Genomic DNA, 288358 nt, shown 5'->3' with positions numbered 1-288358 from the left:
CCCTGTTTCTCAAAAATCCTACTTGTTGTTGAATTGTTTAATGTTTGAAATTTCTTTTTTTAATACATATTGTGTAATATACAAGTTAAGAATCGACCTTGTTTCTCAAAAATCCTTCTTGTTGTTTAATGTTTGAAATTTTAACATTAAAATTTGTTTATTTAATGTATATTGTTTAATATACAAGTTAAAAATCGACCCCAGTTCTCAAAAATCCTTCTTGTTGTTTAACGTTTAAAATATTAGAATAAAAATTTGTTTGTTTAGTGCATTTTGCTTAATATACAAGTTAAAAATCGACCCTGGTTCTAAATTCATATTTAATCAATTCTAAAAATCGAAGTCGTATGACATTTTTTTTTTCAATAGCATGTTCTGAACAATTCATGCTATGAGCGTAGTTGAAGTGATTGGACCAGTGGAGGCCAAGTGTATATCAAGACATACAGATAAGCAAAAACTTTGCTGTTTTTATATATATATGTATATTTTTACCCATAAACCCATAAAAGTTGATTTTCAAAATTTAGAGGGAGAGGTGCAAGAAATATAAGGGAAAATTCCCCCTGCCCATTAAATTTGCACCCATACATAAGATTAGCTGACTTTAAATAGTTTAGAAAAATTCTAACTATTCTAATTCTGTTTTAATTTAATTTGATTAAGATTCTAATTCCATTTATACGTTCTATTTTAATTTTATTAGAAAAATTTGTTCAAGGTCTATCAAGAGGTACTTTACCTTTTCCTCTTAAATATTATTCTTTTTTGTTTCATGATACGTAAAAGAATGGTACTGCCCAAAAAGTACACTTATGGCAATATCGCAATAAGCAAAACCAAATAGTATCGGGACGCACACAGGGGGAAAAGGGCTCAGTACCCATCACCCAAAATTCAAAATTTGTTTTCAAATCCCAGATTTTGTTTTCAAATCACAGGTTCTTCTTGAGTTCTTCTTATTCATTATAGCCGTTTAATTTGTCTTATAAATTTATTATTAATTTTGCTACGGAAATTGAAAGCACGCCTGTTTTTCATTTACGGAAATACCTGTATCGATAATCGATGTCTATCTGTCACAGGTATAATTCATTGCTTAGTTGTTGTTCAATGTGCGGCAACTTTTAACAATCTCGTTAGAACTTTCTGTTTGAAAGAGCAATAATGAACTATTTGGTGTCCTAGGGGAAAGAAAGTAAGGGCCTAGGGCGAGGGTCAAAAGCTTTAATTTCTCTTAGAAAAGGTAAATCAGTGTGGATAAAAGAGTAATTGCCATATATTCTGTGTTTTAATTATTGTGTTTAATTTGTATGTTTGTGTCAAATAAATTGTTGTTAAAGACGTTTTAATTTGAATTATTTATTTAATTTCGGATTCAGAATGGGTTAATATGTCTATTGCAGATTCTTGAGACAGGGTTTAATTTTGTTATTCATTTACTTTTATTTTTCCTTATGACGGATTATGTTAAGGGGTGTTTCAGATGTCTAATATAATAAATTATTCTAAAGTTCTCTGTTAGTTAAATTTTATAAATTATTTGTCATTATCTTGTTTTCCTATTTGTCCAAAAAATGACTCATTATGAGAAATTCAATGATCAGTTGCTCATTATGAAAAAGTGGCAAAATTTTTGTTAGTTCTTCAGTAATAAAATAGTAAATAGACAATTAATAGTTCTACACTTATACAACGTTAAATGTTTAAAACAGTAAACAATTACATATGGTGAGGACAACTATTGTCATATTATATATATATATATATATATATATATATATATATATATATATATATATATATATATATATATATATATATATATATATATATATACATATATATATATATATATATACATATATATATATATATATATATATATATATATATATATATATATATATATATATATATATATATATATATATATATATGACGATAACATTATTTTACAATTTAACGTAATAATTATAATAGAATAAAACTAATAATTTCTTATCATAGTTTTATTTTTTGTTTTACTCACCTTTTATAAGGCCTTTTATAAGTAGTACAAAAATGGAATTTGGTCCTATTTCCTAGGGATGTAATTAAAAAATGGTTAAAATCTAGGGTAGGTCACAACTAAAATACAAAGCTAAAAATACAACTAAAAGTATACAGACAAATTACAATTTTCCAACCAAGATAATGAAGATACCACAAAACAGGGTATCAATAAAGGATTTAGGGTTGAAATGTACCAACCTATCTTTAGTTGACTCTGAAAGAAAATACAACAATATTAACTAAAAATACTTAATTTCGTGTTGAAATTAAGCAAAAATCTGTATTTGTACGTATTCATAGGAAACAGGTGACTTTTGGCATAGGCTTAATAAGACCACAAAGAATCTAGTATTTGTTTCCAAAACTCTTTATAGTGTTTTATATAATTTTTCACTCCCTTCTTGTAATAAAATAAATATTACCAGGCTAGATAGAAAAAACAGTTTTGAAGTTTTTCTCAAGGAAAAAAGGCTTAACGCTGTTTTAAAATGATAAGCTAGTACAAGCACGAGTATAGTTTTGATGCTTTCAATAGGTTTTTCAAGCTGCTCACTTTACTACTCACACAACTCTTCAATAATCTCTATATTAGTACGCAATATAAAGTTTACTCTAAGAAAGCTTAAAGGTAAAATAGGAAACTAGTACAAGCATGAGTATAGTTCTGATGCTTTCAATGGGTTTTTCAAGCTGCTCACTTTACTGCTCACCCAACTCTTCGATAATCTCTATATTAGTACGGGATATATAGTTTATTCTAAGAAAGCTTAAAGGTAAAATAGGAAACTAGTACAAGCATGAGTATAGTTCTGATGCTTTCAATGGGTTTTTCTAGCTGCTTACTTTACTGCTCACCCAACTCTTCAATAATCTCTATATTAGTACGCAATATAAAGTTTACTTTAAGAAAGCTTAAAAGTAAAATAGTAAGCTAGTACAAGCACGGGTATAGTTCTGATACTTTCTATATGTTTTTCAAGCTGCTCACTTTACTACTCACCCAACTCTTCAATAATCTCTATATTAGTATGCAATATAAAGTTTACTCTAAGAAAGCTTAAAGGTAACTGAATAAACAGAAATAAGTCAACAAATTTTATAATATCCAAATATCTAATGTTTCCATATTTTATTGTCTAGTTGGTCCTTACCCGTTTTCACTATAAAGAAAATCGTAGTTTCTGGTTGCAATCATTGGTCGATTTGATTTTTAAAAAAATATCTCGGAGAATTACCAAAAATCATATGTTTTACCGTTACATGCCTTGTATTGTTGAAACCCGTAATCTCTTTCATTAAAAAAAGGAAAATTTTTCAACATAAAGTAAGGAGCAACATGAAAAGTGATAACGAACAGAAATACAGTAGGGTTCTCTGATACACTGAATCTGATTGTATGATTTTTGTTAAGTTTTAAGGGGAGTTTCCTCCTATTTTCTAAAATAAGACCAATTTTCTCCGGCTTGTACCTTTTTATGGGCAAAACTAGACTTGATGAAACTTATATACATAAAATCACCTTAAAAATACGATTCTTTTGATGTAACTATTGGTATTGAATTTTCGGTTTTTAGAGTTTGGGTTACTATTGAGACGGGTTGCTCCTTACTATAGTTTGTTAACACGAACTATTTGATTGTCATTAAGGATGCTTGACTTTTTCGGGGTGTTTCTCCCTTCTTCTGAAAATCAGAAAAAATTTCCGAGCTTCGTAGTCTTTTATGGGTAATTTTAAAGTAAATGAACTTCGTATAATTTGAATCAGCATTAACATTTAAAATCTCTTATTGAAAATTTTATTGAAATTCTGGTTTGGAAAGTTTCGGTTACAACTATCCTAGTTGTTCCTTACTTAGAGTTCTTCACAGCGAACTGTTTGACAGCGAACATTTAGATGTATTTCCATAACAACTATAATCGATGAGGGAACTCCCCTGTGTGTATAGTTTTTCTTTCGTATGTTATATTCTCTTTTTAGTAGCTCCGGGTTTTTACATGTCAATATATTAATTAAGTGAAAGCCAGTGTTTTCTCCACAAGAAATTCCCCCCACAAAAAATTTTCCCTGGAAAATTCCCCTTCCCCCGTTAAATCCTCCCAGCGGAAAATTCTCCCTTCTAAGGAAAATCCCCCTGGAAAATTTCTCCCATCAGAAATTCTTCTCCTCTCCCCCATGAAAAATCCTCCTGTACAAAAACTGAGCAGCAACAGAGGATGGTACCCCAAAGTGTTGATCAGATATTCTAAGGGCAACAAAAGCACCAGATATCAAAAACAGTTTTAGGACATTGAAAAAACCACTTTTGACTTACAAAAAAAGGAATAGAGCTCTAAATTTCCAATCGAATGTGCATCCTCCGAAGTTTGTAGGACCATGAGGGTGTGGCTGGGGATAAACTTCGGGCAGTGGTATAAATTCTATTCATTTTTGAGGTAATTTGTTTTTAGGTTATTCTTTACTTTCAAAATAACAGGGGAGACCAGAATAATTCCTGAAAATCTAGGGGGGTTATACATCAACTTCTACCACCTCCCCTCCCTTATAGCTAATACTGTATTTATCTAAGGGCCCTATGAGATTTAGGATGTTTTGGGATTAAAATGTACCCTTTGAGTCATATGCATCCATCCTTAACTATAAAACAATCAGAGAACCCTACTGTAGAGGTTTAAAGTTCTTATTTACAGATGTTTGGAATTGTTTATATTTCACCAAAGAAATATCATGGATGTGTGATCGCTTTTTAAATACAAAAAAGGACTAGATATCAAAAACAGTTCCCAGACAGGACTGTTTCGTCTCCAATCAAATTCGACAAAAAAAAAGGACTAGAACCCTTAATTTCCATGCAAATGCATGAGGGGAGGTTGAAATGAGGAAGGAGCAGCCGTCCTCCTATACAGATTAAATAGTACTGATCTTGGGGTGTAAAGAAACATTCTTTGAAATCCAGAGGGACTATACATCAATTCCCACAAAGTTGCTGCAAGGTGGCACCTTCCTTCTTATTGCAAAAAAAAAGTTTCTGGAATTTATTTTTAATAGTTTATTTAACTGAAGTGATTTGCTTCATAATACGGTGGTGCATTATCAAGAAGGGTGGTATGTCTTTGTCTGGAGGGGGGGGGGGAAGATGCTTAAAGGAGTATGTTTCAATGGCCAAATTTTCTAAGCCTCACTGAGCCATCAGATAATAATTAAAGGATTTTTTAGGACTTGTTACCTAATAATTCTTGGTTCCTGCGTATATTAGTCTGACGCCTTTATTATTGATCCTGAGAAGGGGGGAAAGAGTAGTAGTATCTTGGTAGTGACCAAGTTGATTCACGCTATGTTTGATGAAATTGTGTACTGTGAGGTATTATTTCACATCAGCTATTATGAAGAAGTATTGGTGGGTCGTTGATGAGTAGGGATGGGGAATGGGTACCTGAAACTACCTTTTAGGGATGTGTCCTTTTCTTATTTCTTTAAAATTAATTTTCTACTCGTTTTTGATTGTCGTTTTTGTTTCGTTTAAATACAGAGGTGCCATTTGGGCCAAATCTTCGGGTGAACATGAACTCCATATCGCCCCCCCCCCCGATTCACTTCGTGTCATGTAAGAAAAATACAGGTTTTGGCAGCAAATCGATCGAATATTCTAAGTAAAAACGCATTTTCAGCACCAGTGTGTCGCTTGGAAATGTACTGTAACCGAATGTGGAACTCAGCCCCACTGACCTCTAAGATTAATTATAACAACCAACATTACAATCAACGAGGTTAAGTGATTAAACTGAAAGTGTAAAATTCAACCAGACTTTAGGCTGGCCTTCCTCAGCGAGAAACTTTCTTATTTAAGTAAATAATACGTCGGGTAAAGTAATCTTCATTGTTATGCTAAGGGTTGTAACCAAAATCTCGTTTTTCCTTCAGCGGAAATCTCTCAGAACAAATATATTTAGAAAAGGAAAAACATAACAAGGAAAAAAAGCATTACAACACTCAAGGTAACAAGGGGGACCACCATGGTTTCATCTTTGCAAAATCGCCAACAAACTGGTTCAAAGTTTTTACTAAATCCTTCTCTGCAAACATCAAAAGGAGGTGACTGAGACGACCATGTCCTGTTATAGACCACAGGTAGTTTTTCACTATTTCTAGGCTAGAAAACAAATGCTCATTGCTCGCTGTTGTCACAGGAAGTGTAGCAACAATACGAAGTACTTTAATTACTTCTGAGTTAGCCAATGGGAATGCCTGATGATGGTCGGCAATGTCTCGGAAGTTTTCCGGCCTTTTCTCATCATCGAGCAAGAAACGCTTGGCAATACCAGCTTGAGATTCGAGAAGAATATTGTCGACATCCAGCTCGCGGTATAGAGCAGAGAAACGCTTGAGCAGCTCTGTGTCCATAAACTTGGTCGAGCTTGGATCCAAGGCTTCAAGTGTGCTCAGCACTGGCAAGATATCTGTGAAACTTCTGTCAAATTCGGCTAGTTGACGGTCAAAAGTCTCGAAGTATTCTCGTTTCATTCCATCCGCCAAGGTAGTAGTCTGATTTCCAGATTCGATAAAATTCTTTCCTAGCGTCGAAGTTGTCACAAATTGTTTCAGATCCTTGGCGATCTTTTGGGTTCTTTGAGGTCGTCCTTTCTGACCGACAGAGGAGAGTCTAGTCGAGGGTTCATTCACAGCAGGTACTTCGATTTCGAGTTCTGTCGCAAACTCTTTAGCCTTCTCGAACAGCGATACGAATGAAGTGTCTGAACGCAGGTCTGTGAGTTCACTTCTTTTGGCCTGAATCAGGGTGCATGATCAGAAAATAACCAAGTCAAAGCCCTGGAGCTGCTGAGACAGCTAATTTTTCGCTCGCATAATTGCTTCTATGTAGTGCAATTGGAAGATAACAAGGAACGATTCCATCTCCTTTTGGAGCCCAGCTGCCTCTGCCCGTGCTTCGCCGTCGGCTCCATCGCTTACAGCAGACAGTACAGCTAAAATGCATTCATATCGGAGCCTAACCTTTAATATAGATCGATACCAGTAAGACCATCATGCGGCAGCACTTCTTTCCAGCTCCAGAACTGGCAGTTTGGCAGCTTTCTGGGTCTCAACAAACAACTGGTGCCGAGTGTTGCTCTTGGAAATGAATGTTTACAGAGTCCGGACCAGTGAGAAAAAAGAACCAACAGTGCCGACAGATTCAATACAGCTCGTAATGACCAAATTTAGCTTATGTGCATGCCAATGAATGTAGAATGCCTGTGGCGATTTCGCTCTCAAACGAGCTTGAAGACTGGATAATGGTCCGCTCATTACTCTTGTTCCGTCGTAGCACTACGCGACACAGTAGTTCCAGTCGAATCCAATTCTTGTCACTGTGTCATGAAGGAAATTTGCTAGAATTTCAGCATCCAGGCTCGTCCTGTGATAGCATCCATTCGGTTTTTCTTTTACTTTTCCTTCGTCGAAATACCTAAGAAGAATGGTGAGCTGCTCTTTCTTCCAGTTGTTCTTCGTTTCGTCGACCAGAAGGACAAAGTATTTGACGCTTTTTAACTATTGCACTCTCCTGCAATGAAGCCCAAAACCAGTCACTGAATGCTTCACCTTGCTGAAGAGCGTAGGAGAGTACTCTGCGAGAAGATTGTACGTCTCGACGAAATTCCCCTTGTTTGTTGAGGATTCTGTTTCGTCGTGCCCCCTAAAGGCAGTGCTGAGTCGCCCCAATAGAGCTGTTACTTTTAATAAGGCTGACTATAATGACTAATGACTCTGTCTTTCATTAAAACAGGCACGATTGGTTGCATCTCCATGATTTGTATGGCTTTGAACTTTGTCCATGAAACTGCACTGTCTTTGTGGCGGTCACTTCTAGTATGCTGTTCGAGGACAACAGAGATGTCTTTCCATATTCTCACGCCGACGTCTAAGAAAGTTCTAGACCCGTACCTCTGCCCAGAAGAGTAGATGTGCCGCCAAAGTGTCTGCAGCAGAAGCAGTAAACATAATCATCCTGGATGGGACGGAGTACTCCAGCCACGGGTGCTTTCCATAATATGAAGCATTGAGTGATCGTTTCGGCTTGCCGTTTGCCGTCACTTGCGCAGGGTATTGTACTAGTTTTGGTTGGGATGATGGATCAAGAGAGGACAAAGAAATGTCCGTAGGGTTACTGGACTGGCAATGCTCTTCATCTTGGGGTGCATGTCGCCGAAACTGAGGCTCCGACAACCCTGCGACAGGTGTAGCGGTTCTTTGGGGTGTCTCTTTTCCTGCTTGTTCGGTCTTAGGGACCGTCACTTCATTCAAAGAAGACGAAACATCAGCGATGGTTTATTCAGATGCTGAATTACACACCTGAAAGAAAGTATACACATTAGTTTGGCTTTTAACCACTGTAACATCCCTACTAGTTTAGCCTAACCTTTTTTAAATTCATTTTCGTGGATTTGTTGTAGCTTCAGTCACGTCCTAGTCACGTTAAAGGCTTATTTGCGTTCTTGCAGTGGCGTTCTAGTATGGCTCGAAGATTGCTTCTCGACGCTGATTGTTTGATATTCATAATTCAGAAACTGAAGATATTGCTGAAGCAACTCTTTTCGGATATGTCTAAGTGGTAGATTAATAATCTGACCGCTAAACAGATTCAGAATGTTGGCCCAAGTTTCGAAACGTGTCTCGTGACTACAGCAACTCGAGTCCAGCTCTAGTTCTAGTTTCACGGCAATTAGTTACAGAAATCGATGAATTGGGAAGCAAATTTGCCTAATTTGGCTGGCTTGTGGTCTAAACTAGTAACGACGGATTTTCTCCGACTGGAACAAGGAATTATCTGACTAATGAACGGTGACCAAGATATAAAAAATATATGTATTTTACGTAGTTCTATAACTCTTCATACGGTGTACTACCCAATGTGGTTTTCTGTGCCTCTTATTAGTGCAGGATTCTCGAACTCGACTCTTTGAAGCTAAATGGAAGAAGACAGGAGTTTGCGAACCGTGTTGCTCATAAATGACAAAAAACACGGAAAATCCTTTTCCGCCCAAATTCAGTTCTTTTAGTCCGCGAAACTGTGAGTGGCACAGAAAACCGAAACCGAAAAGAACAGAAACACAAACTTGTACTTACTTGCTGAACCGGTCCACACGGGGACGGTTTCTGTTTCTTAATGCATCTGCTCAGAGAAGACTGTTTTTCTGCCTTATTCTCCTTCTTCAAGGCTGCTAATTTCCGCTTTTGAGCTCCTGACAAACTCATGATAACAAACAAATAAGATATTGAATCAACAATATCAAAAACAATTGGCAAAGGGCCCTTTGTGGTGGAAGCTTGGGCCCCCTAGAAAATCTAGAGTGAGCATTTGCCCCCCCCCCCTGCCCCCTTCCCGAATGGAGCCTCTGATTCGAGGCCCAAAATAAGAGCTTCTCAAAGATTCGCAAAGCTAATTGAATCTAAACAGAGGAAAAGGAATTTCAAACATTTACCTGTGAATTTCGACATTAACAAGACTTCGGACACTAACAGCAAAATATATATGTTAATGAAAGTTGACATTCACTGGTGAATTTTCGGAATACCTTTTTTCTCCTTGGATTTAGTCAGCTTTATGCAAGGGTTGATGGTGATATTTTAGACTAAGTTCTTAACCCATTTCTGAGATTTATTACCTAATTTTACCTAACATAACAAAACTTAATTTAACCTACCTTTAACTTTTACCATCAAAGTTTGCATAAGACAGAAAAAGCTGATTCGCAAAGCTACTTGAATATAAGTAGAGAAAAAGGAAATTCGAACATTCACCGGTGAATGTCGGCATTAACTAGATTTCGGACACTCATAGAGAGAAAAAGAATTTAATAAAAAACCCAAACATAGTAACACACACATGCTCTCATTCACTCAATTCTACTTTATAAAACAGTAAACAACTTTAGCGTAAAGAGCGGGGTGTTGAGGAGGGAACAGCCCCTTTCATACACGGGGTAATTTCTGTTCGTTATAAGTTTTAATGTCGCTCCTTACTTTCAGTTATAAAAACTTGTTTTTTATGTAAGTTCTGAACGTTTTTGAATATATACATGTTTGATTTTGGCTCTCCGACAAATAAATAATTAAAATGAAATTTGCGCATTATTTTTTTTTCTCGCTAAATGGATTTCTGTTAGTTTTGATCGGACGATTTTGAGAGAAAGGGGTGGGGGAGGGGGCATGGTTGCCCTCCAATTTTTCGGCTGCTTAAAAAGGCAACTAGAACTTATAATTTTTAACGACCGTTTTTATTAGTAAAAAAATACATAACTTACGAATTAACTTACGTAACGAACTTCTATATTCGTATATTTTTATTATGTATATGAGGGGGTCTACCCCTTTTATATCTCGTTCTTTACACTAAAGCTTTAATTTTGTCCTAATTCTTTAAGAATGGCCCCTGAATGACAAAGGTCGTAGAATAAATAGTTGAAATTACTAAAAATACTTTAGCGTGAAGAGCGAGGTATTTAGGAGGAGATGAACTACCCATATGCATAATAATCTCTGTTCATTTTAAGTTTAAATGCTAGTCCTTACTTTCAGTTGAAAGAACTTATTGATATTTATTTTTTCATGGTTGTTTTAAAATAACGCTAGAAAATCCTACACCCCCTTCATGGAATTTTTCGTCCCCCATGACAAATTCCTCCAACAGAAGATCCTCCCACATAGTCCCCTCCCTTCACCCCCCTCCCAAACCAAAAATTCCCTCTGAAAACGTCTGCACACCTCCCCATAACCATTATTGTATGTAAACACTGGTCAAAGTTTGTAACTTGCAGCCCCTTCCCTCGGGGACTGTTGGAGAGTAAGTAAGCCCCAAAGACATAGTTACTATGTTTTTCGACTATGCTGAACAAAATGGCTATCTAAAATTTTGATGCGTTGACTTTAGGAAAATATGACCGTGGGAGGGGGCCTAGGTGCCCTCCAATTTTTTTGGTCACTTAAAAAGGGCACTAGAACTTTTAATTTCCGTCACAATGAGCCCTCTTGCGACAATCTAGGACCACTGGGTCGAAACTATCACCCCTGAAAAAAAAGAAAAACAAACAAACAAATAGAACGCACCTGTGATTAGTCTTCTCGCAAAAAATACCAATCTCCACATTTTTATAGATAGGAGCTTGAAACTTCTACAGTAGAATTTTCTGATAAGCTGAATACGATGGTGTGATTTTTGTTAAGATTCTATGACTTTTAGGGGGTGTTTCGCCCTATTTTCTAAAATAAGGCAAATTTTCTCAGGTTCGTAATTTTGATAGCTGAAACTAAACTTGACGAAACTCATATATTTAAAATCAGCATAAAAATCTGATTCTTTTGATGCACCTATTAATATTAAATTCCGTTTTTTAAAGTTTCGTTTACTATTTAGCCGGGTCGTTCCTTACTAAAAATCGTTGCCACGAACTGTTTATGTCTAAGAGCGCGTCTCTGCTGTTTTATTACCCAGTCCTCGACCTGAAATGAGTAAGCTTTCATTCAAAACTAAGCTTCAGCTGGTCAGTATTTCCTTATTGTTCTTGTGAAGAATTTGTAATCAAAATATGAGTAAAAAGCGACAACAAACTTTGGATTTTTTTTTGCGGTAAAAATGCGGAAGAAAAAATTTAGATGCCGGCAATAGTGTCAGCGCTCAAAGTGTTGGGTTAGTGGAGATAAATTCCCTCAACTGTGACAGTCTTTCGGAAACAACAAATGGCCCAGGTCAACATGAAAGTTCCGTCTGCATCCCTAAGCCCCTTGCCGGTTCCAGTAGTAGTAACAGTCAACAACCTCTCGCAGATATATCTACGACGCGTTACGAAAAACCAGCTGAACCTATTCTTGGGAGATATCCGGCATCCACTTGTAACAGAATGAAATTCAGTGCACATTACTATAAGATTTATGAATGGATTGAATACTCAAACACCTTGAATTCCTTGTTTTGTTTTGCTTACCACCATTTTTCTATAGAACTCCTAGGTCTGGAAAAACTTCTGTAAAGGGAGCTTTCATCGAGTCAGGATTTTGCAAGAGGAAAGACAGTTCTGATCTATGAAAGCAACATAATGGTTCTGAAAGACATAGGCATTGCATGTCAGAATGGACGGATTTTAAGACAAATAGTACTTATACTTAGAGATCTATAACAGTGAATGCTTTAATTCAATCCAGATCTCAAGAGGTTCAGGAAAATAGAGATCATATGAAATACATTTTTCGCAGTGTTTGCTTTCTTGGCCGCCTGGGTCTTGCTTTGAGGGGTCTTGAAGAATCAGAAACATTTGCAAAACGGGGTAATTTGATTAAACCGATGGAGGAAATGTCTAAAAGGTAAAGAAAAGATGAAAGCCAAGTTACTGCGCTGATACGGTCACTATTAGAGTCATCAGTGCCAAAATGCCGCGGTTAAACTAATAGGAAATGCCTTGAGCCAAAACATTATTTCAGAAGTTAAATCAGCTAAAGAGTTTGCTATTCTTATCGACGAGACAAAGACATTTCTAGAGAAGAACAATTAGCCATCTTACTCAGGTACATAAAAAATGAAAAAGCAGTCGATCTCCAATCGGCTGCTATCACATGCACAAATTAGACGCCGAAAGCTTATCCACCTCGATTTGTGAAACTATAGAAAAGCTTGGTGAAGATTTGATATGGTATATTGCCCAATGTTATGACGGCACATCCGTTATGAGTGAAGAATTTAACGAAGTTCAAGCAAAGTTTAGGGAGAAGGTGCCTCATGCAGTTTATGTACATTGTCAAGCCCAAAGATTAAACTTGGTTTTCACTGACTGCCTTAAAAATAATAGTGTACTTTCGAAATTTTTCTCTGTGGTGCAAACTACCGTCCCTGTTCTTTATTTTCTGTGTAAAGAAAATGACATCAATCAAAAATACGAATTACTAAAAATGTCGATTTAATTATAAGTAAAAAAATATATTTATAACAACAATATTTTTGCGAGGCAGCTAGTGCTAAAATTCTTATCGGTAATGACTGCTTATCTACCGTATCCAACAACAGGGGGTAATTGGGGTGCACCATATGACGTTGAAATTGGAGCACCATATGTTGGCTGGGGTGCACCGTATCCTTTCTTTGGGGCACCGTATCCTTTCTTTGGAGCGCCATATCCTTTCTTTGGAACGCCATATGAAGATTTAAGTTTCTTTGGGGCGCCATAGCTGTAAAAAAATGAGAATAATAAGCCAAGGGTGACAATCATAATCTTAGAATTCTTGGCAAAATTCTCCAACATAGAACGAACGATATGTTTTTTCTCTTGATTTTGTAAATCAACTACTACTATATACAACTCCTTTTTCAGATATCTATATTGAATCAAAAATCATTAATTCAGAAATAAGATGAAAAGGTTGTGGTTTCCCGGGAATCAACTTTATACAATCATGCGAAGACTGAACAAAATCATCAAAAGATCCACTAAAAACTTTTAAAGCTGAAGATGAGCCAATTTTGAAGTAAAACCTCGATAACCTCTTAGCCTCTAAATAAAACATAACCTCTTTTCAAAAATAGAATCACTACTATCAGTAATCGCACATAACTCTGTCCAAGAATGATAGTTGTGAAGTAGGATATTAAACTGATTCTCAATTTTCTGTATAGTTTAAATTTACCATAGTTTTGGGTTGACCATTTTTAATCTAGCTCAGTTTGAGCTCGAATTCGAAGCGCAAGGTAACTGAAACATTATTTGCAACAGCTTGCGACCCGGGAAAGGAATTATAGGAAACTTAGATTTTCTACAATTAGAATTATTTTTTACACTTTCGAATGGTCTATGGGGGGACCCTATACAGGCCTTTGCTGCGGAGCAACAGAAAAATCAATCTTATCCTTGCGGATACGTTACCACTTTTCCTGAGATGGAAGGTTTCCTACACACGATATTATTTTAAACCGTTTTTTTTTTGCTATAATTAACTACCATAGAAAAAAACAACATTAGCTTTTTTTCCAGTTTTATCTCAGTTTGCGAACTGTTGGAAGCAAATAAAGTTTACCGTTATAATAAATCTTGAGGTTTGGTAGTAAAAATATTTTTATGATGATGATGTTTTAAATCTTTGATAAAGAAAAAAAATGAAATACTTAACTAATCACCACCATATAAGTGCATTGACAGAAGGAGCGGATTTTGACCCCAAAAACACCCCCCTCTCCCGCCCAGATAAAACCTCTAGTTTCCATTATATTTGTCAAAATTGCCATTAATCTGTATTTTGTAACATCGATTCTAAGGTTTGTTACGCACCCCCTCCCCCATTTCTAAAGTTTTTTTTATTAAGGAGTTAGTTGACGTTTCTTGTATATTGTAAATTTTGGTTTGTACGCAATATAAATGCTAAATTACCTTATTGTTACGGTATTCTAACGGACATAAATACAATTGGAAGAAATAAAACACTCACCCTGAAGAGGGAACTCCATATGAAGACGAAATAGGAGCTGAAAATGAAGGAAGAGCAGGAGCAGAATATGAAGATGGAGCCGGGTGTACTGGGGCAGGAGCATGATAAACTGGGGCAGGGGCTGGAGCATGATAAACTGGGGCTGGAGCATGATAAGCTGGGGCTGGAGCTTTGTATGCTGGAGCTGGAGCATGATAAGATGGGGCTGGAGCTTTGTGTACTGGAGCTGGAGCATGATAAGCTGGGACTGGAGCCTGGTGCACTGGAGCTGGAGCATGTGAAGAATATGATGGAGTAGGTGCAGAATATGCTGGAGCAGGTGCAGAGTATGCTGGAGCTGGGGCAGAGTAAGTTGGTGCAGGTGCAGAGTAGGCCGGTGCAGCAACAGGAGCTGGTGCAGAATAAGAGGGTGCAGGTGCCGAATATGATGGAGCGGCAACCGGAGCTGGTGCAGAGTATACTGGAGCTGCTGCTGGGGCTGAATAGGTTGGAGCTGCTGCGGGTGCTGAGTAAGATTGTTGAGCAGCAGGCGCAGAATAAGATTGTTGTGGAGCAGCTGCAGCATAAGACTGCTGTGGAGCTGGTGCGGAATACGACTGTTGAGCAGCAGGAGCAGGATACGTTGGAGCTGGTGCAGAATATGTTGGTGCAGGGGCCGAATAAGATGGAGCAGCGACTGGAGTTGGTGCGGAGTATGCTGGAGCAGCTGCTGGCGCTGAATAGGATGGAGCTGCTGGAGCTGAGTAAGATTGTTGAGCAGCAGGTGCAGAATAAGATTGCTGTGGAGCAGGTTCAGAATAAGACTGCTGTGGAGCTGGTGCTGAATAAGACTGCTGTGGAGCAGGTGCAGAATAAGCTGGAGCAGCAACAGGGGCTGGTGCTGAGTATGCTTGAGCTGCTGCTGGCACTGAATAGGATGGAGTTGCTGGAGCTGAGTAAGATTGTTGAGCAGCAGGTTCTGAATAAGATTGTTGTGGAGCGGGCTCAGAATAAGACTGCTGTGGAGCTGGTGCGGAATAAGACTGCTGTGGAGCAGGTGCCGAATAAGCTGGAGCAGCAACAGGAGCTGGTGCGGAGTATGCTGGAGCAGCTGCTGGTGCTGAATATGATGGAGCTGCTGCAGGTGCTGAGTAAGATTGTTGTGGGGCAGGTGCAGAATAAGACTGCTGTGGAGCTGGTGCAGAATAAGACTGCTGTTGAACAGGGGCAGAGTAAGATTGCTGCTGAACAGGAGCTGGTGCTGAATATGATGGAGCTGCTGCAGGTGCTGAGTAAGATTGTTGTGGGGCAGGTGCAGAATAAGACTGCTGTGGAGCTGGTGCAGAATAAGACTGCTGTTGAACAGGGGCAGAGTAAGATTGCTGCTGAACAGGAGCAGAATAAGACTGTTCTGCTGCAGGTGCAGAATAAGATTGCTGAGGAGCAGGTTCAGCGTAAGACTGCTGTGGAGCAGGTGCAGAATAAGACTGCTGTGGAGCAGGCTCAGAATAGGACTGCTGTGGAGCAGGTGCAGAATAAGATTGCTGAGGAGCAGGTTCAGCATAAGACTGCTGAGGAGCAGGCGCAGAGTAGGACTGCTGTGGAGCTGGTGCAGAGTAAGACTGGACTGCAGGAGCAGAATAAGAAGCAGCGGCTGGTTCAGCATAGGAAGTAGTAGCTGGAGCTGCTTGTGCGGAATATGATGCTGCTGCTGGAGCTGCTGGGGCGTCATATGATTGTGCAGCAGGAGCAGCATAAGAAGAAGTTGCTGGAGCAGCATACGATGCAGCAGCTGGGGCAGGAGCAGGTGCACTATAAGATGCAGGTGCTGCTGGGGCGTCATAAGATGTGGCTGCAGGTAGAGCAGCAGATGCCCCGTAATCACTAAAAGATACAAAAAAAGGTTAAAAACTTAAAATTTCATTATATTGAGATACTTGCTACCCCGCTTTGTTTAATTGTGAGCTGTTTGCTATGAAAGTTCAAAGCTTAAATGTTAACCCTATACACATATTTATTTGTATAGAATAATGTTTCTATTTAGGGCTTACACCTTCTTGGAGTTTTTCAAAGATTTGAATAATAAGAGATTTAAAAAAAGGCCTAATTATAAAAAAGGGCCGTTTAAAAGAAATTTTTGCATCAAAAGAATATACCGTTTATTCTGTAAAATAACCTGTTTCAGTCCTGTAAAATATTCGAAAGATAGACAATTATTAGCAAAACAAAAGCTAAAAAAAGATTCGAAATGGAAAACATTTAAAAACCACTTTTCTGCATTGGTTATACTTTTTGAAGAGAAGAACAATCATCGAGATTTAAGTTTACCGTTAAATCATTCTATATCAGTGATGTAAAATTAAAAAAAAAATAGTTCGTTTATAGTTGTGATTTTGCATTACGTTTAGCTAGTATATTTTGTGATACTGAATCCTAATATGACATCGTTTTTCCTGGATATGTTATTTTTTTTAACACTGTTCTATTATCCTGAAATATGGCTAAAATAAATTGTTTTAATATTGTCACAATTCTTAGAAATCCTAGCTCATAGCCCAAAACTAATATATATATATATATATATATATATATATATATATATATATATATATATATATATATATATATATATATATATATATATATATATATATATATATATATATATATATATATATATATATATATATATATATTATATATATTCTTTTTCTGTTTAGAATTTGATTTTGGTGTCGGTATTTCTTTTTAATTGTTTCTATAGGCTGGAATATTACACTGTATGACAACAAAATACTAATATAATATTTAAAAAAATATTCATCTAGACAAGAGTCACATCCTGTTTGTGATTTGTGTTATAACTCTAAAGTAAATAGATGCATAAATAAACAATGAGGAAAAGCCTTAATTTCGTCAAACATTTTAAGACTTTTGTTTAGACATTTATTTTTTTAGACACTATCTCTAAGAGTTTTCCCCTTAACAATTAATACAAACTAAACTTACAACAAAGCAAAATCATCAATAGAAGCTGGAAGATGATAATTTAGGATTCCATAATTTTTTTTTGTGCCCGCTTTTATTAATAACTCCTTAATTGCACATGAATATTTTCATAAGAAATAAATAAAATTAATTAAAAAATTTTATTTAATTTTATTTAAAAAGTAAAAAATTAAGCACCCAGTTGTTCCTAAATATACTTTAAAAAATACTTGGTTGTATACACTTCTTTTTAACTAATTCAATCCCTATGATTTTACTTTCATTGTCCTTTCAGAAATAAAAACTACAAACTCACCCTCCTCCCGATTGCTGCTGAGGAATGTAAACTGGAGCAGCTTCAGCAACTGGGGCGGGAGCAGAATATTGTCTAAAAAATAATGTTGAATATCAATTACTTTTTCAATAAAATTTTAATACTGTGCATCATTAATAGTAGTTTTATTATTACCAAATATGTATATTTCATTGTTACCAAATCTTTGTTTTAAAACAAAAGATTAACTAAAATTATTGGAAATGGAAACTGCTGACTGGAGCTAAAGAAATTAAATTCTCGGCAAAAGCTGCCCCAACTAATATAACAACTATTGATCATAAGAGTGTATAGTATAAAGCATTAGGAATTCTTAATAAAGATTATCAGGAGGACTGACACTTGACCTTCGGAAGGAGGTCCAAATTCAGAATAACATAAAATTACAACCATTTTCAAAAAAAAAATCTTTGTGTAAATATTGTTCTTGTCCCTCATAGTAGGGAATATTGTCCTCCCACGGGTAGGGAATTAAATTTAATATGTGTAGAATTTTAATTCCCAGTCAGCGCAGTAAATTTGATGAAAATTTCTTGAACATCCAATAATTTTTCACCAAACTAAGGTTTTTTTTTTCGAAAAACGCCGGAGTGATTTAGTGTGGAGCACGCTATCGTATTGATAAATTTAAAAACATCAGAAAATTATGTTATTTCTAATTGTAACTTAAGAAAAAAAAACAACTGAGCGTCCTTGGAATGATGAGAATTAACAATAACTAAGTTTCCCTTTCTCTCGTGGCCACACCTTTTTGTGTCATCAAATAATAGTGACCTTAGTAAAACCAGTCTAGAATGATTTCTCTTATGTAATAACTGGACCATCTTGGAATCCATCATTGTGTAATTTGAAGCGCTAATTCGATTACTCTCTCCTTTCTGTCAAAACCAGTTCTGATATTTTAATGGTTTCATTCAAAATAATTTTCAGAAACTACAATGCATGGTTTTGAAAGTTCTGATCATGGGTGGGGTGAAGGTGTAAAAATGGATTATTTTATTAGACTAATAATATTAATTGTGTACAGAATGATTTTTACTTTTAGACAGCAGACTTTTTTTCTAATCTGTTAAATTAAAGAAAAATTTGTGATGGGAATCATGCTCCCAAAAGAGTGGGCTTATTATTTATTATGAACGCATTTTAGATAGAAAAAAAAACCAAAAAATAAACCCAAGGCCCAAGTGAGAGAGTAAGTTTTGACAAGATACCTGAATTTTTTCAAATACTCCGGCACGGCCAGAGTCGACGGCCAGAGCTTAGCCAGAGCCGAACCAGCTCTAAATGGGTACCTGGAGAAATCTGGGGAAGGTAAACAGGAAGGGTGTGCCAAAGCACAGGATAGTTGGTCCCCAACCCCCATTGCACTTCGTGGCTGAAGGGCCAAGAAGCGGAGATCAGCACGTCGGGTAGGGACTGTGAAGTCTAATGCCGTATCCTTTACCTTTTTTTTTACTTTTTTTTTTTACTCCAGCACGGCACATGGCTACGAATATTTGAACAATTTAATATACTCGGTTTTAAAATTCAAGTTTGCAAGATTTAAATTATTTGAGATTAAAAATATATGCTCCTTAGCCTCGCATAGACTTGAAAATTCATCTACTGCTGCAGTTATTTTTGAAATCGGTATTTGGTGGGTTATTACTCAAGTCTGCAGTATAGTTCTGCAGTATAGTCTGCAGTATAGTCTGCAATGGAAGTGTCAGCAGAATTACTTTTAAAAGTTTTTTTTTATGATCAAATTAAAAATTAGACTTGTATCTGCAGTGCAAGCTGTACAGCAGTAGCTACAGTCATTTTTTTTTTTTTTTAGAGCTGGCTGATTAGCAGTGCTACTGCTTCTACTACTACTGCTAACAACTAAATGCCTTTCGGACCACCAGAGGCCAACAGAGAGACTGCATGCTCTTCCTGCACCACAATCTATTCAAAACTTTACTCTTTTTCCCTTTCCATGAGGTTTCAATTTCTTTTAAACCCTTTCTTGTGTCCTATTCCCCCATTTTTGAGGATGGCCACCTCTTTGTTTGACCTCAGACGGATGGCCAAAATGCTGGCAGAATAATTTTGCTAAAACATACTTAATCTGGATTTTTTTTTAAACAAACAGAATTTTTTTTTCTTTCTAGGGAATCTAGGTTGCAAGAAGAACGAAACATTACACAATAATATTTTTTTTTTAAGTATGTCAAAGTTGATGATCGGCAACGAATTTAATTTAAATTAATTAATGAAGAATGTAGAAACCTTTCGTTTTATAGTTCGAGTCAACCCTGATGTCAGGAAGCAGACAAAGCAAGAGGAACAAACGAAAATTTGCATATAAATTGAATAGACTTAAACCAGGTCGAAAAATTTTACTTATATTATTGTTAATTTTGGGTGCTTTGGTATTTTCAAGAAATTAAAAACCATAACGGAAAAAAAGATAGTTACCCTTGGGAGGCACCACTGTAGCTAGTAGCTAAAGGTAAGCTTCCTACAGAAGAATATGCACTTGAACTTGATGCTCCATGATCATGATGATGATGGTGTCCGTGACCATGGCCGTCAGCTGAAAGGATAATTGTGATAAGATTGAAAGTCTGTAAACTAAATTATCAACACTTACGCTTTAAATTCCATCTATAAATTGTTGATTCTTCAATTTTTTAAAAGAACTTTTTGCCTCTTTAGAAAGAACAATTTTAGGGGCGGAGTGAGCCCACTTATCCACTGTGTAGGCATCTAGGGAGGATATTCTCTATTTCTTCATTGTGTAGGACACCATTTACTCCCCTTTAAAGACGGTATTTTAGAGACAGGAACCCCCCAAAAATAGCAATATGATTATTTAATTTCCTACGAATAGTTATCTATAATTATGTTAATTACATATATATATATATATATATATATATATATATATATATATATATATATATATATATATATATACTAGAAAAGGATAAAAAAGAAACTAAAAAGAGAATAGAATTTAAAATGTTAACAATTATTAATGGACCAAATAACCCGTATTTAGATTACTTCCTTTTCTGTATTATGAAGTTCATCGATGCGCACTGAAACCCTAAGAGGGGGGGGGGTTACAAAAAGTCACCTAAAAATGTATTTATGCGGTTGTTGACACACCCCTCCTCCGCAAACCTCCAGGAAATTTCCTTTTGTTAAAAAAAACCTATTAATTAATGCCCTTGCACAAGAAAGGACCCATTTAGGGAAAACTTCGTGACTAAGGGAATTTATAATGAAACATGGGTGGAAAACACGAATTGTGTTTATTTGTTTTCGTTCCTATAGGCAACTATATGACGCTTATCTTTAATTCAGCGTGTAGTATTTATTGATTTTTATTATTGAGCCGCTTTTGGATTCAACACTGGTTTATAAATAGCATGATATAGTGACAAATATTAACATTACTTCTTGAATAAAAAACAATCCATAATAAATGACGCACTGTAACCACTGTTAAATTAATAAAGGGGTGCACCGGTCTATTTCTATTTAGAAGAAGCCAAACTGGTCCCCCTTCCTAGTAGAGTATCCCCAAAACAAAATTACTGCACTTGTGCTTAGTAAAAAATTCCTACTTTCATTTTAAGTGATACAAGTGAAGAATTTTATCATCAGGGGTTTAAGGTCATGAATATAGTAAGACTACAGCAAAAAAAGAAAAAAAGGAGCAAAACTATAATTAAAACTGAACTGCAAGCTAAAATTGAAAGTCCATAACTATACTTAAAATTCTATAGAGTTCATAATCCATGGAATTCCTGGTGGGACTATAACTAAAAATCTAAAAAGTTTATAATTCAGGGAATTTCCGGCAGGACCTAATCATAAAATCAAATAGCTTCAACGGTAAAAAGTGTCTAATTATAAAATTAACATCATACGACATAACAGGACACAGTTTGTATCCCAATGAACAGATTTTTAAATACAGTGGAAATTATATTTGATTTTTTGAACAGTTCAATCTGCTCAAATCTGCTCAATCTGCTAAAATCTGCTCAACCATGTAAAAGAGTAAATATCCTCCCGAGTCATTACTGGCGCAAGGGGCGTTGAATCGACGTTTCAGTTGCTGGGCCTTTTTACCCGGACAGATAAAATAACTGTCATCCAACCTTTCTGCAGCGGGGATCGAACCCTTGGCACATATTTGCAAGCAGAGCACCAGTCCAATACGATACAACAGGGCATCCAACTATATACTTAAATCTGTTCTAATAGCAATTACAAATAAAATAAATTGTTTTTTATATATAAAACTGAAAAGTGAAACTTATAATCGTTATAAATTAAAGGTAAACTAAAATGTTAAATTGCAAAAGATAAAAATAGGTAATTATTGATGGTAAGTAAGGATAAAGAAATATATTTAATGCAAATCTAATTGAATACAAAAAACTACAAAAAAGGAAAAAATAGTGACTTACGTTTGGGTGCAGCAAGAGCTGACGCGACAAAAAGGCTTAAAACCAAAGTCTGAAATAAAAGAAAAGTTAGGATAAAGGTTGAAAAATTTTTATGTTTAAAACATAAATAAATATTTAGATAAAGACAGACAAGAAAATTAATAACTGAGTGGAAATGATTTAGTGAAATTTTTCATTGAAGCAGAACGACATCATCTGAAATAGTGAACTAGTAAACATATGAATTAACCCTGTCTCAAATTAATGAAGGTATAAGATTTAAAACGGACAAACAGGTGATTAACCAAAATGGAATAGGTACAAAATTTAAAGGACGATAATCTCTAGACAAAACGGTAAGTAGGCGAAATCGAAACGGGGAGTGATTAATGAAGAAACATAATTTAAAATTTGCCTTGCCGTTAATTTAAAGTCTTCAAATATAACAAGTCTATAATAAACTGGCCTAATCTTTAAGAAAATTTTTATCAGGTTCATGGCGTAAGTGCAGCCATAATGGTAAAACTGCACCTAAACTGTAATATAAAAAATGCTTTGAAAAGTGCACTGATTTGAAGAGTTCACTTCGCAGACTAAAAAGGACCCAAATTGTACAAATAAACCCCATCAGAGAACATTTTTTTTTACAGGGAACTGAAAATTGAATATTCTCCATTGAACTATCTCCAATTTGCTCATCATGATTTTTTTTTTAAACTTAATAATAAGTTCTAGTCATGCCAGAGAAAATTAGTCTAATTGTGCCCTAGTATCGTAGTTTTTGCATGAAAGCGATGCGACCTAGATTAAAAAAAATATATACAAAAAGACTTGAGCAGAAGTTAGATTACTAGTTAAGTTTTGTATGGTGTTTTTCGGATAATGTACATTTTTACGGTTCCTTGGGAAACTTCTAAAATAAAATTTTTCGTCTTTGACTCCCATTCAATAAGAAATTATTACAATGGCCGCATATTAAAAACAAAGCTCAGACTAGGTTGTATTCAAATACACTCACGGGGAATAGTCTTAGGGGGAGAGCAACCTTTTGGATAAAGCCTGCATTCAAAATAATGCAAAAAATAAACATTTTTTGTTGTTGAAAATTTCGGAGATCTAAGGAAAAATTAAACAACCTTGTGATTTCAGGGGGAAGGATCCCATCCTCTACGGTGGCCAAGATAAAATAATGCTCCAGTAATACAGGCTGTGAGACATAAATACAGACTGAGTGTATCTGTGATTGCATAAAAAGATAAACTTTTCATTCGAAAACAGGATAGTTTGGTTAAATTATGGAAATTTAAATGCTTGAACCAATTCGTTGCCAACCAAATCTCACTGTTCTATAAAAAGAAACAGTATCCTTAGTAGTGGAGGAGCATTTTCCTGCTTTCGTACCTGTGTGGAAGGTCCATATTCATTTCATTTCACTGTATGGAGTGGCCATGTTCATTTCACCATTCCTGTATGGAATGGTGAAAAAGACCATAAGACATAACAGGTCAATATAGACAAGTTGACAGTCTTGTTGATTGGATAAGAAGTTGAACTTCAAACCTCTCAAAAACACCAAAAAAAAAATAATAATTTGAAAAAATGAGATTTTACAGAAAGTCCCAATTTTAAACCCATCTATTATCAACCTTTTAAAGCTGCTTGAAATCCAGAAACAATATCTTTAACAATAGAAAAGACCCCTCCCCCCCTTTGTGAGTGCCTGTCTTAAAAAATGATACTGCTTCATATTCAGGGCAGTAGTTTTGATAATGGAAAAGACCCCCCTCCTCCTCCCCTTCTCCTATATAAGTGCCTGTCTTGAATACTGCTCTAGTAATATAGGTCATAAGACATAGAAACTGCACGAGGATCAACATAGACAAGAGCGCAGATCCTCAATTTTGAGCACTTCACTGCTTTAAAAAGCAAACAGAAACACACATGGGATTGAGTGTTTCTCTGAAGGCACACAAAACACTGGCACATTCAGGGAGAGTATCCTTAGTAAAGAATTAAGAAATAGCACAATACTCGTACCGCTCTCATTCTCATGTTCACCGTTGTACACTTCTGTGGAAACTGTGATGAAGTTGATTTTTGACGTTGTATTATATAGCTCAAAAAGTTGGATTCATATGTGAATTAAAAGTGGTCATGACGCTATATCCGCTGCAAGGTATACAGAATTTTCGCCGACCCTGAAAACGGGAATCCACTCTACCAGATTGTATAGTAAAGTTGTGCATTGAAATTTCTCTTCTCCTGTCCTACAAACTATGTTTGAGCAAATTTACTAGAAGTCAGCATTCTATGCCTTTAATCACCTATGCTAATAACTGTCTCGATACTGGTGCAGATAATGTTATTCGTAAGCAAAAAGCATTCTATAAAACATTATCATTTTTTTTTTTCATTTGGAGATATGAATTTGCTTAGCTAAGATTTAAGCGGAAAAACATTCAGCCTAATTACCCTTTATTAATTTAATTACGAATGAACAAATCTGTCTAATATAGGGTAGCTAAAGCGCCTTCAGAGATGTCAAGATCTTCCTGAACTTTTCCAGGGTTCAGCATTTTTTTTTAAGGTACTAAAAGCTGTTTTTTGTCCAAGCTTTTTCATTTTTCTGATTGTAGCATTATTTTGTACTGTTTTCAAATTTGGATATCGTTCAGGGGGAAGGGCAGTCCCCTCTCTTCCCGTACCCCATTTGACCCTTTATTAGAAAGATAATCCCATTACCTTACTTGTTAAAATGTTGCTTGTAGTGCATCAGACGAATTAGGATGGGACTGATCGTCTGATCAGTCCCATCCTAATGATCGTCTGATCAGACGATCAGACGAATAAGCATAAAAAGCTTGTTTATGGTTTAATGTGATTTATTTTTTTGTGATTAGTAAATTATTATTCATTAGGAAATTTATTATTACCTGTGTCATTATCCAAAAAAAAAAATATCCCGATTTTAAGCCACCCATGTACTATTTTAGCAGAGCATCGTGAGCTGCATGTATTTTCTGGGCCAGATTTTTAAACTGAAATTTAATTTAAGTATTTAATTCAATCAACTAATTTAAAAGGAGGTAAAGCAAGAACCTCTTGACCTTTTGGATATTCTCAAGGAAATTACTATACGGCATATTTTCAAAAACTTGGCAGTTCCCCCAATAATTTGGAGAGAAAATCTTTACATAGCCCTTGCCCCTTGTCTATCTAGATATGAACCTCTCTTGCCCTACAATAGAGATGCTGGAGATTCACCTCAGGAAAAGGCCCTTGCAATCAAGGCCATATGAATGGGGGGGGGGGTTAGTTTAGGGATTTTGACCCCCCTCCTTCCCAAAAAAATTCTGACTCGTAATGATGTAACAAAAATGGACATAAACAATTTTCTTATGCATTTTTGAGTTTTTTGGATGGAACTTTCCCTCCCTCCCCTCCTAGATTTTGAAACAAACCTTTTTAGTTGTTTTTAGAGAAACGAAATCGACAAAAAAATACCCCCTAGATTTTGGAAAATAATTTCCCTCCACTTTCTGTTAATTGGCTCCCCGTAATATAGGCCAAATAAAATATGCCAACGAGAAATTACTGAGCCTTGTTTAAACCGGAAAAGCCATTGACCTTTTGGATTTTACTTACATTACATAAAAAAAAACAAGTTTGTCGAAATGAAAGTAAGGAGCCACGTAAAAACTTAGAACGAATAGAAATTATTACGAATATGAGTTGAAAAAACTTATGTTTTATTTCATTTCTGATTGTTTCTTAAATAATGCTGGGAAATCCAGGGCCCCCTTCAGGGACAATTTTCTTCCCCCCATGAAAAATTCCTCCATGGAAAGATCCTTCAACTTAACTCCCTCCCTCCCTCACCAGAAAAAATCCCCCTGAAAACGTCTGTGTATATCCTAATAACCAATACTATACGTAAACGATGGGGAAAGTCCATAACTTGCAACAGTTCCTCCAGGAACCGTGGGGTGTAAAGTCGTCCTCAAAGAAATAGTTATTAAATTTTTCGACTATGCTGAACAAAAGGGCTATATCTAAATTTTGATCCGGTGACTTTGGAAAAAAATTTGCGAGGGAGGGGACCTAGCTTCCCTCTAGTTTTTCGTCACTTAAAAAGGGCACTAGATCTTTTAACTTCTGTTCGGATCAGCCTTCTCCCGAGATTTTAGGACCACTGGGCCGATACGACCATCCCTGGGGAAAAAACACACACATCCGTGATCTTTCTTCTGGCAAAAAATGTAAAATTCCAAATTTTTTCAGATAGGAGCTTGAAACCTCTAAAGTAGGGTCCTTTGATACGCTAAATCTGATGTTGTGATTTTCGTTAAGATTCTATGACTTTTAGGAGATGTATCTCCTATTTTAGAAAATTAGGTAAATTTTCTCAGACTCGTAACTTTAGATGGGCTAAACTAAATTTGATGGAACTTACATATTTAAAATAGGCATAAAAATCCAATTGTTTTGATGTATCTATAGGTATCAAAATTCCGTTTTTTAGGGTTTCGATTAGCCTACTATTAGGCGTGGTCGCTCCTTACTTACAGTTCGTTACCACAAGCTGTTTGATATCGGGGGGTTAGATTATTGTTAAATTTGTTTTGGACGGAAACAGATCCACTTATGTCAATTGTCTTATCTGTCTCTTAGCAAAATAATTTTTCGGCTGCAAACTCGATTGATGAGGGGCATACTGAAGAAATAAACGAAAAATAATTGACAGCATCATCATTTCCAATTGCCGTTATTCATATTTTGTACATTGGGAGCAAATTTTGCAGATTTTGCTACCTGTTCTTCTTTTCCTTTTTAGCTGTTTTAAAAGAGAAGTAACCTAACCTACGTGTTCTGAATATTGTATCGTTTTTATGTCTGATGTAAAACAAAAAGGTAAGCTGAGAAGCAATTGGAGCTTACATCATGAACACCTAAAAAAAATCATATTCTCCATTTTTTTATATTTAGTTCATCCGAAGTCCCACCTAAGATTGAACTGTAACCTGTTCCGTAAAATAACCGTAACAAAAAATAGTTGATGATTTCCATTTGATTGGCTAAGGTTAACGTGGATAGTATCCACCCTGAAACAGTATAGTTAACAGCATCTGATACTTCTATCTTTGTATGCTTCTTTCCCGGACCTATTTATAACTAAATTAAACAAAAACAAACAAACAAGTGTTTTCAACAGAAAGTAAGCAGCAGCATTAAAACTTAAAACGAACAAAAATTATTACGTATACGAGGGGGACAAATTGGCAATAGTTTTACTAATAAACACACTTGGGGATAATTTAGCCTTTTCCCAGTTCTGATTTAGTGGTGAACGCCTATTATTTCCTTTAGAGAAAATATTAAATCGTTCATAACGCTTTAACGTCACAATCCCTGCCTCACTCATGGCACCGAATGCGTATTGTCGCACTATCTGCTGAATTTTCTCCAGCCCATCTGAATATATTGATTTTTCTGAATTTTCCTGAATTTCTTTGATTTTTGAATTGAAAAGGGAATAGTTGTGGGGAAAAGTCAAGTCATGGCCAAGTCATGGCCCCCTTAGAAAAGGGAGACAATAAGAGAACTTAGTTGATGCGCTTAATCCTATCTATTTAGTATCGGATTTTAATCTATCTATTTTAATCGGATCTATTTAGAACTGATCCTTTTCAACAAATCACTTAGAAATTGAATGAAGATAGTATTAACATTTCTAAGTTGTTCAGTTTATTACCGTCATATGCATTTGTTGGAAATACTAACCCTATCCCCTATCCTCTAAATATCGCGCCCCTTCCTGCCCCGCCAAAATACAAACCTGAAATTGAAATTTTGAAAACTAGAAAAAAACTACAAACAACTTCAGAAATTAATATCATTTTATATTAAACATTCAGTTTTTTTTCAAGTTTTTGCCATTCATCTTTATTATTACAATAATTTTATCTTTATTTTATTTTTCATCGATTTTTCGAAAAACTAATGCAACTATTCGAAACATATATAGTTTTCAATAAAACGCAAATGAGGCAATAGACTTAAGAAGGTTTACGGTTATGAGAAGGGGGCAGTAGCAAAAGTCCCGTTTGTATTAATTTCTGTTCATTTTATGTTTGACTTGAGTATTCATTTTGTTTTTACTCGTTTTAGAATTTATCTATACTTCTATATCACTACCTGTTATCTTTATGATCTATATGATATTTTAGTTTCTGTTAATGTGGTTTTCATTTATTCTTTCATGGTAATTCCCAGCCTTTTTTTAGGTTTAAAATATTATAGAAACTCCTTTTCGCTTGTCTTACATTTCAATATTGCTCTTTGCTTTTCTTTTCAAAACCTCTATTTCGGAAAGATTTTTTTAAAATTAATATTGAGAAAGCAGCAAAAAATTACTGATTTTAAGATTTCGTTCAATATACACTACGTTAATTAAGAAATAAATAGTAATTCCTTTGGTTGATGAAGTCCTAACAATTTGTTTTCCGCATAACAATGATTCGGAAATTGTCTACACGAGAAAAATTTTGTGTTATTACAGTCATTTGGCCAAATTAATCAATTAATTGACAGTTAATTGTCAATTAAGACTTTTTATGTGATTTTTAATCAAATTTTAATGTGATTAACTGACATTAATCACAAAGAGACAGAGAATATTGAAAAAATAACAGCCTTGTAGGAGGCTGCTATTATTTCTAGAAATAGGTTTTGGTTTTCAACAATGGGCCAGATATGTGTGAAAAATTAAATACGATTTATTTCAGATTTGTCAATAAATAGAGGCATGGGGATATTAGAAGTAGAGATATGATATCTCTATGATATCCTATCTAATAGAGATAGGATATTTTTCATTTTGGAATCTTTTTTCTTTATTCCATTATGCATACATTTTGTTTGATATTTTGGGGGTTTCAAATCTTATTTTTTGTTAAGCCTTATTGTTTTGTTCTTTTCCCTGGTAGTTTTTTTTGCGCTAAGGTCGCTTTATTTACAGGCGAAAATTTGCGATTTATCTTTTGCGTTTCATGTTTTATTTTCTTGCTCTTCATTTTTATGATGAGCGTTAGGAAAAACGTACTACAATAGGCTACCACTAGACCAGTTCCAAAACTGAAGAGTTATACCACTAATCGTACGCAAATAAACCCAAAGTTCATTAAAATTCGCCGTCAGCTGTACAAAGACTATTGGCATCTACTATATGGAACACGCAATTAACTTTCTTAGGGCGTGGAACGGAGGGTTAGTTTTTGCACTGAAAATGTAAAATATTTTCTAAATTTTGTAGAAAGAGCTATAATGTGAACTGTTGTTTATTTTTATGTAATTTTTGACATTAATGAAGTTGAATAGTTAGGTCACTATGGTGTTGGTTGTTTCCCTCTACTTAAGCATCTGGGCTCTTTTTATGCATAATTTGCTTTTTTATATTTCACTTTTGATGTTGATGATGACTTCATCACTATTTTTTATAATAATAAACTTATTTATTTTAATAAATTTATTTGTGCTGACCAAAGTCTAATTTACTCCTGAACATTTGTTTGATGATTTTTCTGGATTTCAAATATCAACTTGTCCGATGTAAAATAAATAAAGAAAAACAGTTTCTTCAAACGAAAGTAAATAGTGGTTTTAAGACTTAAAACGAAAGAAAACTAGCCCGTTTATGAGGGGGGTTACCCCCTCCTAGGTAAACCACTCTTCGCTCTAAAGTTTATAGTGCTAACAAAAAAAGCTTTAGTTGAAAGAACGGTCACCCCCTCCACATATAATGTAGACTTTGTTTATTTTCAGCCTTTGTGTCGCTCTTTACTTTCATTCGAAAAATATTCCTTTCTTCACTTAATTTTTAATCAAATTTTCATACCACACACAGGGTTATCCTCAACATGAGAAAAACTCGATCTCCCTCATGCCCCACTTTTAATAAAGTTTTAACCTTTGTAGGACAATGCTTCAAGAAAGAGGGCTATATATATATATATATATATATATATATATATATATATATATATATATATATATATATATATATATATATGTATATATATATATATATATATATATATATATATATATATATATATATATATATTATATATATATATATATATATATATATTCGTAATTATCAGAATATTCATTCAATTCATCAGAAATACCTCCGTTCAAAACCCAGAGTTAAAACAGTTTTTGAGGTTTAAGCATGTCCCTCATTTATTAACCAACGCCCAAACATATAGTGTGGAGCTATACTGCGATATATGTATCGCATATATATATGCAATATATATATATATATATATATATATATATATATATATATATATATATATATATATATATATATATATATATATATATATATATATATATATATATATATATATATATATATATATATATATATATATATATATATATATATATATATATATATATAATATGCGATATACATGCGATACTCTGTTTCAGTTAGTTTCATTGCATGAACAGTTTGTTGTAAATGTTCTTTTTCTATGGACAGCAAGTACGTCTAAGGACAAATGGTATATCGCACGCCTTTACGAGTTCTGAGACTAGGAGGCTATTTAGATACCCTTCCAAAAGTTCTCAGAATGTTTGCTGTAATACATTTTTTGCCTTTTGGCCGAAAACATCTTTGGCCGAAAATGTTGCTTCACAGACTAAAATGTTAAAACACAGCGCTTTATTGTGGCCTGATTTCTTTTGTGAATAAAAAGGGCACTAAATCTGCGAATGTTCATTCGAACTAACGCTCTTTCATTAATCACGTAATCTTGATAATCCTTCTTTTAAACAATACAAATTTTTCGAATTTTATTGCTTGGGACTTGAAACCTCTGCAACAGAGTTCTCCAGCATGCTGAATTAGATAGATAAATTTCCATCAAGGTCACTATTGTTTTCGGATGTGTTTCCCGTTTTTTGTTTATTAGTCACATTTTCTGAGGCTCGTAACTTTTCATGGCTTACATTAAACTTAATAAATTTTAAGATTAGAACCATACAAAAAATTAAATTATTTCATAAGATTTTTTTTTCAAACATTGCATTTTATATTTTAATTGCTATTAGCACAAGTCGTTTTTCACTTACAGGTCGTCACAACAGACTGTTTGATACGCTCATACTACACTAGACTGCGATACATACTACAGACTAGAGCTTGTTTTCGCTAAAGTAGTTGTCAAAAGATCGCGTGACTCTTTTCATACTGTTTTCGATAGAGAATAGGCTGGACGCCTGAGATGAAAATTGATGAAAATACTCTTTTCTTGTGTTGAATGTCATCAGATAGTATTTTTTAAACGTTTGGTAGATCCATGATTTTGGATTTCTTCATTTTACCGGTAAATGCAAGCTTTCGTCTGCCTGTTTACTTATTTAAAACAAAAATATTTTAATTTCCATTAAAACCCTAAGAATTTAAAAGCTTAAGGATAAGTTTCAGCATATTAAACATATTCTTAGAGTCTCCAGAAAAGCCTGAACTCTGTTTACAAAATTCAGGGCACAACCTCGGGAAAAACTAGAAAACAGGCTTTCTAGAAAACTAGAAACGTGAATTATATGAAAAATATAATCAAATAAAGAGGAAGTCGTAAAAGATTTGTATATTTCTGAATGAACACGCGCATGAAGTACTCTCCCCCTCCGCGTAGAAGCTTGGGTCAAAAGATGTTTTCTCAATACCTTTTCGGAAGGCTTTTCAACTATTAATTGCTCTCTATAAGTGGTTTGGACCTAAGCACTATCTTGGCACTTCCTTGCAGAAAGTTTCATCTGTTCGATCAGCCAACAAGGATATTATGTTGCTGCTATATTAGATTGCGTCAAAGATTGCATAATGTCCTCCAAAAGTAGTTCTATAAACGTTTTCACAAATAAAGTTGAACTAATAAGAGAAAATATTTGTAACTAAACTTGTAATATCACAAGACAGAACGTTAACCATCAAATTTTTGTGATAAAGAGACAGATATAATGTAATCAAATTTACCAAATAAATTTTTAGTGTGGAGCTGATTCATGAACAATCATCATTCAATAGCTACTAGTACATTTTAAATGTCACAGTAAATTACTCTGTCAACTTTCTGAAGCAAGTTTGAATGGAGAATTACTTGTATATTATATATTACCTGCACATATTTATGTATATATATATATATATATATATATATATATATATATATATATATATATATATATATATATATATATATATATATATATAACAAACAAACACAAAGTAGAAACAATAGGGAAAATCTTTTCAAGACAGTGGAAATCAGTTCTGTGAATATTTCGGCCCTATGTCCAAGGGCCGTCTTCAGCACAATACGAGAACAAGAGAGAAAATATGTATATATAAATAAACTTGCATTAAATTGTGAGAATTAAAACTAAATAGCCTAATGTTTTCTAAAACTTTTTTAAAAACAGCCCTAGCATCCTTACTTCAACTAAGTTCAACCAGGACTGACAAAAAGAAAGAAGTGAGAATATCAATTCATTCAAACTAAAGATAACAAAGAGATTAAGTGCAATTTCTCAGAGCCAACCTTGCTTTTTTAGCAGCCTGTCTCAAAGGCCTTTTCGTAGCTGGCTCAATACTATTATAAATCGGTTTAGTAAAATATTGTGTTAGATCATTGTTAATTGAATTTGAGTATAAAGAATTTAGTGAGTATTCCCCTAAGTCCCTGTTCAAAGAAATATTATTATTTATTTTAAGATTAATTTCGATTGATTCTCCAACCACCTGTTTTTATCCCTAAATCATTACTGATGAGTGAAGATTTTTCAAAAAGTATCGTGTGGGACGGATTATTTAATATATGCCAACCTAAAGCAAAATCAAAGGAGTTGTTGGAACTATTTGAAATTAATGCCTTGTCTATGTCTTTTTTATGCTAGTGTAACCGTTTTTCTAGATTCTGATGGGTCCTGCCGACATAGTAATTTCCACAATCACAGGGTATTTGATAGAACCCTCTTTGGCGAGTAACTGGGGTCTTATCTTTACCAGAATTTAACCGTTTTTTTTTCTAACCGTTGTAACCAGTGGCCCAATGTTTCCATGTATACAAATATAGATGTGACTGTTTCTGGAAGTCACATCTATAGTCACATCTATAAGGAATTATTAAAAAACAAAATAGAAGAAATTAATCGAAGCTTCAGAGACGGGAATTGATTGTGAAGTTTTAATGACTCTGGTTAAAATTTGTAACAAGTTTTCTATGTATTTTCAATTTCGCGATTCCTTTTATCAGCAAAAAAAAAATGGGTTACCCATGGGGGCACCTTTATCCGGGCTACTGGCAAATATTTATGTCGAGAACCTTGAAAGTTGGGCACTAAATTCTTATTTTTCAAAGCATGTCTATTGGGGTCGTTGTATGGATGACGTAATTTCACTTTGGAATTATGGGGAAGCTGAACTTCGGGGCTTCTTAGATCATCTTAACACTTATGACCGAAATTTGCAGTTCACCCTAGAAGTTTAAATTGAAAATAAACTACCGTTTTTAGATGTTTTAATTATTCGGTTTTATTCGGTTTTATTTTTATTTCGTTTTTGCAACAATAAAAAACTTAGAGGATTGAATCATTGAGTTTTTCAAATATATTATGTTTTAAAACTGATTTTTGTTTCACTATTTATGAGCTGAAATTGCGGTTTAAACTATTTATTATCTGGCTGGTTTTCATACTAATAACACATCTGATTGAAATTTCAGTCAGTGTCTAGAAACTCGTTTTTAACATTTTGCAATTTCGCTTCCTTGATTTCATCTTTTCAAGATCAATGTCAAATTGCATTGGGTCTCTAACCTGTACAATTATTGCCTGAGTAAATGTCTTCATCTTATGTTTGACATAATTAATGTTTGCTTTAAATTAAAATGTGCCCATTTTATGTTTAGATTCATGGAATTTGGGCAGTAAATTTCAAACTCCTAACGTAAAATACAGCAGTAGCCTTACAGCTAATGGAATCAATCCTCACGACAAGGAAATAAAACAATATATCGCCTAATTATGGAAAGTTCTACATAACATATTTCAGTACTTGTGTATTACACCAAACACAATCGAGAAGTTTGCTATATGTAAGATCTCAGAAAACCAGTTTCATAGCCAGAAAGACAAATGACAGGCGACAGATTGCTTCGGACTTACACATATATACCCTCCCCCCCTGATGTGCAAATATATAGCCCAAATCCTGTTATTAGAGTTGCGAAACCCTATATAGGTCAGTGTATTCTCCTGATGAGCCCTTATGTTGGGTGTTGCCTCTGAATTATTTGTCTATATTATTTTTTCTATTGTTTGGTAAATGACGACTTATACTTATTGACGACATGACTGCCTGTCCATGGATTATTCTTTATGGTTGATTGTGTGTGGCTATGCTGTTTGACCTATGTGATTGTATGGATGAGTAGGGTTGAGGCCTCATTCAAGTGCTGGTCTCTATTAATTACTAATTTAGGAAAACAGTCTTCCTTTTCTCCTTCTGTCTCTCTTTTTTTTTGTGTTTGTGCTGTTGCATTGGTGATTTCTCTTTTCATGATATATATATATATATATATATATATATATATATATATATATATATATATATATATATATATATATATATATATATATATATATATATATATATATATATATATATATGTTTTTAACTACGTAAAACTTGCGAAAATACAACATTCTTCGCTGTCCCATTTTCTGTGCATATGAATAGATTGTCAGGTTTACCGACTCTTGAACATGCAACATAGAATTGTCCATGGGAAAAACAATCCGTATTCAGATCTATACCTCATTATTCTAATGATTGCCTTGACCTTGGTTGATGGTGATTGCTAATCGAACATTCCCTGTGTCCCCGTCGTCATTTATATATCCCCCCTCTGCCCCCCCAGCGTCCCCGTTGTAGTTGTGTCCCTGTGTCCCGGTCGTCATTTATATTCCTTCTGTCTATTTTTATGTGTCAAACTGATTGGAGGGTAGCCACCCATCTCCACTTTGTATTTTCTGCAAATGCATCGGATAGAAATTTTGAGATAGCCATTTGTTCAAAAATAGTCCAAAGATCATATAATAAGGCTTTGAGGTTGATAGGATCCCCCAGAGTTTGAAAGTAAGGGTTATAAGTTATACCCCCGGATCATCTAAGGCTCTTGTGATAGGGGGTGGTCGTTTGAACTTTAGAAGAGGGTCATTTCGTTGGAAATATATAGTTCTAGTTTCATTTTAGGAGTCAAACATTATGGAGAGCAACTAGTACCCCTCCCTCCCTGACAACCTCTTTTCCCGAAACACATTCAATTGAAATTGTTAGATGATCATTTTGTTACCAATAGTCCCAAAATAACGCAAAAATTACTTTAGGGTGGACTCAAACCCCCAGAGCCCATGGGCAAGGGTTGTAAGTTATGCCCTGGGACATATAAGGTTTTTATGGAACGGTTGGTCATAAAAGCTTTGGATCTGATGGAACTCGTTTGATTAGAAGTCGGTAGTCTTAGTGCCCTTTTCAAGAGTCAAAAATGAATGGAGGGAAATCAGTACCCCCTAAGCTTATCATTCCCAAAGCATATCCGATCGAAATTTTAAGAGATCTATTTGTTCAACTTTGTTGAAAAGTCCAGTAATTATGTCTTTGGGGATGTCAACCTCCCCAGTGTCCAGAGCACAAGGGCCGAATGCTAGGTAATTCGTTCATTGTTTACACATAGTATATATTATTGAGAAAGGTATGCATATTTTAACTTCACTTTCTAAGAAGACGAAGGGCATTCAGGTGATACTTTCAGAGAATGTTGAGGAGAGTGTTGAACTAAATCAGAAGACACTATATGCATACAAATGGTTGTCAGTAAAGCACAAATTATGTTCTGGTCTTATGAATGCATGGGGGTTGTCAGCCCAACTCATATTAAAATGAGATAGCCATTTTGTTCATCGTAGTTAAAATGTCCAGAAGTTGTGTCTTTGAATATGACATCCCCCCAGAGCCCTCAAGTTAAGGCCTGTAAGTTAGGCAATTCGTTCGTTGCTTACATATAGTATATGTTATTAAGAATGGTATGAATGTTTGCACTTTATCATAGGCAGCGCAATGGCTTTCAAGAAACAGTACATCAGAGTGTGAATTCAAAATGGTGTTTCTTTTTTAAAAAAGCTGTTGAATCAGTGTTGCCACATTGACTCTAGAAATTCAGTTTTAGGTAATTTTTAGGTAAAGTATTAACAGCAGTAATAAGCGTCACGCTGTAGCAACGAACTGGACTGATAAAGAGAAAACATTTAAAAAACGTTCTGCCCATCTCTCTTTAACTCTGTCTTTATCAATAATTATGATCCCATTCCTATAGCTACCATGCTACCATGAGAGATTTCTTTGTGACAGCCATTTATGTTAAATGAAGTTACTTGATTTGGTTTTCTCCGTATAGTTACAGCTCAATTTGAAATGTTCACTAAATTGGCGCTGTGTATAACTGATTAACAGGTAGTTTTTATAATTTGGGGGATCTTAAAGAAATTTCAACTTCGGCTATTTATATCTCTAATTCATAAGACTTCTGCAGCCAAGTAAGCCCATTCGTAATAAACACAAAATTGAGAGGGTTAGCTTTTCTCTTATTTTTATTTCACGAGGATAGCGGAAAAAATTCTTCAAAATGTTCGTTCAATCTATGTGAAATTATTATTCCGTTCTTTAATTTGGTGCCTAAGAACAGGACAATATTAATTGCTCATTCAATTATGGCCTTCAAGAATTTTCGTTCTCGAAAGCATCCCCCCCCCTTTCATAAACCAATAATGCCCCTACCCCGAAAATTTTGAAACTTCTTTTGTATATCTAATAAAAAATGCATGGCTAATTTAAATATTAGCTCTAATGAAAGTACTTTTGCATCAATTTATTTTACATAATTTATGTTTTCTCATTTTTATTTATGGTTGAAACCTGGGTCTTTATTACATGGCCATATATATGGTAAAGTATGATATGTTCTACGGGAGAATCTTCCAAGGGCAGAAAGCTTTATGGGGCTATCTGGTTGAAATCTGGGTCTTTATTATGTGGCAAATTATATGGCAAAGTATAATATGTTCTAAGAAAGACTCTTCCAAGGGCATAAAGCTTTATGGGGCTATCTGGTTGAAATCTGGGTCTTTATGATATGGCAAATTATATGGCAAAGTATAATATGTTCCATGGAAGACTCTTCGAAGAGCATAAAGCTTTATAGGGCTATCAGGTTAAAATATTGGTCTTGGAGTTTACAAATTCCCTTTGATGTTCCTACAACAATGGTGATGTTCGCCTTCTTGTCTGCAGAACATACATATTTTCTGTTTTGACGATTAATAATAAGTTTGTTGCATTAAGTCTTTATTGTCTTTTCTTCAAACTTTGGTCTTTCACCTCATCCAAAAGAAGCTAACCTGAACACGATTTAATAGTTAACGGCGTTGGAAATAATATAACTTATAATACGATTGATAACTTAAAACATGGGTTGAAAACGGCTGTTTTTATATAATATATATAAACCACAGGAATTCGTGATATTCCTGCGCTATTATAAGGCAATTCTTATTTGCACTGACAATTTTCATACCTGTTTGACAAAGCATATTTAAAGGGAAAGCTATAAGAAGCGTTTTGTTCATTTGTTGAGACTTGCGTGCCAAGGCAAGCATTCTTCTTTGGAAGATATTAAATAAATAAAAAAAACAAGTTTTTTTAACTGAAAGTAAGGAGCGACATTAAAACTTAAAACGCACAGAAATTACTTCGTATATGAAAGAGGCTGCTTCCTCATCAACTCCCCGCTCTTTACGCTAAAGTTTGACTCTTTCTCTCAATTCTTCTTTTTAAAACAGTAAAAACTTTAGCGTAAAGAGCGGGGCGTTGATGAGGAAGCAGCCTCTTTCATATACGAAGTAATTTCTGTGCGTTTTAAGTTTTAATGTCGCTCCTTACTTTCAGTTAAAAAAACTTGTTTTTTTATTTAATTTCTGAACGTTTTTGAATCAATGCATGTTTTGATTTTGGCTCTCCGCAGAGGAATAATCAAAACGAAATTTGCATATTTTATTTTTTGGCTCAATGACTTTCTCATAATTTTGATCGAATGATTTAGAGAAAAAAAAGAGCGGGGGACGAAGCCTAGTTGCCCCCCGATTTTTGGTTAATTAAAAAGGCAACTAGAACTTTTAATTTTTTACGAATCTTTTTATTGGTAAAAGATTTACGTAACTTATAAATTAGCTTACGTAAAGAACTTTTGTATTCTCATGTTTTTATTACATATATGAGGGGATTCGCCCCATCGTCAGTACCTCGCCCTTTACACTAAAGCTTAAATTTTATCCCAATTCATTAAGAATGACCCCCTGAATCTCAAAAGCCGTAGAATAAGTAGTTGAAATTACTGAAAATACTTTAGCGTAAAGAGCGAGGTATTAGAAGGAGGTGAGCCCCTCATATGGGTAATAATTTCCGTTTGTTTTAAGTTTTATTGCTGTTCCTTACTTCCAGCTGAAAAGGCTTTTTCACTTTTATTTTTTAATTGTTTTTTTTTTTAAATAATGCTAGTAAATCCTGCTCTCCCTTCATGGAAATTTTCTTCTCTCATTACAAATTCTCGAAGGAAAGTTCCCCCAGTATATCCCCCTCTTCTCATCCCCTCCTCCAAACCAAAAAAATCCTCCTGAAAACGCCTGTATACTTCCCAATAACCATTACTGTATGTAAGCACAGGTCAAAGTTTGTAACTTGTTGCCCCTCCCACGGGGACTGTGGGGGAGTAAGTCGTCCCCAAAGACATAGTTATATGATTTTTCGACTACGTTGAATAAAATGGCTATCTCAGAATTTTGATCCGTTGACTTTGGGAAAATAATTAGCGTGGGAGGGGGCCTAGGTGCCCTCCAATTTTTTTGGTCACTTAAAAAGGGCACTAGAACTTTTCATTTCCGTTAGAATGAGTCCTCTTGCAACATTCTAGGACAACTGGGTCGATACGATCACCCCTGGGGAAAAAAAACAAAAAAAAAAAAACAAAAAAACAAATAAACACGCATCCGTGATCTGCCTTCTGGTAAAAAATGCAAAATTCCACATTTTTGTAGATAGGTGCTCGAAACCTCTACAGTAAGGTTCTCTGATACGCTGAATCTGATGGTGTGATTTTCGTTAAGATTCTATGACTTTTAGGGGGCATTTCCCCCTATTTTCTAAAATAACGCAAATTTTCTCAGGCTCGTAACTTTTGATGGGTAAGACTAAACTTGATGAAACTTATATATTTAAAACCAGCATTAAAATGCGATTCTTTTGATGTAGCTATTGGTATCAAAATTCCATTTTTTAGAGTTTTGGTTACTATTGAGCCGGGTCGCTCCTTACTCCAGTTCGTTACCACGAACTGTTTGATATGTCCAGGCCCTTGTATAAGGAAACCTAAATAGTTAATTTGTTCCAGGCAACATTTCGCAAAAGAGCGAAAACTCTGAAGTACTTAGCCTTCTAGGTTCTTGCGTATTATTTAGAACGCACTCGAGAAAATTGCTTTGTTTGATCTGAGTAAACCAGTTTTTCTCTCGCATTCAGTTATAATTACCTTGTTCTTTCGTGAAAAAAAAAAAAAACACCACAATGCAAGTATATTTCAATTAAGTATTTATTATGTAGAGGTATTTAGGTTAAGTATTTCTTATAGTGCGTTCTTGCCGGCCTGCTTTCCATAATTCTTTGTTGTAGTTTCAAAAATTTTGTCACTAAACTATTATATTTTTATTATATTTTGGAATATTTCATTATGATTAATTTAAGTTTACTTCTTGAGTGTGTTCTGGATAAAACGTAAGTACCACCTTTTGTTCTTGAATCTTCTTGATGATTTTTTTTTTAAATCACCCCTGTCTCAAAGGATCATTTCTTCAATCCCTCTAACTTAAGCAGAAACGCTAGGGAGAGGGTGAAGCAACAGCTTTCAGCTCTCCACCGCTGGAAAAATAAACAAGTTCAATCGGCAACAAGTGAAATAAAATATAATCCCCAGCAGCTTTGGAGGAAAGTTTCAAAGCTGACATTAAGTTCCTCCTTGCAATCTAACCCTATGTATAGATGCTTCGTGGGAAGGATATTTTTTCACACTTTTCTCCGATTATCCTCCTCCTTTTAAAGCTACCTATAAAGATGCTCTCCTCCACCATGTGTCAAAACTTTGCCACCGGAGGAACTTTGTCATTGTTACACCTTCAGCTGTCCAGACACAAATTGGTCTAATGATACCTGGTAAAGCCCCAGGATACGATGGGGTGCAAACTGTGCACCTGCTATACTCTATCCCATTGCTTAAACAATATTTTTCGCTAGTAAGTAATTGTGGAAATCAGCGGTTTCTTCGGTCATGGTCTCCTTTTTTCTTTTTACTTAGAATCAGCATAGAACCTTCCTCCGTTCCCTTTGGATTGATATATTCATATCATTGCCCCAGGAACAAAAAAAATATTAGTAAATAAATAAAATAAAAAAATCCAGAGAAAACACATGCATCAATGCACCTTCTTTCTTAAGAAAAATAAGATAGTTTTGGTTTTGGAGATATGATTTAAAACTTCGCCCTAGGATTTCCAGACCTGTTAAATTTGAGAAATTAATTTTTACAAAGACTCCTATTTTGAAAGTATTTCTTATCTAAAATTATGTAAATGCACCCATGCTGGTAATTTTGTGGATATAAATCAATGAATTTCATATATTTGGTATCAGCTTGAAACGTCAATTCTTGGTATATGTATAGTGTTGAGATTTTCATATTCAGAGTTTTGGTTTCTACTGACTTACCTTTTATTGAAATGAAAAGTCTGATCATCGAACAGATCTACCAAAGTCAAAGACTCATAAAACAATGTTAATATCCTGAACAGTGTTTTTAGCAATTTTTAAACTAAAAAAAAAAAAGATTCAAAATAAGAACTTCTGGATATCCTGAAAATAAAATTTAATATTAGGTAAACAGACCCCTTTGATTAGCAGAATGTCCTGAACTTAAGAGTATAGAGTGATACCTATTTGCCAAAAAACTTGAAATAACAAATTTGAATTCATCAGTGAATTTTAAACATTTGGTAGCAGCTTGAGACGTAATTTCTTGGTATATGTATAGTGTTGAGATTTTTATAGTCAGAGTTTTGGTTTCTATTAACTTACCTTTTATTGAAATGAAAAGTCTAATCATCGAACAGTTCTACCGAAGTCAAAGATTCATAAAATAATGTTGGTATCCTGAACAATGTTTTTAACAATTTTTAAATTAAAAAAAAAAAATTCAAAATAAGAGCTTCTGGTTATTCTGAAAACAAAGTTTAATATTGGGTAAACGGACCCCTTTGATTAGCAGAATGTCCTGAACTTTAGAGCATAGGGACCTATTTGCCAAATATCTTCAAATATTAAATTTGAATTCATCGCTGCCGAATTGTTTACTTTAGTAAACAATTCACCTCCCTCCCCTTCGACTCACAAAAACGTTATAAAAATAAAAATGAATATAAACAATTGTTTATACGTCTTTTGAAGTCTTTATTAGCCCCCCCCACTTGAAAAAATATTTTAGTATAATTATAATATCTTTTAGTAAAAATATTACCAAAATATATGAAACCACAGAGGTTCCAAATCAAACTACATATATATTCAAATATATAAATCAAATCGAATCAAATCACCATAAGTCCCAATTTGATATTTTAATTGGTTCGAAAAAGGAACGTCACACTATGCCCATTATTAAGAAAAGAAATCAACCAAATGTGAATTTAGGTAGTTCTGTGTGATTGATTCGCAGAGTCTACTAACTATAGTTCATGGTTTTGCAAATCAAGTTTCTTCATAATCGCTAACCTTCATTAAAAGCTGTATGTCTGGCAATCAGCAAATTTTGAAGAAGAAGAACGAAAGAAGGTTAATTACATACACCGTTGTATCAGATCCAATTATACAAAAGATAGGCACAACCAGCGTAATTAGGCTACACATACGCATATATATATATATATATATATATATATATATATATATATATATATATATATATATATATATATATATATATATATATATATATATATATATATATATATATATCATGAAAAGAGAAATCACCCAATGCTACAGCACACACAAAAAAAAAAAAAAAAAAAAAAAAAAAAAAAAAAAAAAAAAAAAAAAAAAAGAGAGACAGAAGGAGAAAAGGAAGAATGTTTTCCTAAATTAGTGATTAATATAGACCAGCACTTGAATGAGGCCTTAACCCTACTCATCCATACAATCACACAGGTCAAACAGCATAGCCACACACAATCAACCATAAAGAATAATCCATGGACAGGCAGTCATGTCGTCAATAAGTATAAGTCGTCATTTACCGAACAATAGAAAAAATAATATAGACAAATAATTCAGAGGCAACACCCAACATAAGGGCTCATCAGGAGAATACACTGGCCTATATAGGGTTAAAAACAATTGCTTTTGTATGTGCTAATTGTAAAATTTTCTTGAAAGCTCCATTGTTAGGTACCACAGAGTAGAAAAAAGGTACTTTTTGGCTGGCACCATTATGCTCACAATGACCTAAAATTTTAATCGAAAATTTACAGCTTCTAATCTTGAATACTCCTCCTTCAGTCCTGCTTAGTAAATGTACCCTAAAAAAGATATTTAAAAAAACTGCCTAAAGAATATTTCAATTTATTTGTTTTCATTTTCGTGGAAATAAATAGATTTTTTTTTATCTACAACCTCTCAAAAGACACCAGTGATGATATTCCCCTTAGACTCTTAGTGTGACGTGAAAATTCATTAGCGAACAAAAGTCAATTTAAAAACAGAAATTTGTTTTACATAGGAAAAACGAAAAGAAAATATATTCGCAGTTAATACAATACATGTCGACAAAATAAGCTCGAATAAATCGATTCGTGATATTTCACTATGTTTGCTGAATTCTGGAAAAGTTGCGCTTTATTGAAGTTTGTTTAAGTTTTTAAGAGTATATAAATTGTATATTAAAAGCTGTTTGTATCATGGTCAGACACGCACTCCCAAAAACACAAATATACACAGACACACACATACACAAAACACGAACACACGCAAGTACGAGGATATATATATATATATATATATATATATATATATATATATATAGAATTATATATATAATATAGATAATATATATATATATATGTATATATATATATATATATATATATATATATATATATATATATATATATATATATATATATATATATATATATATATATATATATATATATATATATATATAATTTGGGCTATATACTTACACCTTAGGGGGGAGAGATTGGGTTTAAAGTATAGCCCGGCTAAATGCAAAATGTGTTAGCTACAGTTATTCTACATATTAGGAAGTATGAATTGTTTTCTTAACATGAATTGTTATGTTTCCTTCTCTGCAGGTCCTTTTCTTGGCTTATACCGCGTTTTTGACAATGACCATTCCTATGGCACATTTTTCTTTTCGATCCGTTAATTTTTTGAGGGTTTGCAAGCTCTTATTCAAAACCCCTGAGCATTTTTTACGCAATTATCAATTATCATTAATTTAAAACTTTGTAATAGTTATGTTATCATTTCTGAAAAATCATCAAAGAAAATTTTTTCCCACTTGGTATTTTTTAGAACGCGTTTTCAAACTTTTGGTTAATTTGTCTGTGGTGCACTGTTTGTTAGGCTATAGTGATTGCTGCACCTATGATCGTAAATGCAACATATACTACGTTTGTTGCTGCTGACAACATGAAACATTTTTCTGAGGATTTTCTTTTGGAAAAACAAAAACAAAAAACTGTTTTTCCAGTTTTTTTTTGAAAAACAAAAAAACAGTTATTCCATATTGTGTTCCACCACGTTTGAAATATATATTCAACAATTCATAGGCCCACTAGGCTTGGCCCTAGGGGCGCACAGTGTCAGGGGTGCAATAAATTATCGCTGAGTGATTCTTTTCTTAAGAAAAACTGGACTGGTGTGATTTATTGTCAAAGTGCCTGGTGCACTCCGCCACTGCCATGACTATTCACAGAAAAGTGATTTTCAAACAAAACAGGAATTCCATGGTCATTTATCACCTTTCTATTTCATTACTTTTGGCTCGTCGCTGAATTCTGTTAAGTGATTCTATTATTCCTGAGTTTTAAGGGATTTCCCTGAAGATATCGCATGAACAGAGCGGCCAAAACGCTTTGGACTAGAAGCGGTAAATCCGGTACCGAGTGCAGGACTATTGATCGAACAGTTCGTGGTAACGAACGGTATGGATCGACCTGTAAGAGTTTGACTGTTTCTCGCAGCTCTACTTTTTAAAACAATAAAAAACTTCAGCGTAAAGAGCGGGACACTCAGGAGGGGACAACCCCTTTCATATACGAAATAGTTTCTGTTCGAAGTTTCAATGTCACTCCTTGTCGGCCAATATTTAGAGCATAAACGTAACCTACGCTATATTTGTCACTGCAGCTTATTAAATGCAGCAATGAGAAAGCATTTTTCTTGGATTTTTTTTTTTTAAGGGAAGAAAAATTGTTTAGTGTCTATAGCACCTGACATTGACATTCCGCGCTTAACATATGGGTAAAACTAGTTATTTCCTTTCACTTTCTACACTGCTAGACGTTCTCACGAATTTAATGATAGACCAGGAAGAGCATCAAAGCGAAAATCTCAAACGTTGGTTTCCGAAAGACGTTGGAGAACTAAAACGAGAGATATTTATAGTTGTGCTATTGCGTTTTAGATTTGTTATGGCCAATTTAAAATAACATTTTTTAATTGCTGAAATTTTTCTAGTACTAATTTAGCCCCATCAGAATTCTTCATTCAAGTTTTCGGCCAATCAAAATTTTAAAGTAAATCTGATTGATTCAAATTGCCGGTAGCTAAATCTTGCTGTGAGTTAAATCTAATTCTTAATGAGACTTTAGAGGGCTAGGTGTAAACTTGAGAGGTGAAATCTGTACCTAGAGTTAGCCTTTCTTTTGGCTTTTTAACCTATGTAAAATGACTGATTTTAAGCAATGACTGGATATAATTTTAGTTATATGATTTTTATACTATAATTTATATCTACAGGTTTTGGGTTAAACGGAAACTATTACTACTGCTACTACCACCGCTACTACTAACAACACATCGTAGCACCAAGCCGCATTAGGCCACCACAGCTGCGCACGCTCCTTCTCCATCCTAATAAATTCAAAATCTCCCTTTTCACATCCTCCCAGCAAGTTCCCATTTCTCTTAAATTTTTCCTTACAAGATCTCGTCACTCCAACCGCAGACAACCTGCTTTTTAGGGACGAAAAATCTTAGGGGACTACAAACTAGTTTCCTTTATGTGCAGCAGAGGGGCAAAAAGACAGCTATATACCGCCTGTGAAATTAGGGTATTTGCGGCTCTGTCTGATACGAAATGAAAACGAAGCTTGTGCCTATTTAGATGTTTATGTAGCTGGCATGATTGATCAGCATGATTTATGAGGACCAGACAGGATCACAGAAAGAGTTTTCATGCCCCTACGCCTTTAGGAGACCTCTAGATTTTGGTCAAACTACTGGCCCCCTTCGGTACTCAAATTACACAAAAAAATGTCTCTGAGCATTAATAACACTCTAGCTCTCAGAGCACAGAAAGGGCAGTAGCTCTACTTTTTTTCTGCTCTTTCAAATTTGTCTTCATCATTGAAATTAATTACCGTTCTTTGAGGCAAATTTGTTGTTACATTTATTTGACAGGTTTCGACTTTATTTCTGTTCATTTCCTGGTTTTCGTTTTCCTTATTTCTGCTTCTTTCAGATTTCTGTTTCTTTTGTTTTCTTTACGTCTGTTTCTTTCAGGTTTCTTTTGGTAAAAAAACGACTTATTTTAAAAAGGTTTTTGTAATAAATTTTGCTTGTTTTCTAATTAGTTCAACTTTATTGCGTGTAAATTGCAGGAATATTGTCATGTTTTTTTGCCAGTATTTCTACTCAACAATTAAAATGTTAAATTGCTGTAAAAACATTTAGGCATTATTTGAGTATATTCAGTACAAATATTTGGTCTAGCGTAATTTTTGTAGAATAATGTTTTATTGGCGATTTTAGTTAAAAACTGGGGGGAAAAGGAGAGGGCAATTTTCTATAGATAACCTTGAATATCTACACCATTGTAAAACCTATTGTGTTCTGTTCCATTATAACTGTTAGTACAGTTCAATAAAATGGATGCCTAGGCTACATCAAACAGTCCAATGTAACGGACTGTAAGTAAGGAGCGACCCGAATCAACAGTAACCGAGACTCTAAAAACCAAAATTTTTATATCAATACATGTATCAAAAGAATTTGCTTATTTTTCTGATTTCAAATACATAAGTTTCATTAGGTTTAGTCTTACCCACTAACTGCTACGAGCCTATAAAACAAAATTTGCCTGATTTTCGAAAAAAGTGGAATTATCCCCCAAGAGTCATAGAATCTTAATAAAAATTGTACCATCAGATTTAGTGTATCAAAAAACTCTACCGTAGAGGTTTCAAGATCCTGTCTGCAAAAATGTGGAATTATGAATTTTTTTTGTCAGAAGAAAGATCACGGATACGTGTTTTTTGTTTTTTGTTGTTGTTGTTTTTTCCCAGGGGTTATCATATCGACCCAGTGGTCCTAGAATTTCTTGAAAAGGTTCATTCAAACGGAAATTAAAAGTTCTAGTTCTCTTTTCAAGTGACCAAAATATCTGAAGGGCAACTAGGCAACTTTTCTCCTGAGGGTATTTCCACGTAGAAATTTTCCATGAGGAGGGAATTGTGCAAGGGGTGAACTTGTCAGGGGATATTATACACTGGGGGAATTCGCCAGAATTCCTATACGAAATTCTTTTTATATGTCTTGCTTTCTCTTTTTCGTCTCAATTTTACGCTTGGAGTTGATAAAGGTAATTGTTCTGGGAAATTTTGCCCAGGAATGAATTTTCTATAGGATAATTCCGTGGCGAGATATTTCTCCGTGGAGGTGGGGTCAGATTTCCTCGGAGTATTTAAAAACGATCAGATATTAAATAAAAAAAAGTTTTTTAACTGAAAGTTTGGAGCAACATTAAAACTTAAAACGAACAGAAATTATTACGTACATCAAGGGAACACCTTGCTCTTTAAGTTAAAGTTTGAATTTGGTCCCATTTCCTTAAGAACAACTCCTGAAACACAAGGGTCGTTTGATTAGAACAATAAGAAGCTATTTTATAAGTACTAAGAAACTTTAGCGGAAAGAGCGAGGTGTTGAGAAAGAGGCAACCCTTTTCATATACGTAATAATTTCTATTCGTTTTGAGTTTTAATGTTGCTCCTTACTTTCAATTAAAAAAATGTTTTTTTTTATTTAATACAAAGAGAGTTCTGTTTCGTTGTCTTAAAACAAGACACTGATTCTTTTTCAAGTTTTTTTCCTTTATTCACTAACCTGAAGAGACTTCCTTGGGTTCTGCACATTTAAGTTGACCGAAGAAAAAAAAACCTCCCACCCTAGTTTCTGGAGTCACTAATTGACATACGACTTGCTACGACATGTATTTATTATATGTTGTGACGATGTATGTTGTGACATATATGACGATATACGTTTGTACATTTTTTCGAGATGTATGTCTTCATTGAGATTTAACGTAGCCCTATCTAAATGACATATAAATATTGCACCGATTAGACATGAAACCAGATCTGGCCTATTTCGTTGTGTCACAAATAGGTCAAATCCAAGTTCGGCAGTAGTATCCTCTCACTGGTTTCTGGAAGCCTCATAGGGAGTATACTATTGGAGCTACTAGTCCCTCAAGACGTTATTACGCCCGCCGGGATCTTATGCAATGCTATAGTGTACTTGTAACGGTATAGTATACCTGCTTGTTACATAATAGGGTTTGTTTGCTAAGATATACAGTTGTCTGTTATGTTAATTACTTAAAAACCCACGATCGAAAGAAAAAACCTTCAGAGCCCCCACCAAATCCTGTTTTCTTTGAAATCTACGTAATAGGAAGTTTTTTCTTCAGGATTAGGGTGCTTATTAAGGGAATATTTTCTAAGAAACACGGGTGCTTGTTACGTAATAGAGTTTGCTTACTTCTGGATTTCTTTGGTTGTTACCAAATAGGGTTTGTTTGCTTTGGGTTATTGCATAATAAGGTTTGTTTACTTCATGATTTTTTGGTTGTTGCGTAATAGGAAATGTTTTCTTCAAGACTATTCGAGATATTTTTAAGAAATTTTCATTTAAGACATTTTTCAAGACGTTTCATGACATCTCAAGATGTTTTTTATGACATTTTCTTCAAGACACTTCTCCGGATGTTTCAAAACATTTTCTTAAGACAGTTTTCTTCAAGACGTTTTTCAAGACATTTCAAGATGTTTCTTAGGACATTTTTCTCAAAATATTTTTCACGATTCTTTGGTTGTTATATAATAGGGGAATGCATACTTATGTCAAGGATGACGCATTCTCGCGTGCCACGCTAGACTTCAGGGGCCCATGGGAAATCCCCGATTGTAACTGAGCATGAAATACATGCGGGTGTTACCTAATAACGATGCACACGTGGGTGTTACGTAATGAAGATACACAGGTGAGTGTAACGTTATAATGTAAGGGATTTTTTTCTTAAGATATTGATTATCCTTTTAAGGTGTTTTGTTCAAGTTTTCATTTTCTTTCAAGACCTTATTTCTCAGGGAACCTTTATATTCCCAAAATTTTTGTCTGCATTAGGATTCAAAAGAGATTTTCCTCCAACAGGACGGAACACTAGACAGAAGCAATATGAAAGCCTTTCTAATATTTTATTCTGAGAATAATTTCTACGGTATAACCTATTCCACGCACGGAAATTTCCTGTGTCGCTCTCTAGAAGGATTAAATGGATCGCATGTTTCCAACTCTTTTCATATGAGAGCGCGCAAACATCCCAATGCTAGTGGTTTTTGATTTATTACACGCACCCACCTGTTATCTTGTGCTAAATTAAATCTTGATATATGAAAAATCATATTTTTAATGAACCGCAAGCATTACATTTTATGCAGCAGAAGTCTTATTACTTAAAATAGTAATAGTAGGAAAAAAAGTCAACTTCACAATACGTTAGAAGTAAATTTACGCCATATTAAGAGACACCTCTGAGAGGTCTTAATGAAAATGCATCGTTTCTATCGCTTTATTAGAAGCAAACGAAGGAAAATAAGACACATATTTGCATTCATTTATTTCTGAGAGTTTTTAATGAAAATTTCGGGTTTCTTTGAGCCAAGACTATGCATATTTATGACAATGTGAAAATCAATGGCGTGTTAAGCCTAGCAAGTAATTCTAGGAGGCAGAGTTGTAATTAGAGGTAAATTTAAGCCCTATTAAGATATATTTCTGGGAGATCTTAGTGAAAAAGCATCGTTTCTATTACTCTATTAGACGCACCTGCAAAAAAATTTATGCATTACTTTGTTATTTTCTCATTATTTTTAGACTAACAACTCCAACGTTTAGAATGTTTATTCAAAGTAAGATTCACAATAGAAGAAATTTTAGAGACATAGGTAATGCTACCGGGCGTGTAGGGGTACAATAGAGTCAGAGATTGGTTAGAAGAGGTTTTTACCAAAGTCAAGAGAGATCAACTGGATCTGAGGAATTTTTAGAGATGTTTTCTAAGAGAATGGTACAAACTTGTTCAAAACTTAGGAAAATAATCCTTTTTAGAGAACTTTGGAGATCTTCTCCAAGAGAATGATATAAACTTGTTCAAACATAGTAAAATAAACCTTCTTATAGAATCTTAGAGATAATATATAAGAGAATGATATAAACCTGTTCAAAACATATCAAAATAGTCCTTAAGAAATCTTGGAGATATTTTCTTAGAGAAGTATATAAATTTGTTCAAAAATTAGGAAAATAGTAATTCTTTTGGATTTCTAGAGATTTTTCTTAGACAATAATATAAACTTGTTCAGAACATAAAAAAAGTCCTTCTTAGTTTTTAGAGATATTTCTTCGAAAACGGTATAAACATATTAAAAAAAAACTCTTCATTAGAAAATTTCTATAGATATTTTCTTAGAGAATGATGTAAACTTATTCAAACCATTGGAAAATAGTCGTTCTTAGAGAGTGTTTAGAGTAATTTTCTTAGAGAATGATATAAACTTGTTTAAGACATTGAAAAATAGTCCTTCTTAAGGAATTCTTAGAGATGTTTTCTTAGAGAAAGATATAAACTTGTTCAAAAAATAGGAAAATAGTCCTTCAAAGAGAGTTTTTAGAGATGTTTTCTTCGAGAATGATATAAACTTGTTCAAAACATAGGAAAATAATCCTTCTTAGTGACTTTTAGGAGGTTTTTCTTAGAAAATAAGATAAACTTGTTCGGAGCATAGGAAAATAGTCCTTCTTAGAGATTTTTTAGACATATAATCTTGGAGAAAGATATTAACTTATTCATAACATAGGAAATAGTCGTTCTTAGAGTACTTTTAGAGATGTCTTGTGAGAGAATGATCCAAGCTTGCCCAAAACTGGGAAAATAGTCCTTTGCCCCTAAAAGTACTACCTCTCACAGCATGGGTACCTGCAAGCAACCTATACACACCCCAAGCACCTGCAACCAACATATCGCACCCTGGGTACTTGCAACAGACCAGTTTTAACATCTAGAAAATGATATAGTTCTTATGGGTATTTCATGCAAACTCGAACCATTTTTAAGGATTCAGCCTTTTTCTTAAATGCTAGTGGAATAGATTAGCTTCACCTAACCTAAACATGATAAGGTGGGTTAGGTTAACTTACTAGCATTTAAGAAAAACGCGAACTCATTATAAAATGGTGTTTGTTTGCATGAAATGCCCATAAGAATTTTTCTAGCTGTTAAAACTGGATGGCTGCGGTGCCCAGGGTAAGACACGTTGGTTGCAGGTACCTAGGTTAGTTGTAAGTGGCTTGCTGGTACCCGTGCTGTGGGAGGTGGTACTTTTAGTAGTAAAGGACTATTTTCCTATGTTTTCGGAAGACTTGGATTATTTTCTGAGAAAACTTCTTTAAAAATTCTCTAAGAAGAACAATTTTCCTATGTTGTGAACTATTTTATATCATTTCCTAAGAAAACATCTCTAAAAATTCCCTAAGAAAAGCTATTTTGCTAGGTTTTGAACTAGTTTATATCATTCTCTAAGAAGAACATCTCTAACAATTTCCAAAGAAGGACTATTTTCATATGTTTTGAAAAACATTTATAACATTCTCTATTCTACAAATATTCTCTAAGAAGGACTATTGTCTAATGTTTTGAAAAAGTTAATATCATTCTATAAGAAAACATCTCTGAAAATTATCTCGGAAGAACTATTTGCCTATATTTTTAACAAGTTTGTATCATTTTTTAAGAAAACGATCTCTATACATTGTCTAAGAAGAATTTTTTACATATGTTTTGAACAAGTTTATATAATTCTCTAGGAAAACATCACAAAAAATTCCCTATGAATGACTAATTTTGTGATTTGAACAAGTCTATATCATTCTCTAAGAAACCATCTCAAAAAAATTTCTAGGAAGTACTCTTTTCGTATGATTTGAATAAGTTTATATCATTTTTTAAGAAAATATCTCAAGAATTTATCTAAGAAGGAATATTTTCCTATATTTTCCACAAGTTTATATCATTCTCAAGAAAAAAGTCTAAAAAGTCTCTAAGACGAACTACTTTCATATGTTTAACAAAAGTTTATATCCTTCTCTAAGAAAACATTTCTAGGAATGCTCTAAGAAGGACTATTTTTCCAAGTTTTGAACAAGTTTATATCGTTCTTAAGAAAAACATCTCTATAAATTCTCTAAGACGGATTATTTTTCTATCTTTTGAACAGGTTTATATCATTCTCTAAAAATTTTCTAAGAAGGAGTATTTTTCTACGTTTTGAACAAGTTTATATCATTTTCTTAGAAAATAATTCCAAAAATTCTCTAAAGAGGACTAGTTTCCTAAGTTTTGAACAAGTTTATATCATTCTCTAAGAAAACATGTTTAAAATGTCTCCCAAAATCCTGCTCATCTATCTTGACTTAGGTCAAAAACCTCGCTAATCCATCTCAGACTCTAGCAGCCCCTTATGTGCCCATTAGTAGTGCCTATATCCCTGAAATTTCTTTCTCTTTGCACTCTGACTTTTGAATAAAAATTATAAACGTTGGACCAAATTTTTGCTAGCATAACAAAGTAATGCAATAAAAATATCTTTTTTAGAAATAATGGCATGCGGAATGTCGTCATAAAAAATGATTGCTTTTTTTTTTAGTAGTAGTATTAATTTATTAACCAAAGGAAATAAGACAGACAAAATCAATCGGTAGCACACCAAAAGCGTTGCTTGCGAGGGTGTGTTACTAACAAAAAGACCAAAAAATAGAAGAAAAAAAGAACAAAAACAGAAAAACAATGAGTTAATCTAAAATGAGCAGAAAGGTGAAACCGTGTACCGAGAAAAAAAAAATAAAAAATTTGAATCCGCCTCGTGAAATACTTCATTATGTTTTCTCGTGAGATGTCACATATTCCATTTTGGCCCCATACGCAACTTTTAGCAAACTCGCAATATATTTCATTACGGATATTACCGCGTCCATGGACTGTATCAGCTGGTCAATCCATGAACCTACTAGTAACGTTTGCCAGTGCTTTGTTTTTTATTAATTCATCTTTATATTCCTTGGTTTTATTGTCTGTTAATGACTGTTTTATTTTGCTTCCGGTTTCACCGTCTACAATGACATTATTTTCGCATAGGTTTGCAGTTTCAACGCCTGGATAAGATTTGTAAGTTGACGTTGGTGCTGCAGTAGGCTTGTCTTCTTCTTGTCTTCTTTTGAATGCTTATACCAGAAAGATGGTGATAGTATCTATCAATGGGTAATGTTTTACGAGCAACAGTAGCAAGAAATTGGCCTTTGTTATGAACTAGAAGTTTTAGATTTGCAATTTCTTTTAGCAATAGCATCCCTGGAACTGTTACTCTCGCATATACACCATCACATATTATGAGTATTTTCGGTATTCCTAAGGAATATTATGCCTCGCTATTATGACAACGCACCTACACATTTCCAACAAGAACCTCATTAATGCCTGTTTCATAGTTCAAATATTTCTCATTGTCTACATTCAACGCAACGATAACTCTATCATGTTCACAAACTTTCTTAGAATGTTTCATTTTCACCTTTTGAAATAGGATACAAACTTTTATCCTTCCAATATACAAATGCTCAGATTGAAAACATATAAAAAACTAGTCGATGACCAGAAACTTGAACGGAACTAACTGGACCTGGAACTGATGGAGCTTTAAGTGGAATTAGTGGCATCGGAACTATAGAATTGGGGACAGAAGTGGTGGAAGTCGAATTGGATTCACTGTATTAAAAAACATATATCTAAAAAACGTCACGTCTCAGCAATGATAAAATGCCAGAAGGCCAGACATAGTCTGGCACGGTGGTGGGAAATGACATGGTATGCTACAGAGTGTTTGCTTGCAAATACACGATCCAATTGATGTAAAGCACGAGTTTTAGCGAGAAAATATCTGAAATTTTTTTAGAAATGATGAGGTGTGCCAGATGGTCAAAAATAGTTTGGCACGGTGGCATGAGTTGACATGTAGTATAACGGAGGTTTGTCTTTCCAAAACACGTACTAATAGATCTAAAGCATGATTTTTAGCAAGAAAATATCTGGAAAATGTCTTAGGAGTTATGAGGGATGCCAGAGGGTGCCAGAAGAATAGTCAGAGTGTGAATCATTGGTGTAAAATGATATGGTATATCACGAAGGGTTGGCTTGCAAAACACGAACCTATGGATTTAAAACATGATTTTTAACACGAAAATATCTGAAAAATATCTTTGGAATGATGAGGGGTGCCAGAGGATGTCGTATGTTATCCTTAGTTTGTCATTGTGGCGTGAATTTCCATGATATATCATGGAGGGTTGGCTTGCAAAAATTCAAAGAAATGGATTTAAAGCCTGATTCTTAACAACACAATATCTAAAAATGCATTGATGAAGGGGTGCCAGAGAGTTTTGTAAGACATTCATAATTTATCATGGTGACATAAATTGCTTGGACTAGCATGTTCTACAGCTTAAAGTTAAGCTGGAGATTTTAAAAGAATTTTTTCGACGGAGGGGGACTGAAATCTAACAATCAGTCAAAGAAACGAGGGGTGTTTTGATTAAAAGCTCTCAAAACTATCTCTTAATCAAAATTAAATTTATGTTTAACAAGATTATGCGAAATATGAAGAAAAATTTTATTCAAATGTTTGTTTGTTAACCAGGAATGCATGGTCTTGGCTCAAAGAAACGATGCAGTTCCTTGAAAACCGCTCAGAAATAAACGACTGTAATAATCTGTGACTCTTTTTCTTGTAGGTGCGCCCAATAGAGCAATATAAACGACGCTTTTTCATGAAGACTTCCCAGAAATATTACTTTATATGGCTTAAATATACCTCTAATAACACAAATAGTAGAAAGGCTTTCATATTGCAGCTGTCTAGCTGTCGATTTCTTTGAGGGTAAATCTCTTTCGAATCCTAATGTAAACATATATCTTTGGGAATATAAAGGTTCCCTGAGAAAAACGTTTTGAAATAAAATGAAATCTTGAAGAAAATTGTCTTAAAAAACGTCTTGAAATGTCTTGAAAAACGTCTTGAAGAAAAATGTCTTAAAAAACGTCATGAAATATCTTGAATCGTCTTGAAAAACTATATGAAAAAAATGTCCTAAACAATGCCCTGAAATGACTAGAAATGTCTTGAAGAACATCTTGAAGAAAATATCCCAAAAACATCTTGAATGTCTTGTAGAAAATATTCCTTATTACGTAACAACCAAAGAAACCCTGAAGTAATCAAACCCTGTTATGTAACCACCAAAAGGAAACAAACCCTATTACGTAAAAAGAAGAAATCCTGAAGTAAACAAACCCTGTTACGTAACAAGCACCTGCGTCTCATAGAAAATATTCTCTCTTACGTAATAAACATGTGCATCTTGAAGAAAAACTCCCTATTAAGTAATATTCAGAGAAAAAAAATGATTGGTGGGGACCCTGAAGGTTTTTACTTAGTCCTTGCGGTTTTATTTTTAAGTAATTAATATAACAGACACCTGCATCACATAGCAAACAAACCTTATTATGTAATAATCACGTGTACTACACTGTTACAGTACACTATAATATTACACAATACCCAGGTATGCGTAATAGCGTCTTGAGGGACTAGTAGCTCAAATAATATAAACCCTATGAGGCTTCCAGAAACTAGAGAGGGGATACTACTTTCGTCTCAAATCGTTTTTTTTCTGAAATTGGGTTCCCTTTCACTTATGAGCTCATAAATATATTTTTAGACCGGTCCCTGGCAAGAAGTTTGTATGTCTGTTTACGACTACCACGAATCTTTTAGTCTTTTTGTCTGGGATGAAAAAAAAAATATCCCAGCAGCAATTCCTGGTCTAAGCTCATTGTAATTATTCCAGCCAATTGGAGAAACGATAATTGTGGTCAATTTTCTTTGCCCATCCGACCCCAAACTGGCCTAAACCAACATTTTTTTTCTGCATTAAAGTTCCAGGAATTTGCAAATACAAATTTTGAGCCCAAAATTTTAACAGTTATTCTGGGAGCCAGGTCCCCCCAACTTGTTTTTGGTATATTAAGGTCTCCTTGGTCTCAGATTTTAAGGATGGAATTACCAATCTATCAGAAAAAAAAACGTTATTTGACTATTTTGGGTCCAAATCCAGGAGAAACCAAATTTTTTTTTACGAAATCTTCTATGTATTAGGTTTTTTTGGCCCAAGTATTAAAGATATAAGCTTCAAGCTGATCAGAATAAAAGGTTTTTGAAGCTTTTCTTTTCGGTTTTGGTAGGCCCGTACCGAAAGATGTTTTTTTTTGCATTAGGGTCCTCCTCCCTCAGCAAGTTACAGATATAAGTCTAATGCCGGTAGGATTTCATTATAGATACGACAAGCGTAACCAGATACAAATTACTTTACACCAAGAATCTGGACTATGAAAGCATGACCTGTAGTGAAAAATCGGCAATCCATTAACAATATGATTTAGCTAATGGTTTTTTTTATGCACTTTTGATAATCTTTTTTTGCGAGCAAGATTGTGGTTTTGCCCGTCACTCAGCTCATAACTTTTGTGGTCTAGCAGTGATATTTGATTGTTTTTTCCAGTAGTCTTGGTGGTCGCTTGAAAAAAACCTCAAAATTTGGGAAGTGCGATTTCTCCAGCAAAGCTTTTGGATGCTCTAAGCAATGTCTGATTCCACGTCCTGTAATTTCTATGATTTCCTATCAAGTTAAAATGGTTTCTTTCTGAGGATGGTTCGTTTAAGACCCACAAAAGGTGTAAGTACCATTACCATTTTTGAAATAACAGTTCACTTGGTAACTGAGTGTCTTTCAGAAGGGGAGCAGCTTTATTGAAAAACGCAGAATTATTTGTTGCTTAGAGGTCTTATAGAGTACATGAAAATAAGTAAAATCCATTTTCTCTGGTGGTTATACCAAGTTAGGTTTCTTTGCACGAGTAGAATAAAACTCTTCATTAGCAAAAGCACTACAGCTAAATAGGCCGCTTTACTTTTAGTTTTTTGGACAAGAGACAAAACCTTTCTAACGGTATATAATTTAGTATTGAAGAATAGATGGCAAGCTTCAACCAGTACTAGCCACGAATGCACATTGATTATAGTCATCTGGAAGACCCCACCCCTAAACATTGTAACCATCCTTTGAAAATGTAAAAAAACGACCAAAATACACCTTGAGATTTTACAGCCCATAAATTTCTTAAAACCGTCATTCAGTTCAGCTAAAGAAATTGGACTCAGTGTTTGATGATACGCAAAACCACTATTTTCCCGTGTTTATTCCTTCGTCACTTATTTCCGCTCAGTCCTAATTATACAGCTCCAAAAGCTCATCCGACCTTTATTTTTAGAAATAACAGGTTCAGTCATTAAAAAAACAATAAAAATAGAAATCAAGGACTTCTCTGGCTGTTCTTTATGGTTTGAGCCGAGAAACAAATGGTCCACAGTTCGATCCTTGCAGCTGGCCAGTCTTATGCTAAGAGGTGGAGAAACCTACCAAAATAAATATTAAAAATAAAATATAAAATAAATATTTAAAATAAAATACCAACATAAAATATTTGTGAAGTAGTGAAACAATCTGTAAAGGTCATTCGATTTTGGGAATGTAAAGGCTTTTGTAAAGGCTTTCCAGAAAAGTCAAAACTTTTTGAGGTTTTGCACATTCAGGTTGCTAGAATAGGTTTACAAATTAATGTTAAGAAGACGAAGTCACTATGGCTAGGAATAAGTGAAGATCAACAGGTTACGTTGGGTAAAGAAGAGATTGATCAGTTGGGCAGCTTCACTTACCTTGTTAGTATTATTAGCAAAGACATTGGGAGCAGTCAAGATGTTAAAACTAGAATAGCCAAGGCTCAGTGTATTTTTTCACAATTAAAAAAAGTTTTAAAATATTGGAAGGTACAGCGATGACAATGATCAGATACGATTCTGACTGAAGCATGGGTGCTCCAAAAAGCGGATGAAGATTTACTAGATGTTTTCCAGAGAAATATCCTACGGATTGTTCTCGGTACTCGGCTGACTAATCGTATTTCAAACATTAGACTGTACGAAAAGATTGGTTCAATCCCGCTTCCTAAGGATATAATAAATGAAAGGTTGAGATGGTTAGGGCACGTTCATTGGATGAAGGATGAAAGATTGCCGAAGATTGTCCTTTTCGACCAACCGTCTAGGGTTAACGGAAAGCAAGTCGTCTCGTCTGGAGTGGGAGGATGTCATGGAGAAAAATTGAAAGGGAACGGGAAGTTCTTGGGGGTGTAAAGAGGGAAGATTTGAATAGATTGGGATGGAAGAAGAGCGTGCGTAGCTTTGTTGGCCTCAGGTGGCTTGGTGCTGGGGTGTGTTGTTAGTAGTAGCAGTATCAAAACTGGCAGTGAGAAGAGGGGGGCCTAGTTGTAGTGAGATTGGTTTCTGACCTGGGATTCTGGCGTCGACATAGCTCTTCAAAACAAATATATACTCGCAGTGATAAGATAAAGGGGTTTTATTAACCCCGATTTTGATGAAGTCACTAATTTTATCATATCACGAGTGTGGCATAAATAGCGGAGAATTGTGTTTTATGACCATTGTCCTATAATCACACGCTCATTAAGTTGCTGTTATCAAGCAATCATAGTTCAACACAATAATAAAATTATTAGGGACTTTAGCAGCGAGTGATAAGACCCAGAAGGCCAGTTCCAATGTCACTCGTGGTTTTTTTTTTCTCAGTGATCTCATTACACCATAGTCCACCAATTACCGTTGACTTAACAAAAATCGAAACGTTTCTTTTGTACTATTAAATAAAAAAAACAAGTTTTTTAAATGAAAGTAAGGAGCGACATTAAAACTTAAAACGAACAGAAATTACTTCGCTTATGAAAGGGGCTTTTCCTTCTCAACGCCCCGCTCTTTACGCTAAAGTTTTACTCTTTCTCTTAACTCTACATTTTAAAACAGTAAAAAACTTTAGCGTAAAGAGTGGGGCGTTGAGAAGGAAAAGCCCCTTTCATATACGGAGTAATTTCTGTTCGTTTTAAGTTTTAATGTCGCTCCTTACTTTCATTTAAAAAACTTGTTTTTTTATTTAATTTCTGAACGTTTTTGAATCAATGCAGGTTTTGATTTTGTCTCTCCGCAGAGGAATAATTAAAACGAAATTTGTATATTTATTTTTTTTGGCTAAATGGCTTTCTCATAATTTTGATCGAATAATTTTGAGAAAGAAAGAGCGGGGGAGGAAGCCTAGTTACCCTCCGATTTTCGGTTAATTAAAAAGGCAAGTAGAACTTTTAATTTTTTACGAATCTTTTTATAAAGTAAAAGATATATGTAACTTATAAATTAGCTTACGTAAAGAACTTTTGTATTCTCATGTTTTTATTACATATATGAGGGAGTTCGCCCTCTCGACAGTACCTCGCTCTTTACACTAAAGCTTAAATTTTGTCCCAATTCATTAAGAATGACCCCTGAATCACAAAAGCCGCAGAATAAATAGTTGAAATTACTAAGAATACTTTAGCGTAAAGAGCGAGGTATTAAGAGGAGGTGAGCCCCTCATATGGGTAATAATTTCTGTTCGTTTTAAGTTTTAAAGCTGCTGCTTACTTCCACTTTTTCATATTTATTTTTTCATTGTTTTTTTTTTAAGTAATGCTAGTAAATCCCGCGCTCCCTTCATGGAAATTTTCTTCCCCCATGACAAATTCCTCGATGGAAAGTTCCCCCAGCATATCCCCCTTTTCTCAACCCCTGCCTCCAACCAAAAAATCCTCCTGAAAACGCCTGTACACTTCCCAATAACCATTACTATATGTAAGCACTGGTCAAAGTTTTGAACTTGTAACCCCTCCCACAGGGACTGTGGGGGAGTAAGCCGTCCCCAAAGACATAGTTATAAGGTTTTTCGACTACGTTGAATAAAATGGCTATCTCAGAATTTTGATCAATTGACTTTGGGAAAATAATTAGCGTGGGAGGGGGCCTAGGTGCCCTCCAATTTTTTTGGTGACTTAAAAAGGGCACTAGAACTTTTCATTTTGGTTAGAATGAGCCCTCTCGCAACATTCTAGGACAACTGGGTCGATACGATCACCCCTGGGGAAAAAAAACAAAACAAACAAATAAACACGCATCCGTGATCTGCCTTCTGGCAAAAAAATACAAAATTCCACATTTTTGTAGATATGAGCTTGAAACTTCTACAGCAGGGTTCTCTGATACGCTGAATCTGATGGCGTGATTTTTGTTAAGAATCTATGACTTTTAGGGGGTGTTTCCTCCTATTTTCTAAAATAACGCAAATTTTCTCAGGCTCGTAACTTTTGATGGGTAAGACTAAACTTGATGAAACGTATATATTTAAAATCAGCATTAAAATGCGATTCTTTCGATGTAGCTATTGGTACCAAAATTCCATTTTTTAGAGTTTTGGTTACTTTTGAGCCGGGTCGCTCCTTACTACAGTTCGTTACCACGAACTGTTTGATTATAAGTATGATTTTTCCTGGTCGTTTTTTATGGGATGGGTGGTCGTAGAAACTTGTAAGTAGCCTCATTGATTGGAAATTAAAGGTTTCAGTTACGTATTTGAGGGTGAAAAGTGATTCTAGGTCAATTATCTCCTCCCCATGCCCGTTTTGCCTCTGGGAACCCCTGTTGTATGGTATTGCATCAAATCAAAATTTTAGATAAAGATTTTTTTTTCAAACTTTGTGAATGGCTCAAATGGAAAAACACCTAAGGCTAACATGACCCACTTTGACCCAGAAGCAAGGGCCTTAAATTTATGCTTAGATTTTATAGTGGGAAAATGCTGGGAAGGCGTTAAATCTCGGCCGTCCAATCAGCTTGAAAATTTTAAGGATTGTTCTCTGGACCAAAGGAATCAAACATCCTTATTGGAAGAAGATAGGTGTTAGGAGACCCAAAACAGAGCCATCCCTCCCCTCTTTCCGAAAAAAAAGATATACGCTTATGCCTCCTGTCTTATCTTAGTAACACCAACATACATTTCTCTGTTATTTTCTCTTTGTTTATTTTACTGGTAATTCCTGGAATACATCACTGAAGAGTGAAACGATGGTCAGCTCTAAGAATATTACGAATTTCCAGTGATTTATTTGACCCCCTTAACCAGTCAAGGGTTAAACAGTTCCTTCATAGGCGTTTGAATGGAGTCCCTACTTCATTTTTTTTATGCTTTCAAAGTCAACCGTCACCGCACCTTTATTAATGACTAACATAACATCATCTCCCTTGGCCCTATCGTTCCATATCCCATTAGTAAAAGCTCTTCCATTGTTTGTCTTACTAATAATTTGCGGTTGCAATAAGAGGGAGGAAAACCTTGTGGGAACAAAGACATCTGTGTTTTCCAACTTATGGAAACTTAAGATGAAATGTAGCTGGGAAACTGTTTTCTTTCAATTAACATAAAACAAAAACTGTGAAGGACTATTTTTTTTCTCTCAAATGTTAGAGATAAGTCCCATGTTTTGTTTCTTTCATATTTTTTTACTGTAGAAATATTGATGAATCAATTGCACTTCCTACAATCATATAGCCAAAACTTTTAGAAACTCAGCTAATTTTCCCTGAGAATTTTTTATTTAAAATCATCCATCTTGAATAAATTATTTGATTCTAAAAATGGAAGATTCTAAAAAAGAGTTTGATAATATTTTTCTTGGTACCAATCTGTAGTCATTAAAGGACCCCTCCCCCTGATAACCCATGAGTGTAGAAATAACCAAGTTTACCTTAGAGCTACAGCCTTTTACTAATATTTTGCTAGCGAAGCCCAAGTCAACTTACGATCCAAAATTGCAGACAAACTCAGACATATTTCTAATGTTTAAGGGTTGTAAAGGGGAACAGGTAGATAATTTGTGCCACTCACTTAACAAATAATGAAAATCAGAGAAGTCTAATATTAAAAGATATCATATTTTATAAATACCTTTAATAAATAACCTTATAGAATTATCTTTAATAAGTATAGAATTATCTTTTATAAATAACAATTATCTTTTATAAATAAATAACATTTATCTAGCATTTATAGAAACCTTTACATTTACAACCTTTACAAACCTTAAATTTATCTAACGTTTAGTGGAAACCTCACTTTTTCAACAAACTTTCGCCCTCTGTTCCCAGAAAAAAGCTTACAGGCACCCATTCTAATGTGTGTTCCTTGAACTTCAACTATATACCAAAAGCCACCAGGTTTTTTTGTTTCCGTTCCCTGGTCCAAATGTACCAAAATATAATCTATGCTTCAAGCTTATTAATTGCATTTCTTTCTAAAATTAATTAACATCTTAATTTGCTATACCTCATAATTTTCTAGAACTAAACATAATGTTCTAGTATTTTAAACTTCTCAACTTCTCAAACTTCTCCCTGCCGTTTGGACAAAATATGAAGCGATTTTTGTATTGAAATTTAATGAACCCTGCTTTGATGCTATTTACTATACCAATAAATTTCCAAAGGACCTAATTGCTAGGATATAGCATATCAAACAGTTCGTGGTAAGGAACTGTAGTAAGGAGCGACCCGGTACAATAGTAACTGAAACCCTAAAAAATAGAATTTTGATACCAATAGTTACATCAAAAGAATCGCATTTTAATGCTGATTTTAAATATATAAGTTTCATCAAGTTTAGTCTTACCCATCAAAAGTGACGAGCGTGAGAAAATTTCCCTCATTTTAGAAAATAGGAAGAAACACTCCCTAAAAGTCATTCAGAAAACCTTTTTGGAGAAGTTTCAAGCTCCTATTTGCAAAATGGGGAAATTCGCATTTTTTGCCAGCAGACAGATCACGGATGCGTGTTTATTTGTTTTTTGTTTTGTTTTTAAAGCGGTTATCGTATCGACTGAGTGGTCCTAGAATGTCGTGAGAGGCTCATTCCAACGGAAATTAAAAGTTCTAGTGCCCTTTTTAAGTGACCGAAAAAAATGGAGGGCACCTAGGCCCCCTCCCACGCTAATTATTTTCTTACTATTTACTATTTTTTACTTATTTTTACTATCTCTTACTATAAAGTTAAACTTTAGCGTAAAGAGCGGGGCGTTGAGGAGAAAAAGCCCCTTTCATATACGGAGTAATTTCTGTTAGTGTTAAGTTTTAATGTCACTCCTTACTTTCAGTTAAAAAAACTAGTTTTTTTATTTAATTTCTGAACGTTTTTGAATTAATGCATGTTTGATTTGGTTCTCTGCACATAAATTATTAAAATGAAAGTTGCCTATTATTTTTTTTTTTTTTTTGGCTAAATGGCTTTCTCTTAGTTTTGATCAGACCATTTTGAGAAACAAGGGGTGGGGAAGGAGGCCTAGTTGCCCTCCAATTTTTCGGTTACTTAAAAAGGCAACTAGAACTTTTAATTTTTAACGAACGTTTTTATTAGTAAAAAATATACGTAACTTAAGAATTAACTTACGTAACAAACTTTTATATTCTTATATTTTTATTATGTATATGAGGGGGTTTGTCCCGTCGTTAATCCCTCGTTTTTTACACCAAATCTTAAGTTTTGTCCCAATTCTCTAGGAATGACCCCTGAATCAGAAAGGCCGTAGAATAAATAGTTGAGATGCCTAAAAATACTTTAGCATAAAGAGCGAGGTATTTATCTCCTCCTAAATACCTCGGTCTTTATGCTAAAGTATTTTTAGAACCCCTCATATAAGTAATAATCTATGTTCGTTTTAGGTTTTAATGCTACTCTTTACTTTCAATTGAAAAAACTTTTTCATGTTTATTTTTTCATTGTTTCTTTTTTATAGTAATGCTAGAAAATCCTGCGCCCTTTTCATTGAATTTCTCTTCCCTCATGACACATTCCTCCAAGGAAAGATCCTCCCACATATCCCCCTCCCCTCAACCCCACCCCCAAACCAAAAAATCCCCCTGAAAAACGTCTGTACACTTCCCAATAACCATTTCTGAATGTAAACACTGGTCAAAGTTTGTAACTTGCAGCCCCTCCCCCAGGGACTTTGGGGGTGTAAGTCATCCCCAAAGACATAGTTATTATGGTTTTCGACTATGCGGAACAAAATGGCTATCTTAAAATTTTGATTCGTTAACTTTGGGAAAAATGAGCATGGGTGGGGGCCTAGGTGCCCTCCAATGTTTTTGGTCACTTAAAAAAGGCACTAGAACATTTCATTTCCGTTAGGATGAGCCCTCTTACGACATTCTAGGACCACTTGGTCGAAACGATGACCCCTGGGGACAAGAAGAAGAAAAAAAAAAACACGCACCCGTGATCTGTCTTCTGGCAAAAAATACGAAATTCCACATTTTTGTAGATAAGAGCTTGAAATTTTCGCTATTGGGTTCTCTGATATGCTGAATAGGATGGTGTGATTTTCATTAAGATTCTATGACTTTTAGGGGATGTTTCCCCCTATTTTCCCAAATAAGGCAAATTTTCTCAGGCTCGTAACTTTTGATGACAAAGACCAAATTTGATGAAACGTATATAGCATGAAAATCCGATTCTTTTGATGTATCTTTTAGCATCAAAATTCCGTTTTTAGAGTTTCCTTTACTATTTATCCGGGTCGCTCCTTATTACAGTTAACATGAAGAGCGAGGTGTTGAGGAGGGGGTGCCCCCCTGTATACGTGATAATTTATGTTTGCCTAAAGTTTTAATGTTACTCCTTACTTTCAGTTGAAAAGAACTCGTTTTTTATTTAAAATTGACAATAAACCCCATAAAAATATTTTTTCCGACTTAGGCAGGGTATAATGATGTTAACATGATTTATTGATGAAATAGGGCATTAAAAATCATGCGTTTATTACATGCTAGAAATTTAAGACAGTAACCTTAGGTATCCTAGACCTCAAAATTTTATCACCGCTCTATATTGCTTTTTAATGCTCTTTCTACTATAAATTTGCAAAAAGCACGCTGAAATAAGCAATAGCTTTAAATTGAGCCTTTAAACATATCTGTACAATGTTACCTGTATGTATGCTCCATTGATGGCAATTGAAGGGAGGGGTGTCTAAGTGCCAACCTTTGTCCGGGTCTAGATTTTGAAATAACTCTTTTTATGAGTTTTTTTTATTGAAAAAAGCCTATTTTTGGTGCTCTATGTGCACTTTTTGGTGCCATACTGCGCTTTCTGTTGGCGTTATCACGCCGACTTTATAAAAGGTGATTAATTATAAAAGTTAGCTTCTAAATGAACCCTTAAACAGCTCTATCATACTGCTGTAGTCTTCTAGCTCTGTTAGTCAGTAGATGATTTATGAATAATATTAAGGGGCTGGGAGCGAGAACATAGAAGAGGGGAATTGTAAACCTCAGGATTAGGTTTTACAACCATGGAAATAATAATAGTACCTTTTTAATTTTTCCCAGTAGTTTCATTCCGTAGATGGCACCCATTGTGCATTTTTAAATGCCATATGGCAGTTTATGATGGCACTATCAAGTCAAACCCACAAAAAGTGTAGAGATAAAAATTAGCTTTTAAATGAACCCTTAATGCTTATATAATGTTTTAGTCCCCAGCTTTTTCGATTCTGGAAATGGCACACGAATTTTATTTTTCGGATCCCATATGGTACGTTATAATTACGTTATCAAGTCAAATTTATAAAAATCTATTAGAGATAAAACTTAGCTTCTAAATAGGTTATTAAATAGGTCTCTTTTGTTTTCCGGTGCGCCGCTAGCGGAGATGAAAACAGAAAAGAAAAGACACGTAAGCAGAAAAAAAACGCATGCCAAAAAGAAAAAAAGAAAAATCTTTTTGTTCAAGGTAGGTGTATGTAAATACCCCGAACAGGGTTATCAACAATAACAATTAGAATTTTATAGTTTAGTTTCCATCTGAAACAATTTCAAGGGGTTTCAGGCTCTTTATCAAAATTACACAAAACAACATTTTCAAACAGTTCATGACAACCGAAACTCTAAAAGACTAAATGTGATACCAATAGCTGCATCAAAAGATATGGCTTGTTATCCTGATTCCAAATATACAAGATTCATTGAATTTAATGTTCCTCATCGACAGCTACAAGTTTGGCAAAACTTAGGTGGTTTTCGAAAAAGGTGAGAAATACCCCCAAAAGTAAAGACACCTTAATGAATACACGCCGTTAGATTCAGTGAATCAAAGAACCCTAATGAAGAGGTTTCAAGTCCTTGTCTACAATAATTTGGAATTTTGTATTTTTTCTTTTTTGCCAGAAGAAGGATCGCGGATGCGTATTGATTAGTCTTTTTGTTTGTCTATTTTGATTTTTTTTTTCTCAAAGGGTGATCTTATCGAACCTAGAAGATCGGGAGAGAGCTCAACCGAACAAAAACCAAAAGTTCTTGTGTCCTTTTTAAGTGACCGAGAAGAATGGAATGTGACTGGTACCTCTCCTAAGACCCTTTTTCCCCGAAGTAGTCCGACCAAAATTTAGAGATAGCCATTTTATTTAACATTGTTGAAAGGTCCAATAATTTTGTCTCTGGGATTACACAACCTCCTCCCAAAGCTTTTGGAGAAAGGGCTGTAAATTATTAAATTTGCCCATTATTTACATATAATATTTGATCGGGATGAAAATAGGTATTTTTCAGGGGAGGGGGGCTAATCTCTGCAGGGTGAGTGGATGTTTTCCAAGGGGATAGTTTCACTTGGGGAGGGATGCTCCCCAAAAAAAGCTCCCGAAAGGGGAGCTTTCGGGGAAAAAATTCCCTTGGAAGGGGTATTGAAAAACTATCAGAAATTAAATAAAAACAAGTCTTTTTTTAATGAAAGTGGGCGTAAGAGAATTTTCCAGGCAGAATTGTCCGCAAGATATTTTCCGGGGGGAATTTTCAGTGAAGACGGAGTTCTCGTGAGGAATTGCTCGGGGGTGGGTTTTACTCAGAAGGAACTTTCCATGGAGGAATTTGTGTGGGGGGTTACCCCCTCTTCAATACCTTGCTCTATATGCTAAAGTTTGACTCTTTGTCCCAATTACTTGGGAACGACTCCTGAATGACGAGGCCCGTTTAATTAGAATAAGGAGCTTTTCTTAAGTACTAAAAAACTTTAGCGTAAAAATGAGGCATTGAGAAGGGGGTAGCTCCCTTCATATAAGGAATGATTTCTATTCGTTTTCGGTTTTATTGTTGCTTCTTAATTTCAGCTGAAAAAACTTGTTTTTTTTAGTTTAACATTACTAACATTAATTGAAAGTTTTTCTCATTAGACAATTTTCTATTTTTAAACACATTCTGAAACATTTGGTTACTATGGGCCGTCGTTTGGTCTTTACTGAGTTGCAGCTATTGCTGCTTCAAGAAAGGAGAGAAAGTAATAGAAAAGCTATCTGCTTTAGTCCCAATTGTTAAGGTCACGATGTAATGTTTATCTAGTTAGCCTTGACTAGCTGAAAAGACTTTTCTGAATAGCGGCCAATTAAGGGGGAACATTGAGGGTGTTTCTAATCAGAAATGTTACAAAAGAAAGGTGTGTAGGAGACTATTACCATTTTCTTAATTTGGATATATGCCATACCGTATTTTGTTCTGTCATTTGATCTTATTAAGGAAAGAGGAAAATTGTAATTAAGAAATAGGGATTAATGAACGGGACTGATTAAAAGAACTAATCGACTATCGAAAAATATATAAGAATTATCCGTTTAAATATTATATTGTGAATTTATTGTGTTGTGATTGTTTAGCGTTTTTTTCAAAGACTTTTTTCATGTTGTTTTATTATTCATCTACTATCGAAATAATTTCTCTTTTCCCCAAATGTAAAAAGCAAAAATTAGAGGCTGATAGTATATATCAGTTTGGAAATAAGTTAGATCAGGGTCAACCCTAACAACAACAACACACTGGACACATATTCGGTATAGAGGTTACAATTCTTTTTTGATTAAACATTCATAAACACCTTAACTTCAAAAAATTTCAGTGAATACTGGCTTTTATTCAATGTTGTGGCAAGCACCAATCACAAATGTAATCCAGCAGAGGTAGCGTTTGAAATATGTTGGATGTTTCCTACGATTTCGGTTGTGTTGTCTGGTATTTTCAAGATTAAACTAATAGGTCTCTAAGCCCTTAAACATCATCTGTTTGCTAAGTATATAAAATATAGACAAAGTAGATACATCCTTTTTCAGAAGGCAAATGGCCTTGTTTTCTTTTACATCTTTCTTAGATTAATAAATGGATTTAATCAAGCGGTTTGATTTAGCGAACTGTAAATAAAGAGCGACTAGTTCCAATACTAACCAAGATTTTCAAAGAAAACGTTTGTAAACAATAAAAATGACAAAATATACCTATCGTTGTGATTTCTACTCTAAGTATGCAAATTTTATAGAGTTTAAGGTTAATCATCAAAAGTAGGAATATAAAGTTGCATAGTTTTGTAAAAAGGATGAATTCCTCCAAAAAGGTGAATTATAGTTGAAAAATTGCCCAAACAAAGTTTGAATACCTAAGAACCCCTTCACTAGATTTTTAAGACTCTACATATGGAAACATGAAATGCCTTTTTCGTGACGCTAGCGAGTTGGTGTTTTTTTAAGACATGACTAGGCCCCCTTCTTCGCAATGTTCCTCCTCCCAGTTCCCTCGAGGGCAAACATATTATGAAGCTAAAATTTCAAGGTAGCTAATTAAGTCACAAAAATCTAGAACGAAATGTTATAACCCGAGGACAACATGACCTTTATCCGCCCTCCTGAATAAGGCCCACATTTATGAAAAGCTGTTGATTTTATAGAAAACAATCCATCAATAGAACTTCGAAGAAAGATGGGCTTGTTACACAATCTTTGAACTTAGGACTGTACAAATGTATTGTTAAGAATAGTATAGTTTAAAAAAATTCATTTTAAGAACAAACACAGATTATGCTAATGACTAACTAGAATGAAAAAATTAATCAGGAATTACATAGACAAAAATATCTTGCTGAAGCTTATACCGCATAAAAATTCCGTATGCAACAATTTTAGAGCCCCAAGGGCCTTTGCAGATAAACACATCTAAATGCCATATTTCAGGCCCAGGGGCTGATCGATAGAATTAAAGCAAAAGGTGAGCATATTGTAACGTTTTGAATTGAACATACGGAGCAAATTCGGCCATGCCTGATTAAAAGGCCCTATGTATTCTTCCTGTCTATACCGCCCTAAAACTACGACCACGATGGTTGCTCAAATCGAATTGATATTTGAAAGAAGGCTGTTTTGGGCGTTAATTGCTCATTAATTGCTCACGACCACGATGGTTGCTCAAATCGAATTGATATTTGAAAGAAGGCTGTTTTGGGCGTTAATTGCTCATTAATTGCTCACGACCACGATGGTTGCTCAAATCGAATTGATATTTGAAAGAAGGCTGTTTTGGGCGTTAATTGCTCATTATAGTGTGTTGTATGAGCTAAAAGTAATAATGCCTTGAGTTCTATATTGGACAATCATAGTATGATACTGAAAATTAGAATATTTATTTAAATAAGAAAGATTGAAATATATACAAAAAGTACTTTTGTAGTTGGTTTGGTGTTTAGTCAGGAATTAAGCAGGGCTATGGCCTATTCCAGTTTACATTGACAAGTTCGATGGATTTGTCGTAAGTAGCCCAGCAAATGATATGGAAGAGTGTGGAATCAAATGGGGAGGTAAATATTTCCTAGATTTAAACTATATAGATAATTTAAGCGTCCTAGATGAGAATCTTAGCAAAATGAATAAATGCCTGGATCAGGATACAGTAAGTGGTTTGAAAATTAATTTTAGAAAGACTAAGTCACTTAAACTAGGAATAAATAAAAGTGAAGAGTAGATGTTGAGTGACAAGAAAACTGATCAAGTAAAGGCTTTGGCTATTCTAATTTTGTTACACCTTTGCAGCATCTGCTATCAAGTAATATCAGTAAAGACAGCAGATGCTGCAAAGGTGTAAAAATCAGAATAGCCAAAGCCCAGTATGATTTTTTCTCAGTTGAAAATTTTTTGAAAGAATAAGAAAATACGACTCTAAATCAAGATCAGAAATTTGGACGCTACCAGTAATCAAAGGAGTCAGGTGTGTTTTTGAAATACGAGCGCATCGAAAGGAAAGGGAGAATCTCTTAAATGTCTTTCAGAGGAACTCTCTGAGAATGGTTTTAGGTACCCGTTTACTGACTTTCAAACAAAAAGCTGTACATTATATGAAGACATTTTATGATGAAGGATTAAAAATTTCCTAAATTTCCCAAATTGATAGTGATTAAAGACTAGGTAAAAAAAAATGTACTAAATTTAAGGAAATAAGGCGCGTTTTCAATTGGATTGATACAACAAACTTCTTATTAGCATATCAAATATAAAAATTAACACAGTAATCAAAATTACTAATTGGCTGGGTTTATTGGATATTTGGTACCTAGTGAGGGACAAATTTAACTCTAGTGTTACGAAAAATATGTTAATGAAGGGTAAATCCCCTACCCTTGGATTAGCTTTTGTCTATTTCAAGTTTTAACCTTCCAGATATGATATTATCTACGGTGATATGATATTCTAGTGTTTTAACGTTCTTGTTCACTTTTGTTTTCAGTCCAATCATAATGAAAATTGATATTAATTTGATCCTTAAGCAACTGGATTGACTATAAGAAAAAATCTAAACAGTGGATCTTGGTAGCAGAATCAACATTTTAATAAAAATAATTGCCAAAAATTGCCAAGTAAGTAGTAATTTAGCAGCGGGATGCGATTGGTGGTTCCGATAATTTAGCAATAATTGTCAAATCGATCTAGTTGCAAAGGTTAATTGAATATAAATTAACTGCATGATTCGTAACACAAACCATTAACAATAACGCATCTTCAAATTCAAAATGTTAGGGTTAATTTTACAGTTTTCACAAATATTCAAGTATGAAGCTTGTTAAGACGAAGCTTGAAACTAAGAAAATTCTACTAAGCAAAACAGGAAAGATCAGAACGTCACGTAGAAACATCATAAACGTTAGTAAAACCCTTTTATTTTTCATGATAAATTCAGGACAAGAACTGAAAAATTTAGAAAAGTTTACTTTAAAAGGAAAACCTATTTCCATATTTACATGTTCTGATAAAATCTTCAACGGAATTCAAATTCTAAACCTTACTTTTCCTTGGGAATCAATAGAAGAGAGTTACGACGACGTCATATTTCAATTCAACCAATAGAAAACAAGATGCGCCGAATCCAAAAGAAGTTAGTACAAGTTCCTTTGAGGTTGTCGATGGTTGCTATCGGGACCTTGAATGAGCAAGGGTCTTACACTTCAGAAAACTGAGATTTTTTCAGTTTCTCATAAGGGGAATTATCAACAGAGCACAAATAAAGGAAGTTAGTAAGTGTCTTTAAACTATGCACACTATCAAATTAGCCTTGCACCAACTTAGTCTGAACACTAGCTGAAGAACCGGCAAATAGAGAAGAAGTTCGATAATGGAGCTTTGCTTGACTCAGTACCATTTAAGCGATACCAGTAAATATCGAGTAACAGTAATTTCAGCTTGAAATTGAATCAGATTTGTGTCGAGTTTGGAATGTAATCTGAAGCAACAACTTACCTTGCAAAATAGCTATAAACTATGAGGCTTATGGGCTGGTTATGTAAACATTCATTCATTTGAATAATTGTAATATATATATATATATATATATATATATATATATATATATATATATATATATATATATATATATATATATATATATATATATAGTGCATAATAATGCATATACGCAAAAGCCTAACAGCCAAGCTTGTACGGGTCCCCACGAGAAGGGCATGAGTAATACAATTATCATTCTCCACATTGATAAGGTTTTCCACAAATAAGCTTCGTTTCTAATCTTCAGTTTTTTACATTTTTTTTTTATTTGGACCAGGGTCGTATCCATGATTCTTTTTCGGGAGTGGACGGGGGTACAAATCTTATTTTAAGACGCATCATTACATATTTATGAGTCAGAAAAATATTTTCGGAGGGGAGGGTTCAAACCCCATAAACCTCCACCTTGATATAGCCTTGACCTGGACATCCAGATAATATATTATCTAAAAATGTTGAACGGAAATAAATGAATTTCTTCCCAATCCCCCTCTCCCCCGGGGAGATCTTGAAAAACAAATTCCCATCCCAACATCCCCCTATGATTTCGTGAATAAGCACCACTACAGCTTAAAGTTTATTCAGTTTAAGCCTTCACTCTTTGATTTTTTCATAACAGAACACTGGTGAAAAGCAACACTTGTTCTTACCGACAACAGCATGTTTAATGAACAGGAAATATTTAAGCAAGATTAAAGTTTCTAATCACACTGAAACAAAACTAGGCCATCTTTTTTTTTCTGCTTCTCATTCACAATCTCTATTGACAAGCATTATAATTTAATTCCGTTTATGGGCCCACAAGAAATCCATACTTCCGCTTTTGAAACAGTAATAATTACTATGCCGCTGGAAGGATGAATGGCTGTTGCTGAGGTATGAAACTGACCAACTAACTGAACAATTTTGTGTTGCGTAATTCTTGCTAAGATTTTTCTCTTCATGTTAATGTAAATGTGACATTTTTTAGGTGCCAAGAATATCAACACAAAAAACTTCACTTTTGGGTTTTGTAATTCAATTTTTTTTTAATGTGGAATACATGCTGGTGGATTGAACCAAAATAACAAGAAGAGGAAAATCTTAGATGTGCCATTGTGGCAAAAGTCTTACTTCTACGATTTGTATCAGGCATCGACTGTAGCTCAGCGAAAGCTTAGCCAGTCCTTTCGATTTGTTTTTTGAGGCCTGTTTAAATTTAGTCTTTTCGGACGTGATATTTGACTCAGCGAATATATATTCACTATGCTGACCGTAGCAGAAAATAGAGTATTTGGAATCCCTGTCACCTTCAGTTGTAACTTTTATTACTCTTGATGGTCAGAGAGGATATCCTGCGAAGTGGACTTAAACCAAGTCGAACTACTTAAACTTCGGCATTTTAAGGTGGCGATATATATATATATATATATATATATATATATCTATCTATCTATATATATAAAAATAAGTTGTCTGTCTGTGGATGTGTGGATGGATGTGTGGATGGATGTGTCAGGTGACGTCACCTGAAAAAACTGGATTAGGTGACGTCAAAACTGAAAAAACTAAAAAAAGGCAAAAACTACAAAAAAAACTAAAAACTAATAAAAAAAATAAAAAAGCTAAAAAACTAAAAAAACTATAAAGGTAAAAACCAATAAAAAACTAAAAAAAAAACTGAAAAAACTAAAAAAAGGCAAAAACTACAAAAAAAAACTAAAAACTAATAAAAAAAGTAAAAAAGCTAAAAAACTAAAAAAACTAAAAAAACTAAAAAAAGGTAAAAAACTAAAAAAAATAAAAAATAAAAAAAAACTAAAAAAAAGGAAAAAACTGAAAAATAAGCTAAAATAAAGGTAAAAACCAATAAAAAACTAAAAAAAAAAGGAAAAAACTAATAAATGACGACACTCAAAGAGAAAGCGACCAGGACAAAAAACTAAAAAAAAAGGCAAAAACTACAAAAAAACTAAAAACTAATAAAAAAAATAAAAAAGCTAAAAAACTAAAAAAACTAAAAAAAGGTAAAAAACTAAAAAAACTAAAAACTAAAAAAAAACTAAAAAAGGTAAAAACTAAAAGAACTAAAAAAGAAAAAAATAAATGACGACACTCAAAGAGAAAGCGACCAGGACAAAAGGAATGTTCGATTAGCAATCAACAAAGCACCGGGACACAGGGAGTATAAATGACGACCAGGACACAAGTAAAAAAAAAAATTAACAAAACTAAAAAGAAGGTAAAAACTACAAAAAAACTAAAAAGAAAAAAAAACTAAAAACTAATAAAAAAACTAAAAAATCTAAAAATCTAAATAAACTAAAAAAGAAAAAAAAAGGAAAAAAATAAAGGAGAAAAACAAAACTAAAAAACGAATGTATATACAGACCGGTACACCGGGATACAAATGACGACCGGGACACAGGGAATATAAATAACGACCGGGACACAGGGACACAACTACAACGGGGACACCGGGGGAAACAGGGGGATATAAATGACGACCGGGACAAAAAAACTAAAAAGAAATAAAAACTAAAAACTAATAAAAAAAACTAAAAAATCTAAAAATCTAAATAAGCTAAAAAAGAAAAAAAAAGGAAAAAAATAAAGGAGAAAAACAAAACTAAAAAACGAATGTATATACAGACCGGGACACCGGGATACAAATGATGACCGGGACCCGGGACACAGGGAATATAAATGACGACCGGGACACAGGGACACAACTACAACGGGGACACCGGGGGAAACAGGGGGATAACCTGACAATCTATTTATATGCAAAGACAATGGGACAGCAAAGAATGTTGTATATTCGCAAGTTTTACGTAGTTAAAACCATATATATATATATATCTATATTCACAGGTGGGACATAGGGACACAACTACAATGGCGCGTAACTATTATGGCGCGTAACGACTTACGCGCGCGGGGGGGCTTGGGGGGGGCGCGAAGCGCCCCCACCAACTAGGTGTTGGGGTGGCGCGAAGCGCCACCCCAACAGCTAGTATATATATATATATATATATATATATATATATATATATATATATATATATATATACATATATATATAGTGCATAGTAATGGATATACGTAAAAGCCCAACAGCGAAGCTTTTTTCTTTCCCCACGAGAAGGTCATGAGTAATACAATTATGATTCCCCACATCGATAAGATTATCCACAAATAAGCTTCGCTTTCAAACTTCTGTTTTTTTATACTTGGGTCGAACCAAGGATTTTTTTTTCAGCGTTCGCAGCGTACAGTCCTAATTGACATATTGAAATCCCTTGACGAATTAACTTGTTATTTTCTGAAACATCTGAAAGTATAAGAATCAGAAATATATATTTTTTTTTATTTGTACCTAGAAAAGGTGAGATGGAATAATTAGATAGATTGCTCTGAACATGAAGTGCTTATGGATCAGAGTAAAATCTACATTTATGAGTAGTGAGAGGTAGTCTTATAGTGAGAGGTAGGAAAAACCTTAGATACCAGATGTGGCATAGTAAATGTGCCAATTTTTAGGTGCTAAGAACATCAACATAAAAAACCATCCTTATAAACTCCTTATAACCTGCCTTATAAACATCCTTATAAACTGCCTTATAAACTTTTTTTTCTCTCTCTGCTGTTTTTTTTTTTTATTCCTTAATTTTTTGCCTAATGGCCACGTGTTGGGTCAATTCATCCGGGGAAATTGCGGTTTTCTAAGATTTTTATTTTAATTGTTTCAAAGTGAAAAATATTTAGGTAGTAGACCTACCACATTTTTGTTATTGTTTTCACGTTTTCCCTGAAAAACTAAGTGAGGAAAATTAGTTTGATGCGACATTGCTTCTTGTTCGCAGAAATTGAAGCATTATCAATCTATTTATCTGCAAATACAACTACATTCTTAGATACAACCAGCATTTTCTTAAGTTGTTTCGGAGCCATATATTTTTAGCTTAAAAGTTCCACTAGGGTCCTTTATTATAAATCGGCACCCGCTATTAGCAAAACCAGCATAACTGCATATTGAGTTCTTTTTCTTTAAAAATTGACTCCGCAATATTTACTTTTTTAAAGTTACATGTGGGGGTGTATGTTTTTATTCAAACAATCTATTTTCATTTTCACTTTTCTTGGTACTTCAACAGTAAAACTTGTGAGACATCTTCATTTACGCAATTTGTATCCAAGGCTTCCTAGCCGAGTGGTTAGCACGCTAGACTTGAAATGCTTCCGTGATGACAGGGTATCGAGTCCTGGTGGCGCTGGTTATTTGATTTGGAACTGTGGGTGTGTGGCGTGACTGTGCAGGCTCAGCCAGAGCTGACCCAGCTCTAAATGGGCACCTGGAAAAATCTGGGGGAGATAAACAAGAAGGGTGTGCGAAAGCACAGGATGATTGGCCCCCATCCCCCCATTGTACTTACTGGCTGAAGGGCCCAAAAAAGGGAGGCTTCCCTTAATTATTCAAAGTTGATTATAGGTTGCGTACAATTTAAGGGGGGCGACTGAACATTAAAGTAGATCAAGTATATTTTTAAAGTTAGAAAGTACTGGTGTTTAGTACCACTTACATAGCTCAGTTGTGTTAATTCAAAAAACAGGATATTACAAAATAAATTTTTAATGCAGAGCAAAAACTTTAAAAAATAGTCTGGAATCTTTGACTGAGCAGTTTTCGAGCTCAATTCATTTGATGACTAGATCCCTTCTAGTTTGTTGCCAGATTCAAATCTAAATCGACATGAAAAATGTCATCGCCTAAGCTAATCTGTCGGGCTGGTTTATCGCTGCATGTATCTAGAATAACAGCAATTCGGAAGTTTCTTGTGTCTATCCTCATAGTTGTTCAAACATGTCCTCGGCCTCTAGACCTATTACCATCATGCATGCACGATGTAAGGATGATAATTATCCTGTAATCTGTGAAGCGGTGGCAGACACCTGTTAGAAATTTCCCTGAAGCTAATATTTGAGATAGCGATATTGAAATCCTAGATCAATAACAAACGAGCAAAATTGTTTAGAAATTTTTGTTTTTTTCATATTTCTAAGGATTTTATTGTGTTAATCAGAAAATGAATGCCTGAGTGGGGGTAGAGTATTTTTAGGGATTCCTCAGTCTTTAATCAGTTCTAATGCAGCAGGGAACAAGGTTAATGTATAGAATCCTTGTGAGAAATCAAAAACAATACCTGTTCAAACGGCAGTAGATAGCTTAGTTAAAACTCAAAATGAACTGAGATGGTACGAGATAAGCTAATGTCTCGTCACCCCTACCTCTCCCTACCCACTGTGTAGGGGCCTGGGTAGTACATAGGGTCATATGTAGATTTTTCATTGCCTAGGAGAAACGTCAGTTTCTACCGTACTATATCAAATGGCCCGAAAATAAAAAAGAAGGGTTTATCTAAGTGGTATCCAATAGATGTTGCACCTGGGGACACTTTTACCACCTTTCTCCCTTAGTTATATCAAAAATTTCTCCCATTCTTTGTGCTAAAGTTTGACTACTGTTTACTGCAAAGTATTTTTGATTTTGCAACATAGCCAATTAGTAAATATAAGTGTTTCATTTACTAATTGCCATTTAAAAAAACTGGGACCGAAAGTTGTGTTATTTGAAGCCATTGTAGTGAAAAAGTCCCTTCATTCTCAAATCCTGGCATGTGCACATTGGAATAGGGGTTCATTTTGGCGATTCATGGCCATTCTCCTTGGGAAAAAACGCATTCTCTTCGAAAAAAAAAACACATTCTCCTCGGGATTGAAGCTTACTTTATACCTTAAATTCCAAATTCCTTTATACCTTACTTTATTCCAAAAGTGAGTGCCAACGCCACTTGGGGGGCACCAGAGTAAATCAATAGAGTGGGTGATTGCAACAGATGCATTACAAATAGTAAATCGCGTTGATTATAGATTACTGATGATGGAATTAAAGCCAAGGACCACTAAGAAAGAAGAGCCTCAGGTTCATTTTCCTCAATAAGATAATTTCGAATGTTACAACTTTTACGCTACCTTTCTTGTTCTGAGTTCAATAACTGGTTTGAGAATTTCCAGCATTGATGTCTCTAATTTACATCTTTCTTTCATATATTTTGCGGATAAGATGGGAAGATTAATAGACGTTTCTTCTCTTTAATTGCAATTAAAATTTAAAGATTACTCTTTTACAAGGATTGCTGAAAAATACATTTTCCGCCACTGCTTTATATGGTTCTCTGGCATTTTAAATTTGATTTTATAATTTTTGTCAGGTTTACACTCCTTTTTAGGCATTTTTTCTTATTTTTAAATTATACCTATTCTCTTAAACTGCAAAATTTCAATTATTAAATTAAGCTTACGTGTTTTGTGCATTTCGTACCAGTATAAAAAATTAATTCTTTTGAAGCATGTTTTTTCACCGCAAATCCATTTTTTTAAATTTTGGTTTCTATTTACAAGGGTCAATGTTTATATACTGTTCGTTGCCGTTTTTTACAGCCCTACAGCCTGAGCTTAATGGTTTTTAGATCTTACATTTTTTTGGCTGAAATTTTCATCAGGTTCACATAAATTTTCACGGGCACTTCTCCACCCTCTAATCTAATTGAATAGAAAAGATTGTTTTCACATGAAAATGAAGGTGGATACTAAAAATCAATACGAAAGAAAATTATTTCGTATAAGAAAGGGGCTGCCCATTTCTCATATCCTTGTTCTTTTCAATAAAGTTTTACAATGATTTACTTAAATTATTTATAAGTAAAATAAATGTAATTGATAATTCCAAGTGTCTAGATACTGATTTGTTTTTATAACACCTGAAATGAAATTTTTATTGTTTAAAGGAATTGTACTTCCATGTTCTTCGGTTCTCTAGACATAGGGAAAAACACTTTTTAATCCATTCCGTTTTCCCTTGTGTTTGAACAGGACTTGTTAAAGCATTGAAGGTAATAAGTCAAACTTTACTATAAAGAGCAGGAGCAAAGGAGGGGGTGATCCCCCACGTATAGAAATAGTATCTGTGCGTTTCAAGTTTTATTGTCACTTTTCATTTTGTTTGAAAAAGAAGAGTTTTTTTTAATTTAATTTTTATTTGTTTCAATTCTTTGCCCAACTAAACCCTAAATATAAAAAGCATCACATTCCCTTAAATCCTACTCTTTCAATCAAAACAGAACAATTTTTAAAACAGTTCGCGGTAACGAAATGTAAGTAAGGAGGGACTCAGCTCAATAGTAAGCGAAACGCTAATAAACGGAATTTTAGTATCAGTAGATACATTAAAAGAATTAACTAATTATGCTCAGTTCAAATATATAAGATTCATCAAGTTTAGTGCTAACCATTAAGCGTTACTAGCCTGAGAAAATTTGCCTGCTTTTTAAAATAGGGCGGAAACACCCCCTAAAATCCAAGAAAATAATCTAAAATGCAGAACCCACTGTAGAAGTTTCGAGCATCTATATACAAGAATGTGGAATTTTGCTATTTTTGCCAGGAGACAGGATCATGGATGCATGTTTATTTGCTTTTTTTCATTGTTTTTTTTTTCCATGGCTGATCATACAGAAACGATGGTCCTAGAAAATCAGAAAGAGTTCCTTTAAACTGAAGTTAAAAGTTCTAGTCCCCTTTTTAAGTGAACAAAAAAGTTGGTGGGCAATTAGGCCCCTTCCCACACCCATTTTCCCCCAGAGTTATCTGATCCAAATTCCAATAGCTATTTTGTTTAGTATAGTTGAAAGATCAAATAGCTACGTCTCTAGGTGTAAAATGACCCTCCCCCCAGTCTGTTGGGAGAGGCCTGTAATTCACGAACTATACCCATTGTTACGGTTAGTATTTGTTATTGGGAAGTATACAGACTTTTTTTTGGGGGGGGGGGTGTTGTGGTTTGGGCGGATTTCTGCAGGGATAATCTTTTTTGAAGATGACTAAAATAATTGCGGAACTATCTGGTGCGAATCTCCAGCATTTAATTGGGGAAGGGGGGCAAGATGAGTCCATATTCGGATAGTCAAGGGTCTTTTTTTTTAATTCTACTTTTTTAAAACAGTAAAAAACTGTAGCGTAAAGAGCGGGACGTGGAGGAGGAAAAGCCCCTTTCATATACGGAGTAATTTCTGGTCGTTTTAAGTTTTAATGTCGCCCCTTACTTTCAGTTAAAAAACTTATTTTTTTTATTTAATTTCTGAACGTTTTTGAATTAATGCATGTTTTGATTTTTGCTCTCCGCATACAAATAATTAAAACAAAATTTTCATATTGATTACTTTTGGCTAAATAGCTTTCTCATGTAGTTTTAATTGGAAGATTTTGAGAGAAAAAAGGAGCGAGGGAGGGGGCCTAGTTGCCCTCCAATTTTTTGATTACTTAAAAAGGCAACTAGAACTTTTTATTTTTTTACTAACGCTATCATTAGTAAAAAAATATACGTAACTTACGTAACAAACTTCTATATTCGTATGATTTTATTACATATATGAGGGGGTTCACCCCCTCGTGAATACCTGGCTCTTTGCACTAAAACTTGAATTTTGTCCCAATTCTTTAGGAATGACCCCTGAATCACAAAGGCCTTAGAATAAATAGTTGAAATTACTAAAAATACTTTAGCTGAAGAGCTAGGTATTACGAGCAGGATAACCCCTCATATTCGTAATAATTTCTGTTCGTTTTAAGTTTTAATGCTGCTCCTTACTTTCTGTTGAAAAAACTTTACATATTTATTTTTTCATTGTTTTTTTTTTAAATAATAAAAGAAAGTCCTGCGCCCCCTTCATTGAAATTCTCTTCCCCCATGACAGATTCCTCCATGGAGAAATCCTCCCACGTAACCCCCCCTCAGCTTCCCCCCTCTAAACCAAACATTCCCCCTGAAAACGTATGTACACTTCCCAATATCCATTAGTATATGAAAACAACGGTCAAAGTTTGTAACTTGCAGCCCCTTCCACGAGAACTGTAGGGGAGTAAGTCGTCCCCAAAGACATAGTTATTAGGTTTATCGACTATGGTGAATAAAATGGCAATCTCAGAATTTTGATCCAGTGACTTTGGGGAAAAATTTAGCGTGGGAAGGGGCCTAGGTGCCCTCCAATTTTTCTGGTCACTTAAAAAGGGCACTAGAACTTTAAATTTCCGTTAAAATGAGCCCTCACTTGACATTCTAGGACCACTTAATCGATATGATCACCCCTGGGAAAAAACAACAAAAAAACAAATAAACACGCATCCGTGATCCGTGGTTCGTGATCTTGCTATAGCAATTAAGTATTTCTGGCAAAAAAACCGAAATTCCATATTTTTATAGATAGGAGCTTGAAACTTGTACAATAGGGTTCTCTAATACGCTGAATCTGATGGTGTGATTTTCACACCATCACCATTAAGATTACAATGATTTTCACCATTAAGATTACATTACTTTCAGGGGGTATTTCCCCCTATTTTCAAAAATAGGGCAAATTTTCCCAGGCTCGTAACTTTTGATGGGTAAGACTAAACTTGATGAAGCTTAAATATTTAATATCACCATTAAAATGCAATTGTTTTGATGTAACTATTGATATCAAAATTCGGCTTTTTAGAGTTTCGGTTACTATTGAGCTAGGTCGCTCCTTACTACAGTTCGTTACCACGAACTGTTTGATTTCAGTTCACAACTGAGGTTAGTCCTGTAATGCGTCGAGTAATAATTGTGATTGGAACTTTCGCTTCCCCTCGCTTGTAATCTCACCGACTGAAGAAGAAAAAAACAGAGTTTTAGCTCAACACTACAAGAACAAAGTAAATATGAAAAACTTAATCCAATCTTGCTATAAAGCAGCTAAGTTAGAAAGCGGTTGTCACATGTAAGCCCCATTTTAGTAGCAGCAAGAGAAAACTGTTGAGTGAATATAGTTGTTTTATAATTACGCCTCTCCAAAGCAGGGTGATTTTCCAAGTGAGTTCTTGTTCCAAGTAATTAAGTATTTCATTTCAAAGAGGCCTTCATACCACAGACGTAGTTTTTTCCGCTAAGTGGTCAAGTTATGTTACTTTAAGAGTATCCTTTCACTCTTAACACACCCTATCATACTGAATTTAATTAAAAATACAGAAAACCATCGTATTCATCATCAAAAATTATCATAAGCAAACTATTCAAAATTAAAATATAGAATGGAGATAGATTTAAGCTCGAATTAAGTGTCAAAAGCTTTTAAGGAAAAGCTGATTTATTTATTTTCATTTTTCTTAATTTATTAGCAAATTATTTAGAAAAATTATTAAATTATTAACCACAGTCATGCTAGAGTGAAAGGTGCTACAGTGTAGTGCAAAAGCACCATATCAAGGCATTTCCAAGCCTATTCTTCTTATTAGAAGTTTGACGTAAATCAGTAGAAATGGAGAAATAATTCACCCTACTTCTTCCTAGGTCATATTTTACAGTAGAAAATAAGATGCTTCCAAAAACTAATTTTTCATAATCAAAATGCAAATAAATAGAACCCAGGATGTCCCCAACTGTGTGGGAATTCCCAACTCTAGCAAAAGTTCTTGTAGAATTAGAGCTCTTAAAACCTCAAAATTGACAGAACCATCAATTTCCATCATTTCTATTAAAATACTTGACATAAAAATTGTCGTTCTTAATTTGTATTAAATAAGAAAAAAAACAACAAGTTCTTTTCGACAGAAAGTAAGGAGCAACATTAAAATTTAAAACGAACAGAAATTATTTCGTATATGAGGGGCTTCCCCTTCCTAAACCCTCGTTCTCTACGCTAAAGTCTTAAAGCTGTTTAAAAATACTTTTCACTCCAATCCAACGGCCCTTGTGTTTGAGCAGTCTTTCTTAAAGAAGGGTCGCAAAGAGTCAAACTTCAGCGTAAAGGGCAAGGATGAGGAAGAGGCAGCCCTCCTCATGCATGGAATACGTTCTCTTCGTCTTAAGTTTTAATGTTGCTCCTTACTTTAAGTTAAAAGACTTAATTCTTATCTAATTTCTTACTGATTTTCAAATCATGCCAGGAAATTCCCTTCCCTTCCCCTGTACAAAATTTCCCCCAGAAACTCACCTCTCCGCGAACAATTCTAGCCATGGAATATCTCCCCTTGAATACCCCCTCCTGCAAAAAAATCCATATATTTTCCAATGATAAATACCGTATGTGAACAACGGGTTAATTGCACAGCTTATTGTCTTTTGCTGAGAGACTATAGGGGATCATGTCATCCATATAGGCATTTTACTTTTCAACTATACTGAACAAATTGGCTATCTCGAAATTTTGGTCTGATGTCTTTGGGTGAAAATAGCACGTGGGAGGGGGACTAGTTGCCCTACAAGCTTTTTGGTCATTTGAGAAGGGCAGTAGAACTTTTGATTTCCGTTCGAATGAGTCCTCTTGTATGCTCAATCTGATTGCATAATTTTAATTAAGATTCATTGATTTTTGGGGGTATTTCCCCCCTATTTTTTGAAAATCAGGCAAATGTTTTAAGGTTAGTAGCTTTTGATAAGTGAGACTAAACGAGTTTTATATATTAGGAATCAGTATGAATTTCAATTCTTTTGATATATCTATTGTTATCAAAATTCCATTTTTCAGAGTTTCGGTCAATATTGGGCCGAGTCCCTCCTTACTTATAATTCGTTACCACGATGTGTTTGATGCTTAGTAAATAGGTGAAAAAGTCAATCATCTAAAAAATCACCTTTAATCTAATGAGAGCTTTAATCATATTTTCTCTGTGGGATGTTTCATTGACAAAACCCTAATCAAAGGCCAGCTGTAATATTGGAATTAGTGAAAACTCTGTAATGATCCCGCAGGAAGAATTGAATTACACCGAAGAAAGAATTTTGCTTCTAAGGGGATTGAAGCCACTCTTTCTGTACTTAGGTGTAAATATAAGAAAATGCTCTCAATAATATGTTTTATTTTTCATGACTAAATATTTTTAGTGGGAGAAAAATCGAATTAGGGATTTCCTAAGTTATTTCTATCCTAGGAATAACTAAGGAGATATAATTCCTATCCCAAGAAAATGTCTGGTTTTTCCTGCATTTTAAACACGTCTATATATTACCCAATACAGTTTATCATACGAGACATAGGGAAAGACAGAAATATACAAATAAATATATATATATATATATATATATATATATATATATATATATATATATATATATATATATATATATAATGTCGGCACACTTAGTTATTGATTTTGTATGTTTTAACCTTTTCATTATTGACATTTTTTAATTTTTTTTCGGCGTTTTTCTCATCTATTCTTTTCATTTTTTTTAACTTAAGCTTCAGTATATCTGGAAGGGAGGATTTAGTTTTGAGAGATATTATTGTGTGCGAAACAATAGCAGGCAGCACGCACGGTAAATATTAGATATACTAAGTATCCTTTTCCTATCTGTAGTAAAGAGGCCAGTAGTTTATTAATTTAACCTTGATTTCAAAAAGTATTGTCAGTTCCTGGGAGGTATAAGTCCAGCATTACTGCCAGTTTTACTAAAAATAAATCCTACCGAATCTGAGGAAGTTTAAATCTAGTCTTTAGGTCTTCAAGTCAAGCGTTCATGTTAACGGTACTTAATCCTAGAGTTTCACATCGCATCTTTAGGCAAATACAGCTATTTGCGACAAAACAAAATTTCCTAGGGGTTACATAGTTGCCTGTGTCTCTGAGGTATGATTCTGATCACACACAATTGTTGTATTTATGATTGATCAGACACAACTATAGCCATGTAGCAGATGTAATGCAAAATACAGAAAATACGAAAAAGAAGCAAAAAAAAGAGAATAAATTTTGGAGTCTGGTCATTTTATATTTTATTAACCGTATGTTTTTTGTTGTTTAATATCGTCTTCCAACATAGTCACAAAGTGAGTTTTAACGGATTTGAAATACTCGTAAATCTTAAAATGGGTCACTGTAGAAGAACCCTTAGCACGCCAATGCAGCTCCAAAATTGAAATTAAATTAAAGGAAGAAAAGAAAAACAAATATGATAAAAATTTCTGACATGAATCACGTGTAGTAAACACACCCAGATTATATATATATATATATATATATATATATATATATATATATATATATATATATATATATCTATATATATAAAAATAAGTTGTCCGTCTGTGGATGTGTGGATGGATGTGTGGATGGATGTGTCAGGTGACGTCACCTGAAAAAACTGGATTAGGTGACGTCAAAACTGAAAAAACTAAAAAAAGGCAAAAACTACAAAAAAAACTAAAAACTAATAAAAAAAATAAAAAAGCTAAAAAACTAAAAAAACTATAAAGGTAAAAACCAATAAAAAACTAAAAAAAAAACTGAAAAAACTAAAAAAAGGCAAAAACTACAAAAAAAAACTAAAAACTAATAAAAAAAGTAAAAAAGCTAAAAAACTAAAAAAACTAAAAAAACTAAAAAAAAGGTAAAAAACTAAAAAAAATAAAAAATAAAAAAAAACTAAAAAAAAGGAAAAAACTGAAAAATAAGCTAAAATAAAGGTAAAAACCAATAAAAAACTAAAAAAAAAAGGAAAAAACTAATAAATGACGACACTCAAAGAGAAAGCGACCAGGACAAAAAACTAAAAAAAAAGGCAAAAACTACAAAAAAACTAAAAACTAATAAAAAAAATAAAAAAGCTAAAAAACTAAAAAAACTAAAAAAAGGTAAAAAACTAAAAAAACTAAAAACTAAAAAAAAACTAAAAAAGGTAAAAACTAAAAGAACTAAAAAAGAAAAAAATAAATGACGACACTCAAAGAGAAAGCGACCAGGACAAAAGGAATGTTCGATTAGCAATCAACAAAGCACCGGGACACAGGGAGTATAAATGACGACCAGGACACAAGTAAAAAAAAAAATTAACAAAACTAAAAAGAAGGTAAAAACTACAAAAAAACTAAAAAGAAAAAAAAACTAAAAACTAATAAAAAAACTAAAAAATCTAAAAATCTAAATAAACTAAAAAAGAAAAAAAAAGGAAAAAAATAAAGGAGAAAAACAAAACTAAAAAACGAATGTATATACAGACCGGTACACCGGGATACAAATGACGACCGGGACACAGGGAATATAAATAACGACCGGGACACAGGGACACAACTACAACGGGGACACCGGGGGAAACAGGGGGATATAAATGACGACCGGGACAAAAAAACTAAAAAGAAATAAAAACTAAAAACTAATAAAAAAAACTAAAAAATCTAAAAATCTAAATAAGCTAAAAAAGAAAAAAAAAGGAAAAAAATAAAGGAGAAAAACAAAACTAAAAAACGAATGTATATACAGACCGGGACACCGGGATACAAATGATGACCGGGACCCGGGACACAGGGAATATAAATGACGACCGGGACACAGGGACACAACTACAACGGGGACACCGGGGGAAACAGGGGGATAACCTGACAATCTATTTATATGCAAAGACAATGGGACAGCAAAGAATGTTGTATATTCGCAAGTTTTACGTAGTTAAAACCATATATATATATATATATCTATATTCACAGGTGGGACATAGGGACACAACTACAATGGCGCGTAACTATTATGGCGCGTAACGACTTACGCGCGCGGGGGGGCTTGGGGGGGCGCGAAGCGCCCCCACCAACTAGGTGTTGGGGTGGCGCGAAGCGCCACCCCAACAGCTAGTATATATATATATGTATATATATATATATATATATTTTTACACTTCGACTATGAATTACAACGACCCGTGATAAAAGGTCAAGAAAATAACAAATCCTTTTTTATCTTAATCCTTAGTGAGAGCGAGGGACTTGAAAAACCTTTTTAAAGCTTTGAATTCTAATTTTTTCAAACTTAATGGAGTTCCTTATTTCAGGTCCCTCGCTCTACAAGGAAGGGTTGAACAACGCCCTAGAGGCAAAATAAGAACGATCGATCTGTTCTACTTAGAAAATGTAATGAGAAACGTGCCGAGTACCAGAAACTCCAGGTTGAAGTGGAAACTAGAAATTTCTTTACTAAGGTCAATAGCCCTTGAGTCAAAAGAGAGAGATCTTAACCTCACAAAAGCTGATTGAGAGTGACTTGAGAGAGTTTACAAAAGAAACAAACTTCAAGGAGAGAGTTAAGTGGATTATATCATCATGGGCATACACATAGTTATTCCGATTATTAATATGGACTTGAACGAAATTAAGGAGATGTTAATGGAAAGAACCAAAGATCCAGTGACACAGAGAAAACTAGTGCTTGTAATTGTTTCGATAGCTCTGTTGTTAGATAATATGTTATACATGGTTATTGTACCGATAATCCCTGATTATCTGAGACAACAAGGTATGTGGATGACACATATTGAAGGGGGTGAGGTGGTCACTGAAGCCCCTTTAAGTTATAGCAACTCATCTGGCAGCTATGACGTTCCTAGCAATATAACAACAAAAATTATCAATGGCATTACTGTTTACGAAGGTGAAGATACAGCAATTGGGCTTCTTTTTGCCTCCAAAGCACTTGTTCAACTATGCATAAACCCTTTTTCAGGAGCAATAATAGATAGAATTGGGTATGAAACCCCAATGATGGTTGGACTCACTATAATGTTTTTCTCAACAGCAGTCTTTGCTTGTGGAAAAAGCTATGGTCTTCTTTTCTTCGCCAGAAGTTTACAAGGCGTAGGATCTGCCTTCGCAGATACTTCTGGACTTGCAATGATAGCTGATAGATTCAATGAAGAACACGAGCGAACAAGAGCTCTTGGTATTGCTCTAGCCTTTATATCATTTGGTTGTTTAGTGGCCCCTCCCTTTGGTTCATTTCTTTACCAATTCTGTGGAAAAGAATTTCCGTTCATTGTACTCTCTTTAGTTTGTTTGGTTGATGGATGTATGCTTAAGCTAGTAATGAGACCAAAAGGATTCAATAGAGTACAAGGAGACGATTTTGAGCCTCGTCCACATCAAAAGGGAACACCAATCTGGAAATTATTGATGGATCCTTATATTGCATGTTGTTCTGGAGCTTTGGTTATGGCAAATGTTTCCCTTGCATTTTTAGAACCAACGATATCTGTCTGGATGATGGACACCATGCCTCATATTGAACAATGGCAGTTGGGCATGATTTGGCTTCCAGCTTTCATACCACATGTCTTTGGTGTAGTGATCACTGTTAGATTTGCAGAGTCCTGTCCACAATATCAATGGCTATTTGCAGCTGTTGGTTTGGGTCTTGAGGGGCTTTGCTGCTTTATAGTTCCATTTTGCACGTCTTATTGGGGACTTATGATACCAATTAGTGGAATTTGTTTTGGTATTGCTTTAATTGACACAGCACTGTTACCTACTCTCGGTTACCTTGTTGATGTTCGTCATGTATCAGTATATGGTAGTATTTATGCAATAGCTGACATTTCCTATTCATTGGCCTACGCTTTTGGACCACTTATTGCTGGTGGGGTTGTTGAATCTATTGGGTTTACCGCTCTAAATATAGGAATTGCCATATCTAATTTAGTATACTGTCCAGCATTGCTGATGCTTCGACACGTGTATGACTATAAGCCAATGGCTGGAGCTACATCAATTATGATGTCTGATCCTCCTGATAAAAGTTACCAAGCATTTAAAATGCAAGATGAAGAGATAAACAATAGCAGAATAACTTACCAGGAAACAAATATTGATAATCCGCCAGCTTATAATACAGTATTAAACGGGCCAGAAAGAGATCCCCAGTTTCAAGAATATAACGGTGGTACAAACAATTCAGCAAGAACCGAAACGAATCCTTTTAGACAAAGTTACAATCAATATTAGACAATAATTGTGATAAAACTGAAGTTTAGTCTTTCCACAAGTATTGAAGCTAAGAAACCAGCGTGTAAATTGAGAAATTTTCACCTCGTTTCAAAACATGTGAAGAATTATACAAGAAAATAAAATGGAATATTGTTCAAGATCACAGTTCCAACGTAAAAGAACGTTTACTTTGCAAAGCTAAGAATTATATAAAATAAATTAATGTGCTTTGCTGGAGGATTCTTTAAACTTAAGAATCTTTACATTTACACACAGTTCATCACCCGTGGGTGGAATATTAACTTATCTACGCCCACCCAACCCCTAAAGTTTCAAATACTGAGCACCATCACCTGATAGTCAACAATTTTTAAATACAAAAAAAAGAAAATGTACTGTTAGACTTCTTCCTTCAAACTAAAACTGCGGAAACAACTGAAAGAATTGAAACTTTTCTCCCAACTGAACAACTGACTCTGCTTTAAAATATCCACCCCGTCCACCCCGTTCGTTGCTAAGGTTATATTTCCCAAAGTACCAAAAATACTCTCTTTTTTTAATCTAAAGATAGAAAAATTTAAGGATAGTTTCCTCTAACAAAAAAAAGTTTCATTAAAATAACGTAAATTCAAATGTAAGGTGACTAAATTGCTATCGGAAATTTTAGCAATAGTTTGAAATATATAAATGCTTTCGTTATCTGGGCACCTTAAATCAAAAGATCCCAGCTATCATTCTGATGATGAAAATCCCTACAAAAAAATAGGGGGACATATAGCCATAGCCCATTACAGAACTTTTTTCGTAAATTGTCATTCAAGGTACATATCCCTAACACTAGTATAAGTTATAGTGGATGGTTTGCTTTCAGTCGTTTTCTGTGTTTTAGCTACGCTATTTCAGTCTTTTTCAAAACAAATCGCACTATTTACCAGGCTTTCTTTGTATTTTTTTTTTTTTTTTTTTTTTTCTTTTTTATGAATGTAAGATTTTAAAATTTCATAGTCCTGTTTTCTCATGCTCCTTATTTGAAGACTTTTTAATAGGATATTTCAACAGCCTGTTGATCTTCGTATAATGTATTTTTTGGCACTTTCTAAAGCAACATTTAGTGATAGTAATGAGAGTATATATGTATATGTATATTTGGCATATATATATATATATATATATATATATATATATATATATATATATATATATATATATATATATATATATATTTATATATATATATATATATATATATATATATATATATATATATATATATATAGATATATATATATATATATATATATATATATATATATATATATATATATATATATATATATATATATATATATATACATATATATATAGGGCATTTGATATTGAACTAATGTTTGTTATTTAAAAAGGATGAAATAGCAGCCAGTCAAAAACGAGATTTAAAAAAAATTGACAATTTAAGACTCACTTTTTGAACTAAATAGATTTTCACTTTTTAAACTGATATATATTTATATATATATATATATATATATATATATATATATATATATATATATATATATATATATATATATATATATATATATATATATATATATATATATATATATATATATATATATATCAGTTTAAAAAGTGAAAATCTGTTCAGTTTAGAAAGTGAGTCTTAAATTGTCTAATTTTTTAAATCTCGTTTTTGACTGGCCGCTATTTCATCCTTTTTAAATAACAAACATTAGTTCAACATCAAATGCCCTCTATGTATTTTCTTTTCTTTTTTTTGCCTTATTATAGCCTCAGCTACCCTTGTTCTGAAACAAAATAAATTGGTTTTGCTTTTTAGTATTGAGCCTAGTTAACACAGATCTTCGTTTGCCATTTATTCTAGATTATTTTTTATAACAAAAAAATTATTACAAACTATAGCTAATTGACTACTAAACTGTCCTGTAAAGTCAATAAAGCGTATTACAAGATTACATTATTTTTTTTGGCATTGAGGAAGCCAGCAACCACAATGCATTTGTTGTACCAATGCACCAAATGTTAGGGCTCCAGTAATTTTCAGGCAGTATTTCATTTTCTGGAGCCAGCTACAGCACATTTTAAAGTGCATAATCATAAATCATTTTTAAGTGAACCATGTAGTATTTATTCGTGAATAATTTCAAGCTTATATCTAAAAATAAGCTCAACCAAATAAAATTTTGACATATTTTTACATGGTGGTGTAGGGCATTCTAAAAGCAGTTTTCTATTAGTGCTGATTTTGTTCATGTACCCAGGGAGGAGTTTTCCCCCTGTCTCTGCCTAAGATCAAGCGATTTTTACAAATTCAAATCTTTTGTATAGCTTATCCCTTTTCAAAAAATTATTTTTAATATGCTTCACCCTCTATGAAGATCCTCAGCACGTGCCTGATTTATATATATATATTTCCTTGAAAACACCTCTGTAAGAGTCATAAAAGTGAGGAACCGTTCTTCAGGGAATATTGTATATGTTTAGTATGAAATATTTTCAAGAAGGATACATAATGAAGCACAATAGCTGAAAATAAAATTTGAATTGTTTTAAGTTAGCAACAGGAACGTGTATTAAATGATGAAGTTATGCTGTTTTCATGTTATAAATGTTACGCAATAAAATAGGTTTTATAATAATGGCCTACTATTTTGGTTCTCGTAGAATGTTCGATAGCTATCACAGCCATGTAGTATCATCACTGCCGTGAACTGACAGTGGGATGATAGATCAAATAGACCCGAATAAAAACATTGAAAATGCCCTGGATCCAAATGGTAGGGGGTGGGGAAGAGTTGCGTCTCCTCTTTATTTATTATTAGTTGAGAGTTTTGTTCCAATTATTTGCCTTTGGATACACAAAAGGCAAATAAAACAGTAGGGTTCTCTGATACACTGAATCTGATGATGTGATTTTCGTTAAGATTCCATGACTTTTAGAGAGCGTTTCTTATTTTCTAAGATAAGGCAGATATTCTCAAGCTCGTGACTTTTGATGGATTAGACTAAACTTGATGAAACTTATATATTTAAAATCTGCATGAAAATGCAATCCTTTTGATGTAACTATTGGTTTTTAAGAGTTTACTATTGAGCCGGATTGCTCCATATTTACAGTTCATTACCACGAGGTGTTTGATATTATATGACAGGTTTTGCGTACAAGGGAATTGCGAGTATTAAAAGTCTTGTTGGATTTTTAAGAATGTCATACAGTTTGTCGGAACAAACTTTGACTCCAAGTTGTATTGGACCTTAAGGCTGCTGCAATACCTTAAGGTGGATCTTAAGGTATTCTGCTTGACCTTAAGGTGGCTGCTGAAAAAAACTAGAAGCGTTCATAATCCAATTTTGGATTATGTTGCAAAAACCAAATAATCTGGTATAATAATGATCATTGAAATCGAGAGGGTATGGTATAGTATTACCATTTTGATTGTATTGAAAAATTAAAAATTTTGAATTTTAACTTTCTACAAGATTTCAAATGCAATTCAAACCGGTTGAAAATATGTAAAAATAACTAATATGTATCAGTTTTCTTTCAAAACTACAAGACCCTCCATAACGGCTTGTTTCGGAAGACTTTCTACACACTTATCTCCGAAATTGGAAAAATAGAAGCGTTTTAATTTTGCTGTTTTTGAGTTTTGGTAGTATTTAAAAATGACTAACATGTCTTTGTTCACAATTATAAGACTCTGTAAAACAGTTTGTTTCGAAAGACTTTCTATTCGCTCTGCTCCAAAATTTGAAAAGTATATGTGTTTTATATTTTGATGTTTTTGAGTTTTGGTAACTATTAACAATGATCACTTTCAGCCAAGCGTTTATTACCATGAGCTGTCTGATCAACAGGGCGGGGAGGGGTCTTGGAAATGATTCCCGTCTTTCCCCTAGCAAAGTATACTATTTTGACTCAGGATTGCCCACAGTTAATTTTGGAAACACTGATCTTGATAAACAATTTTGGAAACACTCATAAACAATTTGTTTAACAGAGTTTAAATAATCCAAACTTGGCGTTAATTAATAAGGTCATTTTCAGATCAATGGTCAACTCAATCGAAAACTATTTAATAGTGATTGAATAGTAAGATGATATTTTCTCGGATTTATTGCATTACACTTAATTGACACTAAAATCATCAAATGTTTGCAAGTTTTTTAAGAGGGGTACTACCATTTCCGAATTACTGCATAAACAAGTTTTTTCCACTGAAAGTAAGGAGCAACATCAAAACCCAAAGAGAACAGAAGTTACTCCTTGTGTGATGGTGGCAGCCTTCTTACACTCTTGTTCGTTGCACTAAAGTTTTTTAGTGTTTAAATTTTTTTTATTAGAATTCAAAGGTGCTTGTGTTTCACCAGTCGTCTTTAAGGAATTGGGATAATATCAAACAGTTCGTGGTAATAAACTGTAAGTAAGGAACGGCCAGACTCAATAGCAACCGAAACTCTAAAAATAGAATTTTGATACCAAAATATATATAAAAAGAATGGACTTTTAATGCTGATTTCAAATATGTAAGTTTTATTAGGTTTAGTTTTACCTATCAAAAGTTACTTTGGGTATTTGTAATTGGGAAGTATGCATACAATTTAGGGTGGGAACACGAACTTTCTGCTGTAGATTTTTTCAAGGGGGAGCTCTCCATGCGGAGGGAAGTTTACATGAGGTGAACTTGTCAAATGAAATTATACACAGGAAGAATTTGCCAAGACTTCCTGTACAAAATTCTTTTATATTTCTTGCTTTCTCTTTTCCGTCTCAATTTTACGCGTAAAGTTGTTAAGGGTTAGTGTTGGGTAAATTTTCACCGGGATTGAATTTTCTAGAGGATATATCCGAGGGAAGGGTATTTCTCCGTGGAGGTGTGGCCAGATTTCCTGGGATTATTTACGAAACGATCAGAAATTAAACAAAAACTCAAGTTTTTTTTTAACTGAAAGCAAAGAGAAATAATAAAACTTAAACCAAACAGAAATCATTATGTATATGAAAGGGGCTTCCTCCTCCTCAAAACCACACTCTCCTCCTCAAAATCTCGCTAAAGTTTGATTTTTTTTTTCCAATTCTTTGGGAACGGCTTCTGAAACACTATGTTCGTCTAATTGGAACAATCAGAAGCTTTTTTCAAAAGTACTAAAAAACTTTAGTTTAAAGAGCGAGGTGTTGAGGAGGAAGCAAGCCCCTTCATGTATGTAATAATTTCCGTTCTTTATAAGTTTTAATGTTGCTCCTTACTTTCGGTTGAATTTTTTTTTATTTAATGTCTATACAAAAGTGAGGGCAAATAAATAGGACACGTATACAGTAATTACTAACGATTATATAGTAACGGATTTCTGAAAACCAGCTATTTTGTAAGAGTGGAAAATCATTAGGTATTTATAGGCTAGGGGGAGGGTACCAAAACACTATACAGCGGAGCTTTAAAGCTAAATTTTCCATCTGTATTTTTTACGAGTTGCTACTGGTCAATGTGGAGAGGGGATTCAGTCTCTAGTATCCCCTTATCTAAAATAATACATTTGGACTAAGCAAATATGGATGCGAAGGGAAGAGTAGGTCTCCTATTACTACAAAAATATAGTTAGCGTCAAGTATAGGTTACTTTACATGATAATATTAAGTGGCTTGTGAGATTCCTCAGGATGAGAAGAATAATGAGATTTCCTTAAAAAAAAATCTTGAAGGGTTGTCTTTTTCTGAGTTGATTTATACTATAGCAGTTATGTTAAGCAAAAGATAAACTTAACGGTAAAAGCCAGAGCAAAAGCTTCCATTACATTTATATTTCACTGAATGTTATATTCAAAATAAATAGAACTATATAAAGAGAAAATTTCTCGAATTGAAGCAAAGAGCGACATCAGAACTTTTAAAAACAAAATATTTTCTGTATATGAAGACGGCTGCCTCCCTCTAAACTGCAACTTTTTTGGTTGACATTTGACCGATACTAAACTGAATATAAACCATTCCCTATGTAAGGGGGCTACTTTCTGTTCCTTAACTCCCCGATCTTAAAGCGGAAATTTCTTAGAGCTATAGGTGCTATAAAGCTAGTGTTGTAAAATCAAAATTAAAGCTCGCTAAATAAAATTGGTAAAACTGGTAAATTAAGGCAAAATTAGTAAAATGAGGTAAATTGGTAAAAATAAGGTACTTCCTTGAAAACATAGGGCAAAAGTAATGTTTTAGAGTTTCCATGTAGCCACAATATCAGTCGAGCAGTTCTTTTTAAGCACTACTTTAAGCTTTTAGTAAAAATTTAATGTTTATGATTTTCTTGGGCTTAAAAAGGTAATACCCCTTCATCTAGAGTTTCATTAATTTAATGAACTGTCAAGTTTATCCCTTTGGTAGTATTGTGCCTACAGTAATACCTCAGCACTTGGAAAGTGCCTGATTTCGGACATTAATTTTATATAAAAAAATACCATTGTTAGGGAGTAAAATCACGTTAGCAAGTTTTCGTTTCTACATTTAAACCTAAGAAATGCTACCCTAACAGCCTTACATATTTAATTAAACGTATTCAGCCGCATTTGTCATGAGCCACATGAGATCCTGGCGAATCTTCCTGCTCCAGATTCCCCCAAACAATTTTTTGGATATGAACCTGAAGATTATGTATCAATTTCTGCCTCCACCTTCCCCTCGCCTCTCACTTAGAAATAATTCTTTATTTTCCTTAAGATTTTTTCAAAAACTACCGCTGAAACACAAGGGTAGTTAAACTAGAATGAGCATTTCTTAAAGACACTGCAGTCAGTAACAACTCATTCAGTAGCAATTGGTTTAAAACATTGCTAACTATTAAGAAAGGGCACTGGAACTTTCGTTTTCCGATTGACTGAGCACCCTCCAAGTGTGTTCAAACTTTGAAAAGGGCACTGGATCTTTAAATTTCCAATTAACTGAACCCGTCCGAAGTTTATTAAACCATGCCTTCCAGAAGAAGTGCCTCTAGTAAAAAAAAAAAAACCAAATTAATACATTGAAACCATATAAATCTTTATTATGGGCAATGCAGTACGACTACCTCTGACAGAAACAGGAGAGCAGAAGTTTCAATTTCCTTTCTAATGAAGAACTGGAATTATCCAGGAGGATAGAGGTATTTACAGCGGGGGAGGGGATATCTTCCGGGGGGGGGGGGGGTAAACACAGGCTCCCGGGGAACCAGCGGCATGAACACAAGCTTTTTTCTGAGATGTGAAATTTAAAATAAAAATTAGGATATTGGTTGTGCTTTGGCCCTCTATATCGTTGAAAACCCAGATCATTTAGTCATGTTTAATGAGGTAACTGAAGCAAATCTTAAACTCCCAACATCTGAAGTAATTAGCTTCCCTAATAATTTAGCAAGGCAATTGAAATTAAAAATCCATAAGTAAACACCTTGTTTTAAATAGAGATTAAATAAAAAAAAACTAGTTTTTTCAACTAAAAGTAAGGAGCGATATTAAAACGTAAAACAAACAGAAATTATTTTGTATATGAAAGAAGCTGTTCCCTCTTCAACGCCCCGCTCTTTATGCTAAGGTTTTTTCAAAAACTACCGCTGAAACACAAGGGCAGTTAAACTAGAATGAGCATTTCTTAAAGACACTGCAGTCAGTAACAACTCATTCAGTAGCAATTGGTTTAAAACATTGCTAACTATTAAGAAAGGGCACTGGAACTTTCGTTTTTCGATTGACTGAGCACCCTCCAAGTGTGTTCAAACTTTGAAAAGGGCACTGGATCTTTAAATTTCCAATAAACTGAACCCGTCCAAAGTTTATTAAACCATGCCTTCCAGACAAAGTACCTCTAGTAAAAAAATAAACCAAATTAATACATTGAAACCTTATAAATCTTTATTATGGGCAATGCAATACGACTACCTCTGACAGAAACAGGAGAGCAGAAGTTTCAATTTCCTTTCTAATGAAGAACTGGAATTATCCAGGAGGATAGAGGTATTTACAGCGGGGGAGGGGGTATCTTCTGGGGGGGGGGGTAAACTCAGGCTCCCGGGGAACCAGCGGCATGAACACAAGCTTTTTTCTGAGATGTGAAATTTAAAATAAAAATTAGGATATTGGTTGTGCTTTGGCCCTCTATATCGTTGAAAACCCAGATCATTTAGTCATGTTTAATGAGGTAACTGAAGCAAATCTGAAGCTCCCTACATCCGAAGTAAATGGCTTCCCTAATTCTTTTAGCAAGGCAATTGAAATTAAAAATCCATAAGTAAACACCTTGTTTTAAATAGAGATTAAATAAAAAAAACTAGTTTTTTCAACTAAAAGTAAGGAGCGATATTAAAACGTAAAACAAACAGAAATTATTATGCATATGAAAGGGCCTGTTCCCTCTTCAATGCCCCGCTCTTTATGCTAAAGTTTTTTATTATTTTAAAAAGCAAGTTGTGAGAAAGAGTCAAAATAGCGTAAAGAGCGGGGCGTTGAGGAGGGAGCAGCCCCTTTCACATAAAGAATAATTTCTGTCTAATTTAAGTTTTAATCCCATTCCTTACCTTCAGTTGAGAAACTTGTCTGTTTTATTTAATTTCTGAACGTATTTGAATTAGTGCATGTTTAACAAACTTCTATATTTGTATATTTTTATTACGTATATGAGGGGGTTCACCCCTCTTCAATACCTTGCTCTTTACACTAAAGCTTTAATTTTGACCCAATTCTTTAAGAATGACCCTTTAAACACACAGGCTGTAGAATAAATAGTTGAAATTACTAGAAATACTTTAGTGTAAAGAGCGAGGTACTGAGAAGGAGACGCAACCCCTTAGGCCTATACGTAATAATTTTTGTTGGTTTTAAGTTTAAATGCTGCTCCTTACTTTCAGTTGAAAAAACTTTAATTTAATTTACTTTCTCATTGTTTTTTTTTATAATGCTAGAAAAACCTGCCCCCTTCATGGAAATTCTATTCCTCCATGATAAATTCCTCCATAGAAAGATCCTCCCGCGTAATTCCATTTTTTGGAGATTCGGTTACTATTTAGCCGGGTCGCTCCTTACTACAGTTCGTTACCACGAATTGTTTGATACTGAAGACATTCTTATGAACCCAATTTACAATAAACTAAAGTTAAAGGATACAAATAACATATTTCTTCATATTTCTCCCGCGAAATTCCCTACCCCCCGACCCCCCCCCCACCACCACCACGAAAAAATTCACCTGAAAACGTCTGTACACTTCCCAATAACCATTACTATATCTAAACAATGGTCAAAGTTTGTAACTTGCAGCCCCATCTCGGGGACTGTGGAGGATTAAGTCCCCAAAAGCATAGTTATACATTTTGATGTGTAAGATCAAACTTGATGAAACTTATATATTTAAAATCCACCTAATAATGCAATTCTTTTGATTTTTTCTATTGGTATCAAAATTCCATTTTTTAGAGATTCGGTTACTATTTAGCCGGGTCGCTCCTTACTACAGTTCGTTACCACGAATTGTTTGATACTGAAGACATTCTTATGAACCCAATTTACAATAAACTAAAGTTAAAGGATACAAATAACATATTTCTTCAATTTAAATGAAGATCATCTGACCACAGTTCTAATGAAAATTAGGTCAGTAGACAAACTAAGTTAATCAATTAGTAGAGAATTCTTACCCAACCTAATTCATAAATAGTCGTTCATTTATCCTGGCTTCGTTTGTCTTATTCATTCTTTCTTCTGTTATGTTAAGGGTTACTTCAAAAGGTTAGTTTTCTTTTTTCTTAGTATTGAAGACGACTGGGTGGAAGTTCTTGACGAAATACCTGCTTCTGTCGTTTTTGTCTTCATTTTTGCTCGCATTACCTTCATTTTTAATTTTTTCTTGTTTGTCATATGTCAATCCCGTTTGTTGCCCTTTCTGTCTTTAATAGCTAACAAAACTAATATAATTTTGTTTAAGCTAGTGATTCACCATTTTAAAATTATAATTACCTGTACTATAATACACTTTATCGTTCTGATAATAAGCGTAGCAGTGTTTTAACACCACCGCGGTTTTCCACCACCTTTTAATTTCAGGTAGGTCAGAATAGACATAGATATATACATAGACATAGACATAGACATAAGAACAGACATATACATAGACATAGAAATAGACTTAGTGGATACGTCTCTGCCGTTAGACTGAGAGCGTTCAGGTTCGTTCCCTGCTGTCGCAAGGAAATTTAATTTTAGTTACTGTAGTACAGGGGCTTTGATGCTCTCTTTCAGACACAGATATAGACATAGACATAGATATAGACATAGACATAGATATAGACATAGACATAGATATAGACATTGACATAGAGAAAGACATAGACATAGACTAACCTAACCTGTCTATTCTGACCAAACTAATCCTCTTAATAATGCAAGATTTCCTGGGTGGCGGAAAACATACGGTGGCGGAAAACCGCGGTGGCAATAAAAGACCCAATTGAAAATAAGAGATTGAAGTCAGAGAGACGGCCTTTTAAACCAGGTCATGCAGCTAGACACAAAACAAAATCATATCCAAACCTTTTTGTGCAAGCCTCTTTGCGTTTTTCACCGTGATTAAACAAAAAAAACAAGTTTTTTTTAAAATGAAAGTAAGGAGCGACATTAAAACTTAAAACGAACAGAAATTACTCCGTATATGAAAGGGGCTTTTCGTCCTCAACGCCTCGCTCTTTACGCTAAAGTTTGACTCTTTTTCTTAACTCGACTTCTTAAAAATTAAAAAAACTACTACACTCCTTACTACAGGTCGCTCCTTACTACAGTTCGTTACCACGAACTGTTTGAAAACTGCAAGGCGTCATAAAATGTATCAGTAAAATATTTAAGATACCGGTAAAATAAGTAAAATACCGGTAAAATATGTAACTTATAATAATAGGTAAAATAAGTAAATTATGTAAAATAGGCAAAATACCAATTTACGGGGGTCTTTAAAATAACGGTAAAATACGTAAAATACCCAGTTTCACCGTGACCAATTTTACCAGTTATAACACTATATAAAGCATCTATGACTGCAACAAATATTATTAAAAGGTACTTGCAGGTGTTTTTTTTTTGTTGATGGCCTTTTAAACATTTGAAAAGACAATATCACTGTACATACTTTTCTCTAATTCCAATTGCTTTTGTTTAAGAAAATACTTAAAGAATTGGTGACGAAAATTCAAACCTTAGGATGAAGATTATCAACACTTTCTATTCAGTTAAGCATTAGTTAAACCTTAAAGTAAAGAGGAAAGCTGAGGGAGTGGAATCCCTCCTTTATATACAGATTATTTTCTGTTGGTTCTTAAATTTTGATGCTGATATTTACTTTCACATGAAAACTTTTTTTTTCATTTAATCTTTCCAAGCAATGTTCTTTTTCTCCTCGATTGTTTTCTCATGATAAATTGTCCATCCCAAATTTCGTGACCTGGGATTTCGTGATCCACATCAGCAAAACGTGAAAGAAAAAAAAAAAGTATATTTCAAACCCTCGTGGAAAATTGGCTCATGTCTGCAATCTTTTTGAGGAAAAGCGGTGTTCCGTTTGAATATAACTAAGAGATTTGTTTCAAGTCCAGACGAAGTAATACTTTGTGCTGAACTCAGAAGAAGTGGAAGCACTTAGTATTTATTAAAACTAGTTAGAGATACAAAATCTAAAAAAAAACTTTTCGCCTCTGACCAATGTACCCATATCCTGATTCTTTGCCTTCGGCCGGGAATGCTTGGCGTGTTTGATGGCAAATCATCCGACGCTTCCCGTGTTTTTCACCATGATTTCTCCATATACCCATTTAGAGCAGGGTCGACTCTGGCTGAGCTTATAAAGCCACGCCACTGATCTCCGTTGCAAACCAAATAACCAGTGACACGAGTACTCGAAATCCTTTCTTTGGGATTTCAAATCTAGCCTGCTAACCACTCGAATAGGACTGCTTGACTAAAAACTAAATACAAAACTTAATTTATATATTAAACACTTTATGTATTATACATAACACATTTTATATATTATTTATTATAATTTTATATATTGTTTGTTATATATAATATAATTTCATGTATTATACACTATAGAAAATATTATATAGTAATGGATTAACAAAGAGCATAACTGTCGACACTACAAAGAAGTTTTGTCACTGTTTAATTTTCTTTTGGCACGGCAAGCGTTCGCTTTATAAGATGTTGACGTCCCGTCGCCTTTTTGTCGTCATTAGACGACAAAAAAAAGGTCATTTGTCTTTCTTGTCGACGAAGAAATTAAAAATTCAAGTAGCAAACTCAAAAAGGAAGATGAATTGATGATATTTGTTAAACAACAAAGATTATGGTTTGTATATGTTCAAGAATTTGAATGAGCATTGGAATCAACAAATAAACTGGATAAAATATGACTCCTATTCAACTACATAAATGGTACTAAAGCATCAAATTTGAAAGAACTAAATTTCTATTGGAACAATTTGTTCTGTTCCTATTCATAGGCAACATAAAAGGCACAAATTAAACAAATATGGGCTCTGAGACTGGATCGGTGACTAGGTCATCAGGCATGTCAAACATTAGTGTAAAGAGCGGAAGTTGAGGAAAAGACAGCCCCCATGGAAAATGGAATTATTCCTGTTCGTTTTAAGGTTTAATGTTGTTCCTTACTTCTGACTGAAACTTTTTATAATTTAATTCCTGACTGTTTTTCATAACCTACCAGGAAATCACCTCCTCCCGCTTGTAAAATTTCCTCTGGGACATCCCCCATAAGCCTTGCTGTTTACTCCCTCCTTGGAGTCTCCTTCCTCTAAAAAATGCCCACCCCCAAAAAATTTTCCGTTTATTTCCCAATGAAAAATGCTATATGTAAACAATAAGCAAATAGCACAACTTATAGTCCTTTCCCCAATGGCTTTGGGGTGGGATTTTCCTCAAGATCACTTGAATTTTTGAAGTGGGTTTCCCCCTTTTTGAAAAATGGCTCAAATACTTTCAGATTGTAGCTTTTGATGGGTAAAATTATGCTTAATAAATTTTATATATGTGGATTCAGCATAAAATGCAATATTTCGTCTTCATATTTTACTACTGGCTGACAAATTCACTGTTTTTCTCACCTATTTGATTTTATTTGTCATTTATTTTATCCTTTCTTTTCTTTGTTTCATGTATAAAATACATTTCCTTAAATCTAACAATTGTTATCAAAATCCCGTTTTTGGTGTTTAGGTTACTTTTGGGCCAAGTTGCTCGTTACATACCGTTCGTTGCCGAGAACTGTTGAATTGTTGCTGCGAAAGGACGAGTCTAAAACTCTCTTATATTTGAGGGAGGTAATCCCTCCTTCAAACCAAATCCTTATATTCTAGTTTAATGTTCGCATAATAATAGATCAAGGATGATAATTATATCAGTCAGAGTTAATCTACCAAATACTTTTGAGGAGGGGGAGTGGATCTTGAAATATCTGACACAAAAATTTTTCTTCTACGATTTTAAAAAGTCCCCAAAGATTAAAAAAAAAATTGTGAAATTTCTTGTTCATGGCTGTATCCAGGATTTTTTTTTTTTTCAGGAGGTGTTTTACAAAAAAAATTGTTCCGTTTTCTTACAAGAAAAATACTTTTACAAACGCATCAAAAATTTGTTTATATTCATTTTTGTTACGTTTTTACGACTTTGAAAAACATTTTAGAGGGAGGGGTTGAAACAAGCTACCCCTTCCCTGGATACAGCCTTGTAGGGATCCCTCCCCCTACTCAATTCATACTACTTTTGTACAATTAAGCATATGAATATAATAACTAACATGACTTACAAATAGTTTCTTCAATAAGAGGAGCCATCACAATATAGCATTAAGTCCATACTGCTGGCCAAAAATATTTCTTTGAATTACTGGTATTAGGGCTTTTTCTGCACTACCCCCTTTTATGCTATGTTGAAGGTAGATTGGAAGTGAAACAATATAGGCATAAGAATTGAGGTTTCGGGCACACCTCCCTCTACTCAGAGAAAAATCCATTCACCCTCCTTCAAAGTATTTTTTGTTTAATTTTACAGATATATAAATAATGAACGGTTCGTAGTGAGGAACTCTAGTAAGGACCTGGCTCAACAGTAACTGAAACTCTAAAAAAGGGAATTTGGATGTCAATAGTTACATCAAAAGAATTGCATTTTTATGCTGATTTTAAACATATAAGTTTCATCGAGTTTAATCTTACCAATCAAAAGTTACGAGCCTGAGAAAATTTGCCTTAGTTTAGAAAATGGGGGTAAACACCCCCTAAAAGTCATAGTATCTTGATGAAAACTACACCATCATATTCAACATATCAGAGAACCCTGCTCTAGAATTTATCTCCAAGCTCATATCCGCAAAAATGTTGAATTTTGTATTTTTTGCCAGACGACCGATCACGGGTGCGTGTTTATTATATTTTATTTATTTATTTAATTTTTTTCTTTTTTCCAGGGGTGATCTTATCAACCCAGTGGTACTAGAATGTCGCGAAAGGGTACATTCTAACGAAAATCAAAAGTTCTAGTGCCCTCTTTAAGTGACCATAAAAATTGGAGGGCACCTAGGCCCCCTCCCAAGCTTATTTTTTTCAAAAGTCAATGGACCAAAATTTGAGATAGCCATTTTGTTCAGCATAGTCGAAAAACCAAATAACTATGTCTTTGGCGGTGACTTACTCCCCCACAGTCCCCGGGGGAGGGGCTGCAAGTTAGTAGTAGTAGTAGTAGTAGTAGTAGACAGGTTTAATAGAAAAAACCTGACAGCTATCGCTGATTTGTGTTTCTTTACAACATATACAAAATCAAACTACGCTTGTAAATATAAATCAAACTATAAATATTAACTCTTATCATACATATTGACGAAAACCGGGACAAAAGAATTACCATATCGGTTTGTTCTTGCTTTAACGGGAACTAACTTATCTTGCTTTCTCGTTCTTGATGGTAGAGGTTGATCAGGTAGAATGTCACCGTGCTGAGATTTAGAAAGCAAGTACTTTCCGAAACTCATTATCAGAGTTTCGTACCGGTTTTGGAGTGGCGGTAGTCCTAGCTCTTCCAGAGCCTTTTCGTAGGAGATGTCACGGCGGCCCAAGATGCTCGATACCGCTCGCTTCTGAACCGTTTCAAGCTCCTGACAAAAATACACTGTTCTAAGCGCTAAAGGCACCCAAACAGGGCACGCATATTCCAGAATGGGGCGGACGTACGCTATGTATGCATACTTAATACTCTCTGTGCTTGCACTGAACCTAACTTTGACCATTGTTATTAACTTTGACCATACTTATTGTTATGATCATTGTTATTTGACCAAATGTTATTAACCTTACATATAGTAATTGTTATTAGGAAGTAGCTTCTATATTGAGTCTAGCTCCTATCAATTGAATTTTTTATTTTTTTGCCAGAAGACAGATTACGGATACGTGTTTATTTGTTTTTTTTCCCAGGGGTGATTGTATCGATCCAGTGGTCCTAGAATGTCGCAAGAGGGCTCATTCTAACAGATATTGAAAGTCTTAGTGCTCTTTTTAAGTGAAAAAACTGGAATCATACGCTCAATTTTTTTCCCAAAGTCACCGGATCAAAGTTTGGGATAGCCATTTTGTTCAGCATAGTCGAAAAACCTAATAATTATGTCTTTTAGGACGACTTAATCCCCCACAGTCCAAAATCCCCTACAGCTACAAGTTACAAACTTTGACCATTGTTTACATATAGTAATGTTTATTGGCAAGTGTACAAACATTTTCAGGGTACTCGTTCACGTTGAACGGGGGGGGGTCACGTTTAAGGGTTGTTTTGCGTAGTAAAATAGCCACTGGCTTACAACTTTTGATGGGCACTTTGATATTAATCAATTTTTCACAACCGCCGCTTTTGGTGTATTTATTGTTAACAAAATCTTGTTTTAAGGTTTTGGTTGGTATAATCACGGGTCACTCCTTGTTTGCAGTTCATTTCCACCACCTGCTTAACAATTTAGTAACTAAAGCAATTAAGTAACTAAAGCCAATTGATTTATATTTGAAAAATATAAAATTTATATTTGTTTCACTGTCAATTAAAAGTTTTCGTCCCTACCTTGAACTGTTATATTTTCGTCATGGAAAGGCAGTATGGTCTTCGAAGTTATTTGCTTAAAATAGGACCAACCTTTTGAATTAAGATACTCAATTGTTTGTAATTTTTCCCTTTTGCTGCTTGATTATATTTTAGACGAGCTAGCCCAACTATAGAGAAAATAATCTTACTTCATATATATAGTAAATAAAATGTAAATGAATTTTTGACCCCTTCAGGGGTCTCCGCACGATGGTCCCAACCTCTTAGGAAAAATTACTGTTCCTAGTTAGCATAACTGTTGCAGAGAAGCCGTTCTGGTAAAGAAAGCAGGGATGCAGCTTCTCACTATGCTAAACATCTGAAAGAAAGCGTACAAAAGGTTAAAAATACAAAAATCAATAACGGGTTGAAAATTGAATTTTCTTTGGGATTAGGTTATCTCTCTCTTTTAGTTTTCTCCTTTCTATAACTTCTTAATCTGTCTTTATTGATTCTTTGATTTAAACTTGACAGCTTTCTTATTTTTTCTTAAGCCCTTTAGGGCCAAAATTTTAGATTATGATATCGAATGTAATATTCCCTTGTTACTTCACTCTTCTTAGATAAGCCCAGCTGTAGGGAAACTGATTTTTCCTTAGATATATAATAAACAAAATCTGTCAATATTTTTTTTGAAACCTTTAAGGTTATTTGTATGACTCAGAATTATTCAAACCTCATTGGAAAAATTATTATTCCTAGTCAACATAGATGTTACCAGAAAGTCAGGTTGGAAAAGAAAGCAGGAATGCAGCTTCCCACTAAGCTAAAGCACGTTGAAAGTACGCGGACGAAAAGTTAAACAAAAAAAGAAACTATAACGGGTTGAAAACAGAATTTTCTTTGGCATTAGCTCCTCTCTCTATTCACATTTTCTTCTCTGTTCAACTTTTTAATCTATCTTTATTGATTCTTTGATTTAAACTTGGCAGTTCTCTTATTCTTTACTTAATCCCTTTAGGGCCAAAATTTTAAATCATCATATCCAATTGATTGTAATTTTCCCTTGTTGCTTTACTAATTACTGTTTCTTTGCAATAACGGGTTGAAAATTGAATTTTCTTTGGGATTACCTTCTCTCTCTATCCTCGTTTTATTCTCTTTTCAACTATTTAATCTATCTTTATTGATTCTTTGACTTAAACTTGGTGTTTTTTTTTAATTAAGTATCTTAGAACAAAATTTTACGATTACCTTTATTTTTGCTTTCATTCAAGTATTTTAGAACCATCCAGGCGAAAAATTAACAATGACAGTTACAGCGAGAAGCTTTACAGATTTTGGATCTCCATTCAAGTTCAGATCAACGGAAACTCCCAAGATACATCTCTCACCTTTATCTATTTCCCAATTAGGTAGCTATGGGAAAAATTATCCCATGTTTAGGAACGGTTCCAGAGCTTAAAATTATTTCTCAAGTTTAACGAGATAAAAAGATTAAAAAGTAAAATAGGACCTAAGGAGGAATTAAACAAAGGCTTATTAAAATAATTTTTACACCAACAGAGAGGGAAAAACTATTGACCTAATTTGACATTTAATATTTGTGTGTGGTTGAATAAACAGAAAATTGATCAAGAATTAGCCACACTTAAATAAAAGTCAGCTATTAACAAAAGTGTTAAAGTTTGCAGTGATGTTAAAATAAAAAAATTCTACTTGTAATGCAAGATTAAATTTTCAGGAAATATCCTTGAAATACGGAAAAGAAATGTTTAACATCCCAACGGGAAAAATGCTCTCGCTATGTTTGGATATATTGATATCCAAGCATATTCTAATTAAAAAAAAAATCCTACAAAATAAGTTTTCAAAGAAAAGGAAAATACTACATTAAACCGAAACTGAGGATTGATAAAGTCAAATGGCGAAAAACTACCATAGATCAACATCAATAATTAAACTAAACCCAAAACGAACAAAGTTTACAATAAAATAGTCAAGCTCAAAAATGAGCAGAAACTAAGATAAGTAGGGCGGAAAACTCCTGCGTCTTCTAAAGATAAGAACATAATTTGCACTTTACTGAAAACAAAATACATTTTAATGTTTGAACTTTTACTACTACTAATACTAATAACTCACCGCAACACCAAGTCACCTGAGGCCAACGCAGCCATGCACGCTCTTCCTCCAACCCAATCTATTCAAACCCTACCTCTTTACACCCTCCCAGCAAGTTCCCTTTTCCTTTAAATCTTTATTTATGACATCCTCCCACCCCTGAAGAGGACAATCTGCTTTCTGTTTAGCTCTAGAAGGTTGACCAAAAAGGACAATCTTCGGCAATCTGTCATCTTTCATCCGTAGAACATGGCCTAGCCATCTCAACCTTTCTTTCATAACAGTTCAAGAAAGCAGGATTGAACTACAATTGTCAGCCAGCCTTCTGTTTTAAATACGGTCAGTCAGCCAGGTGCTCAGAACAATCCGTAGGCATTTTCTTTGGAAAACATCTAGTAAATTTTCATCCGCTTTTTGGAGCACCCATGCTTCAGAGCCATATTTTAGCCATAATAGCTTCTTTAGCCTTAATAAATAAAAGTTACTGAGACTTTCAGGAATGAATATAAGTATGTATATATATATATATATATATATATATATATATATATATATATATATATATATATATATATATATATATATATATATATAAACATATATATATATTAGCCATATCAAACTGTTCATATTTTAGCCATATCAAACTGTCAATCTGTGTTCAGTAATTACATAAAAAAAACTGTTTTTTTTTTTTTAACTGAACGTAAGGAGCGACATTAAAACTTAAAATGAACAGAAATTACTCCGTATATGAAATGCGTTGTCCCATCCGCAATCCCTTGCTCTTTACGCTAAAGCTTTTAATTGTTATAAAAAGCAGAATTGTGGCAAAGAGTCAAACTTTAGCGTAAAGAGCGAGGGATTGCGGAGGGGACAACCCATTTCATATACGGAGTAATTTCTGTTCATTTTAAGTTTTAATGTCGGTCCTTACTTTCAGTTAAAAAACTAATTTTTTTATGTAATTTCTGAACGTTTTTGAATTAATGCATGTTTGATTTTGGCTCTCCACACATAAATTATTAAAATCAAATTTGCATATTAATTCCTTTTTTGGCTAAATGGCTTTCTCTTAGTTTTGACTGGACGATTTTGAGAAATAAGGGATGGGGAAGGAGGCCTAGTTGCCAAGCAATTTTTTGGTTACATAAAAAGGCTACTATAAATTTTAATTTTTAACTAATTTTTTGATTAGTAAAAAATATACGTAACTTAAGAATTAACTTACGTAACAAACTTTTATATTCTTTAATTTTTTATTATGTATATGAGGGGGTTTGTACCCTCGTTAATACCTCGTTCTTTACACTAAATCGTAACTTTTGTCCCAATTCTTTAAGAATGACCCCTGAATCAGAAAGGCCATAGAATAGATAGTTGAAATTACTAAAAATACTATAGCATAAAGAGCGAGGTATTTATCTCCTCTTAAATACCTCGCTCTTTATGCTAAAGTATTTTTAGAACCCCTCATATGCGTAATAATCTCTGTTCGTATTAAGTTTCAATGCTACTCTTTACTTTCAATTGAAAAAAAATTTAATGTTTATTTTTTCATTGTTTTTTCATAGTAATTTTAGAAAGTCCTGCGCACTTTTCATTGAATTTCTGTTCCCCCATGACATGTTTCTCCAAGGAAAGATCCTCCCACATAGCCCCCTCCCCTCAACCCCACCCCCAAAACCAAAAAAATCCCCTGAAAACGACTGTACACTTCCCAATAACCATTATTATATGTAAACACTGGTCGAAGTTTGTAACTTGTAGCCCCTCCCCCAGAGACTGGGGGGAGTAAGTCATTCCCAAAGACATAGTTATTATAGTTTTTGACTATGCGGAACAAAATGGCTATCTCAAAATTTTGATCTGTTGACTTTGGAGAAACAATGAGCGTGGGAGGGGGAGTAGGTGCCCTCCAATTTTTTTGGTCACTTTAAAAGGGCACTAAAACTTTTCATTTCCGTTAGAATGAGCCCTCTTGCGACATTCTAAGACCACTTGGTCGATACGATGACCCCTGGGGAAAAGAAAAAAAAACAACAACAAACAAACATTTAAACACCCACCCGTGATTTGTCTTCTGGCAAAAAATACGAAATTCCACATTTTTGTAGATAGGAGCTTGGAAATTTTGCTATAGGTTTCTCTGATACACCGAATGAGATGGTGTGATTTTCGTTAAGATTCTGTGACTTTTAGTTGGTGTTTTCCCCTATTTTCTAAAATAAATCAAAGTTTTTCAGGCTCGTAACTTTTGATTACAAAGACTAAATTTGATGAACCTTATATATTTAAAATCAACATGAAAATCTGATTCTTTTGATGTATATTTTAGCATCAAAATTCCGTTTTTTAGGGTTTCGTTTACTATTGAGCCGGGTCGCTCATTACTACAGTTCGTTACCACAAACTGTTCGATTTTGGTTGTGACGTAGATTTTATTATCTCGATTTTATGACATGAGAGATAATAACAAGTAGCTCGAAATAGGGATTGTTTTTCAGTAAAGTGCAAATTATGTTTTGGTCTTTAGAGAACTTGACTCAATTATTGATTGTTATTTCTATTCGTTTTGGGTTTCATTTAATTGTTTATAGTGATTTATTGTAATTTTACAATTGAAAAATTATACGACATTATTCATGATCAACTTTTCTTTAATGTAGCTCTTTACTGTTATTTGCGAAACTTCTTTTATGGACAATATTTTTTTAAATTAATAATATTAAAAGAGGGAGCAGTTAAAGTTAGTTACAATTACTTATGCAAGGTTTTTTGACCTGTACCATTGAAGGACCGAAAATGAGGCTCTTTAGCCAGTGACATTCGAAAGTAAAAGGCAAACTCTCATTTTTGGTCACTTCTGTTCATCTAAAATATTCAAAAATAAGTGCAGAAAAGAGGATAAGGTAAACAATGGGTTGAAAAGTTTTTTTACCCTTATTTTGTTTTCTGTTTTGGCACCTCTTTATTCTCTTTTCTCCTCTTTTCGCTTCGTGAATGTTTATTGATTTCTAAAGTTAAAATTCGGTGATTTTGTGATCCTTTAATTAGGCTCCTTAGAAAAAAAAGAACAACCTACGATCCCCTGTATTCTCGCTGTTATTCAGGTATTTTAGAACCACTCAGGCAAAACATTACCAATGACAATAGCAGCAAGAAACTTTGCTAATTTTTAAGCTCATTAGAACACGGTTTTTTTCTAACAATCAATATATCGAATAGGATTTTTATGTGAGGCAGGATATCATGAATCTTGCAAAAAAAAATTCTTGGGGGAGGGGGCTGACATTTTCCACCTAGAGCTATATTCTAAGCGATTTCAAAAAGTAACATTTCTCTTTTCCGGTTTATATACAATTTTTCGACGTACTAAAATATATGTATGCACATATTGTATTTATACTTCAGTGGTGAAAATATTTTAGAGAACTTATTCAATAAAATCGCTGTTCATCGGAAATTTTGACTAAGCATTTGAATTCTGTACAAAATGAAATGAAAATAATTTCTTTAAATGTAAGTAAGGAGCAGCACAAAACTTAAAACAAAGGGAAATGATTTCGTATATGAGAGGGGTCACCCCCCCCCCCGTCAATACTTCGCTTTTTAAAAAGTGGTGGAATTTTGTTCTAGTTCTTTAAGAATAACTTTTGAATCACAAAGACTGTTTAATGGCGAGGGGGCGACTCCCCCCCCTAATACACGTAGGAATTTCTTTTCGTTTTAAGTTGTAATATTACTCCTTGCTTTCAGTTAAAAACAAAATTATTTTTATTTAATTTTTTATCTCTTTTCAAAAAAATGCTTGGAAACTAGATCGTCAACGGAAAATTTCCTTCCCCCATTGAAGGAAAATTTCCATTTGAAGGAAAATTCCTTCAAGGAAAGATCCTACCGCAAAACCCCTCACTCCCAACCAACAGAAAATTCATCTTGAAAACGTCTGTATGCTTCCCAATAACCAAAATATGTCAAAAAAAAAAATCCAATGTCGAAGAAATGGACAAAGTTCATAACTTGTAACACTTCCCCTGAGGACTGTGGGGGGTAATTCAGTTTTAAAGACATAGTTTTTAGGCTTTTCGACTTTCCTGAACGAAATGACTATCTCAAAATTTATATCGGGAGATTTTGGTGAAAAATGAGCGTTCCCTCCAATAATTGAGTCCTCCAATAACTTTGAAAATTTAAAAAAGGGCACTAGCATTTTTGATTTCCGATCAAATAAGCCCTCTCTCGATCTTCTGCAATGACTGGTTCGATACAATTACTCCTGGAAAAAAAACACAAATAAAAACAAAGCCGTGATTTCTCTTCTGACAAAAAATGCAAATTTCCACATTTTTGTGCATAAGAGCTTGAAATCTCTAAAGTTGGAATCTCTTGTATGCTGAATCTGCTGCAGTGATTTTTATTAAGATCACTTGATGCTCTGGGGATGTACCCCCCCCCCTTTTGTTTAGAAATTTGGCAATTTTTCTAAGGCTAGGAACTTTTGATTGGTACCATTAAGTCTGATGTATTTTGCACATATTGAGTAAGCATCAAATTCCAATTCTTTTAATGTATTTATTGTCATCAAGTCTCTGATTCTTAGAGTTTCGGTTACTATTCAGCTGCATCGCTCCTTACATACAGTTCTTTACCACGAACTGTTTGATTTTAATTATAATCCAACATTTTAATTCATAAGCACAAAAATTTTAAAAGCGGGATGCTACCAATTAAATTTACAATGATCAATATATACAATTAAGCAACAAGAAATCGGGTATTTATGGTGTTGGTAGATCACATCTTATTTTGGTTAGGCCTGGGTATGATTTGAAAAACGATCAGAAATTGAATAAAAAGAAACAAGTTTTTTCAACTAAAAGTAAAGAGCAATATTAAAACTTCGAATGAAATGAAATCATTCCGTATATAAAGAGGACTTCCCCTTCCTCATCCCCTCGTTATTTAGACTAAATTTAAACATTTAATCCCAATACTTAAAGAACAACAGCTGAAGCATAAGGGCTGTTAACTCAGAAGTACTAAAACAGTTTAGCGCAATGAGCGAGGGGTAAGAAAGGGACAACACCTCTCATATGGAATAATTTATGTTTGTTCCGAGTTTTAATGCTGCTCCTGACTTTCAGTTAAAAAAAAACTCCTTTTTTATTCAATATTTAAAAAGGACCTTAACAAAAATACGAAAGCCTACACCTACAGGGAGGAAACAAATCATCAGGGTTTTTTCTGACATTCACTCTTTTTAACACTGAAGAAGTAAAAAATAAATAAAAAACTACTTTGAAGAGAAATTTGTCAGCTATCACTAGAACTACCGTTTTTAACTGTGATGTTAAGCTGAGTAATAGTTAGCTATAATTCAAAACTAATTTCTATGAAATAAAGTTAACATACACAAAAAGTTTATCACCCATTATCGAAAATAACTAATACAAAGTTATAATCTGTCCGTATATTATCCAAGAATATCATTAAGATTTGATAATCCTGAAGCGCTTCCATTTCTTATTTTTGCAGAAAAAAGAACATTAGATTATTAATTTTGTACGATTTTTTTCTTTTTGATTTTGATTTTGTCTTTCCACACATGAAGAATTGAAACGAAACTTGTATATTTTTTTTTGTTAGTAAAGCGCTTTCCCTTAGTTTTGATCGGATAGTTTTGAGAAAAAAGGGGTGCAAAAGGAGGCCTCGTTGTCCTCAAATCTTTTGGTCAAACAGTTCGTGGTAACGAACTGTAGTAAAGAGCGACCCGGCTCAATAGTAACCAAAACTGTAAAAAATGGAATTTTAATATTAATAGCGACATCAGAAGAGTTGCATTTTAATGCTAATTTTAAATATATAAGTTTAATCAAGTTTAGTCTTACCCATCAAAAGTTAAGAGCCTGAGGAAATTTGACTTATTTTAGAAAATAGAAAGAAACAACCCGTGAAAGTCATAGAATCTTAACAAAAATCACACCATCAAATTCAGCGTATCAGTGAACCCTACTGTAGAAGTTTCAAGCTCCTATCTAAAAAATTGTGGAATTTTGTATTTTTTACCAGAAGGCAGTTCACGGATGTGTGTTTATTTGTTGGTTTGTTTTTTTGTTGTTTTTTTCTGTTTCTTTTCCCAGGGGTGATCATATCGACCCACTGGTCCTAGAATCTTTGGAGAGGGCTTATTCTAACGAAAATGAAAAGTTCTAGTGCCCTTTTTAAGTGCAAAAAAAATCGGAGGGCACCTAGGCCCCTTCCCACGCTAATTATTGTCCCCAAGTCACCAAATCAAAATTTTGAGATAGCCAATTTATTCAACGTAGTCAAAAAACCTTATAACTATGTCTTTGTGGAGGACTTACTCCCCCACAGTCTCCGTGGGAGGGACCACAAGTTAAAAAATTTGACCAGTGCTTAAATATAGTAATAGTTATTTTGAAGTGTACAGACGTTTTCGGGGGGATTTTTAGGTTGTGGGGGGTTGATAAGAAGGGGATGTGTTGGAGAAACTTTCCTTGGAGGAATTTGTCATCGGGGAAGAAAATTTTCATGAAGGGAGCGCAGGATTTTCCAGCATTATTTAAAAAAAAAAAAAACAATGGAAAAATGAATATGAAAAAGTTTTTTCAACTGAAAGTAAGGAGAAGCATTACAACTTAAAATGAACAGAAAATATGACGCATATGATGGGCTCATCTGCTCCTAATACCTCGCTCTTTACGCTAAAGTATTTTCAGTAATTTAAACTATTTATTCTATGGCTTTTGTGATTCAGGGGTCATTCTTAAGAAATTGCGACAAAATTTAGGCTTTAGTGTAAAGAGCGAGGTACTAACGAGGGGGTGAACCTCTTTATATACGTAATAAAACATGGGAATACAGAAGTTCGTTACGTAAGCTAATTTGTAAGTTACGTATATCTTTTACTAATAAAATCATTCGTAAAAAATTAAAAGTTCTAGTTGCCTTTCTAAGTAACCAAAAAATCGAAGGGCAGCTAGGCCTCCTCCCCCGCTCCTTTTTCTCTCAAATAATTCGATCAAAATTATGAAAAAGCCATTTAGCCAAAAAATAAATATGCAAATTTTGTTTTAATTATTCATCTGCGGAGAGCCAAAATCAAAACGTCCATTGTTTAAAAAATGTTCAGAAAATAAATAAGAAAAACAATTTTTTTTAACGGAAAGTAAGCAGCGACATTAAAACTTAAAACGAACAGAAATTAAATCGTATATGAAAGGGGCTGCTTCCTCATCAACGTCCCACTCTTTACGCTAAAGTTTTTTACTGTTTGAAAAAGTAGAGTTAAGAGATAGAGTCAAACTTTAGCATAAAGAGCGGGGCGTTGATGAGGAAGCAACCCCTTTCATATACGAAGTAATTTCTGTTCTTTTTAAGTTTTAATGTTGCTGCTTACTTCCCAGTAAAAAAAAACTTATTTTTTTATTTAATTACTTAAAAGGGCTACTAGAACTTTTAATTTCTTATGAACGTTTTTATCAGTAAAAAATATACGTAACTTACGATTTAACATACGTGACGAACTTCAATATTCGTATATTTTTATTACGTATATGAGGGGATTTGCCCCCTCGTTAATACTTCGCTCTTTACGCTAAAGCTTAAATTTTCTACTAATTCCTTAAATATGACCCCTGAAGCACAAAGATCACAGAATAAATTGTTAAATTACTACAAATACTTTATTGCAAAGAGTGAGCCATTTAGGAGGAGATGAACCCCTCATATGTGGAATAATTTCTGTTCGTTTGTAGTTTTGATGCTGCTCCTTACTTTCAGTTGAAAAAACTTTTTCATGTTCATTTTTTCATTGTTTTTTGCTTTAAATAATCCTAGAAAATTCTGCGCCCCCTTCATGGAAATTCTGTTTTCCCCTGGCAAATTCCTCCATGGAAAGATCTTTCCCTTTGACCCCTTCCCCTTGCCCCCCCCCGCCTTCCGACAAAAAATATCCTTATAAAAATGTCTGCACGCTTCCCCATAACCATTATTATATGTAAACACTGGTCAAAGTTTGTAACTTGCAGCCCTGCTCCAGGGACTGTGAGAGAGTAAGTGGTCCTCAAAGACATATTGATTGGTTTTTCGACTATGCTGGACAAAATGACTATCTGAAAGTTTTGATCTGTTGACTTTGGGAAATAAATGAGCGTGGAAAGGGGCCTAGGTGCCCTTCAATTTTTTGTTCGCTTAAAAACGGCACTAGAACTTTTCATTTTCTCTAGAATGAGCCCTCTCACATCATTCTAGGACCACTGGGTCGATAAAATCACCCCTGGGGAAAAGAAAAAAAGTAAAAATATATATATATATATATATATATATATAATAGACACACCTGTTATTCTGGCAAAAATTATGAAATTCCAAATTTTTGTAGATATAAGCTCAAAATTTCCAAATTATGTTTCTCTAATATGCTGAATGCGATTTTTGTTAATATTCTATGACTTTTAGGGGGTGTTTCCCCCTGTTTTCCAAAACAAGGAAAGTTTTTTCTCATGCTTGTAACTTTTGATGGTTAGGATGAAATTTGTTGAAAATTTATATATTAAAAATCACTATAAAAATTTGATTCTTGTGATGTAACTATTGGTGTCAAAATTCTGTTTTTTAGAGTTTTGTTTACTATTGAGCCGGGTCACTCCTTACTACAGTTCGTTACCACGAAGTGTTCGGTTTGCGAAGAATTTTTGTACATTTGCAAAAATATGCTAAGAATTTGTGAATATCTTCTATGAAAGCTAGTCAACCATAAGTACCAAGGCCATACTGTAGAGTTGCCTTGAGTAAAAGTCATAATGTTTCAATGTTTTTGGTTTTATTTAATTTTTTTCCTGTTTTCTAGTGAGAATCGTATTATCCTACCAGGGGGCTAATTCACTTGAAATCAGAAGCTCCAGTGAATTCTATAATAGACAAAAATTATCGGAGGGCAACTACCCCTCCCCCAAGGCCTGTTTTGCCCCAAATTCGTCTGATTACAGTAATTTTGTTCAAAATATTCCCAAGATCAGATAACAAAAACTACAGGTCAACAAAGCCCCCCGAGTCCATTGATGAGTAATGTAATTTATGTCCTGGGGGCATATTAGGTTTTTATAGAAGAGTCCTATTAACTTTACAGGAGGCTCATTAGATTGGAATTGCAAGCTCTGGTACCTTTTTAAGACCCAAAAGTGATGGAGGGCAATTAGCTCCCCCACGCCTCAGCTTTTTTAAATAGATTCGATCGAAATTTTGAGATAGCCATTTTTTCAAAATAGTTCAGGGATCATATCAATGACTCCAGCGTAAAACCCCTCCTCAGAGCCTGGGTTTAAAAATTGTATGTTATGGATGGGGCATACAAGATTCTTATGGAAGGATTTGTATTAAAAACTGTCAGACTGACAAGGAGGCTCACACGCACACATACTTACACTCAAATTACAAACACTTACAACTCTCAAGATCCCAGGTGTAAGTGTTTTAAGTTATGCCACGAGGGTAAAGAAGGTTTTATAGAAGGGGTGGCTGTATGAACCTTACAAGACGCGCATCTGATCGAAAATTGAAAGTTCGATTTGCTTTTTTAAGCGTAGAAAATTATTGAAAGGCGTCTAGCCCCCGCCCTCTTATCTCCAAATGTATTTGATTGAAATTTTGAGATAACCACATTTTTCAAAATAGTCCAAAGATCATATACCAATGGCTCCGGCGCTGAACCCTTCCCCATAGCCGAGGGTAAGGATTGTAAGTTATGACACGAGGGAATATAAGGTACTTATACAAATAGAGGTTTCAAAAACTGTCAGACTGAGAGAGAGGCTAACACTCACACATACTTCAACTCACTCATTCAGACTCACTCACTCACTCAGAATCACTTCCTTACTTGCACTCGCTCATTCTCATTCAGACAAGAATTTGCCTATTGCACCCTTCCTTAACTATAAAAGTTTAAAGCCTACTGAGTCATGGCACTTTACAGAAACTAAATTATATTACAAATATTTTCGTTTGTAGTTAGTACAACATATATAAAAGTTATATATAAATAAATATTACATGAATAAAAATAGAATTTATATTGGAATATTGTAATTTGTTATTATATTGGAATTTTATTACTTCTTTCCAAGACTGTTCAAAACCCAAAAGAGTTATTAGCAAAACGCTAATGACACAGTAGAGTTTAGACTTTACAGTCTAAAGGGGGACGGGGAGTGGGGACAATAGCCAAACTATTGTTTGTAGTGATTTTTGTTTTCTCCAAAGTTTTATTTGCATACTAAATTTGAGTTTTATTTTTTTAAAGATTTATTATTTTAATTTTTACTAGTACCTGGTGTATGTTTGTTTGCTACAATTGTTTAATCAATTTCTGTTTGTATTTAGTTTTTATTAGGTTTATTTATTCTCTAAAAATGATTACTGGTCGTTCTGATTTTGAATTATTATTGGTTTATATTTATGCTGATATTTAGTTTGATATATCCTTTACTTTTCAAGGAAAAACTTCGTTTTCGGATATTTGTTTAAATAATTAAAAGTATTAGCGACCTTAAACTGAATAATAATTCGGTTTTACATCGTCTTCTTGATTCTTCTGTATTACTAAATAAAATAATACGTCTTTTCTCAAATCAAACAGTTCGTGGTAACGAACTGCGGTAAGGAGCGGCCCGGCTCTATAGTAAACGAAACACTAAAAAACAAAATTTTGGTACTAAAAGATACATCAAAAGAATTGGATTTTAATGCTGATTTTAAATATATAATTTTCACTAAATTTAGTCTTTGTCATTAAAAGTTACGAGCCTGAAGAAATTTTCCTTATTTTGGAAAATAGGGGGAAACACCCCCTAAAAGTCATAGAATCTTAACGAAAATCACACCATCACATTCAGCGTATCAGAGAACCTGATTGCAAAAATTTCAAGCTCCTACCTACAAAAATGTGGAATTACGTATTTTTTGCCAGAAGACAGATTACGGGTGCGTGTTTATTTGTTGTTGTTTTTCCCCAGGGGTCATCATATCGATCAAGTGGTCCTAGAATGTCATTCCTTGGAATCATCATTCCTTGGAGGAATATAACACGGGGGAAGAGAAATTCAATGAAAAGGGTGCTGGATTTTCTAGCATTACTATAAAAAAAACAAAGAAAAAATAAACATGAAAAAGTTTTTTCAATTGAAAGTAAGGAGTAGCATTAAAAGTTAAAACTAAAAGAGGTTATTACGCATATGACGGGTTGTTCTCCTCCTAAATACCTCACTCTTTATGCTAAAGTATCTTTAGTAATTTCAACTATTTATTCTACGGCCTTTCTGATTCAGGGGTCATTCTTAAAGAATTGGGACAAAACTTAAGCTTTAGTGTAAAGAGCGAGGTATTCACGAGGGGAAAACCCCCTCATTTACATAATAAACATATAAGAATATAGAAGTTTGTTACGTAAGTTAATTCTTAAGTTGTGTAAATTTTTTACTAATAAAAACGTTCGTTAAAAATTAAAAGTTCGACTTGCCTCTTTAAGTAGTCGAAAAATTGGAGGGCAACTAGGCCTCCTTCCCCAACCCTTATTTCTCAAAATCGTCTGACGAAAACTAAGAGAAAGCCATTTAGCCAAAAAAAATTAATATACAGATTTAATTTTAATAATTTATGTGCGGAGAGCCAAAATCAAACATGCATTAATTCAAAAACGTTCAGAAATTAAATAAAAAAACTTGTTTTTTAAATGAAAGTAAGGAGCAACATTAAGACTTAAAACGAACAGAAATTACTCCGTATATGAAAGGGGCTTTTCCTCCTCAACACCCCGCTCCTTACGCTAAAATTACTTACTGTTTTAAAAATAGAGTTAAGAGAAAGTGTCGAACTTTAGTATAAAGAGCGAGGCGTTGAGGAGGAAAAGCCCCTTTCATATACGGAGTAATTTCTGTTCGTTTTAAGTCTTAATGTTGCTCCTTACTTTCATTTAAAAAACTAGTTTTTTTTATTTAATCAAATTAAAGAATGACACTAAAACTTAGAACAAACAGTAATTATCCCAAAATCACGGAGTTACCATTTTCACAGCCCTGCTCTTTGCGCTAAGGTTTTCTAGCGCTCTGAAAATATTTCTTATTACAATTTAGCGGCAGTTATGTTTTATGAGAGGGGATCCAGAGATATATTCAAATTATTTGTGTTTGTTTAAATTTTAACACAGGCGTAGTGCTGCTCTGTATGGTGATTAGCAAGAGGTGGCACGCCTAATTTTGTCTTCAGAAGTACGTACCTTACAATTATGGCTGATGCAATAGGTTGTGCTTTGATTGGCTCCAAGGGTCTTTAAACTACATATCGAAATGACATACAAAAATATATTCAATAATCACAATCTTGTCACACTTACCACTTTTGAAATACTACATACTTTTAGCTATATTCAAGGCTTGGTGCAGTCCCTGCATCTTTAGTTTTTAACCCCCTCTCAATTCTCATGGGATTACTTTTGTTTCCGAAAGTCATTACGAGGTCTTAGCTTAAAGTTTTGTTATAGCCTAGGATTTTCGGCGGTATGTTTAAAGATTATGTGCTTGATGGCAATAAATCCGTGAAGTCAGATTCTTCAGTTGTGTTATGAGGGGGATAAAAATTATCTTATTTATAATTTTGTAGAGAAGACTTGATTGTTGAGTGGCCACCAGTTTTTTAACTGAGTGGATAATAAAAGATTACCAAAGCATCTGGATTATTTTAGAAGCAAAAATTTGCTCGAAGAATTACCAAAGAATTGTTTTACGGAAGAATAAAAGCTTGCCGAATAAAAGATTATCGAATAATTATTTTAGAAGCAAAAATATGCTCGAGGATGGGGGGTGAAAGTAAATTAATATAACAAAAACAATTAAGAAAAATTGTTCATCCTAATCTCAAAACAACAAACACTATATGCGAAAAAATTTCCCCATTTTTGAAGAAGTAGAAGTGCTTTATTATGAAGCAAACTCATCACACCATTTAACTGTCAAACGTCTTGCCTTGAGTCAGCAAGCCTACATGACCATTGAGCGTGGAATGATCTTAAATAATAAGTAGGATATAAAGTTTCGTTAAAATAAATTAATAAATCTATATAAGAAAATTAAAATTTTTTTTTATTTACCACGTTCTTTATTCTTAGGAATGCAAACAATCCTAAATAAGTTCCGTATATCGATGCTCTGCCTGGTTTGTTGGAGCACTTTTTGTAACTTTATTTGTGTTTTACACTCTTTGGTATTTAAGGATGTAATAGGTAACATAAAATAAATAGACAAAGTTAGGATCTAGTGCAATAAGTACTGTATTCATATATTAAACTTAAAAAACAAGCTTTTTCAAATGAAAGTAAATGGTGGCACTAAGGCTCAAAGCATGTGGGAATTATCCTAGAGAGTGGCCGGACTTCCCTCAATCCCCTACTATTTACGCTAAAGGTTTATAGGGATTTGCTGAAATCTTTTTTTTTTTTTTTGAAATGAAGCAAATATATTTACCAAGTAATGGGAATTTTTCAATTTACCAACTGCTGGGGCACCACCCCACTGCCCTGTCTTATGTTATATATATCGTATTGTCCACCAATGGCTTTATTTTATTAAACACAATGGCCGTATACTTAATGATTTACAAATTCCTCATTTATCTATCATTGCAGTCTGACTTCAACCTTCAAATAGCTTGTAATATGATCTGGAAAACGAACCTAGTGAAGGCTAGAAGTTTTTTTTTTCAGATTTTTTTAATGACGGCTAGAAGATTAAATTCAGTTCATTCTATTTAAATGTTTGAAATCAAGCCCTATTCCCTTGCTTAACTTGTGGTTTTAGATATTTATTTGGTGGGAGATGGATTTTTTGTTCATTTTTGTGCGTTTTTCTGTTATGTTTTTTTATTGAATCCCTTGAAGGTGTAATACAGTGCGTTAAAAATGTTCTGCTGGTACATTTCTTTTGTTTTGTTTCTCTCCTGTTCTTTTCTTGGCCACGGAGCCTTGCGGGGAGACTATTTTGAAGAGTTTTTCGTTGTAAATTATTGACTCCCGTTGTTTTAGGACTATTGATTCTATATGACCATTTCTAAAAAATAAACAACGAATAAACACGCATCCCTGGTCTTTCTTCTGACAAAAATACAAAAGTCCACATTTTTTCAGATATGAGCTTTAAACCTTTATGTTTAGATTTTCTGACATTCTGAATCTAATGGTGTGATTTTCATTAAGATTCTTTGGCTTTTAGAGAGTATTTTCTGCATTTTTGAAAACCAGGCAAATTTTCTCAAGCTTACAGTCTTTGATGACTAACAATAAACTTAATGAATCTTGCAATCAACATAATAAGCTAATTCTTTTGATAAGTGTATTGATATCATAGTTCCGTTTTTTAGAGTTTCGGTTACTATTGAGCCACGTCGCTCCTTACTTACAGTCTGATATTACAAAATGTTTGATCGTTTCATAGGAGAATCCCCTCCTCCACCCACACTCTTAGGTTTCGTGTATGAATGTTATCAGATACTCCTGCTATTATAGGGAAACTGTCACCCAAGAGCATCAATATTGGGTCCTGTTATAAATTTAGTAAAAAAAAAAGTATTAACTCGAATATAGGGAAATTAAAAAATCACTGCCATTAATAGTAACCTGACAGCTGAACTAATGATTAAAAATCTGCACCTAAAATTCACCGTTTGAGGCTTAAGACCTTCAACTCTGTTAAATAAAGCTCAAAAATAATTACTAAAATGTTTGTCAGACACCAGCATAACAAACAAAACTTCTGAAACGAATAAACTGAATAAATATATTTTCAATAGTTTCAAGTCGATCGGCTACCTCATAATTTTCCCTCTGATAGCATTTGGAGCAGTTTGAGCCAAAATTGTTGTTTTGTGCTACAAAATAGCAGGAAAGGGCAGTTGTCTGTAAGGCAGTGTCCAACGTTCTGTGAATCGGATATGCAGGCCGAAAACTGAGACTGCTAAATTCAATTCTAATATGCTTATTTTGCCTAGAAAGTTTGAACTTAGCTTGAATGAACCCTATTCTGATATTCTAGGACCAATGGTTTGACACGATCACTTTCTGCCAAAAAGAAATATACACGCATCAGAGAACCTAATTAAATTAATCGAAATTAATTAAAAATTGAGATTAAACTAAATTAAAAAATTCAAAATTGAAAAAAATTATCTTAAAAATCTAATTTTTCTAAAATTAAGAAATAAAAAACATCAAAAATTTCTAAATTAAAAAAAAGATTTCATTTGCTTTGTTTCCCAAAAGTGAAGCGTGGGGTAGGATTTGAAAAGAAAATCGACGTAAGAAAAGCCGGTTATTTGTTTGATCATATTTGAAATTCCAGAAGCTATACAAACATGACTCCTAGGAGCATCATGATTCTAAGAAGTCGAAGGAGCTTCTTTAGAGGACCCATTGAGACAGCTATTAAATATCAAGGTTAACATTTAAAAGACATACATAGCTAATTGCGGTATTCGCAGTTTATTTTATGACATAGGCTAGCGCGACATAACTGATACAAAGCATTATGTTAGCATTCAGCTAGTTTTGGGTTGTACCACTTTAGAATGACAAAAAATAAACTAAAGATTTTCCCTTAGAGAAGTCATTCCTTAACAATTTACCAAGGTATTTTCTGTCCTCAAGGGGGGCTTAAGGCAGGCCCCATCCCCTCATGGACAATATTGGGAATTCTGTTATTTCGTGATTTGACCTATTTCTGAAGGTTAGTGTCTTAACAAGAAAAAAGGAGACAATGAACGGGAAGAAAATGAAAATGTACAGAGCTAGATAAATCGAACTGCACAATCAGGAAAGAAAAATCCGAAAGGATAAAAACTGCCTCTGAAGTTGACACCGTAAAGAAACTTTGAATTTGGCCTTACATCACTATTGGATACAATTAACATTAAAAAAAAAAAGAAAAAAAAAGACTCTACAAAATAGAGGAACTAGATATCTTGTGCTAGGAAAGACAGCTCACTAAAACATATTTGATAACCCATCTTTATTCTGAACAATATTTTCCATGTTCTCTTTTACTGCATACCTTTTATTATGCGTGAAAATCTAGCTGTAGCATCGCAAATGCGCCGTTTTAGTAATTTTTTTTTGTTTTTTAAATAAAATCATATTGCAAGATAAACTTGATTGGTTAACAAAATCAGTTTGCCCTCGTAAATGATATAAGAGATCAAAATACCCCTGCAAAGGTATTCAAATTCTTATATCTCTAAAGTGAACGTTTTAATATTATTTGGAGCTTTTCCGAATGAAAAGCTAGGAGCTGTATTCCAGTAGGAATTGTCCAAACCCCTCTCCCCTGAGAAATGGCTTAGGAATGGATCAATGATAACATTTTCTGCGACTAATATAACACCGTTACGGGAAAAAGTTAAGTCAAATATAAAAACATTTACCTTATATTAACGTTCAATCTCGCATTAACCTGAAACTATATGAGATTAACAACACCAATACTAAATCAAATACCTTAGGTTTTTGTCTACATCAAACTAATACTTAATTCAAAAGGAAACTAGAGTGAGCTGGCAAAAATACTGAAGATGTAACACAATCAGAGAAAAAATATTGCTTTAACTTTTTAATGATGCCTAAATTTCTGGCATACATAAACTAAAACACAATGTTTTGAGTAAGTTGTGTGCAGACCACCTTTTTCTTCAATTTTCTAAATCTAAGTCAATAACTCAAACAACTGACTACCAAGCATTTTTTATTTTCTATTTTATTTGCATTTTATTTTATGATTTATTTTCTGTTATCTCTTTGCAGACTGCATTACCAAAGGACTTTCGAAGATGGTAAGAACCTCCACAGTTTATTTTTTCATGGCGCAAAATATACTAGCTAATTTCATAAATATAACATTGAGTTTGGGGTTATTTACGTTTTGAGATACTCAAAAAGGTTATAACATTTAAGAAAAAAAAATCTTGGAGGAGATAATAATACCAGCCTTTTTCAAGGGGGGGGAGGGATTAAAACTTTGCGCGATAGATACCGAAAAATTTTAAAGGTAAGTAAACTATTTATAGAAAGGTAGGGAAGAGTAGAGAAATTTGGAGTACTGGCCAAATGCCCCCTCATTTCAAGCCCAACTGCTTAGAAGCGTAAAAGGTAATTGTCAGTCAAGTTATTTGATGATAAAGGGTAAAACATCATTGGCAGATAATTTCAACGATTGCTCGATAAGTTTTTATCACTTGTGTATATGTGCATCTATGCATGCTTGTCTTGATTTCTATATCTATCTGCGCGCAATACTTTTTTGTATGCTTGTGATAATAGTACATGTCTTATAAACCTCTGCCAAGACATGTAATGGATGAATTACTACCAGATTTAAAGAAGGACCCTTTGATTTTGCAATCTCATTTGGATTTCCCCTGGATGTAGGTTTCTAGAAGCTTGAAGTAATTAAGGTTAAGGCCGGTTCACACATTCATCTTGTCGTCTTTGACTTGGTCATGACATTTGGAATTAGCGCCAAACTTCAACTTTTATGGAGTGTATGATATAGATTTTAAATCAACAATTAATTTGTTGTGAAAAGGTCATACTAATTAATAAGGAACTAATTAGGAATCAGACCAGTGTTTTCATTTTTGCAGCTTCTTCTCATTTGCTTTCAATCAGCTGCATAAGTTTTATTTAAAAAATACAAAAAAAGAGGAAACAGTAGAAAAAAATTACAGAACCAATCCGTAGCAGAAGTGTCACGAACGCTTTACTGCAATGATAAAAATAAGCACATGGGTAATACAAAGTTACAATCACTTCTGAGTAAAAAGTTCTAGCATTGCTTAATTGTCTCTTTCCGTCAGTTTTGTGTTGCATTACCAGCAAACAATAAAAAAAATCTTTCTAGATGCAAAACGATGTCATACAGTGGATGATCCAGAGGGTCCGGGCAGGGGGGGGGCTGCCTTAAGTACCCCTTAAGGACGGAAAATACCGTGTTAAATTGTTATGGGATGACTTCTCTAAGGAAAAATCTTTTGAGGAGAAACTTTCCATTGAGGAGGGGGGGGGGGTTACAGGAAAAATTTTCCATATAAGGGAAGATTTTTGGCAAAATTAGAATAATGGTCGGAGATTAAATATAAAAAAAAATCAAATGAAAGTAGGCTAAGGATAATTTTCCATGGGGCATGTTCGGTGAGGGTATAATTGGCCAGGGAAATTTCCCAGGCGGGTGTTACCCGTGAGGGACTTTCTATGGAGACATTTTGCACGGAGGGAATTCTCCATAGATAAGGAGGCTGACTTCTCAGTATTTTTTGAAAAGCGATCATAAATTAAATTTTAAAAACATTTTTTTTTTACTGTAAGGAAGGGACAACCTTAAAACTTAAAAAGAAATTATTTCCTTTTTAGGGGGGATGCTCCCTTCTCAATACCTTGCTTATTATGCTAAAGTTTGACTTTTTACCCGACTCCAAAAACGACTCCTGAAACACAAGGGGAAGGGCCGTTTAATTAGAATAAGCAGCCTTTATTAGTTCTAAAAAGTTTTGCTTAAAGAGTGAGAGGTTAAAGAGGTTACAGCTCCCCTTAAATACGGAAAAATCTGTGTTCTTTAAAACTTGAATGTTTATTCTATTTTATGCTGAAAAAACATATTTTTTATTTACTATTTAAAAATAAAACGACCTTTTAAATTATGTTCGTAAGTTTAAATTTAGCGTGTGAGCTGTTTTTCAATGACACTTTTGAACCAACAAAAACATACGCTTCCTATGGGTAATACCAAACACGAACAGGGATGAGCACCAGTAGTAATGGCATAGGCACTTTAAGCGGCCAGTACCCTCCTGGTCGTCCTTACAAGCTGCCAGTGCCCTTGGGTGACTACACATGACAGGTGAATGTTACGTAATAGGTTTTATTTATTTTTGGTTGTTACGTAATAGGGAGTGTTTTCTAAGAGATGCAGGTGTTAATTACTTAAAAAACTAAGGGTGTGGGGAAAACCCTTCAGGGGCCCCCATCAAATCTTGTTTTCATTTATTGTTACTATTAAAAGCATAAGAGCCTGGGCAATTCATCTTTAATTCTTTAAAAAACCTTCAATGGCTACTTCACATCAGGATTTCTAAGATTGTTACAAAATGGAGTCTTAAAAAACCTTTATGACTTCGTTACTTCAGAATTTCTAAGATTGTTAAGTCATGGTTTTTCTGATTACTTAAGAAACCCACGAGGGCCACGAAAAAACCTTCAGGGCCTCTCCCAAGTCAGGGGATGGCCCTACATTATCCCAATATATGAATACTTTTCTGCCATTACGTTTTAACAAATTCTCCGCCATTTTCTTTGTGGAGAACTGTTGTAGAGAGCATTGAGTTTATGGAACAAAGGCTTGTTAATATCCTGCTATTTCAGAGAAAACAGAAACTTAATCCACGACTATTCTAACGGAAAACTTGGTAATTCTATTTGTGCCCAGGGGGTACACAAACAGAAATTCAAACCAAAATTTTATCAGTCTTACATAAGATCTTGAAGGTTACACACTTGAATTTTCACAAAAATTATAGGTTTCAAATATGTCAACAGGTAAGCCTCTCTTTCTATACCCCCTCTCCCAATCAAAAATACGATGCGCATATGCAGATTTATAACCTAATATAATTCTATACATTACATAAACATCTACAATCCCTCTCTTCTGCTATTGCATAATTCTCATAATGACAGGGTAATGTAATTTTTTCGCAAAATATACATTCCCTATTGAAACCGCATTCAAGCATATTCTAGCAGAGGGGTAAAAAAAGGCAAAAAATTATTACGCTGGATTAAACTGTTAATGATACCTTCCATCCTGTAAAGGCACATTTTCTATGGTCAGCTGCTCTTCTGATAATTACATGAAAGGGCTTCTTAATACATGGCAAATTTAAAGGCTAAGTTATTACAAGTGAATTGCAAATTCAGGAGTCATGATTTAACTTAATCAACGATTCTTGAGGAGGGCAATCAAAATATCTAACTACTTCCATTTTAAGCAGTCAACATAACCTATAATTTTTACTTAATCGTGAAAAAGTGGGGCGTATTTTTTTTTTTTTTTACTAAACTGTAGAGAGAATAGATTCAAAAATTTAATCACGGAATCAAAATACATACAATCAGAGGTACTCATTAATTCAAAGTTTTCTGTTAAATACCCCATTCTTTTCTATATTCGCTATATAACTCGCCTTCACTTAGCCGTAGTATTTAATTCTATTTTTGATTGATTGAATTATCTACTTTTCTTTGAAAGAGTTTCTTTTATCACAGGGCTTGAAAACTATGGTTTAAAATCAATATAGAAGGAGTGGGATGCAATGATATAAATTAAATTTTAAATGTTTAAGCTATTTGAACAAAAATGCTATTACAAGAATTTTGATGATATGCTTAAAGGCATGAGCACCTATGCATGAGCTACTAAAAGCTCAAGTGAAGAATAAAAGCTCAAGTGAAGATGCGTGAAGAATAGATTTACATTACTATATTATAGCAAGAACAAAACGCAAAAATGATTAGCTTTTTTTATTCACCCATTCAAAATTTTCCGCCGTACTAAGGTTAAGAAATTTTAATTTCCTCATAGAGAAGAGGGTTTTCACATCATTTGCCATCAATAGTCCCATATTGCTAAAAAAAAATTTTAGGGACACTCAGCCGTCAAGATATGTGTGTGCGGGGTTTCAATGAGGGCAAATTAAATTTGAGTGGGGGACGTCTTTGAAATAAGATATAGTTTTTTACCACATGAGAAAAAGTTTTATTTTTTAAGGACAATTTGAAACAATGTCCGCCTCCTCCAAAAATCCCAAAAGCCACTCTTCAAAGCAAAGATGCAGACCCTTTCACGGTCTACCAGCAAAACAAGGAGAATGCTGTGTGCTCAAGACCTTCAGTCATCACATTTGCCAATCCATCAAGACCAACGAACCCCGTACAAGACCATGATGTGACCCTTTGACCCTCAAGCGCCAGGTCAGTAAAGCTGCTGAGTCTTCAATACTTTCTCAGCCCAATAGCAAAGATGTTGAGTATTCAAATGCCAACATGCAAGGCGGAGCTGTAAATCTTAAAGTAAGTGTAAATTTATTGACATTTCTTGAAAAATGTACTGTTTTTTAACTAAGGTATGTTTTTGTTGAAACTAATACTTTAATTTAAGATTCTAACAAAGGCAAGAACCTGAGATAGTAGGACCACGAGAGAGCCCGTGTTCAATGCCTCTGAGAGAGGGGTTAAATGGTATCGCCCTATCCTAAAAGCAAACCATTCTTATCAAGCTTTGAAGGGCATTTTGAAAAAAAATATCAGGAACAAATTAAGAACGCTAATTCTACCACCCATTCTTAAAAGTAGCAAATTCCTTTTAGTTTACTATAGGAGCCATTTTGAAAGTTTTGAGGACCCCCTCAGTCCTATTAGTAATGTTTTGAAAACCAGGTGTTTTTCAGATCATGTATTCTACTGTTGAAAAGCGCTCTACTATTATATCTAAGAACAAGATTTGACTATTCTAATCCCAAGGTTAATAATGGGTTCCTTGTTTCAACTTAATAATTGGGGAAAATATCAGAGACCCTTACTATAGTTATGAAGGGATACCCCAGGGAAATCGCTAAGAACAAGACATTCCTTTCAGGTTAATAAAAGAGGAAATAGCTAAGATCATCTTGCTTCTAAAATAATTTATTCTAGTGCTGAAAAACATTTTAATGCTCCCTCTAAGAAGGGGATTTGGGGGTCTTATATTGATATTCCTTTTCAGCATATTAACAATCTCTTTTCACAGCCTAAAATCATAAATGTATCAAGAGAGTAGACTTTTTTTTTCAGTTTCCAGGCCACAACCAAAAAGGGTTTTAATCATATAATTGAGGATTGATTCGCAGACCTTCTTTTGGCCAGATTGGAGTAAACCCAGGAAATGGACACCAACTCCACCTCAGTAAGTTTTAAGACTCATTAGAACATTATAACACCTAAAATGTAAAGAGGGCAAACTCTACTCACACTTATCTGTTAATTTCTAGTTAAAATTTCTAGCTTATAGTGTGGGGACTATGGATCCGAAGGATCACTTTGGAAATCCATGTAAGATCATTAAATTCTTGACTGGAAGTGAGGCATCAATACATCCAAAGGGTTACTTTGCCCATCTAAAGTCATTAAAACTTATAGGTGATAGTGTGGTCTCCATACATCGGAAGGGTCGTTCTTAACTATTCTATTTTCTTTCAATCTAATATAAATTCTTTCATAGGTTGAAATCGAGGGTTTTTCAATGAGTTAATAAGCTCTCATTATTTTCTAGGTTTACATACTGGTATTACCATAAGAATTCCCCGAAGACCTATATACGGCCCAAATGGAAAGTGAATTTATGGGGATTATAGTTTCGGGTTGAGACATAGTATACTTTTCCCCAGCTTTGATTTAACTACTTTCGTGAGGAATGTCAGCCTCGGTGCTGAATTTTTAGACAATCTGTTAGTGCAAGTGCCACAAAGCGACGTCACGAGAGTGCTATATGAACAGTGCCCGCCCCTAGCAGTAATATACGGTAACCAGAACAAAGTGATGTCGGCTCACCTCCTGTATCGCCTAAATTGCATCTACTTGATACAATTGTGCGGAATATTTATTTTCTTAGAGTTGAGTTTGGAGACCCATTTAATACTCTTACAAGTGGTAGTATCTATAGAATGCGGTGGAAATAGCACACTCCCATGTCAGCAAGATTTGGACACTTCTTGAAAAACACAAGCTCTAGGTGGGCGGGTGGGATAGAAAGAAAGCATCTATCGCACCAACAATATTTTTTATATAAAGTCGGGTGATGCGTACTCGCATTACTTCAAAAACAGAAATGCGGACATTTCACACGGACTCGCATAATTTTAAGGGTTTTTTCTCAGATTGGATGGGTACCATTTTTAATAGAGAAGAAAATAATAATGAGAATGGGGTGGATTAGTATTTTTATTTATAGAAAATTTAGATTTAAATGTAATAAAATTTGAATAAAAATTGTCTTAAAAGGTGGGAGGGGGAAAGAGGGTTAAAATATAATGCAGATTTGATGGGGTGTAAAAGTGTACAACGCTTCTCTTTCAATACGGGCTTAGAGGGCCTTCAAGCAGTCCTTAGAGCATTCCTCGAGGTAGGGCATACACCCCCTTAAAAGGACGCTATTAAGATACATTTGAGTGATTTGGCAGTTAATAGGGTCGGGGAGGGGAAGAGTTTCCTAAAGAATATTTTAACAGTTTAAAGAGAAAATATCCTGTAACAAGGGGAAAAACATTTTTGAGAGGGCCAACGAGCATTTAAAGACTGAGGTTTCAGTTACATTATGATACAGAGTGTGAAAAGGGGGAACCTAAAGATAAAAAGGGGGATATGTTCAGTAAGTGCTCTGTCTATTGAATCGGTGAAACACTGGGTATGGCTTCTCTACGATCCTGCCAGTGAAAATTATTCAGATGGACATTTCTTTTCTATCCCCCAAGTTATTCGGATTTTAAGTGAGAATAAAAAGCGTGATGGTACCTTATATCATGCTTTAATGTGCCTATCTCGGTTTAGTAGTGAATTAAAATTAAAAAATCACGTGAGGCACTGTAAGCGTCATGGATACCAGTCTGCGGGGACAGTTTCGGATGACAATGCCATTTTGCGCTCAAAATTTTCAGAATTTGCTCCTACAGAGCGATAAAGTGGAACTAGATATCTTAGCTAAACTTATAAATGTGTGCGATCCATCCAACTCGAATCGTGTCAATAAACACAAGCCATTGTTGTCTCTCATGTCTAAAGGCAAAGAGACGAGTAATACCATGCAAATGCTAGAAGTATTTAAGAGATTGGGAGGGATTGTGTGTGCTCAGCTATGGTTGCAGTAATTAGAACAGCCAAGTCAATTTCACGGCTGCGCAATACAAATTACCTAATGACTTGGTCACCAGAAGGCAAGTTGACATTTAAAAATAAAGATATGTGTTAGGTTCACAATAAAAATTTGTTTAGGTTAGTAGGGATGTGGCAGTACAGGACATGATCATTTAAGTAATCCTATTTTATCGCGAGAGTGTAACTTTCGGGGTTGGTACATAAATCGTGTATTGTAAATGATAGACAGCAATAATTTCTGCTAATGTACATGCACAATTCAAACTTTGATTTGAAATTCTTATTACCAGTGCCGGAGACTTGGCAGAAAGATGAGTTGTAGATGGTGCTGGGATTGATGGGGGTTTTCCTTATAACGTTTTGCCCAAACCATCTCAGAAGCTACTGCTCTTGTATTTCAAAGGGAAAACACATGCAAGTAATAATTTATACTTGAATGAAATCCGTTTTTTAGATTCCTATAGTTTTTCCTGAAGTCCCTTAGTCAACTTATTCTTTACCAAAAACTGACGATTTTAGTAGCTTACCCCACCTCAAACAGTACTTTCCAGATGATGTAATTTATGATTTATTAACTTGTAAGTGCATATACTCGTATTAGAACTACAACTCTGCCTTGAGGCTACCTAAAGAAAAATCACCGCCCATCGAAGCATTTTATGGTTCACTTAAGGATTGTCATGAATCACTGCCAAATGTGAATTTGCCAAAATGTTTCGGGCAAGGTAGGGTTTAAAAATGAGAAGGTTTTTGTAAAATATACCTCGAAAGCTATGTATTGACGTTGTTGGATATTGTGTGTAAAAACACGGATAAAATTTACGAGGAATTTGGGTTGGACTTGGGATATTATTTTTCAACTCGTCATCTGGTGATGGATTATATTATTAAAATCAGTAATGACAAAAAATATCTGATCACTGACGTGGATCAGGACATATTTGTAGAGAGATTTATGCGGGGAGGGTATGTGTTTCACGGGGATCATATTCCGGAAACATATCTGACTGGACAACGCACCGGTGAGAAGTCGAATACAGTTTTCTTGGAAATGAATTCCCTTTATAAGTCGGCAATGTTTAGCTTCTCTTTGCTTTGTGGGAATTACAATTGGCTGGGATATCCTTCTACTCCAAATTTTCCCCACATTTACGTTATTAACGAGAATGAACAACAAGGATGGTTTTTTGAAATTGATGGTGAAATATCAGTGAAACTTTATGACTCGGTAAAGGACTTTGTTTTCTCGTGCATAAAATCCCGGTGCCTTGGAATTCATTGAGTATCCATATTTTTTTGGTAGAAGATGGGCGTATGCACTGTTGACATTCAAAACAAAAGCTTATTGCCGACCGTTATTTTGCGTTATTATATTATCACGTTATTTTGTGTTGGATGCTGGTCAACGTTTTCAATATCACATAAATACATAGAGCCCTCCAGTTTGATAAATAGCCATATACGAAGGTTGAAAAGAACATCTTTCAACTTATTTTAAATTCAGCCTTCGGTAAGATGTGCGAGACTTTGCGCAAAAGGAATCATTGTTACGTTGTGACCAACCCAAAAGAATCTGCCCAAATCATTGCAGATCCAAATCGCACATCGTTCATGCTCATAAACTCCAATATGATTCTTTTTACATAAAAAACGTAAAATTCGACAGAATAGTTGCGATTGCAATGGCATATTAGATTTTTCCAAATAAATCAAGTTGGAATTTTAATACAATGCGTGTAAGCTCCAATGGCTGGAGAGGGACAAGTTCAAGCGTATAATGAATGCACTGATTCACTCATGTTAAAAGTTAAGACAGATCATCTATTGGATTATTTGGGAAACAGTACGCTCATTAGCTCTTAAACGGGCTACATCATCTGGGATGAGTTCATTTACCCAGAGATGGTGAAGTGCCAAGCTGAAAAAAAGTTGCTATATTTAAAATCAGAGACTGGGGGTGACTTGTTATCTAAAGGTGTACTTTTAGGTCTGAACGCGCACTTTGTGCAAACAAACAATAAGGATATTAAACCAGTCTGCAAGGGTTTGGCCATCATACTGAGTAAAGTTCAATATGAGTGTTTGTAGGAACTGTGTAGAAGATAATTGTGTTCCAAGAGCAAAGGTCAAGGCGATTCGCTCTTTAAAATTTGGGAACTATACAGCTCGAGAAGAAAAAAGTCTATGTCAAGCAAAGTCTGTGTGTGCACGGACGGTGTGAGAGTACTAGCCCACGGCCAATACCTTACTTCAGATAGAGACATTTGTGTAGATTACAGAAAGCTTCTTGGTCTGGAGGAAGCTCAATAGTTGGTGGGCGGACAGCCCAATCAATCTCCAGCTTAGCCATATGTGTTCGCTAGTCGTTTTCTAGTATTAAATATTTATGTGTTTCTTTTGCGCAAAGTAAAATCAATGTTTTAAAAAGTGATTAATTGTTTCAAAAAGTGATAAATTTTAAAAGCACCACTTCCTCCGGTCGTGTCCAGTCCTCCGGGCGGGATCCTTTTCTAAGTGCTTTTTAATGGCAATGTAAATATGTTTTAGTGCTTATTTCATATTGTATTGCTTATGTAAATATTTTTATTAAAAAAATTGTAGACCATTTATTTATGTATTAAAGAAACCATGAATTCTATTTTTGGTTAGTTGTATTTTTTAATCAAAGGTTATATTTGGTTAGATGTATTTTGACATTGGAGGAGTATTTATAAACATAAAACTCAATTCAAATCCTTTCTTTGCTGACCATCAACGTCTGGCAAGACAACATTTTTAACAAAACTTATTCAAAGTCATGATAAAATATCCTTAAAAATACCTATTATTGCTATAATGTGTGGTAAGAGTCCCAAGAGAAAGCTAAGACTAGTACCAGACATAGAATTCATACTATGACTTGAAGTGTTTAATATTATTGAACCAAACTCGTCATTGATTATTGATGATTTAGCTGAATCCATTGAAGAATGGTCTCAAGAGAGGTTACAATTATTCAAGTTCAAACTCCATCATGAAAATTTTCCACAACCTTTGTTCTCCACAATCTCTTTCACCAGAGTATATATGACAAGACTTGCATTGAGTTGTACTTGATATATCATCTATTGGGTTGTTCGCTATTCAAGTTCTCTTATAACTTTAAACAAGTAAATATATCCAGGTGAAGCAAACTTTTTACTCTCGGCGTAAACTCAAGCTACCTATAAGCCCTATAGATATATTCTATTGGATCTTAATCAAAACACACCCGAAGAGTTACGAGTAGTCATGGATATTTTTGACCATGAAATTATTGTATATCTACCCGTGAATTGTAAAAAAAAGGTCATTAGTCGTCTTCCTGAATTTGAAAAAACTGCATGAAAACAGATATTTATTTTCCGTCCTAGTTAATTCAAAACCACGGCTTAGGAAGGCTATACTCCAACATGGCATTGATAGTAAATTTAATAATCTCCTATCTGAGCACTGTTTAAAGCTAACTGATGGCAACGTTAAACTTTTAGATGGCTATAAGCAGCAAATAAAGCAACATCGTTCCTTTGTGCGTACCGTAGCGGAATCCAAAAAGAAAGGAAAATATTTTAAAAGAATATGTCTGAGTATAGGCGGGTGGTAGTTGATTTTCATTGTTACGGCCGAAAATCGCGGGGCTTTTAAACACTATTCCTCAGAAATGGCTAAGCCTTAAAAAGCTAACTGATGGCAACGTTAAACTTTCAGATGGCTATAAGCAGCAAAAAAAGCAACATCGTTCCTTTGTGCGTACCGTAGTGGAATCCAAAAAGAAAGGACAATATTTTGAAAGAATATGTCTGAATATAGGCGGGTGGTAGTTGATTTTCATTGTTACGGCCGAAAATCGCGGGGCTTTTAAACACTATTCCTCAGAAATGGCTAAGCCTTAAAAAGCTAACTGATGGCAACGTTAAACTTTCAGATGGCTATAAGCAGCAAAAAAAGCAACATCGTTCCTTTGTGCGTACCGTAGTGGAATCCAAAAAGAAAGGACAGTATTTTGAAAGAATATGTCTGAATATAGGCGGGTGGTAGTTGATTTTCATTGTTACGGCCGAAAATCGTGGGGCTTTTAAACACTATTCCTTTACATTTGTTTGGAAATTTAAGTCATAAGATATTTAATATAACTCAATAGATGCCCCGAATGTAAAGATTGATAAAAGAACTTGCGCCCTCCAATTTTATTTCGCGAAAAGTTGTTGGAACTGCATCCGATGTGACAGTCTCTCTCACCTTGGCATTACTCCATGTACAAAACCAACAAACCAATGAAACTCCTGCAACTGAAGCGTAGACCAGGTTCTTCTTCTCAAAACAATTTAAAACCACCATGATACCAATCTTTTAAAAATAAATTGAACTCACGTTTAGGGTTTTTTGTAATCATGTCATAGTAAGTATTTTCCCGTTGATTAAATCTATCATGTTTACAATTGGAAAATAGGAAACCTTTACGATGAGAGTCACAAATCTCATCAAGCCAGGAATTACAGTCTTTAATTTGCACTGCGTATTCTCTATGCAATTTATATGGATTGCATAATCTACACTTTTCATTACAGTCATCAAAAAAAGTATAGCTCTTACAGAATGACCAGCTGCTCAATGCACACAAACATAATGGAAATGTGTAAAAAAAAATTGTTGATGTTGACTGTCCCACTTCCGAAAAAAACTGACTGGGGAAAATAAATGCTCTTTGGTATTACTAGTCACTTATGCTGCTCGCTTATTAGATCACTAGAGAAATGGGAGGAATAACTGAAACTGAGGGTAGTCTTAAAAAATAGGCAATATCATTTTATTCATTTCAATTAGTATGTCAATAAATTGAGTAAATGCATCTGGGCCACAACGCATAAGTCTCAAACAATAGTCCATAGACTAATTTTTTATTATATCGTCAATGATTGTTTCAGTGAATATTCTCTTTTGCACGGAAAATCTTTGAAAATTATCATCTAAAATTAACCATTTTTTCAGAGTAACAAGATTTTCTACAATTTTCTATCCGTTCACTTAGTTCAATTTATTTCTGACACTCTCACTACCAATTATAGACAAACAATAGATCTCAATAGTTACAAACTTACTCTTTTTTATAGACTGATTCATGGTTCAATGAGTATGTCCGTGGGTAAACTATCATTGGTGCTTGCATGGGGTTCCTTTTTCATCAATTCACTTTTAATTTTCTTGCAGATAATGTCTGCTAGTGTCCATTTTATCCTTTTACGATTTCCCTGTCTATTACCACATTGTTTTTGTATAGGTAATACTTTCAGGCTCCAGAAAAGGTATGTTGCATGACGTCGAAAGGGGTACATTTGTCTTCTTTCTACCCTTTGTTGAAGGGTAATTGTAGGAGAAGGGTAATCGGATCTATTAACTGGTAACGTCTATCATCTTACGGGTACCATCAGAAATAAGTTGGCCTTCGTCATCAACTAAAAGTTTTTGGTTTGATTTCCCTTTCAAGACTAGATTCTCTGGAGGTGTTGCTCTCGTATATCCACCTCTATAAGACTTGAGTTTTCTCCGTACTCCAAAGAAATTAAATTCCTTACTGTCATGAAAACGCCCGCACACATTTCTAATAAGATCGTCATAAATACTTGTTTTATAATTTAAATATTTCTCTTTGTCAGCATTCATTGCTACTACAGGTTTATTATGAACATATGTCTTCATGGAACATTTCAAATCCACTTTTATAAAATAAGATGTATATGTTTATCCTTACACTGCAGAAATAATACAGAAGCAAATCACATAAGATGGCGTCACCTGCAATTCCAATTACGTAACATGCACCTGCATCTGTTGAAAAACATTTCCTATGACATAACAACGAAAGAAATCTTGATTTGGCGGGGTCTCGTAGGTCTTTGAAAGAATCAAATTATCTGATAGATAACAAGCAAAACCTAGGACGTAGGTGTACTATACACGTACGCCATTGTATTACGTCCGACCCAGGTGTGCGTAATAATGTCTTAAGGGATTAGTAGCTCTAATAGTATACCCCCTATTTGGCCCCTTAAAACCTGCGAGGCAACACTACTGGTGCCCCCAGACTCTGTAGAATCGTCTTTTAATTTAATATTCAAAATCTCAAACCTAAATTATCGTTGATTATCCTGAGCTGTCATGTTTAATTACAATGGAAAGATGTAAAAAACTGGCAGAGTTTTTTAATAAGACAGTGAAAAAACATAGTACACAGATAATAATAAAAATTTGAATTTTTGGCTTCATATCCTGACGCTTTTATCGGGATAAAAAACTCACCTAAATGAAAAGATATCCGGAAAAACACAACAAACTACTCCCCTACTACTACTACTACTACTACTACTTCTAAAAACTCACAGCAGCGCCACGCCACCTGAGGCTAAAACAGCTTCACCGTTCTCCTCCATCCCAATCTATTTGACACCTCCTATCTTACACCTTCCACCGAAGTTCCTGTTACTTTTCAATCTCTCCTTGCAGCATCCTCCCACTCCAACCGGAGATTACCTGCTCTTTCTTTGGCCCTAGACGGTTGGTCAAAAGGGACAATGTTTGGCAATCTTTCATCCTTCATCCGCATAATTTGCCCTTTCCGTATCAAACTTTCTCTTATTATAGCTCAAGAAAGCGGGATTGAACGGCACTTTTATTACAGCCTACTGTTTGAGATGCGGTCAGTCAAAACATTATTGTAAGCGCAAAGCGTTTTATTACAAAATTTCACTTTACTTTTACATTTTATTTTATTTTACATTTTTTACTATTTTTTATTTTTTATTTTACATTTTTTGCTTTAATATATATTCATTACAATTGCAAATCAAAAGTCATTGCGCCCTAAGAAATGATTCACTGTTGGATTCAATTTGCCTGTCCTGAAAAAAGGTGACCCGAAAACTATTAAATGCACATAGCCTAATATGAGTAATAATAGGTAAACTGACCCTATAAGTCTTTGAAAAAAGAAACTTTATTTTCCCCCACAAGTCCGTGTAATTGCTTAACAACCAGAGTGTTTCTTTGTGTGTCTCCGATTACCATTTGGTACACAAAATCAAATTATGTATCTAGGCAACGGGAAAACTAACTTGTGATTCAATCATCGTTTTCTACTAAAAGTAGTAACGACGAAATCGGAAGTTGGGGGGAGATTCTTCTTTTATCAATAAACAAAATCCTTACTTTTGTTCCCCTCATTTTACCGAACTGTATTAAATAAAGCAAATGTTTTAAATTCAAGATTCAGGACTCAAATATTGCTGTACAAATTAGAAACAAAACTCGCTAGTCTGAGAGTAAGCCGAAGAGTAAGATTCAGTTCGAAGTTCTCGATGAAGGGGGCCGATTCGGAATAGTTAGAGAATAAGGCGTTGGAGCAGGAGTAGTAGCTAGTAGGGTGATATTAGATCACTTAACACAAGGATTAAATTCTGTCTCCGACCGATAATATAAAAATTCGTTGCATTTAAATCTAGACAGATACGATCGCAGTTTGAATTTGTATAGGGCTTCAAACTGGTGGAAAAAATAAATACCCTTGGTTTCATTGTTAAATAGGGGGAGGGGTTAAAGCTGATGATAGGTCTTCAAAACTTACATGACTTAGTTTGCTCTCTCAAGCAGAACCGTTCCTAGGGATAGTATTACCCGGTAAAAAAAAACTAAACATGCGCCCTCTCCCGACTCAAATATAATCGAAAATGCCAAATCAAAGTGAAAAATTTGATCAAAGTGGAAACCTCAGCTGTTGTGTCCCCTCCTCAAAGTCAAGGTGCCTGGGATAGCTTCCTGTATCCCCCCCAACAACTCTACTCCCAAGGTTCTAACATTGAACATGTAATTCAAAAACCTAAAATCTACGGGTTATAGTCAAAATTTTCATCATTTAAATATAAACTACACAATTCCGACTGGATTAAAGCATAGTCTTTTAGAAGAGACACATGCATTTCCAATGACCTCTTCTTTGCTAAATCCCCTGAATTCCAGGCTCTGCCTGATTTGGGATCTGAATGATGCAGATGACTGCACCACGGCCGTCAAGCCGAGAGGGTACCGTTTATAAAGTAAAAAAATCAAAACAAAAACATAACATTTAATGTTGTGGAGAAAAAAATTCAATCCTTAGATTGTAAAATTATAATTTTAAGGTTTTCTTATGAGATAAAATAATTCCAAAGTAGAATTACTTGCGTTACAGCTTTAAAGTCGAACTAGAAACTTTATCTTGCGAATGGAAAAAAACCATACTTTTTAAGGCACATGACACCTAGGTCTTATAATAAACCATGGAATGGATAATATTTTCAAAGTATCTATTATATATTTAAGAATATATATATATATATACATATATATATATATATATATATATATATATATATATATCATGAAAGAGAAATCACCAATGCAACAGCATAAACACAAAAAAAAAAGAAAAAAAAAAAAAAAAAAAAAAAAAAAAAAAAAAAAGAGACAGAAGGAGAAAAGGAAGACTGTTTTCCTAAATTAGTGATTAATATAGACCAGCACTTGAATGAGGCCTTAACCCTACACATCCATACAATCACATAGGTCAAACAGCATAGCCATACACAATCAACCATAAAGAATAATCCATGGACAGGCAGTCATGTCATCAATAAGTATAAGTCGTCATTTACCAAACAATAGAAAAAATAATATAGACAAATAATTCAGAGGTGTTGGTCATAAAATAATTCGACTGGTGTTGGTCAAAAATTAGCATAATTTCCGTTTCGAATACAATATGTAAGGTCACTGCAGGAGTTGGTAAAATCATTGCATTTACCAATCAAGATTCAAAATTAGGGACATATTATGTCGCTGTTTTAATGTTGTTATTTTATCAAATGAAAAGTTGTGGCACCATCTGTAAAAATACGGCGGGAGTCTAAAACGCTGCGTTTACCGACCAAGTTGGATTTTTTTTTTGTAGATGACATGTCAGTGTTTTCGTGGTCTTTATTGACCTGGACAAAGAGTTTTACCAATAAATTTTTTTTACCAAGTGACCAAAAACATTGGGAGATGGGCATCTCCCCCATATGTGACGGCCCTGTCCATGCTAGATCGTCAGGGTCTGATAGCGCGATCTGTAATGCCTCTTATCCAATTTAGGATAATGATTTTTTAGAATTTTAGCTGGGTGGCTGGTGAGGCTAATGGGTCGATAATTTCTGATGTTGTTTCTTGGACCTTCCTTATGGAGTGATACGATTGTCGCTTTGCTCCAGGCTTTTGGGAAATGACCTGTTGTCTAAACGGCCAAAGCCACTTTATGAAGTTTTGGTCTCATATACCTTGCCGGAGTTTTCAAATCAAGAAACGAAGTTGTAACTGGCCTATCCACCACTGCATCAATAATATTTTCAGGGAAAAGAAGACCCCGAGCAGTTTCTGGTTGCAAAGGTTTACCTGTGCGTGCTGGTCCTTTGGGGCCAGCTCTTTCAGTCCCCATGTTTATAGCTCTGGTTTGGCTCGGGTGTGGTGCACTTTTCGACCACTTTGTTGTTCTGACACGTCCTAGTAGCACATCCTTGCAGGTCCATCTTCTGGTTCTCCGAGAAAGAGGCACATCATCGAGATCTGGCTGACCTGGAGCTCGTAATGACTGTTCTCCGAGTTGACTTGAAAGAATGTTAGCTTCACTGGATTCTTCTGTGATTTCTTTTGACGATAAAATTTCTTTTGGAACACGGTTTTCCTGCTTGTCATTCGATGGTCCGTAGTCACGGTAGTTTTGGGTGTCAGATCCACTTGATAAATCGTCATCTTCTTCAAGTATCTGAATGATATCATCCTCTGTAAGGCACTTCTTAGCTCGGGTACGCATTCTTTCTGTATGGGATAAGAAAATATAAAAATTTTCCATATGAATATCACTTTTCGACACTGAAATCCGGAAAGAAAAGGTGAAAAAGACCAACAGCAAGAAATTAAAAAATGAAATCCAACTAGAATTTACGAAAAAGTAATTAAGTCATTCTTGACAGTGACAAGATCGTGTAATACCAGCAACAAATATCATATTTCTTCAAAAACCCGAATCTTCATTTTCCTTTTTTGGTAACGATAATGGTAGGGTGAGGTCAAAATTACACCAGACCACTCTTACCTCTTCTGACTTAGCTGCCAGCTACCCGACTTATTGTGAGCTTCAACACCACCAAGTTTCCGAAAATACACTAGAAAACAGCACCATGGGCATGGCTGATTGTAGAAAAAGCCAAGACAGATAGTCCGAGTAACTGAGAGGCAAATCTGGCATAAGCCCTTTTTGGGACTGTAGGAAAAATGATGTCAGTTCATTTGTTGATTGTTAAGTCTATCTATCATCCGTCCATGCGTCATTCCTAGGACAGAACTAAGGTAGATAGTCAGAGAACCAAGGGATGAAAGATTGGACCGATTTTGGGCATAGGAGGAATACACTCTCAAAAGGTCCTTTGGGTCAAAAAGATCCTACCTTACCATTTAAGGCTTAATTATTCCTTGAGAACGACCTGAAAAAAGATCCAACGTTAATGGCCTTTTAAGCTTCCTGAAGGTGAAGTTCAAGCAAATTTTTTTTATAAAAGATTTAAATATCACAAGGGGGCATAAAGAACTTAGAAAAGCTGAAGTAGGTCATCATCCAAAATCGTTTGGAAACCATTGGTTTAGAGTATGGAACTGGAGTTTCAACTGTGGCTTGTTATTGCGAAGCTCGTAATTTTACAAGGAAACAAAAAATGTCCGGGTATTGAGGCTATAAAATATACGTGTCTGGACACATAAGTTTAATTAAACAAACGGAGAGTGCTGCCATAAAGAACTGTAATGACACATAGCGTAGTCCCTTTAAGAGGTGGCTCTAATCTTGGTGAATAGTCAATTTTTGACCACAGCATGTATGAATAGGAAAAATAATTTTGGTTTAATCAATTCAAACGGCCGTATGTTCTAGACATGTATTTCGCTGAACAGTTAAAGAACCAAAATATTCGTTTCAACTTATCAGGTTTACATGGGTTATATATATATATATAAATATATATATATATATATATATATATATATATATATATATATATATATATATATATATATATATATATATATATATATATATATATGGCTAAATCATTAGTGTATATCCTACAGAAACTACATCATTAGTCTGTACACGGGGAGGGGTATGACTTAGACGTTCTCCTAACTTCATTAACTCTTACATTTAATTCAAACCCTAGAAACATTAGTGAATTGCTGTATATATATATATATATATATATATATATATATATATATATATATATGTTGTTGCAAAAATCCCTTTCCTGAATTGAATACCGATGGTTAATCACTTCTGATCTCCCTGCTTATTGCACCACAAGTGGTCATGTTTAAATACCCAACTGACCTTTTAAAATCTCACATTAAGTTGAAGTTTGGCATATGTGCTGTCTTTTAATGACACTTATGAACTAACAAAAACATCACGCTTCTTTGGGTGTTACCAGACATCACTTACAAAACTTTGCTGATGATCCATCATAGGTAAACAGTTTATAACTTTAACCTTAGTAAAGTAATTGTTGGCCAAGTTATCTAGCAACAAAAAGCCTTGGATTATTAGTTTTATGACAACCGTATAGTGAATTGAACCAGAAACGTGACAAAGATTTTTTACGATCGCATTTTACTCCAACAATTAGTTAGGTTGTACACACCTACTTGAAAAGGTTGCTGAACATGCATTAAATGAACAAGACAAGATCGTATATACTCTCATACGATTAAAAAATGCCGTTGCCCCCGCCCCCCCGGGAAGACAAAGAGTGTCCACAAATAGAAATATTTTGAGTTTTGTATCAAAACATGAGCAAAAAGACTTTCCCTTCAACCTTTAAACTCATCCGCTGAAATCCTCTTCAAAATCCCTGAGAGGGATCTTAAATTGGTTATAATTTCTGTATTTACTGCTGTACTACGGAGTAAAAAAAAAAAAAAAAAAAGTCGATTGCCATAATTATATATAAGTAAGCTAATAATTGACAGTGTTTACGACCAAACACTATTCTCGTTCAAATATTCATTATTAAAGAACTTTATTTTTTTTGATATCGTATATTTTTAATTTAGATAAAATAAAATATTAGTTTCAATACGGTTTCAAAGGAGAAATATATTGAAATAAGAAAAATAAATAAAAATAAGGGATGTTAGAACCCAAGGAAAAAAAAACATCCAAATATTGGATAATACTCGCTTGAAACTGCAACAGAAAAATTAGGAAATTAAGAATATTGACGAAGACAACTCAAAGCAATCCAACAGCTTGATAACGAACTGTAAATAAGGAGCGATCCACCTCAATAGTAACCGGAAATCTAAAAACGTAATTTTAATACAATTATATATATCAAAAGAATCAGATTTTTATGCTGGTTTTAAATACTTAAGTTTCATCAAATTTAGTCTTACCCATCAAAAGTTGCGAGCCAGAGAATATTTGCCTTATTCTCAAAAAAGGGCAAAACATCCCCTAAAAGGCATAGAATCTTAGGTAGGCGTGCTTTATTTACCTTTCATTCTAGGCAATCTTATGGTCCTATATCAATTTTGAATTCTTGGTCAACCTGCCTGAGACTCTAGGCAGGCTTGACTTGCTGATCACAAACAAGTATTGATCCAATAGGAGAGGCACATTTACTCCCGCCGTTTACCTGTGCCATTTAACCAGGAGATGTTAAGAGTGATTGTCTGGGGGTATATTTTTTGAGCAGGTCAGAATTTTCTAGACGATATGTCTCTGGGAAAGGAATTTCCACTGAAGAAACACTCCATGGGCAAATTTTACGCGGGTGAAATTTTCCATGTGAGAACATTCTGCCGAGCAATTTTCCATTGGGTGGTGATAGATTTTTGGTAAATTTTTCAGGAAGGGAGTTTTCAGATATGATATGAAAAGAATAAGAAATTAAGGGTTATTCCAAATGAAAATGTGCTGAAAAGAGTTTTTCAGGCGGAATCGTCCACATGGAATTTTCCAGCGGTAATTTTCAGCCAGAATGGTATTATCTGGGGTAAATTTTTCTTGCGGTGGAGGGTGTTATATTAAGTGGGAAGAACTTTCCATGGTGGCACTTTTCATGCGGAGAAATCTCTTATGGAGGGGGAGCTGAATTTCCTGACACTATTTAAAAAAGTGATCGGAAACTAATACAAAAATCATTTCAACGAAAAGCAAGGAGCGAAATTAGAACTTAAAACGAACGGAAATAATTCGGCTTAGGCAAAGGAAGGATGTTGCCCCCTCCTCAATACCGAGCACTTTATGCTAAAGTTTTACTTTTTGTTCCAATTCCCTAAAAACGATCCATGAAACACAAGTATAATTCAACTAGAACAATAAGAAGCTTTTTTAAAAGCACTAATAAACTTTACCGTGAAGAAGTAGGTGGTGAGGGAGGAGGAAAACCCTTTTTATGCGCAATTATTTCTGTTTGTTTTTAAGTTTTAGTGTCACTCCTTACTTTTAGTGAAAAAAATGTTTTTTATATTTTAATCAAATAAAAGTCCCGTTCATAGAAAGAAATGAGTTAAACTTCAGACATTGAGCTTGTTTTAGCTGAGATGAGATTTAACAATTTAAAAAAAATTACTTTGAGGTTTAACAATAAATAATTTGAAAATAGTTTATTGAAATGGAATATCGTTTTCTGTAAACTCCAGAAAGACCTAAATGTTCTGACCATCCAATAATATCAACGATTACACCTAAAAAAGGAAACAACCGCTTAAAAAGAAAAAAACTCACGTTGGTATAGGAGAAGGGATTTTACACATCCTGAAACGAAATTAATCGTTTTTCTAGGGTTTAATTGAAAAAACTACAACACCATCTCAGATTTTATATGGAAAAGAATCATTATAATGGATTTACTATTTTTTAGTAAAAGCCCTTTGTCTTGTTATTCAAATTATGAAATTAGCAAGTGAAACTTAATTCAGGAGTAAAATGTTAAACCATGGTAAGTCTCAAAATTGACTTTTCAATGACGGTTCTACTCCTTTACTAACGACTAAGCTGTATTTTATCAAGTCGTTCAATGATTCGGAAAGAGCTTTGATCAGTGTACAATCAATAATAGGCCTATCAATGTGCGTTTTTTTTCTAGCATCAAAAAATAAACTAAAAATCTCACGTTAGTATATAAGAAGCAATTTTACACTTGCTGAATAGACATTAACCATTTTTCTAGAACTTAATTAAAGAAAAACAGCAACATTTTCAATTTTATGTGGTAAGAACCACTATAATTGCTATATTATTTTTTGGTAAAACCCATTTGTCATGTTATTCAAATTTTTGCAATAGCAACTAAAACTTAAAACAGGAGTAAAATAGTAGGACCAAGGCTAATACTAAATTTTGACTTTTCAATGACGGTTATACTCATTGATTAACCGTTAAGGCCTATTATATAAAATCTCACGTGGGATTTTACACATGCTGAATTGACATTAACCATTTTTTTAGGGTTTACTTGAAGAAAAACTGCAACATCATCACATATTTAATGTGGGAAAGAACCATCATAATGGTTTTAGCATTTTTTGGTAAAAGTCATTTGTCTTCTTATTCAAAATGTCAAATTAGCGACTGAAACTTAATTCAGGAGTAAACTATTAGGACCAAGGCTAAGCCTCAGATTTGTACTTTATAATGACGGGTTTGCTCCTTGACTAATAACTAAGGTCTATTTTATCTAGTAATGCAATGATTCTGCAAGAGCCTTAATAAGTCTACTACATTAAGTATACGAGTGTTCTTTTCCGGGGACGTAGAATCTAAACTAAGTAAAATCCTTCACTCAAAAAAATTTTAAATCTATGGTAATTGAGATAGGCTGTAACAATTCAGATTATATAGACTAGAATATAAACGGTTAATATGATGCCATGATACCAATTGTCTAAAGCCTAGAGTGAGGAAGGTGAAGCCTGGTTATATTTGTAATGTCCAAAGACCTAAGCCTATTTATTGGAAGGGGGAGTTACATAACTAAGCAACGTTGGATGCATTGATCGTCGTAGATCAATTTCTCAAAAATATAGCAATAATCTCCTGATATCGTAGTAAAAGTTTTATTTTTACTTATTTCACTGTCAGCGGTGCAGTTGGGATTAGCCGCAACACCCTAGCACTCAAAATCTTGTGCCTCACCTTATATTGACCCACCTCCCAAAAGCCAGTTCAGCTCTGAGTTCGTATTAAATCATGGCTAACAATTCGTTGTAATTAAATAAAAATGTTTTTTTTAACTGAAAGTAAGGAGGGACATTAAAACTTAAAACGAACAGAAATCATTTCGTATTTGAAAGGGGATGTCCCCGCCTCAACGACCCGATCCTTACGCTAATTTTTTTATTATTTTAAAAAGTAGAGCTCTGAAAAAGAGTCAAACCCCTCCTCCTAAAAGCAAAGGAATCTTAAATAAAATTAAACTACCAGATTCAGCGTATCAGAAAACCATATTGTGGTTTCAAGTTTACACACAAAAATGTGGAATTTTGCATTTTTCTCAGAACAAAGACCAAGGATACATGTTTATTTGATTTTTGTTTCCTAGGGTGATCGTATCGAAATAATAGTCCTAGATGATTGGGAGAGATTGCACTCGAACGAAAATTAAAAGTTATATCGCTTTTTTTAAGTGGTTAAATAAAAAAAAGCCTTTTAAACTTGTTCAACCAACATCAAAAATTAAAACGAACACAAATTATTACTTATATAAGGAAGGTTTCCCTTCTCATCACTTCACTCTTCACACTAAAGTTTATTAGTACTTTAAAAAATAATTTTCTATTGTTGTAATTTAACAACCCTTGTGTTTCAAGAGTTAAACTTGGAGAATTTGGGCAAAATTAATACTTTAAGGCAAAGAACGAGGTGTTGAGGAGGGGAAAACTCCCCTCATATATGTAATAATGTCTATTCGTTTTAAGTTTTAATGTTGCTCCTTAATTTCAGTTGAATAAACTTATTTTTTATTTAGTTTCTGGTCATTTTCTCAATAATGCCAGAAATTCTGGTCCCAACTCTTGGAAAAGTGGCCCTCCCCACTGAAATATTTTTCTAGACAGTTTAATTCCAGTGAATATGTATGCCGAACAGTTACCTTTAGCACATCCACACTTAAAATTGAGCAGGCAAAGGAAAAGCTGTAACTGTATTTTGTAACATAAATACCTTTCCCGGCGGCCTTGGGGGGTTCATGTTATCTCCAAAGGCATAGTCGCTGGGCCTGTCGACTATGCTGAACAAAAATATTATCTCAGAATTACGATCGGGGTTGTTTTCATCCCCTTTCCAAAATCATACAAATTTTCTCAGACTCGTAGCCTTTGATGAGTAGCACTAAAGTAAATAAAATTTATATATTTTTAATTACCATAATAAGCCAATTCTTTTGATATATCTATCAGTATCAAAATTCCTTTTTTAAAGTTTTGGTTACTATTTAGCCGCCTCACTCCTTAATTACAATTCGTAACCACGAACTGTTTGACCAAAAATATTGGAGGGCATCTAGCCCCCTTCCACACCCCCTTTTTTCCCAAAGTCGTCTAATCAACATTTTAAGATAGCCATTTTGTTCAGCATAGTTGAAAGATCAAATAACTAAAGCTTCCCCATGTTCCGTGGGAAAAGGCCTGAAAGTTATAAAGTTTACCCATTGTTTGCTGATAGTATTGGTATAGCTATTGGAAATTGCACAGGCATTTTTGGTGGTAGATTTATTGCTTGAGGAGGGTTTCCATTGGTAGATCTTTCCGTGGGGAGATAAAATTTCCGGGATATTCTTTCAAGGGAAAATTTTATGCTGGTGGGGGGGGATTTGATAGAATTCTGATACAACATTCTTTTTGTTTTTCTTACTTTCACTTTGCCAATTCAATTTCGCATGTGTATATTTTCCGGGGGAATTGCCCGAGGGGGGGATTTTCATCGGGTTTAGATGAACCTTGAAAATAGATAAGCAAAACTGGATTATTAAATTTGACAATACTTTCCGTCCATAAGAATTCAAATTAGCATTCTGTCCCACACTTTTTTTTCATTTGGCCCCTGCTACTGCCAAAAAACTGCCTAGGTTCATATTAAGTCGTTTTTTTTTTATCAAACTAGGAATTTTATAGTATTTTATTTGTTGCTTGGAATTCTTTACTTTCTCAAAACGTTGAAAAATGACAAAAATTGTTATTCATTAATCATAAATAGTTTTAAAAGTTTACGCTGTGTCATTGCAATAATGAAAAAAACAATCCCAATATTCTTTTTTCACATTCTGTCCAACTTTGACAAACACTGAAGTTCCAAGGATATCAAGATAATACAAAAAAATTGGGTCCATGCACCCACCTTAGGTCTATTCCTGCCTAAAAACTGTATTTTTCTTTATTTTTTTTCGTTTGCTTGTTTCACAATTAGTAATTTTTTAGGGCAGTGTCTCATTCTTGTCCATGTTGCCACGTTGGACCTCAAAAATAGATAAGCAAAACTGGATTAGTAAATTTGATAATGCTTTCCGTCCATGAAAATTCAAATTAGTATTCTCTCTCCGTTCTTTTTTTCATTTGGCCCCCGCTATTGTCAAAAAACTATTTATGATTTATTAATCATAAATAGTAAACAAAGTTCAAACTGTGCAATAACGAAAAGAACAATCCCAAAATTCTATTATCAAATCCTCCCTATAACTATGATATACATTGAAGTTCCAAGGATATCAAAATATTACAAAACAAATTTCGTCCCTGCACCCACCCTAGGTTTTTTACTACCTAAAAAGTGTATTTTTTTTTTCTTTTTCTTTTGGCTGTTTCAAACCTAGGAATTTTTTAGGTCAGTGTCACATTCTTGTCCGTGTCTCCACGTTGTACCTCAAAAATAGATAAGAAAAAAACTAGATAATTAAATTTGACAATGCTTTCCATCAATTAAAATTCAAATATTAACATTCTGTTGATACCCAAAGGCAACTACACTTTCAAAGGAAAGCTATATTTTCTTAAGATGTAGTTATCTTGACTATATCGATATAATCGATGTAGTGGAGATATAGTTAAATATAGTTAAGATTTATTTAAGATATACTGTTTTGTGATACATGTTTTAGCTTATTCTTTGCTGATTTTTAACCCACATTTTTTTTCAATTTGGAATATAATATTGCCAAAAAGTTTTTAATTTTACACGGAGGTTTGTTCATTAAAAATTGAATTCCCTATTTTTCAAGATTTTATAAGATACATAATGACTAAACAAATTTCCATTTAACCAATTCAAACAAGCAGATTTCATTTTCACTTTCTTTGGTTCTTTAAGTAAAGTAAAAATATAACATGTATTTAATTAGCTCATAAGGATTTGGGCCCCTTTAGGATAATTGGCATTCAATTTTTTTTAAAGAGATCTTTAATTTGTATAAAATTGTATCAGCTTTTCAAATAAGTCTTTAACATTTGATCCCTTTTCTGCTACAAATACCATCAACTTTCTTTAGAAATTGATATCCATCAAAACATCTAATAGAAAGTGAAAATAATTTTCGTTCTATAGATCTTTTGTAGCTCTATGTCAAAGAACTCCCCTTTTGAGTAAATTTGCCTAGTTGATTTGTGAAAGCGAGGCACGTATCAAATAGCTAATCGGGCGTAAGGAGGCGAGTTCCCCGGTTATTCAAACTGATTCTTAGATTTTCTCTCTTTCAGTTTGTTCTGGTTTGTTAGGTTTGTAAACTTGTTTCTCTCACAGAACAGTGGGAATAGGTGTTTTAACATGGCCAAGGAGGGCTTCGAAAGCTTTTTTCTCCTGGACTGGGAAAGCAGGAGGAACAAAAGCTAATCAAAACAAACTTGAATCTGGGGCATTTGTCAAAATAATTTTCATGCTTTGTGTAAAAGTGAGTTTTGCTGCAATGAGGTTATCTTCAAGCAAGAACGTATCCAGGATCTTTTTTTCCAGATGGGGGGGGGACAATTTTTTTGTAAGCATATCAAAATCATGTTTGAATTTATTTTTGTTATGTTTTTATGTGTCGGACAAATAATTCGGGGGGACTCAAACTCCCTAACTCCCCTTGAATATGACCTTGTGAAAGTAGATACATTCACTTCAAAGCTCTGGGTATCTAAATTCACAACTTCGAGACTTGAGACCAAGTATTGTCATTCACCACTTAGCTACTAGAAATGCTGCAAAGCTCTTATGCTAAACTTAATCTTAAGCTAACTCAGAAAACTTAAGCCTGGCTTGCAAAATACTTTTCTTTATCTCCTAACTGGATAAAAAATGTTTTTGAGGTATACAAACCCTTGCTAATAGCTGCTTGAGCAGCCTTGGTTTTAACCCTTTGATGCCCAGCGGTTCCCTCAGGAACAACAAATTTCAGTACTTTTTTGTTATCAAAACTACACAGGCTAATCCTTCAGAGTTTTTATTGTTGTGTGACAGCCAACGAGCTCTATTTCTGGCATTTTCTCAGTTTATGATCGCCCGCCCTTGGATGATATAACCACGGTCAAAGTGAGTACATTTTGCCTCATTGCATTTTACCGATAGGTGGGCATGCATTTTTGTAATTGACAACATAATGGCTTGTTCTATAGTTTTTGCCTCCCTGGCCTGACAGATAGGAATGTCTGAAAGTTCTAATGAAGCGTCATTTGCATCAATAGAGTAAAATCAAGGGAACCATCCATCAGAAAAGGGACCTTTTCAGGCTACTAAGGGTATATAAAGCGTGATCTGTTAAGATATCCCCTAACCACTATTTTTACGCCACTATCTTATAATTTCTGATGGTTTGACTATGGTAAAAAGAGTATTGGCAGCTCTGAGGAACTATTCGGAACAGCCTGGGGTTGCAGTATCAATAATAAAATACTAAAATTTCTGTAGCTAAATTGCGAAATTCCCTCTAGATACAATTAGTAAGATTGACTAAGTTCCTAAATCAATATGTCTTCTAGGGTTGCAATAGACTGTCTTTGAAACAAAAACAGTGGAAGACGAGTACTCTAAAATTATGAAGAAATTACGTTCACGCCCAATTTTATTAGCACAAGCTGTGAATTTTGTTCTTTGTCCAGATGATACTTCTGACCTGGAAGACCTGCCAAGTGAAGATGAAGACCAATCTGATCCACAGTATGTTCCTCCTAATAAAGCTTTAGAAGAACTACTCGAAGCTGAAATAGAAACTGGCCGAATTCAAGCCAACGACTGTAACAGTAAGGATGAGTCTCAAGCTAATTGAAGAAATTCTACCTCAAGCTTCAAGTATTCCTACTTCCAAACCAATGAGACAACAAAACATTGCTTGGGGGAAAGTAGATTTTATCCCTCCAGACACTCTGTGGAAACATTAGCTTCGATTCGACCATGAAATGAGCGGCAAGACCCCATTGGATGCCAGGTTGTTTTTTGACAACGAAGTAATAAGCTACATACGCGACCAGACGAATATATATATATATATATATATATATATATATATATATATATATATATATATATATATATATATATATATATATATATATATATATAATGAAAAGAGAAATCACCAATGCAACAGCACAAACACATTAAAACAAAAAAAAAGAGAAGGAAGACTGTTTTCCTACATTAGTGATTAATATAGATCAGCACTTGAATGAGGCCTTAACCCTACTCATCCATAAAATCACATAGGTCAAACAGCATAGCCATACACAATCAACCATAAAGAATAATCCATAGACAGGCAGTCGTGTCGCCAGTAAGTCTAAGTCGTCATTTACCAAACACTAAAAAAAAGATCAGAGGCAACAACCCAAAACAAGGGCTCATCAGGAGAATACGCAATTGCCTATAGGGCTTCAGCACTTTAAATATATATATATTATATATATATATATATATATATATATATATATATATATATATATATATATATATATATATATATATATATATATATATGTATATATATATATATATATATATATATATATATATATATATATATATATTATATATATATATATATATATATATATATATATATATATATATATATATATATATATATATATATATATATATATATATATATATATTTACACTTCAAAAAGATGGCAAACAATTAGACGTTTCTTCAGCTGACATTAAGCGTGTCTTCAAACGAATTGCGAAAATGCCCTCCTATCGCACCTACTAATGAAACAAAACTTGTTACTCCGTGATAGCCGATGCTATGTCATATGACAGATTTGAACTGATATAGAAGTTTTGCATTTCAATGACAATGTATCGCAGAATCCTCCCATAGAACTTGGTTACGACAATATGTTTAGATTTCGTCCCTTGACAGAGAAGGTTCGGGCCAACTTCAAGAAGATACACTCGGAAGAACACCAGGCCATACAGTCACGAGCAAACAGTCACGACAAAGCAGCGAATATCGTTGAAGCAGTACAATCCGATAAAACCACATAAATGGGGACACAAGCTCATCTCCAGAGTCGAAATAAGTGGATATACGCATGATTTAGAACTGAACGATGGCATGGGATCAGTTGATACAAGCGATTTGGTGGTTGGGGTTGATTTTGTCCTCCGAACTGCGAAGGGAATCCCAAACCACATGAACTACCAGCATTTTTACGATATCTGATTTTCGTCACTAGACCTATCCCAGACCCTAAATGACCAGAATATACTTCCACTGGATACAGTTAGGTAACAGCTTAAAAGGCTGTGCTTTAGAACTAGATTGCAATATGAAAGCGCAAGGAAGAAGTTTGTATGACTGGCGGGTGGAAATGCAGTTGAATGTTGTAGTGGTGAAGTGGTATGGTAATAAGCCTGCTGACTTGATATTAACATATGGAGCTCTGGATCCTGAATATGCCTAAGAGAGGCGGGATAGCAAGTGAAAAGAGCATATAAAAGTGAGGAGACCACACTGCGTGAAGGAATACAATCGCTTTATGTGTGGCGTCGATCTTGCCGATATGCTGACAGAGCTGCACAAAATTGACTTCAAGTTTCAAAACAAGTGGTATATGTGAATTTCCTTTTTCTTGTTTGGCTTTTCCATTGTAAATTTTTGGATCCTTTATCACAAGTGTCTTCCTATTGGAGAAAAACCCATGGCCTTACTGCAGTTCAAAATTGACGGGGCACGTACCTGCAAATCTTACTCAAGATCATTCAGCTGCTCTTCAAATTGGGAACTAGGAGCTAGGCTCATCTTTATGCTTTTTCTTAGTTGTTAATTGATCCCAACTTTTTGGAAGGAGAATGGGACATCAAAATCTCCTTTAAAAGCCATTGTACTTAACAGGCTGGCAAAATTAATTCGGTGAAGGCTGGTTTGCATTGACTTGTACATACGTGTCCGCAAGAAGGGCCTAAGATAGGAGCGAATCTCCAACATTTTTATTGGGGGGGGGGGGCAAAAGTGGTCCATATCCGGATAGTCAAAGGGCATAGGATATACAGTATTTTTTCTTTACATTATTGGAGGGGTAACTACCGCCCTTGCCCCCCTCAAACGTCAACTTTCGCCTAAGGATAAGATACTTATTTCAAAAATTTCTGTCACAAGCCCCGAAGGGCTGGATCGGAATTTTGGAATGACAAAATCAATACAAACAAAATTATCATAAATAAAACAGGAAAACTAGAAAACTGGCAAACGATTTCAAAACCAATGTCAGAATGAAAAACCATTCGCTAGTCAAGGTAATTACGAAGTGACCTGTCAAAATAAGTTAAAAAGATAAAATCTGATAAAACTCGAAAAGAATTAGACAATAAATAAATTAAAAATAATTTTTGACGGGGCCCATTAAAAGGGGGGGACAAAACAAGCGAACGAATACAAGATTCAGACAGCACCAGTACCAAATAATAAAAGAGCGAAACTAGTGGGGTATTTTTTCTGCAACATTGTGGAAAAATGTTTTTTCAGTATCTGGAGGTGAAGCAACGAATGAGGGGGGGGGGAGGATATGAACAGGCTCAGAAACTGTCCGAGACGGGTGGAATCTGGATGGGGAGTGTCTTCTTGGGAAAATATTTTCTGTGTGTGGGTTTGCTTTACATTTTTCTGTAAAAAAGGAGGCACACTATATGTCTCATGTACTCAAGTGTTTTCAAACTTTTTTTTTGTTTTGTTTTTTTTTTGTTTTTTTTTTGTTTTTTTTTTTAGATAGCAGGGAACCTTAGCTTCATTGAGAATTATTCTCAGTAAGAGGGAACGCTAAAAATATTTAAGAGCTTAAGGAGGGAATCGGCATTGATTATCCGCAGGCAAAAATTATCACCTTTGCATCTTTTTCTTCGGCCTCCCAGGAACTTAATTATTTCAAGAAACTAAAAGTACATACATGCATAATAAAAATGCTGCGTACCATGCGGTCTTCTTGGGTTACGAAAATTTTCAACTCAACGCGACAAAAAATAAAATAAAAAAGAAATAGTCACAATGTAATGATAATAGTAAGTACATTGTAATAATTTAGTGCAGATAAACTGTAACGTAAATTAAGGTTTACATAAGTATTTTTGTATCGATTTTGGGTCTTTCATCTTGGTTCAGACTATCTATGAATTCGCTTATCTGCGGTTGACACACCACCCAATTCTGCGGATAAATTTTAAGTCACTTGCATGCTAGGGACACAGTAAAGAAACGACACGTGTATTTCCTATTTAGAATCTTAGGACGTTTTTCATTTAAGTAGAAACAAATCTATTTACTTCAAAACAAGGTTATCATCAGCCGATTTTCATACAAAATGTCCAAAAATTTCATATGAAATAATGTTCAGGGTTGGTAAGTGAGCTGTGAAAATACGAGAACAGTTGACCTTTTATTTAGATCAGATCGACTTTGACATTATAATACCATAATGTCCTTTGAAGTTGAATACTTTTTATGAATGATTGCTAAGAATTTAAAAAAAGACTTTGTTGAAGAAAATTTGGCACTTGTTTTATAGCCACCACATTCTAGAAGTGAAATTAGGTTAATCATAATGAAATATACCGAAATATAACGAAAATATCATAGTTTAGTAAAAAAAATTATGAAAACTACAACAAAAAATTCAGAAAGGGGAGGGGGCAACCAGACCGCGTGGCTTTAAGACACAAGTACCGAAAATTATATGTAAGAAGAAAAGCAAGCTTTAGTCCTGTTTATTCGGCCATTGGAAAAAGATGAGGAGCTACAACCTTAAATGTTTACCCTAAATTTCAGTATGAGCATTTGGACGTCTTTCAAAAGTTTAATTCCTTTCAGAAAAATATTTTTGTTCATTTTCAAAATAGTTCTTTTGAGATAAAGAAAAATGTATTTTTTATTAAAATTTTTTCTCAAAGTAAATGACATTGAAAAAAAAACCAAAGTAGGCAAATAAAAAAGATATCAAACAGTTAGTGGCAACGAACTGTAGTAAGGGGCGACCCGGCTCAATGGTAACCAAAACTCTAAAAAATGATATTTTGATAACAATAGTAAAATCAAATGAATTACATTTTTATGCTGATTTTAAATATGATTGATTTTAAAAAATCCCCCTGTAAACGTCCGTACACTTCCCAGTAACCATTACTATATGTAAACACAGGTCACAGTTTGTAACTTGCAGCCCCTCCCACGGGGACTGCGGGGGAGCAAGACGTCCCCAAAGACATAGGTATTAGGGTTTTCGACTATGATGAATAAAATGGCTATCTCATAATTTTGATCCGGGGACTTTAAGGAAAAAATTAGCGTGGGAGGGGGCCTAGATGCCCTCCAATTTTTTTGGTCACTTAAAAAGGGCACTAGAACTTTTAATTTCCGTTAGAATGAGCCCCCTCTCACGACATGCTAGGACCACTGGGTCGATACGATCACCCCTGGGAAAAAAAACAAAAAACAAATAAACACGCATCCGTGATTGTCTTCTGGCAAAAAAATACGAAATTCCATATTTTTGAAGATAGGAGCTTCAAACTTCTACAATAAGGTTCTCTGATACGCTGAATCTGATGGTGTGATTTTCTTTAAGATTGTATGACTTTTAGGGGGTGTTTTCCCCTATTTTCTAAAATAAGACAAATTCTCTCAGGATCGTATTTTTTGATAGGTAAGACTAATCTTGATGAAAGTTATATATTTAAAATCAGCATTAAAATGCGTTTTTTTATGTTTTTATTGGTATCAAAATTCCATTTTTTTGAGTTTCGGTTACTATTGAGCCGGGTCGCTCCTTACTTAGAGTTCATTACCACGAACAATTTGATTCGAACTGTGCCCCAGGGCCATATAAGGTTCTTAAGTGGGGGGGGGGGTGGTTTTATAAACTTTGGAAGAAGCGCATTTAATTGGAAATTGAATCTTCCACTTTCTTTTAATAGTCATAAGTGATTACAGGGCAACTAGCCCTGTTCTAAAGCTTGCTTTCCTCAAATGTATCCGATCAAAAATTTTGAGATAGCCATCTTGTTCAAAATAGTCCAAACATCATATAAAATACCCCCAGGGGTTGAAATAGCCCCCAAAGGGTGCTGTGTCAATGCTGTGTCTATGGCCGTTTAAGCTTAGCGATGGTCGTTTAAACTCTGAAGGAGAGCTAAAAGTGGTCGGAGGGCATCTAGCCCCACCCCTCCCTCACGCTCCCTTATCCAAAAATGCATCCGATTAAAATGTTTAGATAGCCAATTTGTTAAGAATAAACGTTATAAACTCTTTATTAACTACTAAATTACAAAAAAACATAAATACACACAACAGTCGGGGGAAGGCTCAAACAGCCTGATGAAAGACCATGCTAAAGAGCATATGAAAATGCCCTCAGAACCTGAAGACAAGGGTTGTAAGTTATGCTCCAAGCATATATTTTTTATGGAAGGGGTGGTCATATAAACTTTGGAGAGGGTTCATTGAAGTAGAAATTGAAAGTTCGAGTTCCTTTTTAAGAATAAAAAGTGATCAGAGGGCGACCTGCCCCTCTTACAATCTTTTTAATCAAATAAATCTGATCATAATTATGAGATAAAATAGTTTAATACCACAGACAAGCTAGGAATACAAATTTTGGTTGTTACAGAAATTTTCACAAATCTTAATTTATAGAAGAATAAAATTGGATGCGATATCTTTTCTTTGGTGAGGGGAGAGGGCTAAAACCAAATTATTGGTCGAACCCACATCCCTTGCAATATGTAGGTAGATCCTTTCAATACAAAATATTTTCCCCTTTAATTATTTTTCCAGAACAAAATTTTCCTTGGTATGGTATTACAGATTAATTTGATATGATTTTTCAGCAAAGAAATTGGGAACTGTGGATATAATAAAATTTAACTTACATTTTCCCTAAATTTTATTGTTAACAATCATAACAAAGTGACAGCTATGGAAGTCGAAAAGGAAACGAGTATTCAATTATTGTATGTGTTCTCAAATCTAGTGTTTATTATATTCATTGGTTAAGCTTTCAATGCTTTCTGAAAATAATGTCATAGTCGATGTTCTACATCCACCGATGACCTTATTTATCAAAGCATCATTTTTTTTTTACTTAAATTTTGTAACAGCCATCGTGTTCGAAATAGTCGTAAAGTCAAATAACTATGCCCCCGGGAATATAACTAACAAATTATATTCATATGTTTTATTTCTTAAGTCTAAGAAGTGAAGAACTGTACAAATATTCATGTTATAAACTAATAAAAATTTGTAATAAAAATGAACAGAAACTAATTAAAAACACTTGACGTAATAAAAGGTTTTTCAAAGAAAAGTAAAGAGCCATATTAAACCAAAACTAGCAGATATAAACTAGCAAAAGCTCTAGTGCCCTTTTAAGTGTCGAAAGAGATTGGAAGGCAACTGACACCCCTCCAATCCCCCTTTTTTTCTTAAAAGTCGACCAATAGAAATTCTGAGATAGCCCTTTTGTTCAGCATAGTTGAAAAGCCCAGTAACTATATCTTTGAGGATAACATACCCCCCCCCCCCCACAGCCCCTGGGGAAAGGTTTGTAAGTCAGAAAATTTGTCCATTGCTTATATATAGTATTTCTTATTGAAAAGTATGCATACATTTTCTGGGAAGGTGGGAGAGTTCTCTACTAGGGGGCTTTTCTACGTGGGGTGGGAAGTTCCCGGAGTGAACTTTCCGAGGGAAATTTACCCAAGATTCTTTCAAAAAATTCTTTTTATTTGTCTTCCTTTCTCTTTGCCGACTCAATTTTACATGTGGAAACATTAAGGGGCATCTTGCGGGCGAATATCTGTCGGATTGGAATTGTTTAGAGTGTCTTTCCATTCTCCAGAGGAAATTTTCTGCGGGGTTACCTTTCTACTAGAAGGCGGTAGGTGTCTGTGAGAAATAATTTTCACAGAGGGGGGAATTTTCACACAGAAGGGAATTTCCGGCTTGATTTTAAAAACAATAAGAAATTAATGCATTTCTCAAATGAAAGTAGGCTATGAAAATTTTTTCAGTTGGAATTGTCCGCAACAAATTTTCCAGGGGTGATTTTCAGATAGAATCGAATTGTCTGGGAGGATTTTCCTGGTTGGGGTGTTTTATGAGGGAACACGTTTGCATGAAGAGATATTCCGTCGAGGGGGAACCAGATTTCCTGGTATCATTTAAACATCATATGTTTCGCTTTTTCATTAGACTATTTGCATTGTTTCTTAGCAATGGGCTATTTAAGAGTAGTTAATATTAGTTTACACTTCCTCTTGGGACATTTCAATATTCCGCATTTGGTTGAAAATATTTTCAACACTAAAATTTTTTTGTAGTTTTAAGAAAGGTTCTTATTATTCCATTCAAACAGCTCTTATGTTTCAATAGTCGTTCTTAAAGAATTTGGACAAAAGTCAAACTTTTGACTGGGGTTTTGAGGAGGAGACACCCTCCCTTATACATATAATAAATAATTTGGTACTATACGGGGTGATTTTCACATTGGGAAGAGGGTTTCAGGAGGTGAACTTTCAAGAGGAAATTTTACACGGGAGAAAACTTCGCCAAAATTAATATATAAATTTCGTTTTAATTGTCCATGAACGGTGAACCAAATTCGAACCTGCATAGAAAAACCTTCAGAAGTTACGTAAAAAAAACAATTTTTTTAACTGAAAGTCAGGAGCAGTATTAAAACTTAAAATGAACAGAAATTATTCCGTATAAAAAAAGGGGCTGTCCCCTCCTCGATATCTCGCTCTTTACGCTAAAGATTGCCTCTTTGTCATAACTATACTTTTAAAGTAATAAAAACCTTTAGCGTAAAAAGCGAGGAGTTGAGGAGAGGGCAGCCCCTTTCATATACGGAATAATACCTGTTCAGTTTAAGTTTTAATATGGCTCCTTACTTTCAGTTTTACAAAATTTGTTTTTTCATATAATTAAATACAGAAACTTTAAAAATACCTCATCCATAGCTTGAACCTCCTCCCGAATCGTTAAGTGAACAAAATTATCATTTAAATATAAAAAAAATACGATTTGGTTGCTGAGTATCAAGTGTTTTCATGTAGTTCTTTGGGCAACCACTTGGATTGATATGTGTTTTATAGTGTTACTAAACTGAACACCAAAAGAACTCCACGAGTTTGAAGCTTAGTAGAATTCCTTTTTAGAACTTGGACTTGATTCAATAATAAAATACTGTTGAAAAGACCTTGAGTTTGAAAAGACATTAAATTTCGTAAAGAGCAAAAAACTGGTAATTGCAAAAATATTTGTGTGCATTTTAACAAGGGATTACAACAATTCAAAAACCTTAAAAAAGAAATCTAAAAGTTTGAAACTTAGTAGAAATTGTTGTTAGAAGAATATCCTTACAAAATTTGTTTTGTTATAAGTTTAAGCAATGTCTTTTTAAGACACGAAAAAAGAGTTCAAATTTTTTTTAGGTTTAGTTCAGAATAGCTAAAGTCATAATGTAAACTAAAAAAATGTCTACGGTGCCTGAGTAATAATTTTAATGTTTTAATTAAAACTAGAATCATACCTGAAAATCTTAAAATCAGTTTATTTCTTGTTATATAAAACCAACTCGCTACGTGATTAAGCTTAGAGGTTTGAATGCAAGTAGTTATATTGTGTCAGTAGGAAGGCCCAAAAAAACGAAAATTTGAAATTATTACAAATAACAATTCTCCATTTTGATAAGGGATTATAACAATTCAAAAATCCCTAAACCTAAAAGTGAAAACCAAATGGTTGAAGCTTAGTTCATATCATTGTTACAAATCAGATTAGTTTCAATAATCGAATATCTTAGAAAAGACTGTAGTATGAAAAGACATCAAATAGTGTAAAGAGCAAAAATCTGGTAATTGAAAAATTATTTGTATATATTTTTACAAGGAATTACAACAATCAAAAAACCTTAAAAATAAAACGAAAAGTTTGAAGCTTAGTTAGTATATATAGTTGTTAGAAATCAGACGTGCTTTAATAATCACATTTTTGGAAGGACAGCAATATTAAAAAAAGATCAAACTGTCTTAAATTGTCTGAGGTTAAAAGACAAAAGGCGAACCCGTCGGGCTCCCGGGCTCCCGGTATGTAGGGTGTTCTGTATATGGAAGACCTTGAATCCGTCAAAACTAGAGTTAGAACCCATCAAACAAGTCTGTGGACTTACTTTAATAATGAAAAATCTTCGAAAAGACTTTAATATGAAAAGACAGCAAATTGTCTGCGATTAGAAGACAAGCAACAATGAGAATCCACACATAGAACCCTGTCGCGTGCCAAGCGCCGAGGCCCGGTGGTGAAGCCGCCGTGGTCCCTGTACTATTGGCGCTATATATATATATAAAACATGCAACGTACAATTGTCCATGGAAAAAACAATCACTATTAAGATCTATACCACATTTATCTAATGATTGACCTTGAGCTTTGTTGATGGTGATTGCAAATGCTAATCGAATGGGGAATTGCAATTTTTTTTAATTGAAAAGGCAGCTCCGTTGGAATCATGGGAATACGAGGAATAAGAACAGCCTCACCCTCAAAAGGCCCTGTCAAGATTGTGGCCTCTATTATGTTTTCCATTGTTTACGGCAAGTCGCGTGCCATTGCAAAGCTTTGGTGGGTTGATATTTCTTAACAGTATTATTGGTACGCCTGTTTTTAGTTGTAGCACGTGTGGTGAAGCCCTGAAAGATCCACGGAATTTAAAAATTCAGATGGATAATTAACCGCCTCATTTGGTTCCAAAACCGTGTCGACTGACTTATATAGGACTGCCTGGTCTCGAATCTTGGTCAAAACAATTTTGTCGATTTTGTGGACGTCTATATTTTCGGGTGCAAGAATTGCTCTTTCACTTAGCCATTTATTATTTTTATAATTGTTTAGAATATTCGGAGATACCTTTTCAATCAATTCATTTTTGGACGTCACTAAATTACAGAATTCAGCAGGTAGTTGTATACGTCCTGAAATTGAGTCTACTGGGAGCTTTCCGTTTCCAATTGCCAGCAATTGATCTGAAAATGTTTGACCAGAGTCATCGTTTTGCGATCGGACACGCATATTTGTAGTTGATTTTAATGTTTTTATGTGTGCCCATAAATTAGAATTTTTCAGGCAAGCATTCGTCTGCAGGGGTTGATCCCTGTGCACCACCTATGAATATAGTTAGATTTATATATGTGTTTTGAACGACGTAAAACTTGCGAATAGACAACATTCTTGGCTTTCCCATTGTCTGTGCATATACAAAGCCTTATGTACTTATAATGACGTCATATGCAAACGCTCTTTTTACAAACAAACAAACATGCATACACACAACTAGTTTTTATATAGATAGATAGATAGATAGATAGATACTATACAAATTAACTGCGTAAAACTTGCGAATATACAACATTCTTCGCTGTCCAATTGTCGCTGCATGTAAATAGATTGTCAGGTTTACCGACCCTCGAACATGCAACGTACAATTGTACATTGGAAAAACAATCAGTATTAAGATCTATACCACATTTTTCTAATGATTGACCTTGAGCTTTGTTGATGGTGATCGCTAATTGAACATTCCCTGTGTCCCGGTGGTCATTTATATATCCCCCCTGTGCCCCCCTGTGTCCCCGTTGTAGTTGTGTCACTGTGTCCCGGTCGTTATTTATATTCCTTGTGTCCCGGTCGTTATTTGTGTCCCGGTGTCCCAGTTTGTAATTTCTCTTTGAGTGTCCCGTTCGTCATTTATATTCCCTGTTCCCCGGTATTCCTTTGTGTCCCGGTCTGTAATTTCGTCAGTCGACAAATATGACGTCAGTCGACAAAAAACTTCATGACGGAATAATGCTCAATCCTCATTATGACGTCAGTCGACAAACATGACATCAGTCGACACACAAACATGACGTCAGTCAACAGACATACAACTTATTCTTATATATATAGATATAGATATAGTTTCTGTTTCAGTTTTTCTTTTTTTTAGTTTTGCAGCTTTTTTAGTTTTTTTTAGCTTTTTTTCTTTTTAGTTTTTTACTATTTTATGGCACTTGGTATTAACCAAGTGACATATAGCAATCGCAAATTCTGTCGCTCTGTCGGTCAATGTTCATTCTAATATTGACAGTTGGAAAAATCTTCACGTGCCAAGTATGCTAAAGCTCAACAATTTATAATAAACCTCAAATTTTAAGTATCTGTTTTAAGGTTTTCGAATTACGTTAATCTATTGTCAAAATATTTGGAAATATTTATGCAATTCCCAGTTTTTACATTTTTAGTTTCAGTTTTCTTTTTCTTCTTTATTTTTCAGACGTAAATACATATCGCCGAACCTTTGTTTTTTTAAGTAATTAAATAAAAAAAACTAATTTTTTTAGCTGAAAGTAAGGAGCGACATTAAAACTTAAAACGAACAGAAATTACTCCGTATATGAAATGAGTTGTCCCCTCCGCAATCCCTCGCTCTTTACGCTAAAGCTTTAAATTGTTTTAAAAAGTAGAATTGTGGCAAAGAGTCAAACTTTAGCGTAAAGAGCGAGGGATTGCGGAGGGGACAACTCATTTCATATACGGAGTAATTTCTGTTCGTTTTAAGTTTTAATGTCGCTCCTTACTTTCAGCTAAAAAAATTAGTTTTTTTTATTTAATTTCTGAACGTTTTTGAATTAATGCATTAAAACTTTTGGCTCTCCGCACATAATTATTAAAATGAAATTTGTATATTAATTCTTTTTTTGGCTAAATGGCTTTCTATTAGTTTTGATCAGACGATTTTGAGAAATAAGGGGTGGAGAAGGAGGCTTAGTTGCCCTCCAATTTTTCGGTTACTTAAAAAGGCAACTAGAACTTTTAATTTTTAACGAACGTTTTTATTAGTAAAAAATATACGTAACTTAAGAATAAACTTACGTAACAAACTTTCATAACCTTATATTTTTATTATGTATACGAGGGGATTTGTACCCTCGTTAATACCTCGCTCCTTACACTAAATCGTAAGTTTTGTCCCAATTCTTTAAGAATCACCCCTGAATCAGAAAGGCCGTAGAATAAATAGTTGAAATTACAAAAAAATACTTTAGCATAAAGAGCAAGGTATTTATCTCCTCCTAAATACCTCGCTCTTTATGCTAAAGTATTTTAAGAACCCCTCATATGCGTAATAATCTCTGTTCGTTTTAAGTTTCAATGCTTCTTCTTCCTTTCATTTGAAAAAAACGTTTTCATGTTTATTTTTCATTGTTTTCTTATAGTAATGCTAGAGAATCCTGCGCCCTTGTCATTGAGTTTTTCTTCCCCCATGACAGATTCCTCCAAGGAAAGATCCTCCAACATAGCCCCCTCTCCTAAACCCCACCCCCAAACAAAATAAAATCCCCCTGAAAACGTTTGTACACTTCCCAATAACCATTACTATATGTAAACAATGGTCAAAGTTTGTAACTTGCAGCCCCTCCCCCAGGGATTGCGGGGGAGTAAATCATCCCCAAAGACATAGTTATTATGGTTTTCGACTATGCTGAACATAATGGCTATCTCAAAATTTTGATTCGTTGACTTTGGGAAAAAAATGAGCGTGGGAGGGGGCCTAGATGCCCTCCAATTTTTTTGGTCACTTAAAAAGGGCACTAGAACTTTTCATTTCCGTTAGAATGAGCCATCTTGCGACATTCTAGGACCACTTGGTCGATACGATGACCCCTGGGGAAAAGAGAAAAAAACAAAACAAAAACAAATAAACACGCACCCGTGATTTGTCTTCTGGCAAAAAATACAAAATTCCACATTTTTGTAGATAGGAGCTTGAAACTTCTACAGTATGGTTCTCTGATACGTTGAATCTGATGGTGTCATTTTTGTTAAGATCCTACGACTTTTAGGGGGTGTTTTCCCCTATTTTCCTAAATAAGGCAAATTTTCTCAGGCTCGTAACTTTTGATAGGTAAGACTAAACTTGATGAAACTTATATATTTAAAATCAGCATTAAAATGCGATTCTTTTGATGTAGCTATTGATATCAAAATTCAATTTTTTAGAGTTTTGGTTACTATTGAGCCGGGTCACTCCTTACTACAGTTCGTTACCACGAACTGTTTGAAATCTGGTAGGCAGTGATAACCTTATCCAAGTCAAAATCCCAAACCCAATCATCATCGCTATCATTTTCAGTTTTGATACGTTTTGACTCTCGCTGTCCAGGTTGATCTTCTTCTAATTGCGCGGTTTTGCGTTCTTTAGCCGCAAGCCTTTTGGCATTAACTCTCTGAGCAGCATCCTCGGCTGTTTCTTCTGTTGTAGGATTTGGTAACATTCTATCTTTTTCAGTGTTTTTCAATTTGTCAGTGTTCATTCTAACATTGACTGTTAGAAAAAATTTTACGTGCAAAGCATGCTAACACTCAACAATTTATAATAAACCTCAAATTTATAAATATCTGTTATAAGGTTTTCGAATTAATTTAATCTATTGTCAAAATATATAGAAATATTTATGCAATTCCCAGTTTCTACATTTTTAGTTTCAGTTTGCTTTTCAGTTTAGTTTCATTTTTATATATAGATAAGATATAATCTGGCGTAACGGACCGACAACTTATTTATATATCTATATATATATAAAAATAAGTTGTCTGTGTGTGGATCTGTGGATGGATCAGGTGACGTCACCTGAAAAAACTGGATCAGGTGAGGTCAAAACTGAAAAAACTAAAAAAAGGCAAAAACTACAAAAAAACTAAAAACTAATAAAAAAAATAAAAAAGCTAAAAAACTAAAAAAACTAAAAAAAGGCAAAAACTACAAAAAAAACTAAAAACTAATAAAAAAGCTAAAAAACTAAAAAAACTAAAAAAAGGCAAAAACTACAAAAAAACTAAAAACTAATAAAAAAAATAAAAAAGCTAAAAAACTAAAAAAACTAAAAAAAGGTAAAAAACTAAAAAAACTAAAAACTAAAAAAAACTAAAAAAAAGGAAAAAACTGAAAAATAAGCTAAAATAAAGGTAAAAACCAATAAAAAACTAAAAAAAAAAACTGAAAAAACTAAAAAAAAGGCAAAAACTACAAAAAAAACTAAAAACTAATAAAAAAAGTAAAAACGCTAAAAAACTAAAAAAACTAAAAAAAGGTAAAAAACTAAAAAAAAAAAAAAAAAAAAAAACTAAAAAAAGGAAAAAACTGAAAAATAAGCTAAAATAAAGGTAAAAACCAATAAAAAACTAAAAAGAAAAAAAGGAAAAAACTAAAAAAAATTTTCATCTAAAAAACTAAAAAAAACTAAAAAAGGTAAAAACTAAAAGAACTAAAAAAGAAAAAAATAAATGACGACACTCAAAGAGAAAGCGACCAGGACAAAAGGAATGTTCGATTAGCAATCAACAAAGCACCGGGATACAGGGAGTATAAATGACGACCAGGACATAATTAAAAAAAAAAACTAACAAAACTAAAAAGAAGGTAAAAACTACAAAAAAACTAAAAAGAAAAAAAAACTAAAAACTAATAAAAAAACTAAAAAATCTAAAAATCTAAATAAACTAAAAAAGAAAAAAAAAGGAAAAAAATAAAGGAGAAAAACAAAACTAAAAAACGAATGTATATACAGACCGGGACACCGGGATACAAATGACGACCGGGACACAGGGAATATAAATGACGACCGGGACACAGGGACACAACTACAACGGGGACACCGGGGGAAACAGGGGGATATAAATGACGACCGGGACACCGGGACAGGGAATGGTCGATTAGCAATCACCATCAACAAAGCTCAAGGGCAATCATTAGAATCATGAGGTATAGATCTGAATACAGATTGTTTTCCCATGGACCATTATATGTTGCATGTTCAAGAGTCGGTAAACCTGACAATCTATTTATATGCAAAGACAATGGGACAGCAAAGAATGTTGTATATTCGCAAGTTTTACGTAGTTAAAACCATATATATATATATATATATATATATATATATATATATATATATATATATATATATATATATCTATCTATATTCACAGGTGGGACATAGGGACACAACTACAATGGCGCGTAACTATTATGGCGCGTAACGACTTACGCGCGCGGGGGGGCTTGGGGGGGCACGAAGCGCCCCCACCAACTAGGAAAAAAAACTAAAAAGACAAAAGAAAAAAACTAAAAAACCTAAAAAAAGGTCAAAACCAATAAAAAAAAAACTAAAAGGAAAAAAAGGGAAAAAATTAAAAATTTATTTCATCATATACCAATTCAAAAACGAATGTATACCGGGATGACGACCGGGACACAGGGAATATAAATGACACAACTACAACGGGGACGCCGGGGGGCACAGGGGGATATAAATGACGACCGGGACACTCAAAGAGAAATCACAGACTGGGACACCGGGACACAAATGACGACCGGGACATAGGGACACAACTACAATGGCGCGTAACTAATATGGCGCGTAACGACTTACGCGCGCGGGGGGGCTTGGGGGGGGGCACGAAGCGCCCCCACCAACTAGGTGTTGGGGTGGCGCGAAGCGCCACCCCAACAGCTAGTATATATATATATATATATATATATATATATATATATATATATATATATATATATATATATATATATATATATATATATATATATATCTTCTATATATATAAAAATAAGTTGTCTGTGGATCTGTGGATCGTGGATCAGGTGACGTCATGTTTCTGTGTCGGCTGACGTCATGAAATTAGTTGTCGTCATTTTTGTTATGACGATGCTTAGTATATTGTAAAACACATTAATTTGGTTAATAATATACCATTTAAAAAACCAAAATGAACATGCTGGAGTAGTCACTCGGTGAGAGAGGGTGTCAGAACGGAGAATGAAGGTCCCAGGTTCAAATCCTGGTTAGGCTAAAAAAGGTAAAAAACTAAAAACTAAAAAAAAAACTGAAAAAACTAAAAAAAGGCAAAAACTACAAAAAACATAAAAACTAATAAAAAAATAAAACAGCCGAAAAACTAAAAAAACTAAAGAAACTAAAAAAAGGAAAAAACTTAAAAAACTAAAAACTAAAAAAAAACTAAAAAAAAGGAAAAAACTGAAAAATAGAAGAGAAAAAGAAAACTAATAAAATTAAAAATAAACATAAAAAAAAATAAAAAAGATAAAAACTAAAAATAAAGTAAAAAGAAAAAACGAAAAAAAAAAATAAAAAAGCTAAAAAAAAGGTAAAAACCAATAAAAAACTAAAAAGAAAAAAGGTGAAAAACTAAAAGAACTAAAAAAGAAAAAAAAACTAAAAAAAGGAAAAAAACTGAAAAATAAAGGAGAAAAAGAAAACTAAAAAAATATAAATAAAAGTAAAAAAACTAAAAAGATAAAAACTTCAAAAAAAAACTAAAAAGAAAAAGAAAGAAACTAAAAAACCTAAAAAAAGGTCAAAACCAATAAAAAAAAACTAAAAGGAAAAAAAGGGAAAAAATTAAAAATTTATTTCATCATATACCAATTCAAAAACGAATGTATACCGGGATGACGACCGGGACACATGGAATATAAATGACACAACTACAACGGGGACGCCGGGGGCACAGGGGGATATAAATGACGACCGGGACACCGGGACACAAGGAATATAAATGACGCCCGGGACGCTCAAAGAGAAATCACAGACTGGGACACCGGGACACAAATGACGACCGGGACACAGGTAATATAAATGACGACCGGGACACAGGGACATAACTACAAAGGGGACGCCGGGGTGCACAGGAGGATATATAAATGACGATGGCGACTCAGGGAATGGTCGATTAGCAATCACCATCAACAAAGCTCAAGGGCAATCATTAGAATCATGAGGTATAGATCTGAATAAGGATTGTTTTCCCATGGACCATTATATGTTGCATGTTCAAGAGTCGGTAAACCTGACAATCTATTTATATGCACAGACAATGGGACAGCAAAGAATGTTGTATATTCGCAAGTTTTACGTAGTTAAAAACATATATATATATATATATATATATATATATATATATATATATATATATATATATATATATATATATATATATATATATATATATATATATATATATATATATATATATATATATATATCTATATTCACAGGTGGGACATAGGGACACAACTACAATGGCGCGTAACTAATATGGCGCGTAACGACTTACGCGCGCGGGGGGGCTTGGGGGGGGGCGCGAAGCGCCCCCACCAACTAGGTGTTGGGGTGGCGCGAAGCGCCACCCCAACAGCTAGTATATATATATATATATATATATATATATATATATATATATATATATATATATCTATATATATAAAAATAAGTTGTCTGTCTGTGTGTCTGTCTGTCTGTCAGGTGACGTCATGTTTCTGTGTTGACTGACGTCATGAAATTAGTTGTCGTCATTTTTGCTTTGACGGTGACGTCATTCAAGATATTTAAGACATATGTTCACGTAGAAATCTATTAATGTTTAAGTTTAAAATGACTGATGAACTTACAATGGCAAAAGCCGATGAAGATGCTCAAAGAGTCTATGCCAAAAAACTTGCTGCTGATAGAGAAAGTCAGAAAAGAAAGCATGCCGAGGAATCAAAAGAACAGCAAGGAAACAGGCTTGAGGCTAAAGAGCGCAAAACCGCACAGTTAGATGAAGATCCACCTGGACAGCGAGAGTCAAAACATATCAAAACTGAAAATGATAGCGATGATGATTGGGTTTGGGATTTTGACTTGGATAAGGTCATCAATGCCTACCAGATTTTAGTTAAAAAAACAAAGGTTCGGCGATATGTATTTCATAGTGAAGCTGAAAAATAAAGAAGAAAAAGAAAACTGAAAAAAGAAAAAATGTAAAAAACTAAAAAATACTAAAAAGAAAAAACACTCAAAGAGAAATTACAGACCGGGACACAAATGACGACCGGGACAGAGGGAATATAAATAACGACCGGGACACTCAAAGAGAAATTACAGACTGGGAAACCGGGACACAAATGACGACCGGGACAAAGGGAATATAAATGACGACCAGGACAAAGGTATTTAAGAAAATCGTTCAAAGACAAATTTTTAATTGTAAGAAGACCGTTGAAAGAGAAATTTCTAATTGTAAAATGACTGAAGAACCTACAATGGCAACGGTACCACCATCGAAGTAGATAACCAGTGGGTTGTTCCATATTCCCCATTATTATCAAAAACATTTAATGCACAGATAAACGTTGAATACTGTAACTCCGTAAAGGCAATCAAATACATATGTAAATACGTCAACAAAGGCAGTGACATGGCAGTTTTTGGCTTGCAGCCCGAAATCAAAGATTTCGACGAAATCGTACAATATCAGGCTGGAAGATACATAAGCAGTAATGAAGCTGTTTGGGGAATTCTTTCATTTCCGATACATGAACGTAGTCCAACTGTTGTTCACTTAGCGGTACATTTACAGAATGGTCAACGTGTTTATTTCTCGGAAACCAACGTGCAACAAAGAGCCCTGAATCCACCGGATACAAAATTAACAGCTTTTTTTTGCTTTGCAAAAATGATTCTTTTGCAAAAAAAATGCTGAATACTGAAGTGCCTTCGTATTACTCGTGGAATACTAAATATAAAGTATTTGAACATCGAAAACAGGGTAAGTCAGTCGAAGGCCAACCTACCATCTTCAAAGATACCACGATAGGAAGACTCTACACCGTTCACCCCAATCAACGTGAATGCTTCTTTCTACGCCTGCTTTTGGTGAATGTACCCGGTCCGACATCCTTTGAGTATTTGAGAACTGTAAACGGTACTATACATGACACTTACCGTAGTGCATGCCAAGCTCTGAATTTATTGGAGAATGACCAACACTGGGATAACTGCATCAATGACGCGTGCGAAACGTCAACCCCAAGTCAAATTCGTGCATTGTTTGGCATCATTTTAACAACTTGCTCTCCATCAGCTCCTACAGAGTTATCGGAAAAATATAAGTCAAAAATGTCCGAAGATATACTCAATCGAAAACAGATAGAGACGTCAGATATGACTTTTGATTTTACATCAGAAATTTATAACTACACTTTAGTTATTATAGAAGATTTGTGCGTACGTATGGAAAACAAACCTCTTCAGGATTTGGGAATGCCATCACTTAACTGTATCGCTGCTGTTTCGATATGTGTAGAATTGGATCGTGAACAAAGTTACAGTACGAGTGATCTATTGTCGTAAATACAAAATAATATTTCCAAGTTAACGTCGGAACAAAAAAACATTTATGATACGATAGACTCAATTTCAGGACGTATACAACTACCCGCTGATTTCTGTAATTTAGTGACGTCCAAAAATGAATTGATTGAAAAAGTATTTCCGAATATTCTAAAAAATTACAAAATTAATAAATGGCTAAGTGAAAGACCGATTCTCGCACCCAAAAACATAGACGTCCACGAAATCAACAATATTGTTTTGACCAAGATTCGAGACCAGGTAGCCCTTTACAAGTCAGTCAACACAGTTTTGGAACCAAATGAAGCGGTTAATTACCCATCTGAATTTTTAAATTCCATAGATCTTTCAGGGTTTCCACCACACGTGCTACAACTAAAAATAGGCGTACCAATAATACTTTTAAGAAATATCAACCCACCAAAGCTTTGCAATGGCACGCGACTTGCCGTAAAAAAAACAATGGAAAACCTAATAGAGGCCACAATCTTGACAGGGCCTTTTGAGGGTGAGGCTGTTCTTATTCCTCGCATTCCCATGATTCCAACGGATCTGCCTTTTCAATTTAAAAGATTGCACTTCCCAATTCGATTAGCATTTGCAATCACCATTAACAAAGCTCAAGGTCAATCATTAGAAAAATGTGGTATAGATCTTAATACTGATTGTTTTTCCCATGGACAATTGTACGTTGCATGTTCGAGGGTCGGTAAACCTGACAATTTATTTATATGCAGCGACAATTGGACAGCGAAGAATGTTGTATATTCGCAAGTTTTACGCAAATTATATTGTATTGTATCTATCTATCTATCTATCTATATAATTGTAAAATGTAAATTCTACAATTAGAATTTAAGATATATGTTCACGTAGAAATCTATTAATGTTTAAGTTTACAATGACTGATGAACTTACCATGGCAAAAGCCGATGAAGATGCTCAAAGAGTCTATGCCAAAAAACTTGCTGCTGATAGAGAAAGTCAGAAAAGAAAGCGTGCCGAGGAATCAAAAGAACAGCAAGGAAACAGGCTTGAGGCTAAAGAACGCAAAACCGCGCAGTTAGATGAAGATCCACCTGGACAGCGAGAATCAAAACATATCAAAACTGAAAATGATAGCGATGATGATTGGGTTTGGGATTTTGACTTGGATAAGGTCATCAATGTCTATCAGATTTTAGTTAAAAAAACAAAGGTTCGGCGATATGTATTTCATAGTGAAGCTGAAAAATAAAGAAGAAAACGAAAACTGAAAAAAGAAAAAATGTAAAAAACTAAAAAATACTAAAAAGAAAAAACACTCAAAGAGAAATTACAGACCAGAACACAAATGACGACCAGGACAGTGGGAATATAAATAACGACCGGGACACTCAAAGAGAAATTACAGACTGGGATACCGGGGCACACAGGGAATATAAATGACGACCAGGACACAGGTATTTAAGAATATCGTTCAAAGACAAATTTTTAATTGTAAGAAGACCGTTGAAAGTTAGAGACGTCAGATATGACTTTTGATTTTACATCAGAAATTTATAACTACACTTTAGTTATTATAGAAGATTTGTGCGTACGTATGGAAAACAAACCTCTTCAGGATTTGGGAATGCCTTCACTTAACCGTATCGCTGCTGTTTCGACATGTGTAGAATTGGATCGTGAACAAAGTTACAGTACGAGTGATCTATTGTCGTAAATACAAAATAATATTTCCAAGTTAACGTCGGAACAAAAAAACATTTATGATACGATAGACTCAATTTCAGGACGTATACAACTACCTACTGATTTCTGTAATTTAGTGACGTCCAAAAATGAATTGATTGAAAAAGTATTTCCGAATATTCTAAAAAATTATAAAATTAATAAATGGCTAAGTGAAAGACCGATTCTCGCACCCAAAAACATAGACGTCCACGAAATCAACAATATTGTTTTGACCAAGATTCGAGACCAGGTAGCCCTTTACAAGTCAGTCAACACAGTTTTGGAACCAAATGAAGCGGTTAATTATCCATCTGAATTTTTAAATTCCATAGATCTTTCAGGGTTTCCACCACACGTGCTACAACTAAAAATAGGCGTACCAATAATACTTTTAAGAAATATCAACCCACCAAAGCTTTGCAATGGTACGCGACTTGCCGTAAAAAAAACAATGGAAAACCTAATAGAGGCCACAATCTTGACAGGGCCTTTTGAGGGTGAGGCTGTTCTTATTCCTCGCATTCCCATGATTCCAACGGATCTGCCTTTTCAATTTAAAAGATTGCAATTCCCAATTCGATTAGCATTTGCAATCACCATTAACAAAGCTCAAGGTCAATCATTAGAAAAATGTGGTATAGATCTCAATACTGATTGTTTTTCCCATGGACATTTGTACGTTGCATGTTCGAGGGTCGGTAAACCTGACAATTTATTTATATGCAGCGACAATTGGACAGCGAAGAATGTTGTATATTCGCAAGTTTTACGCAGTTAATTTGTATTGTATCTATCTATCTTTCTATCTATCTATATAAAAACGAGTTGTGTGTATGCAAGTTTGTTATATATATATATATATATATATATATATATATATATATATATATATATATATATTGTCTGTGCATATGCAAAGCCGTATGTACTAATAATGACGTCATATGCAAACGCTCTTTTTACAAACAAACAAACATGCATACACACAACTCGTTTTTATATACATAGATAGATAGATAGATACAATACAATATAATTTGCGTAAAACTTGCGAATATACAACATTCTTCGCTGTCCAATTGTCGCTGCATATAAATAGATTGTCAGGTTTACCGACCCTCGAACATGCAACGTACAATTGTCCATGGGAAAAACAATCAGTATTAAGATCTATACCACATTTTTCTAATGATTGACCTTGAGCTTTGTTAATGGTGATTGCAAATGCTAATCGAATTGGGAAGTGCAATCTTTTAAATTGAAAAGGCAGATCCGTTGGAATCATGGGAATGCGAGGAATAAGAACAGCCTCACCCTCAAAAGGCCCTGTCAAGATTGTGGCCTCTATTAGGTTTTCCATTGTTTTTTTTAAGGCAAGTCGCGTGCCATTGCAAAGCTTTGGTGGGTTGATATTTCTTAAAAGTATTATTGGTACGCCTATTTTTAGTTGTAGTACGTGTGGTGGAAACCCTGAAAGATCTATGGAATTTAAAAATTCAGATGGATAATTAACCGCTTCATTTGGTTCCAAAACTGTGTCGACTGACTTGTAAAGGACTGCCTGGTCATTCAGAGCTTGGCATGCACTACGGTAAGTGTCATGTATAGTACCGTTTACAGTTCTCAAATACTCAAAGGATGTCGGACCGGGTACATTCACCAAAAGCAGGCGTAGAAAGAAGCATTCATGTTGATTGGGGTGAACGGTGTAGAGTCTTCCTATCGTGGTATCTTTGAAGATTGTAGGTTCTTCAGTCATTTTACAATTAGAAATTTCAATTATATAGAGTTTTTTTTAGTTTTTTAGCTTTTTTATTTTGTATAGTTTGTTTATGTATAGTTTGTTTAATTATGTATAGTTTTTTTAGTTTTTTAGCTTTTTTATTTTTTTCATTAGTTTTTAGTTTTTTTTGTAGTTTTTGCCTTTTTTTAGTTTTTTCAGTTTTTTTTTAGTTTTTAGTTTTTTACATTTTTCAGTCTAACCAGGATTTGAACCTCGGACCTTCATTCTCCGTTCTGACACCCTCTCTCACCGAGTGACTTCTCCAGCATGTTCATTTTGGAGTTTTAAATGGTATATTATTAACCAAATTAATGTGTTTTACAATATACTAAGCATCGTCATAACAAAAATGACGACAACTAATTTCATGACGTCAGCCGACACAGAAACATGACGTCACCTGATCCACAGATCCACAGACAGACAACTTATTTTTATATATATAGATATATATATATATATATATATATATATATATATATATATATATATATATATATATATATATATATACATATATGTGTGTGTGTGTGTGTGTGTGTGTGTGTGTGTGTGTGTGTGTGTGTGTGTGTGTGTGTGTGTGTGTGTGTGTGTGTGTGTGTGTGTGTGTGTGTGTGTGTGTGTGTGTGTGTGTGTGTGTGTGTGTGTGTGTGTGTGTGTGTGTGTGTGTGTGTGTGTGTGTGTGTGTGTGTGTGTGTGTGTGTGTGTGTGTGTGTGTGTGTGTGTGTGTGTGTGTGTGTGTGTGTGTGTGTGTGTGTGTGTGTGTAAGGTCTTCATTTTATGGAAGACTTTGAGCCCGTCAAAACTACAGCTGGAAACAACGCTTTGATTGAAGTCTAAGATGAATATTCCTCAACCCAAACTCCTCTGAAGCGGTAACTTCCTTCTGTTGATTTTTATCACTTACAATTATAACGCTAAATTACTTTCTAAATAGTGAAACTGTGCACGGAATTTTTTAAAGCGAAGATCATATGCCTTTTATAGATGATGCTCTTATCCAAAAGGACATAGTTCCAGTGTTAAAAAACAAGTTAAGTATTTAGGTTGAATAGCAACTACTAGATGATTTAAGGCACTTGCTGAACTACATTAAAACTAATTACTTTCGGTAGTAGAAACCATATCAACACCAAATAATACAAAAAAAAATGTATTAAAGGGTGTTCCAGACGAAGCAACTTTTGAACTGCAGAAAGCCAGTTTTAAATATATAGACGACGAAGCTTGAGTATCCATTATAATACATATATAATACATATAATACACATATATTATAATACATATAATACATATATAATATCCATATAGTATGGCTACAATAATACTTGTAGTCATTAATCAACACTTTAGTATTAATGGGTACAAGTCTTTATTATTGATCGGCAGATTAGTCATAACAGGCACAAGAACAGATGAAAAGAGAAACCACTTGAAAGTTTTGTGACTCAAAAATGTTTCCTGTCCTTACTGGCACAAAATTTCATACAGCAGAATCTACCAGACGGAATATCTGGCTGTTTTAACTGAATAACATTTCCACATCTTGTTATAAAACATCATCTACTGTTAGTTATTATTCTTTCAGGCTTTACCAAAACTTCCTATTCCGTCTTTGGAGTTAACATTACAAAATTTCAAATTCGCTACGGTAGCTTTTCTTACGGATGAAGAATTTGAAACAGTTTCTGAAGCATGTAAGGAACTCGAAGGAGCTTCAGGTTCAGCAATTCAGCGGTGCCTACTTGATCGTCAGGAGAAGCAAGATAATTGGGTAAGTATTGATCCTAGACGAGAGCGGTGGCAATAGCCATTTTGTCTTCCTTGTCAACATCAATTTTTTGGTACACTATTTACATTTACAATAAGTTATGGTAATATGTTTCATTTCTTGTTAAAGCTAGCTTATTTTTCGCTAATTTTTTTTTTTTTTTTAACATAAAATGTTATCTGATCCTATTGAATAGTCAGAATTCAACGGTCTTTTTGTTTTGCACAATGTAAACACAATTCATCACCATGGTCAAGGTACATACAAACTTACATAAGCTCACCACAAGACAATACTATCTGTTATAGGGAACGAAAGACCATGCAAAGGTTGAATCCTTCAAAACCTTCTAACATAACAACATCAATCACTATCACTTTAATCGAAAGTAAAACAGTTCAAAATAGGGATGAAACCTTTTTATTGACAGTGAATAGATATAAAATTATTTAACTGGATATTTCGAACACATATACAGTGTTCATCATCAGCAGTAAAACTAAAAAGAGTTTTTAGTTTTACTGCTGATGATGAACACTGTGTATGTGTTCGAAATATCCAGTTAAATAATTTTATATCTTATCACCGTCAATAAAAAGGTTTCATCCCTATTTTGAACTGTTTTACTTTCGTCATAAAAAGGCAGTGTGGTCTTCGAAGTTATCACTTTAATCAGGAGAAAAACTTTAGACCGATTTCAATTTATATTAAATTAATAGTACTAAATAAATTACGTCACTAGTATTAATATAAAAATGAAATAACAAACATTAAAAATACTTTAACCATTAAAACATTACAAAAGACACTTTTTACAATTTTGACGAATCGCCAAGTAGTGACTCTGTTAGATTCCCATCGGAAGCTTCTTCTACTTAAACCACGTATAACTGAGATTGAAAATAAAAACTTGAATATAAATGTAAATTTTCTATACTAGATTACTAACAGTTCTTCAGCTGATTACCCAATTAATAATTTTTCTACTTTCCAACTAAAATAAGTTTTATTGCAAGAATAAATATTGCATTTTCTTCAACGCTAATTATTATTATTAAATCTAATGAAATGAGACTAATTATTTAATCTATTTAAATCAGTTTGAAAAACCTAAGACCATGATATAAACAATAAAAAGTCTAAAAACTTCCTTGAAATAATCATAAATACTTATTCATGTCAGTGCTTGTGTATATCTTCAATTCCCCCCTTCTAATGGTGAAATATGGTGCAATGGTGCAATGATAATGGTAAATGGTGCAACCCAGCTTATAAATGGTTGCACTTGATTGGATACATTTGTAACGTGGGTATTCTTTATTTCTTTGTTATCTTAATGACGAACGCCAACCAAGAGGCAAGAAGGAAAGAGTGGCGCTAATGTAAAATATAACCGAAAATATAAAAGGGATGTATATTGCTCCAAGAAGAGGGAGGAGGTGTGGTAACTTGAAGCAAAATGTCTTTAAGAGCGAGATAAATATGTTCTGGGACTGTTTAAAATTAGCTGTCAGGTTTTTTTTTTAGATTTTCCTTAATGGTCTTGGTTTTGTTTTAAGTGACACTAGGCATGGTCTCAAGTTTTACCGATCAATTTCCAACAAATCAATAAATTGGATTTTTCAACTATTCTACAAATGACATAAAAGTTATGTGATACCTTTTCTTTAAAGAATAAGGTTGGTTTGCTCTTCGAAGATCTAAGTTTCAATATCTCTACCAAAAGAAAGAAAATAAAAGAAGTGAACAAGTCAAAGCAAAAGAGAGTAGTGTACTTATCGCTGCTTATTAATTATTAACGTAGCTTTAATATTTGAAGGCTTATGACTGGTGGCTTGAAGACATGTATCTGAAAAATTCATTACCATTGCCAATCCATTCCAATCCAGGCATGATATTTCCGCGCGAGACTTTTAAGACTACTGAAGAATTCATAAGATATGTCTCCTGCTTCGTTGAAGAAGCATACAAGTTTAAAATCAAAATTGATAGGTAAGTGAAACTAGTTTCGAAGGGACTGAAGAAACAGAATTTAGAGCCTCATTAATCAAATCCTGAATAACAAAGACATTTAAAATTCTTAAAGGAATAATTATCCGTTTTTATCATCAGGCTTTTTCAGAAATCGGTTTTGAAATAGTAAAGTAAAACAACATGTACCACTTATGTCCGTTTGAGGCTAGACAAATATTGTTCGGTTTCACTTTAGTCTTAAGCCTATCATAAAATGTTCAGGTCCGAAGCAAAGAGGTCAAAGTGATGCCTCTGTAACGTAAATGAGAGGGAAGGGTATGGCCTGGATCTAGTTTTCCAGGAGTCAAAGATACTTTTGAGAAGATTTTCTGCTTACAATATAAACGCATTAGGGCAAGGCATTAGATTAGATCTGCACTTGACTTTTGTAAAACAATATAATTATGCTTCAAGTGAGCACGCATTTTGCCAACACTTCTTTCCAGGACGAATGCTATCTCTCTTCTTTTGATGCTATAAGTCTAAGTGTTGAAACTATTTACAGCTAACCAAGCTGCAGGGTAATCGCCTACCTCGATGCATACCTAGAAAAAATATCTGAAGTCTGTGATAGTCCTTTTCGCAGGATTTAACGTTCATAAATGCATCAAAGTATACAGCTGAATCATCGACTAAAAAGGTCAGACTTGGTCGATATGCCTTGCTCTTAATAGCTCGGACAGTAAATCGACCCGGATAAATCCATTAGCTATCTTACCATACACAGGGGTATGTCAACTAAACTTCTGCTGAGGTGACCTTTCCATATGTGAGAATGTTTTTCAAAGCCTTAAGGAAAAGACATAAGCAGGGCTAGTGCTTTGATCACCTAAGGGGTAAAATAACTAGGGAAAAACACTGAAGAAAAAGCTTTATATGTGCTGCTTATACATCTTGAATCACGCCTGTTTGAGGGTGGTTTCATCAAAGCCATCTCATGGTTTCTTCAACCAAAGGCTCAACAACAACCAAACAGCTTCTAAATATTTTTTCGTTGACCTTTCCTTCAATTATGTTCACCCTAAGATGGTCATTTTTGACTGCCTGGTCTACGAATTGAATAAAACCCCAGTGTTAAATTTTTTGCTATCAGTTCATCATTATTTTTTCTTTACTCGAAATGTTACAGCAAACTTTTAAGCCTCACATTTTCTGTCTAAGAAAAGAGGTGGACACATACCAAGCGTCTTTAATGGCCCATTAATGAGTAAAACGCATATGAAAAAAACGAAAGGGGCAAGTTCGTACCTAGGAAAAAGCTAGGGAGGTACTATATTTAAGCTACACCCAACTTGTGAGGGAAAGGGGTCGTTATATTTAGGTTTACCTTATATTTTATTTATATTTGATTTTATATATATATATATATATATATATATATATATATATATATATATATATATATATATATATATATATATATATATATTATATTTACATTTCCGCTTACGTTCATTTTACTCGATAATATCTTAAGTAACCTTGTAACCTTATCTAGTCACACTTATACATTTTGTTAGAGCAATTTTCAGTTTTCAAAATCATTTACAATGTTGATAATAGAACACCTAAGGGGTAGGCGACACCATCTTTTAGTTTCCCCCTCTCAATAGTTTGTTATTGAGTGTTCCTCTGTTAATTAAACTAAGTACAAAAACTTCTTTAATATATTAAATCTAGGTTCTAATATTAGTGAAATTTAGATTTTTTAGTTTTCTACCCTTTTTAAAAGTTTTTGCGCAAATCACACATCTTTTTCACTAGTGAATTTGTTTTCTGAAATTAAATAAAAAAAACAAGTTTTTTTAACTGAAAGTAAGGAGCGACATTAAAACTTAAAACGCACAGAAATTACTTCGTATATGAAAGAGGCTGCTTCCTCATCAACGCCCCGCTCTTTACGCTAAAGTTTGACTCTCTCTCAACTCTTCTTTTTAAAACAGTAAAAAACTTTACCGTAAAGAGCGAGGCGTTGATGAGGAAGCAGCCTCTTTCATATACGAAGTAATTTCTGTTCGTTTTAAGTTTTAATGTCGCTCCTTACTTTCAGTTAAAAAAACTTGTTTTTTTTATTTAATTTCTGAACGTTTTTGAATCAATGCATGTTTTGATTTTGGCTCTCTGAAGAGGAATAATCAAAACGAAATTTGCATATTTTTTTTTTGGCTCAATGACTTTCTCATAATTTTGATCGAATGATTTTGAGAAAAAAAGAGCGGGGGACGAAGCCTAGTTGCCCTCCGATTTTTTGGTTAATTAAAAAGGCAACTAGAACTTTTAATTTTTTACGAATCTTTTTATTGGTAAAAGATTTACGTAACTTATAAATTAGCTTACGTAAAGAACTTTTGTATTCTCATGTTTTTATTACATATATGAGGGGATTCGCCCCATCGTCAGTACCTCGCTCTTTACACTAAAGCTTAAATTTTATCCCAATTCATTAAGAATGACCCCCTGAATCACAAAAGCCGTAGAATAAGTAGTTGAAATTACTAAAAATACTTTAGCGTAAAGAGCGAGGTATTAGAAGGAGGTGAGCCCCTCATATGGGTATTAATTTCTGTTTGTTTTAAGTTTTATTGCTGTTCCTTACTTCCAGCTGAAAAAGCTTTTTCACATTTATTTTTTAATTGTTTTTTTTTTAATAATGCTAGTAAATCCTGCTCTCCCTTCATGGAAATTTTCTTCTCCCATTACAAATTCTCGAAGGAAAGTTCCCCCAGCATATCCCCCTCTTCTCCAGCCCTCCCCCAAACCAAAAAAAATCCTCCTGAAAACGCCTGTATACTTCCCAATAACCATTACTATATGTAAGCACAGGTCAAAGTTTGTAACTTGTTGCCCCTCCCACGGGAACTGTGGGGGAGTAAGTCGTCCCCAAAGACATAGTTATAAGGTTTTACGACTACGTTGAATGAAATGGCTATCTCAGAATTTTGATCCGTTGACTTTGAGAAAATAATTAGCGTGGGAGGGGGCCTAGGTGCCCTCCAATTTTTTTGGTCACTTAAAAAGGGCACTAGAATTTTTCATTTCCCTTAGAATGAGCCCTCTTGCAACATTCTAGGACAACTGGGTCGATACGATCACCCCTGGGAAAAAAAACAAAAAAAAACAACAAAAAAAACAAATAAACACGCATCCGTGATCTGCCTTCTGGCAAAAAATGCAAAATTCCACATTTTTGTAGATAGGAGCTCGAAACTTCTACAGTAGGGTTCTCTGATACGCTGAATCTGATGGTGTGATTTTCGTTAAGATTCTGTATTTTTTAGGGGGCGTTTCCCCCTATTTTCTAAAATAACGCAAATTTTCTCAGGCTCGTAACTTTTGATGGGTAAGACTAAACTTGATGAAACTTATATATTTAAAACCAGCATTAAAATGCAATTCTTTTGATGTAGCTATTGGTATCAAAATTCCATTTTTTAGAGTTTTGGTTACTATTGAGCCGGGTCGCTCCTTACTACAGTTCGTTACCACGAACTGTTTGAAAATGTTAAAAAGTGTGTTTAATTAATTAAAATTATAAATTTGCAACCGGGACCCCTGCCGATAATCCCCAGACCTTATATGAGGGGGTCACTATCGAAAAGAAAATTGAGTTTGTTGAATTAATATCAAATTGAAAGACTCCTAATAGAATAAAATGAATCAATTCATACATTAAAATCTAAAAGAAGACACCGAATTCATGTCTAATTACAAGTCTATGCATGAACCATATTATAAATGGAAGGGAGGGATTGTCTTCAAATTGTAGAAATACCAGATTATAGAAACTATAAAAAATTACCAGATTACTGAATTATCAGAAATTACCTGATTACCAATTTGCAGGAAAACTCTGCGAGAAAGATGCGACTGCTATAAATTCAAATTAACAGAGAACCCAACTGCAATGGTTTTTTCAACTCATCAGTGTCAGGCGCTCCAAAAAGCAGACGAAAATTTACTAGAAGTTTTCCAGAGAAATTGCGTATGGATTGTTCTGGGTACCCGGCTGACGGACCGTATTTCAAACAGTACGGTTGTACGAAAAATGTGGTTCAATCCTGCTTTCTAGGGCTATAATGAAAGAAAGGTTGAGATGGCTAGGCCACGCGGATGAAGGATGACAGATTGACAAGATTGTCCTTTTTGGCCAACCGTCTGGGGCTACATAGGAAGCAGGTCATCCTCGTCTGGGTTGGGAGGGTGTCATAAATAAAGATTTAAAGGAAATGGGAACTTCCTGGGAGGGTGTAAAGAGGGAGGCCTTGAATAGATTAGTTTCTTTCTGTTTTCTTTTTTATGAACAGTTGATGTTTAGCAATTTGATTTTAAAAACTTTTTCCACAAAACAAGTTTTCCAAAGAAAAGTAGAGAGCTCTATTAAACCAAAAATGACCGGAAACAAAGTCAAATACTTTTCCAAGCGTAAAACTACCCCAAATCACTATCAATAAGCAATTGAAACTCAAAACGAACAGAGATTACAATAAATAGCTGAGCCAAACTCAAAAAAAGCATAAATTAGCATGAGTAGGGATTGAGTAATATTAATTTTTGCTCATTTAATATTTGACTCAGCTTTTTATTATAATTTCTGTTCGTTTTAAGTTACATTTATTTAAAATATTTATTTGTGGTAGTTTTACGCTTGGAAGATTATTTGACTATATTTCCGCTAATTCGGCTTAATGGATCTTCCATTTTAATTTTATAACTCTTGGACTTGGCCTGAAAAATAAAACAATATCCTTCCCAAAGGACCCTATCTATGCTTGTTGAGATCCTGGATACACTTACACTCTTTTTATTTACTTAAAACATAGCATTAGCCCCAAAAGTTTTAACTTAATACTCCCAGTACTTCTCGATATAATGCTAAAGTGTCTTCTTGGCAACCATAAGCAAAAAGCCTTTGATTTAGTTTAAAGTAACATTCCGTTTTAAAGCGTAATGGGCTAATTGACGATTGTGGGGGGTTGATATAATTGCTACCCTACAGACGTAATTGCTAGATCGTTTTACTGTGCTGAACAAAATGGCTGTATAAAAATTTTGATCTGATGCATTTGGAAAATGAATCGGCTTGAAAGAAGGGCTGCTTGTCCTCCAATCTCTTTTTACTCTTAAAAAAGGCACCAGAATTTTTAATTTTTAATTGAATTAGCTCCTTTAAAATTTTCAATAATATATATAGGTATTATAAAGTGGTGCAGCTTATTATATTGCTTATATGCCCTTTTGAAAACCTACATGCACGCACTTTTTTCATTTAATTGAAACTCCTGTTAACTTTCCCTCTTACATAAATGTGCTCTGATCACTCTGAATGTTAAAAGAGGCACTAAAACTCCATAGAAAGATGCTCCCACGTAGCCCTCTCTCCTGATCCCCCCGCTAGAAAAAATTCCCAATGAAAATGTCTGTACACTTCCCAATAACCATTTCTATATGTAAACAATGGTCGAAGTTTGTAACTTGCAGCCCCTCCCCCGGGGATTGGGGCGGATTAAGTCGTACCAAAAGACATAGCTATTAAGTTTTTTTCTACTATGCTGAACAAAATGGCTAGAAGAAAAGAAGAAATGAGCGTGGGAGGAGGCCTAGGTGCTCTCCGCTTTTTTTTGTCACTTAAAAATGGCACTATAACTTTCTCTGATACACTGAATATGACGGTGTGATTTTTGTTAAAATTCTATAGCTTGTAGGGGGTGTTTCCCCCTATTTTCTGATACAAGCCAAATCTTCTCAGGCTCGTTACTTTTGATGGGTTAAAAGACTATGCTGAACAAAATGGCTAGAAGAAACGAAGAAATGAGCGTGGGAGGGAGTCTAGGTACCCTCCGATTTTTTTGTCACTTAAAAATGGCACTAGAACTTTTAATTTCCATTCGAATGAGGCCTCTTGCGACATTCTAGGACCACTGGGTCGATCTGATCACCCATGGGAAAAAATAACAACACATAAACACGCATCCGTGATCTGTCTTCTGGTAAAAAATACCAAATTCCACATTTTTGTAGATAGGAGCTTGAAACTTCTAGAGGAGGATTCTCTGATACACTGAATATGACGGTGTGACTTTTGTTAAAATTCTATAGCCTTCTAGGGGGTGTTTCCCCCTATTTTCTTATACAAGGCAAATTTTCCTGGCTCGTTACTTTTGATGGGTATGACTAAACTTGATGAAACTTATATATTTAAAATCAGCATTAAAATTTGATTCTTTTGATGTAACTATTGGTATCAAAGTTTCGTTTTTTAGAGTTTCGGTTACCACGAACTGTTTGATACCGGTAAAAAAAAGTTTCATGGCCAAGCATACCACACTGTTTTACTTAAGATAGTTAGGAAGGTAAACTTTTTTTTTATTGGTTGATCATGTTTAGCTGACCAGCAATAGACCGTTTCGCATTCTTACGCTAAATAGCTTCTTTTACAGAATAGCAATGTGAAACTCCTGTTATTGTCAAGAGCTTTAACCAATGGTGTATTGACTAGTTGGGTCTTAGTTTTTGTTTCTTTAATATTATCACAGTGTAATGTAGTTTATTGTTACCCCTAAAGGGTATTGCCCAACACAATGAAAAAGCTGAGAACCGGTGCTATTTAATATAATCTATCTAAAAATATTACAATGAGGGCTGCAGGGAATGCACAAGCTATGAAACTGTCCAAAAATAAAACAGTCATATCTGCTTCACTTTCGCCTTCCATCTAAATTAAAGAAGTATTGAAACAGAGAAACCTCTCTTCGATATTTTAGTACTTTTGTAATTCTAGTAACTATGTAAATTGCTAGATTTTTATCTATTGAATCATAATTTTTTTATCCTTAATTACCTGATGATTTTAGGGTCGTATAGTTTTTGCTTAGTTGCATATGCCAAGAGTTTCAATGCCTCCTGGGGCAATCTTAGGGACAGAAAACTGTTTTTTAACGTTTTACAACATTTTAAGAACAATATCTTATTTTTCCTGGGACGACTAAGCCCCTTTCAGGCTTATACAGAGAGGTTCATAATTTTGACCATCGTACTATGGCTTTGATGGCTTAACAGCAAGGAAAAATTCCTTTCCATACTGGGCTCTAGCTCTCTGTCCAGGGACCTGAAGATGTCACTGAGAAAGTATCAAGAGGTTTCAAAGGCTAGAAATTCTTTAGCTAAAAAGAAGCCTAACCAGCAAAGAGATGATCTTGCTTTTGAACTAAAGTTTTCTACTTAAATATTATAATGAAATCAAGCTTAAAATTAAAAAAAATAAGTCATTTCAACAAAAGGGTCATTTCTGTCTAACCTTAACCATCCAAGGACAAGCTTTGCACGGGGAAGCCCCACACAAATCTAGATCTAAAGCTTCTAGTATACATGTAATATTTGCCAAACCTTAATTGAGTTGTAATTTTGGATCAGTTACTTTGTTGAACAGAGGTTGTTTGGTTCGTTAATGTTGCTTGAAAATTTATTGTACAAATAATAAATAAAAATATATAGCATAGTTACAAATAAAAATATGAGTAAACCCAGTAAGGTACTGAAAAATAAAAAAGTTAATGAGCACTTTTCAAGACACAAAATAAAGTGCAACCTAAGTTAGTATTTCAACTGCTTGAATAATGACCTTCAGCGTATTATAGTGCAAATCAAACTTATTCAAAATCAGTCAGATAAAATAACGCTGAGCTAAAAATTACCCCATGAAGGTTCATTACCCCGTTAAACCATTCTGTCAGTCAAGACTGACACAAAAGGCTTTCACCATGTTTTTCATTTTCATTACAAATTTGAACAACTCTTTATGCGATATTTATTCTGTTGGCAGCTTGCAATAAACGTTATTTGGATTTGTTTTTGTTTAAATTGATTGGCTACTGATTTTATTTTATATTATATTATATTGCTCTTTATTTTTATTTATGATTACCATGGGTGATTTCTAATTAATATCTCGGTGGAACCTTTTTATAAGTTGTAGCTTACTTATATCACCATATTGGGTACTGCTGTAATTCTTCCTTTTCAAAATTGAATTAATTACTGTGGGCTAAAGTTTGATTTCGTTCTTTAACATAATTAAATAAAATGACAAGTTTTTTAATTGCAAATAAAGAGCGACATTAAAACTTAAAACGAACCGAAATGATTCCGTATATTAAAGGAGTTGTCTCCTCTTCAATGCCCCGCTCTTTACGCTAAAGTTTGACTCTTTCACACAAGTCTACTTTATGAAACAATAACAAACTTTAGCTTAAAGAGCGAGGCATTGAGGAGGGGACAACCCCTTTCATATAGGGAATAACTTCTGTTGGTTTTTAGTTTTAATGTTGCTCCTTATTTGCAGTTAAAAAAACTTGTTTTTTTTATTTAATTTTTGAACGTTTGTGAATTAATGCATGTTTTGATTTTGGCTCACCGCACATGAATAATTAAAAAGAAATTTGCCAATAATTTTTTTTTGGTTAAATGGCTTTATCATAGTTTTGATGGGACGATTTTGATAAAAAAAAGGGTTAGGAATGAGGCCTATTTGCCGTCCAATTTTTGGCTACTTAAAAAGGCAACTAGAATTTTCTGTTTGTTTTATGGACGTTTTTATTAGTATTTTTATTATTAGTATTTCTAGCCATTAGTATTTATTAGTATTTTATATACGTAACTTACGAATTAACTTACGTAACGAACTTTTATATTTATATGTTTTTATTACGTATGTGAGGGGGTTCGCCCCTCGCCAATGCCTCGCTCTTTACACTAAAGCTTTAATTTTGTCCCAATTCCTTATGAATGGCCCCTGAATCACAAAGGCCGAAGAATAAATGGTTGAAATTACTAAAAATACTTTAGTACAAAGAGCGAGATCGTGGAGGAGACGAACCCCCTTATATACGTAATAATTTCTGTTTGTTTTAGGTTTTAATGCTGCTCCTTGTTTCCCGCTGAAATTTTTTTCTCATTTTTTTTTAAATAATGCTAGAGAATCCTGCGCCCTCTTCACGGAAATTATTTTCCCTCATGATAAATTCAACCATGGAAAGATCTATCCATGTAACCAATCCCACCCTCCCACGCGAAAAAAGTCCCCCGAAAACGTCTGTACACTTCTAAATAACCATAACTATATGTAAAAAATAGAAAAACAAGTTTTTTTTTTAACTGAAAGTAAGGAGCGACATTAAAACTTAAACCGAACAGAAATTACTCCATATACGAAAGAGGCTGTTCCCTCTTCAACGTCCCGCTCTTTACGCTAAATTTTGACTCTTTCTCTCAACCCTACTTTTTAAAACAGTGAAAATCTATTGCGTAAAGAGCGGGGAGCTGAGGAGGGAACATCCCCTTTCATCTACGGAGTAATTTCTATTCGTTTTAATTTTTAATATTGATCCTTACTTTCAGTTAAAAGAACTTGTTTTTTATATTGAATTTCTGAACGTTTTTGAAATAATCCATGTTTTGATTTGGGCTCTCCGCACATGAACAATCAAAACGAAATGTGTATATTATTATCTTACTTTTTTTTTTTGGCTAAATGGCTTTCTCTTAGTTTTGATCGGAAGATTTTGAGAAAGGGTTTGGGGGGAGGCCTAGTTACCTTCCTATCTTTTCGTTAATTAAAAGGGCAACTAGAACTTTGATTTTTTTATCAACGTTTTTATTAGAAAAAATATAAGTAACTTACGAATTATCTTACGTAACGAACTTCTACATTCATATATTTTTATTACGTATATGAGGAGGTTTTTCCCCTCGTTAATACCTCATTCTTTACACTAAAGCTTAAATTTTCTTCCAGTCCTTTAAAAATGACCCCTGGATTACAAAGGCCGTAGAATAAATAGCTGAAATTACTAAAAATACTTTAGCGTAAAGAGCTATGTATAAGGAGGAGGTGAACCCCTCATATGCGTAATAATTTCTTTTCGTTTTAAGTTCTAATGCTTCTCATTGCTTTCAGTTGAAAAAAACGTTTTCATATATATTTTTTCATTGTTTTTTGTTTTAAATAATGCGAGAAAATCCTGCGCCCCCTTCATGGAAATTCTCATCCCCCATGAAAAATTCTTCCATGGAAAGATCTTCCCATGTTACTCCTTCCCCTTGACCCCCCTAACCAAAAAAAAAACCCTGAAAACGTCTGTAAGCTTCCCAATAACCATTACTATATGCAAACACTGGCCGAAGTTTGTAACTTGCAGCTCCTCCCTCCGGGACTGTGAGGGAGTAAGTCGTCTCCATAGACATAGTTATTAGGTTTTTCGACTATGCTGAACAAAATGGCTATCTCAAAATTTGATCCGTTGACTTTGGGAAAAATGAGCGTGGGAGGGGGCCTAGGTGCCTTCCGATTTTTTTGGTCACTGAAAAAGGGCACTAGAACTTATAATTTACTTTAGAATGAGACCTCTAGAGACATTCTAGGACCACTCTGTCGATACGATCACCCCTGGAAAAAAAACAACGAATTAACACGCAACCGTGATCTATCCTCTGGCAAAAAATTTGAATTTCCAAATTTTTGTAGATAAGAGCTCGATACTTTTACACTAGGGTTCTCTGATACGCTGAATGCGATGGTGTGATTTTCGTTAAGATTCTATGACTTTTGGGGGATGTTTTCCCCTATTTTCCAAAAAAGGCAAATTTTCTCAGGCTCGTAACTGTTGATGGGTAAGACTAAATTTGATGAAACTTGTATATTTAAAATCAGCATAAATGTCCAATTTTTTTGATGTAACTAGTGGTATCAAAATTCCATTTTTTAGAGTTTTGTTTACTATTGAGCCGGGTCGCTCTTTACTTTTGTTCCCAAAAACTGTTTGACAATGGTCAAAGTTTGTTACTTGCAACCCCTTCCGTGGGGACTGTGGGGATTAAGTCGTCGCGAAAGATATAGTTATTAGATTCTTCGACTATGCTGAACAAAATGGCTATCTCAAGATTTTGATCCGCTGACTTCGCAACATTCTAGGACCACTGGGTCGATACGATTACCCCTGGAAAAAAAAATTGAAAAAAAAACAACAACAAATTAACACGCATCCGTGATCTGTTATCTGGGGAAAAATACATAATTCCGCGTTTTTGTAGATAGGAGCTTTAAACTCCTATAGTAAGGTTCTCTGATATGCTGAACCTGATGGTGTGATTTTCGTTAAGATTCTAAGACTATTTGGGGTGTTTCCCCCAATCTTCTCAAATAAGGCACAATTTCTCAGGCTTGTAACTTTTGATGGGTAGACTATTTAAAATCAGCATAAAAATGTGATTCTTTTGATATAACTACTGATTACGAGTTCGTTACCATGAACTGTTTGATTTCAGGAATTACTCTAATTTCAATTCACCAATCAGATTTTTTGTTAAAACTGTAAAGGAATTACTACATTTTCTATAATTATATCCACATGCTTTTGATTATGTAAAAAAACACTATTTTTAACTTCATTTGCAAGATGATATTAATAACATTTGCTATTACAATATTGTAAATTTTATGGTAACATAAGCTACTATAGTGTTATATAAAAATGAAGTTTTTCGTAAAAAATGGATTATATTTAAAAAATTATTTTTATAATTAGAAAAGGCACTAGATATGTAAATTTCATTTAAATTGAGCCTTTAAACATCTCTCTGTGGTGTTCCAGTACCCTACTATCTGAGGAAAAGAAAAAAGAAAAGAAAAAGATAGCGTATATGCAGAACATAATGGTTTCAGCCACTTTTCAAGATTTTCAAGTCAATATATTTTCCTTGTTGTGCAAGCCAAGGGAGAGTAAACTTCTTATATAAGGGTTTCGGACAAGGAGGTTCTTATAGTGTAGTTACTGTTGTGATCTGAGACTATTTTTAGGAGCTATGGGGTATTGTATTTAGCTACTTTATTTCTTAACTTCTATACCAATTAGGGTATTCCCCTTATTATTAACATTAACATCTCAAAAATCACAATGGAACCTTATAATTCAATATTAATTAATTTTTTAAGAAATGAATTTTACAAAATTGATACAAAAATATCCTAAAAATATAAGCAAAACACTAGAAATAACAATAGATAAAGAATAAAAACATAAAAGAAGATAGATACTGAGGTATGTATAAGATCTCGGAAAACTAATTAATCCATATCTCATTAAATCTAAAAAATTCATTAATAATTAGAAAACATAGAAAATTCATTCCAATTAATACCAAGAAACTTTTTTCCCTGTGGGCTGACATACCATATTAAACATCAGCACTATATTTCCTTTGTAAGTCTCCTCTACATTGTATTTTATTAAGTTAATCGGAGTCAAGGATACCACCTTTAGTGAGTTTTGACTATATCTAGTGATTTTTTTTATATTGCCTAAAGAAAAAAAATTGCTAAATCGGCAAATAAATCAATACATTATGGAAGAAAATCGTTAAATCCACCAATTTTTGTTTATTGTATGGCAACCTGGTCGGTGTTTTCACCTCCACAGACGTTACGACAGAATGCATTCAAAGATTTCATTCACACCACTCTTGCAACAGGTTATGAGTCTGGCCTGTCCTGTATCGAGTTGATTTTTTGCCCTTTATCTATCTACCCTGTGATAGGTTACTCGAAGGATGTAAACAAACTATAAATTCAAATTGTAGTCATCAGTAGAGTAAAAAACAATCTATCTGATGTAATAAATATGTTAACATGCTCGGTAACGACCCATGGCAAGATAGCAGGTAAATACCAATCGAAGATAGCATCGGAAAAAAATAATTTCTAAGTGACGAAAAAATCCAAATATGACTAAGTAAACAGGTGAGGTAGGTAAATGTACTAAAAAAACATTAAAAAAAAACAAATTGTTTTTTTAGGATTACCATAAAATCGCTTGCGTAAGAGACGTTTCTTAAGAAAAGGATAGAGTTATATTAAAGTCACGATAAGTACCCGAATAGTTTGTTTTATATTAGTTACAAACTTAAGCAGTGGAATAGCCTATACTGTGGGTTGTTTTCATGGCCATATCCGCAGAGGGGGGACTACTAAGTTTGAATCACCCCCCTCCCAAAGTTTTGCCTGACGCCTGACCAGTAAAACGTACTAAAAATGTATGTAAACAAATTTTGACGTTTTTTGTATTTTTGTTTAGAACACAAGCTACCCTCCCCCCGAACGTAATCCTGGATATGCCCTTGGTTGTCTTATATAATCTTGAGAGTTCATGGACAACAAAAACTCAGATTCTCAGATTCCAGATTTCTAGAGTCTACACACAGGATTTAAGGGAGACATGTCAAGGCTGCTTTGTGTTAAGATTTTTTTTTAAACATAAGAATATAAAACACTAATTGTGTTATGTATTTTTTAAAGTGTATTTTGCATACTGCTGTAATTTATCTTCCTTAGGCGAAGGGGGGAGGGGCAAGAAAAATCATTTTTATATCAACTTTTTAGTGTGTTTATCTTATTCCCAGAAATATGAAACCCCTTTTGTATAGCATTTCGCCGGTTATGGTATATCCAAGCCCTTTCCATTTTATTTTGTGGATTCCTTATAATTCATTAGCAAATCATAAATGGATTTAATGCCATGTTAAAATTTTATCTGCCTGTCCGGTATCCTTTCACTTTTTTGTAATATTCTAGTGATTATTACGTGATGGTCAATTTGGACATGATTGTAGCATTTAAAAGCAATGCATGCTTTTTGCCGCCACAAATCCCTCAATTAATTACTTTAGAACCTACCTACTTTCTAGTTCGACCTTCAAGTTCATTTATTTATAAATCGCACATACATGTATATATAAATGACATAGGCCCATGCGTATTAATGTTAGTGACGAAGTCTAAAAGTGTCAAAAGTCTTATGATTGGAAGATTGTTATATTGTTAGAAGTCGAACACATCTTTTCTCAAATTAACTAATTTACTATTATGGGCAATTGACTATTTTTCATTATTTTTGTAACTTATCTATTGTGCCATTTCTTGTTGTTTACCAATAAGGCTTAGTCTGTCAGAACAGAAAGGTGTTATAAGTAAAATCGTTAGAGATCTTGAAATGTGAAAGCCGTTTTCTGTATAGTACTTTTGAATGGTTCTGGCTTGGAACTTTTTTACAGTCCTAATCAGTTTCCTGGGCTAAAAATGTTGCTGCATCAATTAAAACTAAATGAGTGCCACATTTTAACAAACAGAAAAAATGATTAAACAAAAAAAAAGGAAAAGAAATATTAAAAGTAGATGTTCTTTTCCAGTTTTTTTTTTGGGGGGGGGGGGGTGAGATTAAAGCATTAAAATATTTTGGATTGTTCACTCTGAGTCACACTTGGATGAAAGTTTTTATTTAGCCCAGGATTTAGGTTTTATTTAGCCCAGTTTCCTGGGCTAAAAAGGTCGCTGCATCAATTAAAACTAAATGAGTGCCACAGTTTAACAAACAGAAAAAATGATTAAACAAAAAAAAGGAAAAGAAATATTAAAAGTAGATGTTCTTTTCCAGTTTTTTTTTTTTGGGGGGGGGGTGAGATTAAAGCATTAAAATATTTTGGATTGGTCACCCTGAATCACACTTGGATGAAAGTTTTAAGCAACCAAATCTATGTCTTCATTAACGAGAAATTATAATCAGACTGAAACTGGTTCATAAGCAAAATCAGGGGTGATTATATTCTTTACAGCCAAAGCGAATTTTTTGACCGAAAAAGGATGACAAACCAAATAATTTAGTGGATTAAAACTTACTAGGAAAAAAGTAGCCACCCTTGAAAAAAAATTACAAGTCATTCGCTGGTAATTTTAGTTTGGCAGTTTTACAAGTCATTGTTTGAAGGTAAAATGGTACAGCGGATGTGAAAAAAAAAACGAATTCATCTATTTCACACTCGTCCAGGATCAAATAAACTGGCTAAGCAAAAATTACATTTTACATTGGCTTAAGGGTGTTGAGACGTCATATACTCTGAAGATTTTGTAAGGAGATTGAAGAAGTATATGGAGAGGTTGATAGTTAACCAACCGTGTTACACACTAAACCAACCATTAACGACTTGACGACTTGAGTTAACGAATGAACCAACTTTAGAGAACACTGAAGTACTGGTTGCAGGCGTGAGCAAATTGTTTGCCATTGTGTAGGGGACGCTGGTATTCTAATGATTAAGAAGGACCGGAAAGCAGGTGTGCTTGCCTTCCACTGGGGATAATGGGGATTACCTGAAACGTTTTATGAGTAATTGCCAAAGTTGGGAGAATTTAGGGGGAATACACCAAGGCACGCAGGTGTCTTGGAGACCTCTTCTAGGGAGCTAATTATTATGGTGGAAGGTTTTATAGAGAATGTTTTAGAGAAACGGAAGTTATGGAACGGAACGGAGTATATATATATATATATATATATATATATATATATATATATATATATATATATATATATATATATATATATATATATATATATAAATATATATATATATATATATATATATATATATATACATATGGGGATTATAGTGGACTTGGGTCAGCTGCAGAATGGTAGAGGTGCCAGCCAGCTAGCCTCCTGGGCATATACATTATAAACATAGGTTAAAAAAAGATCTACTTTCAAAGCAAATGAACCATCTTTGAAGAAATGATTTAGATCCTAAAATATCTTGTTATTGTGCAGGGAGGTATTGAAACCATAACATAAGTAACTTCACGTCTTTGAACTGGTACTATAGAAGAGGTATTGTGGTTGGAATAAATAAAAGAAGGCTTAGAAAATAATTTTCTTCTTAGGAATTATTTTAAATAATTTTATTTAGATTAGAAATTAAATTTGAAATTTTAATTGGATTAGATTATAAATTTATTTAGATTAGAAATTAGATTAGAAATTTTTTATTATATTAGACTAGAAATTATTTTATTTAGACTATTTTATTTAGATTAACTATTTACTTAGAAAACTATTTTCTAAGCCTTCTTTTATTCATACCAACCACAATAGCTCTTCTATAGTACAGTTCAAAGACCTGAAGTTACTTATGTTATGGTTTCAATACATCCCTGCACAAGAAGAAGATGTTTTATGTTCGTTTCATGTTTCCTCTCCTCCTTTATAGTAATCATTTATAATCCAAAAAAAGTTTTTCCAAGAAAAGTAAAGAAATCCATTCAACCAATGAAGAGTAAAAATAAAGTAAACAAATGGTTCAGTTCTAAAAAGAACAGAATTACAATTAATCAATAAATGAGACATAAAACGAACGAAATTGTAAGGAATAGTCAAGAAGACTGAATGTTTCCTTTCCACCCTACCAATACTCAATGAAGGAAGATAAACTTATCATACCTTTACAATACAATTTTAGTGAGTTTAACTGTTTGGTACGACGATATTTTCAAACTTTCCATTTGGTAAAATTTCCATTTATTAAGCCTTTTGTAAATAATGCTCTATTGACTTTGAGCCAGAAATGCGTTTGCTCTACTAAAGTAAATAATATAAATCTATATTTATAATGCGAAAGTTTGTGGGGAATCGCTAAAAGTTTTACATATTTGAGAAATAACAAGTTCCTTCAATCCATTGTAATTTACTTTACCTTCTAACCACTTTATCTTCAAACATAATTCACGTTATGCAACAAACAATACTAATATTTATTTAATCCTAGGAATCTCATACCTCAAGACAGAGCTTCCTCCCGTGAAAGAAATCAACCACTATGTATGCTTCAGTACAAGCGGATCTTTTCGTCATATCGAGAAAGTGGGTACAGCAAAGATAATCTACTAGAGTATGAACCCAACAACAACAGCCATTTCATTGTTGCTGCTAAAGGACAGGTACTACAGATACTTCTGAAATTGTTTATAAGACCGTTTATTATTTGTCAGTAATGTTTATAATCATTTATCAATAATTGTTAGTTAATAATAATTAACTGTTGAAAAAAATTATTTGTAGTAATTTTATTATTAATTATTTAATTATTAATTTTTTGTTATTTATAAATTATTCTGTTATTTAATAGCTATTTAACCCTTAATTATTAAACTTTTAATTATTTGCAAAGAGCGTCACTTGCCAACGGTAACCAAAGCTCTAAAACAGGAATCGATATATATATATATATATATATATATATATATATATATATATATATATATATATATATATATATATATATATATAAACGGTTTTCGTACTCTGTTTTGTACACCAATTATGTAAAATTCATTGACTTTGTTGTTTATCACCAAAGTATATAATTCTGCGTATTATTTCAGAAAAGGTGGGGCCCCATCCCCCAAGTAGTGCGATAAAACTTGTATCTTTATGTTCAGCAGGTATGAGGAAATTAAGCAGAAGGAAAAACTCTATACCTAAAACTATATTTTAGCAGCAGGATCAGATTCGTAATTTTAAAAGAGTAGCTCCTTATGAATATAAGAAAAGAGCTCTGAAATTGTTAGTAAAAATGTCTTGAAAGAACTGAATATCACTAGTAATTCTTAGGCATGCTCAGTTTAAAATAACAATTTTATACGAAAGGTTAATAGAACATTTAAAGTTTAAAAACAGCTAAAATTAGCGTTTAAGGTTTAAAAACAGCCAAAATTAGCGTTTAAAGTTTAAAAAGGGCTAAAATTAAAATGTCAAATTTAAAACAACCCAAAATCACTGCCAGTGCAATAATCAAACCTTAAAACGAACAAAATACAATACACACTGAAGTAACACTTAAACAAACCAATATTTGGCACAAAAATTGGTGATTGCTTCCTCCCAACAGTCGGAGTACAGTTTTTAGTTTACTGAAAATTAAAATGTTTTTTTTTTATTTGAAAGTGTTGATTAACCAATAGATTTATTTTAATTTTTGAATAGAAGAAAACTTTGATGAGAATTAGCAGCGAAATGAACGAGTAGAAATAAACTAAAACTATTAACTAACTTTGGTGATTATAGAATAATCAATCAAATTCGTATTGGATCTTACAGGGATTTATTTTACTTCATCTTGAATAGACTAAATTATGTGTAAATATATTTTAAGAGCAGGTCAGAAACATCCTAGTACATAATAATGAAATAATAGCTGACCTAGCTGCATTTTCCACGCATTGGATTGACTGTTAAGTTTGAAAAAAAATATTATGGATGGAATTAAGTTTAGATTTAGATAAGTGTTATGTTAAACCATCTTAATATTCCAATATTTGATTTACTGCAGCAGAGTCATCATTTTTAACTTTTTGTGAAGCTAGATGGCAATATAATTTATTAAATTTGGTTATACTCTAGTTCAATGAATTGTTAACCTAGTACGTAATGATAAAATAATAATTGATCTGACTGTATTTTCCACACAATGGAATGACCGTTAAGTTCGAAAAAAAGATTGTGGATGGATTTAAGCTTAGATTTAGATAAGTAATGTGTTAAACCATCTTAATATTTCAATATTTGATTTACTGCAGCAGAGTCATCATTTTTAATTTTTTGTGAAGCTAGATGGCAATGAAATTTATTAAATTTGATTATACTCTAGTTCAATGAATTGTTAACCTAGTACGTAATGATAAAATAATAATTGATCTGACTGTATTTTCCACACAATGGAATGACCGTTAAGTTCGAAAAAAAGATTGTGGATGGATTTAAGCTTAGATTTAGATAAGTAATGTGTTAAACCATCTTAATATTTCAATATTTGATTTACTGCAGCAGAGTCATCATTTTTAATTTTTTTGTGAAGCTAGATGGCAATGAAATTTATTAAATTTGATTATACTCTAGTTCAATGAATTGTTAACCTAGTACGTAATGATAAAATAATAATTGATCTGACTGTATTTTCCACACAATGGAATGACCGTTAAGTTCGAAAAAAAGATTGTGGATGGATTTAAGCTTAGATTTAGATAAGTAATGTGTTAAACCATCTTAATATTTCAATATTTGATTTACTGCAGCAGAGTCATCATTTTTAATTTTTTTGTGAAGCTAGATGGCAATGAAATTTATTAAATTTGATTATACTCTAGTTCAATGAATTGTTAACCTAGTACGTAATGATGAAATAATAGTTGATCTGGCTGTATTTTACACACGTGAATGACCGTTAAGTTCGAAAAAAAGATTGTGGATGGATTTAAGCTTAGAGTTAGATAAGTGTTGTGCTAAACCATCTTAATATTCCAATATTTGATTTATTGCAGCAGAGTCATCATTTTTAACTTTTTGTGAAGCTAGATGGCAATACAATTTATTAAATTTGGTTACACTCTAGTTCAATGAATTGTTAACCTAGTACGTAATGATAAAATAATAATTGATCTTGCTGTATTTTCCACACACTGGAATGACCGTTAAGTTCGAAAAAAAGATTGTGGATGGATTTAAGCTTAGATTTAGATAAGTGTTGTGTTAAACCATCTTAATATTTCAATATTTGATTTACTGCAGCAGAGTCATCATTTTTAATTTTTTTTCTGAAGCTAGATGGCAATGAAATTTATTAAATTTGATTATACTCTAGTTCAATGAATTGTTAACTGTCTTCAGAAAGGTACACAAAATAACAATTTACCTTCATTCTCTGACGACTTTTTTATAATGAATCCCTATTAGGTAATTCTTATGAAAAATCATCATTAAACTCAACTTTCAAACACAATATTACAAATTCAATATTTGTACCTATTGTTAAGGAATTTAGGTTTAACTCGAATTAATAAATGAAAGTATGGGTTGTTTTTCTTGAAAATCAATATAATCTGTTATTTGTTTTTATTTAATAATATAATCAATACTCAGGCTTGGTTGAGATTTAATCAGTATAAGAAAACTCATCGTTAATAAGCTATTCTGAAATGTCACTAGTCATTTAACAAAGCCAAACTTAATGCATGCAGTACTTAGGAATTATCGAGTAAATTTCTATGTTCTTAGTACTGTCATATATAATTATAGATATTTGTATACTTAGTTTGGTTAGATAAGCATGTATGTAGAGACAGATTTGAGTTATCATAACTTTTTAATGTGTTCGTAGCGTCTTTTTTATTGAATATTGGCGTATACCTGGGCAAGATTTACTTAGTTGCCAAGTCTGACCACTCTTAGAGGGACTGTTTTTCTTATATAATATCATGAATGTTTTAAATGACATCCGAGTATTGTGAGACAAATCCCTGAAAAAAAGATCAAAGGGATCGTATGATGATTGAAAGAAAAAAAAATTCATTAGGTACATGATCGTAATATTTTGGTCACCTATATTTATAGCCCTGATTCCATTATGCATCAAATGTGACGGGACGCAAATGAATCAGCCAATTGACGAACCAGTTTTCTTGCGCTTTATTGGAAAAAAACTTAACTTGGTGTTTTCGTTGGTTGATAAGCTTTTTTATCCTCGATTTGCACACAGTACCTTTTGCTGATAACCAATTTTTTGGCGCAATTTTTACGGTTTTGGACAATTTTCAATAACATTTGAAGAAAATTTTTTATCCTAATGGGTTGAATTTTCCAACGCATGGGAGAGACCGTGCTCAGATATCAAATTAATATCTAACTGTTAAAAATGGAAAACAATTAAAAGATGATATGATATCAGTGTGATATTCCATGGAGGAACTCCAGGGGGACTCCATAGTGATTCAAGGTCAGGGTGATACTATGATATTTAATCAAGGTTGAGATAGCAAAAACAGAAACTAGCAAAACAAAATTGAATAACTAAAGCTTTGGAAGTGGTTTCGATGGAAATTGGATTACCAGATAAGCATTTATTTGCTTCTTGCTTCGACACAATTCTTCATCATCCTGCCACTGATTTATATGTTTGTAATTTTTTTTTATAACCGCCATATACCTAAAGAACATATGGTCTTTTTCCACAGCAAACAGTGCTGCTACCTATGCATGAAAAATAGTAAAAACTGATCAAAATAGATACCTCTGAGAGTAGTAAAATAATCTATTGTCCCTTAGATTGTCAATATTTTATTAAAATCAGTTTTTTTTCGTTTTTTTTTATATTTCACATTACTTATTGTTGGTATTTTGTATTGAAGATAACTAAGTTATAAATATTGACAAGGAGCTGGTAAAAACTGTGTAATCAGGGCAAAATAAAGGTGGAACAGACACACAGTATGTTATATCTCCTTCAAAGGATAATTTCTTTATAAAATTTGATTCTTTTTTTATTATTTCACATTTTTAAAAAGCATAGTTACACAAATTTTAGAATAAATTATAACAGGGTAAACAGTATTTTTTTTCGCAAACTTTCGTGACTTGATATTTGAGGTGATTCCTTTAAAATGTATTAATCCAACATTTCTACTTTGTCCAAAATATTTTTAAAAGTTAGCCCGAGGAGGGATTACCCACCCTATTTGGGAACTTTCCACAGAGTCCTTTGAAATACTCCTTCAACATGACCCTGATAGTAGTTTAGGTAACATTGCTTTTCTTTCCTTTTAATATAGTATTATTATATAAGATGGTACATAAGTGAAGATATAAAAAATAGGATTACTAAGGCACAGGGGGGTTTTACTGTTTAATGAATTTCAGAAGAATAGAAAACAAGAATCTGACCAAGATTAGACTATTGAAGGCTATAGTCATGACATAGGTCAAGCATGACTCAGAAACATGAGTTGTTCACAATTTTGAGGAAGATTTGCTATATTTTAACGAAGGATTTTTTAAGCCTTGTCTTAAGAATTCATTTGACTGACGGTTAAGTTCTAAGGGAACGATGGATCGGTCCAACTTTCCAAAGCTATAATAAAAGCTTGGTTTAGATGGCTATACAACGTCTTACAGATGAAAAATGGAATATTGAGAAACGTTGAGTTTTTTGGCCATCCGTCCACCCGTTCGTATGGCCATCCGGGTCAAACGAAAAGCAGATTGTCTCCAAATGAAAAAGGAAGAGGTCACAAGAAAAGATTTAAAGTAATTCGGAACTACACTCGAGAGGGCAAAGGGTTAAGCTTTTTAATAGATTCGGGGGAAGGAGGAGTGTGCGCTGAGGATAAGGGAATATTCTCCCTAAGATTATTCAAAAAGACCACTCCCACCACTGCTTAACGTGCATAAAAACTTGTATAAGGAATTACCTAACAATGGACTCTTGTCCCAACAACATCTGGGAAAGCGATTTTTAAGATTATAGCGTACTTTAACGGAAAAACAATGGCTTTAAAAATTAAACTTAACTTTACTTTTAGTTTTTTGTCGTGCAATATATGACCGAAAAGTCTACCCTATCATTTGAGGACTTATATATCGAGCTAGCCCAAATTTACAAAAGCTCCCAACAACAACAAGAAAAGGTGGGTCTTCTTACAGCAGCCGAGAGACGACACTCAGCTACCCTTTTTGAAAATCTAATGAAAGGTAAGATTTTTTGAATATTTAACAAACAATTAGCAAAGCCTTTTGATGGCTGATCCGAACAGATACCAGTAATTAATAAACCTAAAAGCTGATAATATATCTTTATTAAAGTAAAATACTCATTTTTTAATAAATGAGTTACCGGTTCGTTGCAACGTGGTAATTAATTAATAGAAAGTCTCTGTGCAAATAGTGCCAAAAAACCATCTGCAAATTGCTGATAAAATCTGCAAATAATATCCACAAATTCTACTTGAAAATTGCCCTCAGATATGGCTTTTCAAAGTATTTTAAAGGAAGACCCAACTAGTATCCTAATTTTCATAGAACCATGCATTGAAAAAACAAAAACAAAATAGTGGATAAAATCAAATGAACTAAATATTGTTCATAATTGCTTTGAAAGTAATGGGTGAACTTTAATTGATAGCATATTTTGAGATAATATGGCTGTTTATACTAAAAATAATTCTTTAATTTTTAATATAATTCGGAAAAAATGTTTAGTGATAGATTATTCATAGTTGACTATTTACTAGAAAATATTCCTTTATTTGCTACTAGACAAAAATGTGCCAAATGACACAATATTTTATTTTTTGGGGGGGACTTCAAACACATTTATGTCTTCTCTATGTATTTTTCTTCTGTTTAGCTTAAAAAATAAACTGAATTTTAAGAATCAACTATTAAAAGGAACAATTAACATGTGAAGTTCAGAGTGGAGATCAAAAAGGTCAGTAAGGTCCAAAGAGCCTGTGCAATTAGTGCAGAGTGGGGTTCGGAAGTCTCCAAACAATTTTGACCATGATTAAATTTCTGTTTGATAGGTAATGTGGCTGTCACAAAATATCTGATGCACTATTCAAAGAAAGTTTTAAACACTGCCAATGACTATATAGTCATTGAAAAAGAGTTAATTGAAAAATTTCATGATTAATGAAAATCTTTGCCTTCTAAGACAGTAACCACCAAATTTTTATTTGGCCAGTATTTTGGGCATGTTTCCAACAGCGAAAAAAAATCAGCAATTTATTGAAAACAACAAATAATTAAAACTTAGGAATAAAAAAAGAGATATTAAAAAGTATTTATACTTTTTGTCTGTATTTCAAGCAATCAATCATTTCAATATTTTAATATTCAGACCATGGATTTCCATGCAATTAACACTAAACAATTATTAAACTTGTAAAAATTTGGCTTCTCTTGGCCTTTCCTGAGCTTGGAAGATTCGTAAAACTAAAAAAGGTTTTGAATCTAAATTCTAAAATCGTAAAAGCTATGATGCATCTTCAGATATTTTTCTTAGCTTCGAAATGACTTTTTCCCGCAGTTCGAAAAAGATTGAAACCTTAGAACTGTAGAAGCTTATAATTCATTTGGCATTTGCCTTCCCGAAAAAGTAGGTCATTGAACACAAAAGTCAATTCTAAGGAAACAGATGAAAACTTTTGAAATCTAGATCCTCCCGTATCCTGTTGAAGAAAATAAACACCATGTCGATTGTGCTAAACTTACTTTCATAGACCTTACCCTAGACTTTAGCTCCACTAGTGCCTCCAGACGCACAAACGGGGTATATGAGCAGATAGTCTCTAATTTTTCTTCAAGTGAGCCACCGCATAGATGTCCTCCCACTCAGGGTTGAAACTCGTCTGAAAAGCTCTTCTGTGACCCTCATACATCCTATGAAACGTGTTATTTGACCTTTCTCTGTACCCGTCGCTTTTTGGTCCCCAGTTGAGGAATATTTTTGAATGTATATACTGGCCTGCGGAAGATATGTCCTAGGTACTGCCATGTTCATCGTTCATACCTTAGGTGACGTCTGATAGTCCTGTGCGGGTATGAGTCTCGCCATTGGAGACATTTGCATGACAAGGTTATAAAGGCACTCTACATGTAAAATCAGTTGTCTAAAATTATGAGTAGATCGACGTTTATCTTTCTTCGAGTGAGCCGCTGCATAGATATCCTCCCACTCAGAGATGAATCTCGAATCTTGTCATTGCTGATATTTGCATGACAAGGTTATAAAGACACTCTACATGTAAAATCAGTTGTCTAAAATTATTCCTAATTAAAGATTGCTCCGTGCTATTTGGATATGTCTATATCTGTGAGAATATATTTTGTTCGACTTTCTTTTATAGCAATTGTTTTAACTTTTAAGTAAAACGTTCTGTCGATATAAAACTATAGCATAAAGCTGTAAGACTATTAAATATTCGCAAAAATACGACTGTCGAACAAATATCATGAAAAGAGAAATCACCAATGCAACAGCACAAACACATAAAAAAAAAGAAAAAAAAAGAGAGACAGAAGGAGAAAAGGAAGACTGTTTTCCTAAATTAGTGATTAATATAGACCAGCACTTGAATGAGGCCTTAACCAACCGTAGATAATAATTCAGGAATGTATCCTGTTTTAAAATCTTTCGCTTAAATTAAATTTTCATGATGTCTGGAAATGAAATTAATTTGATATGAAAATGAAATAAAAGTAAAAAATGAATAAATGAAATAAATTTGATTTTTGGAAATGAAAATAAATAAATTTATGATGTTTGAAATGAAATACATGAAAAATCCTCAACTGGTGCTCATTTCACGAGTTTCGTTTTCCTAAGAATTCTGGTTGCAAATATAATATGTTCAAATTTTGGTCAAAACTGTAGAAAAAATGCTGGTTGGGATGCAAATAATGTCTTTTGGTTTAGTTCAACAATCCCCGAAATTTCACCTCAGTACTTTAGTATTTTCGGACACACAGGATCAAAAATTTCCCCATTTCTCTCTGATGAAAGCAGCAAGTAAAAGATTGACAAATAGTATAATTAGCACTCCCACCCCAAGGGCTGTGGGGGGCATGACATCCCTGGAGACATGATGGTTAAGCCTTTTGATCATTTAGAGTGAAATAGCTTTTCAAAATTTTATTCAGTGTTAAGGGGCCATCTGAAAAGGCAAGATGGGAGCTGATTGCCCTCCGATCTCTTTCCAACATCCCCGTCAACATGCCTTGAAGGTATCAACTTAAACCGTTAGTTGTTTCTTATATATTTGTTTTCACCCTTTTGACAACCATCATGCGTATAGTGTGTTTTGACTTTGACACCCACTTTAACATTTTCTAAAAGTTTTACTTTAATACTATTAGCACTTTTGGAGACTCGAGGTCAAAACATGCCCCCCCCCCTTCCCAATGACCAACCTTATTGACGAACAATGGACAACTTTCTAAGCTTTCAATAGTTGCCTTGAAGTCTGTGGGGTGTTATATCATCCCCGCAGACTTTTGATCTTTGGACTATTTTGAACAGGGTGACTATTTCAAAATTACGGTCAGATGTCTTTAGAAGAAGGGCAGCTAATAAAGGCATGAGAAAGGAAGTGTTTGCCCTCCGACTGCTTTTCAACATTCCCTGAAAATTTAAACTTAATACCCTCAGCTGATTTTAAGATATTGCAGATGCAAATAGTGTCTTTTGATTTAATTTAACATATCCCTCAATAGTCCCCGAAATATAACATTAACACCTTAGCCTTTTAAAAATTATCCAGAGTCAAACATTTCCCATTTTCCTAATGATACATCTTGCTTTTCAAAAAAGACCTGATAAGTCTGAGCCCTACTACTACGATTTCTACTGCTACTACCGTGACTAATCCAGCCACAAGTACTTCTAACACGACTGCTCATATCTTTACTCCATCTGTTACACATATACTTCAAACATTGAATTTATTTCTTATTAAACATTTTGTTATTCTAGTGGTTTAAAATTTATGAATGATGCTGAGCCTTCACATAGCTCCTATAGGCTTTATGTTGCTTAGCCATTATGCATTATTTTGCTTAGCCATTATGTAAACAACAAAATACGAGAATCTAAATGAATAAGAGGTGTAAATGTATTTATATATAATGAACAAAAACAGCAATTAAATTTAATTAGTGTTTATTTATCATGTGCATAGCATTATGCTGCAGTCTTTTATAGCCCTTTCATGATGCTACCCCCTTTTCTTTTGTTTAATTCTCAGAATGAAATTTAAAGTGACAGAATTCAAATCGTATGTGCTATCTTATAGGTATGTAGGATATTTGATTTCTGATGATGAAATCATAAATCTAATACATAGCAGATAAAGCCCTGCAACTGGATTTGTCTCAAAGGCGTAAAAGAAGTTTTACGAACGAAAAGCTTTAAAAAACCAATAGAGCAGATAAACATTATAAACTAATATTTTGTATTTAAGCTTACCTTTTCAAGTTTGTGGTACCCTGGGAACCTCCTCACGCCCAGGAAAAATACTTGGTATGTTGTTTTAGGAGAGGACCGAACAATTTCAGAGGAAAGGGGTAAAATTTAGAAAACAGTATTAAAAGAAGGTAAAGTTATAAGAAAATAAAATAACTGTACGGAAATTCGTAATAATATAGAGATTTTGGAGAATACTGCATAGACTGAGTACTCCTCCATATCTCCTGCTTATATATCTATAACCACTTTGGACTTTCTTTTGTTACTCTTATCTTAAATTTGAGTTGTAGACAGCCTAAGATACCCTTAGCCTACCAATATTGAAGTATTAAAAATGAATCCGGGTAAAAATTACGCCAAAACCTTAAAAAAGCAAGGAGGCTGATTATATCATGTCCATAATGCAGATTCTTACAAAACGAATTAAGTCCCTTCGTAACTCAGATTACTACTCAGGGGCGCCAAACATGAAATTGTAAGGAATATTCATTTAAAAACAGAATATTATCTATTTACTTAAACAGAATTTACAAAAAAACGTTTGCTTTCAAAATCTAGACTTGTGGGAATTGCCTCTTCATCTTGATTGACACACCCTCTTCGAAAAACCAATTGATTTGGAGAATTAAGAAGTGATGTCACAAGAAAAGATAGATGGCGGTGGGGTACTCAAAGAAATACTTCCTAATTCTGAAAATCTTTTGAAATCCTCCGTGTTCGATTTTATAAAAAAATATATATTTGACTTCTGTTAAAGAATAAGAGGTTGAAAATAAAAAACAAATTTTTTTTAGTTTTTGTTTTATCTTAATCCTAATTCGTCAATTTATTTGTCAAATAGATTACCTTTTGTAGGCTGTATGCATATTATCGCTTTTACTCAATGCTAAATTTGATGATTCGAAATCACATGTTTCCTGAACTGAAATTTTCGAGACATTTATATTAACAAACAAAAAAGTAGTAAAATATACAAGTTTGATTATAGAAACACCTTGAATTAGGAAAAGTGTCGACACTCATGGCAATTTAAACCAATATAAAAAACTAAGTTTTTTTCTTTCCTATTAAAGATTGCGACCGACGATTTTTACCAAAAATATGTCTTTTCCTAAATCAAATAAGTTAATAATAGCTGTTGTTGGCAAACTTTCTTGAAGAAAAAGCATTTTAAGACCGTTGGCATATTATTTTGTTTAGTATATTAGTAATTTTGCAAAAAAAATTACTGCAGACTGCTTGTGTTTTAAAATTTAACATTTTCTGTGTAAAAAAAAAACTAAAAGACCTATTCATTATTAAATTAAATAAAAAAAACAAGTTTTTTCAACTGAAAGTAAGGAGTGACATCAAAACTTAAAACGCACAGAAATTACTTCGTATATGAAAGAGGCTGCTTCCTCATCAACGCCCCGCTCTTTACGCTAAAGTTTGACTCTTTCTCTCAATTCTTCTTTCTAAAACAGTAAAAAACTTTAGCGTAAAGAGCGGGGCGTTGATGAGGAAGCAGCCTCTTTCATATACGAAGTAATTTCTGTGCGTTTTAAGTTTTGATGTCACTCCTTATTTTCAGTTGAAAAAACTTGTTTTTTTTATTTAATTTCTGAACGTTTTTGAATCAATGCATGTTTTGATTTTGGCTCTCCGCAGAGGAATAATCAAAACGAAATTTGCATATTTTTTTTTTGGCTCAATGGCTTTCTCATAATTTTGATCGAATGATTTTGAGAAAAAAAGAGCGGGGGACGAAGCCTAGTTGCCCCCCGATTTTTTGGTTAATTAAAAAGGCAACTAGAACTTTTAATTTTTTACGAATCTTTTTATTGGTAAAAGATTTACGTAACTTATAAATTAGCTTACGTAAAGAACTTTTGTATTCTCATGTTTTTATTACATATATGAGGGGATTCGCCCCATCGTCAGTACCTCGCTCTTTACACTAAAGCTTAAATTTTATCCCAATTCATTAAGAATGACCCCCTGAATCACAAAAGCCGTAGAATAAGTAGTTGAAATTACCGAAAATACTTTAGCGTAAAGAGCGAGGTATTAGAAGGAGGTGAGCCCCTCATATGGGTAATAATTTCTGTTTGTTTTAAGTTTTATTGCTGTTCCTTACTTCCAGCTGAAAAAGCTTTTTCACTTTTATTTTTTAATTGTTTTTTTTTTAAATAATGCTAGTAAATCCTGCTCTCCCTTCATGGAAATTTTCTTCTCCCATTACAAATTCTCGAAGGAAAGTTCCCCCAGCATATCGCCCTCTTCTCAACCCCTCCCCCAAACCAAAAAAATACTCCTGAAAACGCCTGTATACTTCCCAATAACCATTACTATATGTAAGCACAGGTCAAAGTTTGTAACTTGTTGCCCCTCCCACGGGGACCCTGGGGGAGTAAGTCGTCCCCAAAGACATAGTTATAAGGTTTTTCGACTACGCTGAATAAAATGGCTATCTCAGAATTTTGATTTGTTGACATTGGGAAAATAATTAGCGTGGGAGGGGGCCTAGGTGCCCTCCAATTTTTTCGGTCACTTAATAAGGGCACTAGAACTTTTCATTTCCGTTAGAATGAGCCCTCTTGCAACATTCTAGGACAACTGGGTCGATACGATCACCCCTGGGGAAAAAACAAAAAAAAAACAAAAAAACAAAAAAACAAAAAAACAAATAAACACGCATCCGTGATCTGCCTTCTGGCAAAAAATGCAAAATTCCACATTTTTGTAGATAGGAGCTCGAAACTTCTACAGTAGGGTTCTCTGATACGCTGAATCTGATGGTGTGATTTTCGTTAAGATTCTATGACTTTTAGGGGGCGTTTCCCCCTATTTTCTAAAATAACGCAAATTTTCTCAGGCTCGTAACTTTTGATGGGTAAGACTAAACTTGATGAAACTTATATATTTAAAACCAGCATTAAAATGCGATTCTTTTGATGTAGCTATTGGTATCAAAATTCCATTTTTTAGAGTTTTGGTTACTATTGAGCCGGGTCGCTCCTTACTACAGTTCGTTACCACGAACTGTTTGACACAGATAAAGTATACTATTAAAGCAAATAGGCATATAAAATAAACTACGCTCGTATGAAATCGACTATTTTAGTGCTTTATAGTTCTGTTTTATAGATTAGCAGTTTGTAAGATGTCTTTGAGTTTTACAATTTCGTTTTACATTTTACCTATTCCTGAATTGAATTTTTAATACTTTTCCATATGTTTTCTTATGTCTAAGGTTCAATTTTTAAAACTTCTAAGCAAAACAAAAATTTCTACGAACTTTTGACAACAATTTTTGACAACACTTTTTTTTGTTCAAATTTATTTCTTATGCCGCTTTAAAAAAAAAGGCGCTAACAGTTATTAGCAATAACTGAGATACTGAAAATAAGCCTTCATTGTTTCTTTAGGTTTCTAAAGAAACCTATTTGCTTTGGTCAAGATTTATGCTTTGCTTTGGTCAAGATTTGCTTCGGTCAACGATTTGCTTTGGTCAAGGTTTGGTCACGATTTGCTTTGGTCAAGGTTTATTTCTCTATGCAGTCATAAGAAATAGTTGTTACCAGTTCTTTTTTAGCAGTAATTAAGACGCTTAAAATCTGCCTTTACTAGATTGTGGTTTAATTGCTAGTAAACTGTGACTGACTAGAGAAAGCCTGGAAAAACCTGAAAAGTTTGAGTCCTGGCTTGTCGGCTTTAGGATAATCATTTAGGCCTGGCTTCAGTTTAGACTAGATTCAGGTTTATAAGTTGAAAATATGATTATGGTTTTGTCTTGCATTGTCTGAAGCATAACGTTTGATTGCCTAAAGCTAGAATAATAAAAAAAAATGGTTTGCAGATGAAATTTGGAACAGAATAAGGCGAAAACTTAAAAAGTAATATTAATTATTTTTGGAAAGCTAAATTAAATATATCATCGTATCTATTTAATTATTAACAAGTTAGCTGGCTGGATAGCTGGATTAGTTTAGTGAGTGATTTCCAATCGATTTTCTTGGAGCAGTAAATCTCACATAGCCTGATTACATTGGCAAAAAGAGCCAAATAGGCTCTCTCAGTCATTAGTATGGCATTAATAACTTAGCAAAATAATTAAAGTAATTAGCTGTAATAAAATAATTGCGTAATCAGTAATGTACTTATTTTTAATGTACTTTATTCTGAATAACTTATTTAATACGGTACTAAGGTGTGAGCGTAATTAGTACCTTATTAATGTAAATAGTTATAGCCTTAATAACTCTAGTTAATATACTCGGTTTAAATTTGTGTTATTACTTATATTATTACCTATAACTGCTATTTGAGTATTCTCAATACATTTTTGGAAAGTTTATTTGTAAATGCAAGTGTCAAAACCTATTCAAAACCTTTTTAAAGGTAACATCAGTTTTGCAACCTTCCTTGGGTATTGCTTTCCTTATCTTTTGTCGTTTAATTAAATTTTTCGTTTCATATATAATTTTCATATATATAATTTTCATATATAATTCATATATAATTTTTCGTTTCGTTTCATATACAATAAATATTTGCATCATAATAAAAGTACAACGCTGACTAGCTTAAATCAGTTAAAAAGAATAGAGTTAGTAAATTATCCATATTATCCTTATTTTATTTTAGTTTATCAATATTTTTAATTAGTTCTTTGGTTTCTTGCTTTTTTCGTCCATCCCTCATAAACTAATACAAAAACTACTCACCATAACAAGGTGCGTAATTTCGTCAGAATAATGGAGAAAGGGAGGGGAAGTTGGAGCTGATTTTCCCAAGTCCAAGTGACTAAGTAAAATATGACTAAGTGACTAAGTGATAAAGTAAAAAGTGAAAAATGAGCTATATTGTACCATAAAGGCAAAGGCATACTTCCGTTGCACGTAATTTAGGTTTTATGGGTGTACATAGTGTATATAATTTAATTTTTTATTAATGAAGAATTGTTCTTCGTCTTCTTTCTTTACTCTGGCCTTTTGTTGTTTTGATGGTGGGCCAAAATGAACAATCAATCTGTTTACCTATTGCGTAAGCCTGTCTTAATTTTCACCGGATTTTTGATGACGCTAAAATTTGGCTAGGGTGTGGGGGTAGTTGTACCCCTGCCCTATATCAAATTACGCTCCAGATCATAACACAACCGTGACAACAAGTAAAAAAAAAATTGTAATTTGCTATAGGGCAGGGGTACAACTACCCCCACAACCTAGCCGAATTTTAGCGTCATCAAAAATCCTGAAAATTAAGATAGGCTTACGCAATAGGTAGACAGATTGGTTGTTCTGTAATTACTGTAATTACATGTTTTACCATGTTGTAGTCCAGATTTCAACAATTTTTTTTGTTTAAATGAGAAATTAATGAAACTGTGTATTTTTCTAGATAAGCAGAATAATGATAATGTATGCACCATAAGAAGTGCAGCATTTATTATCTGTTTGGATGATAATCCTGGAACAGATTCTGAAAGTGGAAGGATGGCGCAGATGATTCATGGTGGAGGAGTATCAAAGAACTCGACAAACAGATGGTTCAATAAGACAATGCAGGTACTCACCATTATACTTTTGTTCATTTTTGTTACTGTTTATGTTGCCGTTACTGTTTATGCTGAGCATAATTTATGTGTTGATATGGCGCCAGTTTTAGTAGTTATCAATGCCATTATTGTAATTGATCATAGCTTTCTCTCTTTACGAAAAATTGAGTAAAGAAAAAACGGGTTTAATTTCTATAAAGCAGTGAACAAAAACAAAATATATAAACTACACTTTAACTAAAAATACTCCGAATATTTCTGAGTTCCCATTTTTGTTATTGTTTATGTTGCCTTTACTGTTTATTTGTAGCAAGATTAATTTGTTGATACGGCACCAGTTCTTGCAGTTATCAATACCTTTATTGTAATTGATCATAGGTTGCTCTTCTTTTATTTGCTTTCTCATTTGTGTTATTGTTTATGTTGCCTTTACTGTTTATTTGTAGCAAGATTAATTTGTTGATACGGCACCAGTTCTTGCAGTTATCAATACCTTTATTGTAATTGATCATAGGTTGCTCTTCTTTTATTTGCTTTCTCATTTGTGTTATTGTTTATGTTGCCTTTACTGTTTATTTGTAGCAAGATTAATTTGTTGATACGGCACCAGTTCTTGCAGTTATCAATACCTTTATTGTAATTGATCATAGGTTGCTCTTCTTTTATTTGCTTTCTCATTTGTGTTATTGTTTATGTTGCCTTTACTGTTTATTTGTAGCAAGATTAATTTGTTGATACGGCACCAGTTCTTGCAGTTATCAATACCTTTATTGTAATTGATCATAGGTTGCTCTTCTTTTATTTGCTTTCTCATTTGTGTTATTGTTTATGTTGCCTTTACTGTTTATTTGTAGCAAGATTAATTTGTTGATACGGCACCAGTTCTTGCAGTTATCAATACCTTTATTGTAATTGATCATAGGTTGCTCTTCTTTTATTTGCTTTCTCATTTGTGTTATTGTTTATGTTGCCTTTACTGTTTATTTGTAGCAAGATTAATTTGTTGATACGGCACCAGTTCTTGCAGTTATCAATACCTTTATTGTAATTGATCATAGGTTGCTCTTCTTTTATTTGCTTTCTCATTTGTGTTATTGTTTATGTTGTCTTTACTGTTTATTTGTAGCAAGATTAATTTGTTGATACGGCACCAGTTCTTGCAGTTATCAATACCTTTATTGTAATTGATCATAGGTTGCTCTTCTTTTATTTGCTTTCTCATTTGTGTTATTGTTTATGTTGCCTTTACTGTTTATTTGTAGCAAGATTAATTTGTTGATACGGCACCAGTTCTTGCAGTTATCAATACCTTTATTGTAATTGATCATAGGTTGCTCTTCTTTTATTTGCTTTCTCATTTGTGCTATTGTTTATGTTGCCTTTACTGTTTATTTGTAGCAAGATTAATTTGTTGATACGGCACCAGTTCTTGCAGTTATCAATACCGTTATTGTAATTGATCATAGGTTGCTCTTCTTTTATTTGCTTTCTCATTTGTGTTATTGTTTTTGTTGCTGTTACTGTTTATTTTGAGCTTAACTAATGTGCTGATATGGTATCAGTTTTAGAAGTTATCAATGTCAGCTTTCTCTTTTTGTATGTACTTTCCCATTTTATTATTGTTTATTAAGCCGTTACTGTTTATTTATAGCTTGATTAATGTGTTGATAATGTGCACCAGTTCTTGCAGTTATCAATGTCGGTATAGTAATTGATTGTACGTTTTTCTTTTTTCATGTGTTTTTTTTATTTTTGTTGTTGTTTATGTAGCCGTTGCTGCGTTTTTAGAGCATAATTAATGTGTTGATATGGCACCAGTTTTAGCAGTTATCGATGTCAGTATTGTAATTGATCATAGCTTTCTCTTTTTCTTTATGTGCCTCGTAGCAGCTGAGACTTTTGAAATTCAAAATAAATAGTTAATGATTAAAAGTTCGAGGTTCTTTGTTACAAAATGTGAAATGCATTTGCTGAATACAAAAAAAAACATATATTTTGGGATTCAGAGCTATTTTACCAATGCTGTCACGTAAAGATACTTCACTAGTTAAAACAAATATGTTATTAAAATGTACAAAATAAAGTTTCAAAATTGAGATGGCAAGTCCTAATGAAAAATTGAAAAGAAAGCAATTGGGCCCGATATGCCGCAAGCACGATGTCCAGTTGAGATAAGATAAAAACTTGATCCGAGACTACACAAATTTCAGTGGACTACCGTACAAAAAAAGAAACAAGTCTTGGAAATTACCAATGCCATGAATATAACCATGGGCAGTTTCTCCCTCTATTCTGTGCATCACAGCATCCCTTATTTTTCAGAATTTCTTGAACCTTCACTTTAGCTGCATTTACATATTGGTCCAACAAGAAACAAATAAATCTGGCTATGTACTTATTACGACGTGGAATTCCAACTAGATCTACATGTAAACGACACGCTTAAGTGCAGAAATTAAATTTAATTACAAAAGAAAAATACTGATTGGTAGATTTCTAGACGCCATTCCGTATAATTTAAAACTAGATGTTTAGCTCTAATTAATAACCCATCCCGTCGACTGTTCTTAAAGCCTAGTAGAATTTCATCAAATCAACTAAAAAAAAAAAGAAAATCAAATTGTTTTTTCAAAGAAAAGCGAAGAGTGATAATAAAACCAAAATTGGCAAGTCAGTGATATGGATCTGTAATTGTCTAAATTACTTTTAGATCGTATATTGTGCAAAGAGACTATCACAGATGTCAATCAAGACTCGGGTATTATTTTGTTTCTCATAAGTCTGTTACTATTCGATGGTACAGATCAATGACAACTTTAGATTCTGCTTAGAGCAATTCTGCATGTATACCGTCTATTCCGGCTGCTCTGTTGGATTGGAGGGATTTCAGAGTGGCTTCTACCTCTGACCTTAAGGGTAGTGGGGGTATTTCAAACGCAGTTGGCTGCCAATGCATCCGTTGCCCCGGATGCAGTAACTTTTCCGTCAATTTCCCCAAGCGTGGTGGCTTTTTCAAAGGTTTCCCTGGATGTGGTAGCCTTAGCTAGTGATCTCATTTTTACCTCGTTCAGCCATTGATCTTGGAGTCACTTGCTCCCTTCCTGCCTCAACCATCCAGAAAAATTCTAACCCAATTTCCCAAGTCGTCGCAAGGACTTTGCAGAGGCTCTATTTGGGTACCGGGCTGCATATAATGTCGTTCAGGTTACCTTCTTAGGGATTTCGTGGAAACATTTTTGTGAATAATGGGGAATTTATATAATTTACTTAATTAGGGGCAGTAGGTCCTAGGGTGGTGAGGTTTTGTCCAACACAAAGGCCTAAATGTCAAACTTTTTGATTATTTTGAACAAAATGGATATTTCAATATTTTGTTTGGATACCAAGGAGGGTTATTGGGATGCCCAGGGACAAAAAAGGCATGGAAGGAGGGGATGTTATCCTACAATCGATTTGGCACTTAAAAAGGACACCTTTTAAAAATAACAGATTTGATTTCTGATTGAGTGAGCTCCCTTCAAATTTGTTTTCCTACGTCTTAGATGTGAAGTGGCCGGAGAAAATCAGTAAACAATACAAAGTAGACAAATGGTTCCTTACTTTGGATAGGCAGGTGAGCCACCTCCGTCAAAATTAGCTCATGAGCTTAGCCCCTGGAAGAGATAAAATGCTTTCCTAGCGCCGAGTAATTTTTTTATTACCTTTTAGCAATTGTTTTGCTAGTTCTCTTTTATTTGTAAAATTAAAAAGATCAGAATTTGTTTTATGCTGGGTCTGCAACGTGTTAACCGTATACAAGTTTTGCTGCTAGATGAAAAAAAATCGGCAGCTCGTTAAAAAAAAGTTGGGTTGGTTGATATATACTGTGCTACTGATTGGCGGTCATAAGCCAACGTTAAAAGTAAAATATAAGATTCTTTATTTCCTACCGCATTTAACTTCTTTTGGTCCTCTTTTTATTTCCAGAAAAAAAAACACTCAAATTTTACAAGTTTTACATAAACTTTTGGTATTTTGTTCGGATATTCAGATTTAAGATAGAAATCGAAAATAACTTCTAAAATTATTAAAGATGTGGTCAGTATGTAATTATTACTTTGTACTTTTTTACTATTTTCTAGTTTATATTCTCGGAAAGTGGCTCGTGTGGACTGTGCTACGAACATTCCCCAGCGGAAGGTATTGTGGTTGTTCAAATGGTAGAAGACATTTTGAAAAACTGCGCCGAAAGAGAATCAGGCAAAATACATTTAGTAGAAAACAGAACAGCAAAAATTCCAAAGAAACTCATATGGAAGCTTGAAAAATGTCTCCAGCAAGAAATTGATAATATAGGAACTGAACTAGATCGGTAAGCATAGAATAAACATACCTAGATTGTATTTAAGAAGTAACTGCTGAATAAATTCTGCATATCCTCATTCAGGTATAGTGACAGAAATTGGGAAAATTCCTGAAGTCCCCCTTATTATTTCTCACCCTAAAAGCTCTCCCTCCTTACCCCGTTTTAGACATTCTCCTATAACAAGATGTAATATATAGTAAATATGTTTTAAACGGAGTATAATGTATTACTCTATCCCATTTCTACCCTCCCCCGCTTAGTACTCTCCTTGAACTTCTCCTGACAGAGAGGTTCTCACACACAATACTTTCAAAACTTGGTTCACTTGTCTCACTTCCATTGAACTTTTTCTCCTTGCGAGGGTTGCAGGGGCCAACTTTTAGCCCAATTGATCTACTCTTTTAGCAATGCTTAACAAACAGATACACATACAGCGAAAAGACACGTTTCACAGGAGTAAGATAAATAGTAGAAAATGAATGCCTTGTCACCTCACACCTACCCCTCTAACAAACTTCCTTATCCCATAATTGACCTTCTTCTGCCAGAAAGGGTCAGATGTGCTATAAACACATTAAACCATCGTGCTACATTATAAACCCGGCAAGATCAACTTCATCCTTTTGTGTTTCTTCTGTTAAAGATGATTGCATATGACCCTGACATAAGTTTGCACAACAAGCAAACAGGAAGACAGACAAATGAGGCTCGTTATGGTAAAGACAAAAATTGGTGACTCTGTATGTATACATAAATGAATAATTTATTATAATTCCCTTACTTTTGTCAGTTCATATATTAAAACAAATACCTTGAGAAATTAATCATTGTTAGAAGGTTACCTGACCTGCACAATGTTCATTTAATTAATCAAACTAATTAAATTGCAGTAATCAAATAAGAAAATATGTGTAAAAAAGACACAATCAAGAGAAAAATTCAGAAAAAGAAGAAAATCCAAAAAACAGGAAAAAATTTGTTCTATGATAATCACTGACGACCTGCTTTTATCACTGCTAAGGAGTAGTTTTGATTTAAACAAGGAAGTCCTAATACTGTTCAGAAAGCTATTCTAGAGGGTGACACAGGTATGATGAAAAATATGACAAGTCTTAACTTATTGTTTTCCTCGCATACCAGCTTATCTGCAGTCCAAGTGTTATTGCAAAAAAACAAGTCTGATGGAAGTAGAGAGCAAAGCTGAAGGATCGAACAATAGAAAGTCATGGCTTCACATAAACTCTTGAACACTGTCATTTCCCAAATGTTTGGAGATTATCGAGTTGTGATGTGACCCTATCTCAAATTCTCCGTATAGTAAGATGTCACTCATGAGAATTTGATGTCTTCCAGATTTACAAATACTTTCTTTGTTTTTCCTCTGAAACTTGTCTTGTAGCAACATCAGACCAGTGGGATATTTCTTTCACCTACAGCTTTCAAATATTGTGCTGAGAGTTGCTAGATACAAAGATTGAGCAGAGGGTGGTAGTATTCAGAAGTATGATCGAGTGCCTCACTTGTAGAATACAACTTTTCTTCGGAAACACATTCCCCAAAGGTTTGGATAAAGTAGTGAAGTTGTTGCACTGTTATGTCTAGATTTACATGGTCAATACGTTATCTGACGGCTCTGTCTTTTTTCTTGGCCATTTCACTGATATTTACCAAATGTAAATATCAGTGACTCTGTAAGCTTAGCCAGAGTCGACCCAGCTCTAAATGGGTACCTGAAGAAATCTGGAGAAGGTAAACAGGAAGGGTGTGCGAAAGTACAGGATGGCTGGCCCTCAACCCCCCATTGCACTTCCTGGCTGAAGGGCCAAGAAACGGAGATCAGCACCGCCGGTACGGACTGTAAAGTCTAATGCCGTATCCTTTACCTTTACCTACCTTTTTATTTACCGAATATTCTAGTTCACTAGTTTTTTCAATGATGTCAAGGGACTCAGGCCTGTCTAGTTTGCCTTTCAGCTTGTTTTTCAATGCTAGCGCAATTTTTCTAGATGGGCTTACAGATGGTATTGCATTGTCCTTCAAATGCACCCTGCATTTTCTTTTAATCTTCCCTATGCCTTTAAATGCTTCAACATTTTTGGTTTTTGAAGAATGCTCGATTTTCAGAATAAGCTTGAATAAGTTCAAATCTTTGTTGCCTTCAACATAATTAACGGTGTGACATTCCATTTGAACATACAAAATGCTTGCGGTTGCGTATCTCCATCTTTAAAGCTGAATGACACGCTGCAATTGCAAAAAAAGGTATGGCTGAGCCATAGCAAATGGTGAGACATTGAGTGGCTTGCGTTATTCTTGGCTATTCTGAAAGCTTACTAAGATAGTAAGATAGTATATATTTTTTTTTAACTCAATGCCTGTATCACCAGTAAATTTGATGTTCAGCTCACAAGAGACATACAGCTAAGGAAGTTGCCAAAGTTCTGTTCCAGTCGCATATAGAACTACATCAGTTTATTCCCGGTTTCAACTTCACTACCAAAGATAATTTATCTCTTGAGTGCCATCGTAAACAACACCACTCACTGCCATGCTTCTGCAGATTTTGGTGAAGTGCTTAATATTATTGCACATTGAGCATGTTCTTCCTTTAAAGTAGCATATATGTTGGGGAGAATAGGTACCAGCAGAAAATTAGCCCTCTGCTTCCTTATGAGGCAAATAATGTGTTCGACACAGCATCTACTTCTTCCCTGATTTATTACTATTCAAATGCTTAAAGTTATATTGGGTTGTCTCATTTTAGCAACATATTATGGCAGCTTGGGTAATGTAAAACTGTCACCAGCTCAAAAAAGTTTTTCACGATTTAAGATTTATCGCTCAATATGCTTTATTGATTTCCACCACATGACTCAGTATTTTCAATGTCTCTTCCATCATGCTTTAAAAATATATAAGGCTAAACAACACTTGTTTTTCATAGTAGCCACACCCTCTCTGAATATTTTAAAGAACACAGATAATTTTCTTTATCTGATTCTAATAGTTCAAAAATGATGAACATTTCTTACCCTTGACCCATATCATAAGGTTAGTGCATAGCAGATTCTCTGACTTTTCAACAAGGGGACATTCTTTCCTCAGTTCAGCTTGACTCTTGAAGTTGGTCTTTTCCTAAGTAAGATTGTTAGCTCTCCAGGTAATTGTTGGTTAACTTGCATCGGTGGCTTCTGATACCAAATAAAATTTGTTTATTTAATGGTTTTATTTGGACCCAAGCAACCCTAACAAAAAGAATAAATAGATATAATCAAGCAGCCTAAACCCCAACGCAGCAGTCATGACAAGCACAGGGGAATCAGTTAAGCAGCGCTGCACATGATTTTTTCTTTGTGAAAAATTCCATTCATTAATAAATGTGTTGCTTGAAATATAATTAATTTAGTGGACATTTTGGAATTTATTTTCAAACTTCAATGTTTTAGAGCTTTGATTACTATTTCAAAGATATGTTATTCACTGACCGTTCATGACCGTTCACTGCCGTAAAGAGTTTGAATATATTTGCTTTGTACAGTGATGGTTTCTAATTTCTTCTATTTTTTTAAGTATTTTTACCTATTAACCAGAATTGCACAAGAGGTAGGGAGTCCATATCCTTCTCCTTTGAATGTCGAAACTGTAAATAGTTTTTGTTTAATAGAGTTGGTGAGCACATTTTAGGCGTAAAAATAGGTAACAGGCCCAGTTATCTCAGATGGTAGAGTACTAGAGGCCAAATCTCTGAATTACGCCCAACTTTATGTACTTTTTGTAAAAAAAAAAAAAAAAAAAAAAAAAAAACCAAAAAAAAAAAAAAAAAAAAAAAACCAGTAAGACTACATATCTATTTAAAAGTTGAAGTAGTTGCAAAAAAATTATTAGAATTTATTTCGCGTGTAAATGAATAAACAATTAAATTAAATGTAGCTGGGGGAATACCTACGTCTTCATCTACACCCTTTTGGGAAAAATTTTGCGATTAAGCCTCTTTAAGTTTGCAGGTGGACAAGAATCCGATTAAAAACGAGTGGGAGATACTTCCCTTTAGCAAATGAGCTTTTCCAAAGGGGGGTAAACAAATTTTCTTCCCACCTTCTAATAACAGTTTTTAAGCTAGTCATAGCTTTCCTCGTAGTTTCTTATATTTTCACTATAATTAGCAATATTTTGGTCATTTCATACTCGTTCCTCCTTAAAACTTTGTTCCTAACAAATTTCTGTGTATGTGTCTACTATTTTATTAGTAATAGACTATTTATACCAAGTTTTAACTTGTTTGCAATAAAAAGGATTCAATGGGAAATTATGTGCTTTCTCCAATTACCTGTTTAATCAAGTTTTTGCTCTTTATTATTCTAGGGAGATGGAAAACCTGGATGTGCTAATACACACATATGATGGATATGGAAAAGAACTGGTGAAAAAAAACTCCATCAGTCCAGATGTATTTATCCAAGTCGTTTTGCAACTTACCTATTATAGGTTAGTTTTTACATATAATCCTCAGTCTCCTAAAGATTTTGGCCTCACTAAAGTCTCAAGCATCTGGTTTTCAAATACTATTTTGCCTCTAAGCCCCTGTGATAATAGTGACCACGTTAATAATGATGGTCTTGCAGTAAAATATGTTTTAAATTGAGATGAAGGTGGTCTGTTTGGGTAGGAAGTTGGCATGTGGCACAAATACATTTACAACCGAAGCTACAGATACGTTGGCAATCTGCTTTACATTTGATCTGCATTAACGTTTGGTTAGTTACTAGTGATTGCTGATCTTATTGATCGTTTTGCGACAGTCTGATCAGTAAGAAGGCAATGGTAGTGACAGCGGGGAGCGTGAAAATTTGTTCCAAGTCGTGTAAGAGGTATTGGAGTTGATAGTTGTGTAGACGGGGAAAATGATGGAAATGGTAGTGGTGATGATAAAGGTCCTAGGAGAGAAGTTGTAATGGAGGTGATGATGACCCTAGTGGTTAAGAAGGTGTCGAACATTTGAGATTTAATATTGCTAATTGTGGGAGAAATAAGCCTAAAAACCCTAGATGTGAGCGTGAAGATGGTAATAAAGGTTAAAGAACTGAGGGAGATTAATGAAGGTCGTATTTCTTATGAAGACAGTGATCAGTGGCTATATAACATGATTAATTCACCTTAGGTGCCCACTGGTAACCGGCTCACTGCGAAAATATTACTCAATGATTGCTTATAAAACCTATTCTTGGTTCAGTTAAATTCATTTTCAACAAAATTTCAGTTATTTAATTTTTGTATCATTATTTTCGTCATTTTGTTTTCTACGTCAAATGTAATTCTGCAACGCTTATGGTTGTAAGCAAAATGATACCTAGGCTCAAATTTTCGAAGAGACATAGTATAGTTTAAATATAAGATAATTTTTACCATAATGGTATTTCTTTTCCTTTTCTTATCCTCATAATAATTACATATATTTTGGTTATTATTAAGTAAAAGGACATGAGTCTCTTGCAAGCTAAAGAACCTATTGTCAAAGCAGAGTTCATAATTAAGCAGTATATAAATAATATAAGCAGTATAAATCTGTTTTCATTTTCTGTGTCTGGTAATGACACTTCTCGAAAATAATTTATGGGAAGAATAGTAAAGGAAGTACTCGTTACGATATATGACAAAAAAAAAAAAAAAAAAAAAAAATTAAAAGTGCGTTTAGATCTAAAGGTTCGACGTTGAAATTAAAGTTATAAGATATGTTATATGGGGAGGAGTTGAAGTTTTGAAATAAGCGTACTCAGGATTAAAAAAAAAATACATTTTAATCAATCTTTTTTTTTTGAAAATAATACAGTCGAACATTATGAGCTTTGGAAAGATGTGATTTATAAGGAATGCGGACCGATAGAATGTTTGGCTTTTAATTCATTTAAAAACTGGATTGTAGTTAGTTTTGAAAAATAATTATATTGTCTATTATATTCATTATTAAGTATTATAAATTTAAAAGGTATTCTCCAAAACATTTTTTTGGAAGAAAATCAAAGGGCGAAATTTAAAACTTAAAACAGGAAATAAAGAAGTCAAGGAGCAGCATTGAACAGAAATTATTACGTGTATTCTCCTCTTCAACACCTCGCTCTTTACGCTAAAATTTTTTAGTGCTTGAAAAAAGCTTCATGTTGTTTAAATTAAATAAACTTTGTGTTACAAGAGCCGTTCTTAAAGCATTGGGACTTAATTCAAACTTTAGCGTCAAGAGCGAGGTGTTGAGGAGCAACCCTCCTCACATACTTAATAATTTCTGTTTGTTTCAAGTTTTAATGTTGCTCCTTACTTTCAGCTGAAAAAAAGCTTTTTTCATTAATTTCTGACGTTTTATTAAATAATGCTAGTATATCTGACCTTACTTCCATAGAAATATATCTCCTCCTCACGGATATATTCTCTAGAAAATTCAATCCCAGTAGAAATTTAGCCGATACAATTATTCTTAACATCTCCATGAGTAAAATTGAGTCGGCTAAGAGAAAGCAAAACACAGAGGAGTTTTGTAGAGGAATTTTGGTAATTTCCGTAAAACTCCCCCTGAAAAATTCACCCCCGGAAGCTTTCCTCCACATGGAAAATTCTCCTCGTGGAAAATTCCCCCACTAGAAATTCGTACTCCCCCCAAAAATATGTGCATACTTCCCAATAACAAATACTATACTTAAATAACGGGCAACTTTTATGACGTAAAGAGCCCTTTCCCCAGGGGCTGTAGGGGTCATGATATCATCTAAGTTATTCGGCCGTTCACCTATACTGAGCAAACGGCTATCTAAAAATTTTGATCGGAGGGTTTGAGAAAACGGTAGGGGAGAGGGCCTAGTAACCCTCCAATCTTTTTCTTCACTTAAAAAGGGCACTAAACCTCAAATTTCCGTTTTAATGAGCCCCCCTCCTGATATTTTAGGACCACTGGGTTGATAAGACCACCTCTGCGAATAACAATAATAATAACAAAATAAACACGCATCCATGATCTTTCTTCTGGCAAAAAATACAAAATTCCACATTTTTGCAGATAGGAGTTTGAAATCTCTACGCTACGATTCTCTGATCCGTTGAGTCTTATGGTTCGATTTTCATAGATTCTCTGAATTTTAAGGGAATATTTTTGCCGTTTTTTTTTGAAAATCAGGCAAATTTTCTCAATCTCGTATTCTTTGATGTTTGATAACATAAAGTAAACAAAACAGTTACCACCAACTGTTTGATAACATCATAAACAATAAAAACAAACATTAGAAAATCATAAAATTTATTAAGGTACATTTTATATAAAATTTGTAAGAGCTTCTACAAAAAAAGAATGGGTGGGTTTTTTTGGCAATACATCTGCAGAACAAAAGACTCAAATTAAAATGCTAAACAAGGTTACTAGAAAAGAAAGTTCTCCAAATTTTCAGTTTCATTTTACTATTGCAAAAGAACATTTGTTTTGAAAATTCTCTTTCCAATTCTGTTTTATTTGAAAAAAGAGAAATTAATGCCTAAATGAAGTTTTCAAGCTGATAACGAGGAATTTTTTAAACAATTTAATCAATTGAACCGATTCAATGAACCGATTGGTTTTTCCAACAAATTTAATAGGATTTTATTTAAAGAAGGAATTTGTTGATTCAAATTTACTGCAGATCAAACCAATTAATTTAGATTGATTGTTTAACATATAATATACATAAAAAATAAAACTCTCAACGTTAAACAATTCTAGTTTTCTTAATGATGCAATTAAAAGAAAATGGTTTATGTTACCGTTTTCTTCCGTTAGTGAAGCCCAAATGACATCCTGAAATTATGAGGATTAAGCTGGTGATCGCCCAACTCATATTTGCCTTATTTTCTGTTCGCATAAAGTTTAATTTAAATTTTCATTTTAACTTTTGTTCGTTTTTGGTTTAATTTGTACAGCCGTAGCTATATCCATCATTTTTGGTGTGAAATTTTTGGTCAACTCTTTCATTTTTCGGACTGTGTATATAGTGACTTACACCTAACTTTTTGCTGGAAAATCCATTTTAGGGAGACGAAGTTTGCTAAAAAAAACCCTATCTGGGGTGTTTGGCGGAACCCCTATTCGGGGTGTCGATGAGCTTGTAGTTGTTGAAACCTGTTATAGAAAGTTAATGAGAGACCCCATGAACATCAGTAACATTGCACAAGATACCTCGAGCTTGGACTAGACGGTAAACCCTTCTAAATCCTTGAAATGCCAATTTGTTTCCTTCAAACTCCACCCTAACTTCTTAATCCTATTCCTCCTGAAATTTCCGTGTCCTCCTTTAAGTTACTTAGCATTACAATTTCTTTTAATTAGAGTATCGATATTAGAAACTATTATCCAGGATTCTAATGCATTTATCTCTTTCCTGAAGCTTCTAAATACATTTGGCATTCTCTGCTCCTATTCTTTAAGGATTCAAGAATAGGAACACCTCCTCGCCTCTATGGCGAGGAAACTGAAGAATTCCTAGTCGAAAGTGGAGTAAAGCAAGGCTGTGTTCTCTCTCCAATCCTGCTTAATTACTGTATAGACTGGGTGCTAGAAAATGCCCTAATGCAACACAATGGTGCCCAAATTGGAAAAAATCTGTCCTTGACCAACTTGGATTACGCTGATGATGTCGGACTCCTCTCTGACCCTGAACATGCTCAAAAGGTGCTAGATGATATTATCGAGTGGTCAAGTCTGATTCGAGTGAAAGTAAGCGCAGAGAAAACTAAATTTATGGTCATGAACCATCCGAACCAAATATCTTTGAGCGTGAACTTAACTCAGTTAGAAAGGGTTGAGTGCTCTACCTACCTAGACTCCCTACTTTGAACTGATGGTTCTTCAGACTTAGACATCCAGCAACGGACACATAAGGCGCAGTTTGTTTTCGAATCACTTCGAATGCTCCTTTAGAACCGCCGAGAAACTTCAATTCTGACGAAAATTCAAATCTATACGGCCATGATTCGAACCATCCTACTCTATGGATGTGAAACTTGGTCCTTGAAACTTTAACACGAGAGAGCACTATCTGCTTTCGAACATGGATGCTTACGCCAAATACTTAGAATTCACTGACAAGATCGTATATCTAACTCCGATATTCGCCAACTCTGAAAGAGATGTTGCTACCACCGTTAAAAAAAGTGCCGCTTAGAATAGCTGAGTCACGTCCTGTGAAGACCACCAAAATACCTGCCCCATAGAATCCTTCTAGTTGAGCCCTGCAACTCTTGGAAGAGGCATCAAGGAAGGCAAAAGAATGAACTGGTGGACCCTGATCAAATCTGACCTGGATCCCATTGGTGGCTTTAAGAAATTTGGACATAGATGGTCGGCCCAGTGGCTCGAGTTCACAGAGCAATTAGTAGCAGATCGTGAATCCTGGTCGAAAGAGGTCACAAGGATCCTGGATGCCGGGCAAGGCGGAAACGCCTGACTCCCGCCACAAGTACAAGTAAGTAAGGATTTAAGCTTCGCTGTCCACCTTCATCTCCAATATGCTTGTCTACGGCACCCTGGCTTTCCAGGGAAGATTCAGATAAAGTTGAATATGTCCAAAAAAGAGCCCTGCAAATAATTGTCTAAGAAGGTAAAGTCAAATACTCTCTCCTTGAAAAAAAAAGCCAGGGTAGTAAGGTTTGAGTAGAGGGAAGGTTGGTTGTTACACTTTTTTTTAGAGGCAATAACCAACCCTCGTACGGCATACATTTTTCTAAAAAGACTCTCTCCATTCAGATTCCACCCTAACCGGGTCGCATTTTTTACGCTAATTCTAAATATTTAAGTTTCATCAAGTTTAATTTTACCTGTCAAAATTACGAGAAAATTGTGAAAATTTGCCTTATTTTAGAAAATAGGGTAAAATGCCCTCTAAAAGTTGAGAAATCTTACAAAAATCACACCATCAGATTCAACTTATCAGAGAACCTCATGTAGAGGTTTCAAGCTCCTATCTACAAAAATGTGGAATTTTGTATTTTTGCCCAGAAGACAGATCACGGATACGTTGTTATTTGTATGTTTTTTTTTCTTTTACCCAGGGAAGATCGTATCGACCAAGGTGTCCTATAATGTCGCGAGAGGGCTCGTTCTAACGGAAATTAAAAGTTCTAGTGCCCTTTTGAAGTGATCAAAAAATTGGAAGGCAAGTAGGCCCCCTCCCACGCTCATATTTTTCCCAAAGTCACTGGATCAAAATTTTTAGATAGCCATTTTGTTTAGCAAAGTTGAAAAACCTAATAATTTATGTCTTTCGGGACGACGTAGTACCCCACAGTCCCCAGGGGAGAAGCTGCAAGTTACAGACTTCGACCATTGTTTACATATAGTAATGGTTATTGGGACGTGTACAGACTTTTTCAGGGGGACTTTTTCACATTTAAGGGGGTTGGGGGAGGTGTTACATGGGAGGATATTTCCTGGAGGAATTTATCGTGAGGGAAGAAAATTTCCATGAAGGGGCCGCAGGATTTTCTAGCATTATTTAAAAAAATGAGAAAATAAATAAAAAAGAAGTTTTTTTCAGGTGGAAGTAAGGAGCAGCATTAAAACCTAAAACGAGCAGAAATTATTATGTATATAAGGGGTTCCTCTCCTCCACCACACATCACTCTTTACGCTAAAGTACTTTTAGTAATTGAAACTATTTATTCTACGGCCTTTGGGAATCAGGGGTCATTCTTAAAGAATTGGGACCAAATTGAAGCTTTAGTGTAAAGAGCGAGGTATTGACGAGGGGGAGAGCCCCCTTATTTACGTAATAAAAATATACAAATATAGAATTTCGTTAAATAGGTTAATTTTGTAAGTTACGTATATTTATTACTAACAAAAACGTTCGTAAAAAAATAAAAAATCTAATTGCCTTTTTCAGGATTATAACTAAGCCTCCTCCCCCATCCCTTTTTTTTATCAAAATCGTCCGACCAAAACTATGAGAAAGCCATTTAATTTAAACAAAAGAAATTAAAACTCTAATTTCGTTTTAATTATTCATGTGCGGCGAGCCAAAATTAAAACATGCATTAACTAAAAACATTCAGAAATTAAATAAAAAATAACAAGTTTTTTAACTGCAACTAAGGAGCAACATTACAACTTACAACGAACAGAAACTATTCCATTTATGAGAGGGGTAGTCCCCTCCTCAACGCCTTGCTCTTTAAGCTAAAGTTTTTTATTGTTTTAAAAAGTACAGTTGTGAGAAATAGCCAAACTTTAGCGTATAGAGCGAGGCGTTGAGGAGGGGACAACCCCTCTTATATACGGAATAATTTCTGTTCATTTTAAGTTGTAATGTCGCTCCTTAGTTGCAGTTAAAAAACTTGTTATTTTTATTTAATTGTACAAAGAGCCCTAAAGTGTATTCATTACAGTGGAAATTCTGGGAAGGTTTGTGCTAGTATTGTTAAAAATAAAGGAACATTTTGGGATTCTATCACACTTTGAAATTTTATTTTACTAATAAGCTTACTTTGCATAGTTTTCGAAGCTATTTATGGCAATATATTTGACAGCCCAAATGTTTTGATAAATTTTTGCTGTTCCTATTTTGCATTTTAAACGATTTTTGGAAGGACCCTGCTATTTCTTTTTATATGGACTGGAACCTTTTCATCTACTTTTATTTCAAGTTTATTTTTGGCTGGCCTTCTTGTTTGTAGTCCTTCGTTTTCTAACGCTAATGTCTATGTAAAAAGGTGTGAAATATTATAACGTTTTAGGATATATGGCTGTCTAGGGGCAACTTATGAAAGTGCCTCCACAAGACGCTTCCGGAAAGGCCGTGTAGATTGTATTCGGGCGGCCACTCCAGAGGCTTTAGAATGGGTGAAAGCTATGACCAGCGAGGGAGCGTTGGTAAGCCTTAATGTTACTGCATGGCATGAACAGAGAAAATCAACGTTGCTGTATCATTCGTTCACCAGTTTAAAATTTATTTAGCTTTTGTCCGTTTATCTGGGCTGAAACAATACTGCAGAGCTTGCGTTGCCTTAGAGCCCACTGCAAAGTCTGAAATATTATTTTTTCTTACAGTAACTGATAGCATAATAATTAGACTTAGAACGATCTTTGATTATTTAAGATGGATTTAATTGTTTTTTTCATGTATGTCTTAGTATAGGGGTAGGTCTTTAAGCTAAGGACATTTTAGTACAAGTTACAATTGTGAATAATAAGTTACATAAATCCTACATAATAACTAAGAAATAACAAGCCCTTTGGATTGTAAGGAAAAAGTGACTCCAAATGGATGGGGAATGCCCCCTCCTTAGACCCTCTCTCTTTGAGATAAAGCTTTATAAAGCAACACCGAAAGTAGTTATTAGCGCAACAAATATACAACCGATTGTCTTTTAAAATTTTTAATCTGAGATTGTCTTTTTAAAGCCTTTTAATATCGATCAGCTCTTTCTTTTTTTTTAATATTACCAAAAACTCTTTTTGGTCCATCCCAATTACCCTTGTGCTTAAACTGTCATTCTTAAAGCATTTAGGGCGAGGGACAAAAATTGAAACTTTGAAGTAAAGTGTGTAACGCCAAGGGCAAGAAATAATTTTCTATTTGTTTTAAATTTTTATGTTACTCTTTGCTTTGATTAAAAAAACCCTTTTTATATTTTAACTCCCATTCGTTTTTAACAGCCTATTGAGGACTAACCAAGTGTGATGAGGGCCACTGGACCCTCAAACCCTACTCTTTAAATCATGGTTTCTGTTGTTCAGACCAAGTTATTGTTTCCGCAACGAGAGGAAAGGTTACTTTCCCTCATTTCTCAAACTACACGCTTCAACGTTTCATCCTAAATTCATCCAGACAAAAACATTTACATTAGTCCAATAGAATTACGAAAGAAATGCCAAACCTTAGTATTTCAGCAAAAGAAATTCTTTTGCAACCGAAATGGGCAGAAAAATATGTTTAATAACATGTTAAAAATCAGCCATGTAAACACACCATTTTTTCCAGGAAAAGACGAGGAAAGGGAGAGAGGATATCAAATTTAAATTTCTAAGAAAATCCGGATTAAAAGATATCTTCCTTTTAGTTCAAGTCCGCAGAAGCTGAAAATGACATCACATTTGGAAAATTCCATAACTCAGTTCCCAATTTTCACCCTAACTAAAGTCAAAGAGGGATGAAAAATTAGACTTTTAATTCATGCAGTATCTGGTGAATTGAATTGCGGTTTATTATTCATTCAAATCTGGGGAGACCGAACATAACATCAGAAATGAAAGATTCCATAATTTAGTACCCTTTTTTACCCTAAGAGATCAGAGGGGGGGGGAGAAATTAGAACCTTGATTTGTGCAGTATTCGCACACAAATGAATTCCAAAATGTTGAAAAAAAATTGCTTAATAACATATTTAAAATCTCTTGAAATCATCCATGCAAAAATACCCCTTTTTAGAAAAAAGAGTGGGAAGAATCTTAAATTTTAATTTTCGCAATATTTTCAGGATTGAAAGGTCGTTTTATTTTAGTTCAAGTTTGTTGAAACCAAAAATAACATCAGAACCGAGAAGTCTTATCACTTAGTAACCCATTCTAAGGCTAAGCGAAGTCAGAGGGGGGATGAAAAATTTTAAGCTTAATTTATGCTGTATTCGCACACAAATGAACACCAAAATGGTCAAAAAAACTTGATCAATAACATGTACAGAATCGCTTTAAATAACAAGGGCAGAAATACTCCTTTTGTTCAGGGAAAAGAGAGGGAAAATCCCGAATCTTAATTTTTGCAAAATTTTTTTGATTGAAAATATCGGCCACTGATGGATTCATTCAGTTTCTCACCGAGAACGGTAAGCAAAACCTGTGAACTTGCAATAGAAAGGGAACATTTCATCGAATGGAAATTATAATGGCCACTGCTCTACTGCGCATGTCCAGACTGGAGATTTGTGGCCAAATGCTCAATTCCGTCTCGTCAGTACATTTCATTTTTTTAAGAAGAAAACAGGAGCTACAGATGCATTTGAAGTACGAAGCCCTACCTTCTTTGCAAGTCTGTTCCCCAGCTTCCACCAAATTACATTGGTACAGCTTCTCGTGTTTTGCCAATTCTCGTTGCAGTTTGAATGGCATTATGCAGAAGTCTTGTTCCCACTCTGATATGGGAGACATACAGTTCTCACCTATGCTCGACAAAGGTTCAGCAGATGCTTGACTGAAGCTCAAGCAAAGTTTCAGCATTGAACGCTATATGAAAACGTGTAAAAGAGAGAGAGAGGGGGGGGGGATATTCTCTTGCCTCTGTCGAGGAGTCACGATAAATATAAAAAATTCTTTTAAAACTTCATTAAACTTGCTTTATTCATCTTAGGCTTGATAGAATTATGTACAATAAAGAGGTTCAACAAAGGCTTGACTGAAGCTCAGGCAGAGTTTCAGTTTTGAACGCTATATACAAAGGGATGAAAAGAGAGAGAGAGAGAGAGAGAGAGAGAGAGAGAGAGAGAGAGAGGGGGGGGTAGAAATTATTCTTTTGTCTCGGTCGAGGGGTCACGGTAAATATAAACATTTCTTTTAAAGCTTCATTTAACTTGCTTTATTCATCTTAGGCTTGATAGAATTATGTGCAATTATATAATTGCGCATCAATCAGTATGAAGGAGGAATGATAATGGATCTCTCTGCAGGCAGAGTAAGTGTGCCAAAAGCCACAAAAAAATATGCTTTTACGACGAAATTTTTCTAACTTTCAGTGTGCCTTCTGGTAAAATGTAGAAGACCTTTTGGGAAGGTAGGGATAAATTTTATTCTCGAGGTACTGTTCTATGAATATTTAATTTGAGTGTAAAAGATGGTAGTTGAAGGAAGAACTAGCCCTCCTCTGAATTTAAGAAAGTCTTGGATCAAACACGTCATAGGAAAAACTGTAAGCAAAGGCAACCCTTGTCAATGGAAACGAAAACTCTAAGAAGAACTTTGATTTCAACATGTGCAACAACAAAACATATTATTCATTCATTTTCTGAATATGCAAGATGTTTCAATTTTAAAGTTACTTATTAAAAGTTACTTATTAAAAACAGAAAACCCCTCAATGAAGGCAATCAAAATCCTGACTTAAAAGATTTCGGTTTAAGAGGTAGTAGCCCTCCTAACATTTAGAAAGAGCGACGTTAAAACTTGAAAAAAACAAGAAGTATTCAGCAGAATATATGAGGGGGGGCTGTCTTCTCCTCAATCCCCAACTTCTTATGCTAAAGTTTAACTTTTTGTCCCAATTCATTAGGAAAGAAGCGTGTGCTACTCATAGTTCACCAAGGTGACATGAATTGCTTTGACTAACATGTTCTAAAGCTTAAAGTTAAGGTGGGAGGCGTCAAATATTTTTTGGAGGTGGGGGGTCTAAAAACTAATACCCAGTCAAAGCAAACGAGGCAATTTGATTAAGACCTCTCAGAAATATCTCTCAATATGGCTTAAATTTACAGTTAATAACAAATACCCACTGAAATGACTGGTTAGGGTGGGTCATGTTTCAAAGAAACGTGACATCTTTATTAAGGTCTCCCAGAAATAACCGAATGCAAAAATATATATCTTTTTCCAGCAGGTGCGTCTAATAGAGTGATAGACATGATGCATTTTCATTGAAACCTCTAAGAAATATCTCTTAATAAGGATTAAATTAATATTTAATAACAACCGCCCTTGAATCGCTTGCTAGAGTTGGCTAGCCATATATTGTCACGGTGGCATGACTATGCATATTCTTGGCACAGAAAACGTGGCATTTTCATTAAAACCTCTCAAAAATAACCGAATTCAAAAATGTGTCCCTTTTTTGTTACAGGTACGTCTAATAGAGCAATTGAAACAATCCATTTTCATTAGGACCTCTCGGAAAGAACTTTTCATATAGCTTACATTTTTCTCTAATAACTATCCTTCCTCCAGAAGTCGCTTTCTAGGGTGAGCCTGTCGAATACTGTCGCGGTGGTCTTGGCTCAAAGAAACGTTGCATTTTCACTAAAACCTCTAAGAAATAACTGAATACAAAAATATGTCTCTTTATTGTTGCAGGTGCATCCAATAGAGCGATTGAAACAATGCATTTTCATTATGACCTCACAAAAATACCTCTAAATATGGCTTAAATTTACCTCTAATAACAATCCTCCCACTGAAATTTCTTGTTAGAGTGGGCCAGCCCCATATTGTGATGGTGGCGTGAATATGCATAATCTTGGATTAAAGAAACGGGGCATTTTTACTAAAACCCCTTAGAAATATCTATTAATATTGCTTATATTTACCTCTAACAACAATTCTCCCCTTGGAATTGGTTGCTAGGTTTCCCACCGTTCTTTTAATTCTTGGTTCTTTCATATCATATTATATTTTATTCTATATCAGTTTTTCTCATCTGTTTTTTGTTTGTTTTTTGATTTTTAACTGCCTTTTCTCTGGTTTCATGACTTTATAGTGTTTGTGACGCATTTATTACGTCTTTTATAGCACATTAGAGCTACAATAAAGTATAAGACAACACCCAAATATTATTTGATAATACCCTCTAAAGCATAAGTTAACAAACAGGTGCACTTCAAACATAACCAATTTCTAGTAATTGGTTCTTCCCGTGCATGTCAATTATTGTTGTCATAGGAAAACACGTGAATCATTTAATCATTTTATTAAGCGTGACATGTAATTCCCTGTGCGTCAAATAGGTTATAACGTAGAAAGTGTTCGCCGAAGAAGAAATTCAATTGAAGAAAAATCGCCAATAAACTTCTTCGTCATCTAAAATCATTAGAAGAAGAAAAAAGAGTAGCGGCTACTGGTATGCTGAAAACTCTGGACGGGATACTACTAATGTGGTTTTAATATTTGCTTTTCATCGCGCTTTTCAAAAATTTTAAGCATGTCTAGACATTTGATCACTTGGGCAATTTGGCAACCTCCAATCGACAACAATGAGCTAAATTAATTGTTCCCAGGGGAATTCAAAGCGGTCAAAATAATCAAACAAAAGGTAATCCGATGATAAACAAAAATCTCCAAATAAGTTTCCTCTGGGAAATCACTCACAATTTAAAACATGGTCTTATGCAAAAAATTAGTTCTTCATACCACACGTTTTAGATCAAGACTGAGGTTTAGATTAAGACTTCACTGAAAACAAAGTATATTGTAAAAATTTTCCCTTTTATAACTTTATTAAATCAAAAATTACGGACACCTTCAAGCAACGAACCTCATTATAAATTAAACAGTCAGTCTACTTTCATTGTTTTTCTTTTAGTAATCTTGGTTACTATTTTCATTTCTTTCTTTTTTTTTTGTTATTATTGATGCTTTAGTAAATAAAAACCATAGAGTCCGAAACATTTTACAAAAGAATGCTTATGACGGTCAAACCGTTTGCAGGTTTTTATAAGGAGGGAACGGGACAGGTAGCAGTAGGCTACTCTTATTTTAAGAAATTGGTTCACCTATATTTTTTATATAATTTTTAAAATTATAATATTTAAATTAAAATTAAAATTAAATTAATTAAATAATTAATTAATTAATCAATTAATTAATTAATTAATTAATAAAATTAAATTAATTAATTAATTAATAACATTAATTAAATTAAAATTAAAACATAATTTTAAAAATTAAAAGATAATAAAGACGATAAAAGATATAATTTTTATAGTTGTTGATGTTTTAAGAAAATTAAAGCACGGTATTTGATATAAAAAAAAATTTCAGCAGAGCGCAAATGGCGCTCTTGCATTTTTTTTGGCTTAGCGGGCTTCTGCTCCTGGTTGTTCTTCAATAAAAAAACAATATTTTTTCAACTGAAAGTAAAGACAGCATTAAAACTTGGAACGAACAGATATTATTACGTATATGAAGGGTGTTGCCTTCTCCACAACACCCTGCTCTCTACGTCAAAGTTTTTTAAGTACTTTCAAAAAAGCTTCTTATTGTTTTAATTAAACGAACCTTGTGTTTCAGGAGTCGCTCTTAAAGAATTGGGACAGAATTCAAATTTTGCCGCAAAGAACGAGGTGCTGAGGAGGGTGAAACCCCCATCCTATACGTATTACTTTTTGCTCGTTTCAAGCTTTAATATTAATCTTCACTTCAGTTAAAAATCTTGTTTTTTTTATTTAATTTCTCATCGTGTTTTAAATAGTGCCAGTAAATCTAGCCCTACCTCCAAGGAGAGTTTCCCCTCCCCATGGAAATATCTTTTAGGCAATTCAATCCCAGTGAAACCCCGGGTAATTGCCCTTAGCAACTCCACGAGTAAAAATGAGACAGAAAAGAGAAAGTAAGAAATATAGACAGGATTTTTGTACAGGAATTTTGGATAATTCTCCCGGTGTATAATTTCCCCTAATAAGTTCACCCCCTAGAAACTTCCCTCCCCATGGAAAATTCCCCTGCGGAAAAACCTCGAGTAGAAAATTTGTCCCCCAACACTCAGAAACGTGTGCATATTTCCTAATAATAAATACTATAAATTATAATAAATAAATACTGAAAATTTTATAACTTAGATATTTCCTCTGGGGCTGTGAAGGGGGGGGGGGTTGTACTATATCCAAAGGCAAAGTAATTGTATTTTTCAACTATGATGAAAGAAATGGCTATCTAAAAATTTTGACCCTGGCAATTTTGCGAAAAAGGTGCGGGCGAGGGGGCTGAGTTGCCCCCACAATCTCTTTGGTCACGTAGATAGGGCATTATTACCTTTATTTTCGGTTCGAGTGAGCTCTCTCACGATGTTCTAAGACCAATATGTTGATGCGATCACCTCTAGAAAATTAAACAAGCAAAAAACATCAGATAAACACGCATATATGATCCTTGTACTGGCAAAAAATACGAAATTCCATATCTTGTAGATAAGAGCTTGCAACCTGAACGGCAGTGTTTTAGACACCCTGAATCTTCTTGTTTAGTTTTCATTAAGATTCCGTGACTTTTAAGGGTTGTCCCATTTTTTGAAAATCAGGCAAATTTTTTCAGGCTCGTTCTCTTTAATGGGTAAGATGAATGTTAATGAAATTTACATATTTGAAATCAAACAGTTCGTTACAACCAACTGTAGTAAGGAGCGACCCGACTCAATAGTAACCGAAACTCTAAAAAATGGAATTTTGATACCAATAGTTACATAAAAAAAATTGTATTTTAATGCTGATTTTAAATATATAACTTTCATCAATATTAGTCTTACCTACCAAAAGTTATGAGCCTGAGAATATTTGCCTTTTTTTAAATAGGGGAAAACACCCCCTAAAAGTCATACAATCTCAACGAAAATCACACCATCAGGTTCAGTGTATCAGAGAACCTTATTGTAGAAGTTTCAAGCTCCTATCTACAATTAAATAAAAAAAACTAGTTTTTTTAACTGAAAGTAAGGAGCGACATTAAAACTTAAAACGAACAGAAATTACTCCGTATATGAAATGGGTTGTCCCCTCCGCAGTCCCTCGCTCTTTACGCTAAAGTTTGACTCTTTGCCACAATTCTACTTTTTAAAACAATTAAAAACTTTAGCGTAAAGAGCGTGGGACTGCGGAGGGGACAACCCATTTCATATACGGAGTAATTTCTGTTCGTTTTAAGTTTTAATGTCACTCCTTACTTTCAGTTAAAAAAACTAGTTTTTTTTATTTAATTTCTGAACGTTTTTGAATTAATGCATGTTTGATTTTGGCTCTTCGCACATAAATTATTGAAATGAAATTAGTATATTATTTTTTTTTTTTGGCTAAATGGCTTTCTCTTAGTTTTGATCAGACGATTTTGAGAAATAAGGGGTGGGGAAGGAGGCCTAGCTGCCCTCCAATTTTTCGGTTACTTAAAAAGGCTAGTAGAACTTTTAATATTCAACGAACGTTTTTATTAGTAAAAAATATACGTAACTTAAGAATTAACTTACGTAACAAACTTTTATATTCTTATATTTTTATTATGTGTACGAGGGGGTTTGTACCCTCGTTAATACCTCGATCTTTACACTAAATCGTAAGTTTTGTCCCAATTCTTTAAGAATGACCCCTGAATCAAAAAGGCCGTAGAATAAGTAGTTGAAATCACTAAAAATATTTTAGCATAAAGAGCGAGGTATTTATCTCCTCCTAAATACCTCGCTCTTTATGCTAAAGTATTTTTAGAACCCCTCATATGCGTAATAATCTCTGTTCGTTTTAAATTTCAATGCTATTCCTTACTTTCATTTGAAAAAACGTTTTCATGTTTATTTTTTCATTGTTTTTTTATAGTAATGCTAGAAAATCCTGCGCCCTTTTCATTGAATTTTTCTTCCCCCATGACATATTCCTCAAAGGAAAGATCCTCCCACAAAGCCCTCTCCCATCAACCCCACCCCCCAAACCAAAAAATCCCCATGAAAACGTCTGTACACTTCCCAATAACCATTACTATATGTAAACATTGGTCAAAGTTTGTAACTTGCAGCCCCTCCCTCAGGGATTGTGGGGGAGTAAGTCATTCCCAAAGACATAGTTATTATGGTTTTCGACTATGCTGAACAAAATGGCTATTTTAAAATTTTAATCTGTTGACTTTTGGAAAAAAATGAGCATGGGAGGGGGCCTATTTGCCCTCCAATTTTTTTGGTCACGTAAAAAGGACACTAGAACTTTTCATTTCCGTTAGAATGAGCCCTCTCGCGACATTCTAGGACCACTTGGTCGATAAGATGACCCCTGGGAAAAAAAAAAAAAAACAAATAAACACGCACCCGTGATTTGTCTTCTGGCAAGAAATACAAAATTCCACATTTTTTAGATAGGAGCTTGAAATTTTTGCTATAGAGTTCTCTGATATACCGAATGCGATAGTGTGATTTTCGTTAAGATTCTATGACTTTTAGGGGATGTTTTCCCCTTTTTTCCAAAATAAGACAAATTTTCTCAGGCTCGTAACGTTTGATGACAAAGACTAAATTAATTGAAACTTATATATTTAGAATCAGCGTAAAAATTTGATTCTTTTGATGTATCTTTTAGCATCAAAATTCCGTTTTTTAGAATTTCGTTTACTATTGAGCCGGGTCGCCCCTTACTACAGTTCCTTACCACGAACTGTTTGAAAAGAAAATAATTCAGTATTTCGGGGCTTCTGACATTATTACTCCTTTGCGGAAGTTAGGCTCAAAATTGAAAAAGGATTATATTTTTTCTCTGGGCCCCTTCCACCTCTTAGTTCGTTTATTTTCCCGTTAGTTTTCACCTGTTTTCGCTTTATAGTTGTGTTATCTCTTAGCAGTTCTTTCGTTAGTTGAGTTATGGTTGTGTATATACGTTTTATCGCTCGTATAGTTATGTTATTTTCAAATTATACTCCATAATAGAGAGGCTCCGAACACCCAGCATTGTATGTTAAGCTCTTAATTTGACGTTTTTTTCTAACGTGACCACATTCGTCCTGCGCCCTTTTCATTGAATTTTTCCCCCATGGCATATTTCTCCAAAGAAAGATCCTCCCACATAGCCCCCTCCCTCAACCCTACCCCCAAAACCAAAAAAAATCCCCCTGAAAACGTCTGTACACTTCCCAATAACCATTATTATATGTAAACACTGGTTGAAGTTTGTAACTTGCAACCCCTCCCCCAGGGACTGTGGGGGAGTAAGTCATCCCCAAAAACATAGTTATTATGTTTTTCGACTATGCTAAACAAAATGGCTATCTCAAAATTTTGATCCGTTGACTTTGGGAAAAAAATGAGCGTGGGAGGGGGCCTAGATGCCCTCCAATTTTTTTGGTCACTTAAAAAGGGCACTAGAACTTTTCATTTCCGTTAGAATGAGCCCTCTTGCGACATTCTAGGACGACTTGGTCGATACGATGGCCCCTGGGGAAAAAAAAACAAAAAAAACAAACAAACAAATAAACACGCACCCGTGATTTGTCTTCTGGCAAAAAATGCAAAATTCCACATTTTTGTAGATAGGAGCTTGAAACTTCTACAGTAGGGTTCTCTGATACGCTGAATCTGATGGTGTCATTTTCGTTAAGATCCTACGACTTTTAGGGGGTGTTTCCCCCTATTTTCCTAAATAAGGCAAATTTTCTCAGGCTCGTAACTTTTGATGGCTAAGACTAAACTTGATGAAACTTATATATTTAAAATCAGCATTAAAATGCGATTCTTTTGATGTAGCTATTGATATCAAAATTCAATTTTTTAGAGTTTTGGTTCCTATTGAGCTGGATCGCTCCTTACTACAGTTCGTTACCACGAACTGTTTGAAAATGTGGAATTTTGCATGTTTTGCCAGAAGACAAATCACGGATGCGTGTTTATTTGTTTCATCTGGGTCATCTTTTTTGTGGGTCATCTGGGTCATTCTAGGACCCAGTGGCCCTAGAATGTCGCGAGAGGGCTCATTCTAACGGAAATTAAAAGTTCTAGTGCCCTTTTTAAGTGACCCAAAAGCTGGAGGGCACCTAGGCTCCCTCCCACGCTCATTTTTCCCCAAAGTCACCGGATCACAATTCTGAGATAGCCATTTTATTCACCATAGTCGAAAAGTTTAATAATGGTGTCTTTGGGGACGACGTACTCCCCCGCAGTCCCCGTGGGAGGGGTTGCAAGTTACAAACTTTGACCTGTGTTTACATATAGTAATGGTTACTGGGAAGTGTACGGACGTTTTCGGGGTGATTTTTTTGGTTTTTTTGGGGGAGGGAGTTGAGGTGGGGGGGGGGCTACGTGGGAGGATCTTCCATGGAAAAATTTCTCAAGGGGGAAGAGACTTTCAATGAAGGGGGCGTAGGATTTTCTATCATTATTTAAAAAAAACAATGAAAAAATAAATGTGAAAAGTGTTTTTTCTACTGAAAGTGAGGAGCAGCATTAAAACTTAAACCGAGCAGAAATTATTATACACATGAGGGGTTTATCTCCTCCTAATACCTCGCTCTTTACGCGAAAGTATTTTTAGTAATTTCAAATGTTTATTCTACGGCCTTTGTGATTCAAGGGTCATTATTATGGAGTTGGGACAAAATTTAAGCTTTAATGTAAAGAGCGAGGTATCGACGAGGGTGAACCCCTCATATACGCAATAAAAACATACGAATATAGAAGTTCGTTACGTAAGTTATTTCGTAAATTACGTATATATTTTACTAATGAAAATGTTTGTAAAAAATTAAAAGTTCTAGTTGCCTTTTTAAGTAATCAAAAAATTGGAGGGCAACTAGGCTTCCTCCCTCGCTCCTTTTTCTTAAAATCTTGTAATTAAAACTATGAGAAAGTCATTTACCCCCCCCCCCAAATAATATGAAAATTTCATTTTAATTATTTATGTTCGGAGAGCCAAGCTCTAAACATGCATTAATTAAAAAACGTCCATAAATTAAACAAAAAAAAAAAATTTTTAAATGAAAGTAAGGAGCGACATTAAAACTTAAAACGAACAGAAATTATTCCGTATATGAAAGGGGCTTTTTCTCTTCAACGCCCCGCTCTTTACGCTAAAGTTTTTTACTGTTTTAAGAGGTGGAGTTAAGAGAAAGAGTCTAACTTTAGCGTCAAGAGCAAGGCGTTGAAGAAGAAAAGCCCTTTTCATATATGGAATAATTTCTGTTTGTTTTAAGTTTTAATGTTACTCCTTAATTTCATTTTAAAAAAAACTTGTTTTTTTATTTAATTTTCACAATAAAAAGGAGATTCTTTTTATTTATCAATTATATATTTCTAGATGCCCTATTTAATTAGGTGCTTATTCTTTTCATATAAACTAGATAGAGATTTCCAAAGATCGCTATTATTTGCTTAGCGGGATAAAACCTTTGCTGTTGTCTTCAGCCGCTACAGTTAAAGTAAACGCATTTTTCTAGCTTCAAAAAATGGCTTTGCAGTTATTTGTTGCAAGTTTTGAGTTTTTAAATTCAGATCATGTACTTATTTTTTCAGTATCCAGCTTTTTTTTGTTTCTGAATATGTAGCCTTTTACAGAGGACTCTTGCAAGAGGATATGCCGCAATCTAAAGTCATTTATTATATATTTAGATTAGCCAAATAAATATTAGAGAAACAAATATAGCTGTATAGTTTAGTTAATTGACTTGTTGATTTCCAAAATTCCGATTGAACCTTTAAGGTATGCCGTGAATACTTGAGACTACTAAAATTATTACGCTTTGCATTACTCTGTATATGATGTATATATTTTTGCCTTTCTCAAACAAAATCTATTTTTCCTAGTCAAATCTGAATATTTGACTTTATATTCTAAAGACAAAGATGTTTTCGTACCCAAAATATTTTTAGATTTTAAATACAAGGACACAAAAAAATAGAAAGTTCAGTCTTGAGCTATAACCATTTTTTTTATTAACTGTTCAACATTGCAAGAAAGTGATTATGCAATATAATATATAGTAGCATAGACTATCTAAAGCCTTATTAGCATTCAGAACTCTAGATATGTGTTATATTTATAAGTTTTATTTGAAATAGGTCAAAGCTCAAATGTTTCACAGGGAAATGAAGTTTTTTTTTATCTTAGTCATGAAGACCCTATCTAAAGTATTGATTGGGTCTTAAAAGGCAAATCTCTCCTGATTTTTTTAAGAAATGTGTTTTAAAATACATTATTTATGGTGTGTTTCAAAGCCATCATCAAGGTTTAATCAATAGCTTATTTATTTACTTCCGTCATTTTTATTTCTAGAATGAAGAAAGGCTTTCCAAGTTTAAAAGAGCAGTCAATGCTCAAACTGAAATAATGACTGACAACATCCTTGGTAGGGGTATTGACATACACCTGATGGGAATAAAAGAAGCAGCAAAAGAGCTGGGAATCAAATTATCACTTTTTGATTCCCCTGCTTTTAAGAAAGCAAACCATTTCTGTCTGTCTACGTCCCAGGTAGGCTTCCATTTCATAAAAAATAAGGTGAAAAGTAATTTCTGATAGTTTTAGAAAGAAGTGCTAACTAATTAGGTGTTAAAAGGTGACCGAACAACATATCGCTTGTTAATATTAGTTAATATTAAGTTAATTAAAGTTAGTTAATTAGGGTAAAGTAAATTTAAGTTAATTATTAAGTTAGTTAAGTTAATTAGTTAAATAGTATTAATTATTTGTTAATATTAGCTAGAAATTGCAAAACAGGTATTTTTGTGTCATTTTTCTCGTTATAATATTCTTACAATGTTTCGCACTATATTTTAAAAGCTTGAGATTTATTCTCTTTTAAAACTTTGGGTGAGATTTCTTCTCTGAGATTCGCTTTTACAGCTTCCAATTCTTGTTGGGTCTGAGTTAGTCTGATGCTCAGGTCAGAAGATTGGTTGCCTATATCCGGGCTTAGATTTGACAGAGGATTTTTCGAAAGGTGTCCTGGTTGATCGGTGCTGTTAGGAACAGTGCCCTTGCGCTTAGTACCATATTTTTCCAAGTATGACTGGTAGATTTCTGGATCATTGTCCATTTCATAGAAAGCGAGCTTGGCCTAGTTAGTAGTTTTTTGTAGTGCCTCTGTTCTTTTTAATTTGACGTCGTGGAGGCTTTGGGTAGAGAATGTTTGAAAATCATGCGACCCATAGCAGAAAACGGCGAATTTTGCTGGACCTGACGCTTGTTTGACTTCACCAATAACTTTAACTGGCCACAAGGGATAACCCTGAAACTTAGTAACCGCAACATCTCCGATTTTCCAAGATGACATCGTAAACTACTAATTAGTAACTCTAATGAACATGAGACAAAGACTTACACGCAAGGGGGGCTTTTTTAAGACCCCCCAGATTCAAATAGCGCAAAATATTATCCAAAGAGGTTTGCAGCAGGCTAATCCAAATCAATTTCCTGCATCCGATATGACACGAACAAATTATAACACTGGTTAAACGAGTTTAGGTGTTTTCACTATGGATGGGGGATAGCAACTGAATGGCGGAAATTGCAAAACAGGTATTTTTGTGTCATTTTTCTTGTTATAATATTCCTACAATGTTTTAAAAGCTTGCGAAATTGACAAACGGATCAAATAAAACAATTTGGCTTGGCTACACAGTCTTAAAATTTTTCACATTTGTTCTGTATTGTTTTGACAGTAGAGTGAAAAATATTTGACATTATATGAAAAGAGAACCCCTATGCCGTCTTAAGGCAAGAACATAACTTGTACTTTGCAGCAAAAATTCAAATGAATGTGTATTATCAGCTTAATACGCATATGCTGATATTTATTCCTTAAAATGTTAATAATATTTGATTTATTAAAGTTAAAATGTGAAAATATAATGTTTTTTTCATTAAAGTCCAAATTATGTTCTAGCATTGGTTAGGCATAGGGGTTTTGAGCCCTATTCATGTTAATTTCAGCTCGTTTTGAGTCTCAATCGGTTATTTATTGTAATTTCTGTTCGTTTTGGGCTTCATTTATTTATCGATGCTGATTCGCGGTAGTTTTACGCTTGATAGATTATTTGATTTTAATATTGGCTCAGTTTTGGTTTAATGGAGTTCTTTAATTTTCTTTGAAACGCTTATTTTGGGGAAAAAAGTGTTAAATTCATTTCTGTTTGTTTTAAATTGACATAATCTTTTCGGGGAAAAACAAAAAAATAGTAGTTCAAATCCTTTCGGTTTTCTTTAAGAATTAAATAAAAAAACAAGTTTTTTTTTAAATGAAAGTAAGGAGCGACATTAAAACTTAAAACGAACAGAAATTACTCCGTATATGAAAGGGGCTTTTCTTCCTCAATGCCCCGCTCTTTACACTATAGTTTGACTCTTTCTCTTAGCTCTACTTTTTAAAAAAGGAAAAAACTTTAGCGCAAAGAGCGGGGGGTTGAGGAAGAAAAGTCCCTTTCATATACGGAGTAATTTCTGTTTGTTTTAAGTTTTAATGTCACTCCTTACTTTTATTTAAAAAAAACTTGTTTTTTTGTTTAATTTCTGGACGTTTTTTAATTCATGCATGTTTTATCTTGGCTCTCCGCACATAAATAATTAAAACGAAATTTGCATATTAATTTTTTTTTGGCTAAATGGCTTTCTCATAGTTTTAATCGGAAGATATTGACAAAAAAAAGAGAGGGAAGAAGCCTAGCTGCCCTCTGATTTTTGGATTACTTAAAAAGGCAACTAGAACTTTTAATTGTTTTACGAACATTTTCATTATTAAAAAACATACGTAACTTACGAATTAACTTACGTAACGAACTTCTATATTCGTATATTTTTATTGCGTATATGAGGGAGTTCACCCCTCGTCGATACCTCGCTCTTTACACTAGAGCTTAAATTCTGTCCCAATTCCTTAAGAATGACCCTTGAATCACAAAGGCCGTAGAATAAATAGTTGAAATTACTAAAAATACTTTAGCGTAAAGAGCGAGGTATTACGAGGAGATAAACTCCTCTTATGTGCAATAATTTCTCCTTATTTTAAGTTTTAATGCTGCTCCTCACTTTCAGTAGAAAAAACTTCTCATATTTATTTTTTCCTTGTTTTTTTTAAATAATGCGAAAAAAATCCTGCGCCCCCTTCATTGAAAGACTCTTCCCCAATGAGAAGTTTTTCCATGGAAAGATCCTTCCGTGTAACCCCCCTCCCTCAACTCTCCCTCCCAAACCAAAAAAAAATCTCCCTGAAAACGTCTGTACACTTCCCAATAACCATTACTATATGTAAACACAGGTCAAAGTTTGTAACTTGCAACCCCTCCCAGGGAGACTGTGGGGTAGTAAGTCGTCCCCAAAGACATAGCTATTAGGTTTTTTGACTATGGTGAATAAAATGGCTATCTCAGAACTTTGATCTGGTGACTTTTGGGAAAAAATGAGCGTGGGAGGGGGCCTAGATGCCCTCCAATTTTTTTGGTCACTTTAAAAGGGCAATAGAACTTTTAGTTTCCGTTATAATGAGCCCTCCTTTGACGTTCTAGGACGACTGGGTCGATACGATCACCCCTGGGAAAAAAAACAAAAACAAAAAAACACAAAAACAAATAAACACGCATCCGTGATTTGTCTTCTGGCAAAAACTGCGAAATTCCATATTTTTGTAGATAGGAGCTTGAAACTTCTACAATAAGGCTCTATGATACGCTGAATCTGATGGTGTGGTTTTCGTTAAGATTGTATGACTTTTAGGGGGTGTTTTCCCCTATTTTCTAAAATGAGGCAAATTTTCTCAGGCTCGTAACTTTGATAGGTCAGACTAATCTTGATGAAAGTTATATATTTGAAATTAGTATTAAAATGCAATTTTTTTGATGTAGCTATTGGTATCAAAATCCCATTTTTTAGAGTTTTGGTTACTATTGAGCCGGGTCGCTCTTTACTACAGTTCGTTACCACGAACTGTTTTTTATATAGTTTGGCCTGCTAGTTGTATATTGGAGAAAAATTTTCCAATTTTTCTTAACAACATACACCCTTTTAAGAATCTGGATACAAATACAAGTGTTTAATTTGGCGATATTCCTTCTCTAGTTGACCTGAAAAATAGAACTTGATACCATTCACAAAAAAAATTACCTATACTCTTTGAAAGCTTGGATACACTCACCCGCTTTTCATTTAGTTAAATTTTAAGAGCAGAAGTAGTAATAGAAGTAGCCCTGAATGTTTGAACAGAATACCCTAAGTTGTTTTTGGGATACTGCTGATATGCCCTCCAATCACTTTTGACTCTTAAAAAGGGTACTAGAACATTGAATTTCCAATTAAATTAGCACCTTTAAAATATCAATGATATTACTAGCTATGATAGAGCAGCGCTGCCTACGATAATGCTTATGTGCCCATTTAATACTCTAATGTGTATTTTTTTTGGTTTAACTGAAACTCCCCCTAAACGTTTCAACTTAAAGTCCTTAGTTACAGTAATCGTAAAAGTAGCATCAAAAGTAAACTCATAATGTCTTCTGGCTAGCTTAAAATCCGTCATAATTTACACTGAAAGGTCTAACTTAATAATGTAAGCTGTTATTGAGATATTACTTTGTCATACTATTGACAATCTACATGATCATATTTCGTTGTGATTTAGTTCGGCATCCGCCTAAATCTTCCTTGAAAGCTTCACCTTAATACCCTTACCTTGAGTAATAGTTAGTAGCATTAGTAGCAGTATGCACATAGTACCTTTTTTCAACATCTCCTTCAACACCGGATGAAATTTTTAACTTAATACCAACCGGTCCTGGAGCATTGTAGATACGCTCTACTCGACAACCTACGTGAGCATAGTGTGTTTCGATTTATTTCAATACAGTTACAGTGTTGCCAAAAATTTTTGCCTTGATACCCATAGGTCTATTATTAGTAGTTGTAGTAGCAGCAGCAGCAGTAGGAGCTGGAGTAAAGTTAATAGTAGTACTCATAGCTTTAGTGGCAGCAGTAGGAGTAGAAGCAGCAGTATTATGATACAAATATTGTTTTTTATTTAGTTCAGCATCCCCCACATCCAGTGCTGTATGTTTTAATTCCACACAGGAGCCTATTCCTAAGATAATACTGATATACCCTTTCGACAACCTGGTTAAGTATGACAGATTTTCATCCGTACAATAGAAATTTTCAGAAACATTCTCTAAAAATTTCACCTTCATACCCTTAGGTATTACTTCATAGTAGTAACAGCGGTTGTATAGTTACTCAACTTAATATAATCAGCCGTTGCTATGATTTTGTCGATTTGCTCTTTTGATTAAATAAAAAAAAACTAATTTTTTTAGCTGAAAGTAAGGAGCGACATTAAAACTTAAAACGAACAGAAATTACTCCGTATATGAAATGAGTTGTCCCCTCCGCAATCCCTCGCTCTTTACGCTAAAGCTTTTAATTGGTTTAAAAAGTAGAATTGTGGCAAAGAGTCAAACTTTAGCGTAAAGAGCGAGGGATTGCGGAGGGGACAACTCATTTCATATACAGAGTAATTTCTGTTCGTTTTAAGTTTTAATGTCCTTCCTTACTTTCAGCTAAAAAAATTAGTTTTTTTTTATTTAATTTCTGAATGTTTTTGAATTAATGCATGTTTGGTTTTGGCTCTCCGCACATAAATTATTAAAATGAAATTTGTATATTAATTCTTTTTTTAGCCAAATGGCTTTCTCTTAGTTTTGATCAGACGATTTTGAGAAATAAGGGGTGGAGAAGGAGGCCTAGTTGCCCTCCAATTTTTCGGTTACTTAAAAAGGCAACTAGAACTTTCAATTTTTAACGAACGTTTTTATTAGTAAAAAATATACGTAACTTAAGAATTAACTTACGTAACAAACTTTCATAACCTTATATTTTTATTATGTATACGAGAGGGTTTGTACCCTCGTTAATACCTCGCTCTTTACACTAAATCGTAAGTTTTGTCCCAATTCTTTAAGAATGACCACTGAATCAGAAAGGCCGTAGAATAAATAGTTGAAATTACTAAAAATACTTTAGCATAAAGAGCAAGGTATTTATCTCCTCCTAAATACCTCGCTCTTTATGCTAAAGTATTCTTAGAGCCCCTCATATGCGTAATAATCTCTGTTCGTTTTAAGTTTCAATGCTACTTCTTCCTTTGATTTGAAAAAACGTTTTCATGTTTATTTTTCATTGTTTTCTTATAGTAATGTTAGAGAATCCTGCACCCTTGTCATTGAATTTTCTACCCCCATGACAGATTCCTCCAAGGAAAGATCCTCCAATATAGCCCCCTCTCCTCAGCCCCACCTCCAAACAAAATAAAATCCCCCTGAAAACGTCTGTACACTTCCCAATAACCATTACTATATGTAAACACTGGTCAAAGTTTGTAACTTGCAGCCCCTCCCCCAGGGACTGTGGGGGGGGTAAGTCATCCCCAAAGAAATAGTTATTATGGTTTTCGACTATGTTGAACAAAATGGCTATCTCAAAATTTTGATTCGTTGACTTTGGGAAAAAATGAGCGTGGGAGGGGGCCTAGATGCCCTCCAATTTTTTTGGTCACTTAAAAAGGGCACTAGAACTTTTCATTTCCGTTAGAATGAGCTCTCTTGCGACATTCTAGGACCGCTTGGTCGATACGATGACCCCTGGGAAAAAAATAAAAAAACAAAAAAAAAACAAATAAACACGCACCTGTGATTTGTCTTCTGGCAAAAAATACAAAATTCTACATTTGTGTAGATAGGAGGTTGAAACTTCTACAGTAGGGTTCTCTGATACGCTGAATCTGATGGTGTCATTTCTGTAAAGATCCTATGACTTTTAGGGGGTGTTTCCCCCTATTTTGCTAAATAAGGCAAATTTTCTCAGGCTCTTAACTTTTGATGGGTAAGACTAAATTTGATGAAACTTATATATTTAAAATCAGCATTAAAATGTGATTCTTTTGATGTAGCTATTGATATCAAAATTCAATTTTTTAGAGTGTTGGTTACTATTGAGTCGGGTCGCTCCTTACTACAGTTCGTTACCACGAACTGTTTGATAACCTGTATTTATATACTTCTTGAAATTTTCGTCTTAATGCTCTTAATCTTAAAAGTAGTTGCGATAGATGTAGTAGTTGGAGTAATAGTAATAGTAGTAGTAGTGCTATTAAATGCTGCAGTAGCAGTAATATTATTAGCAGTGTGTGCTTGTATCTTTTTGGTCTATTGATAATCCCTTTTAAGTATTCTCTGAGAGTTCCAACTCAATGCACAAATAAATTCTGTGGATCCTTTATTTTGGCTTTTGTTAGTTCGAATTTGCCATTAATATTCCCTTAAATTTTCCCTCCATAGACCTAGTCTTATTATTACTATTATCACAGTAGTTTCGGTGGTAGTAGAAGTAGTTGCAGTGTTAGTGTTGTATTAGCAGTGGTAGTAGTAGCAGCAGTATTAATAATGGTAGTAGCATCGGCATAATGCCTTTTGGTCAGATGAAAATCGCTTTCATGTTGTCCGGGAAGTTTCACCCTGACAGTTTAAGTGTTAGTAGTGATATGCATATATTACCTTTTTGTTAATTGATCTTCCACCTTAAGTATTCTCCGCAAGTTTCAACTTAATAACCAAGTCAATGCATTTGAGAATATGCAAGCACTTAGTGTGTTTTGATTTAGTTTAAATTCCCCCTCAATATTCTGTCACATTTTCACCTTCATACGTGTAGCCGTAATTCAACCAGTATCATAGTACTAGTGGTAGTAGTAATAATAGCAGTAACAGTAAAAGTGCAAAATTATTAGTAGGAACGGTAGGAGCAGTAGCATTAATAGCAGTAGTAGCAGGTAAATTTGCCTTTTGGTCAACTGAATACTTTGGATATGATATACTCTTGATATGATAAGCCATTCCAAAAATACTGCTAATACAACCGTATCAGCAATTTGTATACAAATTTCATGTATTGATTTAGTTCAACTTTCCCCTCAACATTTCCTTAGTTACTCTTGCAATATCCCCTGCCTTATTAGTTCTCCTTACAGAAGTAGTAGTTGTAGTTATAGTAGTGGTAGTAGCAATAGTGCTTGTGGTAGTAGTAGAAGCAGCAGTAGTTGTAGTAGTAGTAGCGTACAAATATTGCCTTTTTGGTAAACTAAACATCTCCCTTATGTTTCCTGATAATTCCAAATTAATATACTCAGTCATCCCTGAGTTACACCCTTTTACAACTTAAATACACATAACATGCTATGATTTAGTTCAACACTCCTCTTAACATTCCCTGAAAGACTCACCTTAATGCTTTTCATATTTTGGGAAAGTAGAAGTCAAATATGAATTACCTTTGCATGCATTCCATAAAAACTTTATATGCCCCCAGTGCATAACTATTGCCCTTTCCCCAAAGTTCTTGGGGGCTGTGCCAACCCTAGAGCATTGTTATATGTTCTTTGAACTATTTGAAACAAAATTGCCATCGCATAATCTTAATCAGATGGGGTTGGTGAAAAGAGGGGTGGTTTAGGGGGGGGGGTAGTTGATCTCCATCACTAATGATTCTTGAAAGGGCCCTAGAACTTCCAATTAAAACCAAATGAGTCATCCACCTCTAAAGTTTTATACAACCATATTTCCGTAAGAACCTTAATTTACCCAGAGGCATAAATTGCCACCCTCGCCCTCTGACTCTTGTGGTTTGTATCAACCCCAAAAACCTTGTTATATATATAGATTGAACTATTTTGAATGATAGAACTGTCTCAATTTTGTATAGGATGCATTTCTGGAAAACACAATGTTTCTGTGTGTGTGTGTGCAGGGGGGGGGATGCGGTTTGGTCACTTTGACTTTTAAATAGGGTACTATAACTTCTGATTACCAATCCAGTGAGTCCCCTTCAAAGCATATACGACTGCCCTTTCTATAAGAACCTTATATGCTTCCAGGGCCTCACTTACAACCCTTGACATTAAAGCTGTAGGTGGTTTGTCTTCCTCACAGACATAATTTCCGGGCCCTTCAACTCCGATGAACAAAATTTTTATTTGCAAATTTTGATAGGAGGTGTTAAAGGAAATGATGAGCGTGGAGGGGGGCGCTACTCTCAAATCACTTTGACTCTTAAAAAGGGCCCTATAAAATCAAATTTCAAATCAATTGAGCCCCGTCTGAAGTTTGTATGACCACAAACCTTATATGTCCCATGATATGGCTTGCTGCCCTAAGTTATTTTGACTCTTAAAGGCAAATCTGAAATTCAAGTTTTTAACCAAATGATATCCTCTAAAGTTTACATAACCGTTCCTTTTATAAAAGCCTTAAATGTCCCTGGCATATATTACAACCCTTGCCCCCAGGCTCTGGGGATTTGTTTCAATCAATAAAGCATGGTAATATGATATTTGGACTAATTTGAATGAAATGAATATCTCAAAATTTTCATCAGATGCATTTCGGGACAATATGGCGTGTGTGTGGGAGGAAGGGTAGCTGTCCTCCGATCACTTTGACTATTAAAAAGGCACCGGAGCTTCTAATTATCAATCCCATGAACCCCCTGCGAAGTTTATGTGACCACGCTTTCTATGAAAACCTTAAATTCCCAAAGGGAGTAACTTAAAACAATTCCCTGGGGGCTAGAGAGGGGGGTTGTCATCCTCAAAGACATAATTTCTGGACCTTTCAAACATGTTGATCAAAATGGCTATATCGAAATTTTGATCGGAAATATTTGGGGAAAATGATGGTCGTGGGGGAGGGGAAGCATTTGCCCTCCTATCACTCTCAACTATTAAAAATAGCAATAGCCCTCTTAATTTCTAATTGAGCCCTTTTTGAAGGTTCTGCTACAACGATTTCTATGAGAACCTTAAATGTCCCCTAGGGCATAAATTACAACCCTTAGCCTTAGGGCTGTGGGGAGTTGTCATCCTAAAAGACATAATTCCCAGACATTTCAACCAAGCTGACCAGAGTGACCATCCCAAAATTTTAATTGGATATACCTGGGGAAATGGGGGGTTTGGGAGAGGGTTAGTTGTCCTCCACTCAGTTTCGATTATTAACAAGGGCACTAGCCCTCTTAGCTTCCTATTGAATGAGTCCTTTTTGAAGTTTCGGCGACAACTCCTTCGATACAAATTGCCCTGGTCTCAACAAAAAAAAAAAAAAAATAATAATAATAATACACTGTGCCAAAATCGTTCTTTACTTAGGCAACGCTTTTACGCTGCCTATGATAAGTTTTGTTCGTAACGTGGTTTTTAACCGACCTAGGAGCATCCCTCTTCCCTATATGTTTGTCCCCTTCCCCTAGATTTAAAAAAAGTATTTTTTTTACTTTAATTGAAATTAGACTTTTTGGTAATTTTGCTGGAAAAAAGAACAAAGTTGCAACCACCCCTAGATTCTAAGAAATACATTTTCCCCTCGCATCATTTTAATTAATTCGTTCCGCTCTTTGAAGTATCTGCTTGGTGTCACCAATTCATCCATGAGAGACAAATGGAAAGAGGGTCGTCTCTAATTGGGCAGGAAGAGGCTGTATAGGAAGAAAAACAGGATTTCTTAGAGGAGGGGGGATAAAGAGTTAAAGCTCTAAGTAGATAGGAGTGGAGAAGGAACGTGCGCGGCTGTATTGACCGGAAGCAGCTTGGTACTGCAGTGAGCTATTAGGAGTAGCAGTACAAGTATTCTTATAAAATTCTGAGGAATGTTCAACGTAAGTATGGTAATCCACCTCTGGGAGAGGGGTAAACAATGAAACTCTAAGTAGATAGGGGTAAAAAAGGAACGTACGTGGTTGCATTAACAAGAAGCGGCTTGGTACTACAGTGAGACACTGGTAGTAGCATTACAATTATTTCTGTAAAATTCTGAGGAATATTATTAAGGTATTAGGAGTAGCATCACCAGTATTTCTATGAAATTCTGAAGATTTTTCAACGTAAACGTGGTAATCCAGCTCTGGGAGGGGGATAGAAAGTGAAACTCTAAGTAGTTAGGGGTTGTGAAGAAACAGCTACGGTTGTATTGACCAGAAGCGGCTTGCTACTAAAGTGAGCCACTAGGAGTAGCGATACTAGTATTCCTATGAAATTCTGGGGATTTTTCATCGTAAGTACAGTAACATCGTTTAATCTGGTTCATTCGTTCCATCTGTAAAAGTTTAATAACCTCACATTGGGGCCAATATACAATGGCTGAAAAACAACCAAAAACTCTTGAGTAACTACTATCTCATTTTAGGCTTGAAAAACTACAGTAATGACTAAAAAATCGAGAGATTAATGGGGAATAGAAGTAAAAATAAGAAGTAAAAGAGACCAGATATTAGTTCTCATTACAATGTTTGAAAGTTAAGGAAAGGGTTTCTTAGCTGGCTCCAGGACAGCGTTAAGCAACTACTCTCTATTACTACCAATTGTACTCCTTCATGGCATCCTGCAACACCAAAAATTTCACCAATTGCTAGAAGTTTTTGACTGGTCGTTTGTTTCCATATACCGATAGGCCCTCTCCAGTGCACACCAGGGGGGCTATCCAGCTCTTTTTTCTGAATGTATGACCCCCAGATGAGGGAACTCTAGCTATGTTTCAGGACCCCCGCAAACATCAATAGACTGGTGAAAGAAGAGATCGCAAAGTGATTGTCAAGGACAGATAGCACTTGAGTCAAGTGAAAATATGTGATTTGTATTAGTGTTTATACGCCATTTGCTATTAATAAATGAATAAATCTTGTTGAAAACATTGAGAAAAGCTATAAAAAAATCTCCAGTAAACGCTAAGATTGTTCTTGAACAGAGAACAGAATATGTCTTGACAGCTTTGTTGTTCTATTATTAATCATTGGAAAATATCTGTTATAAGATTTCATTTGATCAAGATGGGAGGTTTGAAAGATAAATTTTGGAAAATTTGAGTCTAGCTAATTTTAATTTTTTTAATGCAGCTTAAGAAACGTATATAAACAGCATATTATTATTTGACATATGTGATGTCTACTTTCAAAAATAGTTCACCCCATGAGGTGCATTCCCTGCTGTTACACGTTGCGAAAATGTGCCATTTATTGTGAAAGGAGGTTTGGTGTCTCAAAAGTCTGCTACAAGTGGTGCTTGGTGTGCTATTAGGTATAATGGAAGAATTTACGCTTGGAGGTGCATATTAGGCGGTTGGGAGTCACCAGCCTGTCAAAAACAATGCTCACGAGCCTTTAACTCTCAATATTAGAAACAGTTCTGGTAAAACTAAAACATATTTATCTTTTTTTTCAGATAACGACAAGATTGGACACTGTAATGGGATATGGCCCGGTTGTTCCTGAAGGACACGGTGTTTCATATAACATCCAAAGGGAGAGTTTTAAATTTTGCATATCGTCGTTCAAATCTTTTGAAAGTGCTAGATCTAAAACATTCGCAGAAAGCTTAGACGAAAGTCTGAATCGTGTTCAACAGCTTCTTTTGTCCCAAAACTTTACAAATAGAAATAGTTTAGTGTGATTATACAGCCATACAAATCCTAGAGTCAAGCACATATTGAGATGGTATTATTAAATATGCAGGAATTTCATTCTAGGGAGAATCTAAACGAGGCTCAAATTTGGAGAAATTTGGAGAATACTTGGAACTATAAAGAAATCTCATACAAAAAAAAAAAAAAAAATCGGCAGTTCAGATGGTTTAGCTGTGATGCTCCTCATCTTTTCAAATACTTGCTTTAGTTGAGTCTATACCAAAAAACATTCTTTTGTGTCATTACTTTCTGAATTTAAGTGAAAAGGCTTGAATGATTTATTTTCATGAATAATTTTGAAAAAAATGAATATATTTAAGACAGTTTGTTGCCGGAAGTATGTTAGATCTCGGGTGGATGTTAGAAATAATAAACAATAAAATTGGATGGATTTCTTTCACTATTTCTCTTAGAGTGCATCAATACTTTTTAGCTTGAGAACAGCTTATCCAATATTTTGCCGAATACATAAATTACTGGAACTTAAATCATTAAATTAATCGATTTTCCAAAGCTCCGGCCGGTGTGGGATGTAGATACTCTGAAAAGTATATCAAACAGTTCGTGGTAACGAATTGTAAGTAAGGAGCGATCCAGCTCAATAGTAACCAAAACTCTAAAAAACGAAATATTATTCCCTATATATACAACAAAAGAATGTTATTAATCAAAAGTTATGAGCCTGAGGAAATTTACCTGATTTGAAACAAATGAGGAAGCACCTCCTTAAAATGATATGACTGAGCTTCAGCGTATCCGAGAACTGTACTGTAGAGGTTTCAAGCTTCTATCTGCACAAATGTGGAATTTGACATTTTTTTGCCAGAAAAAAGATCACGGATTTGTGTCTTTTTTTCCAGGGGTGATTCTATCGACCCAGTGATCCTAGAATATCGGGAGAGGGCTCATTCGAATGTAAATTAAAAGTTATTGTGCCTGTTTTAAGTAGCCAAAAATTGGAAGGCAACTGGGCCCTCTCCCTAACTCATTTTCCGTCACATGACTTAATCCCACACTGTCTGGGGAAAGGCTACGAGTTATGAACTTTGCCCAGTGTTCACATATGGTAGTGGTTGTTGGTAAGTATGCAAATGTTTTCAGGGGAGATTTTTTCTGGTGGAGGAAGGGGTCAGGAGTTACGTTAGAGGATCTTTTCCCGTGGATGAATTTTTCATAGGGAAGAGGATTTGTGTGCCGGTTTTCCCAGCATTATTTTGAAAAACGATCAGAAATCAAATAAAAAAAACAAAACAAGTTTTTTCAACTGAAAACAAGGAGCAACATTAACACTTAACATGAACAGACATTATGACGTATATGAGGGCGTTCGCCTCCTAGTCAATATCTCACTCTTTACGCTACAGTTTTTTAGTACTTTCAAATGAACTATTTATTCTAATTAAACGACCTTTGTGATTCAGGGGTTAGTCTTGAAGAATTGGAACAAAATTTGAACTTTAGCGTACAGAGTGAGGTATTGACTATTGGTTGAACCCCTTCATATACGTATTAATTTCTGTCCGTTTTTTAATGCTCCTCCTTACTTTCAGCTGAAAAAACATTTTTTTTTATTAATTTTGAAATAAGGCGCAGAAACCTTATAGTACTTTTATGATAGACCGTTCTAATATCAAGTGGCTTAGAAAAACTGATGCAATATTTGGAAAAATATTTTTCTATTGAAGTATAAATAAAACCAAAAATGGACCGAAATTAAAAAAAAAATCAATGCAAACAAACATACAATAAATACTAATATAAAAGAATAAATAAATCTTAAAACAGGTGGAACTTAAATTGAATATACGAATCAAGATTGAAACAAACAAAAATCACTACAAACTGGAATTTGTGTATCACCTCCTTCTCTCATTGTATAAGTTTAAAACCTACTGCGTCATTCGCGCTTTACTGAAAACTAATTGTATCTTGAACAGTCTTAGAAAGTACAAATAATATCAAATAGAATATTTGATATATAATGATACTAAATGATGAAAGATCACCAGTTCAAGATTCTATTTTACGGTAATTTTTATTTTCATTTCCAATGCTGTAATAACTGGAAAAGAAAATATTTGTAATATAATTCGTTTTCAGTGAAGCGCCAATGGCGCAGTGGGTATTGGAACTTTACAGTGAATTAAGGAGGTGACACACAAACTGTTGTTTTGTTTGTAGTGACTTATGTTCGTTTCAAGCTTAATTTACATATTCAATTTAAGTTCCAATCGTTTAACATTTAAATATTCATTTACATTTATTTATTCATTTATATTAGTGTATGTTTATGTTTGTTTGCATTAATTGCATATTCAATTTCTGTTCGTTTTATTTGTTCTTTAATAGTAATTTCTGATCGTTTTGAGTTTGAATTTTAACAGTTATTTGTATCTGCTGATCTTAGCTTAATATGGCCTTTACTTTTCTTTGAAGACTTTTTTTCGCAAAGTTTTTTTTTAATTAATTTTTGTTCGTTTTTATTGCGAAAAGGTTTCAAGTTTAAGAAAAAAATCTCTTATTTCAAAATCAATTTGTTTTCAACATCAAACTTTCATCAAAGTATCAAAACTAATATCAAAGAAAGAATATCAGAGTAAAAAAATAACAAAGTAAAATAAACAAGGTATTAAAGTAACAATAAGCAACTTGCATGATTTACATCCCTCGCACAGTAAACCAAAGTTTCCCCGTAAATCACAATATCCAAGAACAATAAGCAAGTTCCGTAGCTCAGAGCCATTTCCCCAGGGCTGGGGGGATAAGAGACCACCACTCACAGTCATTATATAGATCTATCCTAATGGGAGGATATTCAGACGTCGGGTTTGATGCTAGGGAATGGACAGGGATGGATGTATAAAACCTTCCATCGGAAGCCCTGTTTTCATTCATCTTAGTTCACAGCTAGCAACGCATCCTGGAGATCCAGATTCAAACATACCAACTTTTTCCCCTGGGTGTAAGTTAAAACCCATCCCCCGTGCTGCTGTGGGGTATGTTGAACCCGAGTAGTTTGTCATCTGATCTTTGAACTATTTCAAACTTAATGACTATCTAAAATTTTTGATCAGATACATTTTGGGAAAAGACGGTGTAGGGGGGGGGGAGATGCCCTTCAATCGCTTTTCTTGACTCTTAAAAGGTAACTATAACTTTCAATAATGAACCATCTTTGAAGTTTATATGACCCCCCCCCTTACATTAGACCTTTTATGCCCCTGGGGAATAACTTACAACAATTTGCCCTTGACTCTGGGGGATTGCGTCGGCCTCGGAGTTTTGTTATTTGATCTTTAAAGTATTTTAAACAAAATGGCTATATCAAAGTTTTGATCAGATGCATTTGGGGAAAAAGGTTTGGAAGAGGGGCTAGTTGGCCTCCGATCACTTAATGACCACTTAATTTTGACTCTTAATAAGGGCACTAGAATTCCAATTTACAATTAAATAAACCCCTCTCGAAGTTCATACAAACATCCCTTCCATAAAAACTTATATGTCCCTGGGGCACAATTACTTACAAGACTTGCCCCCGGGAGTTTTTGTTGTATAATCTTTGGTCTATTTTTAACAAAATGGCTATATAAAAAGTTTGATCGGAAGTATTTGGAGAAAAGAGGCTTAGGAGGAGGACTAGTTACCGTCGGATCACTTTTAACTCTAAAAAACGGAATTATAACTTTCAATTTCTGATCATTTAAGTCCCTTCCAAAGTTTTTTAGTGTATATACTGCTGAAGCCAAAATCTCAATGACACCTTACGAAATTTGGATTTTGATTACTTGAATATCTTTTTGTAGTAAAATCTGTGATACCATAAATTCTGAAATTTGTGTCACCTGAGCTAGTAATTTTGAAAAGACTCTGAAATTAAAAGTTAACTAGAAATCTGACGCTGTTAACTAGGAGCGCTCCTTCTAAACAGAGAAAATATCTTCTACATACTTACGATCTATTAAGATTATGAATTATTTTCTACATACTACATAAAATTGATTCCATTCATCTAGAAATGTTGTTTTAATGCCGTTCATGCTTTATTCTTTGCTATTAGTTTATCTTTGCTGCAACACCTTCATGGGAATGTTTGATCTTGGAAAATAAATAAGCCCTAAGCGAATTTCCCTGATAGCAGTGTCACCTATTAATTGGCTGAAAAGATATTTGTTGCAATGCTTTGCTGTGCTACAGAGATGACTCATTGGACTACTGATCTGAAAATTTGCTTGTATGCGTTGTGTTTGTTCTTAGAAAAACATAAAAAACACCAGTAATGAAGCTATGGGTAAATCCTAGCTTCATATCATCATGTTGCTTTTGGATAATCCTTTTGACACCAAAACTTATAAAAAAGAGAGTCACAAGATAATTCAACGTTTGTAAAAGCCTTAGAGGATGTACGATCGATAACCTGATTATCTCATCCAGTGGACATTCCACCAAAACGAAGATCCGATTTCCTTGATCACTACAAAGCCCATTCAAAGTACGATTTGTTTTATACTTTTGAGAATATCTCTAGACCTTCTATTAAATATATTATGAAATTTAAAGTTCAATTTTTAATGATGAGTTTCAGTAGCAAATACTCATTCTGAGTCAATAGGCATGGCATTTAATAACACGCTTCGTTTAGATTCCATAACCCTTGTAATTCATAGGGTTTCGGTTTTCAAGTGTTGCTTGACATTTCCTTGTATTCTAGTATATTTTTCAAACTGCCAGAAAATAGAAGCATCGTAGCACAATAAGAAATTATCCAACGAAAACACATCGCATCATAACGAAAGTAAAACAGTTCAAAAAAGGAATGAAACCTTTTTATTGACAGTGAAGAAATATAAAATTTAACTAGATATTTCGAACACATATACAGTGTTCATCATCAGCAGTAAAACTAAAAGACATGAATAAAACCAAATAAAATTTATACCCAATAAACTAATTACATATAGTTTATTGCTCTTATTTTGAACTCTTATTTTTTTCAATGCAACAGCGGAAGCCAATCTCTTTGACCTTTTCGGTTCCGGTTCATTAGATTTATCTGACATATTACGTGGACAGAGGTCATAACTTTTAGGTGATGTGATATTTACTTTATTTGACCTCAATAAATTATCATAAGTTGAATTCAATCCAATTTCACCTGTATATCTGTCTATGGAATTATTCTTGAATGAATTTTTTTAATTTCGATTGTTTCCCTGAAAATTTGCTTTAAACCTTGGTCCCTAGAAATCAAAGAAACATTTTCAAACAAAATAAAATGATTTGGATAATTATAGATATGTTCCGAGAGGGCCGACGTGAAATCTTCAGGTTTTGTATTTTGCTTTAAAGACGATGGAATAGAATTATGATGTTGTACTAATCTCATTTTTAAATTCTGGTTAGTATGTCCCACATAAGAGCTTCCACAAGTACATGGGAAGTACATGGGATTCAAAATTCATTGAGGGGGAATTATTCTTGTTAAAAGAGATTTTAATAAGTAACCATTATCCGGGTTGGTTAATTGACCAGACTTTTTCGAAAAGAAGGAAAAAATTTCTGGAATTTTCTGACGATATTCTGGAAACAACAGAAAAGAAAGATTTTTTTTTGTTCTCTACCATATGTTCCAGGGTTGAGTGAAAAAATTAAAAGAATTTTACAAATTAATGACTTAAGGGTAGGTTTAAGAGGTAGTAATACTTTGGCTAGTTTTTTTAAATTCTGGAAAGGATCGAACTACCATAGAGCAACAAAGTGGGGTTTACAAAATCCCATGTGCTTGTGGAAGCTCTTATGTGGGACGTACTAGCCAGAATTTAAAAATGAGATTGCTACAACATCATGATTCTATTTCATCGTCTTTAAAGCAAAATACCAAACCTGAAGATTTAATGTTGGCCCTCTCGGAAAATATCTATAATTATCCAAATCATTTTATTTTGTTTGAAAATGTTTCTTTGATTTCTAGGGACCAAGGTTTAAAGTAAATTTTCAGGGAAACAATCGAAATTAAAAAAACATTACTCAAGAATAATTCCATAAACAGAGATACAGGTAAATTTGGATTGATTTCAATTTATGATAATTTACTGAGGTCAAATAAAGTAAATATCACCTCACCTAAAAGCTACGACCTCTGTCCACGTAATATGTCAGATAAATCTAATGAACCGGAACCGAAAAGGTCAAAAAGATTGGCTTTCGCTGTTGCATTTAAAAAATAAGAGCAATAAACTACATGTAATTAGTTTATTAGGTATAAAGTTTGTCTGGTTTTATTCATGTCTTTTAGTTATACTGCAGATGATGAACACTGTATATGTGTTCGAAATATCCAGTTAAATTCTATATCTGTTCACTGTCAATAAAAAGATTTCATCCCTATTTTGAACTGTTTTACTTTCGTCATGGAAAGGCAGTGTGTTCTTCGAAGTTATCTACATAGCATCATATTTTGTCACGTAATGTTATTCTATTCGTTTACTGGATTTTCTAGATGCAAAAATCCCGTTGACGCTCAGGTTAGCTTGGAACTTGAAGAGAATACTTAGAGTCAAGCTTAAAGTGCAACCTTTCCTCTCCAAAAAATCAAAAATTTTGCTTTTTAGCCATAATTTTCCATAAATTATAGTTTGATTACATAATCCTTGAAATATAATTAAAATAATCATTAATATATGTTCCTTTTCTGCCTATTAAATTCCTGCATTTATGCCTAGTATAAGCTACCATTTTGCTAATCTTTAGGCTATTTGTTTTCTTGTGATTTTTCTAGCTATTCCAAAACCTGACCGGTATTGTCTCGTTGTCTTGTTCTTTTGTGTTAATTTGATGTTGTTTTTATCCTATGCTTGTTAAGGAAGTTTTATCATTATTGCATTGAATTTTATCGTAAGTAACGAGGGGCTGCCCACCCTTAAATATTTTACACCATATATCCCCTGTGATGTATAGGGGCAATTTGTCATATGTAGTTCAAAGAGGTTCGGCACGGTGGAACTTTGACTACCCAACCGGGAAAGAAGTCTACCATGTATAGGAGAGCCAAATGTGCTTTGAACTCCAAGTGACGAAGAGTGGGTATCCGCTCGGTGTGCACTGTATACCTTAATATAGAATCATTGCAACTTAAATATCTAACTCACCTGTTTTAAACATTCCATTTTAATTCTATTTACCTTGTTAAGTTTTGAGCCTGTATTGAGTTAAATGTTTTTATTGTTGACGTAATAGTTTTGCAACATTATTTTTCTTGTTATGCTACATTATTTTTATTGTTGTGTCACCTGAATATTAAAAAATTTTCTCGTCAGTAAGGGACGAGAGCAAAATCAGCTAGTCTAATTTTAAATATCGTTTGATTTTGTTTCAAGAGTAATTGATGAACTGTTACCTTTCACACTTTCCAACTGGTATTCAATTTAGCTAGGGATTGATATCCAAAAAAGGACCATCCCCCTAGCTATTACGATGATGCTTCAGTCCAATTTAATTTGTAGATTTCGGTAACACATTTTGACCAAGTTTGTCACAATTCGTGACCTGGGTTACGGATAAGACACTTTTTTTTGCTTGTTAAAAGAATTTGTCGAGTTTGGATATTTGGGATTTTCCTCATGGGAAACTCGTGGAAGCCAAAAAGCATCAGATGCCACCCATGTGCACGAGCGTACTGTCAATTCATAGTTATTGGTACGTGGTTAGACTTGTAATTTTTTTTTTTAATTGCTTTCGAAACTTTATAGGATTTATGTATGAGCATAGGCACAATAAGTAATAGCAGTGAACTTATAGCTAGCAATCTAACTTTGTTTGCATAATTCACTATTCCCTATTTTTTGTAAGTAATTAAACATTATAAGTAAATACTGAAGAAAATACAATAATTGTGTTAAATATAGGCTAATAATCTGATAAAATGAAGTTTAGTAGTCTAATTTTTCTCTTTGGGGTAAATTTTCTTTCGTTTTAAAGCACTTTTTATTATATTTTAAGTTTTGTTGTTTGTTTTGTATTTTGTTTGTTAAAACAATATTATTATACCTGCTTTTGAATCCCTCCGACGAAATTTAGGTATAGGTTACGAAGCTGGTATCTGATTGTTTTAAAATAACAAAATTTTTGTGTTATTCTTTATTTTTTTTGAAAAAACGCTGATCTTCCAAAAAAAGAATATTTGTTTAAAAAATATATTCAATGTAATACAAATATCTCAGCTGGGAAAGGGAGATGCACCTTTCTATGCTTAAGTGTGACTTTTATAGTGCAATAGTTCGAGAATAAGGGTTTGTTTGAGCGTGTTTGCTTAACACAGAACCTTGATTTTTCCTACATTTGAGGTAAGAAGTTTGATTATACTGATGGTCAACATTTTTGCTTGTAACATTGCGAAATCTAAAACCTAGTATTTTAGATTTAAAAAGAATTTTTGAATAAAATAGGAAATTTCATGAGCTTTGGATGGGGATAGAGCCTGTTGCCCTTACCCTTTTTATCCATTTCTCAGGTCAGTGGGATTTACTACCTTCATTGTAAGTTTCCGAGGAAAAGTTTAAAAAGTATACTATTATATATTTTTAGGCTCTAGATACCACTGAAAGATCTATTGTAACGAGAAATCCGATGCTAAGTTTATAGGGGCTTGCAAAAAAGTATGTATGCTGATATAGAAAACGCAAAATCTGCAGTCATGTGCACTATATTAATAGGTGACTGTAATTGTTATTTGACCAATAAAACCCTCCCCAGAAGCCAGCTCCTTCAAAGTTACATTCCTCCTTCGTACTCATTAGTTGAAAAAAATAAATCCTAAGCCTTTTTGGGCCCCAGCTTTTCAACCTTGAACCTAAGTAGTGAGGAAAATTCGGTTTTAAGAAGATCCATAGTCTCTACTCCTTTCTTCCTTTAATAATTTCAGTTAAACACGACCTCCTTAAGATATGTTAATTACGTCACAGGGAGAGTTTTCTAAGAGATGCAGAGGTCCGTTACTTCATTGGGAATGTCTATTTTTGCCTGTTACAAAAATAGAGTATGTTTAGAAAACCTATAAGGGTCACGGAAAAAATAATAGAGATTTCTAAGATTGTTACATAATGGAGAGTCTTTAAAGAACCTTAAGGGTCCCACTAAATCTAAATTTTCTTTTAAAAACCTTAAGGGCCTATTCAAATCAGGTTTTTCTTGGTTATTACGTAATAGGGAGTGTTAGAATTCGCTAGTCAGGTGCGGAAGTCTAGTTTGTAAGAAAATTTATCATGGTCTAATCTTTACAGGCTAGGGTGACGCAATTTTGCGTGAGTTTGCTTCAGTATTGAATAAGAGTTCAGTGTGTCCAGATCAAGGATTTTATTCTCCAGTAATGGGTGCTTTTAATCTATTGGATATTGAAGGCACTAACAATAGTGAAATGAAACCTAGAGTGCCTAATGCTGCAGTAGAAATTATAAGAGGCTGCCTTCTAGCCCTAGAATTGGACAAGATATTTGCGCGATATGTAATATAATTAATCCAATTCTAGTCATATGCTCAGCCATGCTTTGCAGCAAAAGTGAATATAATCCATATACACATAACACAAGATGGATTTAATGTATTGGTGGAATATATTGAAGACAACAATCTTAATCAATCTATAAGAAAGGAGCGAGCCGGTTACTGGCGAGATCTATTGTTAGTCTATAATCGTTAGTGAGACTGCCCCGATTAAAAATGAATGAACTGGGCAGACACAAAAGCTATTGGAAATCCTGTATCTTTGAAAAAAGGGTTAATTCTGGATGATCATTTTGAAGATTGTCAGTGCAGAAGAGAATCTTTACTAAGAGAACGATTGACGATATAATGAAAAATGAGTCTCCGTGTTTGGACTATTGTTGGAGTCTTATGTGTCGCGGCCCCAAGGCATTTACTCAATTTACTGACATACGAATTGAAATAAAACAAAATGGTATTGCACATCTATTTGAAGATTACCCAGAGTTTCAGTTACTCCTCCCATTTCTCTAGTAATCCAATGAGCGATCAGCATAGGTGACAAGTGGGTAACTTTTATTTTGGAACTGAGACAGTCAACATTGAAACATTTTGAAACATGTCCAAAATGTTTGTATACATTGAGCTGCTGTTCATCATGTGTGAATTGTACCTCTATTGAAGACTATAATGAAAAGTGTAGATTATGCAATCCATGTAAATTGCATAGAGGATATTCTGTGCAAATTAAAGACTGTCATTCCTGTCTTCAAGAGGTTTGTGACTCTCGTACTAGAGGTTTACAATACTCCATTTGTCACTGTGATAAATTTGGTCAATGGGAAAATACTTACCCAGGCATGATTGCAAAAAACCATAGACATGATTTCAGTTTATTTTGAAGAGACTGGTATCGTCGTGGTTTTAAATTGCTTTAGGGAGAAGAATCTGGTCTACGCTTCAATTTCTGGAATAATAAGAGAGTCTGGTTTTTATGACATCGCTGTGCACGTATCGGCTACTAGGATTACAATCCTACTGAGATTTATTTGGTTGCTACAGAAAGCTATTCTTCATATTAGAAGTTTGTGATTGACATTGCTTTTAATAAGAAAATTGAAACACGTAAATTTTTACAATATGAATCATAATAGTGTTGTTGACTTTACGGAAAGATATAAAAAAAATTTAGTTGCATTATGTTGCAGAAAAAGTGACCCTGACTTTGGGTGCCAAGATGAATACCAGTTGAATCCTGAGCAGCTCCTGCCAATTATCATTACCGATGGCTGCCTATACTTGGAAGAAGAAATCTAAAGAATATTGTGCTTTGTACATAAAAGTTTATCAACAAATAAATTGACAAACACTTTTGAAGCATTTCACTCTTAGGGCACTAAAATTTATGTCATACAAGTAGGAAAGGGTATTTTCTACTAGAAAGTTGTTCAATCGAGGATTGTCACCATAAATACTAAGAAATTCATTGTAAGTTTATTCGCGACATCGAAAAAAAAATTTAATTGTGCAGGAAAACCACAGCTTTTGTTAGATAAATCTTGTACTCACTTCTGATTTTGAATAATAGTTTTTTCGCTTCGCTCAAGAAAGTTTTTGATGTGTGGTGTGTAGAAAGCATATGGTAGGCCAAGAGGAAAAAAATCAATATTTTTCGGTGTTTGAAAGATGCATAGCCAATGCTCCGTCTTTACACTTGATAGGCCACTATTAACAGTGGTAAGGGTATTGTTGTCATGTTAAGGGTACCATGAGTTTTCACAAACATTTCTTCGGTTGTAACATTTTCAAATAATTGTGAAGCTCGATCCAAGAATTGCATTGTCATTGTCATTGTCCTGTAGGATTTATCAAACGGTAAATTGTAGAGTGGAATTCCATTTACTTTACATACAAGATATGAAAGTCCAAACATTTTCAATTTATGGGGAGAATTTGTCGATGATCCAACGGCCCTAGCACTTTTTATAAAGGCCAAAACAAGTTTTGAAGGAATTTCACCATTGATAATGACGGTTTGGTGTAGGTACGTCTACTCTTAGCAATATGACGTTAATTTGCGATCATATGAGGAACGAGCAATTTGATATTTATTCCACTATTTCTTAATTTTTCAGTTTCCAAAGCAACAGAGCTCATAGCTTGTTGTTTTCATACATGAAGTATTGCCGAGGTGAAAGAGACTGTCATATAGGGTACAGGGCCAACTAGTTTTCTAAAAAAAATTGGACAGAGCAAGTTGTAACTTTATATCAATCTCTACATTGGGGGGCAACCCTTGAGGTATATTTAATATCTCATTACTTAATTCCTAACCAATCGTTCCTAACCAATTCTGGCATTGATCGACCTCAGGTTCTGCAGTTACAAGTTGAAAAGCCAGGTTTAAGCCTTGAGAATGATCGAGGTCGTGAGAGGACTCCGAGGAAGAGGCAGTCGAGTGAGAGGTCTGGTAATAGTCGGGATAGACGCCGTCAAGAAGAGAATTGTCAAACATCTCAAGGTGCGTGAAGAAAATTGGATTGGGAGGCAGAAAATGCTGCAAATGTTTTCACTATTTTGAGGTAGGGTTTAATATTTGGTCTAGTGACTATTATCAATCACTAGACCTAGATAATGACCTGTTATTACTTTTTTGAGTACTTGATGAACTGTTAAATTTTTAACTTAATACCAACCGGTCCTGGAGCATTGTAGATACGCTCTACTCGACAACCTATGTGAGCATAGTGTGTTTTGATTTATGTCAATACAGTTACAGTGTTACCCAATGTTTTTGCCTTTATACCCTTAGGTTTATTAGTAGTAGGAGTAGTAGTAGCACCAGTAGCTATAGTTGCAGGAGTTGGAGTAAAGTTAATAGTAGTACCCTTAACTTTAGTGGCAGTAGTAGTAGCAGTAATATTAATAGTAGCAGTAGTAGTAGCTGTAGGAGTAGAAGCAGCAGTAGTATGATACAGATATTGTTTTTTTTGGTTAGTTCAACATCCCCCACATCCAGCTTTGTGTGTGTTAATTCCATACAGGAACCCGCTCCAAAGATATTACTGAAATGCTCTTTTGACAACCTGCATACGGATGGTAGGTTTTCATCCGTACAATAGCAATTTTCCGAAATATTCTGAAAATTTCAGAAAATTTCACCTTCATACCCTTAGGTATAGTTGTAATAGTAGGTACAGCAGTAGTATAATTACTCAACCGGATATAATCAGTAATTGCTATGATATTCTTTATTTACTCTTTTGATAACTTGTATATTCATATTTGTGGTAGTTTCGGTGGTAGTAGAAGTAGTTGCAGTGTTAGTGCTGTATTAGCAGTACTAGTAGTAGCAGCAGTATTGATATCGATATTAGCATGGGCATATTGCCTTTTGATCAGTTGAACATCGCTTTCATGATGTCCCAGAAGTTTCACCTTGACAGGTTAAGTGTTGGAAGCTATATGCATATATTACCTTTTTGTTAATTTACCTTCCCCCTTAAGCATTCTCCGAAAGTTTCAACTTAATACTCAAATCGATTCTTTTGACAATCTACAAGCGCTTAGTTGGTTTTGATTTAGTTCGAATTTCCCCTCTGTATTCTGTTCCATTTTGACCTTCATACGTGCAGCCTTAATTCAACTAGTATCATAGTAGTAGTGGTAGTAGTAGGAATAGTAGTAGCACTAATAGTGTATAGTTATTAGTAGTAACGGTAGTAGCAGTAGTATTAATAGTAGTAGTGGCATGGACATTTTGCCTTTTGGTCAACTGAATACTCTTCATATATTCTTGATATGAAAAGTCATTCCAAAAATACTGCTGATACAACCATATCAGCAATTTTTATACATATAGTATGTTTTGATTTAGTTCAACTTTCCCCTCAACATTTCCTTAGATATTTTTTCAATATCCTCAGCCTTATTAGTTATCCCTAGAGAAGTAGTAGTTGTAGTCATAGTTGTGGTAGTAGCAATAATACTTGCGGTAGCAGTAGAAGTAGCAGTAGTTGAAGTAGTAGCAACGTGCAAATATTGCCTTTTTGGTAAATTAAATAAAAAAACTAGTTTTTTAACTGAAAGTAAGGAGCGACATTAAACTTTAAAACGAACAAAAATTACTCCGTATATGAAATGGATTGTCCCCTCCACAATCCCTTGCTCTTTACTCTAAAGTTTTTAATTGTTTTAAAAAGTAGAATTGTGGCAAAGAGTCAAACTTTAGCGTAAAGAGCGAGGGATTGTGGAGGGAACAATCCATTTCATATATGGAGTAGTTTCTGTTCGTTTTAAGTTTTAATGTCGCTCCTTACTTTCAGTTAAAAAACTAATTTTTTTTATTTAATTTCTGAATATTTTTGAATTAATGCATGTTTTATTTTGGCTCTCCGTACATATATTATTAAAATGAAATTTGCATATTAATTCTTTTTTTGGCCAAATGGCTTTCTCTTAGTTTTGATCAGACAATTTTAAGAAATAAAGGTTGGGGAAAGGGCCTAGTTGCCCTCCAATTTTTCGGTTACTTAAAAAGGCAACTAGAACTTTTAATTTTTAACGAACGTTTTTATTAGTAAAAAATATATGTAACTTAAGAATTAACTTACGTAACAAACTTTTATATTCTTATATTTTTAATTATATATATGAGGGGGTTTGTCCCCTCGTTAATACCTCGCTCTTCACACTAAATCTTAAGTTTTATCCCAATTCTTTAAGAATGACCCCTGAATCAGAAAGGCCGTAGAATAAATAGTTGAAACTACTAAAAATACTTTAGCTTAAAGAGCGAAGTATTAATCTCCTTCTGAATACCTCGCTCTTTATGCTAAAGTATTTTTAAAACCCCTCATATGTTTAATAATCTCTGTTCGTTTTAAGTTTTAATGCTACTACTTACTTTCAATTGAAAAAACCTTTTTCATGTTTAATATCATTGTTTTTTTTTAAATAGTAATGCTAGAAAATCCTACGCCCTTTTCATTGAATTTCTCTTCCCCCATAAAATATTCCTCCAAGAAAAGATCCTCCCACATAGCCCCCTCCCCTCAACCCCACACCCAAACCAAAAAAATCCCCCTGAAAACGTCGGCACACTTCCCAATAACCATTACTGTATGTAAACATTGGTCAAAGTTTGTAACTTGCAGCCCCTCCCCTAGGGACTGTGGGGGAGCAAGTCATCCCCAAAAACATAGTTACTGTGGTTTTCGACTATGCGAAGCAAAATTGCTATCTCAAAATTTTGATCCGTTGACTTTGGGAAAAAATGAGCCTGGGAGGGGGCCTATGTGCCCTCCAATGTTTTGGTTAATTAAAAAGGGCACTAGAACTCTTCATTTCCGTTAGAATGAGCCCTCTTGCAACACTCTAGGAACAATTGGTCAATACGATGACCCCTGGGAAAAAGAAAAAAAAAAAAAAAACACACACCCGTGATCTGTCTTCTGGCAAAAAATACGAAATTCCACATTTTTGTAGATTGGACCTTGAAAATTTTTCTATAGGATTGTCTGATACCCTGAATGCGATGGTGTGATTTTTGTTAATATCCTATGACTTTTAAGGGGTGTTTCCCCCATTTTCCAAAGTAAGGCAAATTTTCTCAGGCTCGTAACTTTTGATGACAAACACTAAATTTGATGAAACTTATATATTTAAAATCAGCATAAGAATTCAATTCTTTTGGTGTATCTTTTATCATCGAAATTCCGTTTTTTAGAGTTTCGTTTACTATTGATCCGGGTCGCTCCTTAGTACAGTTCGTTACCACGAACTGTTTGATTAATCATCTCCCTTATCATTTCCTGAAAATTCCAAATTAATATACTCAGTCATTCCTGAGTTACACCCTTTTGACAACCCATATACACATAACATGTTATGATTTAGTTCAACCCTCCTTTCAACATTCACTGAAAGACTCACCTTAATGCCCTTTGTATTTTGGGAAAGTAGAGGTCAAACATGCATACCTTTACACAAATTCTATAAAAACTTCAAACGCCCCTGGGGCATAACAATTGCCCTTGCCCAAGGGATTCTGGGTGGTCGTGACAACCCTAGAGGCATTTTTACATGTTCTTTGGACTGTTTGAAACAAAATTGCGATTGTATAATCTAAATCAGGTGCGTTTAATGAAAAGAGGGGTCGTTGGGGGGGGGGGGCTAGTTGACTTCCATCACTATTGATTCTTAAAAGGACAAAAGTTACAATTACATCCAGAGGAGCCATTCACCTCTAAAGTTGATACGACCATTCCTTCCAAAAGAACCCTAAATTCCCTAGGGGCATAACTTAATACCCTTGCCCTCTGGCTCCGGTGGTTTATATCAACCCCAAAAGCCTCGTTATATGATCCATGGACTCTTTTGAATAAAAGGACTGTCTCAAAGTTTCTATTGGATGAATTTCAGGAAAATACGACGTGTCTGTGTGTCAGGGGGGGGGGGAGGGCTACACTCTGAAAACTTTGAGTTTTAAAAAGGGGACTATAACTTTTGATTACCAATCCAATGATTCCCCTTCAGAGTATATACGACCATCGTTTCTACAAGAGCCTTATATGTCCCAGGGCCTTACTTACAACTCTTGCCCTTAGAGATGTAGGGGTTTGTCTTCCTCACAGACATAATTTCCAGGCCATTCATCTACGATGAACAAAGTTGTTATTTCCAAGTTTTGATAGGAGGTGTTAATGGAAATGATGGGGGCTGGCTACTCTCAAATCAATTTGACTCTTAAAAGGGACCCTATAACTTCCAATGCCAAATCAAATGAGCCCCATATGAAGTTTATACGACCACCCATTCCAAAAAAAACATATATGCCCCCAGGGTATGACTTAAAAACCCTATCCCAAGGGCACGGGGGGGTCTTGTCAACCCTAGAGGCAATGTTATACGTTCTTTAGACTATTTTGAGCAAAATTACTATCTTACAATTTTAATCCCATTAGCTTAATGAAGAGGGGTAGTCGGGGGAGGGGCTAGTTGCCCCCCAGTCACTTTTGACTCTTAAAGGGAAACCTGACATTCCAATTTTCAACCAAATGAGCCTCATCTAAAGTTTATACGGCCATCCCTTCCATAAAAACCTCAAATGCCCCGGGCATAACTTACAACCCTTGCTCCCAGGCTCTAGGGATTTGTTTTAACCCCAAAAGCATTTTTATATAATATTTTGATTATTTGAAATAAAATGGCTATCTCAAAATTTCTATTTGATGCATTTCGAGACAATACGACGCGTGTGCGTGGGAGGAAGGGTAGCTGTCCTCCGATCACTTTGACCATTAAAAAGCGGACCAGAGCTTCTGACTATCAATCCAATGAGCCCCCTGTAAAGTTTATACAGCCAAACTTTCTCTAAGAATCTTAAACGCTCCAAGCAAATAACTTAAAACCATTGCCCTGAGGGCTAGGGAGAGGGGGGTTGTCATCTTCAAAGACATAATTTATGGACCTTCCAACCATGTTGAAAAAAATTGCTATATCAAAATTTTGATTGGAAGTGTTTGGGGAAATGAGGGTTGTGGGGGAGGGGCATTAGCCCCCAAATCACTTATGACTATTAAAAATGGTACTAGCCCTCTGAATTTCTAATCGAATGAGCCCTTTTTGAAGTTTATACTACAATGCTTTTGTATGAAAACCGGTGCATAACTTAGAAAACTTACCCTAAGGGCTGTGGGGCGTTGTCATCCTCAAAGACATGATTTTCAGAATTTTCAACTACGTTGAGCAAAATGGCTATCTCAAAATTTTGATTGGATATACTTGGGATAATGGTGGGTTTTGGTGAGGGCTTGTTGTCCTCCACTAACTTTTGACTATTAAAAAGGGCACTAGCCCTTTCAATTTTCCATTGAATTAGTCCCTTCTGAAGTTTCTGAGACAACTCGTTCGATGCAAAGTGCCCTGATCCAAACAAACCAAAAATAAAAATAAATAAATAAATAATACACTGTGCCAACACCGTTCTTTACTTAGGCAACGCTATTGCGCTGCTTATGATAAGTTTTGTTCGTAATATCTTTTTTTAACCCATCAAGGAGCATTCCGCTTCCCTATATTTTTTGTCCTCTTCCCCTAGATATAATTTTTTTTTTTTTTGTATATTAATTCAAAAATTACTTTTGGTAATTTTGTTAGAAAAAAAAAACAAAGTTGCAAGCACCTCAAGATTCTAAAAAACATAGTTTCCCCCTTCCAATATTTTCGTTCATTCGTTCCGCTCTTTCAAGTATCTGCTTGGTGTCACCAATTCATCCATGTGAGAACAAACGAGATGAGGGCCGTCCCTAATTGGGTGGGAAGAGGTCGCATAGGAGGACTTATAGGAAAACAGGACTTCATAGAGGGGAGGGGGATAAAGAGTGAAAGCCCAAAGTAGATAGAAGTGGAGAAGGAACGTGCGCGGCTGTATTGACCACAAGCGACTTAGTACTACTGAGCTATTAGGAGCAGCAGTACAAATGTTTCTATACAATTCTGAGGAATGTTAAACGTAAGTATGATAATCCACCTCTGGGGGAGGGATAAAGAATGGAGCTCTAAGTAGATAGGGGTAGACAAGGAACATACGTGGCTGTATTGACAAGAAGCAGCTTGGTACTACAGTGAGATATTAGAAGTAGCAGTACCAGTATTTCTATAACATTCTCAGGAATATTAGTGAGATATTAGGAGTGGCAGCACTTGTATTTCTATGGAATTCTGTGGACTCTTCAACGTAAGCATGGTAATCCAGCTCTGAAAGGGGGATGGAGAGTAAAGCTCTAAGTAGAAAGGGGCAAAGAAAGAACAATTATGGCTGTATTGACCAGAAGCGGCTTACTACTACAGTGAACTACTAGGAATAGCGGTTCTAGTATTCCTATGAAATTCTAAGGATTATTCAACGTAAATAAAATAGAATTGTCCCATCTTGTCTATTCGTTCCATCTATACAAGTTTAATAGCCTCACATTGGGGTAAATCTACAATGGCTGAAAAACAACCTAAAACTCTAGAATGAGTACTATCTAATTTTAGGCCTGAAAAATTGCAGTAATGACTCACAAATCGAGAGATTCATGGAGGAATAGGAGTAGAAATAAGAAGTAAAAGAGATTAGATATTAGTTCTCATTATAATGTGTAAAATTTAAAGAAAGGGTTTCTTACCTAGCTTCAGGACAGTGGTAAGCCATCAATCTCTGTATCTAACAGGGGTCGACTCTATTTACTACCGATAGTGCTCCCTTATGGCATCCTACAACACCAGCAATTTTACCAATTGCTAGGAGAAGCTTTCTAACTGGTCGTCTATTTCTATACACCAATAGGTCCTGTCCAGTGAATACCAGGAGGGGGGGGGGTCTTCCAGCTCATTCATCTGAATTTATGACCCCAAGACGAGGGTACTCCAGCTATGTTTCAGGACCCCCACATACATCAATAGACTGGCAAAAGAAGAGAGCCCAAAGTGATCGTCAAGGACGGATAGCACTTAAATCAAGTAAACATATGTCATTTGCATTAGTGTTTATACGTCATTTGGTATTAATAAATGTATAAATATAGTTAAAATATTCAAAAGATCTCGAAAAAATACGCATATCTCCTGTAAACGCTAAGATCGTCCTTAAACGGAGAACAAAATATGTCGTGACTGCTTCGTGCTTCTATTCATAATTATAGGAAAATTTCAGTTGTAAGATTTTATCTGATCAAGATGGGAGGTTTGAAAGTTAAATTTTTTGAAAATTTGAATGTAGTTCATTTTCATTTTTTTTGAATGTAGCTAAATTAAATCATATAAACAGCATACTATTGTTTGATATGTGGGAAGTCTACTTTAAAAAATAGTTCACCCCATGTTGTGCATTCCCTGCTATTACACCTGGCAAAAATGTGCCATTTATTGCGCAAGGAGGTTTGGTGTCTCAAAAGTCTAGCACAAGTGGTGCTTGTTGTGCTACTATGTATAAAGGAAGAATTGACGCCTGGAGTAACATATTAGGCGGTTGGGAGTCACCAGCCAGTCATAAACAATGTTCACGAACCTTTAACGCTCAATATTAGAAGCGGTGCTGTTAAAACTAAAACGTGTTTTTCTTTTTATAAGATAGAGACAAGATTGAACACTGTAATGGAATATTCCCCGGTTATTCCTGAAGGACAAGGTATTTCACATAACATCCAAAGGGAGAGTTTTAAATTGTGTGTATCGTCTTTTAAATCTTTTGAAAGTGCTAGCTCTAAAACATCTACAGAAAGCTGAGACGAAAGTCTGAATCGTGTTCAACAGCGTCTTTTGTCCCAAAACTTTACAATTAGAACAAGTTTAGTGTGATTATACAACCATACAAATTCTTGCGTCAAGTGCATATTGGGATGTGATTACTAACTATTTAGGAATCTAAATCTAGGGAGAATCTATATGAGGCATAAAATTGAAGAAAAAAACTAAAGCAGGCCTGGCTCTTCACTAGCTCATGGTAAATGGACTCCCAATTGATGTAGTCCATTCGAGAGCTAATGTGGTTACCATTTTCCAAATCGTCTAATAAGTTTTTAGTTTAACATTCAACAATTTTGAATCTATATCTCCAAAGTACACTTGAACTTGTCTCTCCTCTGGGCATTTGAGCTTAAACACGTTGTAATAAAATTTCAACATGAGTTTTTTCGAAATTTCTAATATGGCCCTGCCAGCAGCAATATTTTTATTTAAAATTACGCTTTTAAAAGGACCTTATTGGAGTCAATGATGTGAAATTTGGATCTACAATGATTCTAATAAATTTTTTCTTTTTAACCTCCGTATTTGCATCAGATCGCTTACTGACAAAGGTGCTAATAAACGTCTTCATGTATGACTTTTGATAACACTGGAGGGTTGTATGAATCTTTGGAACCTTGAAACTGTTTGCTGCAAAACAATGTGATGTACAACAATATTCTTTTTTATGTGAAGATCCGCAATAAGATTTTGTTTTGAAGGTGTCCAGTGTCCCCCCATTCTCTACCAAAGTTAAATTACAGGGACTCTCTGAATCTCTAGGAACCGGTCTATATATAAAAAAAGGTAAAAAACTAATAAGAAAAAAAAGCTAAAAAAAACTAAAAAAGCTACAAAACTAAAAAATAGAAAAAACTAAAAAAGAAAAAAAATTAAAGTATTTTTTTTTTGTATGTTTGAGGGTTTGTATATGACGTCTGAAAAATAAAGAAGAAAATGAAAACTAATAAAGAAAAAAACTGTAAAAACTAAAAAAAAACTAAAAAGAAAAAAAACTAAAAAAACTAAAAAAACTAAAAAAAAGATAAAAAGAAAAGACTAAAAAAAGAAAAACTAAAAAAAAGTGAAAAACTAAAAAATAAAAATAAAAAATAACAAAAAACAAAAAAGAAAAAACTAAAAAAGAAAAAACTAGAAAAAAAAACTAAAAAAGAAAAAAAAACTAAAAAAAGAAAAAACCTAAAAAGAAAAAAAAACTAAAAAAACAAGGTAAAAAACTAAAAAGAAAAAAAGCTAACTAAAAAGAAAACAAAAAGAAAAACTAAAAAAAAAGGAAAAAAAAAAGAAAAAAACTAAAAACGAAAAAAATAAAAAAAAGAAGAAAAAACACATTTTTGTTTTTTATTATTTCTAATATTTAACCGAGAGCTACCATAATTGTTGCTACAAACTGAATTAAAGTTGTTCTTTGTTCTTCAAAATTATATACAAAACTAAATAGTTCAATTATATTCACTTAAATTAAGGAATTAAAGACTCAAAAGAAGACATTTTCATATGGACTTAACAAAAGAACGCATTTGAATTGCTTTGGAGACATCAAAGTTAAACCTTCTGAACTATTTTTTTTTGTATGGGGATTTTTGTTATAGTTTCAAGCATTTTGCTTTAGTTTAATCTTCAAATTTGTGCCTCATATAGATTCTCCCCAGAATTAAATTCATTCATAGTTAGTAATCACATCCCAATATGTTCTTGACTCAAGAATTTGTATGGCTGTATAACCAAACTGAACTAGTTCTATTTGTATTAAATAAAAAAAAACAAGTTTTTTGAATTGAAAGTAAGGAGCAACATTAAAACTTAAAACGAACAAAAATTACTCCGTATATGAAAGGGGCTTTTCCTCCTCGACACCCCACTCTTTACGCTAAGGTTTTTTATCAAACAGTTCGTGGTAACCATCTGTAGTAAGGAGCGACCCGGCTCAATAGTAACCAAAACTCTTAAAAATTAAATTTTTTAAAACTGTAAAAGATTCGCATTTTGAGGCTGATTTAAAATATATAAGTTTCATCAAGTTTAGTCTTACCCATCAAAAGTCACGAGCCTGAGAAAATTTGCCTTGTTTTAGAAAATAGGGGGAAATTCCCCCTAAAAGTCATAGAACCCTACTGGAGAAGTTTCAAGCTCCTATCTATAAAAATGTGGAATTTTGTATTTTTGCCAGAAGACAAATCACGGGTGCGTGTTTATTTGTTTTTTTTTTTTTGTTTTTTTTTTCCCAGGGGTCACCGTATTTACCAAGTGGTCCTAGAATGTCGCAAGAGGGCTCATTCTAACGGAAATGAAAAGTTCTAGTGCCCTTTTTAAGTGACCAAAAAATTGGAGGGCATCTAGGCCCCCTCCCACGGTCATTTTTTTCCCAAAGTCAACGGATCAAAATTTTGAGGATGCCATTATGTTCAGAATACTTGAAAACCATAATAACTATGTCTTTGGAGATGACTTACTCCCCCACAATCCCTGGGGGAGGGGCTGCAAGTTACAAACTTTGACCAGTGTTTACATATAGTAATGGTTATTGGGAAGTGTACAGACGTTTTCAGGGGGATTTTATTTTATTTGGGGGTGGAGCTGAGGGGGGGGGGCTATGTTGGACGATCTTTCCTTGGAGGAATCTGTCATGGGGGAAGAAAAATTCAATGAAAAGGGCGCAGGATTTTCTACATTACTATAAGAAAACAATGAAAAATAAACATGAAAACGTTTTTTCAAATGAAAGGAAAGAGTAGCATTGAAACTTAAAACAAACAGAGATTATTACGCATATGAGGGGTTTAAAAATACTTTAGCATAAAGAGCGAGGTATTTAGGAGGTGATATATACCTCGCTCTTTATGCTAAAGTATTTTTAGTAATTTCAACTATTTATTCTACGGCCTTTCTGATTCAGGGGTCATTCTTAAAGAATTGGGACAAAACTTACGATTTAGTGTAAAGAGCGAGGTATTAAAGAGGGTACAAACCCCCTCGTATACATAATAAAAATATAAGATTATGAAAGTTTGTTACGTAAGTTAATTCTTAAGTTACGTATATTTTTTACTAATAAAAACGTTCGTTAAAAATTAAAAGTTCTAGTTACCTTTTTAAGTAGCCGAAAAATTGGAGGGCAACTAGGTCTCCTTCTCCACCCCTTATTTTTCAAAATCGTCTGATCAAAACTAAGAGAAAGCCATTTAGCCAAAAAAAGAATTAATAAACAAATTTTATTTTTAAAATTTATGTGCGGTGAGCCTAAAACAAACATGCATTAATTCAAAAACGTTCAGAAATTAAATAAAAAGACTAATTTTTGTAGCTGAAAGTAAGGAGCAACATTAAAACTTAAAACGAACAGAAATTACTCGGTATATGAAATGGGTTGTCCCCTCCGTAATCCCTCGCTCTTTACGCAAAAGTTTGACTCTTTGCCACAATTCTACTTTTTAAAACAATTAAAAGCTTTAGTGTAAAGAGCGAGGGATTGCGGAGGGGACAACCCATTTCATATACCGAGTAATTTCTGTTCGTTTTAAGTTTTAATGTTGCTCCTTACTTTCAGCTAAAAAAATTAGTTTTTTTTATTTAAATACTTTAAACAGTAGAGTTGCGAGAAAGAATCAAATTTTAGCGCAAGGAGTGGGGTGTCGAGGAGGAAAAGCCCCTTTCATATACGGAGTAATTTCTGTTCGTTTTAAGTTTTAATGTCGCTCCTTACTTTCATTTCCAAAACTTGTTTTTTTTATTTAATTTCTGAAAGTTTTTGAATTAATGCATGTCTGATTTTGGCTCTCCTTACATAAATTATTAAAATAAAATTTGCATATTATTTTTTTTTTGGCTAAATGGCTTTCTCTTAGTTTTGATCAGACAATTTTGAGGAATAAAGGGTGGGGAAGGAGGCCTAGTTGCCCTCCAATTTTTCGGTTACTTAAAAAGGCAACTAGATCTTTTAATTTTTAACGAATGTTTTTATTAGTAAAAAATATACGTAACTTAAGAATTAACTTACGTAACAAACTTTTATATTCTTATATTTTTGATTATATATTTGAGGGGGTTGGTCCCCTCGTTAATACATCGCTCTTCACACTAAATCTTGTTTTGTCCCAATTATTTAAGAATGACCCCTGAATCAGAAAGGACGTAGAATAAATAGTTGAAATTACTTAAAATTCTGTTAGCATAAAGAGCGAAGTATTTATCTCCTCCCAAATACCTCGCTTTTTATGCTAAAGTATTTTTAGAACCCCTCATAAGTTTAATAATCTCTGTTCGTTTTAAGTTTTAATGCTTCTCCTTACTTTCAATTGAAAAAACTTTTTCATGTTTATATTTTCATTGTTTTTTTTTAATAGTAATTCTAGAAAATCATGCGCCCTTTTCATTGAATTTCTCTTCCCCCATGAAATATTCCTCCAAGGAAAGATCTTCCCTTATAGCCCCCTCCCCTGAACCCCACACACAAACCAAAAAAAATCCCCCTGATAACGTCGGTACACTTCCCAGTAACCATTACTGTATGTAAACATTGGTCAAAGTTTGTAACTTGCTGCCCCTCCCCCAGGGACTTTGGGGGGTAAGTCATCCCCAAAGACATAGTTGTTATGGTTTTCGACTATGTGGAAAAAAATTATTATCTCAAAATTTTGATCCATTGACTTCGGGAAAAAAATGAGCGTGGGAGGGGGCCTAGGTGCCCTCCAATGTTATTGGTCACTTAAAAAGGGCACTAGAACTTTTCATTTCCGTTAGAATGAGCCCTCTTGCAACACTCTAGGACCACTTGGTTGATACGATGACCCCTGGGGAAAAAAAAAACAAATAAACAAACAAATAAACACGCACCCGTGATTTGTCTTCTGGCAAAAAATATAAAATTCCACATTTTTGTAGATTGGACCTGAAATTTTTTCAATGAGGTTTTCTGATACGTTGAATGCGATGGTGTGATTTTAGTTAAGATCCAATGACTTTTTGGGGGTGTTACCCCTATTTTCCAAAATAAGGCAAATTTTCTCAGGCTCGTAACTTTTGATAACAAAGACTAAATTTGATGAAACGTATATATTTAAAATAAGCATAAAAATCCGGTTCTTTTGATATATCTTTTAGTATCGAAATTATTAGATTATTTAGTATTAGAGTTTAGTATGTTTAGAGTTTAGTATTTAGTATTAGAGTTTCGTTTACTATTGAACTGGGTCGCTCCTTACTACAGTTTGTTACCACGAACTGTTTGAAAGTTTTGGGACAAAAGAAGCTGTTGAACACGATTCAGACTTTCGTCTAAGCTTTCTGCGAATTTTTTAGAGCTAGTACTTTCAAAAGATTTAAAACACGACATACAAAATTTGAAACTCTCCCTTTGGATGTTATATGAAGCACAGTGTCCTTCAGGAATAACCGGGCCATATCCCATTACAGTGTTCAATCTTGTCTTTATCTTATAAAAGGAAAAACACATTTTAGTTTTACCAGCACCGCTTCTAATATTAAGCTTTAAAGGCTCGTGAACATTGTTTATCACTGGCTGGTGACTTCCAACCACCTAATATACTTTTAAAAGCGTCAATTCTTCCTTTGTACATAATAGCACTACAAGTACCACATGTGATAGACTTTTGAGACACCAAACCTCCTTGCGCAATAAATGGCACATTTTTGCCAGGTGCGCGAAGCGCGAAGCAGTAACAACATATTTTGTTCTCCTTTCAAGGATGATCTTAGCTTTTATTAGAGATATGCGTGTTGTTTTAATAGGTTTTTTGAATATTTTAACAATATTTATTTATTTATTAATACCAAATGCCGTATAAACACTATTGAAAATCAAAATATTTTTAATTGACTTAAGTGATATCTCTCCTTGACGACCACTTTGGGGTCTCTTCTATCACCACTCTATTGATGTCTGTGGGGGTCCTGTAAAATAGCTAGAGCACCCTCATCTGGGGGTTTTGAATTCATATAAAAAAGCTGGAACCCCCCTCTGGTGTACACTGAAGAGGGCCTATCAGTGTATGGAAATAAAAGACCTGTCAGAAACCTCCTCCTAGCAATTGGTGAAATTGCTTGTGTTGCAGAATGCCATAAGGGAGCACAATCGGTAGAAGATACAGTCGGTCCCTGTTAGGTGCAGAAAGGAGGGGCTTACCCTTTCTTTATCTTAAACATATTGTAATGAGAAACTATATCTGATCTCTTTTACTTCTTATCTCTGCTTTTATTCTGCCATGCATCTTTCGATTTTTTAGTCATTACTGCAATTTTTCAGGCCTAAAATTAGGTTTTCTAGAGTTTTTAGCTGCTTTTCAGCCACTGTAGATTTGCCCCAATGTGAGGCTATTAGACCAGTGCAGATGGAACGAATGACCAGTTTGGACAATGTTGCTATACTTACGTTGAATAGTCCTCAGAGTTTCATAGGAATACTAGTACCAATACTCCTATTAGCCCACTGTAGTAGCAAGCCGATTCTGGGTAATACAGCCAAAACCGTTCCTTCTTCACCCCTATCTGCTTAGAGTTTCACTCTCTATCCCTCCCCCAGAGCTGGACTACCGTGCATACGTTGAATAGTCCTCAGAATTTCATAGAAATACTAGTACTGCTACTTCTATTAACTCGGTAATATTCCTCAGAATTTTATGGAAATACGGGTACTGCTACTCCTAATATCTCACTGTAGTACCAAACCACAGCCACGCAATGCAGCCACCTACGTTCCTTCTCTATCCCTATTTACTTAGAACTTTATTCTTTATCCCTCTCCCAGAGGTGGATTACCATACTTACGTTGAATTTTCGTCAGAATTTTTTAAAAATACTTGTACCACTACTCTTAATAGCTCACTGTAGTACCAAACCGCTTCTAGTCAATACAGCTGTACACGTTCCTCCTCCACTCCTATCTACTTAAAACTTTCACTTTTTATCTCCCTCTCCTCTATGAAGTCTTTTTCCCTACAAGTCTTCCTATACGACCCCTTCCTGCCCAATTAGGGACAGCTCTTTTTTCGTTTTTTCTCAAATTGATGAATTGCTGACATTAAGCAGCCTTACTACCTTATTGATGTTAATATTTGATATTTATACCTGATTGTTGCCTTTGATTGTAGCATTGATTGGTTTCATTTATTCTAGTTTTTTTCATTTTCTTTCTTTGTAGTGTTAGTTTGTAGCCATTTAGCAGTGAAATACTTGTAAAGGTATAATCACTTGATAAAAATCATCATCATCACCTGCTTAGTACTATTAGGCTAAACCTGAATATTCAAATCCTAGTCTCAAAGTTTTTCCTCGAGCTATTTTCTCTCATTTGTTGGCTGCTAAATTACAAGTACAAATTCTTCCATAAATGTATTACGAATACAAATTCTTCCATAAATGATTTGACAGCACGATGGACTTTGATGCAAACAAGATACAGCAGCAACACTGCTCACGGATTATGCTCCAAATTCTCTTGGAGATGAATAAAAAAATCATTCTTTAAAATATGTTATGTTGAAAATATGGATATGAAATGTGTGGGAACCCTTTGATTTCCATTTATTCATGTTGAAGGGTTAATGTGAAGACAAACGTTTTATTCCTTTTTTATATGTCTCATTTTCACTCGGGAGCACACATAATCAGAATGACAAAAAGTTAATCATGTGCTGCACACCCCAAATGAGCCACATTTAGCTCACAATTGTAGGCCTATCTCTGAGTTAAATTCGCCCATGTTTCATTATAATGTTTCATTAAAGTAAAGTTTCATTATACTGGTAGTTTCACAACTTAAGATGTAACAAGTACAGAATACTTTCCTCAATATTTTGAGCACCAAAACTAGCAATTAGCAATCTCAATTTTAGATACCATTTGATTTCATGGTCTCTGAAACTAGCAAACAACCACTCCCACTTTAGATCCAAAATGCCTGATTTGGGTGCTGCAGCATCAGCTTTGGTTGGCATAAAAATTGTGTCTTATGTTTCTTTACTTAAAAATTTATTTGAAATTGTATCGTCTCATTTTTCGTCTATAAATATATTAATCTACGTAGCAACCACCTTAACCGAAGCGGCATGAATTTACTTTAACTGGTCTTAGAAATTCATCAAACAGTTCGTGGTAACGAACTGTAGTAAGGAGCGACCCGGCTCAATAGTAAACGAAACTCTAAAAGACGGATGTATAAAAATACATCAAAGGAATCGAATTTTCACGCTGATTCTAAATATATAAGTTTCAATTTATTTAGTCTTTGTCATCAAAAGTTACGAGCCTGAGAAAATTTGCCTTATTTTGGAAAATAGGGGGAAACATCCCCTAAAAGTCATATAATCTCAAAGAAAATCACACCATCGCATTCAGCGTATCAGAGAACCCTATAGCAAACATTTTAAGCTCCTATCTAAAAAAATGTGGAATTTCGTATTTTTTGCCAAAAGACAAATCACGGGTGCGTGTTTATTTGTTTGTTTGTTTTTGTTTTTTTTTCTTTTCCCCAGGGGTCATCGTATCGACCAAGTGGTCCTAGAGTGTCGCAAGAGGGCTCACTATTACGGAAACTAAAAGTTCTAGTGCCCTTTTTAAGTGATCAAAAAAATTGGAGGGCACCTAGGCCCCCTCCCACGCTCATTTTTTTCCAAAATCAACGGATTAAAATTTTGAGATAGCCATTTTGTTCCGCATAGTCGAAAATCATAATAACTATATCTTTGGGAATGACTTACTTCCCCACAATCCCTGGGGGAGGGGCTGCAAGTTACAAACTTTGACCAGTGTTTACATATGGTAATGGTTATTGGAAAGTGTACAGACGTTTTCAGGGGGATTTTTTTGGTTTGGGGGGTGGGGTTGATGGGGGGGGCTATGTGGGAGGATCTTTCCTTGGAGGAATATGTAATAGGGGAAGAAAAATTCAATGAAAAGGATGCAGGATTTTCTAGCATTACTATAAAAAAAAACAATGAAAAAATAAACATGAAAACTGTGTTTTCAATTGAAAGTAAGGAATAGCATTGAAATTTAAAACGAACAGAGATTATTACGCATATGAGGGGTTCTAAAAATACTTTAGCATAAAGAGCGAGGTATTTAGGAGGAGATAAATACCTCGGTCTTTATGCTAAAGTATTTTTAGTAATTTCAACTATTTATTCTACGGCCCTTTTGATTCAGGGGTCATTCTTAAAGAATTGGGACAAAACTTACGATTTAGTGTAAACGGCGAGGTATGAACGAGGGTACAAACCCCCTCGTACACATAATAAAAATATAAGAATATAAAAGTTTGTTACGTAAGTTAATTCTTAAGTTACGCATATTTTTTACTAATAAAAAAACGCTCGTTAAAAATTAAAAGTTCTAGTAGCCTTTTTAAGTAACCGAAAAATTGGAGGGCAGCTAGGCCTCCTTCCCCACCCCTTATGTCTCAAAATCATCTGGTCAGAACTAAGAGAAAGCCTTTTAGCCAAAAACAAATTAATATACACATTTCATTTCAATGATTTATGTGTGGAGAGCCTAAATCAAACATGCATTAATTCAAAAACCTTTAGAAATTAAATAAAAAAACAAGTTTTTCTAACTGAAAGCAAGGAGCGACATTAAAACTTAAAACGAACAGAAATTACTCCGTATATGAAATGGGTTGTCCCCTCCGCAATCCCTCGCTCTTTACGCTAAAGTTTGACTCTTTGCCACAATTCTATTTTTTAAAACAATTAAAAGCTTTAGCGTAAAGAGCGAGGGATTGTGGAGGGGACAACCCATTTCATATACGGAGTAATTTCTGTTTGTTTTAAGTTTTAATGTCGCTCCTTATTTTCAGTTAAAAAAACTAGTTTTTTTTATTTAATTCGTTTGATAGGCTAAAGTTGCTTCTAAAATTTTTACAAGCTTTTTATAACGGCCGCTTTATAGTGGCCGTAATATGAATAGAATGATAGGAGAGTCAATAACTCACAGACAATACATTCACAACAATGAGGCTTATTCATATGCCATAACTGCAGCAGTTTTGTTTTTAGAGTAACATAATCTTTATGGGAAAAGGGTTTAAGACCCTTATCCTTTCCTTGATGAAACGATTCAACTTTCGACAGTCCTGATATTTGAATTAAGAAAAACATGTATGTAAGACTTGCAGTCAAACAGTGTAGAGTAGTTGGTTAAATTTTACTTTCTAGCAGGGTTGTGGGTATCAGGAACGATTTACCAGTACTTGAGCTAGTCGCCGAGGTGGACTCATTCTAGGCCTTTTGGCTTTTAGGAGTTTACTCAAGAACAACTACAATTGGATTTTAGTTAACCGTGTATTGTTAATTTTTTTTTAGTATTATGAGTTGATTTATTTAGCATTTATTTGAAAACCCCTCATGCAAAAGCAGGAAGACGGAATAGTAAAAGAAAAAAAATGATAAAAAATAAAAACAACAACTAAACACTTCGCAAAGTATAAGGCAAGCGAATATACGAAAGAAACCAGAATAAAAAAAGACTTATAAGCGAACGAGTATAATATACATAATATATATACGAAAAGAACCCTACAAAAACGGTGACATACTACATATGCTGCAGAACAATAAGGCTTAAAAAATCTTACAGGAATTATGTTATTATTATTGTTATTAAAAATAACAAAGAACACGTCACAATTAAACACACAACAAAACCAAGTATAGGAGAAAGAAAAACACAAAACATCGCTAATTGAGAATGTGGGACAAATCATTTAAATTCCTATCTATTTTTCTATTATGTTTAGCTATCCGTCTGGAGACGGCAGCCTCTGGATCAACAACTTTGAATTTCGCAATAGTGAGTTAATTTCTATACCACGGAGGCAGATGAACCAGATACTTGGCAAAGCAAAGGAGCATAGATCGAATTTCACTATTGTCAGTTTTAGCTAGGAGTTTCCAGAAGGGTAAACTGAATATTACTTTCTAAACTAGTTAACAATTTAGATTTGAACACTCAATCCTAGAAATAATTATTTCTTTTTATTTAGCTACTAGACCAGGTGTTTTCCCTATTTGTTCTGATTTCCTGATTTCTAAAAATTCCCTGATTTCTCTAGAAATTAAGCGCAGGTACACGAGGTGAAAAGTCTTAGAAACTGTCTTAGATTTGATCATTGGTTACTCAGCTCTTTGGAATGAATAACACAACCGACATGTTTGACCTACTCTACCCAGTTGATTCTTGGGAGGAATTTGGCCTTTTCTCAAAAAGTGATTTGGGAATAATAAGCCAGCATTGGAAGACATTTCCCCCACAGAGCCATAGGCAGCACTTAGTATTGGCATTGATATATATTTGCATCACCTTTGTAGGGGTTGGAAGTAATCTTACTGTTATACTACTTATGATCAGGTAAGGCCTAAATACTTTACTGCCTGTATAAAACAGAAGTATTAAAAAATTATTATATGAGAATTTAATGCCTGACCAAAAAGGTTTTTTATACGAAAATCATAATGTTCTTAAGAGTTTAGTCTAGAGGTATTAATAAAGGTTAGGTTCGGTTAGGTTAGATTAGGGTAGGTTACGTTAGAATTAATTCGATTTTTCTTTTTAAGAATTATATTTCTGCAAGAAATGTTCTAGCCCAGCCTTTTAACTTTGTACACAATGTTTTTTGGTCTCTGATCCACTTTTATAAAGTGGAAAGTACTTATCTCCAATAGAAAGTATTTTTATTTATCAACTGGATGAAATGGGAGCAGAAAAATGACAAACGAGCTACAAAATAATCACGAGACACTTTGTTCTTTTAAAACTTTTTGTAGAAAAGACAATAAGGTATAAACATGTTTAACCTTAAAATTTTGTTGTTTTTTGGGGGGGAGGGGGTGCTTATATGACTTTTCAAAAGGCATCCCTATAGCCAAATGGACATAGTATGAGTTTCAAGAGATGTTTTTACAGGTTTACATCTGGCAAATTTCAATGGAAAATATTTGCACAAAGGAAGCTGTTGACGGACTTCGGTTAAAATATTTAGAATTTATGAAAATTTGCTCCTATAAGTGGCAAGGCTAATGTCGGTTGAAACTTATAATAATATAATAAATAATTTTCTCCCTTTAGTGTTTTTTCACTTGTATCCCCTTTCATCCGACCTTTTTGCCAATAAACGTGTCCTGTGTGAAATTTAGAATGACAAGAAAATAGCGCTTCTAAGGCTTTGAAAAGCTTCTCTTTACAAAGTCTGATTAATATGACTTTTTCTCTCAATTCTACTTTATATTAAGCAAAAAACAACAAGGTTTTTTTAAATGAAAGTAAGGAGCGACATTAAAACTTAAAACAAAAAGAAATTACTCCGTATTTGAAAGGGGCTTTTCCTCCTCAACTTCCCGCTCTTTACGCTAAAATTTGACTCTTTTTCTTAACTCTACATTTTAAAACAGTAACAACTTTAGCGTAAAGAGCGGGACGTTGAGGAGGAAAAGACCCTTTTAAATATGGAGTGATTTCTGTTCGTTTTAAGTTTTAATAACGCTCTTTACTTTCATTTAAAAAAACTTGTTTTTTTTTGTTTAATTTCTGGACGTTTTTGAATTAATGCATGGTTTGATCTGGGCTCTCCGCACATAAATAATTAAAACGAAATTTGCATATTAATTTTTTAAGTCTAAATGGCTTTTTCATAGTTTTAATCGGAATATTTTGAGAAAAAAAGAGCGAGGGAGGAGGCCTAGTTGCCCTGCAATTTTTTGATTACTTAAAAAGGCAACTATAACTTATAATTTCTTACGAACGTTTTCATAAGTAAAATTATACGTAACTTACGAATTAAATTACTTAGCGAACTTCTATATTCGTATGTTTTTATTGCGTATATGAGGGGGCTCCCCCCTCATTGATACCTCGCTCTTTACATTAAAGCTTAAATTTTGTCCCAATTTCTTAAGAATGACCCCTGAATCACAAAGGCCGTAGAATAAATAGTTGAAATTACTAAAAGTACTTTAGCGTAAAGAGCGAGGTATTACGAGGAAGTAAACCCCTCATATGCGTAATATTTTCTGTTCGTTTTAAGTTTTAATGCTGCTTCTCACTTTCAGTAAAAAAAACTTTTCATATTTATTTTTTCATTGTTTTTTTAAATAATACTAGAAAATCCTGCCCCCCTCCATTGAAAGTCTCTTCCCCCAAGAGAAGTTCCTCCATGGAAAGATCCTCCCGGGTAACCATCCCCCCTCAAACATCCCCCCCAAACCAAAAAAATCCCCCTGAAAATGTCTGCACACTTCCCAGTAACAATTACTATATTTAAACACAGGTCAAAGTTTGTTACTTGCAGCCCCTCCCACGGGGACTGCGGGGGAGTAAGTCATCCCCAAAGACATAGTTATTGGGTTTTTCGACTATGGCGAATAAAATGGCTATCTGAGAATTTTGATCCGGTGACTTTGGGGGAAAAATGAGTGCCCTCCAAATTTTGGTCACTTAAAAAAGGCACTAGAACTTTTAATTTCCGTTAGAATGAGCCCTTTTGCGACATTCTAGGACCACTGGGTCGATACGATCACCCCTGGAAAAACAACAACAACAAAAAAAAAATAATAAATAAACACTCATCCGTGATTTGTCTTCTGGCAAAAATTGCGAAATTCCACATTTTTGTAGATAGGGGCTTGAAACTTCTACAATAAGGTTCTCTGATATGTTGAATCTGATGGTTTGGTTTTCGTTAAGATCATTCAAATTTTAGGGGGTGTTTCCCCCTATTTTCTAAAATAAGGTAAATTTTCTCAGGCTCTTAACTTTTGATGGGTAAGAGTAATCTTGATGAAACTTATATATTTAAAATCAGAATTAAAATGCCATTCTTTTGATGTAGCTATTGGTATCAAAATTAAATTTTTTTGAGTTTCGGTTACTATTGAGCCTGGTCGCTCCTTACACAGTTTGTTACCATGAACTGTTTGAAAACAGTAAATAACTTTTGCGTAAAGAGTGGGACGTTGAGGAGGGAGCAGCCCCTTTCATACACGGAGTAATTTCTGTTCGTTTTAACTTTTAATGTCACTCCTTACTCTCAGTTAAAAAGAACTTCTTTTATTTAATTTCTGAACGTTTTTGAATTAATACATGTTTGATTTTTGCTCTCCGAAAATGAATAATTAGAACGAAATTTACGTATTAATTTTTTTTTTTTTTACTAAATGGCTTTCTCTTAGTTTTGATGGGGAGATTTTGAGAAAAAGGATGGGGGAGGAGACCTAGTTGCCCTCAAATTTTTCGGTTACTTAAAAAGGCAACTAGAATTTTTAATTTTTAGTGAACGGTTTTATTAGGTAACTTACAAATTAACTTACGCAACAAACTTCTATATTCGTATATTTTTATTACGTATATGAGGGGGTTTGTCCCCTCGTTAATACTTCGCTCTTTACACTAAAGCTTTAATTTTGTCCCAATTCCTTAAGATTGACCCCTGAATCACAATGGATGTAGAATAAATAGTTGGAATTACTAAAAATAATTTAGCGTAAAGAGCGAGGTATTTAGGAAGAGACGAACCCCTCATATGCGTAATAATCTCCGTTTGTTTGAAGTTTTAATGCTGGTCCTTACTTTCAGAGGAAAAAAATTTTTTATATATATTCTTTCATTGTTTTTTTATTTTTTAAAGATAATGCTAGAAAATCCAACACCCCCTTCATGAAATTTCTCTTGTCCCATGACCAATTCTTCCAAGGGAAGAACCTCCCCAATATATCCCTCCCCTCAAGCCTCCCCAACCAAAAAATCCCCCTGAATTGGTCTGAACACTTCCAAATAACTGTTACTCTATGTAGACGCTGGTCAAAGTTTGTAACTTGCAGCCCCTCCCCCGGGGATTCTTGGAGAGTAATACAGCCCTAAAGAGATAGTTATTAAGTTTTTCAACTATGCTGAACAAAATGGCTGTCTGAAAATTTTGATCTGTTGAATTTGAGAAAAAAATGAGCGCGGGAGGGGGCCTAGGTGCCCTCCAATTTTTTGGGTCACCTAAAAAGGGCACTAGAACTATTAATTTTGCATTTTAAGGAGCCCTCTCTCGACAATTTAGGACCACTTGGTCGATACGATCACCCATGGAGAAAAAAAAAACAAAACAAACAAATAAACACGCACCCGTGATCGATCTTCTGGCAAAAAATAAGTTCCACAAATTTGTAGATGTGAGCTTAAAACTTCTGCAGTACGGTTTTCTAATGCGCTTAATGTGATGGTGTGATTTTCGTTCAGATCCTATGATGGTGTTTCTCCCTATTTTCCAAAATAAGACAAATTTTCTCAGGCTCTTAACTTTTAATGAGTAGGACTAAATTGATGAATGAAATTTATATTTTTAAAATCAACATAAAAATTCGATTCTTTTGATGTATCTATTAGTATCAAAATTCCGTTTTTTAGAGTTTCGTTTACTATTGAGCCGGATTGCTCCCTACTACAGTTCGTTACCACGAACTGTTTGATTACTCCATACATGAAAGAAGCTGTTCCTTCCTCAACACCCCGCTCTATACGCTAAAATTTGACTCTTTCTCTCAACTCTACTTTTTAAAACAGTAAAGAAAAACTTTAGCGTAAGAGCGTTCCGTTTAGGAGGGAACAGCTTCTTTTATATACGGAGAAATTTCTGTTCGTTTTAAGTTTTAATGTCACTCCTTACTTTCAGTTAAAAAAAAAATTTCATTTAATTTCTGAACGTTTTTGAATAAATGAATGTTTTTATTTTCGCTCTCCGTACATCAATAACTAAAACAAAATTTGTATATTAATTTATTTTTGTGTTCAATGGCTTTCTCATAGTTTTGATCGGACGATTTTGAGAAAAAAAGAGCGGGAGGTTAGGCTTAGTTACCCTCAAATTTTTTTGGTTACTTAACAAGGCAAGTATAACTTTTAATTTTACGAACGTTTAATCAGTAAAAATATACGTAACTTACGACGTTAACTTACTATATAAGTTAAGTTACGGACTACATTCGTACGTTATTATTACGTAGTTGATGGGGTCCGGCCCCTCGTCAATACCTTGCTCTTTATACTATAGCTTAAATTTTGTCCCAATTCCTTATGAATGACCCCTGAATCACTAAGGCCTTAGAATAAGTAGTTGAAATTAATAAAAACACTTTAGCATAAAGAGCAAGGTATTAGGAGGAGTTGAACCCTCACATGCGTAACAATTTCTGTTTGTTTTAAGTTTTAATGCTGCTCCTTACTTTCAGTTGAAGAAACCTTTCCATATTTATTTCTTCATTGCTTTTTAAAAAAACGCTATAAAATTCTGCGCCCCCTTCATGAAAAATTTCTTCCCCTATGACAAAATCTGCATGAAAAGTTTCCTCCGGATAACCCCTTCCCCTTAACCCTCCCCCCGAAACCAAAAAAATCCCCCTAAAAGAGTCTATACACTTCCCAATAACCATTACTATGTGTAAACACTGGTCAAAGTTTGTAAATTGTAGCGCCTCCCACGGTGACTCTGGGGGAGTAAGTCGTCCCCAAAGATATAGTTTTTTGGTTTTTTGACTATGTTGAATAAAACGGATATCTCAGATTTTTGATCCGGTGACTTTGGAAAAAAACTGAGCGTGGGAGGGAGCCTAGGCGCCTTCCAATTTTTTTGGTTACTTAAAAAGGGCACTAAAACTTTTAATTTCCGTTATAATGAGCCCTCTCATGACATTCTAGGACCACTGGGTCGATATGATCACCCCTGGGAAAAAAAAACAAACAAACAAACTAACACGCATTCCTGATCTGTCCTGGCAATAAATAAAAAAAAAACAACTTTTTTTAACTGAAAGTAAGGAGCGATATTAAAACTTAAAACGAACAGAAATTACTTCGTATATGAAAGAGGCTGCTTCCTCTTCAACGCCCCGCTCTTTACGCTAAAGTCTTACTCTTTCTCTCAATTCTTCTTTTTAAAACAGTAAAAAAGTTTAGCGTAAAGAGCCGGGCGGACAGCAAAACATATGTAAAATCAACATTAAAATGCGATTCTTTTGATGCAACTATTGGCATAAAAATTCTGTTTTTTAGAGTTTCGGTTATCATTGACCTGGGTCGCTCTTAACTACAGTTCGTGACCACGAACAGTTTGAGAATGTGGAATTTTGTATTTTCTGCCAGAAGATGGATGCGTGTTGGTAATTGGTTCGT

The 288358-nt window shown here is 34.2% G+C and overlaps 4 protein-coding genes across 9 annotated transcripts in view; 3 read left to right on the top strand and 1 right to left on the bottom strand.

Annotated features, from left to right (window-relative positions):
- LOC136036009 (high-affinity choline transporter 1-like) overlaps window positions 1–1344 on the top strand; it is a 103336-nt gene extending 101992 nt beyond the window's left edge. For all 4 annotated transcript variants that reach the window (XM_065717928.1, XM_065717929.1, XM_065717927.1 and 1 more), the window contains exon 11: window positions 1–1344. This exon is cut by the window's left edge and continues 3557 nt beyond it. The gene's annotated coding sequence lies outside the window, so the exon portion shown is untranslated.
- Window positions 1345–12979: 11635 nt separating this feature from the next.
- LOC136036008 (uncharacterized) lies at window positions 12980–24414 on the bottom strand. 2 transcript variants are annotated; one of them, XM_065717925.1, is made up of 6 exons: window positions 24281–24413; window positions 22265–22313; window positions 20256–20373; window positions 17799–17870; window positions 14516–16378; window positions 12980–13264 (listed from the first exon to the last, which is right to left on the bottom strand). In XM_065717925.1, exons 1-6 carry the CDS (start codon window positions 24293–24295, stop codon window positions 13081–13083), a joined length of 2301 nt encoding a protein of 766 aa, XP_065573997.1. In that variant the 5' UTR covers window positions 24296–24413; the 3' UTR covers window positions 12980–13080. The 2 variants fall into 2 exon arrangements, with proteins under 2 accessions (XP_065573997.1, XP_065573998.1); XM_065717926.1 differs by lacking the exon at window positions 17799–17870 and having other exon boundaries at window positions 24281–24414.
- A 32328-nt stretch (window positions 24415–56742) lies between these two features.
- Window positions 56743–88986, top strand: LOC136036006 (vesicular acetylcholine transporter-like). Of its 2 annotated transcripts, none has more exons than XM_065717923.1 (2): window positions 56743–56906; window positions 86672–88986. In XM_065717923.1, exon 2 carries the CDS (start codon window positions 86940–86942, stop codon window positions 88611–88613), a length of 1674 nt encoding a protein of 557 aa, XP_065573995.1. In that variant the 5' UTR covers window positions 56743–56906; window positions 86672–86939; the 3' UTR covers window positions 88614–88986. The 2 variants fall into 2 exon arrangements, with proteins under 2 accessions (XP_065573995.1, XP_065573996.1); XM_065717924.1 differs by lacking the exon at window positions 56743–56906 and adding an exon at window positions 71413–71521.
- LOC136036005 (choline O-acetyltransferase-like) lies at window positions 71424–253153 on the top strand. The gene is made up of 12 exons (XM_065717922.1): window positions 71424–71525; window positions 123688–123716; window positions 175768–175953; window positions 177770–177942; window positions 194605–194776; window positions 200189–200357; window positions 210013–210179; window positions 214291–214520; window positions 218877–218999; window positions 226257–226392; window positions 239220–239417; window positions 251188–253153. Exons 2-12 carry the CDS (start codon window positions 123714–123716, stop codon window positions 251413–251415), a joined length of 1785 nt encoding a protein of 594 aa, XP_065573994.1. The 5' UTR covers window positions 71424–71525; window positions 123688–123713; the 3' UTR covers window positions 251416–253153.
- The last annotated feature ends 35205 nt before the right edge of the window (window positions 253154–288358 follow it).

Source organism: Artemia franciscana, chromosome 15 (assembly GCF_032884065.1).
Source record: "Artemia franciscana chromosome 15, ASM3288406v1, whole genome shotgun sequence".
Taxonomy (NCBI): domain Eukaryota; kingdom Metazoa; phylum Arthropoda; class Branchiopoda; order Anostraca; family Artemiidae; genus Artemia; species Artemia franciscana.
This window is presented reverse-complemented; position numbering and strand designations above follow the sequence as displayed.

Coding starts and splice junctions, on each gene's coding strand:
- LOC136036006 (XM_065717923.1), top strand. CDS start 86,940: ATGGGCATACACATAGTTATTCCGATTATTAATATGGACTTGAACGAA.
- LOC136036008 (XM_065717925.1), bottom strand. Junction 16,379..17,798: donor CAGCAGCAATCGGGAGGAGG/GTGAGTTTGTAG, acceptor TGTATCTTTTAG/TGATTACGGGGCATCTGCTG. Junction 13,265..14,515: donor TATGGAGTTCCCTCTTCAGG/GTGAGTGTTTTA, acceptor ATTTTTTTACAG/CTATGGCGCCCCAAAGAAAC.
- LOC136036005 (XM_065717922.1), top strand. Junction 177,943..194,604: donor TTTAAAATCAAAATTGATAG/GTAAGTGAAACT, acceptor ATTTAATCCTAG/GAATCTCATACCTCAAGACA. Junction 226,393..239,219: donor TGACCAGCGAGGGAGCGTTG/GTAAGCCTTAAT, acceptor TTTTATTTCTAG/AATGAAGAAAGGCTTTCCAA.